Below are 267,232 nucleotides of genomic sequence, written 5' to 3'. Positions count from 1 at the left end.
ATCCCTCCACCCACCCGTCACTTGGTTTTCTCCCTCCTTCTTAACCACTCCTCAATTGCTCTTGTTTTGTAGAAATGATAAGGCTGCAGCAGGAAGGGTCCCTGGTCACAACCGCGGTAATTGACTCTTTATGGCTCCGTTTTGTGTGGAGAGGGCCTGGTTTTTGTCTGGCTTAGCGGCCTCACTACCAGAGTTTCACAACCTCATGTCAGCCAGTGAAGGTCTGCCATTATCTACACAGGTAGACGTTCAAAGAAGCAATATGTTAGCACACATGAACAAATGGATGTTCTGTGAAGAACACGTCTGTGTCTACAATTTGTTCATGCTTTAGGCTTTGCTCTAAGCACACCATTGAATTCATCACTGTATGTGTAATATGCTATAGTATTTTATATTTGATCAAACTTAAAATCTGTATTTTATACCAACAATGGAAGTCTGTAATGTATAGTGGTTCTAATAGTGATAAACCCACAGACGGTGTGACCACACTCTTCAGTTCCTCTCATCTCTACAGAGCGTTACTCCATTTGTAGCTCACTGTTTTGGTCATATGGCAAACAAAAAAAGCTCTATTATAGCAACCCATTCTCACTACCAAGCTGCATTGTTAGACACAGTTTTGTCACTGCTCCTCGGCCGGCCTCTGACTCGAGGCTCATTTAGCTTGTATGTGCGACGCACACACCTGTAACATTACACAGGATGTCCAGAAGGCCGATGTTCGTTTCCATGCAAATCTCGCTGACATTTTGTCACGTGAATTGTTCGTCGTGCGGTAGTCACGTACTTAGTCAAGTTAGTTTCAACAATGCTATTTTCTTAAACCTAACTAAGTGGTTTTGTTGCCTAAACCTGGTTTTGCCTAAAAATGTAATGAGGTTATATTGACACGCCGTCACTGAGTCATACAACGTTGACGCTAGAAGGAAGAGTGTCATCGTCTGTAGCGTATTGCCACTGACCGAGCTGCTATTTGACGCGTTGGTATGAGAATGTGTTGGATGTACCAACTGTACGTTACCTGCCCAGCCCCAAACCAAGTTAGCAACTAGCTGATGAACATATGGAGCATTTAGAAGCTAAAAAGACAGAGCTATACGGCCGTGACTTATAATCTCCAACCTCAAAAGCTTTTTTCTTTCCAGTCAGATAACTGAGAGGACTTTCTCTATATTTTTTTAATTGTCTGTCATGCTTTTAGGTTGTAGACAAATAGATGTTATTTTGTATGAAGGGTTTGTTAAAAGTCATGTTTGTGTCCATGGAGAACAACATGCTGTACAATGGTTAAACCAAATTGACAATTGAAAGGGCAGAAAAAGACAGAGATCCCTCTGAGAAACACTTGAGTAAGAATAGAATAAATTCTCAGTCATTGGTCAAATAAATTTGAAGTTTAGCATAAAAATGTGTGCAGATTTTGATAGAAACAGGTTCCTGTTTCAGTGTTAAGTCCACTATAATGCCTGTAACAAGCTGGAATATAACCAGGTGTGTTGCAACAACACTAAAGGAAAATTTTTGTTTTGATAATTTGTACAATATTGCATGTTGCTATTGTCATAGGTAGAGTTTAATGATGTTGCCGTCTAGTCACCATCCCATCATAGTCATCGAAAAAGAAGGTCCGAAACGCAGATGTATAGCAAGGAACACAGTGCATACTGGCTTAAAAGATTATTGAAACAATACATTTTCTTTCAGCATCTTCAGTCGACAGACACACACACCATCACATAGCCCTTTTGTTAAGTCTACAACTGTACACCTCTCTCTCTATCTCTCTCCCTGTCCATCTGTTCTGCTGAGTCGTGCGATCAGAAGAGGGTCTATACATCACCTCTCCACCTCCCTTGGGACAACGCAGTGGAGGAGGGCTCTCTCTCTCTCCCTCCCTCTCTCTCTCTCTCTCTCTCTCTCTCTCTCTCACACACCAGCAGCAGCTGTTAGCAATGATGGCAAATTGTTTTTCCTGCACCTATTTGTGGTACTCCACTGATTGGAAGCTCCTTTTCCCGTTGTCACAGTCACATCCACGCACACATGTGTCTGTCTGCTCGTGTGTAAGTTGGATTAGTGTTCTAGCTGCATTAGGAAGAGACCTACACTTTCCACTTCCTACTTTTTGAGAACGGGCTGTTATCCGATGACTGATCGACACTCACTCATAGAGGGTCACATTGACATAGAGAGAGAGAGAAAGAGAGAAAGGGATGAAGAAAGAGAAAGTGAGAGACAAAAAGCAATAGAGAGGAACACTGTGTGTGTGTGCATATGCGTGTTTGATGGGGTGAGGGAGGGGTATCGCCAAACAAGCAGAGCAAAAGAGACAAACAGAGTGAAATGGAGAGAATTTGGAGAAACACACAGTAATGCACCGAATGTGGGAGGGAGGCAGACAGACACAGAGAGAGAGAGAGATGAGTAGAATACAATAATGTAATAAAGCAGCTGAGGAATGGAGGTTTTTCTACACTCTGACGCTTTTAGTCCCATTTCTACTTTTTACTGCAGATTTCATCATATTACCAAAGGCCATTTTGGCTCTATTGTGGATAATAGTCTGCTGTGGAATTATTGCAGATGCTGGCTTAGATAATGGTCATTTTCTCTCTCGCTCTCTGTTTCCATATTGCTCGCTCTGTCCCCCCTGCTTTAGAGAGGGAGAGGTAAGGCAGAGGAGGTAAAGGAGGAGGGAGATTAATGGCATACAAAGATGGGCCGAGTCGAGGGCGATGGAGATAGCTGAAGACAGCTAAATGTGAAAGACAAAAGGAAGTAAGGATAGCTTGTGCACTCTAGATAACGTGTTCTGTGCTGACTGATTTGTGAATGTTTCCTTCTAATACAATAAGTGGACAACATTTTTTTATTTATTCCTCATTATATCCCTTCTCCAGAGCGAATATCCAGCAGATGTAATCCTGAAAGCCTACAGTATGTTTACAAACAACAACCATATACATATATATATATATATATGTATATATTGTAAGCGTGGTTCAAAATTGTCTGCCAGGTAGAGCCTATGGAAGAATTCAGCCAACAAATTCTCTCGTTCTGGTAGATTTATTTCTCTGATCACAAGCAAAGTACAAGCGCTGAGATTGCAATGCATTTACAACAACTCTTCTCTAGAACCGGAAGCCCGGCCCTTATATACACAGATTTCGTCACAGGTTCGTATGCATCATCCTAACTTCTAATTGATGCTGAACTATCAAGGAGGAGGGTAATTCCATCTCACAGGACTGAGCCCTGCAAGGCCAAGCCACTTTTTGATGAGACTAGTCAATAACATATGGGTGTGTTTTGATCCAAGGCGCGTATCTATTACCGAGATGCAGACAGCCGCACATTCCCAGACACAAATTTTAGTACCCTGACAAAAGCATAACACTATAACAAGCATTTTATTTATATATATATATATATATATATATATATATATATATATATATATATATATATATATATATATATATATGTATAGAGTGTATGTAAGCACACTGCTACACTGGACCATCTCACTGGAATATGGTAGGATGGAGGGAAAGGGGAGGTGGAGAAATCAAGATGGAGGTAAGGCGAAGAGGATGGAAGCGGAAGGCAGTCAGATGATGTGAAGACGAGAGGAGAGTGGGGAGGGAAAAGGGGGGGGGGAAGAGCGCCTGAAGAAACACAGAAAGAGAGAGATGGAGAGACTGAGGAGGCATGGGGATGGAGGGAAGGAAAGGGGGAGCTTATTGCCCCGAGACTACGGCAGAGGGAGAAGAAAAGAGTGAAAAGAGAGGGAGAGAGCAAAAGAGTGATAGCCTTACAGCAGCACCTAATGGCTTCTATGGAGAGAGGGGGGGAGTGAAGAGGAGGACAAGGCATAATGAGGGTGCTATGACAGAGGAAGAGATAGATTTAGAGAGGTAGATGAGGAGGGAGAGACAAAGAGAGGTTGAGGTTATACGGCCATTCGGTAAAGATGGAGTCAAAGAAACCAGGATGAGAGAGTGAAATAGAGGAAAGCGGTAAATGGTGAAAGGGAGGGGGTGGAGCAGAATGATGGCAGCCGAGGCAGGGACGGATCCAGACGTTAAATGAGCTATAGCGGGAATAAAGATGGATGAGCGTAGATGTTGAAAAACAAATGAGAAACATGTAAAACAAATGAAAGCGGGGAGGAAGTAAGAAGGAGGAGGAGGAGAAATAAAGCGCTGTTGGGCGATTTGAAGCGGGTGAACAAAGAAGGGAGGAATAAATGCAAGATGGATGGAGTCAAAGGGTGGACAGAGAACAAGGAAGGAAGAGCAGCGTAGGGCAGTGGAGTGGCTCGATGGAGGGATCTGAATTGAATGAGAGAAAGAGGGATGGATAGAGTGAGAGCAAAAAAGGAAGACAGGAGCACAGAGCGCGTGGGGAGACAGTGAAGGAGGACATTGAAGAGGAGGTTAATCAGAAAGATGGAGGATGGCTTGATGAATAAAAAGGCAGTTTACTGTCATGAGAGAGAGAGGGAGGTATGGAGGATGGACAGATGTGTGAACTTATCTTTACCTCCATTAAAGCACTGATCACAGCTGTGAATAATTCAAACCCTCTAGATTCTTTCTCTGGGAAGAGACCGATGTCTAGAGAGTGATGGGGAGAGAAAGAGAAAGAGCAGTCCACCTGCTGTGGCTCGATGTTGTCACTCAGACATACCATTCTCAGCCGCCATGATTAGATTACACAGAAATACCTCGGTCTCTCTCTCCCTCTCTAACACACACGCACTATTCTCCCGTTTTTAAATACAGACATTTACATCCCTCACACACTCTCCCGGACATTTCCTCTCACGTGTGCGCACGTGTGTCTTTAAGGTATCCATGGCGACCGTTTCCAAGGTGATTTACTATAGCACCTGGTCCCTCTCAGGGTGGTACACTTGTCTGCTTGCCACAATCACTCCCCGGCCACCAATGATCTCATCCCTTTGCTCGGCTCACACTCCCGCCTCCTCGCTTGTTGTCATGAGCATGATTTACTCCTGTCGTCTGTCCTCTAACCGCACGTCATATTCCACTGCCTGCAGCCGTTTATCCCCCTCAGTAATAACATTCATAAGAGGGAAATCATGTGGAGCTAAGAGCAAAGACACACCTTTAGAACAGCGGTTTAACTGCTTCACTATAGGTCCAAACAAACAGCCGTGAGAAGATGGGCGGAAACAATATGTAATGATTAGTTTTAGGAATTAGACTAGGACATTTAAATAATAAATCCTCTTTTAAATCCAGACTATAGAATAATTCATAAAGAATATATTGCGACCACTGATGGCACCCTGAGTTGTCCTTCATTCGCAAACGCTATCTGCCCGTCTCGAGGTGCGATTCACAAAAGATGTTGCGCTCATGATAAGACGGCGTTAACAGCCCCATAAAGTTGTGCAGCTGTAATTTGTATGTCTCATTTGCACAGGCTGAGCGGCCACAAAAGCTGCACTCTTTTTGAGAACCGCCCCTCAGACTCTATAACTATATTATACTTAGACGCAGTGGTGCATTGAGCTGAATGCTAACATTGCAAACATGCAACTTGCAAACATTCTCACAATGACGAAGACCTACATGCAGATGTTTAGCAGGTATAGTGCTTTCCATGTACACAATCTTAGTTTTGCATGTTAGCATGATAACACTTGCTAATTAGCACTAAACATAAAGTAATGGGGATTTTGTTTTACTGGTAGTTGTTCATGTTCATAAAGATATTGAATTGCACATTAGTTTTGTGTCATTAGTCGATAGAGTGAATATTAAATGTGTACTATATCTGTAACTATAAAGACAAACATGGATAACAAGTTTTTGTTTGGGTAAATTGTATGTTAAGGAATGTCATCGCAAAACCAGCACAAACTGACATTCCAGGCTCGGCTGTCTGTGGGTGGCATCCCGTGAATGTAGAGAAAGGCCTTGTTCAGAGTTACAGTGCCGCCACACAGCTACAGGGATTCATTTACTTAAATTGATTCCCTCATGCATGCCTACATGGATTTCACAGCATCCCTGCATGACAACATGTTCGTTCAGTTATGGTTAAAGGATGATCCCAAGAAAACCTGTTAAACCAGTCCATTGTTTTTGCAAAGTAAGTAAGGGGTTATATGTATTACTCTTTAGTGTGTGTGTGTGTGTGTGTGTGTGTTGTGTGTGTGTGTGTGTGTGTGTGTGAGAGAGACACATTCAGAAATAGGCCAGTTAGGGTTTAGAGCTGAGAGATGTTAAGAGATTAAACAGACCTCTGTGGGGAGCAAGACTCCTCTCCAGCAGTTTAAATATAACTCTCTTCAGGGACAAACTGAGTAAGTGTGTGTGTGTGTGTTTGAGGGGGCTGGGGTTTGAGTAGGTCGGTGGAAGTGTTTGACACAACTGGTGGCTAAGAATCAAACCACTGTTTTTCTTTTTTACTAGCTGTGTGTGTGTGTGTCTTTTCTTTACCTTTGGCGCTGAGGGGATAGTTTGATACTGTGAGGTCTGGCTCCACCATCTGCTCGGGGCTAGTGTGTGTATGTGTTTAGTATGTACCTGCGTTGTTATGGTTGTGTGTCAGGTGCTGCATACGTATGTTTTAACCATGCGCTCTAATACACAACACATGTCTGTTTGTTTTCTACGTTACAAATACTGAGAACAGATGCTGACTCATGTCTTGTCGTCTTATTGGGTGACTTAAAGGTATAATATCTAACTTTTAAGCATTAAATGTCTTAAAACGGAGAGACATTAGTTATATGCTTTGTTGAGTTGTGTACTTTAAAAAATATTTCCATTAATGTTCACATTTGATTGTGTGTTTCATTTAGTCGCCTACAATGGCGTCATGTGTCCTTAATTCCCTCAAGTTGCTCTAACTTCTGGATGACGTGTCAGAGAGTGAAGGAAGTCTTCGAGCAGCTCTCTTGTTTACTGTTGATTTGAATTTGTTGGATACCGTTAGCTACAATAGTGATCGACTCTTCTAGTAACGTTACATTAGATGCAACTTACAACGTTACTAAATCTATTACTTGTGGTTATTTCATTAGAATGCATTGACATAAAAAGAATAAACGAGAATAATTGTGACTTAATGGACATGATTACAACTTTAATACATCGGATAGATTTTCATCAACAATGGTGGTTGTTTAACAATGAAGACAACATATCCCATGAGCCAACGCAGCTTCACAATGTCATAAAAGTCCATTTGTGTTTTTGTTTTAATTAGGGCTGCACAATTAATCGAATATGAATCGATATTAATCAATATTATTCTGAAACAATGACATTGTTGGTTGTCGGACCCTGGCCAGAGCTGGCCAAAGCTATGCTATGATTGGCTGCTTTTGAGAAACTGCAAGTTAGAAAACTGATAGTGATACACACACATGCACATTGTATGCATTGTACTGGTCATCTGTGTAGGGCATTGCGTAGTGGATTAGTTAGCTCTGCTGGCAACCCATCTCTATTCTGTCCGTTATCATATAATGAGGAGCAGGTTGAGTCTGTTGCTTAGGGATACCTGACTGACACAAAATCCAGTCTTCGGCAACCTAATATTTTTCATTGTAGTATAAGAGTCGTGTTGCATTGCTTTAAAAAAAATAATTTTGTATTTTGAGCTGTCTATATTTTGACAAAAAGACATTAAGAAGTTCACTTTTTTTATCCATTTCCATGTGATTGTCATCTCCGAGTGTACATAGGTTAGCAATAGCAGACATTTGTAAGTCACTGCTAACGCAGCTTTAACTGTGATAGCATATAAATCATATATTCTTTGACATGTAGTTGTTGCATGTTTTTTAATATGAGCGTACAATGTTATTTATATAGTCATGACTATTTTCACAGATGTCATAAAGGACAACTATGTGTTCATGTTAAGTGGCTGCTTTGTATTGTTGAGTATGGTACTATAGTTTGTGAATTACTGTATATAATCTACAATAGCTTACCCCTCCATGCATTGACAAATACGTATTACCATGACAGCCTTTATGTTCATCTTTTTATTCATCCTACATAAATCGATACCTGCTACAGTATATATACATGTATTCAGGCTGGATGTCAATGCTGAAACTCCAGCTCACACTTTCTTTGAGGAGAGTCGTCCGATTACTACTTGTGTCTTTTACAGCATTTTGATTTGCATATTTCTACAGACGTCACCAGCAGGGTCAGAGTGCAAGGTCAACCAGTGTGAAGCTCAAGGACAGTCAGACATTGATGAGTGCTCGCTGTGAAAGAGAGATGAACCTGTGACCTTCAAAGCTTTAGCTCACTCCATGCATCTGTACCACAAACCATCAGCTGCTGCAACATCCAGCGCTGATTCCAAATGCAGAATCCCCCCCAGAAGTAACACAGGCAGATGGACTTCCTGTTAATTTTCTCAGTCTGATGGCAGCCGTAGTCTGCATGAGTCTAATGAAGCATCCCCTCATCCATCCAGCCCTTACTCTCTGTTTCCTCTCTGCTCTCCTCTTCTTCACACTCCCTCCCTCCCTTCCTTCTCTTACACAAGTGTGTGACAGATGTGAGCCACTCTGGAGAGCACACAGACACCCAGCACTCTGCTGCCAGGCGCCGCTGCTCTTAAAGGGTGTGTGTGTGTGTGTGTGTGTGTGCGTGTGTTTACGTGTGTTTACGCATTATGTGCAGTTGTGTTTCTGAAAGCCTTTATGCATGCAACTGTAAGACATCGTGTACAGCTGTAGTAGTCTGTCTTTGTGTTTCTTTGTTTTTCAAGTTGCATGTACAGTATTGTGTGTCAGGCTGCACATTGCTGTGTGTGTGTTTTTATAGTATCAAGTGCAGCCTTAAATCTAGCCGCTGTGCGCTGACCATGGGATCAGGAGATTTAATCCTGACTGGAGAGTGTACGGCCATACCAGTGTATCCAGATACACCTTTAAACACACACAGACACAAACACACACATAGAATAAAGTAGACACTCATTTCTGCTCCCTGAGACGTAGGAATGAAATGGACAACCTCTCACACTATCGCTTCCCCCCCTCTCACTTGCACACATGCACACACACATTTCCGCTCACTTCACGTGTAATGTAATCACCTGGGCTCTCCATGCTTCCTAACTCAATAACGCTGACAGGCTCCACCACACACATATACACACACACACACACAAGCACACACACATGCGTCCTCCAGAACAACCTGTGATACATTCACCTCTGCTTTCATTTTATCCGCTCTGCTCCTTCCTGCTTTAAACTGATCTATTTGCAATTTGTAGTACCTGATGCAGTTTCAAACGCTGTTCCTCTGTTCCTCCAGTAGTCAAGAGCAAACCACTGAGTCTCATTAGCTGCTGCTGACCCATTTCTGTTGAAGAGCATGGAACTCGGGACTGACTTGAGCCAGTCTAAGATGCCAGAATGAAGCGTCTGGAGGGCGGACGGAGAAACAGAGGCAAAGACAGACGATACTCTCGATGCTCTTTGTTACATTATTCAACAACACTCGTGAGTTAGGACAGAGAGGCTGGAATATGTACTGATAAACCCAGAAAGAATAGGTTGAAAGCCAAAGTAAAATCTGAGGATAAATGTGAGTGTGTTTGTGGAGGGTGACCAGGCGCGGCGGCCATAACTGCTCCTCCGAGCGCCATCTGCTCCTCGCCGCAGCAACTGTTGCCAGGGTACCTGCTCTCCTCCCCTCTAGCCTACCTTTTACTCCTCCTCTTTTGGCTCGTTTCCTCCTGTTTTTTCTCCCAAAGCAAGATCTTCTCTCCTTTTATCCTTCTCTTTTTCAAATTCTGCCTTTCCTCACACATTTTCTTTTCCTTCAATTAATTTGAGGATACCTGCTCTCTATTCAATAAGCTTTATTGGCGTGACATTCAATTCAGTGTACATTAGCAACGCTTCAGCAAATTACTAATAGCACTGAAGTACTAGTGATTCTACTGCCGATTCATCAGCTCTTTTTCATCCTTTCCCTCACCTACTTCTCTCTTTTGCTTTAGTTTAAGTAATATTTTCAGTAATAAAACTGCCACTACACTGCAACATGCACACACACACACGCCACCTCCACCAAAGTCTTTAATTCTCTCAGACTTTCCCCCCTCCTCCTTCCTTTGAAATCCATCTCTCTTCCGTTCCTTCGTTCCCTAGCAATTGTGCGGACATGACTCAGGGCCCCCTGTCTACAGAGAGGAAGAGAGAGAACCAGAGAAAGAGTGGAGAAAGGAGTTTGATGGTGGGGTGTTTAGAGAGAAGGGAAGAAAAGAGTGAGTAGGGGAGAGGGAGAGATCGTAGATCAGAACCGTCATGATTGAGCCATCTGCTGAGGGGAGGCCAGTGAGACTCAAACACACACACACACACACACACACACACACACAAATGCATGCTTAAAGATCACCACTGCCACCCGTTGGTCATTTGTTTACACTACGCCTCCTCTTTCCCCTCTGCTCCTTACTTACATTGTTTCACTGCCATCCGGTAAGAACATGCCAACCGGAGATGAGACACGTAGCTCTGAACATCGATCAGTCTGGTCTGGCTGTCTGGTGAGCCGGTCTTAAGCAGCCGATTCTGTTTGCTCCACAGGGTTTTTTGTGCTCTAATATATGAGGTTTATCTTCACCTAACTCCTTTCTAAGAAAAGCTGAGCCTCAATACGGATTATGAGGCTTTGGCTCTTTCAAAACATATTGAGTATAGTGGTGTGTTACAGGCTCTTGCCAATGCTACGATGCGCGTCTGTAATCCTGCTTTTGCTGTTTCATTCTTGTTCATTCTTGCCCTGCAGTTAAATGTGATTTGTTGTACACTGTCTCTTCCTCTGTGTGTTGTTGCATTTGTATGTGTGCAAACACTCTTTAGTGGCCTGAATTGTTCTTTCTTCTCCTTTTTTACTGCCGGCGGGCCTAAACGATGTCCAGTCTCGTTCAGCTGTCTAACCTTTAATAGATTCATAAACGCTCCCCTCCCATTGGTCAGAGCAGGCCATTTCATCCTATTAGAGATTAACATACGGCTGAGTGGAGGAGGAAGTGCTCTTTATATGCTAATGAGAAGATAATGTATGCAGCGAAGACCAACCAATGCCCCATTGGGAGGACTCAGGGTGGCCCGACGAGCTGAATCTTGAGGCAGTTCTGTCTTTATCTTGTATTTCACTCTCATTCACAGACAGCTGGATTGTGTTTTTGTGAGTTATCATACAGCATTATGGCTCACTATGGTTTTATGCCTAAATCAGACTGTGCAAAGGTGTCACTGTGGATGGCAACAACGCTCGGAGTGTACTATGTATGCCTCTTCTCTGTACCTGATCTCATTGTGAGACATTCTCTTATGATAAAGAGCAGTAACAAAGGCACTGAAGAAGAGGTTTGAAGAGTTTGCAATGGCTTTGTTAGGTGTGAAAAAGCTAATTTAGCCCTTTTTGTTTGGTTTTAGCCTTTTGAGATTTACAAACATCTAAGTAGACTTAAGTGTACTTTATAGTACACCATTTTGGGAAATACTCTTTTGTACTTTCTTGCTGAACGTTAAATGAGAAAATCAATGCCACTTATGGAAATAGGATTGGTGTACATCTTCTCACATAACTCTTGGCAAGAAGTGTGTACTACAACGAATCCTTTGACTTGCTTGATAAGTGATTGATGGAACAGCGGCCCCCTCTTCTCTGTCTACAGGAACAAGGTGTGGTAGGAATGTCACGACCACCGGGCACCATCCCGCCTCCTCACCCTTCCGGGGGCGTGGCCTCAGGGGTAGGGCCCAACCAGGGGTCAGGACCACCTCCGGGCTACGTGGGCAACCAGCAGCAAGCTGCAATGATGAAACAGATGATGGCGATGGAGCAGGAGAAGAGGGCGCAGATGCAAATGATGGAGCAGCAGAAACAGCAGCTCTTCAGAGAGCAGAGACAACAGCAACAGCAGCAACTACTGGCCGAGCAGGTGAGGTTTTTTTTTAAATCAGTACGCTCATAGCATAATGCTAGTGTGATGGTGTGGCGATCAAACAAAATGGCTAGGCCTGTGTGATTCGTCTGTCATGCATTCAATTCTAATTGTGTTTGTTCATACAGTCCTGTATATGTGTCTGTGTCTGCAGCTCTAACGAGAGCAGCTCATCTTCTCCTCTTCCTTACTGTTGTCTGGTTGCATGTATAATTACCCTCAACCAGCTCCCTCTTCACTACTTCCTGTGTGTGTGTGTGTGTGTGTGTGTGTGTGTGTGTGTGTGTGTGTGTGTGTGTGTGTGTGTGTGTGTGTGTGTGTTTGCGTGTTTGCCACATGCCACCTGCTGTGATAATGCTGTGTTTTCTTTTTATTTCTCTCTCTGTGAGGGATTCAAGTGTTAAAGAGTTTTGAACTTTGGAGTCACCACCCACTATGTTGGTTTTAATTGGATCTGCAAAAACATACACAGACACACAAATATGAGTCAGAAAGAAAACGCGCCCTGCTGGGGTTTAGTGTACATTGCTAAATGAATATTGTACCTTTTATTTAAATGATCAACACCTTCTGCTTTCCAGGCACACATTCAGTAACTGATTTGTATGCTGCAAGGACCTAGACAATTAGGCTTTTCCATTTAATGTGCTATACCTGCACCAATGCTATGGCTACGATAGAGCATCAGGGCTGCCTTAAATTTCCTATTTCAGTTCCATTATTATTTGTGGAAGAGAGGAGTGAGGTTGGTCCCTGTATTCATACTTGTCGATGAAGGTTGTGACTCTGACAGCGTACCTTTTGGATCCACACTCGCGACACAATGTTAAGGTGCAAGAACGACCAAAACAATCTAATATGGAGAAATTAAGGCTTCGCACCCTTCAGTTAAATGCAAGTATTTGATGACAACAAATCAGTATATCAATATGTTTGCCCCCAATGTACCTCGAGGGAGCAAAAGCCCTGTTTTGTTGTTATATACTAAGACTTCAGTGTGTATTTTGCAACAGTATTTATTTATGTTCATACAATCTGTTTTGTTTAACTGTTCTTTCTGTGGGACCCTTTTCCTTGTCTGTATCCCATAATGATACCAAATCCCGAATTCATGAATTAGATATGAAGGCATGTAACTCATTGCTAACCTACGCTCTTAACAATTGTGTGTGTTTGTGTGTGTGCTTGTGTGTGTAGCTCCAACAGCAGCAGCATCTCCCCAGACAGATGGGACAAGGCCAGAGGAATCCATACCCCCAAGTCAATCAGTACCAAGGTAAGACACACACACTTATTTCCATTTTATAAATGGTCGCATTAGAAAATGCATTTTTTGCATCAGTTTGTAGTTCTTTACAGAACATCCTGATGGTTGCACAAACAAATAGCACATGGTCTGCAGCGAGTATGGTATACATGGTTGAGAGCCAAGACATTTAGACGTTCAACAGATTTTACAGTTCACACTCTGACATATTCAGAAACAGACACTTAAAAACATGTATGCAAACAGCAGTGCTGACTGAGAATCACCCTGAAACCAAACCTCGTCCTCACTGTCTGTCAGATACATCAGATGGCGCTCAGATGCTCTTCAGCCTTTACCTCTCTCTCTCTCTCTCTCTCGCTCTCTCTCTCTCTTTCGCTCTCTCTCTCTCTCTCTCTCTCTCTCTCTCTCTCTCGCTCCCTCCAAAAAAGAAAAAAATATAGAATATTCGTGCTCTGCCTGTTACCACGGCAACTTGTCTGTCCTGGATCCCCCAGAGTTCCGGTGAAGTCAGAGAGATGGATGAGAGGAGGGAAGTGGGAGAGAGGGAGAAAGGGGCAGGTTGGCAATATGAGGAATAGGTAGATGATACAGTAAGTAGAAGGAGAGATTGGAAAAAGAAAGAATGAGAGAGATACAGGAAGATGAGTGGGTGAGAGGATAAGAGGATGATAGAGAGATGAAGAGAAATACAGCAAGCGAGAAGGAGTCAAGTCATTTATAGCCATAAGAGTCTGTCTGCACGTCTAGGAGATCGTATGGAGAGGAAGAGGGGCCTTCAGCATGAAACTCTGGCCTACAAATATATCTGGTAGTTCAGCTATCCAGCAGTGTGTCAGTGATTTTAAAAGCAATGATTGCGTTTGCATCACATGCAATCAGATCTCAATCATAATCACTATACTTATATATATTAATTATTACATGAAGGAATATGTGGAATTGCTGTGGCTATTGTGTACTTACGTCCGAGTCTGGAGTGTGTGATCCTCTTCGTTCTGACCCCTCTGTTACTGTTCCAGTCCAAACTGTGAGGTGAGGGATTAGTGGAATGATGTCAAAAGTGGGTTTATTAGAGGATTTAGAGCCATTTCCGAGCTAGCAGACTTCCTCAGCTCTGCCACTACCCAGACAGTGAAAAGGAGAAGTGAGATACTGTCTGTGTTCGGTTTTATTTTAACGTAGTAGGATTTGAACTAAATTGAGAGAGAAAAATGTTTGTCACACGTTGTCACAAAAACATAAATCTTTGCCTCAGCACTGACGTCTTACGTGCTATTTGATGATTTAAGTGGATCCAGTGTAAAGACTCCAAAGCTGTTTTATGAAAGTCCAAGCTCCTTTCTGGATTTATGTATCCATATGCCTTTTTTACTCTTTCCCAACTCTATTGTCTCTGTTATCTGGTTTCAACTCCTCCGGTTCTTCTCTCCTAGGTCCTCCCCAGGATCTGGCGTCCAGAAGCCAGGCTCTCCAGAACATTCGGGCCGCCCGTCTCCTACAACAGCAGCAGCAGAACCAGCAGCAGATGGTCCAGATGAGCTCTGTTCAGGGACAGGGGGGCTCTGTGGGACCCCAAACTGAAATGGGCTTACCCTACGGCAACCAAGGATCCAACCAGGGTTCCCTGTATGGGCTCAATCCCTCCATGAGCCAAATGATCCACCAGCAGCAGCACCAGAGCCAAAGTGTCCAAGCCTCCATGGGTCCTCCACCACAGCACAATCCCGCCGGAGGGCCGCCCCGGCAGGCAGGTGCAGGTCCTGGGGTCGGAGGTATGCCTGGAGGCCCCGGAGGTGGTGGAGCTGGAGGGTATGGAGCACAGGGGATGTTAATGAACTCCATGACCCAGCAACCCCTCAAAGGCCCGACCATTGCCAAAGCCCAAGCACAGAGACTGCAAAGCATGCTGGGAGCAGGAGGAGGAGGCGGAGCAATGTCGGCTGGTGGCTGGCCACAGCAGCAAGGACAGAGTCTGCAGGCCATGGGTGGAGGAATCGGAAGGACTACAGGGGGAGGGGGAGGAGACATGGTGGGGTTCAGCTCGACGCAGGGTTATGGCATGCAGCCAGGTCAACCCCCGCGCATGGCCAAGCAACATTTTCAGGGTCCTGGCCAGGGTATGAGCCAGGGAATGGACCCCAGAGTGGGCAACCCAGCGGCCGGTATGGCAGGCCCAATGATGGGCCCTCACATGGGCGGTCAGCCCAGGACCAATCAGCCCCGGCCCATGGTCTTGAACCAGGGAATGAACCAGGGGATGATGGGCCAGGGGATGACTGGGATGGGGGGGTTCGGGCCGGGCCCTGGGGGGCCTGTAATAGGGGCAGGGGGAGGAGGAGGTGGACCCTATGGACCAGGGGGTGTTGGGGTTGGAGGTCAGCCACCAGGCTACCAGAGGACAGCCAATCAGGACATGTCCTCCTATGGATATGGGGGTGGGCCCTCAGGGGGAGGAGCCTTTGGATTGGGCGATGGCTCAGGGGCGGAGCTGGACTCAAGCGATGGTTGGATGGAGGAGTTCTTCCCTAGCCAATAGCCAACGGGGAAACTGGATATGAGTTTTTACTGGATGAACTAAAAGTAGGACAAACGTTAAAACCTGAGAAAGTAAAACAAAAAGGATGACATGATGGCATGTTTTTGTTTGTAAAACATGAGCAAGGTTATAAATGAGTTCTTGTGTTATGTTTTGTGTGTGTGTGCGTGTGTGTGTGTGTGATGGAGAGAGTGATTATTATGTCTCGTGCATATAAATGAAAACCCAATATAGAGATTAAGAGGTGTGTTTCATTAGTTTCCCTTTTTTTTTTTTTTTTTTTCAACGGAATGAATTTTTCTCATGTTCAAGTGTTTGAAAGCGAGCCCCGTTTACACAGCAATGCTTTGAGCCTGAGCTTCAGCAGGGGCTGATTGAACACTGCAAACTGATGCAGGGGAAGGAAGACTTGTTCTCAAGACAGCAATTTATTTGTGTTTGTGTGCTTGTGCCACCCAGCTCAGTGCTTCAGATCTCTCAACGATGTGAGGAGCTGAAGGGAGGAGAAAGCACTCTCAGCGCTCCCATTTCCTCTCTTAGATTTGTGCCCCCATATCCATAACACACACGCACGCACAAATCTGTCGCCTTCGCGCTCTCTTCACTTGATCTCTCTCTCTCTCTCTCTCTCCCTCCCTCTCATCCTGCTTCCCTCTCTCCTCCCGTCTTTCCCACCCTCTCTCCAGAGACTCGTTCCTCGCTCTCAACACTCCTTTCTCTGTTTAAATTCTGAACATCACAACAGAACAAATGATGTTCCTCTACTGTGCCACACAAGCGCACTCCGCCCTCCAGTGCTTTTGCTAGGCAACCGACCTGGGTGGTGTTTTTTCGGGGATGACGGGTATGTATGCAGAGGAAGAAAAAGAGTGGAAAGCAAAGAGGGGGAGAATAGGCAGCTAAAGCAAGCACTTGGACTCAAAAGCTCATGCACACACACACACACATATATAAACACACAAACAGACAAATAAGCATCAGCCTGGGAGGGTGAGCGAATGAGTAAGAGACAGCTAACGGAGCTAATATTACATTAAACCCTCTGCCTGTGTGACACAAACCACATCACATGCGTCAGGCTGACACAAAGCAAAACGATTGCTGGGCACTGAATGTATTCAAGCACCACAAGTGACTTCTTCTTTTTAAGGAAAAAAAAAACAGCTCATTGAAAAACCCACCCACACGGTTTGTTTGTTGCTGTGTTTCATCTCCAACAATGATGCTGGTTGTGTCTTTGTCAATTAAAAGTAAAAAAAAAAAAAAAAAGTTAGCCTTCTTTTAGTTGTGTTTTGTCCTCCCGTCTTGCAGCACAACCTTCCCTCCCATTGTGACACAGCTGGTTGTCTATCACCGTAGCCCTGCTTTACATCGTGGCTTCTCCTGCAGCTGTAAAACACCCTCGCTCCAAACTAGAACGTAATTGTGCTATACTGTAACACTACTGTGAAGAAATACGAGTTCACCCCTTCCAGCGCTTTACTAGGAAAATGAACCACTGGTCAGCCTTGAGTTTGTTTTGTAGACAGTAGCGAAACTTCAGACAGCGGATTGGGCCTAAAGAGTGACGACGGTTAGCGCCAGTTAGCATCAAAACAATCAGTATTATCACTGAAGTCAGTGTCTCCCCTTCTTTGAGCTCACTCCGGTGAACTGGAGGCTTCAGGCCTCATAGTTTTCATTCATCAACAACAAGCTTTCCGCTCTTCTGCCCTAATGGTTGCATAATAAATATGTGTTTTAGTACAGTAGTCGTCGACAACACCTTACTTCTCTAACTGTTTTGTAATCTCGGTTAAAAGATGAGTGAACGCGTGTTTGTACTTGCATTACTTTGTATTTAGCTCATCGGAGTGAAAGTTTGGAAGATGATGCTGTAATCAACAAACCAAAAAGCCTTCTTCTCTGTAAACTAACTCCTTGCCATCAAAACATGTGTTCTCATGCTCGTTGATGTTGTATAATCCAACCCTTTAAATACAAAGTTTAACCCATCGTCCTGTCAGCTTTGCTGCATTTGGTCGCACCCACGAGTTTGGTCAAGTTTGGGGAGCAGAAGTCCTTTGTCTCACTGTGTGCGGTCTGTAGGTCAACAGCAGGCAGACGTTTAGGGATGTAGCGTTCCCCAGTGGTATCAGGGGGAGAGGGTGAAATATATAAAACTCTGTCAGTGTCTAGATAAACTCTTGGCTTGTTTGGGCCTTCCTTGTGAAGGAAATGCAGCAGAGCTCTCAGCGCATCAATGGCTCCACTGCTCACGCTTCCAAAACCTTGATACCGCTCAGTGCTCCAGGCAGGCTCAAACTAGATTTCATTGTTGGACCGGTGAAATGGAGGCGGTGTGTAGGAAAACACCTGAGGGTTACCTCTCCACACTGGAGGCAGGAAGGTATGGAAACACTTTTGGGTCGGTGTTAAGGTCACAGCCTTTGTGACCTTTTTGTCTTCAAAGTAGGGTTCATGATATGGTTTTAAATCCCTTCAGGAAGAGAATAGAAGCTTCCTCCAAATATCATTATGTACCGGGACCAAGTCTGTAGACAACATTTTAACAAAAATTGTTGATGTTCTTTGTTTTATTTTATTTGTTTTTTTTTACTGGTGCTGACATATATGTGATTATGAGAAAAAGTATATAAAAGATAATGGCTATTTGTAAATATGTTTTTACAGGTTTAAATACATCAGATAATACAGTCTCTACTCTGTAAAGAATTTACTGTTTGTTGAAAAATAGAGAAGTATTTTTATTTTGAATTTTTTTTTGGTTTCACGTTTAACCCATCTGAGCTATGCCATTGCACTTCAGACAATGTCTTACTACTAATTTGTATTGTAAACCTCCTCTCTTTTTTGGAATTTTTTTCATTTGTTTTTTCTAGTTTGAGATTTGCTTATTTCTTTTTATCCTGTACAGAATTCTGAAATATTAACAAAAGAGAATTACAAGACCTTTTTTTTTCTTTGTTTTTCAAAAAGATACAATAAAGAGAGACTGTTCTCGCGGATCATATTAAATTAAAGTTTCTGTTGTTTATTGGGTTCATGTTTCAATGCAGACATTAGATCACGCTTGTGCCCCAAAATAAAAGTCAAAAGTAGAACTGAATACATGAAAAATGTCCACGAAAACCATAACAATTAACAAGTTCACAAGTAAACACTCACAAAGACGGCCAGCAACTACTTGAAAGCGTTAAGTTTAGCTTAGCATTAAGAGAAAACATTGAATCACACACATATAGAATATGTTACGGATGTATTTACATTGACATCCTTGAAGACCAGAGACCATCAATGAAAGATAGATTTTAGCCTTCCGGCTGTAGTTTTGTGACATAAGTTACATTTAACGTGTATCTTGCTAAAGACCTTGCTGGTGCTCACTGTGTTTAGCTACCAGTGTGTTTAGGAAAGTTAGCTCACCACACACTCCTCTCCAGTGATCCTACACAAACAAACAAACACATAAACAAACCTTGGACCGGTCACTGCTCTGAACATGTATGGACACGGCCATCTTGTGAGACAAAGGAAAAAGAAAGTAAGTTTAAATTCATTTATTTTATATTTCAATGCATTTCATTAATTTGTTTGTGGTTATTGTCCATTTCGGGCGCTCCATGCACCACAACACTTTGTCCACGAATGCACAAGAACATCAATATTACCCATCAATATTATCTAGTTAGCTGACGAGAGAGTCATTTCAAGACTGACGGAGACAAATGCGCGCACATTCATGTAGCGCCTAAAACCAGACTGACTAACTGCTGTAGTAATGTTTTGTCTAACAGCCCTGATTTGCATAATTAGACTTGCATATGCTAAAGAGCAGAGCCTTAATTCTGTCTGGCAGTAATAGTGACGATGAATCATGGGCTCCCTGTTGGTGTCTGCAGACAGACAGACAGATGCAGGGCCAGGAACTTTTTGTTGTAATTCATCTTTTCCGCCCCTCTCAAACTCACTTCTCATCCTCTGTCAGCCACTCCCCTTTTCCTCATCTCTCCTCTTCATCACAGCCACCTTCCCCTACCTTGTATCCTTACATTCCTGCTACATCTTTCCTTTCTCCTCTACCTAGCTGCCTCGTTTCTCCTCTACTCTCGAGCTCCCACACACAAGCACCACCCTTACACACACACACACACATATTTGCACCACACTCCTGCTTCCCATTTGACATTGATAAATGGAGACTAACAGAGATGACAACATCATTACTCATGTTCAGTAGCGACACCACCTAGGACAGAGAAAAACAAGAGGAATAGGGAGGTAGAAGGACAGGACAGGAGGAAGATGGGGAGTGAAGGGATGGAGGGGGGAGGCTGCAGTTAGGGAGTGTTTGTTACAATCACGATCAGGTGTTCATTACTGGTGTGGAAAAGTAGCTGTTATGGTACCAGCAGGAAGTTTTCCTTCACAAGTCCAATCAGACTCGAACAGCTGAAAGAAACAACTTATTCCTTATCACTAAATCTGCTGCTCCTTTCAATAAATCATTTACATGAATTCAGTCACAAAAATAATGATAATTGCCGAAAGCACATTACCACAGTTTCAAGGAAATTCTTCCAACAGACAAAATAAAACTAATTTATTTTATTATATGTATTTATGTCATCATTGTATATATTTTGCAAAATGTAGACACCCTTCACATTTGAGAGTCTAATACTGGCAAGTATTTGGTATTACAATTTGATAAGTTGCTAAATGTACTACTTTTCTAAATCTAAATTAGTAGTATGGCAAGCAAGAGCAGCAGGGGATATAACAATTGAAAGTCGGAGGATCACATAAGTCAAAGGGCTTCATCTTCTGAGTAACATGAATGTCTGTATCAAAGTTTATGGCAATTCATCCTGTTGAGATATTTTGGTCGAGACTAAAGAACGGTGGACCGACCAACCAACTGTCTCCATCGTGGCTGAAAAGCTAAATATATTTGGAGAGCAGAAAAAACGTTGTGAGTTTTGTAAACACACAAAAGGCCAACTACTTGTGTTATTGTACGAGGGCATGAAGAAATGTTGGCAGACCCTTCTGACGTCATGACAAAAGAGAGGGAGACACAGAGATTAAAGCAAAACATATATGGGAATTTATGACTTTATGACAATCGGGAACGGGTACAAGTGGTAAGTTGCTGTTGCCTGGCTGGCCACACACGAACAATGCCCAGCGGTGGAGAGAGAAAGGGCTGTCTCCAAGACCGAGCCTTTATCCTTGGAGAGCACCGGGCCCAGGTGTTTCCAAGTAGGGCTTTCCACGCCTCCAGTTACCTGTTGGGTGCAGGAGACAGACAGACCAGTAAACGGGCTAGGGAACCGTCACAGTACGTTTCTGCAAAACACGGATATGTTCATAGACGTGATAGAATATCTATAAACCAATGATGTCTAATTCCCTTCCACATTCAGTATCGCCCAGCGTCTGAGACGAAAACGTAATGTGTTGTCACGGTTGCTTAGCAACAGGGGCACGGGGCACCACGATTCAGAAACTATTTGATGCGTTTTTAGAAATGAGAGAATGTATAGCAGTCAGGGGCCACAAGTGTGACATCTCTCCAGAACTATTGGCAAAATCAACTTGGGGTAGAAAGCGGAGCACAAAGTCTTCCTACTTATGCTGGACAGTTTTTAAATGGTTGCATGATAAATGGCAACATGCAAACAGTGTAAATAAATAACCAAATAATTAAATAAATATAAAAAAAGGAATATGCTAGCTGCTAGTATCGTGCCGCTGCAACCACGTCCATAGCAACCGCCTCGGTATGTCCAGCCAATCCAGGATGGCCTATTTTTTATATCCACTCTGTGTCCATTAGTGGGTCAAACAAACACTGGACTTTCACTCAGGAGAACACTGTTCGTGTCCTGTGTGAAACCAAAATATACAGGGCTGATGTAAACATATTTTTGGTTCAGAAATGTCGATATTCAACAGGGTTTGCAGAAATATCCAATGCCAACATATTGGGGTGAGCAGGTGTCAGGTAAACGCCCTCAGGTACACACAGCTGTCTTTCGTGTTCGTCAGCGCTCAGGAGATCATCAGCAAACGCAGACAACAAGCCAGTCGCAAGTCCAAGTTAATGACAGCTAGTTTTCTCCTGTAGCCAAAACACTTACACACACACACACCATCAGCCTTGCACACACTCCTGAGGCACCGTTATGGGCTCTAATCACAACGACAAATGATGTGTCACAAAGAGTGGAAGATGAGTTAGAAGAATCATTCACTCTCTCTGCCTCTCGGAGAGTAATAAGGTGAAGAAATGTAGCTGGAGAAATGTGGAGAGGAAAGACATATGGAGGGGGAAAGAGAGAACAGGGGATTGGATGTGTGTGTGTGTGTGTGTGTGTGTGTGTGTGTGTGTGTGTGTGTGTGTGTGTGTGTGTGTGTGTGTGTGTGTGTGTGTGTGTGTGTGTGTGTGTGTGTGTGTGTGTGTGTGTGTGTGTGTGTGTGTGTGTGTGTGTGTGTGTGTGTGTGTGTGTGTGTGTGTGTGTATAGGGGGTGTCAAGTTGATGAATGTGGGAGCAGGAGCCATTGTGGTGGTGGAGGACTAGGAGGCCACCAGATAACAGCAGAGCAAGGCCTAAGCTGTCTCACACCATGAATAAAACACCATGAAAATCTCTTTCTCTCTCACGCACACACACACACATTTTCTAATTACCTTCAGATGACTTTATCTTTCTGTTCCATTGAGTTATTTCAATACAGAGGATCCGACTGTGGGAATAAGTGCTTTATATGCTTCTCCAGCTTGTTTAAGATAACCTGCACATGTGTACTGCTTACAATACACACACACACACATACATACATACACGTATGCTTACTGAACTATCTACTCTCCCTCACAACTTAAAAGTTGTACAAAGAGCTAATAATAATCAACTAATTGTCTGGTTGTGAGCAGTGATGTGGTTTCACCTCTTTTCTTTCAATATGGCGCCCTCTAGATGATGCTGACAGGAACTGAGAACAGCTTCATCCTGTCAACTGCACTGCTCCTTTTATTTCCCCGTTTTAACATTGTAACAGCAGCCTTAAGTGTGGAGCGATGAAGATAATACAATGATTACACCCATTAATGTTGCACTCCACCAGTTGTTCACATCTTGATCACGAGTCACAATGAGTTCCTGTGAAAAAAGTTACATGTCTTCTGTGGCCTTTCTTTGAGAGTCTGAGAAAATAATCCTGATGTTGTCATAGTGATGTCAGCAGGGTTATCTCGGCTCGGTCTTCGACTTCATAATAGAATACATTGGTTAGCTGGACTTTGGTTCACCAGAGCCAACATGGCAGAGAGAGACAAGACAACGTGTGTTTGTGTGTGTGTGTGTGTGTGTGTGTGTGTGTGTGTGTGTGTGTGTATGTACTGTGAAGGATGTCCTTTATGATGTGACCAAAGCATTCATTCACTAAATGTAGTAATAGTAACAAAGTAAGTGGTTTCTTTAGTGTGTTTTTTCACACAGGTTGGTCTTTCCTGTATTATATACTTTCAACAAGACGATAAGCTGGGAAGTCAAAAACCTCAATAGCAGCTTATGAGACTGTAGTGGAAAACTTGGATGGATGAATACCATAAGAGGGGCAGAAAAAGTGGCCTTGCATCAAGCTTTCAACTGAATTACAAGCACACAACCTCTGAGCTGCATGATTTTATCCGTGCAGATGTTAAATTTGACTGTATCGTCTGAGATATTGTGAGTAAAGTTGACAAACTGGCTGGAGAGTGGCACTGAAGAAAAAAGATCATCAAACTGAGCATCTTGACAGCAGCACTGTGTATGCCTGAGATATTTAAGACAATATTTGATTTCTCAGAGTAATCTTGCCTTTTATTTTGAGGACCACGAGGCAAACTGTCAGATCCTAAACAGAGTCTTAATTTGTGCATTATTAGATATATACTTTGGAAATGTATGTTTTGTTTTGCAGGTGTGGGTCATTCTGTGAGGATGAAATATACCTTACGTGTTATTATATTTTCTTATGCTTTACACTGAGTGTTGCTCCAAAGGCTCAGTGACAGGTGAGTAGTATTCTAATAGTTTTAATAATTGTATTATTTTCACAACTGTTTATATGGTTGAATTAACACTTGAAGGGGCCGTCTCAGAGTTACATATAAAGTTAAACAAGGAGTTAGACAACTCGAAGTATCTTAATATTTATTTTTAATAATGTATAGATAATTGACATTAAGTAAAATAGTTGTTGATCAAATAGGATGTTGCAGCATGCAAACAGATAATTCAAAGAAGTTAAAGATATTTAAAACTAGCACTATTATGAACTAATTAAATATAATATAAATCAATTTAATTACAGCTTACTAATTTAAATGTTTCTTTATTTTTTATTTTGCATGCCTTTCTGCTGTATGGTATTTGTATGTCTGTTGTTATTCCTGTTTTCCAATAAATGCTGACTGTTTGTATTATCTGGTAGGAGGCCCCGGGGAAGACCGAGGACACGCTGGAGGGATTATATCTCCCGGCTGGCCTTGGAACGCCTCGGGATCCCCCAGAATGAGCTGGAAAGTGCTGCGGGTGAGAGGGAGGCCTGGGTCGGCCTGCTGAACCTGCTGCCACCGCGACCCGACCCCGGATAAGCGGGTGATAATGGATGGATGGATGGATGTTTGTATTATCTTTATCCTCTGCAGTCCAGATGTGCATTATGACAAGCTGCTGAAGATATTAGGATATTAATAAAGAGAGGACAAACTTGTTCGCCACGGTTGAAGCCTGATGTCTTACATATGCAGCATATGCATCATATCATTCAGACCCCATCACCTGGTTATGCACAGACTATATTGTTAAATGTTTGTTGTTTTTGTGAATGTGCATTTTACAGGTTGCAGATCCTGAAGCTCTCATCCAGGGAGCCATTGAGGAGGCCGTAGGATTACATGTTATCAGAGACCAAGATGACAGTATTTAAACTAGAGGACTGCCCTCGAGGACAAGATGGTGCTGCCATTTAGTTTGAACCCCTTTGAAGCACTCCAGAAGGATGTCATGGGGCTGGAATGTAAGGCACTCTGCAGGATCAGGACAATCAGTGCTGTTACCGAAGTGTAATGACGAGGCAGACAGGATCCAGTTTTGCATGTTCACCATCTTGGATTATGGATATTATTGTATGGTGGACTAGATGTATGATGCATCCTAAAGGCTTTTTGACATGTGCTGTAGTTCATCTCACATGAACGTCATGGACATTCACTCAGTAGGCCTACATCATGTGTTCTGGCTTCTCAAATTACAACAAGGCTCCTCTTAGCATTCACTAACAACCATCTGATTCATTTTCAACAATCATGCAGTTATGAAGGGGAAAAAATGTTGTTTGTCTGTGGTCACTTAAAATATGAGTTTATGATGAGCATGATTCTAAAAGATGATTTTGTAACAAATAGTTTAGGTGTGAAGTGTGATATGTAAACTTGAGTCCATCCAGGTGCAAACATACACATCAAAAACAATCACGCTTTGAGAAGCGCTGATTGTATAGAAAACATATTGTGTTGAGAAATTAAACTTTTTTAAATCAGCAATATGTAAGTTTCTAAATTGTTCAATATTGGAATACTAGATCTAATTTGAATGATGTTGAACAACATATTTTTACTTTTGGTGTGCAAAACACATCAGAAACCAATTATTATCCCAAGCGAGTATTCGTATGTGTCTAAATACGGTAAAAGCATGGACGCAAAACCCAGCCGCCGCCATTTTGAAAGGTGTTAGATTCACCACGTGAGGAGGAAGTGAGTGAGGAAAGAAGACGGAGCAATCGAGCGGCGCGGCTGAAGCAGGCGAACCTGAGCCATCACTCAACTCTACTCGTCTTGACTACCCGGGCTAACTTTAGCTACATGTGCTGAGGTCGAGGGGGAAACGGATCTCAACTGCAACGATGCCGACAGTTACTTTACCGCCGAAAGAGAACGCTCTCTTCAAGAGGATTTTGGTGAGTCGATTGTGAAAGAGTTGCGCAGACATGGCGAGTTTAAAGACTCATCTGCGGCTCTCTCTATCTCTCTCTCTCTCTCTGTGTGTCAGTGTAGCTCTCTGGCTGCTAGCACTAGCTTCCGTGTGTTAGCAAAATGGCATCATTGAATGGGCGAGCTAGCCCGGCCCGGACATGCGCTGTCACCGTAACGTGAAGCCAAAATGGTTGTTCTTGACTCTGCTGTGCTTAGTGTTTAATGTGATGTTAAATGCAGCTCCACTAAAAACCCAGGGGTCCTGGTTCAAATAGCCAGACGTAGCTATCTGTTGCAATAGGCCGCTTCGCTCACCATGGACACAACAACCGATAACTTAACGCTCCACGATGTGTAGTCAGGGCAACGGTCGTGTCCACTCGGAGCGCCTTAAACTAACGTAACCGCGTATTGCCGCTTTGTTGTTTGTTCCTATGTAACTATCTGGACGCTCTGCAGGTGTTTGTGCTTTTGTATTATTGTCCGTGTGGTTCGTGGGCCACTGCTCATCACACCGACCGGCCACTTGACGTGAGCTAATAGGCTAACGTTCGCCAACTAGCGTTAAATATCTCGACATAACTGATAAATGTCAGTCTAAATCTGCCTGTGCGGGACATCCTGTCTGGAGTCATACGTTCCACCGGTGTCGGGTGGATCGGGTCAAACCGGGAACGCTAACTTTTAGCTCGTGCATGTGCGAGGGACGGACCGGTGTGACTGTCAGCAAATCTGTAACGTTAGGGAGCTGCTTCGGGCCTTCTGTGCTGGAGCAGCTACCCACCCATCCATCCATCCCTCTCTTCCTTATTTGAGTACCTGTGTCGCTCCGCTGTTTATTTACTATTTGTACACAGTAGCATGTGGGTTAGAGACATCGTTGAACAGTTGTGGAGCTCGGTGTAGTTTGCTGCATGTTTAATACAAATTAAAAATATGTGAACCCTCCTTCCTCTTTTTTCCCGTGCTTGTGTGCTGTCGGTGTGTGCTGTTAAAACCTCTCCACAAGCACATCTAGTTGCATACTTAACAGGGACCGTGTGGAGCAGTCACCAGAGTACAGTCACTGGCTCGTTCGGATAACCTTCATTGTTTTGAAAAGCATGGTATGTGCTGGGAGTCGGTGGGTGGTTATCTGCACATTGGCAGAGGGCATTCACTCACTCCACCTCTGGCAGGGAAAGCAAACCAGTGACCTGCACCTGATCTTGAAAAGTTTTGTGCTTGTGTTTGCTGCATCCCTCAGAGGGGATGCAGCAAACACAAATTGTTGTGGTGCTGCATGGTTAAATGATTTTAGATGGAAATGGTGTTTTTCTGATCTCTCACTTAATTGTAGAATTAACCAATTAAGAAAAACTGCAGAATGTGTGCAATTAAGTCACTCAATAAATAATGTCTGACGATAATGTAGGACACGTTTAACAAAGTTATAGAAAAGTCTTCACTACCATAGTTGCTAACTTATTACCAAGTTGTTTTAGTTTGTTTCTAGCACTGCTACTTTTTTAAAGTATAATCCTGCAGATTCTAAAGTCTTCTGGTAGTCTTTATTCCTGCATTATAATCTATGATTAGTATAGAGAAAGCATTTACTCAGCCAAACATCATTGTTCAACACTTAATAAAATGAAAACCTTTAGGTATTGTTTCTAGTGAAGAAGAGGTCTGAAAGCATGATGTTGTTGTGTGAATGAGAAAACCCAGAATTAAATTACTGTCATTGATTTCTACAGTGGGGATGTGACATGAGATTTGAAACAGTTTTCTCCCTGGCTGTCAGAAGGGGACCACACCCCTATTTATTTTTGCTTTCCCCCACTGAGAGCCCAAATGCATTATTAGAAGTTGGCAGGTCTCCAACTTCTGCATGGCACTGGAGTTGGATGTGTTTCTATTTGGTTATGTTGTTGTGGGGTGCACTTTTCTTTACTGTTATCTTAAACCAAAATGTAACCTTGCATACAAATCAATTTTCCTATGGTGTCACACAGCACTGACAAGTTGACCCTGACTAATGGATTTAATTCCTCAAACTGGACTTCCAGGTTTTTACCTTCACTGATACTTGTAGCAACTTGCCCACGTCAAAGATAAGCCTCTTAAGTTTTTGTTCGGTGCTCATCATGCTTTGGCCGCTTCAGTTAAGTAAAACTTATTCTGACTAAGTTATTTATGCAGGACTGTCTGGATGCATTGTGGCTAGTATATGGTGTATAAATCAATATAGGTGCCATGCCCTTTTAGATGTCACACAACTGAACTATTGTTTTAGATTACAAATACTCCTCTTTTCTTGATAGTTTAAATATGTATCACTAGGTATTGCATAATAAAGAAGAGCCTGACATTTTTTTTTTTAAACAACATTTTTAGTTCACTACCTTCAAAGGTAATTAAGTAAGCGGACACCCTGGTACTGAGGGAAACATTTTAGTAACATTCTTCCCCGTTGTTATCTTCAGTTGCTCTTCACTAAAAAATATGAACGCATTAAAGTGATTGCTTGTGAGTTGTAACCAACAAGACTATCCTCTTTACCACATTCCTTCCAAAATGACGAGAATGTGCCGTTAGGACTTTGGGAAATGTTTTAAAATCCAGCCTAATGGTTGCACTCCATGCAGCGAGCCCTGCTGCTTTGAGCCATCGCTCTGACAGATTCTCTCTGTAACTTGGGGCAGAGTTATTTTGGGTGAGGTAGAGAACATGCTGGATTTTAAGCACAGCTGGTGGTATTAATGTTGCTAAATTTACCTGAAAGTGTGTGTGTGTGTGTGTGTGTGTGTGTGTGTGTGTGTGTGTGTGTGTGTGTGTGTGTGTGTGTGTGTGTGTGTGTGTGTGTGTGTGTGTGTGTGTGTGTGTGTGTGTGTGTGTGTGTGTGTGTGTGTGTGTGTGTGTGTGTGTGTGTGTGTGTGTGTGTGTGTGTGTGTGTGTGTGTGTGTGTGTGTGTGTGTGTGTGTGTGTGTGTGTGTGTGTGTGTGTGTGTGTGTGTGTGTGTGTGTGTGTGTGTGTGTGTGTGTGTGTGTGTTGTGTGTGTGTGTGTGTGTGTGTGTGTGTGTGTGTGTGTGTGTGTGTGTGTGTGTGTGTGTGTGTGTGGGGTAGCCCTCTAGCTTCGTGTGTGAGTGAGTTCCTAAAACAAAACATGTTTGTGTGGAACTTTTACACAAGCTGTGTCACACTTAGGAGGCTGTAGCGGTGTTTGAGGTGGATGATAAGCCGGAGGAGAGTTAAAGTTAGCGGTTTACCTTGCGGGCAGCAAATGTTCAAATGAAATCTGGTAAAACTTTTGTTTTTTATCTGAAACTTGAATAAATAGCTGTTTTGAGGGAGATGTTTTTACAGCAATATGGTTATGGTCTGTTTGACTAAGTAGCTTATAAATGCATAGTTAAAACTACTAACGCAAATACATTGCTTTTAAACATAATTTTTCTAATTGTATGCATTTTGTGTTTTTATGCAATTAACTGCTAGTAATGACAGTATTAAAGTATACGGATGACTAACATTTTTTGGACATTTTACAATACCTTTAGCAGTTGAAATTATGGTGCCAAAACCTGCAAAGCACACGGCAACAAAAAATTGGTATCGACCGATATGGCTCAAACAATCTGTGTGTAAAATGCCTGAATTCCCCAGGAGAACAAGCTGCAGCTAAAAATAAACTTGTCTACGATCCTCTGAACCGTGGAAATATTTTAGACAGTGACCCAACAATGTGGTGCTCTGTAAACTCTCGTGGTGTTGCGACCATTTGCGATCCGGGATCTGTTCTGACCACTCGGTTACATTATGTGTTCAGGATATGTTGACTGAAAATCAGTATTGAATGAAGATAAATTATAACGTTTTCACATGTAATCTTGTAAAATGTTTGTGTTGGTGAGAAACTTGAATAAATACAGTTGTACAGATGTTTTCTCAACAACACAACTAGATATTGGAGAGGGAATCATGAGCTGTCTACACTTAAAATACATCATTAAAACTACTAATGACAAGATTTGTTTTAATCAATAATGTTCGGTTATGTTAGAATTCAAAACTAATCTTAAGAATAATCAGCAAATTAGTTTTACAAATATTAATATTAATTATGCATTAAAAAAATATTGTTGGGTGCAGCCCTATTGAACAGTTGGTCTTTTTACATATTCTCTTTTGAAACAACTGTTTTGAGCTAGTATGCACAATTGTGTGTGACATTGTCCTATATGCATTTCAGTTAGGGCACAGTATTGATAAAGCAGCACCATCCAGGACATTATACTGTTTCTTTTAGGCCTCATTTAATTAAACATCGAATTACTTATAATTTCATAACTGACCTCGGCACCCATATGTGAGATAGACATCATCTTTTTTCACTATTAGTGAAGTTGACGGTGGGACAACGAAATGCCATCTGCCAGCTTAACTCTTGCAAGCTGTCTCTCTCTCTTTCTCATTCTCTCTCACGCATGCACATCAGCTTAAAAGGAGAGGTGGTGTTCTGTTGATTGTGCAACTGCATACTAAATTTAACTTTAGGGCAAAAGCTGGTAAATCCTTTAAGGTGGTGGTGTAATACTGTGTGTCTTAGTAAAAAGTCTGATTCAACATTAAGCATGGCTGTGTGCAGAATGCTGTTAAATGTTAATGATATGGATAGTTTTTAGGGAATATCTCTGGAGTACATCTGATAATATTCTGCTGTTGTAATGATATCATTGCTGGTGAAAAACCAGAACTTTTAAACTGCTGACAGACCAAGACTACATTGTTCCTTGTTCTTTACGGTCCTTTTATGTAATTTGAAGAACGCTGTAACAAGCAGATCCCGCTGTGGTGGACATTCTGCACCCATGTCCCAGCTTTTAGTTCATTGGTTTGGATCACAAATTAAATTGTATAATAATCAGATTTTCTGAGAAATCTTAGTTGGTATTCGCTTGTTATTTTCAATTTAGACGACGCAGTTGTGAATCACTGTATCGCGATATGATTTCATCACGGTATTATTCTGATGAAAGACGGCAAATGATCTCATTGAATTATTCCCCGCCCTAGTTGAGCTATTTGCAAGGGTTTAGACAAGGCTGCCAACTCCAGGATGAATGTTACGATGCTTCTCTGTCTATTTGAAATACCACTCTTGTTCTTTTGACTTAATGTAATCTTTCTCCTTCCGTTGACAGCGATGTTACGAACACAAGCAGTACAGAAATGGGCTCAAGTTCTGCAAACAAATTCTGTCCAACCCCAAGTTCGCAGAGCATGGAGGTAAGCAGCCGACATGAGGATGGAAAGTTCTCCGGTTAATGTGCATTATTTCTTACTGTCTGCTGTCCCATTGTGTCTTTTTGCAGAGACCCTGGCGATGAAGGGATTGACCCTGAACTGTCTGGGGAAGAAGGAGGAGGCCTACGACCTGGTGAGAAGAGGCCTGCGCAATGATCTCAAGAGCCACGTCTGTATCCTTATTCATGTCATGGCACACATAATGTGTGTGTTAGTGGAGGAGATATGCTCCTGGTTAAGCTGCTGTCACTTGCAGGGTCCCTGTAACCCCTTTAAAAAGTCTTGGAATAAAATCGAGGACAGTAACGTCATAAATTGTGTTAAATCTGCAGTAGGTCCAACATTTGCAGATGTTGCATTAACAAGTTAGGGAGGAGCCAAGATGGGAAGATGCAAGTTTAATGACAAATGTTTGGAGGGCGATAAGTTTCCGAGGTGATTGGAGCTGGCAGAAAACGAAGCCATGCGTCGCAAACTAAAAACACATCTTTTTCGACTATACCTTGAATAGGGAGGGTAGAGCCGTAGTAGCACTCTAGTAGCACTTAAATGTCCCTTACCGATAGCACATTGTAGTTTAGCACTTAAATGGCACTTACGGATAGTATTCTGTATTTTAACGTTATTGAAGAAATTGTACTTGTTTGATTCTTGTTGTTCTGAGTTTGAACTCATGGTTTAATGCACTTATTGTAAGTCGCTTTGGATAAAAGCGTCAGCTAAATGACATGTAATGTAATGTAATGTAATTATGGTGGAAAGGGGCTGCACAATTAATCGAATTTTAATCGCAATCACGATTTTGGCTGCCACAATTAAATGAGCATGATTGTCAGCGATATTGACGTTTAAAATGTCTGCTACATAACAAATCAAGCGCTTCCTCAACTAATGGAAAACGAGATGGGAGGTGTCATGCGCGCGCACCCTGCAGCCTCAAAAAAAGTTCTGTCTGCAGTCGTCTCCGGTATTAGTAGAAGAGGAGCGAGACAGACAACAGAACAGACGGACACGGGTGTCGTGTGAACGGTAAATGAAATGTCAGGTGCAGAAGGCGAGGAGCTAGTCCCTCGAAAAGGATAATTTTGGATTTAGGGCAAGTGATGTTAACCAAGAACAAATCAGATAGAGTTGTGTCTGCGCTGCATAGCAACACAGCGAACTTGTTCAACCACCTGAAACATCACCACAGTAAGACGAATGAATGAAGGCTAAAGCTAACGGTACCTCACTGGACCTCCGTCCATGTCCGATGTCAACCCATGCATAGCACGACAGCGTATCACCCACATCTCAAAGACAAGCCCTTTATTTTGGGTAAACATTTTATTTATATTTTGCTTCAGGTGAATAAGAATCAATATGTTTTATTTTGATGCTGGAATGTAGCACAACACAGAAGTGAATAATCGTGATTAGGATTTTGGCCATAATCACGCAGCCCTAAGTTATCTGTAAAAAAAAAAATATATATATATATTTCATATTAATGGACTTTTTAATTGCCTTTTTATAGAATCCCTGTAAAGAAAAAAAGTCAAGTATTGCATGCATTATAAAGAATCAAAGGTTAAATATCCTGTAAACTATTTTATTTGGCTGCAAAATACATACTCAAATGTAGGTTTTTAAGACGTTCTGCTTCTAACTCATTTCAAATCTAATTGGCATTCTTTATATAATCACTCGACATGTAAATATTATTTTTTATCAGTGAACTATTTGTGAAACTCACGTGATTGTGTGTGTGCCTCGCGCACCAAGTTACAAAAATTCAAAGGTGTCGACAAAAATTTCAGAACGTTCCCTCCTTTTTGTAAGAAGTTGTTGAGGTCTTAAAAAGCACGCCAACTGAAGACCTTCAGCTAATGTGTCTTTTGCCAAATGAGTGAATGTGTGTCTGATGCCACTGGACCTTGAGATGCTTGTTGTGCGGAGGAGTCTTTCTGCTTCTCTCCCTGTGATTCTCAGGCCCGAGGAAAATCACTGCACATTTACTGCAGATAAGTGCTGGGCAGCCTCGGTCTAAAGTCAACATGCTGTATCTAAGAGCAGACAACACACTGCTATCTTTTCAGCTTCTGCAGTCAGTTCTTATCTTCAGGAGCCTGTAGAAAAAATGTGTTGTTTATGTGTTGTATACTTTGAGGGATGTATGCTGATATATGTAGTGTGTTGCGTTGAATTCTTACTAGGGGATTTGGGTTATTTATTCCATCAATTGTGAATTGCATTTTTCATTATTTTCTCCTGTTTACAGACTAAACAATTAATTTATTTGTAAAATAAGTGAGTTTGTTGCAGCCCTATTTAAAACCGCGTATACACAGTGGTGTGTGCTGCCAAAAATAATCAATGAAATGAACAGTTTGCTTGTTTTCCTCTAATTTTGAAATTGTTTCTATCTAGGAGAGGCTTATTGGGCACCAGTAACCACAACATCTCTCTGCTCATCTGTTTTTATTTATTTTTAAGTAGAAGTTTGATAACATCTGTTTGAATGGCGATTGTTCCTTAACACGTGTTGCCCCAGGCTGGCATGTATACGGCCTACTGCAACGCTCGGATAAGAAGTACGATGAGGCCATCAAGTGTTATCGCAACGCTCTGAAGTGGGACAAGGACAACCTGCAGATCCTCCGAGACCTGTCCCTGCTGCAGATCCAGATGAGAGACCTGGAGGGCTACAGGGTGAGAACTAACAGTTAATGATTATTACGAGATACTATTTGGATTATCGTAACGGAAAGACACATTTTCAGTCGTCCTGATGCACTCGGCGTCAGGGCACAGGCAGGCGTCCTATTGTCCACACCCACTTTGGAGAATCAAATTTAAGAATTATGTTCTTTGTAATACAAGAGAAAAACAAATGTAGATTATTTGTCGGGGGGAACCTTCTGGAATACACACTCCCATCTGTCGCTCTGCTTCGTCCAGGACGCAGTTTGGCTCCAGTTTGAGAGGACCAAGCGTATCAGCAGGCAGATATCCGGTTGCAGTCGGTCGTCACAATGTAGAACAGCTCTCGTGGGACACAGCCTGTGATTTAGATGCTAGATGAAAGTCTAGTTGAAAGGATAAAACATATTGATGAGAATGGAGGGGATCTTAGTCAATGTATTAGGTAGCGTTGTAAAGGATCATAGTTGAACTCTGACCCTTGTGGAAATTTGTTGAAATCAACAGGAGAGTCCGTAACGTTTGCAGCACCTGAGCTAAAAGCAAAATAAAAAAATTATCGGTATCAACCGATATGGCTTATCGACGATTGGCAATTGTATCTGGCATAAAACTTGATCGGGGCGTCTCTAAATGTTCTGTATTTAGTTTTTATGTATTCAAAGTTATAGTTTATGATCTGTTGCACCCCTAATATTAGGTGTTTGTAACAACCTGGTGTCAATACCATGCATCAGCAAATGTTTGTTCTGTTGTCACCTCGTTGGTTCTGCTGGGTAAGCATGGCAAAAAAAACAACCTGTGTTTGCATATTGTTGTACTGTAGGAGACACGGTACCAGCTGTTGCAGCTGCGTCCTGCGCAGCGGGCCTCCTGGATCGGCTACGCCATCGCCTATCACCTCCTGGAAGACTACGAAATGGCTGCAAAGATCATTGAAGAGTTTCGGAAAACACAACAGGTTAGACCAATTGACTGCTTATCATTTCTCCTTTATAATATCTGTCTTGCTTATTCTTTCTACATGATGTGAGATATGGTTTTATGATCAGAACTGAGAAACGGCGGGAACAAATAGCCATAAATATGAAGTTACACTGCAGATGCTGTGCAACACTGCAGTGTAAGATGAGTAACAGGATTACTCGCGTTGCTGTTTGATGCAGCTGAGTTACAGTCCGTGCTTTTTTTTAGTTCAACTGTCTCAACCGAGTATTCAATATGAAGGTTGTCTCTTGTCGTCTGTGCATCGGCCACAACTACAACAGCGCTCATTCTCTCCCTCTGGCTGGCTTGCTCCTGATAAGACCAGTCCGCTTCCTGTCTTTGTGCCATAAATGTAAAAGCTGACGTGACTGGGAAGCTGCACATACACACAAAGAATGATGCAGTTTCCCGAACAGCATAGATGCAAAAGTCCATCCAGCAGCTCCTGTAGTTTTTGTTGATTTCACTAACAACCTATTTGTTTTCCCAGACGTCTCCAGACAAAGTGGACTACGAATACAGCGAGCTGCTGCTGTACCAGAATCAGGTGCTGAGAGAAGCAGGCCTTTACAAGGAGGCTCTGGAGCATCTGTCCAACTATGAGAAGCAGATCTGTGACAAACTGGCTGTAGAGGAGACTCGAGGTGGGTCACTGTGCTCCTCACTAAAGCCCTTCTTCACACACCACGGGTTTCTAAACTGTTGTTTTTGTCATGAGTAAATATTTGAACGGTAAAAAAGCAACAGAATTGCTTTGCAAGTTCTAAATTCAAATGTATTTTCTGTTAAGCTTCTCCAAACTTTTGTCTTGTAATTACTTTCTCTTAATTTGAGCAATGTTTTACTCTTCCACTCAACAAAATCACGACTGTTTGCTGTGCTGGCTCCTCATTGGTGGAACGAGCTCCCCATTGACATCAGGACAGCAGAAAGTCTCTACATCTTTCGTCGCAAACTAAAAACACATCTTTTTCGACTATACCTTGAATAGGTAGCACTTAAATGCCGTAGTAGCACTTAAATGTCCCTTACCGATAGCACTTTGTTGTTTAGCACTTTAGTAGCACTTAAATGGCACTTACGGATAGTACTCTGTAGTTTAATGTTATTTAAGAAATTGTACTTGCTTGATTCTTGTTGTTCTGAGTTTGGACTCATGGTTTAATGCACTTATTGTAAGTCGCTTTGGATAAAAGCGTCAGCTAAATGACATGTAATGTAATGTAATGTAATGTAATGTAATGTCTTCCTATGTACTTTGACATCGGCGCTCTTCTCATGTTTCCGTAGGAGAGTTGCTGTTGAAGTTGGAGCGTCTGGATGATGCAACAGAGGTCTACCGCCGTCTGCAGGAGAGGAACCCAGAGAACTGGTCCTATTACCGTGGCTTGGAAAATGCCCAAAAGCCAGGTATGATGCACTATCCTGCCTGTTAATAACACCAGCATCATCATGATCACTGACTATAAAAGTATCCACATTCATTGTACAAACTACAATCGTCAACATTACTTATTTTCCTATGTCTCCAGGCGGTGTAGAAGAGAGACAAAAGATCTATGAAGACGCCTGGGAGAAGTTCCCTAAAGGACTGGTTCCTCGCCGACTGCCCCTCAACTTCCTCTCTGGTGTGGCCAATAATACATCTCCTTTCAACCAAACAGAGACAAAATTGCCATCCGTGTAATAATTGAACAAGCTAGTAGCTACTTTCAGCTTCAGTTGTTTGTTTTTACTCTGTTTCTGGAGTTTGTTTTATAATCTTTTCCATCTCATCGTATTTCTCTGTAGGTGAGAAGTTCCGAGAGTGTCTGGACCGGTATCTGCGGTTGAACTTCAGTAAAGGCTGTCCGCCAGTCTTTACCACCCTTAAATCACTGTACAACAACAAAGAAAAGGTGACAACACTGCTTAAGATATGACTGATGACTTCTCTAAATATAAATCATAATGCATTGATAGATGAGAGCTCAGTCTAAGGGAAAGCTTCCTGTGAACTAGGTTTAAAAGGATGGTTTGGATTTTTAAAATGTAGTTGTGTGAGGTACTTATCCATAGTAATTGTATTACTACAATCGAAGATGGTCGGCACAGTCCTAGTTAGGCGAAGCAGACAGGAGCAAAGCAATGTACTGCTGTTAATGGGAACAGCAGCTAAATTATTTAGACGCCTAAAACAAAGGCCCCCCTTAATATGCAATTTATCAGTTTAAGTGTACGCTACATTTAAACAAAATGTTGTTGGGTTACTTTGCTGTCAGACAGCTAGACACTCTTTCCAACTGGGAACTGAAGCTGTCAGTGTAGTGTGACTTTTTTGAAAGTCACCACAGTCTCCCATATACAAACAAACCAACTGATCAAGGCAGCGGTAGACCAGCAACACAAGTTCTGCGAGGTAAAATAACTGGTTTTGTGAAAGACGTCTGGTGGCTTTGAAGAGGTTCATAGATAATGGCCTCATTTCCCTTTGGGAAATAAATATCTCACGGCAAGGTATAAGGGCATATTCTAAATATGGCTCAAACAGATATTGAGCAATACATTTACTCCCTTGCTGGTACTCCTGCCTGATGATTGACATTTACTGTTGGAAATACGTACTTCATAAAAGCCAAAGTTTAAAAGACCCAAACTATGCCATAAGTTATTTTGAACTCCTCACTCCAGATGCGTACTCCATACTGCAGGTGAGGTAATGTACTCGCTCCTCTTTCTCTTCGCAGGTGTCAATAATAGAAGAGTTGGTCGTCAGCTATGAAACCACATTAAAAAGCTGCAGAATGTTCAACCAGAACGGTGAGGAGAAAATTCATCATGATGGTGAACTTGATGTCTTTCTGAAAAACAATTGAACAATAAACACAAAACGGGGTTTGGTTTGATGAAAATCTTATGAAAGAGAACTAACGTAGCTGTTATCGTACACGGTTTATGCCGACAGTCTTTTGTTCGCATTCCTGAAGACGTAAATTTACACAATCTCTTATTTCACTGTCGCAGATGACGGTAAGGAGGAACCGCCCACCACGTTGCTCTGGGTGCAGTACTTCCTGGCGCAGCACTACGACATCATTGACCAACAGACACTGGCTCTAGAATACATCAACGCAGCCATTGAGAGCACACCTACGCTCATTGAACTTTTCCTTATAAAAGCTAAGATTTACAAGGTAAATATACTCCACAACTTTGTACACATGTCAACAGTTTAACTACGAAGTGGAGTGTTGCTGAGCTGTTGTCATGACTGTTGTATTGACCTCTCCTGCAGCATGCTGGGAACATCAAAGAGGCTGCTCAGTGGATGGATGAGGCACAGGCTCTGGACACCGCTGACCGATTCATCAACTCCAAGTGTGCCAAGTACATGCTGAAGGCTGGTATGGTCAAAGAGGCCGAGGAAATGTGCTCCAAGTTCACCCGGGTGAGAAACTGACTTCTGACCCCAGCGGAGGAAAACTTTTGAGAACATGAAAACAAAATCATGTTCAAATTGCAAAGAACTCGTACAACCTGGAGACGCTTAAATTACTGGGGGTGAAATTAATTTCACTTGTGGCAGCGTCGCATAATACACACGAGAACTTCTTCATTAACACAGCAACTCATTTAAAGTGTATTATATGGAGGAGTTGATAATGTTGATGACTAGATGACCCCAAGTATATAGTGTCTTTGAAATTGTCATGTAATTGGGTCTCTGTTTGTGTGTCTGTTTATGCATTTGAGAGCAGGTGATTGAGGCTGAGATTAATAAACTAAAACAAAGTGAAAATTAAATATAGTAAAGAAAACACATTTCCCTTTCTGTAGCCTGGGCTATATGACTTATAAATATTGTCTCTCCTATATCTAGTATCACAAACTACATTTGAGTTTTTCTCTTAATTTTTTTAAACATTTTTTATTGTAAAATGTTTTGGTATAGATGTAAATGTTGCTGATGTGCAACATAAAACTAAAGCAGCCTTCATGTTCTCCTAAAAAGCCTGCCTAGTATGACCCCATTGATCCCTTGGTGCTCTTCATGAAATGAGTTCACACACAGGATGAACCTAAACAAGCGAGGCCACTATGGTCAGCGTAACTCTATACATGAATAATAATAGATTCACAGGTACACAAAATGAATACGTCACCTACAATGTGTTCGTAGAAAACTAATCTGTTTGCAGCAGGTGACATGATAAATTAGTAATTACTTTGCTCCTGCTTGTGTTTTTGCTTTTGTCTTTGTCAAGGAGGGAGCGTCTGCAGTGGAGAACCTCAACGAGATGCAGTGCATGTGGTTCCAGACGGAGTGTGCACTCGCCTACAAGTCCATGAACAAGTTTGGGGAGGCCCTCAAGAAGTGCCACGAGATTGAAAGGGTGAGCCTTTATTATCAGGGATTGTAGTTGTGTGTTATTGCCCAAATTTAGTTTCATGTATGGGTCAAATCTTTATTTTATTATTTTTTGGTTTTTTACACCTTCCTTTCTCCCCTCTTTCATCAGCATTTTGTGGAGATCACAGACGACCAGTTTGATTTCCACACCTACTGCATGAGAAAGATGACGCTACGCTCCTACGTGGACCTGCTGAAGCTGGAGGACGTGCTTCGGATGCATCCCTTCTACTACAAGACTGCTGTCAGTGCCATCCAGATCTACCTGAGCCTCCATGACAATCCCCTGACTGACGACAGCAAGGAGCTGCAGGCCGAAACTGGTGAGGTCCCCGTTTGCACTACTGAGTTTCCAACATGTATCAAATGCTGTCCTAGACAAAAAGAGAACATTAGTACATTTTGTCCTTCATTAACGCTTCACTCTCTTCTCTAGCTAACTTCTCAGACAAAGAGCTGAAGAAGCTGCGGAACAAGCAGCGGAGAGCCCAGAAGAAGGCCCAGCTGGAGGAGGAGAAGAAGATTGCAGAGAAAGAGAAGCAGCTTAAGAACCAGAAGAAGAAGAAGGAAGATGACGACGAGGAGATCGGAGGACCCAAGGAGGAACTAATTCCTGACAAGCTGGTCAAGGTTAGAGAAATAAACATTAAGAATCCTTAATGTTGTCAGTGGCCAAGCAATGAAAATGTGTCTTTGACGCTGCCCACACAGGAAGACTTCAGTGATTGGGTGAGCCGAATGAGTTAAAGTGATTTGTGTTTCTTCTTTCGCAATTCCTATTTACAGGTTGAATATCCACTGGAAGAAGCGGTCAAATTCCTGATACCTCTCAAACACCTGGTCAAGGACAAAATAGACACACACCTCCTGGCCTTTGAGATCTACTTTAGAAAAGGTAGGCAGGCAGATTGGAATAATACTTCACTGTTTTTTTTCCCTACCGTGTTGACACTGTACCTTAACTTTAATTTCTGCTTCAATCAGATTTACAATCCATATTTTCTTTTCAGAAAAATACCTGCTGATGCTCCAATCTGTGAAGAGGGCGTTGGCCATTGACCCAGACCATCCATGGTTACACCAGTGTCTAGTACGCTTCTTTAAAGGAGGTACGAGAGAGAGTTCCTCATTAATGCCACAGCTATTGAATCAGCACATGTAGTTGGTTTAATTTTTTCCATACCTTATTTGTTCCTTTATCCACACATCCTTTCTCTTACTCACGTACCACCCACCACCCCCTCTTGCCCTTTCCCCCTACTTCTTTTCATTGTGCGTTTTCTACATTCCTCCCACAATTGCTTCTTTAACTTCCTCCCCTCCTTTTTTTCCAGTCTCAGAGAGCACGGAGCTGCCAGAGGTGGTCCGGACGGTGCTGAAGCAGGAGATCACCCGGCTGTTCGGAGACAGCAACGCGATGAGCTTCAACCAGGCCTACCTCACCAAGCACTCTAACTCCATACCACACCGACTGGCTGGTAGGAACACACACACACACACACACACACACACACAGTTATTAAAGGATTGGTTCACGTTTACTTAGTGAGGTTAACAATATACTGACACAACCTAGAATATCTGTTGCCGTGTTCTTGTGATGCGTTTTAGAAGCAGTCCACTTGTCCCATTGTTGTGTGAGCTTCTCTTCCACATTCCTCTTTCCACACACTCTCCAAGATGCCGGTTGTGTTGCTGAGACTGCTCGAATTATTAGCGCACTATTTTGGGTCTATTACTCGTTGACTTTGGAAACATCATGAATTTCTTGAACTTTAAAGAAGAAAAAAAAAAATTAAGTGTATTTTCTTCAACTTAATTTATTAATTAATTTAATTAAAGGCTCTCTTTCGGTCATCTTGGTTCTAGCTGAACATAACTGCCTGAGTGAGTTTGGGCTTTTAGGGAGAAGTGATTCCCACAGGATTTTGTGAGACTGGTGGGTCCTCAGACCGTCTAGGGGGGTATGCTCCCTGAAAGGAAATGTTGTATATTACATATAATGAGATTTTGTAAAGGTGACATGAACCAATCTGGTTCACTTTAAGAGTAAAATGAGCAGGGTAGATCTATGAAGAACTTTGTGCCCTTGTAAATGATTTAATCATAAACACATTGTGTAAATATGAATGGTAGAGACATGGCTAGTCACACTCTCAAAGCATGGGAAATGAGACGGGTCTCTGTTTCAAGACGGCTAGAGTCAACAGCGCCACTGATCCCACCCACTGTTGACAGTGACTTATCGGGCCCTTTCTGCAGGGTGAGAAGACATAAAAAAATGTTTTTACATCTTTGGTTGGACCTGATCTTTTAATATTTCCATCTTGAGTTTTCCTTATTTATTTCTATTGTATAGGGTTAAGCTTCCACTGCACATCATAAAACCTTCATACACCACTAAAATTACCACCAGCACTTGTCAAATGCATTCCCCTGAGTCACAGTGACTATTTGGTTTCCTCTTTCTCAAAATACATTCACATACCTAAAAACAATCTTGCTTCTCCAACCTATATTCCTCCGGTAGTTTTTAAGAGCTTGATTAAAAGCACACACACTTTCCCTCAGGCTCATGGACACTCTTCTCTCCCTCTTTCTTGCAGCTGCGAAGATGATGGTGTATCTGGACTCATCGACAGAATCCAAGGCAGCAGAGCTGGCCACTGCACTAGATGAGTCACTCAACAACAGAACCATACAGGTATTCATGGATTATGTAGTGTGGCAAACAGTCTCTGGTAAAAAAAGTACATACTAATGTTATTAAATCCATTGATACCAGAGTGGAAATACTTGTATGAATGTAGTCATTATAGTTATTATTGTATACAGCTCTGTTCATGGATCCGTTTTAATTAAGTCTGATTTTAAAGAATTCCATTTGACTGAATGTGTCGAACTAACGGAGGTTTTTCTTCCCTCATCAGATCTGCACGGAGGTCCTGGAGTGTCTTCGGGGAGCTGTGCTGGGCGACTGTAAGGAGCGCGCAGAGTCGTACCGTGCAGAGTGTCGCAAGCTTTACCCGTACACATTAGCTTTTACACCTCCGGGATACGAGGAGAACACCAAGATCGCCAATGGAGATCTTTCCACGGAAACGGAGGAGCTAGCCAATGAGATGTGAGCGCGATGGAACAGCAAATGAGAGAAGGAATTGGGCCGAGCACGGAGCCTTGTGGTACGCCTGGCAGCCATTTTGTAGAGCCAGACACGGGGAAGCGAAAATGTGTGTTTCGTTCTTTGGCTCGGCTTAATCAGGTCTGTCCTGGCATGGCTTGGCTCTCTCCCACGTGGTGGAAATCAGGACTGTGTGTGTGTGTGTGTGTGTGTGTTTGTGTTTGTTGAGAGCATGTGTGCGGTTGTGTATTTGTGGGAAAGAGGGGGGGGGGGGGGGGGGTTGAAGAGGAAGATAACGGAATGGCCATTTTACTTTTTTAATAAAGCTGACATCCAAGCTGAAAATTAAAATAAACAATAGTTATTGGCAAACTGTCGGGAGAGACTGTGACGGACTGACACGACTGTCTGTTTCCTTGGAGATGATCAACAACGGTGACCGCAACCACTCGAGTTTGACTCAGTGCTTTTCTGACACACGCCTATCGCACACTGCGTTCCCCCTTATTTTTAAAAGCTCATTTAAATGATAATAGGACACAACTGTCACTGGGGGACGGGAGACTGAGCTGAGTGGATCTGATCTCTGACGGATCTGTAGGAAGCTAAGCAGGAGGAGTTACTGAAGACCCAAAGTAGACACTGAGGACATCCAGCAACCACAGGCACATCTGTATCTGTCTACATGTGGCAGGGCAGCAGAGTGTGAGCAAGGCTCCAGCTCTGCCGGCGTACAGCACGAAGGACCTTGCCTCACATGTGAACAGTCTTTTTCTTCTTTTTTTTCCCCTCACAGTTCCTGTTTAAACTTTTGGAATATGTAATCCTTTGTCTGTTATAATGGAGCACCTTGTAGCACAGATTAAAAACTAAAGGTTGTGTGATGTGCGCCATTTCAAGTACAGTGATTCTGTTTAACACTTTTACATAATTGAGAGTTGGATTGATCTAAGCAATACCATAGACACCTTCCTGTCCTAAATGGATGACTGAAACTCTTATTGATGATACTCATTGCTAGAACGGGTTCTCCTGGCAGTCACTTGCGTTGTTGCTGTTGTCACTTGTTAGAAATGGTTTTATCTGCATGTACACAGGGACTCTTAACAGTCTGAAGTAGGATGTTTCCACTCCGAGGGGCTCTTCTCTGCTAATTAAAATGGCTCCTCAAAAGGTCAGAGTTCAGCATCCAAGCCCATTGCCCGAAGTGACAGAAGGGAAAATGTTAACTACTGCATCTGGAATTTGTTATTTTATCTGTTCCGCCCTCTTTTTTTCCCCCAATAATCTATTTTCTTCCCCGTTTTCCTCTGATTTGGGTTCTAATGTGAAAGATGAAATCTGAGATGGAAATGTATGATATCTCTGGATTTTTGTATTAAAACCAAACGAAAGAAAACAAATTATTCCTTTTCATCTGTCTGTGTAGCCACTATTAAACTTGCTTAGCTGCTCCCAGGTCAGACTCCACATTGTGGGTGAGGCTGACACACACCTCAGATGTAGCCACTGTATATACAATTCATACAGTTTGTTAGTTAAGTATAGATTTGTTATTAAAAAAATAAAAAAGCCAGAGTTTGTTTACAATCCAGTATTTTGAAAAACTTGAGGTAAATGACTAAAGTGAATCCACCAAGAGGGGGCAGCATCCTGTTACACTGACGGCAGGTGAGGATGAGGGCGCTGCTGCGACCCTGAAAGAACATTGAGCATCAGCATATCACCCATGTTGACAATTCATTCGATAAAACATGGCAGCGTGCAAAGGCAGAAGGTGAGAACAAAAGACAAAAATACATAAGCCTGCATAGAAGACGAAACTATTTGTAATTCTATCTTCATCCGTACTTTGCAGGCAACGCTTGCCCTTACAGTCTAATGGCCTTTTTATTGGTAAACGTGTTTAGTTCTTTTCTTTTTTTTTGGTGTAAAATAAAAAACATGTTTTGAGTTTTTCTGAAATGTTATGTGATCGATACACCATGTCCATAAAAGAGTGCCAAACTATTTTCTCAATAATATTATACTACATTTATATTGGCTGCGCGGGTCCAACAAGTTAAATGTTTTTATTTTTGACAAATGAAAAAGTTAAGAGGGTTACAAAATGTTTACAGAGGGGAAACCATGTACGTATGTATCGGCCGCTCGTCATTTGACCAACTCTCCACCCGCAGACACCAATCACCGTCAAATGAAACGCCTCAGACTCGCTCTCCTCCTTCCAATCACGCGGATCAGCGCCGTGAGGAGGCATCAAGGGGCACTTGGGAGGAAAGGTTTCCCTCACTCCTAAAGGAAGTTTGTTTTCCTCCAAGGAGTCTTAATAGACTTTGTTCACACCTGCATCTTTATTAGAGACCTCTCTTGGAGATCACGTTGCACGCAGAGCTCGTTTTCTGCACTTAGTTTTTCTCGTGAATTGACTGTGACCGACGGGGCAAATGGAGTCCTCTCTTGAGTTTTCCAACTCTCTGGGCAGCGTGTCCTCCCTGTTGACTCGCTGTCGGACCTTCAAGGTGCTGGTGATCGGAGACTCCGCGGTGGGGAAGACCTGCCTCACACACCGACTCTGCGCCGCAGACTTCCCCTGCAGAGTGGAGGCGACCATCGGGGTGGACTTCCGCGAAAGACAGCTGGATATCCATGGAGAGAAAATTAAGGTGAATTGTGTTTTGCGTCAATTAAAGCAAAACGGTGGACACATTATCAGGCTAACTGTGTCAAACTAAAATATGTTTCTTCCAAACTGGTGAAAATAAACTGACTGGTGATGAAGCCATCCACGTCATGTTGGTTTCTTTTAGGTTGATTGTTAATCCTTTGTCATTTTCACCATGAATCCAGTGCTCTTCAGGGCCCAACCTAACTGACTAATCAGCCGGGAGGGACAAAACAAACATAATCATTTTCCTGTTAGACTTTTGCAGGTGTTTGTGCTTTTTAACCGTGACTTTGTCATGTTTTATAACGTTTTTATGGCTCTTTAGTCCCTCGCTGCAGTGCAGTGTTTTTTGTTCCAGACTGAAGGACTGAGAATATTCTCTGGACGGAATAAAATCCGCAGAATTAAAGCAGCCTGTAAGTCTCTGTGAAGAGTGCATGCTTGACTCTAGTGCCATGTTAACTGTTTAACCAACAGCCTCTTCAAGCCATCTAATTTACCACAGATTATTTCAAGAGGTGAAACGTTTTATTTTGAACCCTAAGGTGGGGAGACATGCGAGGCACGATGATTCTATTTTCAGTTAATCTGTGGGTGTTGGTTTGTGTCGTTTAGTGTTTTGAAACAACCACATGACAGAGGAAGTGTCTGTCGGTGGTGACTGTGGATTTGTTTATAGGGTAGAGGATGTTCCCCGCTTTGTTCTTGCATGGCATTGATAGTCTTAAACTTATTAAAGGCACCATGTGTAAGATCTGACTGCATGCTCCAAACAAATAGGGGCCAGCATTTCACCTTTACTACAATTTTTAAATGTACAGTTCTCAGTTACAATAAAAATGTTTAAAAAGAATCAAACGCCTAACTAACTTTGGGCTATATCTTACACATTGCGAAACTTCTTGGGTTTCCTACAACCTCAGTGGATGTTGATCAAGTGCTTTAAAATAAAAAAAATGTCAAGTCAATACTCAGAAGGAAAGTCAGGTCAACTGTCCTCATGAGATTGAGATCTATTGCATCTGTCCATCTGGGGAGAGGGATCCTCCTCTGTTTCTCTCCTGAAGGTTTTTTCCCTGTCAAAGGTTATTTTCGGGGAGTTTTTCCTGATTCGATGTGAGGTCCTGGGACAGGGATGTCGTATGTGTACAGATTGTAAAGCCCTCTGAGGCAAATTTGTGATATTGGGCTATACAAAATAAACTGAATTGAATTGAGATAATTAAAACTGTTACAAATCCTCGGACTTCCAAGTGCTCATTAAAAGAGTTTCCTTTCAAATCTGTATTTACAGGATTTTATACAAAGTCCTTTCATAGGAATGTGTAATGTTCCTCGGTCATCATCGTAGATTACATCAAGTGATAAATGTAACATTTAGCACTTTTATTTAAGGAGAGAGATCAGATTTTTGATGATCACATCAACTTGTTTATTCCTTTTCTTTCTTCCCACTCAGTGATGATTCACTGTGTGTGTGCGTGCGTGGTATTTCAACACATGATTTATTTTCCTCTTCGTGCCTTCCCTCTCATTAATTTCCTCTTTTGTCACTTTTTTTTTTCTCTGCCACTTCGTCATCACCTCCAGCTCCAGCTGTGGGACACGGCGGGACAGGAGCGTTTCCGTAAGTCCATGGTGCAACACTACTATCGCAATGTCCACGCGGTGCTCTTCATATATGATGTCACCTGCCCCACCAGCTTCAGCAGCCTGGCAGCCTGGATAGAAGAGTGCAGGCAGAACTCCCTCGGGCAGGAAATCCCCAGGTATTGTGCTGATGTAGCTAAAAAAAAAAGAAGAAGAGTATTACCCCAGGAGCCATAGCCTACAGTAAAAACAAATTTACCAGTCGATTACTTGCATTTCATGTTTCTGAAAAGATATGTTTTTAAATATGCAAATTGCATATTAAACATAGTTTGGTGTGTTAGTGGAGATTTCTGGCTCAGAATTTAATTTAACTATTAATTTAACTATTTTTTGAAAACGGCCTTTTAAATTATACATTGTAAATATAGGTACTTTTTTTTTTTAAGCCACTACACATAAATTGGGTAAGAAAAAGTGCTTTACCCTTAAATCATATTGAACCTTTCTAGTTAAGTCAACATCCTACGACCATATTACTTTTTTGTGCAACTCTTAATATCATCCTCCTTCATTTGTCCCTTTCCGCTGCCCATCCTCCTCCCAGGTTCCTGGTGGGTAATAAGGGGGACCTCCGTGACCCCAGCAGGACCGACGGCCAGGTAAGCCAGGAGCAGGCGATGAGCTTCGCCAAAGCCCACGGCATGATGTGTTTTGAGACGTCCGCCAAGAACCCGCCAAACAAATGTGGGAACGTTCGGCGAGGTGATGGAGAGGTGCTGTATCAGCAGGATAAGGTGGAGGACATTGTTGTTGCTCTTGGTGTCAAACTGAAGAGACAGAAGAAACCTGCAGCCGCAAACACGTCAACGCACGGGTCCTTTAAAGTTATGAATAAGAAAAGACCAGAGAAAGAGCTGTGGACCTGCTGCTGAGAGACGCAGGGAGCCGTTGGCCTTTTCAGATGCATCAATGTGATGTTTTTAGCTTGTGCGTTTGTGTCAATAAGAGAATGACGGTACTGTGCATAATGACCAGACAAAAATACAAATCTTTTTACATTTGAAATAGTTGCTGTTACTCCCACATTGAACTTTAATATTTATACTATGTAAGATGTCCTTTTTTGAATTGTATGTATAATTGTGATCTTCTTGTTTACAATTGCTGCAAAATAAAAGACTGTGAATGTAAACATTATTTGGTGGAGGATCTGTATACGTGTAACTTTAGTACAGTGGTGTTAATCAAATCCTGGCGGTTCCCACCACAGGACTGTGTCCAGATGGACAGAACATCACAGCAGTCATGCACCAGTGTGTGCGTTGTGGATCACATGTGTTGTGATTGTGGGGCCGATCGATGATTCAGAAGTTGTCACATGATGAGGGCAAACTGTGTGTGTGTGTGTGTGTGTCAGTCACAGTCACACAGTGGTGGAACATTCAACAGCCAACTGGTAGATGTCTTACTCTAGACTCAAGAAAAATGATAACTGGAGGAGAGTATCTTTTATATTTTTCTAATTTGCTTTTACAAAGCATTTAATTAAGCCACTGATTGAGTCGGGGGGAAAAGAACAGAATTTAGATTTCTAAATTCTCTAATTTGTTGACCGTTTGTGAAAAGCTATATAATGTCTAAAGCTTGTTTTTTGAGAAGCAGAGTAGGGATTTCCAGCACAACATCTCTTACTTCTAAGGTGCATGGGGAGCAGATCAAATCTAAAGCTAATGTTTGAATGTCACAAAATCGGATTGTCTGAACAAATTGTCACTCGCGTTTTAATTCTAAGGCCACATACAGCCCAATAAAATCTCAAGTGGGCTGGACCAGTAACCTTGTTGCATGTTAACCTTAAGATAACAACACCTCCAGATGGTTTCCTGTCTTTTTGTGTAAATTAGTACAAATTAATTCAGAAAATGTTCCTAATTAATGACTGATTCCTGGGTTACAACTAAAAACAGACTGCTGTTTCTTCATATGCTTCATTTATCTTCTCGGTTATCCATGCAAGTTGAATATTTTGCCATGAGTCTTATAGTGATGCCAAATATTATTCCTTGAGCAGTGAAAAGTGCTGTGACAAAAAGCACACTGACTTCTCATTTTCCTCTAGAAGGAAACAGGAACTGGTCAATTGTTCTTGGAAAACTTAGTACTCTGTCTACTTTTTACTTTAACATTTTACTCACCACCTACAAAGCCCTAAACAACCCCCCCTGCCCTTCTTACCCTCCAAGCCCCAACCCGTTGCCTCAGGTCTGCCGGTGCAAACACTCTGAAGACCATCAGGACCAAGTGCCGGACCTGGGGTGACAGGGCCTTCTCAGCTGCTGCACCCCCCCTCTGGAACACCCTCCCCATCCACATCCATCAGGCTCCTACCCTATCATCATTCAAGCAAGCCCTCAAAACCCACCTCTTCAAACTCTCCTTCACCTGTTGACCCCTGCACCCATACCCTCCACTACATGACTCGCATAGCTACTCCAGTTTTCTTTTCTTTACCCATACATGTTTTGTTTGCTCCTTTGTCTTTCTATTTTTTGTTTTGTTCTGTTTGTCTCTTCCCTATGTAAAGGGTCTGAGTATAGAAAAGCGCTATATAAAATTGAAGTATTATTATTATTACTTTTTGACAGACATCTTCAATCGGTGCATGGATATCAGAGTGATGTCTGGTTGAAGGATATACTGTACACTTGGAACAGAAACACTTTTGCAGAGTAACAAACTGGAGGCGTGGACTTTCACCATGAGGCACTATTGAAAACCCACATTGGAGTTGCATTATGAAAAATGTGGGGTCCAGTGTTTTTTGAGTTTCCTCAAAACTAGGGAATAATAGTCAGGATATCTCCACCCTTGCTGCATTGATTTGTACCAATATTTTGAGTTTATGGAGGATGACTGACTTATGATTTATTTCTACTAGATTATATCTATCTTTCTATATATATAGAATGAAGAATATTTTTTTTTTTCATACCTTAGCCCTTACTATCTCCATATGGAGCTGGTCCTCCTCACGTAGTCCAAACACTGGCTCTGAGTGAGCCTTGCATGTGGAGGGGAATGAGGTGTAATCTGCAACCTCATTTCTAGCTGCTACTATGTCCTACACACTGTCCCTTTAAGTCTTAGGATATGCATTTTAAATGTACTGAAACTATCGCACTTTTTTTGTCTGAAAACATCTGGCGCTGACAAGCTGATGGGTGTAAACATATTTAATGCTAGTATAACATGTATTGTTATCTTATGTTGTCTCTGCCAATCACAGCCATGCATGGCGCAGTCCCACAATAGCTCTGGGACAGCGTGTATTATGCAACTGCAGTTCAATGTCTCCTTCCATTAAACCACATGGGACTGTAATCCACTTGAAACCAGCATGAGGGATGTCTGATCCTCCTCAGCACAGTCTACATGATGTCATCTCAGTATGCAGCATGTCACATATTATAAACTGCCAAATCTACCCCCAAAAAACTAGAACCAGATGTTATATTGATAAGATTACTATACCTCTAGATCATTACAACGGCCAACGTTGGCTACTTGAGAATACTTGTCCTAAACCCACATCCAAACACGAACATAGTTCTGCCAGTCCTCCTGCAGGGGGCGCGCTGGCGTTCTTGAAAGGGGGTGTGCCCTCTGCAATCAGCATTGGACAGCAGCTGCGTGCTGCTCCTCAAACATCTTTAAAACCTGCTGGAAACACACGGACACGCACTCGTTCACCTGCTGCTGATAACCGAGCGAAGATGTTCTGCAGACGGGCATTGCAGCGAGTCGGGCCGCTGGCACGGAGGGCTTTCAAACCGACATCCAGAAATGGTGAGTGGCCTAAAGGGTGCTCTGTTAGTGACTTCTGAGTGGAATCTGCATGGTTTCCCATCAACGTGTTCAAAGTAGTTGAAATGTCGCTGTGTCGTGTGTTTAGCGGCTGGTCTATATAACTTGGACAAATTGAATCGTCTCTCAGATTGTAAAACTGTCTAAAGCGTAGTTACTAGTACACTTTTTAAAGAATTTTTTTTTTTTAAAGTTAATTTCTAAAGCGGAGATTCTCTTGTTTTCATTTTATGCGAATGTGACTTCTCACAGGGTTTCATTGTGCAGAGCAGGAGGAGGCGTGTCCTGCTTTTAGGAACACACCGTTCTTGCGCGTTATGAAAGAGCGCATCACGCACTACAAAACTCTTTGCTTTAAAGATTTTCTGAGTTGCATCGAGTACACTTATTTTTAAATCAAAGTATTCAAGTCGAGCATTTGCAGTATTTGAAAAGCGTAGAAATGTTCAGCTCAAAGTAATTTACGAGCCATTCTGTCATCTCATGGTCACACATTGTCCTAGGACTTCTTCTGTAGGGCATAGCTGCTCCATGTAGTCGAGCTCATAAGTGTCGGCACTCCTGAGAATCCTATATAATATCGAGCACTTAAAACCAATAACTCTTGTCAGTTGCACCTGGGAAAAGCCCAATGTATTTTTGCGTAAAACAAACCATGTACCCTTTCCATGTATGGTGAAGTGGATTTCTCTTTCCACATGTCCTTCATCCTTGACTTTGGAATCTGAGCATGTGGAATTAAGCCTGAGGTCAAACTGCTGCTTTGACTTCCTGTTCTAGAAACACAACCAGACTCTGACAAAATGAATTATACCTGCACGCATTGGTCTTGACAAAGCCTTTTCTGTAGTCTGAGAACTGCTGGTGTGACGGTACCAGTCATGACTGGTCCTGAAGGCCTACATCTGTACTGGACACATGTTAGAGGACAGGCGGTAGCAGGAGAGCACTTACCAAACATACGTGTGTCGTCATAGGAGCCATTTTGTCTGTTGTTGCCTGACATGCATGTCCATTTTTACAGGCTTGAACCTCACTGCAGTGATTAACTGATTACCTGTATAAATAACCCGTACTTGGCCTTGTGCCTGCATGGTGCTGCTGTGTCATGGGTATTAAGAGGTTGCATGAGGGAGGACTTACTGCTAGAGTCTCAGCATCCAACAGAACAATATCCAGTCTTTAATTAAAGAAATTATCACCTGTAATATAGTAGAACTACATTTAATATGAAGTTGCAGCCAGTTAATTTAGCTTGGCATGAAGAATGGAAAAGGGGATAAATGGTTGCAAAATCTGCCCAGTGCGACATGTCCTTTGGGGTGCCTGGTGGCTCCACCAACATGGCATACTTTGTCCTGTGTGGAGGAGGCCTCACTGCTGCAGTTGTTTATGTGAGTATCTGTTACTCCATACAGGGTTCCTCTGAACTACATTTAATATGAAGTTGCAGCCAGTTAATTTAGCTTGGCATGAAGAATGGAAAAGGGGATAAATGGTTGCAAAATCTGCCCAGGATGGTAACTGCCTGCTGGCTCCAGTTGCATAACTTTTCATTGACAAAAAGTGAACACAAGGGTTTACATAATGTCCGTGAGCTGTGAAGAACGCAGGCGGAGATTCCTTTCTTTTTAAGGTTGGGTGCAAGTTGTCAGTGGAAAAGTCACAGGGTGAGTTATGTTTTTGTCTGAACACACGTGTAACATGGTAAGGACGAAAAGGGGCAGAGTGGGCTGTACGTTGTGTTCTTTCACAACTTCAGCTTGCCTACTCTGGTTTCTGAGTAAACCATGTGCACATGCATGTGTGGCTCATGCTAAAGATATCCTATGAACTAACTGCATGTACCCGCTGTAGAGTGTGTGATAGAGACGGATCTAAGGTAGGAAGAGATTAGGCTGAGGCAGTGTTTGGGATGCAGGCTGGTTTTATTTACAACCTCCTCTGCATGCACCACTGGCAATCCTTTAAACGCCAGCAAATCTCTTCACATGGCCCACAGCCTGCCACAATTGCCAACTCAAATAACCTATCAGGACTTAATGAGGATCTGCCAAATGCTTCCTGACAGCCGTTTAAGGACTAATTAATGACTTCAAGCCTACTAGACATTTTAAGTTTGTTTCTAGGGGCCAATCTAAGATCGTGAAGCAGGAAGAGTTTCATTGCTTGTGTTGGATTTAATGTAAGCAACAATTTGGTGTTTAGCTTGGCTGCTACTAAATCTTCCATCTCTGCTCTAACTTACCAGAGCGCTGTTGTGTAAAGTGATTAAGGGATGGAGACATGTTGACGCAACCAGAATACACTTTTTGTGCCAGTCTAAACTTTGATTTCTTGAATAAAAATTCTCTCAAATCATTAAATGTACAAAGTACGTTCTGTGGTTTTAAATTTTTTTTTTTTCCTTTTTAAAAAAAAACATTTGCTCAGTTAGGATCTCATGACTTCAAAAACAATGCTCATTCAACAACTGGTTGGATAAAGGTCCACTGGACTAGACTCCCAAATTACAGTTTATTTTATGTCCATTTCAATGGCTACAGTTCAGCGTCAAATCAAGTTTCCCTCCTAACACTGTCATTCTGTCTCTCAGCAGCTCCAGTGCGACACATGTCCTTTGGGGTGCCTGGTGGCTCCACCAACATGGCATACTTTGTCCTGTGTGGAGGAGGCCTCACTGCTGCAGTTGTTTATGTGAGTATCTGTTACTCCATACAGGGTTCCTCTGACCCGCAAGTTTGTATTATGACCAGGCGGCAACCTCCAGCTTTGGCCTAACCTTAAGACCCGAAGTGCCTTAAACTTTCATTCTTTCTAATGACCATCAGGGGGAGACTCATCTGGTTGCAAAATGTCCAACGTAGTAAAAAAAAAAAAGGTTCTGTTTTCATTTTACAACTTTTACTCTTTGAAAGTATTTTAAATTCCTGAAAGTCAATTGCGATATTCTTAAGTGACTGAAATGTTCCTTCAGTGTTCGGTTGCACTTGGTGCTGCTTGTCTCACTTCTGGTTGCAAAAGAACAAGATGGCGATGGCCAAAATGTAGCATAGCAGTACATAACAAAAAAATGGGATATAAACATCCCCTTGTATACGGTTTATGATTTAATTACCCTATTGTCCTTCTGCTGTAATGTCTTAATATGGTATTCTGCTAAATCTCTTCAGTATCAGTGGTGAGTATAACTTAAAGATGTTGTGTGGAATATTAATTATGAGCTTTAAAAGAGTAATAACTGATTACACGTAGTAAATTGCATTGAAAAGTGAGACCGTGATTCTAGTCAGAATGCAAAATGTATGTTAATAGGCTTGCAATGCTATACTGGCAGCTGTACGGACAGACTAGACTGTGTAGCAAATGTCGCCACAGTCCAGACACTAAATGGACATAGAAAGCTCTTTGTGCTTTCTACATACAAAAGCAAGTCCAGACAATGGCTACCAGGCTCTTGGCAAAGCACAAGTGTATATCGGCTGTGTTTGTTAATATTGGACAAACTGTCAGCGTAAGCTGTCATTTTGTAATGCTGTTATTTGTTTGCGCAAATGTAGTAATTGTGTATATTTTTTTCTCAGGCCTACAAGACAGTCAGCGGGGATAGTGAGCCCCATGAGGACCGACTCGCCAGCATGGCCCCGACAGAAAAGGGTCAGTTGCTGGCACGCGCTTACGAAACACACGCACACCTCCTGAGGTTACATTTACAAATACTACAGAAAGGACAATTTCTTCTAAATTACATAATGTGATTTGGACATGTCTACAGTAAATTAATTGATCCACACAGCATTCATCGAATTATGCAGAATAAGAATTTACGGCCATGCTGGTGCTTTTTGAGTTTGCACATGTGAGCTAATGAACCTCTGCATGCTCACAAGGACGACAACCTTTCTGATAAGCAGCTAACATCTTACAATTGGCATTAAACACTAAGTAAATTAGCTGGACTGTTCTGGGAAATGGAAGGCAAAAGAAATCGAAAGATATTGCTGCATTTCCTAGCTGGTTCTGGCTCCACTACCCAAATATCGAACACGGTAGAATGATCACACTCCATAGCTTTATCTTGCCTGTCTGGTCAAATTTCTGTCTGCAAATCATTTGTCTATTCAGCCAGTATGAGAGATCATGGCGCTGTGCCCAGAGCAGCTAACTAGCCTGTAATGGGGATAAGCAGCGGCTGCATCTGGTTCAGTTGTGTACATGCTGCCCCTGGACGTGTTGTTTTTGGTCACAGGAATATAAAGCTCTGCTCCCTACAGTGCAGGAGTGAATTGCTCTGGCTTTAAACTCGCCAGTGCTCACATAATGTAATCAAGCAAAAATGTCCTGGAAACAAAGTCACAGAAACATGTTGATGCACACGGTGATGGTAATTGAATAGTTTGCAATCAAGGATCATATTGTCTTAACAAATTTAATCGGAGTACACATCAGAGTATAATTACAGTGGAATTTATTTAGCTGAGCTGCACAATCAGGTGGGCGATTTTTTTTAATTTTTTTTTTTTTTTTGTAGTTTCTATACTAAATGTTGGTTTTGGAGCAGCTGAAGTAGTATAAAAATCTCACTGAAATGAACTATTTCATAGAAATTGTGCCCTCCATAAAATGGTGTTATTTCTATGGGTGGTGTCTTGTTGATGAACTGGTTGGTATTGTGACTATAAAGGCAGGCAGTTCTATTAACGTGTCTTTTTCCCCACTTCTCTTTACGGAACTGTAAAAAAAACAATGTTCTGCTATTAAGACTAACATCTTCAGTGAGGTCATCAGTTATATTTCTGTTCAGATTAAGGATTATCCTTCACTTAACCAACTATGATGCGTTATCTTTTGAGATCTTAAATACCTAAACGCTTTACCTTTAACCCTACAGTTTTTTACTTGTTGCCAGGAGTCAATGTCTTAACGTCTCAATCCTTATGCTCTGCCCAACTGGATTGTGTGACCTATGTAGCCATTTGGGCACTTCCAGTGGCATGACAGATTATTTGAGGCCATCAGTAGTAATGGATTGCTTTGGCAACTTGGTGTTGACTACTGCAGAGCAACTGACATGTTCCTTACATTACACCAAACTCAAATGGTGTCATTCCCAGTGCAGTTTTAACATTCCATGTTGAAAGTATTTTGATGCTAATTTTCTCTGTTCCTAACCTCTGCAGCACCAGAAGTAGCAGCTCCTGCAGCTGAACCCGCCCCAGTGGAGGAGGCAGCGCCAGCCCCCGAGGTCGTCGCAGAGTCGGTCCCTGCTATTGCCGAAACCGAGGCTGCTGCCGAACCTGTCATTGCAGAGTCTGTCCCTCCTCCTGCAGAACCAGTAGCGGAGACCGCTGCCGAACCCATCGTCGAGGCTGTGTCTGAAGCAGCCTCAGTGGCCTCTGAGGTGGTCGGTGCGGAGCCAGCAACAGAAGAAGCTGCTCCACCTGCAGAGGCAGAGGAGGTCGCTGTCGCAGAGGAGGTCGCTGTCGCAGAGGAGGTCGCTGTCGCAGAGGAGGTCGCTGTCGCAGAGGAGGTCGCTGTCTCAGAGAGTGCTGGTACGGCAGTAGTAGATGAAGCCCTTCTTGCCCCTCCTGCTCCCGCTGCTGAAGCAGAGACTGGCTCTGCAGCCCCAGAGGCTAACGTGGCACCTGCTGCAGAGGTGGCTGCATAAAGCTGTGATGGTGCCTAGATTCCCAGGAAATAGGTCTTGGAGTTAGTTGTGCTGTGTCCCACCTCTGAGCCCAGGAAAAAGGGACTCATGAAACCCTATTGTGATAAATGTGGGTAACGCTTCTGGTTGTTTTAATAAATACCAGTTAGGGGTTCATTAGTCCAGTTTTTGGGCTCCTTCCTTCCCTTAGCCCAACCTCCAGACCCAAACCACAACTTTGGTATTGGGCTGTGTTTTAGATTCAGTTTGGAAAATTCCATTTCTATAGGAATTTTTTTTTTTAATAACCAGAGCAAATCCAAATTATGGTTTGTATGCTGTACAGTTAAGAGGAGTGTTGAACTAGGTGATAAAAGGGATAGAACTGAGTTGATGGCTAATGTTGTTCGATATGCCTTTTTTGCTTCTTTTATACAGGACAGCCTCCCATTTCTTTGCCTTATCAATGTCAGCACGGTGAATGAATGTAGCCCATCTTTGATGTCTTGTCAACGTTTGCACTTGGTTGTCAGCTATATGCTTTGAATCATTGCTTAGGTTAGCTTTAGTCTGCAAACCTTAGAGATGGAACACAGTCACTTGACCAAAAACAGTTTGCTCTTTTCCTGGTTGCAGCTCGTGTCTAGTTGTCGTCATAATTTTCCTTATGACCATATATTCTTCCTTACACATTCAAATACTTTGGAAGTTTCCCAGCCATGAAGCAAATACTTTTTTTTTTTTTTTGTCTGTCAAACTTACTTCTCCCGTTTCTTTCTTTGAAATGTGAAGTCTTTCAGAAAACGCTACAGACATTTTATTGTCATTGAGCAAGTTGCCATTATGACTAATGCAGTTTTCAAAGAATAAAACATCACTGGATGAGAAGTCTCAATATTGCATTTCTACTCTCTGTATATGGTTGCAGGGTGACCGTTTTATTGACTGATTTATTTGCATGACTCAAAATGATGTAGCTTGTCAAATAACTGGTTCAGAATGAGTTGTCTGGCACCAATTCGTAGAATCTATTCAGAGCTTCGCTGCTTGTGCTTGTTTTGATAGTATATTGTAACTATTAAGTTATAGATGTAGAAATGTTTGAATTTTCTGAATAATCCCTGTGCTATGTTCATGCTCCCGTGGCTTTGAGCTGAAGACTGAAAGACGACAATCAAACAATATCCTGTTTTGCGGGATATTGATTGTTGGAAATGACCAGTCGCATGCCTTGTGAATGTTGTTCAATTTGATATAGTCTTTTCTCACACGCATTTATAAAATGATTTTACAGTGAAAAGTATGAAATCTAATTAATCCACACACCATCTCCATGTTATCTGCAACAATATCAAACAAGTTTTAAAGAGCTACAGAAGAATCTACCTACCCCATCTGGAAATCTATAGCTTAGTCAGCTAAAAAGTCCTGTTTGTGTGGAAAAGAGCTGCAGGCAGCACTCGGTGAGAAACTGAGATGGATATGACTGATCCGTCTCAAAAAAGAGAACTTGCCCATATGCATGCAGTTTCTTTTCTCAAACTTCAGCTTTGTATTTGCTTTTGATTCTGAGTCCTAATTGTGGCAAGTGTAGTAACAGGCTGACTAGGACTAATCCTAGATTACATTGCTTGTTTTAGGGTGTTCTATTGACTCATCAGGATGACAGACTGGATCATTGTTGGTGGCAATCCAGGGCTGTTTACCATTTAATAAATCAAATTTCATGCTACTAAATTAATTTAATGTTGAATTGGGAACCGCTTTATTAAAATGTCCATTTATGGTTTATAGCTCAAGGACTAAACTAAAATGTAGCTATCAAAGAATTTCACACTTTTTCAAAAAAGGTTCCACCAGCAGAGGGAGCATGAACTGGGCAGTTGGTCTCCTGTAGAGTATTTCCTGATCCTGTGGTGACTAGATCATACAATAATAGACAACCGGTCAAGGTAAGTGAGCAAACTACTGTGTATACCAAGATAAGTGCTGCACATGTCTTGTGTTCAGTTACATAAGGTGTGTTCTTAGTCTTAAATGAGGGAATTGATACAACAAATTATTTTCACTATTAGTTACTCTGGCAATTACTCGGACATAGTCCACAACTCGAGACTAAAACGTCACAGCTGGAATTGCTGGTTCCAGTAAATGTATGACATTTTCTTTTTTTGGTAAAATAATTTGAGCCATTAATGTATGGTCAGAATTGTCTTTAGATGAATCTAATCTACTTAAATTGTAGTAAAATAGTCAAGTAACTTGTCTCTTAGTGCACCATATTGTATGTTTTATCTAAGTCTAAACAGTCATGCTTTGTATAGCTTGTAATATATTGCTATACAAAATTTACTGCACATGAAGCTCATTTAACTGAATGTTAGTTGTTTTGTGTGAACTTATAGTCTACATTGTATTTAAAATATCTCTCCGCTAATACTTCCTGTCCTCCAGAATCTATGCCAGATCTGCTCACAGCTGTGAAGCTCTTGGCCGGCTCTCCAGTTGAGATAGCGGCAGCTTCTGTTGGGGAGACAAGTCTGGTGAAAGCTGTCCGGAAAATGGAGGCTGATGGAAAGGGTTTGGACTTCATACTGGAGGTGGTAGAGCCAGATGTTCTGGAAGCAACCACAGAGGTGGTAGCTGAAGAAGAAGCTGAAGAGGCAACTGTAGCTACCGAGGAGGAGGTGAAGTATGCAGAGGCTGCTGAAGAGCTGGTAAAAGAAGATACATCTGCCCCTGCAGCAGAGGTGGAGGAGGTGGAGGAGATGGCTGCATCTCTGTCTGAGGAACCTACAACTTCAGCCCTGACAGCGGAGGAGGGTGTCTCCTCTACAGATACATCACCTGAAGATACTGCTCCTGCTGAGGACACACCAGCTGAGGAGGCCACCACCACCACCCCCGCTGCTGAAGCTGTTCCAGTGGAGGAGACAACACCCGCTGCTGAGTCATCGGTGGAGGACGTGCCATCCGACGCAACAGTGGAGGCAGATGACGCTTTGGCAACAACACACAGTGAAGCTGCAGCAGTTGTGGACACGTCTCAGCTGGCAGCCGCCTCCTCTGGGTCAGACCTGGAGGTCCTTTCAGCTGCTGAACCAGAAGCTGCATCAGAGGCTCCAGTGCACGAGGCCAAGCACTGCCACTCTTGCCACTCTGCTCCATCAGCAGCAGAGGAGGTGGCGCCACCAGCTGCTTTGGGAGTGCAGTGTGCCGGAGAGGAAGTTGTGGATATAACACAGGAGGTCGAGGAGCTACTGTCCCTGGTGGAAGGACAAAGTAAGAACCTACAAAGTGACATGCAAGTCAAATGCCTACTTTAGTTTAATCTGCATAATAGCTACACTTATTATTGTTTTGTTCATTGTAAAGAAAGGAAATGGCAGTATAGAAAGACCCTCTCCACTGCACCCATAAGATAAATTACACCCAAAGTTTCAACTTTTATCTTGTTAGACAAAACATATACCATACTTATATAACTGAATCAGGTAAGTAGTTTAGGGTAAAGAAATAAAGATTTTTATTTTTTGCCAAATCGAGAAAATAGTCTGACGCCACAAATAACTTTTTTGGCAGTGACAATTTCAGATGCCAAATGGCAGCACAATAAATCTTAGACACAGCAGACAAACTGATATATGTAACGATAAGTACTTTACCATTACAGCGTTCTCATTCCACCTGTGCCTTTCCTGCTGTGAGAAAATTTAATTGAAGAAAAGGCATATGTGGATTCTTCTCCTACTTCACTGAGTATATAACAAATATCACCTACAAAAGTGAATTATTCATATCTAAAACAAGGTTTTAGAGTAGCTACAGAACATGTTGAACCTTTTTTTTTTTGTAAGCTGACCTTCAACTTTAATGATGACAGCTGCAGCGAGGACCTAAATCTTTATATTAAAGATGTTCAATTGGAAAGCTCTCGTATATGGACTCTCAATTTGTGGTTTATGAAGACCACCTCAATAATTATTATGAAACATAAAGACTGAGCTTGCATCACTTGTCAAAAAATTTGAAATACATCTACAAGTTTGTTGGCTATTTAGAGTCTTGGTACGAATAGAGATGTAGTTAGCCTGCATGTTACTAAAGTAAAAACCTTGTTAATTTCAAAGGGCCTTTCTCTGAGTCCTACTTGATTTCTATATTCAAATAAATCTGAACTATTGAGCATCACATTTACAATAGAGGACACAATGTGGCTAAATGTATGGCTCTTCAATCTTACCATTAAAAATAATATAATCTGAGTCTTCTCTGTATTTGGCTCTGACCACATGTATTTCTGCCTATATCCACAGAGCCAGAGGTGTCTATCTGGACAGTAAAACGCTGCTCAGTGATGTAATATTACAGTTAAGAAGGTAAACGGCCAAACACAGCTCAGCTATAAGCACGGCTGTCTGTGTAGAGCTAGAGGCAGTAGAATGGACATCTTCAGGATAGGTATTATTCTCAGAGCCACATTTTAGCTGTTCAGTTTATGAGACCAGTCCGACTCATGTACACTATTACTACACTTTTCTTCGCACTCCATTTAAATCCTGCAACCCATGTCCATTCTACTTGTTTAAACTCTAGGTTATGCATGTTGCAAAATGACATTATGTTCACTAATTGTATGCATTTCTACCATACAAACTAATGTTGTGCTTGTTTGTTTCAGCCACAGAGACTATGGTGGTGGCGACAACCCATGTCATGACATGACGGACAGTGCCTTCCGCAACACGAGGAGAAATGGCCACTGGTCTATAGCGAATGTGTCCTTTTTGAAATGTGTTTTTTAATGTTTCCTATCTTCTGATCAATCATCATTAGTATTTGTGAAATGGTTCCCATTATGTCTCTTGTCCTCTAGGTGTCCCTGTAGCAAAGCTTTTCAAGTTGAATGGAACACACGTTTCGTTGTAGTTTCTAATGTAGTAGGCAGTGGAAAGAGGTTTATGTAATGTTGTGATAGATTTATTTTCATAGATATGCCTAATCAACTTAACAATATCTACCAACCAAGATTGCACAATGATTTTTTTAAGTGTGGAATTAGTACAAATAGGTGCAGACATGAATGACTGTTAAGTAGTTTAAGAAGAACGGTGTTAGTGTTGCTAATTTGAAAGTGAACACATGAGACAAAATACTAGTAAAACGTATTGCACCAATGCTGATATTTGCTTTTTAAAGCTGACTTTAACTGATAACAATAGTATATCCATATATTGGTATATATCTGTTCCTCTTCTTTTCTTATTGTAGATATATGATGTACAGGTTAATTTCTCGTCATTATTATCTAACAATTATATAGCATAACAAAATATTAAATAGTTCATATACCTTTTTGTATTTAGTTCATTCTAATGCATTTGCTGTCATGATAATGTGCTCACACAAACATTTAAAATAAAGTGATGTATAAACAATTCAACTCAGTTTTGCTGTGCATGAAATGATTCATGTTAATCTGTGTTATTAATCAACATGGTTTTGCACTGTGCTATCGTTAATGTCAGTGCACCGCTTGGCGGAAACTTATTGGATAAATTGTCCAAATGTAGGGATGTTTGCTTTTCTGAAGGTTTTTGGGATACAACTTGGTGACGATCTTTGTTGTTCAAACCCAAAAAGAAGCATGCAAATCAATTCCTAATAAAACGACCGATGGATTTATTTTATTTAGAAAACAAAACTAATCAAACCGGGCCGGACGAGTCTACTCCGGTAAACGCCGATTGTTTGTTTTGCGGCGTGACGTCACACGAGTATTTCGCCCGAAACGAACGCCGAGTAACTGACAGTAACTGACAACCGCGTCGGTCTCCGTGAGCGGAAGAGCCGCCTGTCCCGGTCAATCCCTCCGCGTCCTCCGAGCCGTCTGTTCGTCCGCACGGAGGCTCCGGGTCTCTTCGTCGTGAATACAAACGGCTAACGTTAAGCTAGCGGTGCCGTTAGCAACGGGACTCCTCCGCCTGTCAGTCGACAGCAGGAGCGGGGAGGAGGAGACCGGAGAGGAGGAGAGAGGCGGTTCCTGGGTGTCAAACAGACACACAGCAACAAACTGTCACGGAGCCCGCCAGCTAACGTCAAGTTTCCGCTTGTACACTAAGAAGTTAGTTTCCAGTCAGCAGCGGCCAGCAGCGCTTCACGGTGAGTCAGCGGACCGCAGCTTTAGCCTCATGCTGGTCGGGCTTCTCCTTTGACAGCTTGTTTTTCTAACAACGCTCTCGTAGCTAGCTGACGTTAGCCGAGTTCAGTTTCTGTTTCCAGTCAGCTCGCTTGTCGTGTCCGACGGTCCTTGAAGTGCATCGTATGGCACATGATTTAATGACCAACTCGGCGTACTAATCTTTACAAATCAATATGTAAATGATGCAAGAGCTGGCTAATAGTTAATTGAGCGGGTTTAGGAATAGCAACGGGATCAACAGGGAATCTCCCTTTGATACGCTGAACATGATATAACGTTATAATCTTGCTGTTGTCTTTCATATCTCTTCATTGTCCGGCCAGCCAACTGCGTGATATTGATTATTTTGATTTTTGGATCTAACCTCGCAGCTGTTTATGAGTCGGAGGTATTGCCAAACTCAAACAAGCTTTGTGTCAACACTGAAACTACATTGGCTTCTCAGGACAGCTAGTGAGTGCATATCATTGTAACCTAGCCGTGTGATGGAGGATCAGGTAACTATAAGTAGGCCATTGGTGGTGACATGCTGTCAATATGGGTTTAAGGTATCCCGGTATAAGGTTATTTGTTATAAAGAATTGACATAAGTACATCTGCATTTCTATGGTATTCAGAAAAAGGCACACAGGAGCAGTCTGGCTGCTACATGTTAATTGTTAATCATAAGACACTTTTTAAAAGGTCACAGCTGATGTTATTTTTAATGTAGTAGTTATTATATAACATGCTATAGTGCTGCTATGTAAACTAACATGCTTATGTAACATTGTATTGTCATGAGTCCATGACATTTTTTTATATCTGGTTGTTATTATTCTTTATTATAATTCTGTCCACATTGCTTTAAGGGACATGGTAACTGCTAATAACAATAATAATAATAATAGTGGAATACCATATATTGTGAAACTGTGATACTTTCTGAGAGTTATCAAACTGTTAAAATCACATGTTACAACCCCAAGGCCTGTCAACAGGGTAAGACTTTGTTCGTAGCTTTTTTAATTTTCTCATCGCTTGTTGAAAATTAAAATAGATAATAACCGCTTTAATGATTGACTATTTTTATTTATATCATATTTGAAAAGTGTTATTTGGAGTATATGGGAAGTAAATAAACATAGTTTGTTACGTCCTTGCTCTTTATGCTTTCATGACCGTTTTGATTGTGCGTGTGGGGAGGTAGTGATGTACAGTTCACAGAGGCCAGGGTCCTGGACATGCGGTGTCGCTGTGAGCTGTGCTGAAGTGTCTGTAATTTGTGCTGGCAAATGATTGACCAGCCTGCTTTTTGGCCAGCTGGTATGACCTGCAGTCAAAGCTAACAATTGCTCTCTGAAGGATTTTGCTGAATGTTCTGTAGTGGAGCAAAATAATGAGAGGCTGGTCGAGAAAAGACTATGGCTGCATGATTATGCGAGGTGCCAATATCAGTAAACCAGAGAAGGAGTTTAGTAGAAGGGAGATACTACACATCGTTATTATTTTATTGTCACTTTCTGTAAATCTTTATAACTAATTTAATGTGGACATTGAGGGCTGCCTCCTGCAGATTTCTATTGGAATTTCTGCCGAGGATGAAATAAGATCAGCGCTGTAATTTACCATAACATAAAACGGAGAAAAAGAAAAAACCCTCACTTTGAGAACGCTTAAATCTTCACGGATTTGGCTTTTTTCCTTGGGCAAATCAGTTTTGGTCAATCAGGTAAATGATTAATGGACTAATTATCCAAGACTTTAACGTAATGTTAAAGGCTCATTTTCCAAACTTGCACCTCTTTGGATTTAGTTATAGCTTCCTGAATGACTCTTGACATTCAAAGGCTAAAGATGTTAATTAGTACATTTAATGTGTTGGTTGTGTAAGCGTATTGATAACATAATTTGCTGCCATTTTACTTATTAAGACTAATGTGTATTCCAGAATACACTGTGACAGTTTCAGGCTTATTTCAACACCAGACACTATAGCAGAGTATTTAAACTCAACCACATGACCATAACGTAGCAACTAAATGATATAGAGAGTGTGTGTGTGTGTGTGTGTGTGTGTGTGTGTGTGTGTGTGTGTGTGTATGTGTATGTGTATGTATGGGCTGTATTTGCACATTGTGTCATCACTGTGTCTGTGTGTATAGGGAGAGGGCAGGGCACAAGGCAGGGCGTTGTATCTTTACCAGCAGCCCCAGATACTTGGAACAAAAGCTCTGTTGTTGGAAGATCATGTGACTCTGTGTGTGTGTGTGTGTCCACCCTTGTCATGTGATCTGAGCTTAGGGCAGGGTCTGAGAAGTGCTGACTCGCTCTCAGAGGTTGCTTCCAGCCAGGGAACAGGCAGACAGCGAGCATGCATGCAGAGAGAAGAGATGAACGGCCAGATGGATGGATGTCAGACAGAGAGGAGATGTGGGAGAGAGTCAAAGACAGGCAGAGAGAGAGAAAGGTGCAGAAAAAGTCCTGTTGTTTTCTCTTACCACAACAAGAAAGCACCGCTCTCATTCCTTCATTCTCCTCGTCTCTTTGTGGATAGCAGCCAAGTAAAGATGCAAGCCTGCATTTTGACTCGCAACTTTTCTATGGCAAGGCAAGTTTTCAGTGTTTTCTTATTTTTTCATGTGTTTTTGGGGATTTGTAAAATAATAGTTCTACTCGTGTGCTTCCACCCTGGTAATCAAAGGTTAAAAGTGACCTGAATTTGACATTATTCCAGTGACACATGTATCTTTAGCTCTTGTTCAGAATGACTTTCATTGCAGCAGAAATATTTTCAATTCATGGAATAGCAGCAGTGACTTCTTCTGACCCTTTAAAACAATTAATTTCTTTCCTAGTAACATGACTGGTGTATGATGGAAATTTCTGATGTTAATAGTTTGTGGCAATGTTAATAATGCAATTCATTTATGTTTGAGCTCCGAAGCCACAAGACAGCCACGTGTTCACATTCGTCCTGCAGTTCCTGTATTACTTGTTTGAGCCAATTCAACCTGTGTGTGTGTGTGTGTGTGTGTGTGTGTGTGTGTGTGTGTGTGTGTGTGTGTGTGTGTGTGTGTGTGTGTGTGTGTGTGTGTGTGTGTGTGTGTGTGTGTGTGTGTGTGTGTGTGTGTGTGTGTGTGTGTGTGTGTGTGTGTGTGTGTGCGCAGTTTGAATCTTTCATATTCCATGTGACCCTGCAAAATGTATTTCTTCAGTTGTTGGAGGGTCTTTGTCCACTTTGATTAGTGTTCTCAATATCATAGAAGTTGAAAATAAAGAAGGGATGAAAAGGAAAAAGGAAGAGAAGTTGCACACGATAAGAAGTTATTGCCATACTATTGTATATGCTGCCATTTTAGTGCCAGATCATTCCGTTGACCAAGTGAAAACATACAGGCCCAGGACTCTGCACATTGACCCCCCCACCCCTTTCTTTGGTTAGCCTGTTTCTGTGCCAGATTCCTTGCAATGAAACAGCAGGTGAAGTATGAAATGTTCAAACAAAGAGTGAGAGGATCAAAATAAATAGTATAGTAGTGATAGTATAATGTATGAAGTACTCTGGTCAGATTTCCGGCAAATCTGAATTAACCTAGCACCTCCAAAACACAGCATATACATCTCTGTAGTCGCATGTCTGCTCATGATGTTAAATAATTGAACAGAGGATTTCTATCCGAGCATGTTTATCTCAGTGGCTGAGGGCACACCAGCACAGCATGGCTCCTGCATTATGCAGCCGGTAAAGTAATCGAGCATGTCCTCATATCAGTAAGTCAGTAAGTTTGTACAAAACTAGAAATGCCTTGAATCATGCATGGATTTTACATTGGGTTATGGCTATTTTTAAATGCGCCATTACTTTTTCACTGGAAAAAATTGTGTCTTCAGAAGAATTTGAAGAACTTTGCGTATGATTATCTTTAAGCAGAGGGTGGGCTGCCTTAGCTGTAGGGAGATGTGCTGCGGTTGCTGAGGAGTATAGAGTTTGCTCTGTTTGGGACCTTGTTGATGCAACATCCCACAGCCAGTTAGCTCAGCCTAGCATAGGAAAGCTATCCTGGCTCTGTCCAAAGGTAACAAATACCTTTTTATATTCCACATTGATTTACCGTATTTACTGCTGCCGCCCGTCTCCTGTCCAAACGGACCAATTTGCTTTACAATGCTAAAATACAACCATACTAATATATAACTTTTAGCATCCACTATTCTAGGCTTCGGGTCAAAGACATACTTAACTTCTGATGCTGTATGTGAGAGAATTACTGAACTGTGAGAAACTGTTTTGCTGTTTTGATGAGGACTCTGGTGTGATCGTATACCTTTTCAGAAACATTGTCATCCAGTATTGAACTGCAGTGTCTTTTTTGGAAACTTTGTAAAATATATCATAACGATATATCCAAATGTTTCCTGTGATTATTTATCAATATTTCCATGGTAAAAACAGGTATTGTTGTTGTTAACTGTCCACTGTCTGTCGACAACCAGAGGCTGTGTGGCAGTTTTAAATGTCAAACAAGCTTGAGAACAACCATTGAGGCGGTAGGCTCAGGGCACAAATCAGGATAACATGGGTGGACTTCTGCCATCGTCATCAAACACAAATTATCTTTTGACTCCTTGAATCTGCATCACAGACTTTATTTGGTTAAACAAAGTTGTGTTTATGTCTTCTCTCTCTGTAGGGGCCTTTATTCACCAAACTGGTGGGAGTCCACCAGACGGAGGTGCTGTGGCTAATCACTGGCTGTAATCTCATATCCCTGAGGAGCATGAGTCATGACCTCAGTGGTGCTGGTCGACACTGGTGGGACGGTGGTGGAGTATGTCACAGTGGAAGAGGGGGACTCCCAGCAGGTGGGTCAGACACTAGCAAGAGTAACACTGCATCTGCAGTTCATCTTGCCTCCTTTTCGCCGATCTGCCATGTTCTCTTCTTGGAAACTTTTTTTTTGACTTGCTCTCTTTCGTCCCCCAATCTGCAGGAGGGAGAGTGTGAGGTGGACCTGGAGTTTGAGGGAGAGGTAGAAGGTGAATGTGAAGCCGAGGAGGCCTATGAAGAAGTACAGGACAGAGAGGAGGCCGAGAACTACCCAGCAGTCATAGTAGAAGAGGTACCCGGCGCCAGACTGGCCGATGAGCGAGGTTACTCAGCCCAGGTGTTCGTATATAACGACGAGGCCTACCTGATGCAGGAAGTAGGCGATGAGCAGGAGGTGGAGACAGAAGGGGAGGCAGGTAAGACATTATTATACTCCTGTATTTATAAAACAAATTCACGTAATGGTTCCTCCATAATGTTAAGTTTGGCACTGTAGGTCAGTGCATCAGATGACTATCATACAGTCTCCTTTGCAACAAAAGTTATTTTTACTTGTTGTTAACTGCTCTGTATGGTTTACATTTATGGGCAGCATTGTCTCAGAAACAAGACCTTGGTTCTGGACTTGTGACACATTTATGACTCCAATTTTGGAGAAAAGTTAAGCTTGCCACAAAGAGCCATGCCATGGTTCACATTCACACAGTTGTTAAGATTTACGCATTTACATCATTTCAGCTGGTCGGAGTCAATTAAAACAGCCAGTTGATTTCCCCGACTCTGTTTCTAGTCTTGAATCCACCAAGTCAAAACTACACCTAAGAAAGGACAAAGGTTGTCGATGACTGTATTATTAGAAGAGATAATACCATGGGTTTGCCTAGTAAAAGTATGTATAGGGTGCAATATGTAAGGCCTTTCTCTACAGACACCCACATTGGAGCTTGTTCAGCTGTCACATATAGTTTTGCTAATTGTTTCAGCTAAAAGGCATCATGATACCAGTGTATATTGGGAAGGCTTAGGCCTCCGTCCTCTTTGGTCACATAAGATTTTGTCTGAATTTATAGTATATTGTGGTCATACATTGTGCAGTCAGCTTCATGTTATCATATAACTTATTTTAGAGACCATAACCATCTTTAAAATATAAATTTTCCCCAAAAGGTACAACCCCAATTTAGTCCAGTTTTGTAGAATAAGCTCTTTTTTCTGAGTTAATCATAATGTCGTCCAGCCTTGGAGTGAGCTTGATGTGTTAGACCAGATGGCTGCCATTCATGCCTTCCTCTAGGTGGCCAGAGTCTCTAGTATAGAGGCAATGCCTCCGACTTTGACCAGTTTATTTAGTATCCTGACACGCCTGGAAAAAGAATAAATCATGGTGAGGATGTGGTCCACGGTTCTTGCGGGGCTTCTAGAAGGTAGCAAAATAGCATCTGCCTGCAACAGCAGTTTTATGTTCTCCACCATGGCAACAAGGTTTTGCCTAATGGCAATCGCTAATGAGTCAAGCATGATTAAGGGAGTTAAAGGGCAGCACTGCCTTGTCCCTCTATGAAGTTTAAAAGATTTACTGCCAACTGTCAAGACAGATGTTTAGGACTATGTTATAATAATTTGACCCATTCAATAAAAGACAGACCAAGGCCAGTGTCTTGAAAAGGTATGTTGACTCTTCCATGCTAAATGCTTTCTAAGCATAAAGTGAGAACTACAGCTGTGTCAGCATCATGTCCAGCTTGCCACAAGAAATTATGCAACCTTTCGGAGATTGTCAGATGTTGTCCTGTTATTAATGGTCTGTTATCACCTAGTCTGGTTGAAAAAAAAGGGTTTAGTCTAGGGGACAAAATCTTGGAACAGTAGCTTCTCCAATGTCATTTTTTAAAGTATTGTTTTTGTGGTGTGCCTGTAGCACATTTTTTTCTAACGGATCTTTTGGTCCATCAGAGAGGATAGAGCATGTAATTAAAATGTTGTGAGTTCACCTGAACCTAGATTCAAGGTCAACATATTGGTTTCATAAATTAAATCGTACACAGTGTTGCTTCTGTTTGTTGTGGTTGGGCTGAAATGTGGTAAAGTTCTCATGATTCTCCTGCTGCCAGCATCAGTGTGACAAGGTCTGGTAAAGTAGTCTGTGAGGGTCACAAAGCTCTGTGTTCACACACTGCCACCTTCTGGGTGTTTTTGACAGTGCCTTTTCATGAACAGTGACGATATCCATTATTAACTCTCTAATCATCCATTATTACCTTATTTATTGTGACTTGTGTCCAATCCAGTGCACTGTTCATAAGTATGAAACAGACTAAAAGACTGAGACAATCATATTTTCAACTAAAGAAAAATAAATTCTAATTGTACTTACTGAAGAAACCAGAGTGTTCATAATGGCCCACTATAAATACATGATTGTTTTTGTGTAAGTAAGGATGCTGTGTCTGTTTAATCGTATTGAGACCAAAAGACAATGACACCTAACAAGAGAACTGGTGTATACATATTTTTGTTAAATGCTGTAAATGTAGATACCACACTTATACTTGAAAAGTGCTCACTGCTTGTGAAGCACATTCACAGATCAAAATTCTGTATACTGTACAAGGCAATTAAGTATTGCAAATAAATCCATTTCAATTATTGAAATGATAATGACCTATGCTGTAATATAGGTACTTGTATTTATGTATTTGTTGTAGTGCATTTGGCTTGTACAAACAACAAACACATGCTGTAAAGTAATTCGAATATAAAGTTTAAACAGCGTAACACAAATAATCAGTCATTACAAAACCTGGTGCTCGTTGTTTTGAACTTAATTTAAATAGATGTACAATACTGTCTTGTTGAAGTGTACTATTTTGTATTATTGAATTATTTGGACCAACTGCACATTGGTTTGTTTTTTGTAGATGTTGTGTTCAGTGAGTTTATTTAAAAACGGTTATCGCACTACTGCTTTATTTGACGTAGTCACTACGCAAGCGAGGGGGGGCGAAGGAAGGATTTCCTGTGTCGGCTGCGGAGGGATACCTTTCTGCCGCCGTAGTGTGTCTCGTTGAATTCGAGGAGAGATTTCCCCTTCGCGGCGGAGTGATCTGAGCTAGTCGCTTCCTATACAATTCAGTGATAAGTCAATGTGAATCTGTAGCAAGGGGAAAACATGGCGACTTCACAGCATGAGGGGCACGCAAACCAGCTCGATCTACTCATCCGAGCCGGTAACATATCTTTTTGTGTGCTAGTAACCTTGACCCGGGAGCTTACTTTAACGTAAGGGTTGTGTTTTAACCTCGTCCGCCGCGCTCCAGCCCGCTGAGTAGTGTGGTGAAGTAATGGAGGAGGGCAATCAGGAAGTGATCACCTTGGTAGCAACCTGCATGGCGTTGCTACACGGTTTACCGGACCCGGTTTAGGAGGGGAAACACTTTCGCAGGGCTTGCCAGTCTGCACAAACCGATCGTTATCTGCACGGAGTGTGTTTTGCATGTTGTTGCATAATCTTCCCACCGCAACTTGAGTTAGAATAACAATTTGCAGATCGGCTCTGCACAACCAGGAAGTGCAAAGATGTTGTCTTTCCTACGTCTTTGCCACGCTGTCTGAGTCGGAAGGACATGTGGGTGTTATTTTTGCTGGCATAAATGTAGTACACAGAGCCAAAAATGTAACCTGTGGTATGAAATGTATCAACATTATTTGTGGTTGGCTTGAGGTGTTTCCGTTTGTGGTACTTGTGTGCACTAAGTCAGACAATTAGACCTGAAGTAAAAAGTAATGACCATTGTATGTATTTGTGTATTGTAGTAGTGGAGAGCAGATTTTACAGAGATCAAATCAACCAGAGCGCACCACATTTCTTTGGTGCGCCCTGGCTTCCGTTATCGTGTTGTGCAGCGGCGGATTGAAGCGTGGGGTGGCCTGGCTTACTCTCTTTCTTCCCTATAGTTGTTTCAAGCGTGGCTTTAACTTTCGACCACACTGACCTGCAAACACACACGTGTGTGTGCGTGATATCACTCGGGTTTGAACCGTTTGTTTTAATGTGCTACGTCTTCACTGCGTCGTTTCCATCCGTTTTTTCTCCAATTTCAAAGTATTTTTGTCCCGTTTCGATGGCGGAAGCATTGTGTATGGAGAGGGCGTGGTGTGTTGTTGATTGACTTGTCCTTTAGTCCAATAGTGTGCGATCTGGGTTATAACGTCAGCAGTAGTCCAATCCTATTTAAGCGGAGGCAGGCTGTTGACTGGAAAATTAGCCAATAGGAGAGGAGGTGGTTGTTGAGTGACAAGAGGATTAGAGAGCTTCTTCTAAGAGAACTGGAGGGAAAGGATGAGGACTGTAAACACGGAAGTCATCACAGGCCGTACTACTTTTTGTTGGACTTGGTGCTATTCTTGGCGCCGTTACATTGTCGTATCGGTTTATAATAGGCATTTTCCTAACTTTTTATTATAATACTTTTATATATTATGTGATGTGTATTTTTTACACTTTTATGTTTATTTTGTATATTCAATAAATCAAAATCCTAAAATGTTGGAAAGACTAGAAATGGCTAAAGTGTCCATATGTGTAGGTAATGCTGCAGCTTTCTAACATCACACCTTTTGGTGGTGGTATTACAGCCTGACTGCATGGTTTTAAGGGCTGCTCTGTAAGCTGTAGACTCTGCTTTGACAACCGCCAGCATGTCCTGCTTGTTTGTTTGTGAGAGGGAATTTAATGAGTTGGACAATCTAAAGATAGTCCATTGCTCCCCTATGCTGTGCCTGTTGGCTTAGTGAGATAGCCAAACATGGACAGGGCACGGTGTAACGGGATCTCGTGTTTCCCACCAGTGATTGACACCGACAGCAGATGCCCTGGGTTCCTTCTCCGGGTCCCAGGTGGGGCAACGTACCATTTCCTTAAGGCTGAATCTCATTACCTATGTAATGAGCAGGGTTGCAAAATTCCGGGAATATTCAAAGTTGGAAACTTTCCACGGGAATTAACAGGAATAAACTGAAAATGTTGGGGTAATTTAACTGTATTTACCTTGTCATAAGCAGACATGCATGCGTGCAAACATTTATAATACAACTTTTAAAAATGACATTTTTGACATTTTGTGAGTAGAACTTTATTCTTTCATCGAACAACAAAAACATGAACGTTGAATAAAAAAGGTGTATTCCCTATGATCACCACCCCCCCCAACCCACATTTTTTTCCCTGAATCTAAATGCTTTCTTCCTGGACCTCATCAACATCCTCCTCACTGCTGTAAAGTTAGTCTACTGTATACAAATAAACTTGGTATTAAAATGAACATGGCTCCAGTTTACCAAGTAATTAATATGCTATATGACAAACAGTGTTGGGAAAGTTCACTTTCTACATGAACTAGTTCAGTTCATAGTTCACACATTTTAAAATGAACTAGTTTAGTTCATAATTCAACATTTTGAACTAAGTTCACAGCTCCAAAAAATGAACTAGTTCAGTTATTTTTTTCAATATGTTGCAATCTATGATTGAAATCTCTATCTGTCTGCAATACCGCTCTTGGCCTCTACGCAACTCGGCGCTCTCACACTTGCCAGGCATAGGGCTGAAACGTTCACACACAACACTGATGACAAAGATGTTCAAAAACAACAGAACGTTTTATGTTTACGTTTATGTTTCTGGCAGACAATGTTCCGAACCAGCTGCATTCAGGGTCCAGCTGAGCTAGGCGTGCATAGTCTTGCTCTCAACTACATTTAAGTTCTCTGTTATATGCTTTTGCAAAAAAACTTAGGCACATTTTTTTTTTTCAAAATTCCCAAGCCAAAGTTCCCGTGGAAACTTTCCGGAAATTTACCGGAAACTTTCCGCCCCTTTGCAACCCTAGTAATGAGCATTGTGTCATTTTCTGTGCCAAGTCTTGCCCTATTTGCAATAGCCTCAAAAGGGACAACATTCCTCATGCCACTCTTTTGAAATCCTGAACCAATCCTGGCATCTTGTAACTTCAAACTAAAACCAACGTTGCAGTTTCATGATGTCATGATAACTTTTAGAGGCAATATAATGAAGACACTTTATACTGTCAAGTTTGTACTTCACATGCTGTCCCTGGATCGTGAATGTGTTGCTTACTGAAATTGCTAAATCATTTTGGCAATTTGTCTCTTCACTAGGGGGTGCCATATAGTTGCATTTTATGTGTTGGATATGCAGCACTGTGTTAATTGTGTGACAGAGGTGCAAGCCTAGTACTTTTTTATTTTTTTGCTTTGGGGAAATTAAGGTAACCATTAATATCCACAAGTTGATATGGGAAATCAAATTGTAACTCTTGTAAGAAAGGCTTTAATGGGCTAAACCAGTAACTATTTACTAATTGATTTTGTGTGTGTGTTTCAGTGGAGGCTTCTGTCCACGGCACCAGTGTTCACTGCTCTGACAAGACCTTTGAGGCTGCAGAGGCTCTGCTGCGCATGGATTCACCTTCCAGCCTCAGAGAAGACCGTAGCCCAGGTAAAACACACTAACTAATAATACCCCGAAACACAATTTAAATGTTGTGAGGTTTTAGAATGAACTCAACATAATTGTATACATCTGTGTGGCTATATAGTAAATGTTGGTCTTTTATCTTTGCTGTAGTTTGAAGATGAAAAAAGTAATGTATTTCAGCCTAAATATTTCTGAAAGCTTAACTCTTCCCTCTTATTATCCTCCATCTAGAAGCTTTTATCCCGCCCTACATGGTGACACCAGACTTCCTTCACGCAGCCATGCGTCCCGACATGATTGCAGCAACAGAAGTCGAGATATCGACAGAGGAGTGCTGCGAGGAGGAGGAGGAGGAGGAGGAGGAAGAAGAAGAAGAAGAAGAAGATGAGGAGGAAGAAGAAGAAGAAGATGAGGAGATGGTCACTTTGCTTGAAGAACCAGAGCCAGGTCACGAGCCCGTCAGGAAGAGGAGAGGTAGACAGAAAGATCTTAAGTTTTTGTTTGTGCAAACACAGAGTTAATTTATACACTGAGAAAAGTCAACCCTCAGTAGTTCAAAGCGGCGGAAAATAGCATACACATGTACTAAACCCCATTTCAAGCAGTAACATATAGACCCAATACCGGCACCATATTGTAGAGAGTTAAATTTTGGAAAAAGGCAAAGTTTTCAGTTGAAAACATCTGGCAGCCCTCTGCTTAGCCTTACCTCACAAGCCAAGCCACAAACCTCAAACCAAAATCCAGACTTTTGCTGTTAATTACAGCACCATCTAGTGGTAGAGTCTTACTGTTAAGATAAGATAATCCTTTATTAGTCCCTCAGTGGGGAAATTACAGGATTACAGCAGCATTGCTCACAATAATAAGTAAAACAAGTAGTATAATAACAGAATTAAGATAAAAGAGTTGGGTCTAAACTTAAGCTCACAAGTCAAGAGAATAATTAAGTCCTATCTAAAATGTTTCCTTGTTAAAGCTGGACGGAAGCCAAAGACGCATCAGTCATCTATTTCCAACGGCTCACTGGACCTCGGCATCAAGAAGAAACCAAGAGAAGGGAAAGGTACCAAATAGTGCTAATGTTACTGTCTATGCTAAACATTTATGGAGACATACATCTGTTGCCATGATAATGTGCAAAGCACTGGATAAATACAGGATACGATTTAGCAGTGCAATACATTTGCTTGATTTCCAGTAGGGAGCACCACCTACCTCTGGGAGTTCCTGTTGGACCTCCTTCAGGACAAAAACACGTGTCCCAGGTACATCAAGTGGACGCAGAGGGAGAAGGGCATCTTCAAACTGGTCGACTCAAAGGCTGTGTCCAAGCTGTGGGGGAAACACAAAAACAAACCAGACATGAACTATGAGACCATGGGACGGGCACTCAGGTGAGCAGTGTGTGTCTGCTTTTTTGGGGCTGGATTTCGTATTGTGTTTTTGGGAAGTGGCATTATAATCCTGATTGTAATTTTTCCTCAGATATTACTACCAGCGTGGCATCCTCGCCAAGGTAGAGGGCCAGCGGCTGGTTTACCAGTTCAAAGATATGCCCAAAAACATTGTAATCATCGACGACGACAAGGCAGACATGCCCTCCCACGACGATCTGATGGGCTCAGAGACCGTATCCTACGAGCGCGTGCCGCCTCCATCAGACATGCTGCTGCAGGCGACCGAGCTGTCCTCCTCCAAGAAGCCCAACATCTTGCGGGGCGGGAACAGGGCCAACGTGCTCCATGCTACCGTCGCCACAGGCAGCAAAACAGTGGCAGGAGGGGGTGCAGCGATGATGGCAGGGCTCCCAAGGATAATGTCTGTTCCAGGAGTATTGGATGGGAGTCGGCAGTCTCATACGGCTATCATCCCAACTGCCACCGGTCCCAGGTTAAACTCCGGCAGAGAGAGATGAAGACCTCCAGTTTCTCATATTGGCAGTGCTACTGCAAGTGGCTACATCTTTTCCCAACAGAAAGTATTGACTTTTGACTGTTTGCTGTCTTACCTCTTGTTTACAGGACGGTGCGGTTGGCCATGCAGGTGCCTGTAGTCATGACAACATCACTGGGTCAGAAGATCTCCACTGTTGCTGTGCATCAGCCGACGGGAACAACAGCGGCAGCCGGCCATACCACCCTCCTCACCAACACTTGTGCTGGTAACAACAACTCGCAACAGAAGGTGTGTGTGTGTGTGTGTGTGTGTGTAGAAACTCATTCAATTACAAGTATTTTTGCATATCACTGCATGGTATCTGTTCTACTACAAACTATAGCAGCTAAAAAGCTCACAATTGGCAAGTGTCAATTTTAGCAAAAAGTTAAAAGAGTTTTTGAATTCATAATTTTTCATTAATTCATCTATCCATCTTCTGCTGCTTATCCAGGTCCTTGTCGCATTACTTATATTATTGGGAATTACTGCTGAGAAATGCTGAAAAATAATGAATAATTGTAGGGCGTTTCATCGCTACTGGTTTTCTATCATACTTTTCATAATTGTGAAACTGGTCAAAAACTGCATTCTATTTGGTTCCGTAAGGGCTTATAGATCAATCAAGTAAATTGTTAACATGTAACAGTCCTGGTTTAGAGTCTCTTTGTTAAAAAAAAAAAAGAAAAGTTTTATTTTTACTTTAATGTGTGTTTTTTGGATAGGTTGTGATCCAGACCATCCCCACCATGGTCCCAGCTACAGCAGAGAATGGAGACAAGATCACTGTCCAGTTGGCCAAGATCATCACAATCCCAGCCCACCAGTTAGCCCAGTGTCACCTCCAAACTTCCACAGGCTCAAACAAGTTCACCATCGGGAGCTCCCCAGCGGGTATCAGCCTCCTCAGGAGCCCCCTGACGGTCCGGGCTCTGGCACCTGTCAATGTCGCCCCAGGAACGCAAGTGATGAGACTCACTTTGCCGACGCAGACGCAACAACAGACTCTGGTGGTGTCACAGCCGGGTAGCGTGCCGGGGGTGGTAACCGTATCAACTGCCTCTCAGACGGTGACGGCACACCCTCGGATCCTAAGCGGCATCATTAATGGTTCAGAGCTGATGATCGGAGCACCGGTAACCGGACTAGTCTCAATGGAGAAGTTGAAGGCAGCAGGAGTCCAGGTCCAAACTGTGCAGGTGGCAGTCCAGCAGAACCCCAAAATGGTCCAAAACGTCCAATCAGAGGCCGTGGATGCTGAGGTGGTTATCAAACTGGAAACACCTGACGTGACGATAGAGCCCGAGTGTTGAGCTGTACACATTTGGGAGTGGTGGTTTGTAAAGGTATACACCACTTTACTCTTGTGATAACCAGCAGCAGTCTGAGACTTTAAAAGACTCCGGAAGGCCTGTTTTTACATCTTTGTTGCTACTTTACTGATCCAAGCCGGTCCTCAGAACCACACTGAAACCTCAAGAGTGTTGTGTATGGAGTTCACAGGAATGCACACACTTTAAATGGACTTGTTGTAAAAGGTAAAGGGACCAACCTTGATCACTACAATGTATGCTTTCTAAATGGATCACCATTGCTGACTCGAATACAAGAAAAAAAAGAAAAGAAACTTAAAAAAAAAAAAAAACCTGAAACACTACAAAATGAGAGCAAATGATTTCAACCAACAAACTTATAAAGAAATACTCAATGAGGGTGTAATTAAGCTTTTGTAGAGACCATTCAATTATAATTTAGCCACTTCAGAAGTTTAAAACCAGCAATTTCTTCTTTTTTCTTCTTTTTTTTTTTTACTTATCACTGTGCAGATCAAGTGTGGGTGGTGCTACGAGAGTGAGAGAGACAGAAAGTAAAGCTGCAAGAAGCTCAAAGAAGGAATGATGTCAGAAAGAAAATGGTCATGTATGTACATATTTATATATAGATATATATATATATATATATCTATCTCTACTATTTACAGTTTACGGAGCTAAAGTTAACAGCCTTAGATTTTAATTTTGACTTTCTTTTTCATGTATTGTCTGAACAGTAAGCTGAATTTTTTTTGTGTGTGTTTTGATACCTTGTACCAAGCACAGTATTATTAAAACTAGGTGAACTAATATTTTTATTAATTCCACTGTCACTATCGGACTTCATATGGATTGATGCAGCTTTGTCTCTACCAGTGTCTGGGAAAAAAGGCATGAATACAGACTTATTTGACTAAAGGATTTTGGCTATTTCTTCATTCTTTTAATTGTTTTGTTTTTGTCACAACTCTACACAGTCTGGCTGCACAGAAATGCAACTGGGAGCTGGTGGTTGCTGCCATGTCTTGAAAAAAATGTCAAAATAGGAATGTATGAACTCGGATCAATACTTCATTGAATCAATTATTTTAATTATTAAAAAGAGAAGCATTGAAATCACAAGGTTAATGCAAAAAAACGCTGCAAAACAATATAAAACCACTGTGGATCACAGGTCACTTTGCTTAAAACAGAGGGCCAAATAGCCAGCATGCATTTTTTTTAACTGCCTTTTTGGTCTTGCCACGACATTTCAGAATTATTTTTTTTATCTGAAGAGGATGATGATTTGTGTTCAGACTGGACTGTTTCTATATTCAACATTTGAAAGTATATTCTATTTTATTGTACTCTTGTTTCAAAGTGTATTAAAGTAGATTTTACTGAAATATAACAGACATTGGAATCTGACTTGTCTTTTTCATCATGTTTTTGGGATTTATTCTTAATGTTTAATTTGCTGTGTGAAGTAGAAATTAGATTTTGGGGGGAGGTGGTGATGTCAGTTCTTACAGGCACAACTCCTCACAAGGTCCTACATGTTTTAGATGCCCCTCGCCACAGAGGTAAAACAAAACACAACCATATTCTGTTTATATTGGTATGTACTTAAGTCTAAAAGCTTTTAAATACAAATTTCTCATAGGCGCACATTTCTTGCATACCTCTTTAAAGGAATGCTACTGTTACTTATGGTAGAATATGATAGTGGTTGGCACAGTTCAGGTGGTGTTATGAAGCAAAATGTGTAACTTGAGTAAAAGGCATTTTTAATGTCATGAATTTTCAACAAACAAAGCTAAAGAGTGCACATAATTACAAATATATTGTGTTCTTACAATATTAAACACAATACAGCTGGTAATGAGAAACAATATCCCACATATAGCACATCCTAGATCTCAAAATCATGGACAATAAAATATTTGCATTTCACCTGTTTAAGTGGCTCACATCCTTCAATCAAACAAGTGACATTCTAGTATTTTGTCCTCCTTGAAATTGAAAGCTGGGACATGCTACCCGATCACATTTTAACGCTCATTGGACGTTGGGTCTAACACTCCACCTTGAATCCCATTGTTGAAGCACAATCTGTTTTACCAAATAAAAAATAACCTACCTCAGAGCTTCAGCACAAAGATGATGTCATCCATTGGGGCCAATAACCACAGATTGTGACAAATGGAAGTCCATAGATTCTGTTCGCCATACTCAGTACGTGGTGTCGGAATGCACCCAAAAAGGGTGTCATTGCATAATAATCATGAATACAATACAAAGACAAACTGGGACCTCTTCCATAGTTCCCATGGACTGTAACACCAGTCCACCTGCAACTGTCAATGCAATAAACAAGTGATTTTTGTCATAAAAACACAACTTTGGCATTGGCACACATTCAGACCTCTCCAATACGTCTAGTTTACGCACATCTGGCACAAAGTGTGTACCTTCACATATCATTTACTCTCTACCAACGTGGCACATGGTGCAGAATTATTATAAACACAATGCGATTTCTGATATGGGTTACAGGCCAAACCGGGGTTCATTAGCCACTGTAGACACAGTATGTATCCACAAATCTTTAAATTACTGTGTAAACTGATAGGTCAATACTAGCATTCTACCACCACCTAAAATGAAACAAGAAAATTACAGCATCACACGCTGTAATTTAAAACTGCACCAAAACTAATAAAACTGCTGCAGAACATGTTACAAATGCAAAGATTTACTTCATTAAACCATATTTAAGCAAAAGCACATACATCAACAGAATCATTGAAGAAGTCTGTCCAGTAAATTGCATTATCACACTGCAAGTGAAGCACGCGATGACCATTAGCGACATTAGGGCCATTAAACGGCAAGCAGCTGGGTTATTTAATATTTGTTTCTTAAACTCTATAATCTTACACTGCGAGTACTGTGTTTATTATGAGATGGTGAACTCCTGCCCATTCGTCACTATCTTTTCTTTCCTCCTGATGTGGATCAAAAGCCTCACGATGATCTTTCATTTTTGACCGGCATCATTCAGCTGAAATTTGACCGCTGTTAGCAAGTTAGCTGTTAGCCTGCTGGCAAGAGACCCTTTTGGATAGCACTAAATAATTAATTAAAATTCAGAAAAATAAACTTTCAGCATAAATCAGTATGATAATTACTAACTAAAAGTACATGATAAAAACACTTTGATTTTGTTAGTTCAGCCCATGTCCCTAATCGGAGGGTCAGGATTCACACCTATACCGCAGCCAGCCGCCAGGGGGGCGATCTATGGGTCAAATCAAAACCAGCCAATCCCAGAAATCAAAATATGCCACTGCAAAACCATATACACTGCTTTAAAGTCCAACAGCATTGCTATCATTGCAAAATGTATCATAATATCTACAAAGTAACATCATAAATGTTTTGTGTGCCAGTATTATGCAGTTTCCCCTTAACTTCCCTAAGATTTTCAAATGTACACTGTTTCTGTGGGTATTTTGCACGTCCTGCCGTCAGTTTACAGACTGTTGTGTTTTCTAGACAAAGATGAACCATGGTGTGCTGGAGCTGAAAATAAGCTCATGAATAAATATGATTAAATAAAGCCATTTTAAAATGGTGCTAATTGCATATTCCTGAAGAATATTTTATATTGGAAATGTTTTCAAAAGGCATAATGTTTACATAGTTGGATTTGAAGTTATTAGGCATTTAGAAGACACTCTTATCCAGTCTCAGTAGGCTGTAGGGTCAGTTAACCCAAATTATGAAACATATTTCCTTGGTGAATGGATTTAGTTACTCAAGAAATAAATCAAATACATTTGGAATTTCACAGCAAGGTGACTTGTCTCAGTTAATCTGGATAAAACACAGAGCACACTTTCAGCAATGTTAAATCGAGGCTACTTCGAAAGTGGTTCAATGTTCACTGTGATGCCTGAGGAGTTTTCTGAGTAACCAGGACATTGTTCCTTCATTCATGAACACACTGAAGTAATTTCTTCTACAATGTCGTGAGTAACACAAACAAAATTTCATTCACCACTATTCAAAACCCAGATAAATAAAACCAGAACTATAATCTGCCTCACTAGGAACAACTGGATAGTTTGATCATTTGGGTAAACGATCCTTTAATTCCAAAACCACCAACTAATTAGCAAACCAAGAGAATAATAGTCAGAGAGAATAAACAGTCGACAAACACTACACTGCAAAAACAACAGCCATTGAATGTAAACTATACATCTTTATTCTCAGTCACTCTGTAGTACAATGGCAGTTTGAAGCACAACATTTACTACAGTTTCAAGATTGAGATTGGAAACTATGGTTCCCATCCTTTACTTTCCCTGTGGAGGTAGACTATGTTGTTGTCGTTGTTGTTGTTGTTGCTGCAGCAGCATTCTCTGTGACTTCTGTGTCATAAGTTATCTGACTGTCCATCCAGTCAAAAATAACAAACTGTTTTTTCCTGCAACCTGTTGTCATCTTCCGCCTGTCACTCCAAAATAGCGTCTCATATGCCCGCCTTCTTGTTGCATGAAGCCAGTAGCCAATCTCGACTGTGTCTCTTCTCAGTGTCGCCTCTTCCTGTGTGCCGGTTCATCATTTCCTTCCTCACTCCTTCGCCTTAAAGCTGAAGTCACAAACAAGAGAGAGATGGTCTGATGGATAGCTAAAAGACGGAAGCCTGTTTGGCCCAATCTGTTCTTCAGTGGGCATGTCCAAAACTCTGTCCACTCTCAGTGTGTCCTGACTGTACCAGATGTAGTCCAGAGTGGTACAGCATTCCCCCGTAGACCGAATCTTCCATGTCGTGTACTCTGGCTCAGTCAAACCGTCTTGACTGAGTTTCTTATATGCAGAGTCCAAACCGAGAGGCGACGTGATGAAACGTCGGTACACCTCCTCAGTCGGGACTGCGTTGAAATCTCCACATATGAACAGAGGAATGTCTGACATGGGGGCACCCGCAGGATCTCCAGCATGCTTCTGGACCAGATTCTGGAGGTGTCGCAGGAAGTCGGAGCCCTGGGCGCTGCGGAACCACTCCCAGCCAGAACGAGCCTTCAGATGGGTCACGGCCACACACACACATCTCCCTGATCTCCGACAACGCAGCATCGTCACCACAGCAATCTGTAGCAATAGAGCGGTGTGTTAGAGGTGCTTATGAGTGGCTTCTTCATGTCCAAGATCGGCTTTACATAGATTCCACTCACCTGATTGGTTGGAATCCGCATGGCAGACAGCCTTATGTTCACACTATCTAACAACTCGTATCGCGACTGATCAAAGAACAGCGCACAGCCGTCGGGACCATTATTGCCCTCCACTTCCAGGCATGGCGACCAGGGTTTAGGGCAAAAGTTGCCGCTGTAACCGAGGCCTGCCAGAACCGGCTGGAGGGTGTCATAGTAGTGGTCGACTTCCTGTAGACACAGGATATGAGGTCTGTAGGTAAGGATCTCCTCTAAGATGAGGTACTTCCTGCGGGACCAACTGAGGGCCTCCGGGGGACACTGGACAAAACTGTCAAGTCCCTCGCCCAGAGCTGAAGGACAGGAGAAAGAAGGAGATCTGACTTCAGTATAGAGTTCACCTGGAGGAGCTAAACAATGCTCCATAGTTTATGTTAGCATCTAGTTTTTCAATGTCCTCCACTACTAATAGTTAGCTTAACTGACTGTCTGCAGTTTGGTGCTGGGCAGGTAGCATACAGTATGTTTACCAGAGATTTGTCTGTGAGATAAGCTGGAAACGGCCTGATGAGAACAGCACAGTGAATTGAAACAGTACTTGGATTCCCTCTTCAAACTTTTTTAAAATATCTGTTTTTGAGGCTAATGTGTCCTTAGATATATCAGAGTCCACAAAGCAGTGTGATGTTATATTAGACGGGCTAAAAGCAAACTACCTTGGGCCAATATGTTCCACTGCATCACCCTGACGGAGCTGCTGGGGACGCCGTCTCCATCATTGACGTGAGTGAACGTCCTGTGGAGGCGAGGTGCTCGGTCCCCGAGGGCCTCTTCACACTGTCGGAGCAGCTCCACTGGATTGGAGGGACATACAGGGGACGTATTCTGCCCCTGCAAAACAGACATGAGACTTAATAATATATTTCACCTGAGGCGGCAGATTACTGCACATATCTGCTAATGTGTCGGTTTCTGAAATCTGCATTGTTAACAGAAAAAAAAAAGTCACCTGACAGAAAGCTGGATCCAGGGTTGTGTCCGCAGGCTGGGGGGACGCAGGGAGGGGGAGAGGAGAGCTGCTGCTGGTCTGAGTCAGGGCGCTGTACAGCCTGGTGGCACCTCCACCCATCGGACACACTGATTGGAAGATAAAGACAAACATGGTGAGTTGTGTGTGTGCAAGGATGGAGAAAAATAAAACCTTCTGAATATTTGTAATTCTAATGCCAAATCTGTGCGGCAGTAACTGGTGTTGAGGTTCCAGATCTGTAAATGAACTGGAATACCTCCGAGAAGCATGTGGTGATGTTTTTTTAATTTAATGTGTCTGTTGACCTTCAACTCAGAATATGAGACAGGGGAGTGAGTGCCTCTACTGTCGCTGCTGAAAAGTAATCTGGCACAGCCTAATTGTGAGAAATCCCTGTTTTCTTAGTCTACACAGTGGCTTCAGTATTTCTGCTTCATGGGTGCAGCTCAGCTGACATTTTGTCCCCCAACAAATAAGACTTCCCACAAACTGCTATTGAGTATTAACAGTTTCATCAAATGAGTTGAAAATAAATTGTTTGCCGCATCACACTCAACCATGATCTTTCATGCATCTCCACCACTGAAACTGTTTAACCGGCAATGTGTATTTTGATTGAAATGACACATCAACTATACATATATATATTGTATATATATATACTGATGCGGGGGCAGTGCAAACAAGGTCACATATAAATCAGCATATATTGTTTGTTTTGGCATATTTGTTCGCTAACAGTTGCTTATTTACACATCTAGCCAGCACAGAGCAACATCAAGATCGATTTGGAGTTGTGTTACTGGCCACCAGATGAATGCAAGTACAATATTCACTCTCTCCTAGCACAGGTTAGATCTCCACCATCTCCCGAGAGATACATCTGTCTCTTTAACCGCTAGATAGTCCACTTGGTCACCAGCTAGTTATTAACAGCTTCTGTCAGCTGTTTGGTGCTTGGTAGGTAGCGTACAGTGGGTTTATGTAAGCTGTGTCTGGAAATGAAGTTGATGAGCAGTGGGAGTATTCATTATTCAAATATAAAATGTTCAAAAACACAACAAGAAGCTAAACGTGGCTTTAAAGCTGCGTAAAGCAGAGGGGAACTGCAGAGCTAGGTTATAATTGTATGCGTGTTTGTCTGTTTTACATATTGATTATAGCAGCTGCTATTCACTAGTGTTCCATGAGTAGTTAACAAAGTGGCCGTTTGTTTGTGAGAACTTTGAACCAAAGTGGGCCAAATTGACTGGTAGAGGGGCTTGTACACGTCCAAGTGTTGCAGACAAATAAACAGTAGTATAAAAAATACTGAATTTAAACTAAATATGATTTAGGTCTCCAATTAACTTCAGGCAAGAGTCCCTACTGGTTTGCATGACCATTAAATACATAGCAATGGACACTTCTGTCACAGAGTTTCAACAAGTTGTGTTCTGCTTATCTGAGGGGAGAAAAGCACAAAAACAAGACTGACCTTTGCTCTGTCAAACAAATGCTGGTGACTAACTTTCTTCCCGTCTCCTCTAGACCAGAACTATATGACTATAAAAAGGAGCGATCAGATACTTATGTTTCGGATCTAACCAGTTATGTGTGAGTGAGCGATACCAGGGCCCTATTTCTCTTACGTGGGTCAACTAAGTCGATCAAATGTCCTATTAGCCAGCTTAAATGAACAAGATGATTGACTTCAGGCTATCCCGGTTTCTCACAGGCTGATCCGCGCTCAAACCATCTCGTTAATTTGAGCCAGACGTCAGTTCACAGGATAGTTGCGCATGCCCGTCCGACTTCAAAAGGGGGAAGCGTCGATCACTGAAACCATGATTTACTAACAGCACAAAGGCAAATAAACTCAAAGGAAGAGCCTCTTTTTCCTCCACTGACGGGCAGGAGATGGTCATGAACGTATATGAGGAATTACAGACCATAATCATGGAACATCAAACACCGCTGTGAGGGCTAGACAAGAAGCATGGCAAAATCTGAGACAATTTAAATGCGTAGTGTTTGTCGACTAATTCTGCGTTCACATGTAATGAACACATCCATGAGTCTCTTAAGCACTAAATAAACTTTACGAACAGCACGGCATGCAGCGGCTTTCCCGATGTTGCATCACCGACACTGTAAAACAATGTAGCACAATGTACCACACTGTAAAACAATGTACCACAAGGCTCTGCATAGTCTGTGAGACAGTCAATGCGTGTGGTGTTCAATGTACGGCTTTGTCAGGAGTCAACTCTGCTTCCTCATAGGGTCCATTGGACCTTAGCTATGTCTGATGCCTGGTGAACCGGCCTCCCGCGTTGGCCCTGCTGATACGCCCCGCCCCCCTCTTCTCTACCTCCTTCTGTTTCATGGATTGTGGATTTCCATTCATACATTGTCATATTCATGTAATGTGTTTATGTAACTTTGTAACTCTGTTCATTCTGTACACATGACATCTATTGCATCTGTCCATCCGGGGAGAGGGATCCTCCTCTGTTGCTCTCATGAAGGTTTCTTCCCTTTTTCCCCTGTGAACGGTTATTTTTGGGGAGTTGTTCCTGATTCGATGTGAGGTCCTGGGACAGGGATGTCGTATGTGTACAGATTGTAAAGCCCTCTGAGGCAAATTTGTAATTTGTGATATTGGGCTATACAAAAACAGAATTGAATTGAATTGAATCTTCCACATTTAAAAAACACCCTGGTGCATTTAGATAAACATAAACAGACCTTTGACTGACATAAATGGTGCTCCATATCACCACCAGATATACAGAACCTCACTGCCACTCTGATCTTTCACCTTTAATGTCGTACATTAAAAATTACATGAGTAGATATTATACATTACAAAAATCACCTTATCTACAGTAAAATAGAGAATATCTTACCCACAGTCTCCATCACTGTCCACAGCTATGTCCACTCTGCACTTGAACAAATTGTCCTTTACGTCTCCTTTAAACGCTGTCACCCTGACAGATACTGTATGTTACGGTCAGCTGATTGAAGCTTGTGTTTTCACTGCAGGAGACAGTGACAATGACTATCTGTCAATGTATAAATCTGATGTCTCGCTTCTCACTCCCGCCTATAAAGCCTCTCGGAGGGAGAGTGCGATTAGGAAGTATTGAGGTCACTAGGCTAGATGGAATATTACACACGTTGCCCAATCCAAACTGCTGCTCTCTCAGTCTCACACACCCACAAGCTTGTGTGTGTGTGTGTGTGTGTGTGTGTGTGTGTTTTGCAATAACGACTTCCTTGGTTTGCATGTTGTAACCGCACTCAGGCCACTTTGATCACCAATGTGACGTCAGTTATTTTCCATGTACAGTAGTACTTTGTGCATTTCCAAACTGATAGAGCTCAAATTTAATAACATATTTGGCTGTAATCACATTTGAAACCCTCATAAATGTAACAAAACATATTTCTGCAACACAAAACTATACATGTGTTTTTAGGGTTTTGCTAATCCTTTTTTGTGCAATCTTACTTTAAAGCCAGGAAACTCTGTCTGTGTTCTTCACATATCTAGCAACACATTTCCAAACAGGCGTTATCTGGATTATTAACTGACCACATATAAAAAGGAATTTAAACGGCAATGTGAAGAGTGAAGAGTAAAAGGTGGAGCCATAGATTATATCTACAGTATGGGTGGAGTGTTCAATTATATTATAATGCTGGAGAGTTTAAAGAATAATAATGCGTCATGTTTTAATGTCCATATATTCTGAGTAAAATCTGACTCTGCAATGCTACTAGAGTGTGTCACACACAAACACACACACACACACACAGAGATGAGCACACATGATAAAGAACTAAAAGCTCGATTGACTCGTGAGTGGTGACTCACGTCTGTAGACGCAACACTCAGACTCTATGTAGTTTATTAACATTCACCACAAGTCACGACACAATCATGGTCGGGTCCGGCGTGAGATTAACAAACATGGTTTCTTTGGAATATACCTTGTTTTCAAGCAGCAGGGGAAAAAATGTGTCTTTCACAAAACTTATGTCCAAACATTATTACATAATATACGTCAGTGAGTGTATGTGCAGTGGGGGTAGTAGTGGGACTCGTATCATGTGGACAACTTATTGTGGATCCACGCAGAATCCTTTACCGCCATGGTTTGTGATGGAGAGCATGTCACTCAATCCTTTAGTGGCAGTGACATTTCCACATTGACAGCTGCCTCGACATTACAATATGTGTATTTTTGTTTGTTTATGTGATATCTCCCACACGGCTGAAACGATTTCACTGTGATGGTTGTCTGTTTGTGGTCTTATACCAATACTGCATATAAACTTTGTATTTGTATCCATCAGGTCATTCATTTGTATTATTTCTTTGCGAAGCAACAATATCTTCTGGCATCTTGTTTAATTGTAAACGTTACATTTTATACCTATGTAGTTACTTCCTCCTTAAAAACTTCTGTTATGATTTGATGGTATATAAATAAATTGAATTGATTGGAAATTCTATCTTAAAATCGATTTAATAAAACAACAAGACATAATCTGTACTGAGGGACAGCAGGGCTTTGGACTAAGAACTAGCATCCGCATGCTAACTTGCTGGTAATTAAAATGTCAATATTAATCTTCTCAGTTTCTTAGTTAGCATGCTAACGTTCATGAACCAGTTTACTGAGCAACATACTGTATAAATGACCTAATAATAGCACTAGATGAAGAGTTGTGACCGCCAATAATATTGTGATTCATCCTGAGGGGAACATTAATATCTGAACCAAATGTTATGGAATATAATATATATAACATAACATTCATATCATAGATCATACCCTGAATAATCTTTTAATAGTGCACCTAGAAATGAATAAAAGTCTATCTTTAACAGCAAGGAACCCTTAATAAAATCCCAGTTGTCCAAAATTATTTAATTTAATTTAATTTAATTATTTTCTTAAGTATTGCACTAAGGCAACTAAGGTTTTACCTGTATTTTAGCTATTCTTATTTATTTATTTTTAGCTTTTAGGATGTTTTAATTATGTGAAGTGTCTTTGAGTATTATGAAAAGCGCTATATAAATTAAATGCATTATTATTATTATTATTATTAAGGCACATGCAGATGCATGTGTCTGATATCTTGCAGACCGCAAAGTCAGCGATGTGTATGTTATGTAGTTTGTGGTATTAAATTGCTCCTTGACTCTCTGACCTTTAGACAGGCAGCCCCCTCCACTGCAAAGCTGAGTGAACACAACACTCACTACAACTACACCACAACACAATGGGGCCACTCAATCCATACATATGCCTCTTGCATTAGTTATGATGGCGCAAGCTTGTTTTAGTTGTGAACAAACTGAAACATGAACCCCTTGTCTCTTGGTACAGTATGAAACAACATAAGTTACAATGAAAGAATAACTTCAGTGAAAAGCACTCAAACTACTTCGTCACATAATGCAAAGTACATGTCAGTCATACTAACAATGGAAATATTTTACTCAATAATATATATATTAGACTTGATATTGTTATAGCTGTAGGAAAAAATGAATTGTTGTTGTCCAATTCTCTAAGCTATAACATGAACAAGCTTCCGGGACTTCGGAATAAGAAAGACAAAGCATGGACACACATACATTGCTCAGGAGAAGAAGACTTTCTAACCCTCAGGCTCACAAGAGACCAATAGTCCACACAGTTGGTCCATAGTATGGCTAAACTTTCAAAAATATATATCTATATATACCAATGACTTGAGGGCAGTGCTTGAAGTGTAAAATAATAATTAGTACTCCCCTTATACACATCATGGCATCTGTATCAGCAATCTCTTACAATCCCTCTTCTTATTACTATTTATTTATTCTTTCTTTAAGCATGTTGTATTCTACTCTGTCAGATATAATCAGTTGTTATTTTGTTGTTAAATTATTATATTTGGGCTATACATCTTCTATAGTAGGCCTATAATACTCCAATAATATAGTAACTGAAACTGAATATTAGGGCGAAGGTGGTGTGTTCGTAAGCCTCTCGGCCTGTGAGCGGGTCATTCAGGTTTTAGGAGCAGTGTCCCAGTCAAGATGCTCGTACATATTATGCAGCAGGATAAAGATACATTCTGAATAAAAGATGCTTAAGATATTTGCTGTTTGAGGGTCCCCCCTCAAAATAATTTGACATCAAATAATGCAATTTTACATAGTTTTGGACCATTACAATTACTATTAATAATGCCCAAATAGCTTAGAGAAATTAAAGAAGTTAAATTATTATTTCAATATTTACACATATCACTCGTATGAACATTTAATTCCTCTAAAGTGTTTGTTTGCCCTGTTAAAATCCTTCTGTCAATCAAAAAAATATAATTTCATTGATTATTTGTTCACAAATGTAAAGCAAGTTATATTGAACAGTTCACTATTATTTCCCAAAAGGGACGTGAGCATTGTATTGATAATTTACAGCACCCTTATTCAGATGAGTGTGTCTGAGTGAGGTTTATCATGTGTCCTTCGACTGAAGAAAACAAGTAGAAACCATAAAGAAAGTTCCCACATGACTCAGCAACACATACTGATGAACAAACGTGTTTGTGGGACACAAATCTCCACGGAAGAAGAGTCGTGCTATGGCATCAATCACATTCAAACACAATATTGATATTGAGGAGCAGTCACAGACAGATACAGCTTGACAGAGTGAACATACTTTAGATAATTCAAAGTCACTTGGAAGCCAAAAACTATTCCAAATAAATTATAAGATACACTCTGACCATACAGTAGAGATACAGAGCCTGTGGCTGCCAGACCACACGGCACAAAGGAGTTCAGAGCAAAGTTGACTTTGTATTTATCCAACGACTTACCTCCTTTACTGGAATTAGCTGCGTCCCTTCAGCTCTACTTCTGCGGTCTGGTTTTTGGATCTCTTTCTCTGCCTCTCTGTGGTCCCACTAGTGTGCGACACAGACGGTGGGAACGTTTCTCTTTGTGCATGCGTCTGCATGCTTTTGTTCCTGTTTGAAGTGGTGGTTGATTGACCCTCTAGCTACAAAGGCAAGGTCACAGTGGAGGGCAACCCGGTCTCCTCTGCCATCTGCTGGTGCACAGGGACCAAGTGTCCAACTTCATACAGTCTGAAGAGAAAGAAAAGTAAGAAAACTCCACTTGAACAGGTTTTGTCCAAAAATAAACCACGTTACTAAGGCAGAGCAGCTTTATTTACAGAGCACATTTCAAACACAGATTAAATTGAAGGTGCTTTACATTGGCTCTATTTTAGCCCTAAAATTACAGACATTTTGATTAGTTGTTTCAGGAAAAGCAGCACAAGAAGAACTAATAACATTAACAACTATTCTGTTTCAGCAATTAAGGCAATGCAGAAATTAATCAAGTTATTAGTAACACCTGTGTTGGACAAGTCTTCACTATTCATACCAATACAGCATCTACCCTACACCATTAATCCAATACTGTCAACATATCAAGTGTATATGTCCCAGTTTAAACTCAACCTCAACTGCTGTGAGCTTTATTACATTTTTTTTTATCACAAATTAATATCACATTTGTAATATATGTATTTTATTCCATACACAGGTTATCTGAATTCTCAACTCTGCTGTTATACAATTGTTTTATCCCCTAGTCGTTTGCTGAAGTCTAACATTTGGTGGTGTAAAAGTGTGCTGACATTCCCCAACTGCTGTCTCCTGGTCTTCAGGTGGTTCAACATGGCACTCGACGACACCAACAGCACACCATCGCTGTTCTGACCGTCCAGAGTTACCAATGAATCCTCTTTCCATGCATCCTGTAAGCTCTCAAACAAGGTCTTTATGTTCCGCTTGAACTGGTGAACCTCCTGCCAGTATCGTTCTTTGTCCTCTCTGACTCCGTCAACATCCTCTGTCATCTGTCTGATACAAAGATGCAGCCTGCTGTTCTCCATGCTGACCTGCTCCAGTTTCACGCCATTGTCATAGATGCTCATCTCGACAGCTCTCAGCTCCGAGGCCTGCTCATCGAGCACGTCCATGTAACTTTCTCGCAGCTCCTCCAGCTCTGTCTTCATGTCTTCTTTGGGCTGCAGCAGAGAGCCCGTTTTCTCCTTCAGCCCCTGAATCAACAGCTTCAGATCGGTTCTCCTCCTCCTGAATTCGGAGGTCAGCGTATTCAATCTCTGGTGCCTGGATTGCTCTTCATTCCACTTTGCAACCACCTCCTTCAGCATCTCCTCTTGCTCCTTCACCTCCCTCTGCTTCTCCACGTGGCTCCTCATGATGCTCACGGTCTTTGCTGTGCACCGCGCTATTTCCTCCTGGTGTTTGGTTTCTTTTTGTCTGTATTCTACCTCACACTTGGTCACATGGCTCATCAGCAAGTCAGCATTTGTGCTCTTGGGATCGCGCTTTTGGAGTGCGGTCTCCTCTTGTCGAAGCTCCTGGTATCTCATCCTGGTGTTGCAGATATCTGAGGTCATCTTTGCCACGTGCTCCTCCTGGTTCCTCTTCACCTCCTCCAATAGCCTTGTTAGCCGCCTCTTCTCCTCCTCAAAATGAATGACGTTCTTCTTCTCTGTATCAACGTTATCGCACAACTTCCCCTGATTCCTTTTAAACACACGCTTGGTGATCGTTTCGGCCTCCAGGAGTTCTCTGATCTGCTTGTCTATCTCTTTGATCTCCTTGCTGTGTTTGACTATGGTGGCGATGCGCTCCTCCAGCTGCAGCTTGGTCTGCTCGAGCTGCTGCGAGACGTGGAAATGCTCTGCTCTTACATCGTTTTCTTCATCATGCTGGTGCGTGAATATCTCATAGATTTGAGCCAAGGAGTCTTGACAGAGCGATCTTGATGCTTGAGCCTCCTTTATTTCATCTTCCACTGTGGCAATTTCTTCTTTAAGACGCTGGACGGCAACACAGAAGGCTTCTCCTAACTCACGTAACTCCTTCTTCAGCGTTTCTCTCTGTTGCCTCAATTCTTGATGCTTTTGAGTTTCCCCCTGCAGCTGTTTCTCGCACTGGCACCGAGATGCTGCCAGTCTTCGCAAGTTGCTCTCTAGCTTGGCCACGTCAATTATGAGCGTACTCAGATGGTCATGGGTTTCTCGTTTTTTGTAATTAATTATGTCCAATTCTCCTCTGCTCCTCTCAATCAATTGCTTCTGCTGATTAACTTTATCCTTAGCCTGGTCCACCTCTCTGTACAGGTTGTCTTTTTTTACCGTGAAAGCCTCTCTCTCCAGCGCCATCTTTTGCTGCAGGGTTACTTTGTCCTGTTTGACAGCGGTGATGCAGGACTTCAGCGCATTTATCCGGTCCTTCGTCTCATCAAGCTCTTTCTGCGAGCCATACTTTAAGGTGATTTGCTCATTCTGAACAGCAATGATCTCTTCATGTTCAGCCTTCACCTGCTCTCGCTCCAGGTACAGTGCCTCCTTCTGGCTCAGGAGTGTTTCACGCCTCTTTACAGTGGCTTCTTGCTGATGAGAGACTGCGTTGAGGTCTTTGTGCAGCTGCTCTATCTCTTCAGTGTTAGATGCCCGGGCTGCTGCTACATCAGCCATAGTTTCCTGGCTCATTCTTTCTCTTATATTGTTAATTGCATGTCTCAACTTGCTGTTTTCTATGGTTTCCACTTCCAAATGCTCATGAGCAGCATGACAATCCATCTCAAGTTCAGTGATCGCAGCAGTTATCTCCGTCAGGTGGAGGCTGGCTTCAGGTGAGAAAGGTACTCCATCCTCTTTCAGCTGCTTGTCCAGTTTCTTTAAATGCTCGAGAGCAACCATGACGGCCGGGAAGTCCGGCACAAGACAAGAAGCCATTTTATATCCCCGTTTGTTTTGTACGTGAGTGTCTTATGCGCGAAGCAGTGCACGTGTGTCTGTAGCTAGTTCAGCTAGACTCCAACCACCGATAACTTGAGAGTGGGGTTGCCGTAGCAACAACTAACTGGCTACGACGAAAACAGCGTGCTACGGTGAGTGAGAGGGGCCAAGTGGCGAAGCGGTCTGCAAACTATGAGCTAATTGTTAGTAGGCTAACGTTACGCAAAACCAATGTGGTACGTTACCGCAAGAAAATACGCTAAAGTTACGTTTAAATACTCAGAAAAGATAATAACTGTATTTATCCCAATGCAGTTGTTACAACGGCTCAATAGTGAAAAAAGCGAAGAAATACGTCGGGTGACCTTTGCATTTCAAGCATGAAAACAACGTGTTATCGTACGAGAGTCTGTCCATCGGCAGCGGGTTCAGTGCTTACCTGAAGTAGAACAGCCGAGCAGACGTTTGGTTACAACCTCGGCGTCCCAAGACGTGCGTGCGAGCTGGAAACAAAGCTCAGACTCACCCGGTGTGTGACAGCCAAGCTCTCGGTGGCAGTAGCAGGAGCGCGAGCTCGAGTGTTGCCAGATTTGAAAATGTCCCGTAAATCAGTTTAAAAAGTGGGCGCGTATGATATGTGCTCCTATATATCGGTCGTAATGAGGTACATTTACTTTACTGTACTTAAGTGTTATCTTGAGGTACTTGTACTTTATTTGAGTACATCAATTATTTATCTTACTTTATACTTCTACTCCAGGCAAATATTGAACTTTATTATTGTAGATAAAGCTTTACAACACTATAAAGTTCTAATAATTGGCCCACCGTTCATCATTGTAGTTGTTGTTGTTGTTGTTGTTGTTGTTGTTGTTCTTATTGCTATTATTTTTCAGTGCGTTTTATTTTTCACCTAATGTTATGCATTCAATGTGTTCTATTTAATCTTTTTGTACATCTTATTTTATCCTGTGTGTTTTATTTTCCATCTTATTTCCCTGTGGTTATGTTCATTCTAGGTATACTTTGCCTTATTGAAAAGGAATGTGTGCTGCAATTATTATTATTATTATTATTATTATTATTATTATTGTATAATGATTAGAATCCAATATTGTAATATACAACATTCTGAAATGGGTCATCCCACATAATGAGTTATTGTACTTTTGGTAAGCCAATACTTATACTTATACCAATACTTTTGTACTTTTACTAAAATAAATCTTGAATGCAGGCCTTTTACTTGTAACAAAGCAGGTGATTTTTATACTGTGCTATTACTGCGTTTGATCAGAGTACTTATTTCTCCACTGATAGCCTTTTGAGGTGAGAGCTAAATGAGAAGTTACAGTTGAGAGAGATTTAACTTCTCTCTTGGTGGGAAATGTCTATGACAATGGTGTACCATTTGACTCCAAACTTGTTCTCATTCCCTCGTTAGCTGCCCTTGAGAGCAGAATTATTCCTCTGGTTGAGAGATCATTCTCACCTGACAGACGGACCTGCCCAGGGCCAGATTAACCTGCTAGGAGGTTCCTAATGAAAATGTAACTTTGGGTTCATATATTGGCCCCCTGGTTCCTCACACTCTGTTTGACAGTTATTTAATGTGGTGATTTGAAATATGCAGCATGCAGGAACTATATCAACTTACATAAGAAACATATCAATTCGATTTTGACAAGGGACCCCTGTGCAAGGCTATGCCTAAACATTAGATATAAATCCATGAGAATGCTTGAGGTCCTTATTGTTACAATTCATATTTAGCAAGTGTGCAATTATCTTGACAAACCAAAACTAATTGCCAAGTTTTGGACTTGAAGTGTGTGCAGTTCTTTTAACAACAGGACCTGGCAACCCTGACCTGTCGCAGTGTGCTGTCGTTGGTCCACAAATAAAGACGTAGCAAGCATAGAAATAGAGTAGATAGACGATGGAACATCGTTTATTGGCTCTCATCCTATCTGTTTTTATTTGTACTTTTAGGAAAGCCCCTAAAAGTGTTTGGACTTTCTGTTGTCTCAAATATGAAATATCGTTTCAGTTTAATAGAAGAGTTTAATTTAATTTGGTATACAATTATGTGCTGGTCACGATTATATGAATTGTAGTTTTTTTTCATACAGAATGTTGTCATCACCATCAACATAAATCAGTACATTTTAAAAGACTGCATCAAAAGTAATTGGTGTAATTTTCAGCTGATTTGTTTTCTATCTCACCTAACTCTTGCAGCAATGCTTCATCCAGCCAGCTAGCGGAGCCGACAGCCTGCAGCAAGCAGCAAACGGCCACAGAAGCATGGATCTCATCAGTAAACCAAGAAGCAAGTCAATTGTGTGGCTGTATTTCGGCTTGAAAGCAGACGATAAGGGACAACCTTTGAACTCCGGGGAGGCCATTTGTCGTTTGTGCCGAAAGATAGTACTTGCTAAAGGTGGAAATACCACGAATTTAAGAAGTCACCTGAGACGTCGACATCGTGCTGATTTCTTCGAGAACATTTCTTCTACGACCTCTGGAGCTTTGTTCGAGGCTCAAGGTACACACATTTCTGCGCTTTCACTGCAAGGATTGTGAATCCAAGGGGTGCATCACATGTGAGTCTTGTTGCTTTGGCCGCCTCTGCTGCTACTATAGTCATCCACCCCTTTACTGACAACATGCAATTGCAGTACAGGGCAGTTTAATGGTGTTTATAAAGTTGCATTTGAATGGGAGCAGTTAAACACCACATGATACTTTAGCTAGGAGAATGTGTCGACAGGCTGATGTCAGTGTATTAAGTGTATCACTATGAATGCAACATTCAATTCCGACCTTGCGTTGAGATTGTATCAGACGCATTCAAAGAGTCTATATAACCAAGATGTGAGATTACACAGCGAGTTTCCAAGTAAAACTAAGTCCGTGTATTTAAACAAGGGGGTTAGTTCATGCCATGTTCTTTTATACCAATTTCCACACATTGACGTTCATGTATAGTGTAGCGCTATTCCCACCTAAACATGCTTGTACGCATGCGCTAAAGAGACCACAGCGCTAGAAGTCTGTTTTACGGCAGTATTGTTGTTACCATGGTATCACCTAAACAGTCATTCGCGTAACGTTAGTCCATTGTAAGGAACTGAAGGTAATTAATAATACATAGAATGGTAAGGAATATGTTCATGGTTCCGCTGTAATGTGTCGTAATAAATAACACTTATGTGGATGGTGCAGTCTCAGCCGCCATCTTTAGCGTTTTAACATTAAGCGATAAGCCACAAGAGGCCGTGATTGACTGATGATTTTACAACCACTGAAGGGCGTTGTGAGGCACTACGCGGAGCGGACTGTGGTTGCTGCAGTCAGATCGCCATCTTTAGCTTAAATCCCTTTTTTACAAACCAACTGACACGGTCTCTTCAATACAAGCTGATAATCACTGTGGTATAATCGCCATATAGCACCGGAACCTCAGTACTTGAGCGGTATCCCTCCGCTTTGTTTACATGGCCAAACACCTGGGCTCGCCTCATTTTAGTTTTAAAGCCACTACGTTGACAGCTGATGGAGCTAACAGCTACCACTATGAATAAAGACCTGGCTGATTCTCGTGAGAAACTGGATTTGTTTAAGCCTGGTATGAAAACTCCAGAGGAGATCATTCTGAAAGAAGAGGACGAGTCACAAGATGGGGAAGAGTGTGAGGTGAATGTCACTGACATTCCCAGACACGCAATGGTATCAGTCATAGAACTGGATGAACTTGAGGACAGCCGGACCGAAAGTAAGCTTACAAAGAAGCAGACATTATGGGCTCTGAATTGCTTCACTGGCTGGTTAGAGTCCCAGGGGCTCCAGATGGATTTGGCTATGGTGGACAAGACTGAGTTGAACGGACTGCTGAGACACTTTTATGGATCAGTACGAAACAGCAAAGGAGAACTGTATGGGATTGCTAGTTACATTGCACTGAGAGCTGGACTTAACCGTTATTTCAAAGAGCCTCCTGTTAGCCGCCCTGTGAGTTTAATGAAGGATGCAGAGTTCATCTCAGCCAACAAGGTATTCTTGGGAGTGCTCAAGAAAATTAGGAAGTCTGGTCGAGACATAACATTACACCATCAGGCACTGTCTCCTGATGATATCCGCATCCTTAGACGCTCCCGTGCGATGGACACTGGCACTCCAAGGGGTCTTCTGAACAAAGTCTGGTTTGATATCCAGGTATATTTTGGCCGCAGAGGAAAGCAGGCCAACAGGAATCTAAAGCCAGATTCATTTGTACTCAGAAAAGACAAGAGAGGACTGAGGTACTGCACTTCATTCTTTGGTGATGAGACAAAAAAGCATACTAAGGACAGATGCTCTATGTTTGAGAAACCAGGCAGTGAATTGTGTCCTATTACTTCTCTTCTAAAGTACCGAAGCAAGCTCCCATCCAACGCAACAGCCCTTTACTTACAGCCTAAGAAGGATTTTGTAGATGACATTTGGTACAGCCACACCCCCTTAGGAGTGAATTATCTTGGCTCCATGTTGTCTCGCATGTCTAAGGAAGCCTGCACATCAGTCATCTATACCAATCACTGCATCAGAAGCACACCGTTTCACCAACTATGTGGCACAGGACTGGAGAGAAGAGGAATTATTCCTGTCAGTTTGCACAGGTGGGATGAGTTTCTTCACCTGTTGCCATTTTATTTAATATTTACCCTGTTAAACCTGCTGAAATGACTTTCCTATCTTTTTTACAACAGGTCTGAAACCTCCCTTCAAAGTCACCAGATGCCGCCCGTCGGGAGCCGTAAGCCACAGAGCAAGATATTGCAAGAGAGCAATTCATCTGGCCCAGCAGGTCTGCCACCAAACAAGTGGGCACCCTTAACAGAAGTTCAGTCAAGCACACACTGCTGCAATGGATTCATTATCTTAGTAATTACAGTCTGCATAAAATGTTCAGACAGAAAGTCTGATTAAACATGATCCTGGATACTAGAAGCTATAAAAAAAAAACTACATATTGGTGGGGGAACAAAATAAAAGTAATCAAAACAAACTCAAAGTTTCTGTCTTTGCTATAAATATCAAAAGTTTAAATTGTTGTGTACTTACTAAAATGTAAACTGTCCAATGTAGTATAGTGTCAATCACATTCTGATGTAACATTCTCTGAAGGTCAAAAGAAAAGTAAACATGTTCCATGCTCCTAGTCTGGATTGTCAATGTAATATCTCAACTATTCCATATTTAACAAAGTTTTTCTCTCTCTTTTTTTGCCTCAGCAGGTTTGGATTTAAACCATGACGAATTCTTCGAGGATGTTCCTTTTCTTCAGACTGCTTCCAACACAAACTACGTCCCAGATGCTGTTTTGCCGCCTGGAGAGCCATGGCTTCACGGTGGCCCCTCCCGGGCAGTGCTGTCCCTGCCCTCTTGCCTGTTCCTGTGTGGGGACATTGGGTCTGGGATGTCTGGTCCTGGATCTTCAGGCGAAGAGCAGATGGGAGAGATGAAAGTGTTTGCCAAGTGTCACCTTCAGCAGGGCGTCATGTTTGGGCCATATGTCGGTGAAGTGTGCAGAGGACAAATGCCGACCAACCTCAAATACGCCTGGGCTGTAAGTAGACCGGTTTGAGTAGACGTAAAGGTAGTTTAAAATCGAGTTATAATACACTTATAGTCTATGATGTAATTTGTTACTTGTGTTGATAACCAGCAGGAATTCTATATAGAATTGGTCATTACACATACACATTGCTTCCATCTCCAGATCAGGGATGATGCTGCTTTTAACTACGTTGATGCTTCTGATGAAAGCAAATCTAACTGGATGAGGTGAGCAGTTCTCACTGATTCAAGTATTTTTTAAATAAAGTAGTTTCCTTCTCACTTCTGCTTGTCTGACAGAGATTGTCTCTTTCTTTCCTGGTCACAGTTACATACTATACATGTTTTCTTTATGTTTCAGGTATGTAACATACACCAGCAGGGAGGAGGGACACAACCTGGTGATCTTCCAGTTCTACCGCCACATCTACTACAAGGTTTCCCAGCCTATTACAGAGGGAGCAGAGCTAAGGGTCTGGATCGGCAAGGATTATGCAACCTTACTGGGCCTCGGCATGGGTAAGTTCATTCACTCAAGCGTGGAATGACATGTGGCAGAAGCAAACTTTCAGATTGATAATATTTCTTTACTTCCACATACATTTTCAACTGAATGTTGACTTTTGTTTTTGATGGGTGGTATACAGGTGACAACGTGAAATGTGAATTTGGAGACAAAGAGACAGTCCTGCGCCTTTTGCAAGACATCCAGTTGGTCACCCTCGCCGAGCCCAGCAGCTCTTACCTCTGGTCCGACCACAGCCAATCACAGAGCCCCATGCTTGTCATCAGTGACGTGGCGACAATGTCAAACCCAGACACAGCAAGTGATTCAGGCATGGTTACCGGCTCTGCCTTCCCCTCCTCCATGATCTCCTTGCCGTCCCCGAGCTCTCATTCGTTCGAAAAATATGATTTTATGCCTGGAACTGAGAGACTGCTGAGTAACCCAAACACCACACATAACAGCCCATGGTACTTTTTTGGGTTGGAGCCTGACCCCACCGGTCGGCCTCTAGACCGTTGCACTGCAGTGTGTAAGCTGTGTGGGGAACATGTGAGCTGTGGAGGAGGAACAGCTGATCTCCAAAACCATCTGACTAACAAGCACCACATCAGACCCCCACGTGACGGTATCAAGGATCGGAGTTTTATGGCAATAGGTAACTATCACTGTACACAAACAGCCTACTACTCATTTGATTCCAGCCAGCTACTTTGTTATATACATTTTTTTTATTCTAATGAAATAGTTTTGACTAACAAGTTGTGATTCACTCTGTGTGTACATTTTAAGCCTCTGCTTTAAAACAATGTGAGCTTGATGACTGTATCAGTCCCGCCCCTACATGCTCTGTATGAATATGTGTGTGTGTGTGTGTGTGTGTGTGTGTGCGTGTTTGCTCAGCAGGGAGGTTGTGTCCTGTCGAGTGGAGAGCGAAGAGTTGCCTTCAGTGTGTGACAAATATTAGCCAAATAATTGATTACAGAACACATACAACATTGCATTGCAAACAAACTAAAACAGGCAACGTTTTCAAAGTAACAGGTCTATGTCGTATGAGGAAAATAAGCTATGCCCCAGACTCATACTGTAATTACACAGTTCAAAATTGAACTTCCTGCAGTAAAACAAGATCAAGTATACATGCTTTTTCCACATCATACATTTTATCCGTAATTTACACATTTTTGGTTTTCCTGTCATTGAGTTATTTTCTCCTGCTTTGTGTTTTAACAAAGTGAATGTTCATTCTTAAATCATACCTACATACTTACAGAGAGGCGTGGAGTGTATTGTAAGATATGTTCAGAACTCGGGTCCCGTGGCCGCAGGAAATTCAGGATTCAATGAATTAAAGTTTAACAATATTTAATGGCAAAGATAATACTCATATAGCATTCACGGCCGTGGGGCCAGAAAGGAAAAACTCTCCACAGACGGACTGCTGCTCCCAGGGAGCGCCAGCCCGGGGCTGTCTCGAGCTCTCCAGTCCAGTAGAACCATGTTCCCCAGCACAAATGCTCGGTTGTTAGTATGGCCATGCAAATTAATTCACACCTAAAGGTTAGTTCTATTGGCCAGTTCAAAGAATGCCGCCGATCTGTTCGCTAAGCTAATTAATAAATTGGCGGGGTCAAAGTGCACACATCCGGTCAAGGACAGGAAGTTCCCCGTCAGAATAAAACCTACTATCCTGCCTTCAGAATAAAAGCAACATATCAGGTTTCAATCGGCATCCATTTTAACTATTGTCTAAACAATAAAACATTCATTCATTCTCATGCATCATACAGTTAATCATTACATTTGTCATTAACAAACAGAATAATAAAACAGTGATACTCTCTTATGTTTCATAATACATTCCTCCAGAATATTCCTCATAATATCCCAAATTAATTATCATAACTTTCTTTATGTATTAATTTAAAACATAAACTTTCTTATCTACATGTGCAAGTATATATAAAATCCACTACAACTCAACAGTATCAATAGAGAAGAAGCGGGAGAGGAAAGATGCCACTCAAAATTGTTCATAGCTATTTACAGACTGGGAGGCTAAAATGCACAAGAAGCCTTAGTCTCCTTCCCATTGGGTAGGCCGACTCTTTAAAATATGTCATAATTAAGATCAGTCCGTATGACGGATTAGTTGCGTTAGAACGTGTCAGAGGCAAATTTGGGCTTTTATGGCCAAAATATTTCCAAATCCCGCTGGCTGACTACTTTTTCCTACTGACTGGCTACTCCATATCCACGTGGCAAGCCCTGAAGGACATGTCACTAATAAACAAAAACATCAACCCAGAGGTGGTGCTATGGGAAAATTCAGAAGATCACCAGCTAAACCAAACTAATAAACTATTCAAAGTTTTCAAAACTATTCAAATTTCAATCCATGTTGTAAATGCAGGGACATTTAACCATATAATGAAACATTTGAGGTGCCGGTGGCACCAGTGTAAAAGTCACCAAAGCTGTTGGAATTCATCCTCTGGGGATTATGAATGTCTTGAAATATTTCAGTCTGGACCGAAGTGGTGGACCAACCAGGCCGCTAAAAATAAGTTAAGGAAACAGAATTGTCCTTTTAACTAAAGTGAAGATCTTTTTGTTGTTCAAAATGGTCAAAATATGAGTTCTTAAGCAAACAATTGTACAGGTCTAACCAGTAAACTGGTATCGAGTGTAGTTCAAGACTGATTGGACAGGCTTTGTTCAAATGTGTTAAACAGCTGATTTGTCCTTTTTCACTAAAGGTCAGCAACGCTCACAGCCAGTGATGGGTAACAGCGGTTTGGTCAGCACACTCCCCCTGGTATTTTCCGCTCATGTGACCGATGCCATCGCCAACTTTCTCATCATGGATGTCCAGCCCCCAGCTCTGGTAGAAGGGGACGGCTTTAAACAGCTGGTCCACACCCTGCTGCCCTCCTACAAGGAGCTGCCTTCACCGTGGCAGCTCGAGAACCTCCTGAAAGAACATCACACCAAAGGCAAGACGAGCCTGGCTCAGCTGCTGAGGAATAAAACGGGAAGCAGCAATAACGAAGATATATCTGACTATACTGCTCCCATGGAGTTTAAGTCCAAGAGACCTGGGCGACCACCCAGCCATCGGAAGGAAGTGCCTCACTTTGTCACTTTAAGTGTGGATGTTTGGTTGCACAACTGGCAGGGTAACGCTGAGAGGTACCTCACCCTCTGGGCACATTACATAGACTGCAATTTTAGTTTTCAGAACCTGGCACTGGCAACCCAAAGACTGACAGAGGGTGGTGTTAAAGACTACAGCCTTCAAGCAGTGGAGGCTCAAGTGAAAAAGATGGCCCAGGAGTGGGGGATCTCCATGCCTAATCTGGTTTTGCTGGGAGGGGAGGTGAGGAACAAGATGAGGCTTGGGCTATTTAAGAGCGGCAAAGGTGGAGAGGCTGCAGGAAGCGTTCCTCACCCAAACTCAACAACGTTTCTCGAGAGGGACGACACTGTCTCACCTGATGAACCACATGGCTTGGAGCATGGACATTATAGTGAAGGACTACTATCTGTGCCATGTTTCTTCAGCGCTGTGCAAGGCTGCATTGAGGAAGTGATGTCACACTCTGTCATCTCCAAGACCCTCAGTCAATTCCAGGGTGTTCTCGGAACCCTGTTCATGCCACCTGCTCAAAACAAAGGCTTGTATGAGCACCAAGTCCAGAGTCTGTTGCAGTCCCTGAAGAAACAAGAACAGGCGGAGCTGAAGTCGTGGGCTCACAGCCGGCCAACATGGAATAAGCTGTACCCTCTCCTGAGCATGCTCATCAAACATAAAAGCCTTTTCTGTGATACGCTAAAAGAGATTAAAAGTGAGAGCTTGTCTAAAGAAGACACTGGTTCAGAATCCAGTTCGTCTGGCAGCTGCCACGCTAACTCCACCTCCAACACATCCTCAGCCAGCTTTGCGAATTTGCGATCGGAATGGAAGGTTGTGGAGGAGCTGTGTTTAGTCCTCAAACCTCTGGACGTGGCGTGTCGAACTCTTGCCAAAGAGGCGTTCCCCCGTTTGACCCTGATCAAACCCATTCTCACAGGTCTGCTCTCCCGCCACCTCGTACCGCGGACGGGAGATTCGTCATCCATCCTGAAGGAAGTGAAGAGGATGATGAGGCGGAACTTGGCGAGCTGTTATGAAAACCCTGTCGTCAACAGAGTTCTGTGTGTTGCATGTTCCCTCGATCCCCAGTTCCATGGGCTGGGCTTCATGGAGGACAAGGTGAGCCGTAAAGTTATAATGAATTGACTTTTTTCTTAAACCCGCCGTTACTGTGGCTATGAATGTATAAGGTTAGTTTTACTTAATTTAAAGTAAGTACATTCAACCGTCTTGCTACTGTTGCATGTCTCAACACAAGCATTCATTAAATATATTTCCCTAAGTACAGTGTAGAGTCTAAAATCTTCAAATCTTGATTTAAATCTAGAACAATCTGCTCAAGTACGTTTGACTATGAATCTGTGCCGAAATTTGATTCCAGCTTTCAGTCCTTTACAGTTTTCAATACTTTTTGCTTGGTACCAAAACATTGAGGTCTGACATCCCATCATCTGAAGAGCGCATACCACTTAAACGCATATATTCAAGTTTGATACTGAACATTTCTATAAAGACAGCGTTTTAATGGGCCTCGTTGCTCCTTTTTGAGATTTCCATAATGTTTTGAAATACAAATGAATGATTCATACATACTGAGTTTTCTGTTTTCCTGCATGTGTCCATTTGTGGTTCTAATGTGCACTTTCACCTGTGAGGCTACCTGCCTACCTTTTATTCAAAATCCTTATATGTAACATGACTAATCCCCTCCGTAATCCCCAATCTCTGTGATAACAATGTGTAAAGTGAAGAATGCTCACAATTAAATCTTTTGGTGTGATTGGCTTTAAGGAACAGAAAGCCACTTTTGATTGGCTGAAGAAAGAGGCTGTCAGGATTGTGAAGGAGGATAGGAGGAGAAGTCAAGGTCACAAGCAGAGCCAGAGCAAGAGAAGCCCCTCACCCGGATCACCAGAGTCAGAGAGTGACTTCCTACGGAGGAGCAAGCGCCTCAAAGAATCCCGCCCAATTAACTTCAGAGAGGTAGAAGATGAAGAGAGTGATGCAGCCGAGGCTGATGAAAGCGAGTTGGCAGATCCAGGGCCTCAGGGTGGACTCTCTGGTATGGAGTTCCTCCTGGGAGACCTGTTCTGCTCGGCCCTCAAGAGCAGGCAGAGCTCCGTGGAGGAGTCTGTAGACATGGAGATGTCTGTCTTCAGAGCCGACAAGGGGGCGTCGCTGGGAGTGGAGCCGCTGCAGTGGTGGAGGACAAAGGCAGTGCAGTTTCCACTGTTGGCCACAGTGGCACGGGCCTACCTGGCTGCCCCGGCCGTGGCAGGTAGCACTGCGCAGGACTTTGCGCAGGAAGGAGCGTTAGCCACGTACAGGAAGAGAGCCAACATTCCCCCAGAAAGTTTGGACTCAATCTTGTTTCTGCACCACAACCACATGCCCACCACTGAGAGCGGGCGAAATGCAGTTGACAACAAAAACTGTGGGATATAAAAGGTCCCATTAACACATAAACCACATTCATTCCTTTTTTCATAGGCTTTGAATTTAACCCTCTCGACTACATGAAACATTTATCCTCCTTGTCCAGCAATGGTTTTACATTTGATGAAAGAAAGAAAGAAAGAAAGAACATTTTATACCGTGTCTAGTTTTGGACTGTTCTTCTAATGCATTCAACTTGTGTGTGTATATATATAAATATATATTATATATATAGTACCTTGTAGCGCCTAGTGCCTTACCTCTTTTGGACACAATTGTACCCTAATGCTAATTTCTAACACAAAGCTGTGATTTGGAGTGTGTAGATTGTTTGTCAAAATATAAATACTGTAAGTCATCTATGGTGACATTGTGTAAAACTATCATTTGTTGTTGCTTTTAGACAAATGTTTTTGTTTTATGATACAGTATGTTATGAAAAACTACTCCAAAGATTCAATATTAGTGTACTTAATGCTACTTGTTTTGAACTATTACATTCTAAGTTCATGAGACATTGTTGACTTTTTGTTACTGCTGTAATTCTGAAGGTAATTTGTTTTATGTTTAAGGTAGTTGGACTCACCGGATGTTGACTTTGGGCAGTGTTGGGAAGGTTACTTCTGAAAAGTAATAGCTTAGATATTACTAATTAATCACCAACATTGTTGTTAGTAATTCATTTAATTACATATTTTTTCTCAGGAACTGATCAATATTAATATTATTATAATATTATGTTGTAATTGTATATGTAACTCTACGTAACTCTGTTACCTGTAACAAGTTACTCCCCAACACTGATTGTGGGTACAAGCCTGTCATTCTCCTCCCCATACATTTTTGTTGTTGTTTCTATTGATAACAGTCTGGCTATGCGTAACTGTTATTAAACTTGAACATAAAATCATCTCCATAGTTTTTTCAGCAATACATTGTAAACTGTTAACACAATGGATAAAGCTTATTCGCACAATGTCTCTATTGCTGTAGACTTCGATGTACTTGTCTTTTCATATTTCATCTACCTGCAGACTGTTTTTTTTGTTTTAGGTGTCTCATTGCGTCACATTCTTAAATAATTAAATATATTATATGAATCATAAATAAAGGACTATGTATAAACACAGCACACAGTTCAGTAGTTTTATTTGTACTGTCGTTAATACATGGAGCCATATATGCACTATACTGCGTATTAAAGCTAGTGTTACAGTTATTTAATAAAAAACACACTTTTGGTTATGCAAAACAATAAAAAACATATACATTTCCACTGGGCTAGTACTTTTCCACTGAGTTATGTTTGTGTGCCTTACTGACTAACAAGACCATATGCTCAGTTTAGATAGGAGGAAGGAGCTGAATGCTGCGTGTTCTAGTATCTGTTCTAGCAAGCAATAAAAACTTTTCAGTGCACAAAATGTTTTAATTCAAGATAAAACGTCTGTCTTGAAACAGACAGACAAGTACAACGATTTTGTTTCCATAAGAAAACCTGAAATTTAAACCTTAACTTTCTTTCTTGATTTTCGATATAACTATAACTTTACTTCGGCTGTTTTGGAGCCGTTAGCGATGTCCAAGGCATTGTTCTGTTGGTCGCGGGCTACTGTCCTGCAGTGTATAAAGATGTAGACAGGATGGATAAACCCCAGCAGACTGACGAAAATCAGAGCAATGTCCACCTGTAACCGATCAGTTATTTATCATTTATCAGTCATTTATTTAGTGTTACATGTTGACGTACTGTAATGACCACCGCAGTGTGTCCATCAAGAGGATTTAATATTCACCCAGTGTTTTTTTCTAACTGTCTTGAGCACTTACAAAGAAGGGGTCTCCACCGAGAGCTCCTTTGACGAGGGTGAAGCAGGGGTACTGCAGCAGAGAGAACAAAGCAGACATGGACGTCACCAGACCGTACAGCTTCCCGAAGTGACAGGCTGGAAAGCTGAGAGAGAGAGAGACGTTTCCACAGGTATGTCTACGATTTAATTTCCATCCGTCATGCTAAACTAAAAGATGTTCAGGTTTACAAAAGCTCATTATTGTCTGATTAGTGGAAGAAGCACACAGTACCACAAGTAGAAATACTATGATACAAGTAAAGGTCCTGCCATAGCATTTCACAGTACAAATGTATTAGCATAGAAGTTTACTAATAGGACCAGAAGTATTCATTATGCAGAACGACCCATTATAGATGTTCTATATTATATTACAGGATTATAATTAGTATTGCAGTTAATCCCTTTGATGTCGCCGCTGGTAAATGTGGAGCTATATTGAATTACTTTATATATTTCTGGGTTGCTTAACCTATGATTATATATAATAATGTATCATAATTTATTCAAATGGTGTATCAATAATATAAATCGTAACCAAAGCTGTCAAATAAATGAAGTGGAGTAAAGCTAATAACATTTCCCTCTGAGATGTAGTGGAGTAGAAGTATAAAAAAGTACTGCAGAATTGCAGAGTGAGTAAATATACAAAGTGACATTTCATCACTTATGATGAGTAGTCAAATATCACCTAATGACATCATCAGGGTTATTATTTGGAAAGCTCACACCAGAGGCACAGCGCGACATTATCCAACTGTCACAGGCTGAGTAGCACCCTGTGACAAGTAAACTGAATTTAATATGTAAAACTAGTGGGTGGCACAATTACAGTGGCATGCTCCACCTGTCAGGAATACAGTTCATAAGTTGACTAAATAGACTGAAGGACACAAAACTGTACATTTGTTTACCAACACAGAAGACTCAGAAATTATTCACAAACCACCATTGAATCACATCTGTCAGTGTCAACAAGCACTGAACAATATGGTCTTAACCAAGACCTTTTTGCAGGACAGTTGTGTTGTCAGGTGTTTTTATTTTGTCCATTATCTGTTTATGTTTGTGTGTGATTACTACTCACGCAATGCTAATGAATGCTGCGTTTCCCCCATAGAGGAAGGAGCGATTGAGGACTTGTAAAGCAAAGGTTAAGTACTGCAGAGGGAGGAGAGGGATGGAGGCGCACACAGAGAACAGCAGGCACTGCAGGGAGGTCAGGAACAAAGACAGAGAGGAGGAGTGCAGGTCAGCCTCCTGCGCGGTTTCTCCTACAGGAGGAAAAATGGGTTAAAAGATAAGGACATAGACACACACACACACATGCAGTTATAACACCACATGCATATTTACCAGGAGCTAAAGGCTTTCCCTTGTGTCTGTCCATGATGAGTCCGTTCAAGGGAGCACACAGTATTCCACACAGCTGGGTCATGGCGAAAGCATTGGTGTACTGACTCACTGAGGGAGATATGGTGGGCAGGAAACAGCCACAGAGAGGATCAAAGAAACAAAACAGGAGTGAAGACGATGATAATAGGGATTGAAGAGTTGAGTTAGTCAGTTAATCCATAACCAGGACAGTAAGTGACTTTTACAATATGTACGTATAATGAGTTACCCAGGCCAGGGTCGTTGTTGGCCAGCCGGTTGAGCATCTTTTTTACTTTCGCTTGCTTTTGCTTTTTATTTACTTTTTAATAGCTTGTGAAATGGCTACTGTGAAAAAATCTAGTCATACATCTCGATTTGCTAATAGGAGTGGATAAATTATCGATGTATCGTGAAAGACAGTCTTGGCCTGGATGTCCACTGGCTACATTGGTACCCCAGACATATTGTTCATTGTCTTCGGATGCTAAATCGTTATGAGACCGATAGCCAATGCGTTCAGGGATTGTGTCATTACAAAAACTGATATTGTTGGGGGTTTCAGCTGCAGCCTTGAGATTTTCTCCTTTTTCTTGTGGCTGAAGAGAGAAAAATAAGACTCACATTCCCAGCAGCCTGGTTACCATAGTGCCAAATCGATCAAACACGTAGCCATTGACCAGGTTCAGGAAATTGTTGAGGAACGAGGCGATGGTGAAGACCAGAGAGAACTGCTCATCCTGTTTACTACAGTCTATAAGAACTTGAAACACAGAGACATAATGGATATTATGGACTATTGAGCAAGTAATGGTGGACACCAAAATGTGTCTGCAGAATAAATCTTGGCATTAGGTTCCTCAGGGTGGCATCGGATGATAATGTTGTTCTTCTGGAATGTCTGCTGGATGTGTATGAATACATTATTTTAGTTATTCAGGTATCTTTATTTGACAGTACTGATTGTACTTTGCTCCCATTCAAATACGTGTGTGCCTTTTATTTTGTAAACAAACAAAACAGTTGCTCACCTGCACTGGTCAGGGTGCTGTTGGTAACTGGGATGCTGACACACAGCTGACTGAAGTAGCCATCCTTCTTCAGCACAAACACCAGAGAGGCGTAACCAAACACCACGCCGGCAAAGCACAAACACTCCAGGATCCCCGAGGCCAGAGTCAGCCTGTAGCGCAGCCTGGTGCCAAGCAAGTCGTACCTCTGCATGCTTCACTTCCTTTCTCCAGGTCGCCGATAGTACTGCCAGTGTGAATTTTGTCTTCAGAGAAAGTTGTCTTCTCTTTTTTACTTTCGCTTGCTTTCCCTCCAATTCAAGCAGTCCAGTGTGGTGAATGTCTCTTAAGTTTCTAAGATACAGAACAAAAACAAAACAGGTATTTTTCATCTTTCAGATACAGTCTTAACAGTTCAACATGGACTCTTATCCTTTTGGTAACCAGTCTTTACAAAACTACTTTCAGTATAATGTAATGCTTCTTTGCTCTAAACTTCCCAACTGTTACTTCCTTGTTTCCCATAGTCTGGGTTACACATCTGTAACATTATGTAACTCTACAATTGCTCATACTTATGACTTTTAGACATCTGGTCAGATACAGACAAAACTCTGGTATTGTACCATAAGTAGCGGGTATCATGATATTTATGCTAAGTATCGAATATAAGTTATAATCTTAGTATCGTGACAACCCTAGCAGGGTGTGACAGTCCGCCCCGCTCAGTCCTGGTTGTGGTTCTCCTTTGCCTAACTTTCCATCCAGCAGGTCCAGCAATACGCAAGCCTGGGCCTAATGCAGCGTGCTCCCAGCAGGGGACCGGAGGTGCAGCAAGGAGTCCTCCCACTGGAGCTTCTGATGAAGAAGTTTATAGTGAACCTACATACTTTAAATTATTTTGTTTGATTTCTCCGGTAATCATATCCTAACCAATGACAGGCATTAAGAATAACTGTATAGACATAGCTTGATGTTATCCTTTACTTATGTAGATGAGGTATCAGTATTATATTTAGACCGTTGATTGACCAGTTAAAAGTTCCATGTATCTTTAAGTATTGTTTAAACCCTAACCCTAAACTTTAATACTATAATTATGACAGGTCGCCTGTTCCTTTTGGTCTTTTTCTTTGCAATAAATGTGTCATTTGTGTAAATTATTTTGCTCTTTTTTCAGGAGAAATGTAACTTTCAAAATCTGCCAAGTATTTGTCAGTATTATATGTTATAAATGCTTAAAACAGTGTGTTATAACACAAAAATACACTGTTTCCTCCCTAGCTGGCCTTTTCTGTGTCCTTCTTTTTGTTTGTGGGGACAAGAAAGTGGCCTTGGGTGCTGAGGTGGGTCAGCCAGTGGCAGAACTCTCAGAAACAATACTAATACTATTATTTATAACACCAACATATATTTACAAAAAAAACATAGCTAAAACACTCTGTACTACTGCTTTCCTGCTCTGCTCACTTCCACCTTTCCCCCACAGGCAATCCCGTCTCGATTCCCATAATGTATACCGTACATCAATGGAAAAGCTCCACTTCTCACTTTCTTCTGTCTCAGGCGACGGTGTTCGTTCTAGAAATTATAGGCCTAACACGATGTCATACAACAAAATGACACTGTGCATTGTGGGAATATTGTAAAAATGATAAGGTGAATTACACCTTTACATTTAACAATGGCCTACACTGAAATATCAGACGTCTGACGGGCGAATCTGGTCTGCAACATGAGGACAGTGCGACGGTTATCACCAGGCGGTGCTGACTGTAATCCAGATTAGTTAACTTAATCCATGTGTGGAATGACACATATGGCGCGATGTGGACACAAAACCATCTGGTATTAGATCCTTGTAATGGGACTGTTTTATACATTTATAATTAAACACAACATGGGTGGACATCTGATATCGTGACCCACTGAGCAAAAGACGTAAATTCAACATCAACTAAGATATTAACCTGAATTTGTTGGCTATAGCTCAATTTTAGAAACATCACTACATATTTAAGAAATGCATGAAACCTGTAAATGTTCAACCTGTTCAACCTTGAATAAATGCAAAATAGACGTAAAATATACATACATTAAATCTGTTTTCAATGACAAATTGCTCAGTGGAGCCTTTGAATAAACTTACCCCACCCCAGCCACCAACACGTTGTACCGTTTACATTTTGAAAGATGCTTACCTTGTAGTTTCCAAACGTTACAGTCTTCCCGTGCAGGGACACTATTTCTGATGCACTTTGCACAGAGCTGCCGAGCGGTGCCTCACTCTGTGGATCTGTCTGTTTGTCGGTTTGTCTGTCTGTCTATCTGTCTGTCTGCCTGAGACAACAAGTGGAGACTAGAGACTATGAACATATGGGTCTCTATTATAGGCAGTAATTCTCAGTTATTGTTTTTGTTGTTGAGGACTATAGGACAATCTGGTAACTATTTATTAAAACACTCATTAATAAATTGAAAATTGTTAAGTTACTTTATAGTTAGTAAATAATTAATTGATGAGGGTGAAGCAGGGGTACTGCAGCAGAGAGAACAAAGCAGACATGGACGTCACCAGACCTTACAGCTTCCCGAAGTGACAGGCTGGAAAGCTGAGAGAGAGAGAGACGTTTCCACAGGTATGTCTACGATTTAATTTCCATCCGTCATGCTAAACCAAAAGATGTTCAGGTTTACAAAAGCTCATTATTGTCTGATTAGTGGAAGAATCAGAATCAGAATCAGAAACCGTTTATTGCTAGGAATGTTTACACAAACGAGGAATTGTTTTTGAAAAAAATTAATTCGGACCCCTTGTAGATATTACTTGATTTAATCAAGGTCATTTCACTGATTTTAATATGTTAGTGAATCTTACCTATCTTTTTTAATTAGTCTTAACTCATACTTCCATGTTTTACGAAAAGCTCATTTCCTTAATTTAAAGGTAACATGAAAAAAATATGTACATTTTAATTCCCACATTCAATTTCCACATCTGCGCATGTGCGTCCACAAGCCACGCCCCCTTTCCCTCATCTAGGCGCGAATTTCTTCCATTTTGAAAGCTGTGCCGTATCTCCTGCTGTCGGGTTCCCAAAGCGCTCCGTTTTCAGTAAGTACACATTTTAAATTCATTGCTGTGTTGTATTTTTACTTCAACGGGATTTAGTTGCCACCAAGAAAAGTAGTTAGCTAACGTTAAGGCTGTCGGCTCTGTCTTACCAAATGAGGCCTACTGCTGCTAACGTTAGCTGAATGTTGCCTACCATTAAGGCTAGGTTAACATTAGTATAATAATTTAAGTGCAAATAATTATCTAACTGGATGCTGCTATTAAGATAAATGCGTGATGTACCACATGCTTTTCTTGGTTCATTTTCTCGTAAGTTTGTGGCCACTAAAAGTCGAACCTAACCAATGTAAATTGACTAGCCAGCTGTTAGCTAATGTTACCTAATGTTAATGTACTTTAGCTAACGTCAATAGCTTGTAGCTTAACCTTCCTCGGCTTAACGTTTAACGTTATGGACCGACTTTAAGTATATATTTGTAACTTAAACTTATCAGTGCGGTGATATTAGGGGGGACACAAACTAAAGTTAAACATTTTTTGCTACTCTCTGACGCCAAATGGGTTAATGTTACCGCAGCCATAGTTAGCGTTACCTAGTGTTGTTACGAGATGTGCCGACGCTTCGAAGCGTGTGTCAAGTAATGGAGGGGGCGTTTCCTCGAAGCGCGTATCGAGGCTTGCTTCATGTAGGGAAGGAGCCAAAAATGATGACGTCCGAAGCCTCGCTACCCGGCTGTACCACGTGACTGCTTCGGCAAGCGGTTCAGATTTTGCCGGGAGGTTTGACAGCAATATAAACCCCTCAGGCTCCATTCAAAATGTGTGTTGTTGGTTGAGAGTTTGGAGAGAGAGATAGTTAGGAGAGTGAGGTGAGAAGGATAGGTGATAAGATGGAGCCAGCTAGGAAGAGGAGGATTTCCCCTGTGTGGGAACACTTTGATTTGATAACTCCTAATAAGGTAAGCTAAATCTAACTCTATTTCAGACTCATTAGGTTTGCTTATCAAGAACGGTATTTTGCACAGTTTCTTATTTTATTTAAAGGTGCGGTGTTTATTGTGCTCCAGGGAGTTGGGGTACAATAACAACACCTCATCCATGCTAAGGCATTACCGTGCCTTGCATGAGAATAAGGAGGAAACTGGAGCTTCACCCAGCCATGGTAAGTCATTACAATAATACAAATGCACCATCACAATTTGTCCCTGTTCACTTTTGTTTATTGTGCAAATAAAGACAGGTAACAGACACTGTATGTATTCTCTTTTAACCAGCCACCAGAAAACAAGAGCTGGATGAAGCCCTCGTCTCCATGATAGTGAAGGACACACAGCCTTTCACTGTTGTGGATGATGTTGGATTCAGGGCATTTGTGTCCAAACTGGATCCTAATTATGTTATCCCTACAAGGCAGGTGTGTATGGGTGGGTGCATGCATGAAACAAGAGTACTTTATTGTGTCTCACAGTTCAGCACTATATATTTTTTTCTTTTAGGCTCTGAAGGCCATGGTGGAGGCCAAGTATGAGTTGACTAAGGAGAAGGCTAAGGCTAAAATGGAAACGGTGGTTGCTGTTAGCCTTACGTCTGACATGTGGACATCCATCAATATGGATGCCTACCTGGCAGTAACATGCCATTTTGTGGGTGAGAATACCAAGCTCAGTTCAGTGCTGTTAGTAGTGCAGGCATTCCCCCAATCACACACTGCTGAAAATATAGCTTGTGTGAAAGCCTCCTTGATAGAGGAATCGGGAATCACTAATAAGGTGACATGCATGGTCACTGATGGTGCTCCCAATATGGTTGCCTGTGTGAGAGCTGAAGCTTCGGCACCATATTTGCATTGCGCGCACACTCAATCTGATCGTTAAGAAGGCACTTGACCAGCAGTCTGTGCTCTCTGGCATCCGGGCCAAAGCACGGAAGCTGGTTGGCTTCTTTAGAAGCAGCACCACTGCTAAGGTATGCTCTTTCCTTTTATTCCAATTTCTAATAACACTAATAGTTTGTCTGTGTTCCTACTGCAGTCATTTAATGGCCTACTCATTTGTATCTTTAAAGGAGAAGCTTACACAAGTGCAACTTCATCTGGGGATGGCTAACATGAAGCTTATGCAAGAAGTGGAGACCAGATGGAACAGCACGTATTTGATGCTCCAACGTTTGATGGAGCAAAGGGAGCCAGTAGGAGCAGCGTTAGCTGGTTTACAACATGACGTCCCCTTCCTAACAGCAGAAGAATTCAACATTGTTGGGGCGTGCCTGTCTTTGCTGTCTCCCTTCTTTGATGCCACTGTAGAGCTGTCGGCAGAGGAAAATGTGTCTGCCTCCAAAGTTGTTCCCCTCGTGAAGATGCTGGAGCACACCCTTCAGGAGGAAATGACAAATCCAGCACCTGCAGCCGCATTGGAAATGGGAAACCAGCTCATCAGGCAACTCCGGGAGAAGCTGTACACTTTGCAGTCAATGAGCATAATGTCTCTTGCTACCTTCCTGGACCCCCGATTTAAGGTAATAGGATTTTTTAGCCAAACAAAAGCAAACGAAGCAATCAAACGACTGACCTCCGAGTGTGCCGCCATAATACGGTCAACACAAAGCAGAGAGGAAATCCCCCAGGCTTCCACCTCTCATGATGTCACAGGAGGTAATCTATTATTTTACATTTTGAGATTAATTATTCCGATGAAAACACTTCGTAACATGATCTGTGGTTTCTTCTTAGGTAGCAAACTGGCGTCGTTTGGACACCAGCGTCATGGAGGCGCAGAAAACTCAAAATGTAACAGCAGATGCCACTGTGGAGGTCCAGCGCTACCTATCTGAGCCAAATATAAGCAGGCTGGAAAACCCTCTGGTGTACTGGGAGAGGCAAACATTTCTTTATCGACATTTATATAGACTAGCTCTTGCGTTTTTGTGCACGCCAGCGTCTTCTGTACCCTGTGAAAGGGTGTTTTCAAAGGCCGGAGAGGTTGTGTCCAAAAAAAGGAATCGTTTAAAACCAAAAACTGTTGAGAAACTGTTATTTATTAATAAAATGTCCCCTGTCCTGTATATCACTGTCCAAGTTCCACAAGCATATTCAGTCCTCTTTTCCTAGTTCCACAAGCACTTTCACTGTCCTGCCTGCTTAAGCCCATGTCATTTCCCTAAAGTGACATAATAACATTATTACACCACCTGCCTTACCATACGACACTACCATTTTGGGAAAATGTTCACACACAGGATACATTCAAAACATATTTTATTATGCACATATGTGATCATTTATTTACAGAAATTATTTGGGCATACATTTTTGTAATTCAGTCATTCCCAACAGCCATAACAGACACAACAATTCAATGCATCACATTGTGGTTCAGATACAGCTGCCTGTGATTATACTTTTGGCCACTAGGTGGTGTCGTGTGCACATGAAGCTTCGAGTAATGAACCCTTTCTCGAATCAATTGGCTGAAGTGGTTCGATGCCTCATGAGGCTTCATCTCGCCATCACTAGTACCCCCCCCCCCTCGTGTCGAAGGTAAACAGAACGGGGTCCTAACGTTACGGTAAGGAGGCCAAGCTGTTGCCTGAGTTGTCATTCTTGCAAAACGAAACAACACTGAGTCCCGCGTCGCTCTGCTCAACTCTTTTCGGAGCCAGTATCTTTTCACTTTGTGGTAGCTTTTCATCGCTTATACACTAATGAGCCGGCAAGCGTTAGCTTAAACATGTAAAGGTAGCTCTGAAAGCACGTAGGAAATGAAAAATGTAAGCTGCAGCTGTTCTGTAGACGACAAGCATGGTTGATATATGACCACAGTCCGAAATTAACTAACTAAGGTAGCTTACCCACAGTATTTTGTCTGGTAATAATTCAGAATTGACACTAATCATCAAAATATATTTATTTTATAATTGTACAGCGGGTTATACTTCACCTATTTTGCAAATAATGATTGATTTAAGAAACCTTTCAGCCTTTTGTTGGTCATTTCTATAGTAATAATGAGGCTTTATTTAAATATAAAATGAGTTTTCGGGGATCTGATTTGAGTCGTTATCTTAACCCAAATTACTAAGGATTATTGAACAATTACCTCTTCTTAAAACAAATTTACAATTCGTGAATATTTTTTTTGGCAGTTTTTTTCTATCTGATGTTGGTGTGACTTGGAATAGGGCCTAACTCCTTGGGGACCTCATATTGTTTTGGTAAGTACATTTAACAAACAAACTTTTCACAGGTATGCTGATCCCAGCAGTACTTCTCAGGATTCTGTAACTGTGGTATTGTGTGGTACCAATGGTCTAACTCTTTGTATTCTGTCGTTTTGTTTTTTGATAGAAGATACATGCTGACTTCCAACGCATTACAACCATCCCACTGGAATCTACATTCATGGCACAGTTGAAGAGCCATTTTGCCCAACTGACGTCTATCTTCCAGACGAAGGGTGGAGTTGCTGGCCAGAAGCTATCTAAAGATCTTGCAAGAGGTAAATATGTATACCAATTGCCATACTGTTGAGCTACTTTATGAAATATGCCTGTCTACTACCATTAGAGCTTCATTTGCCTCACTACAGCCTGGACTATTTTCAAGGTGCGCATTTACTCAAGGAAATCTGATGCCATGGCATACAGGTTAGACAAGCAGGAAAGGACAGAGCAGCACCTGCCTTGAGCAGGGCCAGCAGGTAAGACTGTGGTTGTATAATTCTCTTAACTGTCTTTAGTTAGAGATGGCAGTTAATTTACACACAGTTGTGGTTAAGTTCCTGCTGTGTGCATTTCCTTGACGAGACACTGACCCCCAAGTTGTACCATGGGCACTTTTCATCTTAAATGCAGAGGTCAATTTTCATGTATATTTGTGATGATTAAAAAAATTAAGTTATATTGTACATTTAGGTTATTACATCATATAAATATTGTCTAATTTATTGAAATTGTTGTACTTATTTATGTATTTCTAATTATTTATTAATTGAATTGTATTTTATGTGTCTTTTACACAGGAGACAAGTGATGTCAACCTTAAATCCTTATGCTGCGTTCACAAAAAAAAGGGGTGCAAATCTTTTGTGCGAGTAGATCTCATGCAAAGTCAATGCACAGATGTGATTTTTCGCCGGGCGGCGCAAAAAAATCGGCAGAGTTGAAATATTTCAATTTGCGAATATTCGCAACGCTTTTGGTGTGACCACAGCATAAAGGCTCTTTGCATCCACCTGGGTGAGGATGAGGGGCAGCTTGGATGAGGATAAGAAACAGCTCTGATGAGGAACAGCTCGTTCGGGAGTATATGGTAAGTCATTTGAATTGATTTGCCAGTCGCATGTTATGTGTTAAGATCATAATGTCACCCACATCAATTTTCAGAAGTTCATGTTATAATTTATAGTAGGTTGAGAATATTCATATGAAAATGAACAACTGGCTGCACAGTATTGTGAACAAGTACCCTTTTCTAAACATTCCCTGACACCCAATACTTGATCAAAAACAGTGGCTTTGACAAGCTTTGTGGTCTGGAAATGAAATCCAGAACTGTAAAACAACATGCTTGTTGTTATGGAATGATGATAATCCATGAAAAGGCTAAATCTCTTTAAATTTGTGTATCTGTATATTCAAATTAACCAAATTGTTTAAAAGAAGAAGATACCCCAACTAACTAATATTAGTCCATCTCTTAATCTTATCTGACCTATGGCACTCCACCTCACAGATATATTGTTTTATTAAACACTATATATTGTTAGGGATTATTATGCAATGTTGATACAGTAAAGTATACAATTTTTTTTTCTCTCTCCTATTTTCTTTAAACATACAGGATATCAAAGGAGACGACATCCTGAGAGACCTGCAAAAGTGGAGCATGGGCATATGTCATCAACAAGGAGGAGAAATGGGACATTGTGATGACGTTGAAGGACTAATTATCCTCGACAACTGGATCTGTGGCCCGAGCTTGTGCAAAGTTTCTGGAAGTAATCTATGCTCAAACATGGCTTACCCCAAAGAGCTAAGATACTACTATGAATTCATTCAGAAAGTGCTCTTTCGAATGCATGGGGAAAATCTTTCCCCCCAAATCCTCGGACTAAAGAACAACATATATGCTGGACTGTAGGAAATCTTCAGCTGCTCTTGTAAACTGGTGCCATTTAAAGCATGGCAAAAAAAAAAAGAGTACGAGTCGACGTAATTAAAAAAGCAACAGTCAAACATCAAACTGGGGTAACAATGTGGCACACTGAAAATATGATGTTTGTTTCATTTATTCAGTTTATTTTATATAGCCCAATATCACAAATTACGAATTTGCCTCAGAGGGCTTTACAATCTGTACACATACGACATTTATTGATGTGACAGTCTTGGTTATATATTTGTTTACATCCAGTTGTGGAAAAAAATGTGGAAATATGTCATTTCTTGCTATGTTTGTTTCATGTAACAATGTGTGGAAGGTTAGTTTCTCCATTGCTCCACAGATCTGTTCTGATGTTTTCATTGTCATAGTTCATTTATAGTGGAGTAGAGGCTGATTGGTATGTGAATTACATGTTGGTATGTTTTTTTTAATTATTATTTTTTGCTATGAAAGGCACTGTAAGACGTTTTTATGCTACACTGTTTGAGTGGATGGTGCTATTACATTGTGTTTCAATAAGATTAAGTACGAGTTGTATTAACATGCTGTTTGCTTTATTTGAATAAAAGAGTATACTAAGAATGGCTCATAGTATTTAATTTAATGAAACTCAATTTTATTATGTAGAAATTTAAACAATAAATTGATTTGCGTGTAAACAAAATAAATGGTTACAGATACCTAATCCATTTGAGTAAACTGAACACAACATTTAGTTGGAATTAATACATTTGAGTAAACTGAACATGGGTTTAGTTGGGATTACTTAATAAATTTGAGTTAACTAAAAATAGTTGAGCAGAAATTCTAAATAAAATTTGTTGAAAATAATTAGTACAATTTACTTGTGTCTGGATTTAGATAAAATTGTGTGCATTTACTTACCTAAATAAAATTGAGTAATTTCAACAACATTTTTTTCAGTGTGTGTTTCAAGTGACGTGTGTTAAAGTGACGTGTGTGGAGGGAGGAGGAGGGAAGAAGAAGGAGGATGAGGAGGAGGAGGGAGGAACCTGAGGAGGGAAGAGGAAGGAGAGAGGAGGAGGAGGAGGAGGAAGAAGGAGGAGGAGGGAGGAACCTGAGGAGGGAAGAGGAAGAAGGAGGGAGGAGGAGGAGGAAGAAGGAGAGAAGAGGAGGAGGTTGAGGGATGAGAAGGAGGAGGAGGAGGAGGAGGAGGAGGGAGGAGGAAGAAGGAGGAGAGAGAAGGAGGAAGGAATAAGGAGGAGGAGAGAGGAAGGAGGAGGAGGAGCCTGAGGAGGGAAGAAGAAGGAGGAGAGAGGAGGAGGGGGAAGAAGGAGGAAAGAAGAGGAGGAGGAGGAAGGAGGGGGGAGAAGGAGGAGAGAAGAAGAAGAGGAGGTAGTCAGTGGGGGACCCAGGCTCCATTGATGAGCCCGACTGCCGATGGGAAAAAACTTTTGGTGTGGCGGGAGGTCTTTGTCCTGATGGACCGCAGCCTCCTACCAGAGGGGAGGGACTCGAACAAGTTGTGTCCAGGGTGGGAGGGGTCAGTGATCTTTCTGGCCCGCTTCAGTGACCTAGAAGTGAACAGGACCTGGAGGGATGGCAGATTGCAGCCAATAACCCTAAGAAGCACACAGTACCACAAGTAGAAATCCTATGATACAAGTAAATGCAGAGTGAGTAAATATACTAAGTTACATTTCATCACTTATGATGAGTAGTCAAATATCACCTAATGACATCATCAGGGTTATTATTTGGAAAGCTCACACCAGAGGCACAGCGCGACATTATCCAACTGTCACAGGCTGAGTAGCACCCTGTGACAAGTAAACTGAATTTAATATGTAAAACTAGTGGGTGGCACAATTACAGTGGCATGCTCCACCTGTCAGGAATACAGTTCATAAGTTGACTAAATAGACTGAAGGACACAAAACTGTACATTTGTTTACCAACACAGAAGACTCAGAAATTATTCACAAACCACCATTGAATCACATCTGTCAGTGTCAACAAGCACCGAACAATATGGTCTTAACCAAGACCTTTTTGCAGGACAGTTGTGTTGTCAGATGTTTTTATTTTGTCCATTATCTGTTTATGTTTGTGTGTGATTACTACTCACGCAATGCTAATGAACGCTGCATTTCCCTCATAGAGGAAGGAGCGATTGAGGACTTGTAAAGCAAAGGTTAAGTACTACAGAGGGAGGAGAGGGATGGAGGCGCACACAGAGAACAGCAGGCACTGCAGGGAGGTCAGGAACAAAGACAGAGAGGAGGAGTGCAGGTCAGCCTCCTGCGCGGAAAAGAAATGTGAGAGCGAGGAGGTAAAAGACAACCTGATTACTTAACCTACAGCGAAGCTGATTACAGACTATCACACGTCCTCTTGACACTTAGTGGATCATCGTGGAGCTGGTGCTGGATGAGATGTTGGGATTGGAAACTGGACAAGCAGCACCAGAGCTGATATTGGCATTGCTATCCCTGACATCTTCCCAAAATGAGACATTGCGAAGCTAAAGGAGAGGAGCGGCAGCTTGAGGGATAAGAACAATATCCTTAACTGAATTTTCTGTCTACAAAGTGCAGTGAGAATTTGAACGCAATGCTGACAAAGACTTGGTGGCCTCAGTAAAAGAAGGAACTGTTAACAACATTAAGGATAAAGGTGAGTGAGGTACTGCAGGGACAAAACATGATAGGTGAAACACACAGAAGAAGAAACACAGCAGGGAGGTCAGGAAGAGGGGATGAACGCAGGTCTGCCTCCTGCTTCTTTTCACCTAAGAAATAGATGAATAATGAGGAAGTATTTGTAGGAACTACCAAAAGAAAGATAACTCAAGGTTGACACAGCATATCTAAAAACATACCAATTGGCCTTTTTTTTTATTTTGAAACACATGCAAATATGGATGATATGCAGTTTAGATTCCATGAAATACCCCATATCATTTATTTTTGATAATTTTACCGTAGTTAGGTGTGAAATCACTGGGCATAAACCACACACACAGAAATATACAGAGCTACAGAAAATAAAACTTGGCCTGCTTATCGGTGGATCTCTAAGACACACTTCAGTCTTCTCACTAGCCTTTAGGCTTTGAACCGAACAGTGGCCGTAATTTGAAGATACATTGAACCAGAGGCCTGCGCTTGTGTCTGTCCACGATGAGGCCGTTCATGGGAGCACACAGCACTCTGAACAGGCAAATACATAGATGAAGTGACTCACTGAAGGGGTGGAAGGAAAGAAACAGCTTAGTTTAAAGGAGGAAACATTGCAAAGGAAGAAATCGGGAAAAAATGTGGTATGAAAGTGAGCAAAAGTGCTGAAAGACTCATGCTAGCAGGCCTTATGGACCATCAGCTATAACGTATGTGTATATTACTCTCGTGGCGTTTTAAAGAAGAGCTATGCTATTCTCATTTTGATAAGTCCTCCTTGTTAGTGCGTTAGCTCCAACATCCAAAATGAAAGAGTATTCCTTTGTTTTAGAATTGCAGTCCTATAACCTGGCACCTGTCTTACGCACAATGCAACTCCATCAGCAACAGGACATCCAGATGTGTTATGAAAGCAGTGGCTGATGGGGCCTCCAGCAGAGGTGAAGAGCAAGCTACAGACATCTGGGTAGCTCATAACTCCACACCAACAGATTTCTTACACTTTCAAACTTGTAGTCTTCAGACTCGACTGACGCTGACTCAAGTGACTAACACGTTTGCCAGGATATATTAATGTTGTGTTCATGTATGTAAATATACAAATTTGATATTTGTAAGTCACAACGATGAAGTGTATAAATGGCATTAGAAAATACAATGTGATAGTTTCAAGGATAGTATCCTGCGTTGTAATAGCACTACATGACCATACGAGGGCAACATAGGCCCTCTACTGATTAGCAGCATCTCTAATTTTAGAGGATATTTCCATTAGCAAAACACAAATAATGTGAGGTATTCCGTTTAATGTGGAAGCTGAGAAAAACAGGCAATCCTGATTGTGTATGAAATAGAAGTATACTATTTATTTTATTAAAAGTGTAGTATTTAGTATTATAGTATTTAAAGTATGAATAGTATATCAGGGCCTACAAAGACTATTTTTACTATGGAAGTCCATTTTTGACACTGTAATAAAAAAAAAGAAGTCATTATAATAAAATAATGACTTAATTTCTCATGATAAGGACTTAGAATCTCAAAATTATGATATAGTATGACTATGTATCTCCCAATTATGACGTATGAGTCATAATTATGTGAGGGATTTCACTATTCAATAATTATTTCATATTTGTATTAATACACATAAAAAGCCACATATGAACTTCAATAAATGTATTTGCACTGTTTTGTTCTGTGACATATTAACAATAGCTGTCAGATAACATGAATTAGTGAATTATGAAAAAGTAATATTGTCAGTGTGTCAACCTAAATTTCACAAACACCCCCCCCCCCCTCCCTCCCTCCTCTCTCCTCCATGCTGTTCCCTTCTCCTCGCCCCCACCTCTTCCCCCCAGCGGAGAGGAAGAGCAGCGACAAGTGAACAACAAGCCGAGGCAAGGAAGATAGGAAACTGCATAGGTGGGTGTTTTCTTCGTCTTCATGAAGAGTGCTCTCGCCCGGCCGCGGACAGTTTATCCGTGCAGGTTTGGCGTGTTTGCTCGACCACGCCGCGGTGCTTTCGTTGTCTCCTCTCAACTCACTTCTCTCCGGAGCTGCGGGTCGAGGTTTGGATCGTGTCAGCAGCAGCAGCCCTCGGCTAGGCCCGAATCCACCTCGCAAGCACTTAATGGACTTTGAAAAACAAGCCTAACACTCTCCAGGATCGGTAACGGCCCGTCTTTTGGCGTTTCGTGCTCGGTGCAGCTGGTTGGGATGTGTTGTAGGTGGGAAAAAGGGGGTGACCTTTATTTTGGTGAACTTGGTTGTTGTAAACGCAGCGTTAGCAGAGGAGCTACAACGGCTCAGGCTAAGTGAGCTAGCATAGGTGTATTCCTGTCGTTGGCAGGATGAATAACTTATTTAGAGTGGGAGTTGGGAAAAGTTACATTCAACGTGTGCATGTAGTCACGGCGGGTTGGTGCCGAGGCATCCAAAACGTCTACAATGTCGTTTGCTAACAGAGCAGTTTATTACACGAGTTGTCTGGTTTGTGGGTGGCTGGTATCACGTTATAACACTTATCACACGTTGAGTCTTTTCTATTTGCTGCCTTTAAACCATCGTAGCAGAAAGATACCTGACGTAACCGCCAGTTTTCTCCCGGGTTATAAAGGTGTTCAGGACAGGTGAGAGGACACGGAAGTGACCGGCCAGCCCGACGCGTCACAGACCGCAAGTTAGGAGTCAAAGTCCAGTCTCGACTCGCTTATCAGTTTCCTATTATGTATTGTACCCGAGACTCTCTGCGGACGGTGGAGCTGCGTGGCGCTTTCAGGTGACTAGGCTTGCAAGGCGTGTGTCTTTTGGCAGATCGCCTTAAACTTTTGTTCATTTTTCGTGTTGAAAGTCTGCTGTGAAGAGACACTGTTTCAGTGTTTCAGCAGCTGCCTGAAGCATGTTTGATGTGGTCTGCCAGGTAGATGATGGAGACGGGAGTGGTGGAGGAGGAGGAGGAAGAGGAGGAGGAGGTGGTGGTGGAGGAGGTGGAGGAGCAAGAACCTGTTGTGTGGGTCTGAATGTGTGGGTGTGGTAAGGTGACAGGCTTGTTTGTTGGCTCATTATTCAGTCCCTTGTGTAGAGGTTTGCTTCTCAGACACGTCTCGGTTTCCAGCTCTTCAGTGTGGAGGGGTGCTGACTATCTGTGTTAGTGGATCACTCTTTGTGTGTGTGTGTGTGTGTGTGTTGTTCCACAATAACAACACACAGACCAACTGTGAGATGTGTTTGACAGCGTGTCTAAAGTAACTGATTTGAGTTGGTACAGTCAGCTGATTGGTGAGTTTTAGTGCAGCATGGACATGCCTGTCATATTCCTCCAAATCTTCCTGAGGCATGTCTGTTTCGGCCTGCCGGAACAGACATGGAAAAGATTGGGAGCAAGTGTGGACATGCAGTTTTCTCAGAAATGTTCCTTCTGTTAAGAGGAGCTAAGGAGGGGCACAACTCTTAAGTTGGACGTTTCTTTTGCTGCCTCGAATTTGTTCCGAGCCATTTTGTCTATGGGGGCTGAAGTCTTGCTGCTAAGCCAGTTGTTTTAACCAGGGCTATCATTTGTGAGCCTCTGTAATGACGGGCTTTCAGAGCAAACCATGGGTGTGTCCCTCTGACACACAGAAGCTGGAGTTTTCTTAAGTTGGCTCCTCCTTCTTCTCTGTCTCTCTCCAATTATCTCTCTTCCGCTATCTACGTCCAATGGTTACAGCCTACAGTCTGTGTTTTTATTTGAACTGTGTGCACGTCAGCTTGCTTTCTATGCAGTGAAGGACGTGTGAGATATGAGATGGTGTACACAGAGCGAAATCAAAGTGCACAGATTTCTAAATCCGTGAAGGGAAGCTGTCATGCAGTAGCCTCCCTTAGAGCTGGTGGTTAGCTTCTTGGAAAGTTTCAGTTAGCACTTTTATGGTCCTCACTGCAGCTATTTAACCCACTTCCTTGTTAAGTGGTAGCCACACTTTTTGATTGCAAGTTACCAGTGGTAATTCTTTACAGACTGCTGAATGTTGGTTTTTAGTATCTTTGGCAATTTCTTTTATGAAGCGATTGACCAGGAATGTAGAATATTTGTCCAGTTTGTATATGTATTTGCACATTTTAAATGTAGTATTACTAAACGTCTGTGTTTTGTGAATGTAATGAGTAAACATGTTTTGATGATTTCTAAGATTTTAAATGTTGAAGAATAAGATGATGTAGTTGTCTAAATGTAGAGCTAGCCTACATTGATTAAATTAAATATGTATATTAAATTATTATATCTTACAGCAAGGGCGACAATACACCAACATTGGTTGATTTCCAGTGGACTCATATGATATATATGTATATATCATTTATATAATATCGTTAGTTTCTGACATACAGTCATAAACAAAGAAAATAAGATATTATGTTTTATATGTGTAGGAAGTTTTGTCTGATACCTATTTCATTGCAATAATGTGATTACTCATTATTTTGATTATTTTCTATGTTGACTTTTGATTATCTTTGGTTACATTTGCCCTCTTGTAAAAATACTAGTGTATTGATTGTACATACAATTATGACATTGATTTAAACCATATCCCCATCTATTAAAATGCTTGACTCAGTATTAATATAAAAAATGTATATCCACTTTGTTAGTCACACATGCTCCATCACACACCTTTTCATTTAACCCATCCTAGTATTGGGAGCAGTGGGCAGCGTCCGGGGAGCAGTTTAGGGGGGTTCAGAGACTTGCGCAAGTCCCCTCAAGGTGGTTAGCTACCCAGATACTGATACATATTGTCTTGTGATCAATTTAGTTAGTAGATTATGACCTAATCAATAGCCATAATGGTTCATTATAGGCATTTGTTTTGTGAAATGGACTTCCACTCTTTTTGTAAAAGTCTGCTGGAGGTAAATTACCAATGGAATAGAATGGCTGAGCAGATAATGCAATTTATTGTTCATTTCACACAGAAAAACAATAAGTAGAATTAGAAAAATGCATTTATTATTATAAAAGTTTTTAAGTAAGCAGAAATACCGAACATGTTCTAAGTCTAGCATTTCTGAGGGGTTGTTTCTTTTTATCTGTTCATATCATAGTACATTCAATATTTTGGCCCGTTGACTTGACAAATCAGGCAATTTGAAGATGTCACTTTTGACCCTTAGGAATTGTGATTTTTGTCTTATTTGACGTTTGATGTACAAAATGATTAATCTCAGAAATGAACCCTGATATATTAAGTAATGAAAATGATAATTTATTGCAGCCCTTATTTGATACATTCTACTCAAACTCATTATAGTTGATTCTGAGGATAAATTCTTTTGTAACATGGCCAAGAAGGTAGAGGCATTTATTTATTTATTGTTCATTTCACTCGCCAAACATAATTTTGATCACCTAACTATAATGCTGCATTTAAAAAAACAATACAGATTATAACCAGCCACTTAGCTCCATCCTTGTGAACGTATAGTTGAACAATTTTGTTGGCTGTTTTGTAAATTACAGTTGCCTGCACGTGTCAGAATAGTACATTGGTGCCCTGTAGATTAGACAGCTGTCCTTGCAGAGGTCCCCAATAAGTCTGTGTGGTGGGTGGGCGTCTGCATGTGCACTCTCTGCAGCTACCACACTGTAGGCCGGTGTGGGGGGTTGGTTGGTTGGTTGGTGGTTTCAAGTCAGGACGACAAAGGCAATAGTATTTGGATATGGGCCAAGGCTAACACACAGAGGCCAAATCTCTGTGAGACCATTCAAATGAGGCTGAGTCAGCGTAACACTTGGCCAAGCCACAACAGCATTTTACCATAGCTTCACCTCAGCGCTGTGTGTGTGTGTGTGTGTACGAGTTTGTGTGTGTGTGTGTGTGTGGGGGGGGGGGGGGGGGGGGGGGGAAAGAGTTTGTGTGTATGTGTGACTGGAACACAATGCATGTCACCCTGCCACAACCACAAAGTGACTAAGTGGCTGAAATAGCAATGATACCATATGATAATGAAGAAATACATAAAAGTCACAATACTCAGTGGGCACTGGGTGAGAGACAGAAAAACTCTGTGAGTGTGCACTTCACAACGTCTTCAGTGGACAGTGATAGTGTGTCCACATTTTTTTTGGCGAGGGACTTAGCGGTGTAATTCTAGTGCTGTCCCATTAGCAGATGCAATTTAGCGTAGCTGCTAATGGCCTTACAATAGATTAATGCCTAATGCCCATGCTTTGAGAGGCTGAAGCCATTTAAAACTCACTCACAAGCAACTATTCCCTTTCACAAAAATGTTAGTGGTGGGACTCGTGTAGCTGTAGAGTTTGTGTGGTTCTGTCTGTTGCACAGACGCACAAGAGGCAGTCTTCCTCTTTGCTCTAAAAGAAGTGTCGATATAACCCATACTGTGGTATGTCGACTTATCTGACGTAAGCTGTCAGCGCTCCATTGCCAAGTTTAAATCTTGGTTCCTGTTATGTAAAACCTGGCGGCTGCTTTAGGCAATCTTCATGACACAACAAATATATATTTGTGGCTTGCTGCCACATCTAGTTCCCCGTTTTCTTTTTGAGTTTCGGATCTCAGCGTTGAGATCTGTCGTTGAGTGAAGTCACGGTTTCATTTCAAGTCGTAATGCATTCTTAGCTTTACACAGTGGTTAGATATAGCCACTTGAGATCATTTCAAAACTATCTCTCAATTTGTGAACACTATCCACTAAAGAAGCACTTTGTTGGTTTGTGGTCGGACGCCCTGATTGGGTCAGAGAAAGTAATGAGCACCACTCTGTCTTTCCAAGATTGGAGTGTTTGGCTGGGAAGACAACACACTGGTGTGAGAGATGGATGAGAACAGTAAAACTAGAGAGTGAAGGGCTCCCTTATTAGGACAGTTTCCAACAGCTGAGACAGGATATGACACGCTAAATCCCCCCCCCCCCCCCACACACGCACACACACACAAATGTAAAGAAACAAGGCAGTATTAACTTCACCAAAACTTGACACAACTCTGTTTGAGTATTCAAGGATATAACCAATGTCAGCCAGGCACACCCACCACCTTTATTTAGTCTCTGACCCACATACACATTCACTCGCCTCACACAGATGTGTGCGCACACCTGTGCTGCCATTTGTGCACACTCAAACTTCATACAGGAGTCTTTGTTCACTCAGCGAGTCCAGTGTGTGCAGATGGAGAGAAGATTTGATCTACATTCAGTGAACTTTGAAGTAGAAAATGTTTTTTTGCCCTGGTTTGGAGATGAGCCACGCTCATGTCATCCCATTATCACACAGACACTGTTCAGATTCCTCAAGCCTCCCTCACCAGCGTCCCTGCTGAGGAAGTCTGATAGGGCTGCAACTAACGATTATTTTAATAATCGATTCATTTGTTGATTCATTTTTTTCGATGAATCGGATCAAAAAACAAAAAAACATTAGTTCCCAACCCTTAATTCAAAAACAGAACTGACAGTGCAAAACATATTTAGAAAGTGCACAAACAGGTTGCTCCTTTAACATCCCTGAGCTGTTAAAGTAATAATTAACATGTATGCTTTACATGTTTACGTTTTAGGTGCTGAATCATCACCGTGGTGCTGCCGTGCCATGCTGCTTTTGCATATCTTGCAATTAACACACTTTTTAGATTAATTTAGTGTGAAATGCTCACACCTTGGATGACTAATGCTGTGTTCACACCAAAAGCGGTGAGAATTCTTCGTGCCACAGACGCGAATGGATGCGAATGACGCACATTTTCACCAGGTGGAAAAAAAAGCCAATCAGTGTTGAGAGGCTCCGCCCCTCATCACTGACGTCGTGCCGTTGGTGAATCAAACTGGCTGCTGCTACTCTCGTAGCGCTGGAAACGGAAGTTATCCAGATGTAGTCGGTGAAATTCACCGAGCTGTGTGAGCACACGGATGATGTTATGAACCCAAACATGGGGGCGTTTGATGTTCCGACATTTGTGGATTTTCCACAAGTATAAAGCAGAAATAGTGGTTATTTCTTCCATGGTGGATGTTGGAAGTTATAACTGTTTCCACGGAGTAAAGCCACAGAGATAAGCCACGCCCAAATGATGCGAATAAACCACAAATAGTCTGTTTTGTTACGGGTCTCTCAGATGGTCCTTCCTCTACTATTGTCAACTCTTTTAATAATAAAAATTTTATCGATTCGTTGTTGCAGCCCTAAAGTCTGAGAAAAGGGACTTTGGACTGGAGTGACATTTACTTATTATCATACCTCTAATTTTGGCTTAGGTCAGCTGTGGCATGTGCTCAAGCTACACTTTTTTGGACAATTTCAAAACCAACTTATTTTCTTTGCTGTTTTGCACTCTAATTCTGTGAAAGCACTTGTATCTACAGTTGTGCAATGGATTATTGGTATTTTTCATGTTTCATTGCTTCCATAGTTAATGTTCATGTAATTCAGCTTCCTATTTTGAAATGCATGTTGTAGTATGTTGCGTTCCCTTGAATTGTGTGGTGTCAAGCCCACCCTTTACATTTGAATAATCATTAAACTTGCCATGTTAGGAAAGTAAAAGCTATACCAATTTGTGAACAAATATGTTGGTGAGCACAGTAAAGAGTAACACATGTGAATTGTTATCCGAGGTCACCATAGTTTGTCAACAAGATGGAATTGTCCTTGGGGGTAAAGTTGTGCGACTAAACATGTATTTTATTTAGAAAATATGAAATTGCATCCATTACAACTTGCAGAGTACTATACGTATCGTACAAAGCTGGCAAAACGAGGCTTGCCTTGTTTTTCCCTTTGCAGAACACACCCTCTCAATTCAAAACACCTTTTGGATTTTCAAATTTGGTGTAACTTGATTGTGTGATGCCGTCTCTCGATAACTCCTATGAATGCCCCCACACTTGCACTCGTCTCCCTCTTTCTCCATCACTTTCCCTGCATCTCTGGAGTGAAGAAGTGCTAACGAGCGCCACACGCTGAAAACAGGCTGTAATTGTTTCTCTTCATGTATCTCACTTTCTCTCTATTTTTAACTGTGCAGAGCAGAAGGTGAAGAAACACGCTGAAAACTTGCTGGTAGTTTGCTTCCATTCTCTGTTCAGCTGATGCTGGTTCCACCTTGAATTTGAACTGAATAATCACTTTTGGAGATGAATTCTCAAATAGAGAGCGCTCTCTTTGTCCCTGCTGCTCGTCTTCACTGTTTCTTGCTCTTGTTCTGTCTACTCACATTTTCTCTGCACCTGCTTCTTTATCTCCTTAGTTCTCTCTCTCTTGCATCTTTATCTTCTCTTGCTTTTCCCTCCTGTGTCAGCTCCTGATGGTTTTAACCTCTATATTTCTTCTTCATTCGCACTTCAGCTTGTGCATTCCCGGATGTGCACAATGCTGTCAACGTTGCTGTCTGTACTTTGATTGAATCCCGGTGTTGGTTGACTCTCCTCCACTCTCTGGTGTTGACCTTGTCCTGTCCTGTCCTGTGCTCTGCTCTGTTCTGCTCTCAGCGAGTGAATGGAGCAGTGTGCGAGTACGGCCTCCCTGCTGGCCTCGGTGCGGGAGCAGGAGAGGCAGTTTGAGATGCTGAGCCGAGCTCTGGAGGAGGAGCGGAGGTCGTGTGCCGGCACCCTGCCCCGCCCCCTCCCCAACATGCAGGTAACACGGGATAAACCACGCCCCCCCCCTCCACTTTCCACCCACATTTTCCATCGAGAAGTCCTTCGGGATTCACCCTTGATCCGAGCGAGTTTGTCCAATGTCATCTCCATGGTAACCCCCATCCCAACTGTGTGGACTGGCTAGATGGCAGCAGAATCAAAACCAAATCTGTCGGGAAGAAATACCTCCTCAGTAGGTTTTTGTCAGGCTGGAGTCTTGAAGTGCGCTTGAATTTTGGGTGTCCATAAAGCGACTGAAGCACCTCTCAATATAGCCTTCCTGAGGAGGTAATTTGCACTCTCTGCTCATCTTTCCCATCCTCCATTGGTTACTCGGTAACAGTTCATGTCTTCCTCTTCATCATTGTAACCCGCCACCAATCAAGCTTAACAACTGTGTAACCCATCATGTTTGTCTTGACTTGTCTATGGGAGTTTGCATGCAGAGCGATGTCTCGCTTGAAACAATGTGTGTTGTTATATTGGGCTTTTCCCGGACTATCGATTGCTTTTTCAGTCCTTTTAGTTTGGACAAAGGTCCCATCCGGTGTCATCAACTGTGAATTCTTGGTAAACATCTTGATTACCGAGTGTGTTTCATAGCTGAAGTGCGTTCTGCTGTTTGCTTGCACACCGTCTTCATCATCTGTGGGTCAGTCACCTGGTTGAGAGACTGCAGAGTGACTTCATGCTCTGAGAGTTCACCTCACTGGCAGTCACGCAGGCACACCCGCCAACTCGCTCATTCTTTTACTTCCTTATTGACACATTCAGTCATTAGCGTGCGTGAGCACACACACACACACACACACACACACACACACACATACACACACACACACTTTTGTCCCTGAGGCAACCTTTGAAACACGTTGTCATAAACAACTCGGCTTTCTCGCTCGCTCACTTTCCCTCTTTCGCTGCTCCTGCATGTGGACACGCATTCTACAGGACACATCCCAATCTCAGGTATTTCTAGTGGCAGATAAGGAGCAGAAATATCAGTTGTGTGTGTGTTTTAGTGAGAAAAGGACAGAAATGTAGCCTGTGCTGGTTCTTATCTCTGGTGTGTGTGTGTGTGTGTGTTTACATAGCCCTAAGGCTTCGGCATGCCTGTGCTACTCTCCCAGGCTGCTCAAACCCAACCTCAGTCTTTACTGACAGGTTCCCACATGCTCACATCTGCCCGGCACGTTCTGCTATTCTCTCTGATGGAGTCCTTCATTTGCTTAAACAAAGTCTAATTTGATCTGGCCAGAGTGGCACTTAAAAAGGTTGACTCCTCCTGCAAGTATTATTTCCAGCTTTTTAAAATTGTAGAATACAACATCTTTGTCAGCATGAGACTGTTTCTCTTCGCTGAATCACTGTTGGTAAATCTTGCCCCTTGGCTGTGCCCCCTTGACCCCCATTGTAGTGGAGATAAAACGGCAGAGATGGCAGGAGAGATACAAAGAGCTCCCCCTGTGGCTGGAATGAGAAGTGCACCACACCCATTACCACTCCTAGGCTGGCAATGCTGGTGGTGTCGACTCAAAAGAGAAAGAAGTTTGTCTCTTTGTTTGTCTCTCTCTCTCTCTCTCTCTCTCTCTCTCTCTCTCTCTCTGTGTGGATCATTATTCATTTCATTACTAATTGTTTTATCCTTCAACTGCATTATCCCAGCCCATTCACTAATGTGTTAGTGTATTCCGTTGTTTGTGTTTCAGGGTGTGGTGTTGACATGAAAGCCTCTCTTTATGTTCATGAGGTTTACATATATTTGGTCGTCATGTCGTGTCATTTTTACCCCCGCGAGCTTGTGTTTTAGCGGGTGTAACCGCAATCATTTATTTATGCTTTAAGTGAAAAAAAATGTTTCTCTACAATACACACTTAATAGCAAGATTGATTGCTACTTAATTACATTATGTTAATTTCAGTTTACTACATATTGTAGGGGTGTATTATTATTTTACTGTTTTAATTGTTAAACTTTTATCATTATCTTAAAATATGACCTATGTCCACACACGAGCGTGATGCTGACGTGACGTTTGTGGTCTAGAAACGGGGTTACGGCCCATATTTTGGCTGAAACACACAAGTTGTTTTGTTTCCATGTTGTCTGTCATTATCTAGTTGCATCATCGCAATGCAACACATTAGAAAGATTTTTTTTTTTTTAAATGTCGCTGCAGCAACAATGCAACATAAGCTAAGTTCACTCTCCGAGCAACAAATCAACAGGCTACAAGCCATTTTCAGTGGAACCCTTTCTCTCTCCACCCATAATTCCTGTTCTGTTACGTAAAAAAAATTGAAGAAATTCATATTCTTTCTGTTAGCCAGTTCCCACTGCTATTTTACATAATAGCTATTTCAACGAATGCTTGCGAAACACTTCAGCTGCGACAATGTAGCTAGCCACGTTTGGGCGTTTTAGTTGCTTTTTTCGTTCGCAATGTGAACATAGCACTAAAGGGCCTGAACTTCACCAGATAAAATTGGGCAGCATTCAAATTTAAATGAAAGTTGACGATGGAACCAATCAATGTGTGTTTGTGTGTGTGCGCGTTGGATCTCCTCATATGTAGTTTGTCCTTCCTGCAGAACGGACGCATTCCTTGTGATGCAGACATAGAGAGGCTGACACTGAACGAGGGTTACATCAACGGGACACATCATGTAAGCATCGTTCTGGGCCCTTCAGCTATTTAATGCTTAAGATGGTTAACCCGAAGGATATCTCTTGCCAGACCTATATTTTAGTTTTTTTCTCTGAAATGTGTGTGTAGTTCAGGATGGAGCCTGGTCAGGTGGTGCAGGAGACATACACGGTGGAGGAAGATCCCCAGGAGGCGCCACCTGTTGTCTCTGTGGAGACCGGTGAAGATGGGACCACAAGGCGCACAGAAACCACGGTAACATGAGTATATGGAAAGCAAATAATTCACTTTGCAATATGTGCATTTTACAGCACTAAATTACATTTTGTGTTGTGTACATTTGTAGCTTTGGGACATTTCCTTTAAGATTGTATACTTTCAAGTTTGTAAATAATAACTGTTGAAACTAATCTCCTGCCTCCCTTCTTTTGCTTGTTAAGGTAAAGAAAGTAGTAAAGACTACCACCACTCGCACAGTCATCCCCTCTGTGTCAGACACACTTTCTCTGGATGGTGGGGGTTCAGTGACAGGCATGGGGGGCTACCCTGCACCAATGGTCTACAGACAGGGACCCAGCGTTGGCGTGCCCATGGACTACCCCACTCACACTGTGCCCCGCAACTACCAATACGGACCACCGGTGGCTTACGACGACTACCGAACTGGGCCCCCATCTGAGACCTACACAAGCCTGAGCAGAGGAGCTCGCATGGATGATCGCTACAGGTATAGTTTTTGTTGAAGCTCATGTATACAGGGTAAACATTAACTTTACAATTTAATGGACGATCTGGCCAGTATTTCCATCACCCTGTCCCTCCCCTCTTCAGACCGGTCCATCAAGACGGTTACAGAACTCTGGATCCAAGCTACAGGGCCCCCAGCAGGAACCAGCTGGACCCCTATGCTGCTCAGCCACAGGTATCTTCAACAATCATTGCCTCACATCTTTATCAGATTGGCTTGTTGAATTTGTTGTTTTCCTTCCTTGATACATGTTTGGAATTGAATATGATTGCAGGACTAAACACATATACAAGACCTAGCATGAGTTCACCACAGCAATTGGCGGGAGGCCTCTATTATTTTGAATTCTGTCCCTTTGAAGGTTGGGCGTATGGGAAGTGCCATGGAGCTGTCCTCCATGACAAGGTTCATCCCAGAGCCGTATGGTCTGGAGGATGACCAGCGCAGCATGGGCTATGATGAGCCCGACTATGGCATGGGACACCCAATGCACTACAGCACCATGCCTCACAACCACAATGCATTCCCCCATGGGCCCCCACGCAGGACTGGGTAAGTTGTGTGTTTTTGTAGTGACTCGTCTGTTTCAGGGATGAGTATAGATGTATGTACTTTACGTACTGTCTTGGAAAGCAAATAATAATGTTACTTCTACAATAATGATATTTGAGAGAAAAGTTGTTTTTAGATTACCACTGTTTATGAACAACTAAAGGGCAAACTTTCCTCTCTTTTTGTATTGATGGATGCCTGCATGTTAAATGTAAACATTTACATATGTTCTTCTCCTTCCCCGCCAGGAGTTACGAGGGCACCTTGGATGGCGACATGAGCGGCCCAGGGGACATGTACTTTTGGGGAGGAGCGCCGTTGGCCCAGGGGGAAAGAGGTAGCATGGCTTCATTGGACAGCACTTTAAGGAAAGGTCCCGGTCCTGGCCCCAGTGGCTGGCGTCAACCAGAGCTGCCTGAGGTCATTGCCATGCTGAACTACAGGCTGGACCCGGTCAGGAGCAACGCAGCTGCATTCCTGCAGCATCTCACTTATAAGAATGATAAAGTAAGAGATGCAAATGTGCAAGCATATAGTTTTATGGTATAAAGCTTGTTTCCAGTGTGATGCAGGTTGGACTCGACTTTGATTAAAATCAATGAGTTGAGGAATGCGAAGGTCAAAGTGCCATATTTCAGGATGTCACAAGATGATTAGTCATGTGTTTTCAAGGGATAAATGAGGCATGTATGATAGAGGATATAGCAGAGACGGACAGAAAGTTATAATTCTACCAGAGTGGGAGTCAAGATGAGATAAGGAGCAGTTGGATGGGTGCAACACTTTTAATTGGATCTTGCTCCAAATGTAGAACTGTCAATGTTTTAGTAGAAAATGTTGACGCACGCCTCAGTCCGCATGGTGGTTATTTAATCTTGTGGCATTGCACAGGGCTTTATAATAACGTGAATCAAAGATTGATCTTAAAAATACAGCACAGCTTAATAAACAAGGGTTGAAGAAACAGAAAGTGTGTCAACAGTTGGGGAGACTTAATTAAACTTGTTTGTGTTAACTCGCACTAGATGTTTTAATCTGCCTTTTTGCTTAAAACTGCAACTTTTATGCTCGCACTGAACATAAGCACCGATACCTTGGTTGGTTTTGTCCAATAAAGTTAATTCAAACAAGATGACTAACTAATAAGGTTGTTGCATCCTCAACAATGTTGATAAAAGTAGAGATTTGCAGCGTTACTTTGTGCAGTTGTACTATGAACTGAATGTAAGGAGGAACAACAATGGAGCTGCAGATGCCTGGAAGATACAGACTGTTTGTTCTGCTGCAAGGTTCGTTTTCATAGGACAGCAGGCTTAACAATACACTTTAGCAACAACATGTGAAATAATACTCCAGTAACATTAAAACAAGCTCACTGTAATTTTAAGCTCCGGCTTACTCTGTACCGTTTCTGGCAGCTTTTACATTATCTGCAGCTGTTTTTGGTGTCTCCAGATGTTTACATAGCAACATTTGACTTGTAAGTGTCCAGAAATCTGAGGTTTGGATTGAGTTTTGAAATCGTAGCTTTTTACTGTTGATATAACCACAAGCAGTGGTTTGTCATGGTGGGACTTCCTTTATGAATTTGCACAGCCAGGGTATTTTTCTTTTTCATACATAGGGATTTTCCAGGAGGTTTCTTTCCCTGTGACTTGTGTTTTGATTTTCTTCCTTGGTGCAGTAAACTAGATGTTTGCCCCCCCCCCCATCACATTAATGCTTATGTTCATCCTTTTGCTTTGCAGGTGAAGTGTGATGTGCGTCGACTGAAAGGCATCCCAGCGCTGGTCTGTATGCTTGACAACCCAAACAAAGAGGTTAGTTTGCTGATTCTATTCATGGCCTTCTGTTCATTCCTTTTTCACTAGCGTGTTATGGTTGGAATAGGTGGGGTAAAAGTGAGGCTTAAGGGATGTAGTGTATTTCTTATGTTATAGTGAGACAGGTGTTTGGCCTGAGACGAGGTAAACTTGAGACTCAGCTCTTATATCAATTAGAAAGTGAAATAGAAATAAGCACTACGTCTTTGACTGCTCTTGGTCAGATCTTGTAGGTCAACATTTGTGCTAAATATGGTTTCGGCCAAAACATTCTGTGGATTTTCTATGATCCCCTTCAATTTAGCACAAGCTGTGGCAAGGTTTTGCTGATCTTTGTATGGGCATTACCAGACAAACCACATCATGCATTCCACTCTCGAGGCAAAGAAAAGTCTTAATTTCACATTTCATGCTGTACGGTGGCAAGTTGGAAGTCTGAGTTTGTATGGGACGACTTTCTCCTAGAGAAATGGGTCGAACAGCAACTGCAAAGGCTTTTGTTTTAAGTTTGTGTGTGTGTGTTTGGTATGTTGTATGAACAGCTTTATACGATCATGCAAACATGCTAAACCATTTTAAATGCACAGTACAAATGTGTGTAGTAGTGTTTTAAAAAAACACTAATCTTGATTTAAAAAAAAATGTTGTCCTGAAATTAACATTGCTCTATAGTGAAAATATGCCAGAAATATGGTTAAAATCTGTTTATGTATATAAGAGCAGTGCTCTCTTTACTCATAGCTCAATAAGCTCTTATTGTGTCTTTATTATAGGTTCACTATGCAGCCTGTGGAGCCTTAAAGAACATCTCGTATGGCAAAGATCAAGACAACAAGATCGCCATCAAGAACTGTGACGGAGTGCCTGCTCTGGTCCGGCTGCTGAGGAAGACCCGTGACCAGGACCTCACTGACACCATCACAGGTTAGAGACAACATGGAGCAGAACAGAGCGACCGCTAATCAATCCGTTCAATGGAAATGGTCTTGCATTTAGTTTGTTTCATGTGTGTCACATTTTTTGTAGTTTGTTCGCTCAGTCCGACAGAGTTCTCTCACTTATTTATTGCATTGGCCTTCCTTATAATATTTGGATGTTTAATGTTTCTACAGCTTTTCATTGTATTGAAGTTATCTGAAAATATGATATACATTTAACAGTGAATTTTCTATCGGCCTATATTTTGAAATTACATTTAGTAAGAGTGGAAATAGGCTTCATAATTGAATACAACATTTTTACATATTTAATTTTTTGCAGGGACGCTGTGGAACCTGTCGTCTCACGACTCTGTGAAAATGGAGATTGTGGACCATGCACTGCACGCCCTCTCTGACGAGGTGATGGTGCCTCATTCAGGCTGGGAGCGAGGGACCAACGGAGCAGGAGGAGAGGAGAACTGCAAGCCCAGACATCTTGAGTGGGAGACCTCCCTCACCAACACAGCAGGCTGTCTAAGGTATGGAAGGGAGAGCCGTTTGACTGCTACTGATGATATGAAGGAGGAAGCGTTGGTGCTATACAAGTGAGGACGATGGAAACATGCCAGCTCAACAGACTGACAGAGCAGTGGGATGTATGAGGGATGAAGGGAGCAGTTAACAGAGCAGAAGAGAGGGGAGAAAACCTCAGAGTGGTCTTGGAGAGGGGAAATAAACTATGTTCATGTTAAGCTTTTTATTCCACTAATAATCAGCAGTCAGACTACAAATACCTAATATTTCGTCTCAATCAGAACAAACCTATTCTACAATACATTTTATTGCACAAACATAAAACCTTTCCTAATCAGTTTTAGCAGATAGAAATGTGTCATCGTCTTTGCTTCTGATGGCTTTTCTGTTTTTGAATAATATTCATACAAGCGCTGCAGTAAAAGTATACTTTTATAAAACCACGCTTTCAGTTGAAAGAAAAAAGCACCAAGCACTCGACGCAAGTCCATCATATTCAAAAGTTTGCATATGGTAATTGTGCACATCAGAAGCCTTTAATCTTGACCTCTAGCACAAATAAACAGGATATATTAATACATTTGATCTTTAAAATACCATCTGTGTTTAATGTCAGTTATTTCGTATATAGAAAAGATCTGGCTGAATGGAAGAGAAGTGCAGACTCGCAGTAACTCTCAGATCAAGAGAGGGTAAAGAAGGGAAGTTTCCAGGGAGGGGGACAAACCGAGGACAGTGGGGCATTGACTTTTCAAGTGTAAACAGTACGTTCGGCCTGTTATCTATGCATTCCCCTTGACCACATGGTTAATTACAGTGTTTATGTGAATACTTTTTTTTATCTTGATGACCATAAAAGTTTGGTATTTTGCAGAAATGGTCTGCACACTATCGTCTTACTATCATACAGTGCATTGACCAACAGCGTTGTAAAATCTTATGAAGAAGAGTATGCATCAAATTGTTTAAACTGAGTCATAGTAGGAAACCTGATTATTAATACATTTAGAATCTTATTAAAGTTACCACTTGGAAATGTTATATAGATCACATTAGATTTTTAGGAAATGTCTTAAAATTGCTCAACATATTAAACAGTCACACTAACATTCTACAAATATGTGCTTTAATCATAATATCAAATGATCTTGAAATTTCTGAATAGCAGTTGGTAACTTGCATATAAACTTATAAACTAAACCATTGGATTAATTACATTTCAACGTTTACCATCATGATGGTAATTGATGGAAAATTAAGGGTGAATTTAAATTGGACATTAATATCTGTACTAAGTTTTTGAGATATTTCAGACTGAACCAAGCTGATCAGTAAATGTAAAAAATGTCCCCCCTTTTTTGCCAACCACAACATGTAAATAGACTTCTTGAACTACGCAGTGAAGTGGAATCAGTGCCCTGTGCTGTGGAGGGGAATGTGTCCTGGTATTGTTTGAGAGGGCGGGCCTGTCACTGGGAAAAAAACGGCCAGCACAAAAGACCAAGGCTGCATATCATTCCAGAGGTTTTTTTTCTCCCTCATGTTCCTTTCTTTACATGTCTTCTACATGAGTGAATGAAGAACTAACTGGGTCTCAGTTTCCACATGTTTCCTTCCACCCAGTCCTGTTGGATCTCTAAGTAGGACAGAGCTTGGTCCAAAGCTGTTACTTGATCCCACCAAACTTTACTCTCTTTGTAAACCAGTAGATTTAACAGGAGTTTCATTCAAACTACTCTTGGGGGCGTGTTCAAACATTGTGTGCTGGAATCCTTTTGTTGTCACTAAAATTGACTCTTTCCTGTCACCTTTCACCTCTTAACTGCCTCAATTATTTCTCCAACCTTTCACACTGCTAATCCACATTTTGTTTTACATTCTTGTTTCCCCTCTTCTCAACTTTTCACTGGTCCAAAGAAATGTGAGTTCAGAGCGAAGTGAGGCGAGGAGAAAGCTGAGGGAGTGTACAGGATTGGTTGATTCGCTCATGTACATCGTCCAATCCCAGATTGACTTTAAAGAAGTCGACAATAAGGTAAATTGAACTCTAGTGTGTGTGTGTGTGTGTGTGTGTGTGTGAAAGAGAGAGGCCGACTCAAGTACTGTCACTTGAGTTGGCCTTGCCTGGGGCTGAAAGAACTACAAGTTAGAAAATGAAAAATAATCTGTGGGTGTGGCGTTAGAGAGAAGTGAGCTTCTCAGACCTCCTGAAGTCTGCTTCTCATTTCAGCATGAGGCTAGTGTCACTACGAGCATAACAGGATCTCCGACATCACTGTCGGTAGTTGACTTGCATTGGGGGTAATGCATGGAATAAAAAAAACATGGTTCTGATTGATCCTTTTTTCTCTCCAAACTGACCCTTGTGAGTGCAACAATATCATAGGAGTGAAATCGGAAGTCGGTCAAGGGTTCTTTTTAAACTAAATGTAATACGTCAATTTAAACATGAGTGTGTTTGCCTGCGAGTTGGTGATTTGATGCACTCTTTTTTTCCTCCATCTTTGCAGTTGATAGAGAACAGCGTGTGTCTGCTGAGGAACTTGTCCTATCAGGTGCATCGTGAAATCCCCGGCTGTGAACGCTACCAGGAGGCCGCGCCCCTCAACCAAGGCCCCGCCCCCTCCAGCCAGAAGGGTGGCTGCTTCAGCTCCCGCAAGAGCAAAGGTCTGTGTCAGAGAGAGAGAGGGGCAGTATTTGTTAGGTCAGTAGGAGGAACATTTGCGGTGATGTCACTGATGACAATGGCGTCTCACTAAACTGGTACACACACACACACACACACACACACACACACACACACACACACACACACACACACACACACACACACACACACACACACACACACACACACACACACACACACACACACACACACACACACACACACACACACACACACACACACACACACACACACACACACTTGCGCAAACAAAACCACTCACTCACACAGGAATGTTAGCAATTTCCCCAACTGCAAGAAGGCTCATCCTGCTGCACACTGTTTGTGTTTCAGTGTGAGAGTATTGATTTGTATTTTCTACACACACCCTTTCTATTGTTTAGCTGCTTTTACCATGTTATTATATTATTAATGTGTATATATATATATATATATATATATATATATATATATATATATATATATATTAATTTAGCATTTTTCAGCATTTAGATTATGGATATTCTCCCTGGTAGTTTTTTTGTTTTTGAAATGTTCTTTTTCATTAGATATGAGGCAATATAGAAACAATGTAATCAATGTATTAAAGCTTAACTATACATGATATACATGTGTACAAAAAAATAAAAAGTTGATAATGAAGAATTAAGATGAGGCTACAACATTACTCATTGTCTGCCAATTTTATTTTTGATAAACAATCTCAGTTTGAAATGTTGTCTTAAGACTAGTTTCATTACTGAAACCATGAATCAAAACTAATTGAACATTTGTTTCAGCTTTTAAAATAAAGCAAAAATATTGTCATTAAATAACCAGATCTTTGGAGTGATTGCTACTTTTTAACAGCAGGTTGTACAGAAAGTGATCAGGTTTAAAGTATGCTCACCTTTGAAACTACTGTATAACAGACAAATGTGTCATAACTCAATATCACACGCGCTCCGACATCAGTTTTTCTGGTTAGGTAAATGCTTACCTGTGTATTTATACTTTTCATATGTTGCACAGAAATTAATCATGGCAACACATAAGCACGACAGTTATATCTGTGTATATAAACCGGTTACATGAGCTGCTGTGTCCTATTTATTTGCTTTATTTGGCCTTTACACTTGGCATGCCACATTGCTGATTTCTGTGTGGTGGCAGCAGGGCTGTTGTTGGGAAGCAGGTGTTAAACTAGGTGGCTCAGTTATGGCTGCTTTCCTCTTACTCACTGTAAATGCTCTCTCTTCCTCCTGTTCTGTCTTTCTCTCCTCCCTCCCTCCATTCTTCTCTTCCCCTTTTTATGCTGGGCTACAGATGAGTGGTTTTCCAAAGGTGAGCTCTTTACCTCTGTATGACTGCACTTTGCTTCTGCTGTTGTATTAGTAGTAGTAGTAGTAGTAGAGTAGCTGAGCTAACAGGTCAGTGTAACTGTCTTAGTACTAACATTGCACGTCTCATGCATCTCAGTTTTTGGTCATAGCACACATCTGACTGAACTAGAATACATTCACTAACAGTAGAACTTAGCTTGTGTGTGTTTCTCAAGCTGGGATGTTTGATTGCAGGTAGAAAAGATGAAGATGCAGCTGCAGACATAATAGACATTCCAAAGAGGACCACACCAGCTAAAGGTAACAAAGTCGACACCTTTAAATATACAGTATGTTTCATGCAAGCCAGAAAACCCAAATATACAGTTTTTTTGTTTATAACATTTTTATTTCCCCACTCACTTCTTTTTCCCTGTAGGCTATGAGCTGCTGTACCAGCCGGAGGTGGTCCGCATCTACACCTCTCTGCTGAAGGAGTCCAAGAACCCCACCGTGCTGGAAGCCTCGGCTGGAGCCGTTCAGAACCTGTGTGCCGGACGCTGGACTGTAAGAGCCGCTATCTAATTATTATCCTACTGCGCGTCACCGACACTCCCTGTGATGAATGGATACACTAGTTTTTGAAATATTGTCTAAGATTGGAATCTAAGCAAACGTGAACATAGATCAATGCAAAGCTCTTAAAGCATGCCAAACAGAGCTTGTCAGAATAGTCATTCAAATCTGAGGGCATTTTGGGAATGAACTACGACATTAGTACCCACATCCCTTTCCAAAGTGCTGACTTGCCTTTTCTTGGGTCTTGCCCATTACCTTACACACCATGTCCTGCCCTTCAAATCCACACATTACAGCAGAGGAAAAAAATAACCATCTCCTGGGTTAAAGGACGCATTTCCGGTCTAGAGTGACACTTTAAGTACTGTGGCTAAGAGGTTAATGAAGGGAATAATCGGGGGAAATGGAAGTTTGAATACCACTTGATGAAATTGTGTGTCCGTTTTAGTATGGGCGATACATTCGTGCCTTGCTGCGCCAGGAGAAGGGTCTGCCCATGATGACTGAGCTGCTGGCCCACGGCAACGACCGTGTGGTCCGCGCCATGTCTGGAGCCCTCCGTAACATGGCCATTGACGCACGCAACAGAGATCTACTAGGTGAGACTTTGAGCACTCTGTGGGACTGAGCTAGTCCTACTGTCACACAAGGATGTATTGTATGAAGAGGATTCGTGTTTACATTTATAGCACTGTTCTTCTACTTGTGTGTTGTCAGGTAAACATGCGGTCCCTCACCTGGTGGCCAACCTGCCTGGCGGCGGTCAGAGTCAGCCAGTGCGAGCGCTGTCAGAAGAGACGGTGGTGTCGGTACTGAGCACGCTCCATGAGGTGCTGGGCTCCAGCCTGGAAGCAGCCAAGACCCTCAGGGCCTCACAGGGAATTGAGAGACTGGTGCTCATTAACAAGGACGGGTAAGGGCTGATATCCGAGATAAATATCGCACCATGGTTCGTGTTTGTCGGCAGTTTTGAATTACCTGTCTCCATTGAGCACGCTTTATAAGTCTTTTCATCTTTTTAATTGCCTCTCTGTCCACTGGGATCACCAGTAATCGTTCTGAGCGGGAGGTGCGTGGAGCAGGCCTGGTGCTGCAGACGGTGTGGGGCTACAAGGAGCTGCGGCGCACTTTGGAGAAGGACGGCTGGAAGAAGACAGACTTCATGGTCAACTTAAACCCTCCCAGCAACAACACCAGAGCAAACGGAGGATATGAGGACAGCACTCTGCCGCTCATAGACAAAGGTCGGGAGGCAAAAGGGAAACGCATGCATGTAAAGTGTGCTGCACTGCAAGGCCAAATATCTCAGAGTGGTCCATATTAAGTACTGACTTATTGCCTCAGTGTTTGTATTGCATGTTGAACTATCGCTAAAAGTTAAACCATTAGGGGTCACATGTCTATCTCCTTGTGTTATGTTTACTTTGCTAATGCTCCTCACCATGTTGCTGTTTCTATGTGCTGTAGTTCATAGAGGCTGTTTGCAGAATGAAATAGGAGTCGACTTTAATTCATGAATGTTTGTCTCAACCGGCTTGGCCTGCTTTCTTTTAAGTTTCTAAACCTCACGCATTACACAACAAAGTAACACACTATATATTTGCAAATACTAGCGGGATCATGCCTGCCTGTTGAAACTCTTTTCAAGACACTTGCACGCCTACACACTATTCTGTCTGTGGCAGTAGATGGTCTGGCTGTTATCACTACCTCACTGTGTGAACTAAAACATTCATCATGACACATTGTCTTTGTGTCTTTATTACACAGGTGGCAAAGGGGACCGGGATATGATCCCAATGAATGACATGGGACCAGGCAAGTGTGACAACAGAAAATATGCACACAGACACAACTGGCCAGTGTCTCACTAGGCTGTGTTATTGGCATGTGTAACAGATGACACTTGTTAATGAGTAGTTTGTGTTGTAATTTAACACACACACACACACACACACACACACACACACACACACTGGTTAAACATAATGTTTGTCCTCTTCAGATGCCTACTCCACACTGGACCAAAGGGGGAGACGGAACACTTTGGATAACACACTCGAACCTGCTGACAAAGATGCAGTACAGGTAAAGAAAACTGGCCACATGAACACACACTTTTCCCACACACATAACCCTGCATGACTGCACTTTAAAGAAAATAATTCCCTCAATCCTCACAAACCTTTTTACATACTTCACTTTCCTACATTTTCTAGAAAACAAAAATGTGTAAGACTAATAGAACAAACATCTCATGACTTTCAAAAGTGTGTTTGTGAGCAATAATTAACAGGATGTAATGTTTCTGTTATCTTATCATCCGTCTCTGAGAATATTTCCAGTTCATTCAGGAGACATCACTGTGGACAGCAGATTAATAATAATAATAGTTTGGAATTTGATATTGATTGCACATGATCACCTCGCTGAAATATAAAAAATGGATGGAAATATGCACCTTAATTTAATTGTGCAACACACACACACAAACACATGCATCTTTGGAGGTTCCAGATTTCAGGACCTCCAGTTAAAAATGTTCCCGTGTGAAAGGACAAGTTCTCACACACATCCACGGACAGCATGTTGATGCATGTCTTGTTAAAGCACTGTGGTTGATCTGTGTCTTGCACATATTTCTCACCGGTGTTCTTTTCTCCCACACTCAACATAACGTAACATGAAACTAACCTTCTTTTATTAATCCTTCTTTACTTTCTCATTTGATGCCCTTATTTTCTCCACTTTCTTTCTCTTTTCTCTCTTGCTTTTTTTCCCGTGGTCTTTCTATTTCATGTTTATTCCTTTTTGGATTTTCACACTTATCCCTTTTTATTTCTGTATTTGCCCCCTCCTTGCTGTGTATACTGTCTCTATGTATGTCACCTTTGGTATCTCTCCTTTCTCTATCACACACTCCTTCTTTCTCTTTCTCTTTCTCTTTCTCTCTCTCTCTTTCTCTCTCTCTTAGGGAGGGATGTATGGGGAGAGACAGGCCTCTTTGCCTCTAATGGATTCTTACGATGGTTAGGCTACTACTACTGTCACACTGCATGTCAGCGCATGGTATGTGTGTCCCACAGGCTGCTCCTCTAAACTCACTGCATGGCCAAATATCTTAGTTGTGCATTAAGAGTTGTGACTTTGTGTGTTTGACAGTGACCAGTATTGTTGAGCTTCCGTTGTACTGTTTCTGGACTGTTTTTGTTGTTGTTGCTTTGCTGGTGTAAGAAGTGAAAAGCAGAAAGTGATTTGTTCTCCTGAGATGTGATTTTTCTCTTTGCACAGTTTGTGTAATTTGTCTCTAACTTGTGGTGACTTTGTTGCCAGCAGTCAATATTCTTTATTTTATTTTATACTTAAAATATATATATATAATTTAAGCCTCTGCTGTGAATCTGAATTGTAAATGCGCGATGATTCCCGCCGAGGCATGAACGCCTCACATTAGTTGCGCCACATAATCAATTCCCACACTTGTGCCTCTTGGTCTCTTGCAGAAAAACTGATTGTGTGCATCACAAGACGACAACCTCCTCCCACCTACTGCCCTTGCTGAACTGACTATGGCGGACTACTACACTATCGATGGGACTAAACGCCATCCTTCACACTCAAATCTTCTGTCCCTCTTCACTCTATTGCAGCCTCTCTTCTTCTCTCTTTCACTTTGTTACATTCCTCCATTGCAGCTGACAAACTAATGGAACCACTCAGAAAAAACTGACGTGGATCTGCGCTCCCTGTGGACAACTGGACGAGACACTATGACCACTTTGTGCTCTGCAAGTCCCTGAACTCCAAAATGCTAACCACTCAGTCAGATACCGGGGCCACAACACTACATCTCCACGCTACACTACTACACTACAACTAGCTTGGACAACGCTAATTCTCTCTTTGACGAAGAGCAGAGACTGTGGCTTCATCTGGGAACTTTTCTATTTCTTGGAGGTGGGAGATTAGACGTAGACCAGACTAATTAGAAAGTTTGGATCAGAACAGGACACTTTATGTTGAAATTTTGCATACATGGCATTGACGAAATCAAGGAAATGCTTCCTTCGCTCTCTCTCTGATGTTTAAATACTACAAAAAAAATGTTTTCCTACCACTGATCTAATCAGATATATGTAAAGCTTCTGCCTCTGTTTTGGTAGTGGTTGTTTCTCTTCTTGCTTTGCTCTGTACCACAGTGATGTACATGTGCCAAATGACACTGCTACTGCTGCGACTGCCAATACTGAATGCAAGAACTTCACTCAACTTTTACAGCAGCTACACTGAAAATGCTTTATGTGTGCAGCTTGTGTCGGTGACCGCCCAGCAACAAGATGCATGGGGATGCTGCATTTTCTGTATTTGATTGTGATCCACAAATATAAAAGGGTGGTGGTTTCAGTATGGATATTCTTACAGACCGAAATAGAGCAGACGATAGAGAATAGACGGTATAGTCTGTTTCTGTTAAATGTAAGCCCCACAACATTGTAATTCTTAGGAGATATCACAGGATTTGTGGGGTCCATTTACTTGTATCGGCAGGTCTGTCATCAATGTGTACATACCAGGCGGTCTCTAACAGCATCTGTGTGGGATAACTGGAGTGCCTCGCTCATTCAGGATAGGTCTGATGGGTGTGCCCAACATGACATGGGTGACCAATCATGGTGTCTTTTTCTTCTCAGCAGGTTACTAGTTGGGAATACTGTATATGGAACTCATCAGTTTTCTATTCTGCAAAAAAATGTAATATGTGAACTTGTACGTATGTAAGACTGGATTCTTGTTAATGGAATTGGTTATTTTTATAAGATATAAAACTCTTGAGTTCTGTATAACTTACTGCTTCTCAACCCCATAGCCTAGCTGGCTTTAAGACTACATAACAGTACATGGGAGAAGAAGCAGTATTGTCTGTTTGTGCCCACATTTCTTAAGTACAGTGCTTGTTCTGTAGAAGAATACTTATTCTTAGTGCCGAGTGAGATGTAGATACTTACTGAGTGGATGATTAAAAGAAGCACTAGGGGGGTGTAATGTGTTTTTCTTTCTTTGTGTTACCTTTTAATTTGTTTGTTATCCATCCCAATTGAAACACAGACAGAGGGTGCCTCTTTTTCTCAAAGTAACAAGTTGCCTTCGAGAATGGACTGACTAAAAGAGGAGAGCAAGGGTTTGTGTTAGAGCATCGCAGTGTAAGAAGGCAGAGACCAGATTTTGCTATAAAATAAAAGCACATTTAAACTATATACAAGAGTATATTTGTTAATTTTAATGGTTTTATGTATTACTTTTTTATATTGATTTGGGTTCAATTGTTTTTGGGTGCTCTTGGTGAATGCATATGCAATCAGTTTATCTTTTGATTGAAAACATTCAGTCTGTATCTCAATTAAATGCAAAACAAGTTAGCTAAACAAAATCATCCAACATAGTCATCAGATACTGGATCACTAATGAAAAAAAGAAATCTCATTCTGGACTACACCTTAATCTCTTTGCCTTGGCTCTTAAAGTTGCACATTCTCATTTATGAATGAATCATGTAACTAGCAATACTGTTTTTAATAAAAAAGAAAATGATTTTTCAGAGTTCATGTTGTGCCTCTTGTTTATCTCGCTATTTTATAATGATTCAGTGAAGAGCAGTCATTGTGGAAATGGTCCATCGGCCTGAGCGTCAACGCGAGTTCCCCCTCGCTGTCATGTGACAGAGTGGCCAGTAGGTGGCGCTTTGAGTTGGCGGCCCACTTTTGCAACTTCGACAACCATCAGCTAGGAGGGAGGCAACGGACATGTAATGCCTCCGCGACTTCGGGGTTCAACGCGCTAACGTCAGTTTAATGGTGCAGAAAAGCCCTCGCAAGTGCAACAGATGTATAATGCAACTGGTAAGTACTTTAAGCTGATGCTCACTGTTTCCTCACTTTAGTTGCGGAGTGCGAGCTTTACGGTCGTGTTCGCGAACATCGTTATCTCGTGCACTGCGTTAGCTTCAAGCATTCATTCTGCTGGACTAGCGTTACGTTATCAATCTACTGCTTATAATTAAGGTGGCCATGTTTTTTTCCCCCATCGGTCTGCTAATGGTGTGACGCTAGCTAGCTTTTAGCCGCAGAGACCAGAAGAAGTTAACTTCCTGCAACTCTTAATGACGATGACAAAAAAAATGGTTTTGGTCAAATAAGCCGGCTGTGTTGGAACAGAAAATCGAACAAATTAAAGTGGGAATGTACAACCTTGCCCTCAAAAGTAAAATGTCTGTCACTTTTTCGAACATGAAGTTCACCAACATTGGCAGTTGCGCTGCTCCACGTGGTTGACATCAACCCAAGCTATTCAAAGTCAATGGTCAACCATGTTGATGTTTGTTCAAGTCTATGATGTTACAGCTCTTATTGAATACAACGCCTCGTCTTTTAAGGAAACGGTTGCTAGTGAATAATTAGTTTAACATTATAGGGGCATTTCAATCAATGGTGCATTACTTTAAGGTGCTTTACTAATTGAAAAGGAACTGCCCAGGATAAAAACACATTTATATACTAACATGGAAGTGGTCAGTAGATCGCAAATAGTAAAACTAAAGCAGGTTAAATTATAGACAACAGTAAACGGGTAGATTTGAATTGATGCCACCACTGGTACCAACAGTAGCAGATGCACATCAAGATGAACCATATTTCTTTATCTGACATCCCCACCTCTTCTGTCCTTGTTCCCAGTACCCATGAGGACATGCAGCGGTACAGGTGGCCAGGTTATGACATGCAGCTTCTTGGAGAGCTGCAGAAACAACAAAACAATGCCCAATTCTGTGATGTCCTGTTGAAAACTGAGGGTGAGCTGTGTAGCATACCTAACATTTTTGATTAAATGGTAATACAGTATTAACATATGTTTCTGATGTTTGTTAAGGTATCTCAGTCCCAACCCACAGTTGCATCCTTGCAGCTCTCAGTCCTTACCTCTCTCAGAAGCTGTCCGCCTCCCCGTCGCCTCCATCAGGCGAGAAGCGCGAGCTCTGGCTGCAGGCTGTTAAGGCCCAGACCCTGTTGAAGCTGGTTGGTCTTCTGTACTCTGGGGAGGTGGAGGTAAAAGGAAGTGCAGAGCAGAATGACTTGTTGTCTGCAGCCTGCCAGTTTGGGATCACACACCCTGGTTGAAGGGATACAAAATGGACCAGGTTGGGGGAGGGAAAACCCCAGAAAAGTTGTTTTCGAGAGTTGCAGAGAGAGGAATGAAAGCAGAAAAATGCCAGGATGCTCAAGTTCAGGCTGAGGGGGCTGGATGGAGAAACACTGTTTCTCCGATTGAAAAGAGAAGTTGTGTATCCACAGGGAGACAGAGTGTTAAAGCTGCTCATAAGACTGTGAGCTGTTCTTCTACACACTCCGTCCAAACTGAACCTCCAACCCCAGAGCCTGAACCCTCTGTCGCTAAAAATGTCAATATCTCATTGCAATCCCAAAGCATCGCAGTTGATAAACATTTTAGCTCCACTCCTTCCTCACATATTTCCTGTGTGCACAGTGGAGCGCAAAGTGATGGAGGGTTTGCATTCCACCAATCCACTGGAAGAGTAACAAATCCCACTCCAACTTCATCCAGCAACGTGATGGCATTCTCTTTTTCTCTTAATGATGACTCAACACCTCAGGAAGACAGAGCCTACCAGCAGTCATCTAACATTGCGGACAGCATACAGGTGTTGGCTAAAGAAGGGACTGGACTGAAGGTTAGAAAAACAAATGTCAAAACATCTATCAATAGGGAAAATACAAAGCAACCAAGCAACAGAAATGAGATGCAAGGAGAGGAAAAAGGAAACTCGACAGAGATACGGCATGCACATGCAAATGTTGGGATAAAGAGCCTGGCCAAGTTGAGACGGATGCAGCAGATGATGGAGACGCAGACCACGCAGATTTCTATCAAGGTATGAAGGACTAGTTTATGTACATGTAGCAAATAAACCTGGAATGAATTGTCTTGCAGGTGTGTTCATAAACCATAAAACTAAATTACGTGAGATTATATATTGATTTTGAACAAAGTCAAACTTCCTTGTGATGGACAGTCAAGTTTCAGACAAATTAAACCTCAGCAGACAGGAGTCCTGTACCCCCTGGGGTATAAGAGTCTTTCCTCGCTCTCAGGAAGGGACACTTTTACATAAAAGAATAGCTAAATACAGGGGACAACCACAAATTGGGGGTTAAGGAGGTCAACCATGAACCATGACATCCAAGTTTAAAGTTCAGCCAGGATCTTGACATATCTCTTTTATTCATCTCGTCTACTGTCAGCGTAAAAATACTTAAAGTGAAGTAAAGTAAGTAAAAAGACTTTCTTTTTGCGTCTTACTACTTGTGGGACACTTTTCACAGAAAGTTTTGTTTTTATGAAGTGTGTCATGCAGTTTTGTGATCTTAACATCTGGGACTAACAGTCAGTTCAGCTAATGTGTGGCATTGTGTAGTGTTTCTTGAATGGGATGTAATTGAAAGTTTAGAGATCAACTTGTTGGGTTGCAACTACCGACTAGTTAACAGTTTCATCAAATCAAATTAGTCAGGGTATCGCAATCGCTCAACTGCTGTTGCCTTAAGCCTTAAGTTTGAGTCACGTCTTAATTTCCCTTGGAGCGCAGTCACGGCTGTAAAAATGACTTGTCATTTCTACATTTCATAAACAAAGAAAAGAAAGGAAATTTGAGGATTTTGTTTTTATGACAATTGTTTCTTCTCGGCAATGATGCCTTCAGAATGTCATAACAAATCATGCTCCATATTTTTCTTCCCTCTGTGCAGGTGAAGCTGAGGAGGCAGACAAATGGAGAAGTGTGGGAGGTTGTGAGCATGCAAAACACAGATGAGGCGTTGTCAGTTCTTACCTCCCTGACACGGGTATATATGTGTGGTGGTGTTTTATACACAACACACCCTTTTCATCCAGTTTAATTCTATGTGAATGAATGTTTCTATTACAATTAGAATCACTTCATCTGCTAAAGTTAATACATACTCTATTAATGTGTCTTTGGGGATGCAGTGCAGAGATAAAACAAATATATTGTGTTACAGAAAACTACCTTTGCAAACACAGCTACAAAGCTGTGTTATTTTAGCCAATTAGCAGAGCTTTATTTGTCGGTCATAACAATTTTGGCAGGGACTGATGCACCTGCAGTTGTACAATATATGGGGCCACTTTGGGCCTCCTGGTCTCTTAATGCTTTTTTTTTTCTTTAAATGTACACCAAACAATAACTTCAGCTTTTAAACAAATTCACTCTTTACATTTAACTGTCTGTCTTTCATGGAAAGGAAAAGTTTTGTTGAGTAGTTCATATTCGGGTGCCGTGTTGTGGGAGAAATGAAAGGAAAAAACATCCCAACTTAGTATCACTAGACTGCCTGAGCGGCTTTATGGACAGTTTCATCATCATCATCATCATCATCATCATCAGCACCACAACCACACTGATAATTATGTCATGAATAACATTACAACATAATTAGATTTTTAGAAAGTAAGTGTGTATTTCATCATCATTTGATTCTTATCACACTAAACTTGATTAAAGGTATGGGACTGTAAGTGTCTTTATCTTTTTACAGGATGGCTCCAGCCACCAAAGGCTGCAGACAGAACTTACAAAGAGTGAGCCTCCTCCATCCTGTGTCCAGCCAGGCCCAACTCATAAACCAGAGACCCCGACTATTCAACCTGCTCCCACCAACTCCCCCGCTGACTCCCAGCTTCTCTCCAGTGACTGCCTAGATAACGGCCTTGAGTCAGTCCCGCTGCCCCAGCCTCCAGGCCCTGCGGAGGAGTGTGATGAGCAGATAGAGAAGCTGTTGGAGGACATCATGATGGGTCTGAACATCCTGCCAAACTTGGACAGAGACTGCAAACAGTCTTCATTAATTCTTCAACCAAACCAGTGAAGGAGCAGAGGACCATTTGCCAGGTCCCAGTTACAGAGAACGATGCGACCACAGAGTCGGATGCATGCGGCCGCCAGTTCAGCGGGATGCACATATTTCCAGGATTTTGGGACACAAATTGGTTCACGCATCAACAGATTACAGGTATTTAGAGCCATTTAGACCACATGATTCTCTCATTGTAAATTCTGGGTTAATGTGTTGACTAGCAGTGGGAGTGGGCTAATTAAACAAGTAGCCATTTTTAATCCAAAGAGGAAGAGATCTTTTCATTACAATAATGAAAAGAAATATCTGACATGTTATGACCCCTTCTCCTTCATATTTACTAACATGTGGTGGGTGTTGAATCATGGAAGTAAACAATTTCCGGCTCTCTATAGCTTCATCCTTTATTTATTTGAGTTTTATTTAGCTTGTTTATGATCCAGCACTTAACAGCATTTAGAAAAAGGCACATCACAATTTCCAAAAGGTGATGGTTTTATTTTATCTTTTATATTATTGAAATGGGGTTGTACAAAGTATTTATCCATAGTCTGTGTATAACTTAGAGAAGAGAAACCGAACAGTAGAACCAGACAGGAGTAACAGCAGGAGAGCAAAGCAACGAACTGTTTCTCTAAACTGGTGGCGTGCCGACGGCCATTTCCTGTTGGTCATACACTGACTATGGATAAGTACCTCATAAAACCCCACTTGAGAAAATCTGAACTATCCCTTAAGTCCGAGGCAATAATGTCAAATTGCTTATTCTGTCTGACCAAATATCCAATACTCAAATTTAGTAATTTTACTATCATATAAAATAGAGAAAAGCAAAAAATCCTCACCATTGAAAAGCTGGAATAAGGAAATGTAACTGCGTAATTGATTCTTCAATTAAATGTTTCAACTCTAATTAAACCTTTGTACATCTGGTAATAAGCAGTACGGTTAAAATTAATCTGAATCTTGTATTGTTCAGCGGGCTAAAGTTAAGCAGTTGCTAAATAAATCAAGAAACACAAGATCAGGTGAAGTCTACCTGAAATGTTTCTTTCGGTTTAATTCCCCCCAGTCCACTTTCATCACACTGTACCACGATCTAGATGCCCACACTGCTACAGCTCATCTTTTCAATCTACCCAAACTCCAACCACCTCGCCATTTGTAAATTCAGGATGATTGATGGCGGTCTTCTCACCTGTTGTACAGGTATTTATTGTTGTTTTCCAGCTCAGAACCAGCCCAGCTGCTCAAGTCTTTCATCTGTACAGCCGGCTGCAGCACTGATCCAGCAACGGCAATGTTCTCCCCAGTATCATTCATCTGTCACATCCGTGGGGCAAACAGATGGAACAAGCCACCAGGGCATGCCACAGTCCAAAACACGAAATTGTCCATATCCTGAATCACTCAGTGGGCAGAAACTACTTACTACCCTTACTTATTTCCCAGCATGCCAGGAACCGCCTTTACAAGACAATCGGAACATAGAGCTTTTGCCCCTGATTAATGGAAATGAAGCACAGTCCTTGCATTCCTTACCTTGCATGGATGATTTGCGGCTTCCTCGATGTCTCTCTCCGTTAGAGTCGTCCACCTCAGCAGCAAAACATCAGACTACCTTCAACCTACCTTCTTCTCCTTTTACCTTCAACAGCTCAACGAATCAAAGCGATAATATCCAGCTAAAGTCACCTGTACATGGCTTCCGACCCTGGCTTGCAGTAAACTCCAGGCCACTACAATTTCCTTTCAGTGCCATCACTCACGGAGCAAATAAAAGTGTGTCTTTACCCCAAGATTCAAAGCAACTGCAAAAACATCTGGAGTTGAATCCACAGAGAACCCGGACAGCATCTTGTTCTGTTAAAGAGGTGAAAGAGAGAGGAGCCATATCTGCTGGTCATGAAAACGTCGCAGAAAGGAAATCTGATCTCAGGAAGATAAAGAAAGATTTAAAATGTAAACAAGTTGACACTAAAGTTGATGCTGCAGTGCCTAAAAAGAGGAAGCGTACAGGTTGTACACAAGAGGCCATTCCCCCTTTGGCATACAAGCATGTGAAAGCCAGCAATGGAACAAAAGGTCAAATCAACCTGAGCGTTTGTTTAGTCAGTTTGTCGAGCAACAATGTGCTGGCAAAGGAAAGAGAAATGGCGGCCGGTTCAAACAAGCCAAACACATTTGTAGGGAAAACAAATGAACTGTCAACCATCGCAGAAAGTCGGGGAGAGAAAACCAGAGAGCCTGGGGATCTTAATAATAACCAGACGCGGATCGGGACCAGGGGCTTTTTGAAAAAAACTCTAGCGACCCCAAGTAGCTCAAGCATAGAAAGTGTGGTTTTAAAACCTGTGGTCTGCAGAGATCAGATTGTGAATAAACAAGAAGTCCCTAAGCGGGGACGCGGAAGGCCACGGAAAACAAAGGTTGAAGGGATCTCTCCAGAGAGCACTCCTGCCATCACGGACAGCAAAAGCCTCGATGTAAAAAAAGAGGTGCAAATTGACAGTAGTTTGTTGCAAGAGGAGAGCAATAAAACAAGGAGATGTAAAAAACTCATCAGGAATAGAAATAAAGTGGAGGCAGTTCCACCGATGGCCTTAAGTGCTGAGGCAAACCACATTGGTGATGTAATCCCATCTGGAAGAAAACCTGGGGCACTCAAACGGCCACGAATGGTCAGTCTGAAGGAGTTTCAAAAGCTTATCAAACGCCAACACTCAAAAACAAGGAAGTCAAAAGAAAGCCAGGACAAGAAAACAAGTGAAACTGCAAAAGTTGTAGAATGTGAGGAAGGGAAGACTTGTGGTCGCAAATTTGAAGAATCAACTAACGGGACAGAAATGTACATTGCTCAGCCTCAGAACAGGGACAGGGTTAAAGAGTGTCACGCCGTCTTCAATGTCACAGTTGATAAAAATCACAATCAAATTGTGAACAAATCAGCAGCTGAGTATGACGAATCACAGAGAGATGAGACAAGCAGCTCCACTATTAATGAGACCTGTTGGTTGGGTGATGAGTCCCTTCCGGTGGTTTCCTTCAATGTTGAAGGTCTCTTTGTTGAAGAGGCCGAGTTACCAGCTGAGACGGAGAAGCCACTGAAGCATCCTGATGAAGGTAAAGTGTCTCTTCCTCAAGTGGCATTTTTATCAAGCCCGTTTTTCTGTGTTCAGTGAGAGTAGAACATGAGAAACTCAAACTATTGAACCATTGAATTTTAAAAGATTTGATTTGACAGAGAAACGCATTCACTACAGTTTGCATAAGATTATAAACTCAACCTACTTTGGTGCGATGTGGTAATATATAAAGAATGACACTGACGGGTAGCAATAAGGGATTGTTTGCATAATGTTGGGCTAGTTATAAGCTGGTATGAAAAAGAGGCGTAAAGATTTTGTCAGAACCCCGTTTACAGGCTTAGTTCATTCAAATCACACACAATATTTTCCAATTTAAGTCTTGCAGCAGGGATGGAAGAAGTACTCTGATCCTTTACTTTGGTTTCAATACCACTCTGTAAAAATACTCCATTACAAGAAAGTCCTGCATTCATAGTACAAGAACAAAAGTATTATCAGCAAAATAGTAGCATTAATAGTAGAGGTTGTGCCTTAAAATGTCATATATATATATATATATATATATATATATATATATATATAATATATATATATATATATACACACACACACACACACAAAAAAACATTGTCCCAATTACGCCAGATAATCCATCTGAGTTCTTTCTTTTTTAGCACAAACAGCCTGTGAGGAAGGCGTGTCAGATAAACCACAGCAGACTGAAGGATTGTCTCACAGTTACACACATCTGCCTCAAGAAGACAAAATGCCTTTGGTGCACAACTTGAACTCCCGGATCCCTGAGAGAACTAGTCCACCTCGGTTGGGCGCTGTCGGGTTCGGCAGGAGCTCCGGCTGTGATCAAGAGGAAGAGGAGGAAGAGGAAGAGGAGGTAGACGTACTTCTTTTCTCTCCAGACAAAGTGACTCTGACTGAAGTGTTTGAGAATGGACTCGACAACATGGAAATAACTCCTGAGGAAGAAGAGGAGGAAGATGTGATTGAGATTGATGTAACTGGAGATTAGGCAGAATAACCTTTGTATTTGTGCATAGTTTTTACTATGTTGTGTGAGCATTATGTTCTTGCTGTTGGGGTTTTTATGTATGTTTGCAAAGATGTCAGACAAAGTAAATTTTGCTGTGAAGCTATGTACAATAGATTTTTATGTCCTTCCTTTTCCGTTTTCATCACCAGTTTGGCAATTATAAGCTGTGTGCACGCAAGGATGTGTGCTGGTTTTACCTTCATTTTGTTCCATATGCAAGGTTTAAATGCTTGTTTAATTTTCATTAATAATATGCTTAAGAATTGGTTACACAAGAAAAAAAGTTCTTACTATTCCTGTTTTTCAATAATTGTATTAGTTTTGTATTTTATTTTTGTTTTCAGTACATTTTGAATTGACTAATTAAGGTAAAAGCACTTTAGCGGCATTGTGTCTCTGAAAGTGTCTGTTGTTGACCTTATTTTGAGCTTGTATTTGTAAAGCACATCGTGTTGTGTAAATTACATAATTATAGGTTATTAAAAAAAACTGAAATGTCACTTTTTATGCTAACAGTCCATTACATTTATATATGAATCTCTGGAGATCTATGTCACCGAAAGGCACGAGAGGGCGCACTCTCGCCGTTTCCAGATTAAATCGAACTTTATTGACAGCGGAAGTGTGAGCGGAAACGACACACACACGTGTTTTGCGTCTTGCAGGTTTGAAGGTTAAAGAAGCAGCACCGGGTCGGTCTCTTGTCCACCGTCCGCTGGAGAGGGTCCCTAGGACGGCGTGTTTGTGGTCTAATCCGTGCGTGAGCAGCACTGCAGCGCAGACATGGATCCCATGAAGGCACAGCAGCTAGCAGCGGAGCTGGAGGTGGAGATGATGGCTGACATGTACAACCGGTAAAGCCCAAGCAAGCTAACCACTGAAGCGAGCTGTCTAATTTATGCATTCTTCCTGTCGGGAGTGAAGAGTCTCGTGGCCTCCATTTAAAATAGCGTCTATTAAACTCGACATGCAGTATGAAAGGGGCATTCAACGTGAAAGGTTGGCTACGCTGAGTAAAGATGTGGCCATGCAGTCCCTCCGTGACGCTAGGGACTGCATGACCACATCTTTACATCATTGAGTCAGCCTGGCCCACAGACGAGACTGTCACGTAAGCCCGCGCGGTGCGACAGGACTGCACCAGCCTGCAGCAACGAACAGCGCTGAGTCCAGCTCGCTGTGTTCCAGTAAAACGTGATCTTAAAGAAGTGTAGTTAAGTTGCAGCTAAAGTTAGCGTTTGCTTTAGAATTAGGCGTTTCACTACGAAAGCACAGTGCAATTTGATTAATTGCCTAAGCGTGTATTGATGGTCTTTAAATAGGTTTTTCGCATAATTATAGTGACGTCTATTTTTACACCTAATTTAAAAATGGAATGGGGAAGCTGTTTAATAGATAATCGTGCATTACTCTACAGCAGAAGGGACTTTAATTGAATGCAAGCTTGAAGGAAATATAAATGATTACATGCATTGTATCTAACAAACGAAGCACCCACAACATTCCCAAAACGGAGATATTTTTTTAAAATGTTGATACTGATCCCATTACACATTTAAAGCAATTATTGCGTGATCAAAAAGCTAATAAAACAGATCATGCAATTAAAAAAATTGTATTTTACACTGTTTGGTCAAATACTCCTCTTCATCACTCGATGAGTAACCACATGTGTCTATGGAGGATCACTGAGTGATTGCCTCATTCAGGTGGCTTTAAAAGTGAATTTATGCATAAAGTGTTCTCCGTCCTCATTCCCCGGCATCTTGAACTAGACTCGTTCAAAGTAAAGGAGAGCAACACAACCTCTAGGACTGTCAGCACAAATGTAATTTAACGTGCACCAGTGGAACTACTGGTTCAGAGCAGCTGTACAGGTGCAATTAATGACATGAATGATGGCTGAATTCCATTAAGCTGCTTCAGTATCAGGGTCCTTGTATTGTGCATGCTGGTTCACGTCACACTGGGACACTTGAGTAGAACAGGGGTAATAACCTATGTAATAACACTATGAAAAGCCAATTTGTCTCCTGTGAAAACAGTCTTGAGACAAAGTAAAAGAACACATGGGTATTTGTTATAGGCATATATATTGTTGCTGCCTAATTCACTTTTTTTTCTGATTTTTAATGAGTATTATCCCTGTCATATAAACAAATAGACTAAAGTAGATTCAAGTCCATCAAATCTAAGCCCCTGCTTTGACTAATAATTGAGGAGAATAAACGGATTTAAAACCACAAATGACCGTAATCAATTGACACCAGTTTTCCTATTTTATAGGAAAAATCAGCAACTTTGCCGAAAATCCATTAAATAATAATTTCATTCAATGGATTCAGCTTCTCTGTCAGAATCTGCAGTGTTCCTGTGTCAGAAGTTTGCACATCTTTTCCTTTTGAACTTTTGGTTCAATATAACAAGACATTTGATGACATCCCCGTTGGCTTTAGGACACTGAGATGGACATTTTTATGTTAAAAAAACAAACAGTAAATCAGTTGATAATGAAAACAATCTTTGCAGCTCTAATGTTATCAGAACATTTTTAAAGTTGCTATAATGACATTTAAACTCGACACATAGTTGCTTGGTTCAAGCAAGGTTGCGCAACATTGAAAAATAAATGTGATTCCAGCAGATGGTGCTGTATAGTTTTACCAAGTTGCATTGATTATATGCACAAATTGGTGGGACATCACATTATGGTGCTCAAGCATGATAAAATACCCTAGAAAATGTGTTAACACATGCAATTATATCCCGGTCATTACACACATTGTTTTAAAAACCTGACTGTCTCCTGGCTTCCTTTCTTCCCAGCATGACCAACGCCTGCCACAGGAAGTGTGTACCGCCACATTACAAGGAGGCGGAGCTGTCAAAGGGAGAGTCTGTGTGTTTGGACCGTTGCGTGGCCAAATACCTGGACCTTCACGAGAGGCTGGGACGCAAGCTGACCGAACTCTCCGTCCAGGACGAGGAAATGATGAGGAAGGCATCTGTGGGAAGCGGATAGAGACACTAATGAAAGGATCAAAGTAGAGCATTGTGGGGGATTAAAAAGTCATGGGTTATTAAGTGGGTGGGTTTTGTTTGGGAAATCAATAAAGTGTGAAGAATAATGCTGTTAAGGGTCCACGGAGAGAAACTGCTTTCTTACTGCAGTCGAGGATGAGACGTTGGCTGGGGCTCAAGGAATCGCCGAAGGAACTGGTGGAACGACGGCACAAGGACATCTCGAAGCTTCTCACTGCTCCACCAGCCTCTCTGGATGCGTCTGATTAGTTTTCCCATTCAGCTTGGCGAGAAGTCACCTGATAATTGACTGAAAAGGAGAGAGGATGTGTAATATTATCTCTAATCCATCCTTTGTGCTTATTTGTAACTGCTTGGCTGCCTCTTCTGCATAAAGTCAAATACTGGCAGGTTAAAACAAACACATTTTACATTTAATATTTGTTCCCACGTCACCCTTTGAACTTGGGTGAATTATTATTATTATTATTTTTTTTAAATGGGGGGGGGGGGGAAGTAAACATGGGCCCTCTTCATAATGTTGTAGCACAACATGGTATTCAGGTAGACACATTGTTCATGAGTACAAGTTAGTCAAATACAGATGTATCAGGCAGGGCATGCACTGAATGAGTTATGTATGGTTTGTCTGTCATCTTTCTTTTTTTTAAAATTCAAGACACTGCATAGTTTACTCCCTTTCAGGCCTGTGTCGGCTTTGTCTGTAAACTCTGATGCAGACTAGCAGCCAGGTCATTCTGGCAACTCGGACGTGTGATGAAGATGAACTTGATGCTTATGGATTATGTTGTGCAGTATGTGACTGGACCATGTTTCTTTGACTGTGATACGTTTTTTGTTTAGTTTTCATGTGCTAACTGCTGTGCCAGTGACACAGCTTTTTAGCTGCAAATTGGAGAAGCTGCACATTGTGTTGTTATTAAGAACTCTAATAAAACTGTCCTTTAGCTTAACATCATGAGTTTTGTTGTACGGGTATTTACATCTTAATCTGTCCCACCCACTTGTTTTTGAATCTCGCACTAATGGCCCAGAGAAAGTAGGGATTGCTAAATATGTGTCTGTACCTTTAAGAGGAAGTGAAGACGACTGACTTTCGTTTCCCTCACGAAACTTGTATTCATGCCTAGTATTTATGAACCTTGTGCACCGGAAAGGGGAACTAACAGCTGCGGAAAACCAAAGCGACCCTATTACAGAGAGGGCGCATTGTGTGTCTAACAAGCAGAGGACAGACCTTTCCAACCGGTGTCCGCGAGGAACATGGTTAGTGATTTTCAAGGTGTTCATAAATGTAAACAGGGGCTTGTTGTTTGTTAGGTTATCTTCTATTTCATGCTGTGTGTGTCAGAATAGTTACTAAATAAACCGAGAATGTGGCTGCAGCTAAAGAGCTGTAACTCAACTATGTACAGTGACCTTGTGAGAAAAAGTTATAAATAATGATTGAAGCTTGACAATGATTCTGGTTTATGGCTTCATGTATAAAGATCTACTATAAGAGAACTACGCGGTGTGTCTTGGGTAACATATTGGAACATGTGGAAAGGGCTGGGCGATAATTATAATAATAATAAAATATCGTCTTTTAATTAAATCATATCATGATGAAATCAGATATTGTGATACACAATTTCGTTGTCAAAATCGATCACATTTGTCAGACAAATCTGAATTGATAAGATTTCTGCTCTTGGGAATACTACAGTGTAGTTTAATCAAACTATATAGCTATTAATATTTTCTCTATGATATCAGTTAAAACTGTTTTGCTCATTTTGCACTTAATTTCTTGCTTAAATAAAATAATAACTCATTACATGTCATTTATCATGTATTTAATTACACAGGGCTATACAAAATGGCCCTTTGAAGAATCTTAAAAAGTTATTAAGAAAGGGGAAGGTAGTCTGACTTTTTGGGGATAGCAAAGAAGGGTATTTTATTATTTCCTCACCCCATATTTCTAGCTTATATAATATTTTTGAGGTGTATTATATATATATATATATATATATATATATAAAACATCCAAAAGATGGCGGAATGTGCATGTTATTTGCTCCGCCTCCGACAAACAAGGGTGATTCCAAGAGTGATTATTTAGATTTTTTCCTCAAATGTATAATGTGGCCTGTGAAAACTAAACCTATCTTACTGTACATATGGGAATATATTGAGATATATTCCCATATGTACAGTAAGATATTTGACAACATTAGCTAGCTAGCCCCTACAGGTAGCTGTCTAATAAACCAGTGTACTGCTCCTTTTGGTCACTAGATGGATGCATCTGATCAAGAAGAGTTGGGTGTGGATGCGGATCAGCCTCTGGCACCTCACAATGGCGTCATAAATAAACTGCTGAATGTGGGACAAGAAGACAACATGCATGGCCAGGTGAACTCCCTCCTGTCTTGTTAAAACACGTATAATTCTAGTCTCTGTGATTCTCAGTTTTCCATTGAAAGAAGTACTTGAGTATGATAATGTTTTGCATCAAACAATTACATAACTTTTATTCCTTTCTTTCCTCAGATGGAGGAGTTTCTGGGCCCGCAGGCAGAGTACAACGAGGAGGAGGAGGAGAGGAAATACTACAGGAGGAAGAGGCTGTGTGTCATCAAGAATGTTCTTGCAGCCAGTGTTGGAGCCATGATTGTGTACAGTGTATACATGGGTGAGTTTGATTGGAGCAAAGACACTGAATGGACAGAAAACAGAGTTGCAGAGAGTCTAATATGTCCTTTTCAATCTATTTTTGTCTGTGTGAATGGTGTGTTTAAGGCCTCCTGCAGATGCAGCTGATCCTCCATTATGATATGACTTACCGTGAGGTGAAGTACAGCAACCTTGGCCTAGAGGACATTGATCGCAAGATGCTGATGGGCATCAACGTCACCCCCATCATAGGCTTGCTTTACACCCCTGTACTTATCAGGTACACACACACACACACACACACACACACGCACACGCACAAACTTATTTATAATACTATATACATCTCTCTGGAAGGTTTCTAGGCACTAAGTGGATGATGTTCCTGGCTTCAGGAATCTACGCACTCTTTGTCTCAACCAATTACTGGGAGCGGTACTACACCTTGGTTCCATCTGCCGTAGCCATCGGTGTGGCCATTGTGCCGCTCTGGGCCTCCTTGGGAAATTATATTACAAGGTGAGAAATATGCTGTGACAGGATGGGCGGATAAAAATGTTTCATAAAAGGCAGATGCTTGAACCTCAACACATCACAGCACACAGAGCATACTGAAGGTCGCCCAGCGTTCTCAGACCTCAGGGGACAGCCAGTCTCAGATCGCTGCTCTTACCTTCTGCAACAACATTGTACATTCATTTCAACTTCACTAACTCAACTGTTTCTCATCTTATAACGCCTGAAGATAATAATAATAATAATAATAATAATAATACATCAAATTTATATAGCACTTTTCAAACCCAAAGGCACTTTAAAGATCACTTTATAACCACCTTAACCCTGAATCTAAACATAACCATTAATATTGACCATGTCTAAACAACCATCAAAGCTTTAAAACAGACGGTTTCTGAGCGAAAATTACAGGAGTCAAACCTATCATAATCCATATACTCTATATATATATATATATATATATATATATATATATATATATATATATATTGCTGTCGTTAAGAAACAAAAAAAAGACGAATTCTGGTCAGATAAGTATAAACACCTCATACACTGAAGCAGGGGTCATGTGATTGTGTGGGATTATAGTGAGTGCATAGGTGAAGCCGTATCTATCCATACATAATTTCAATTTGGATTTTGTTTGCTTTTATGAATGTGTTGTGAATTTTCTTTCTCACTCAAACACATGCAGGATGGCGCAGCAGTACTACGAGTACGTCCACTACAAGGAAGACCATGTGCAGGAGCAGAAGAAGCTCCCTAAGGGAGCGTGTCACAAATACATAATTGTCTTCCAGTCAGTCTTCCACATCATCTTCCATGTGAGTTTTCAGCTAGCTTTTGTTTGCTAATGCTTCAATTTATTCCATGTTGTGTGCGGTGTTTAAACGTCAGAAAATAACGAGCACAACCCCTCTCTTCTGTCTTTTCCTCGTCAGTTGAGTTTTGTCTTCGCGGAGTTCCCCATGTGCTTCGTCCTAAACGGCTACCTGCATAAAAGCGAACACATTCTCCTAAATGTCCACTCCTGCGGTAAAGACACCTCACTTCACCTCCTGAATCAAGTTGGTTAAAAAGAACAAAAAACTAACATGTCTTCACTGTCTTGCATTAAATAGAAGTCTATGTGTTAGGCTAGTGTATATGTTTCGTCCAATATGGTCAATGCAACGCGAGTCGGCCTCACAAGGCTGATATGAAACAAACAAGTGAAGTGTAACACTTCTGCTAAAGCTAAAATGTTTTGGATCTCACTTCTGGCAACATCACTTCCTTTTTATTGTAAACATCAATAGGAGGAAAGATAACTGTAGAGAAGTTCCCATCTCCATGAGGTGCATATTTTAGCCTAATTAATTTGATTGTAAGTCGCTTTGGATAAAAGCGTCAGCTAAATGACATGTAATGTAATGTAACATTGTCATGCTTCGGCACAGGTGTTAGCTGGCAGGTGTTAGCTGGGGCAGAAGGCATTATGTTTTCGGAGTGTATGTGATATCTCAGGAACGGCTGGAGGGAATTTCTTCAAATTTGGCATAAAGGTCCACCTGGACTGGTGGTCAAAAGTCCCTGTCACTGACAGACATGGATGTAAACGGCAACTGCATTCTAGTTCTCTAAAGCAGAGAGGACGTCTAATGTGCTCCAGGCTTTAGTCTGACTTAATAAAGGCTGTGTCGGACTGACACCTGCTGGTTGTTGTTCCTCATCGCCTCGGTTGAACCGTCCTATTCCTCTGACAGGCGCAAACATCAGTGGAGTGATCCCCGGCTTCAACACCACTGTGCTTACCAACCTGCCTCGCTCCATGCTGCTCATCCAGGTGGAGAGTGTCCTCATGGGCTTCGCCTTCCTCGCCATGATCATCGTAAGACCCAAACCACCCGACACATCTTCGAACCCGACACATGTCTTTGAAATAAACAGGAAATGACCGCTAGAGAGCAATATTAATTTACTTTGTTATAGAATGTTATACCAAGCCAAACCAAGAAATGTATGTGAATAAATGACAACTCTAATTGGCTCCTTACTAAGCCATTCATTCATCTATTTTTTATTCAAGGAAAATAAATACTACTATACCTACCTACTATACAACATAAATTATATAGTGTAAAGGAAAATTAAATGTTAGGCGGAATTACATAATAAGAGCAAAGCAGATTTTGATTTCTTAGTTGTAAACCACTGACTCAGACACACTGAGAACACATCACTTTGTCTGTTCAGGGCATGCAAAGGGCTCGAACCTATCCCAGCATGCATCAAGCAACCATCCTATGACGCTTTTACCTAAAGCGTCTTACAATAAGTGCATTCAACCATGTGGGTAAAACCCAAAAAGTGCAAGAATCACACAAGTACAGCAACTTCATCACATGTGCTGATCTTCTTTAAGTGCAACATTTAGACATTTAGACTTAGAGATGAAATAGAATGTTTTCTTTTTAACTATCAAACTGGTTGACACACTCTCAGATCCACACCTTTGGTATTGAATCATTGACTTTATTCCCCCACCCGTCGTAGCGAGTCAGGGGAATCTGCCTCTAGTCATCAATCAATGTAGATATGGTTAGTATGGATTGACATATTTAATTAAATGGAAGTGTATCTGTGGTATCTGTTCCTCGAGACGCTTCTAAAAATGCTTACGGTGGGGTTTGGCCGTGATAGCATTTAAGATGACTGGCGTGAGAAATGGATTGTTGTAAATGTACAGAAAATTGTGTTTTAGATTGCCAATATATGTATTCCAGTGTGGCTTTCTAGTGGTATTTGCCGTGCTTGAGAGGGATACAAAGCCTAATTTAGCCTTTATTATTATTATTATTATTATTATTATTATTATTATATTTTATGTTGGAATTGGTTATTTTAGTCTACAATAGGATTGCCTAATGTCAAAGCAAAGCATGTACAAACCGTGGCAATCATTCATAATTACTCTAAATAAATTGATTACTGTTTGCTGCTACCCACAGTTCCTTGTGCTTTGTGGCCCTGCCTACCGCCCGACAGAAGAAATCGACCTCCGCAGTATTGGCTGGGGAAACATCTTCCAGCTGCCTTTCAAACACCTGAGAGACTACCGCCTGAGACTGCTCTGCCCCTTCTTCATCTACAGTGGATTTGAAATGCTGTTTGCGATCACTGGATTTTCCTTGGTAGAGTAGAATAGCTGTCACATCGCCGTTTTGTTTCAGGAAATATAGAACATATATGCATTTCATCTAATTTCTTTCTTTCTTTCTTTCCCTCCACAGTCCTACGGCGTCTGCGTTTTGGGCCTGGATAAACTGTGGCTCCTTATAGTCGTCTATGGCCTCTCCTGCTCCGTCTTTTCCTCCCTTTCCCTTTGCCTCCTACGCCTCCCACGCTGGGTGTGTCTGGTGGGGGGCGCGGCTGTGCATGGAGTGCTGCTGGTGGTGCTCCTGGCGTTTTCTCCACCTCCTAAAAATCTGGAGTATCTGGGCCCTCTGCTGGTGATCTCTGTGCTGTGGGGACTTGGCACAGCGCTGAACAAGACGGGCGTCAGCAGTGAGTAACGGCCGTGGTTGAGGCATTTGTAGGTACACTGCCCACTGACTTTGTTCTCTCCTCTCTGTGTGTGTCAGCTCTGATCGGTATGCTCTACGCTGAGGAAAAAGAACGTCTGGACTTTGTCTACACCATCTATCATTGGTGGCAGGCCATCGCCATCTTCATAGTCTACCTCTGGTCCAACCTGCCCATGAGGGTATGAGGTGTTTGTCTCGGGTAAATTTGGACCCACATTTTAAAGTAAATGTTCCTACTTATATCTTTCCTTGCCTATTTGTGTCACTCTTCCTCAGGCCAAACTCTCCATCCTGTTGGCCACTTTAGTGCTGGCCTGCTACTGTTATTGGTTGATGGAGCGTCGGCTGGCCATGAAATTGCCTTTCAGACTGCCTCGCATCCCGCGGCCCCGGCACAAGGTAAGCAATCTCTGACTGCTGATGATGTCTGATTCATCCTGTCAGGTGAAGATTAAAGTGCAGCCTTCACAGTCCAAGAGGAAGGTGACCAATTTATTTATTTTCCATTGAAGCCAATTAGGGTAAAACAAACAGCTGTCAATTTAATGTGTTATTCAGTTAAAAGGTCTTTATTTCATCAAAGCTTCGACACTTATTGTTACAGCATTTGGATGTTTCACATTCATCTGCGGAAGGGAGAACGTTTCTGTGCGAGAGTCAATACAATCTTAATATAGTCTGAGCTTTATTATTAAACACTTTACTGGTGACCAAAAGGTGAGCAAACTTATTCTCCTGTCATCAGTATACTATGAATTTGTGTCTGCAGGTCAAAGGTTATCGCTACCTGGAAGAGGACAACTCAGATGAGTCAGACTCTGAGAGAAGTGAGGAGGATGACGAAGAGGAGAGGGAGAACGAAGAGCATGTGGTGGAAGAGATGGGAGCAGAGGACAGGGAGAAAGGAGGCCAAGACGCAGAGGTCCAGGGAGTTGACTCACCCAAAGCCAGGAGGAGAGGGGCTGAGGGGCACCGCAACAGACGGGAGGACGCTCAGATGAAGGAGGGAGTGAAAGAAGAGCGTGAGGGAGGTTGAGAGAGGAGTCAAGGGAGGATGAATTAGAGATGATTTTAGACCAATGAAAGATGTACACAAGTTGGCAAGAATTTGAGATTGACTGGATGCTGTTGTGCTCTTACATATTTTCCAGATACGTTTTTACATGCTACACCATGAGCTTTTATTGAAAAGCTCTAATTACCTGTTTAACTATAGTCACAACAGTTGCCCAGAAGAAAGGGTACACAAACTGTAAATACTATATTGCTATTTAAGAATAGATATAGCAAAACACGACTAAAAATCAAAATGCAACAAGAATACTTTCGTTGTGGCTCATATTCACCAAAGTGGTATAAAGGTCATAGCAGCTGTTTGTCAAGAAAAACACATTTTCTTTGACAAGCAAATTAGTTTCATTTTAAAAAGAGCACTTCACTGCAAGCGACAGAAAAGGGAATGAGGAATTGATTTTCTAAGTCTGTCCTCAGTCTGAAGTGCGTTTGGATGGAGTCATTCATAGAGAGCCTGGGTCTGCTGAATGTGAGCAGCATAAGCAGCCTCAACTTATTTGTTCTTCGGCCTTTTTTTTACTTCCAACCCCTTAGTTTATGCACATTTCTAGAAGAAAACCCAAATCAGCCTCTTTTTTAGATGCTCATATCTGTGTTTGTTGTTCCTCTTGGGAGGAGTGCAACATGCTTTTGCAGAAGTTGAATATGAATGTATGTTTATGCTTTAGTTCAATATACAATAGGTACGGGCGGTTATGTATGGGCAATGCCAGTAAGTAAGGAATTAATGTTGGTATACAGTGGCCTCAGGGATATTATTGGTACTAAATATGTGCAGTGTCTCAATTGTTTTTAATATAGCCATCTTTAACACAACAATAAATAAGATTAAGAGTCTACGGCAATGCAAGCGTTTCTAGGAGCTGTGATGTGAGCTAAATACTCTTATTATTAGCATGTTAACATGCTCACAATAACAATGTTTACTTGCTGATGTTTAGCGCGTCTAATGTATTAGTGTTCACCATCTTATTTTAGTGTGTTTGCATGCTAACATTAGCTAATGAGCGCCAAACACAAAGTACAGCTGAGGCTGATGGGAGTGTCCTCCTCAATCACAGAGTTTTTCACATTCCCCTTGAAATCTGAAAAACTATTGTCACATTTTTATTACTTCAATTAAAGCCCTAAAAGGTATTACAATTGGAGACTATTTATGTCATGGTGCAAAAAAGCTGTGTTTTTGCTGAATGCATTGACTGAAGATATTTTGACATATTCTGGTAAGCACAGATAATAATAAATAATAAAATGAATGATGCACTCCTTTAAGCTGCTTCATTTTCCTGGTAGTGTGCATGCTGACTCACTGTCACACATCATAGTTTACTTGGAATCTTGACTAGAACAAAGCCATTGTTAATGTTATATTAGTAACACCTGTGCCTTAGTACTAAGACCTTTGTGGAACAGGTCAATTAATCATGACGAGTTGGCAAGTTTGGAGAGCCGCTGTTGGATGATTGTTTGTACAAAATACAAAACCTAGATGTTAAACTTATTGTATCTACTTCACTGCATAGTTGTCCCTTTATTTCCTGTTTTAGTAACCACTCATTGTCTGAAGTTATGTTCACTTGGTAATAACTTGGCTTTACCACATGTTTTAGCTTAAGTTGGTTTGATTCAGGCTACATCAAGAGAAAATGAATGAACTGTTATGTCAAGCATGTCATGCTTTCAACTAATAGACACAAGTTCACACACCTTCAGGTAGGCTACTGTTCTCACACATTACGGTTGGGATTATTTATATGTACACATGCTGTGGGAGGAATGACATCTGATTTTTCAATGAACTGATGCAACAGCTGCTTGATGTTGCACTGATCTGTTGAATTCTGTAATGTCATGTTACTGACTTACAGTGTAAAACTGCCGGTCGCATGAAACACAGTCTGCTTCTCTCTTGATTACACCTGTACATTAAACTGAAGATAATGTTGAAGTTAACAGCTGTTGTACTTGACTGGTGGGCGGTGTGATGTAAAAGTCACTGACCTAACACTCATCGTCATGGAAACTTAAAAGCACGACCAAAGCAAAGAATAGCTAGACTTAAGTAATTTCATTGCAGTTAATGTGACTGTACACTTGCACATATATATAAATGTCGACCATAACATTTCAAAGTAAAATGTGTTTAATCTGTAAAAAAGAAAAGAAAAAAATAAGCATCAGAAATACAATTGACAAAACAAGCCTCATTTTGTAGTTTTAAATTACTGATGCATTAACTTTAAATATTAGGTCATTACACACACATACTTTTGATTGTCCTAGCCCTTTAAAATGCCAATGGATAATTAAACTAAATACATTTTTTCTTTGCGTTTAGCACTTAAAACTTAATATGTGCTAACATTCGCTCTGCATACGTGCACTCACACAGGAATGACAGAAATGACTTCTCAAGGTTCTCAATCTGTGCTTTATTTCACTTGTTCTAAAACAATGAGCTGGGATAAAGAGGTAGCTGCTCCGTCACTGATGGTTTGTGGTGATGTTGCGGTCCTGACCTATGAAGCCTTGGACTCGGAACCAAACCTTAAGTTCAGGCGTCAACAGTCGGGCCCCTAAAGCACAGCGCCCAGGTGTTAGCCTGAGCCGTTACTGTTGCCAGTTCTGATCGGTTCCTTCTCAGTGCCTGATGCGTCTGATGGACTGGATCTTTGGGGTCTGGCAGTGGGAGCCCCAGTTCCTCCAGTGCTGGTAGTCTCCGCTGTGTCTCTCGCACTCCATGATGTACTGCTGGCCCCTGTAGCCCGGGTACTCATAGCACACAAAGCTGAAGAAAGACAGGCAGGAGGAGGAGAGTTGGCAAGTAAGAAGAGCTGAAATTAAGTGTTTCTGATTTGCTCATAAATAATTTCTCCAGGTGTCATTTAGATTAAATTCAATAATAAAATGTTTTAGGGCAAGCACTGAGTGGAACATGTTATAGTAACAGTGCTCTCCGGTGCACACACTACATAATGGTGACTGTTTCTATATTCCTGCAAACTTGTCTTTGACTTCTCTTTTCTGCAGTTTCCTGTTATCCATCAGTCAACATGTGCTGATACGATCTGTGAGAAGCTAACGTGCCATTAATATTAGCCTGATGATTCATCGGTCAAGCGACACCTCAAGTTCATGTTGTGGTGAAAAATGTACTTCAGAGAGCAACGTTAACATGACATCATCTTTTTTGGTCTTTGTTTGTGTTCGTTTAATTATTTAGTGTTGATGTTCTTTTCTACTCCGATTTCCCCTTTCTGCTTCTTCTTCAACTTAACTTTAAGATAAGTTGACTTCTTTATGATGACGAGCTTTAATTCAACTTGAACTCGATTGTGTCGGTATGAAGCTCTGACTTACGCTCCACACTGCACGTGCATGGATCCCACCTCGGGCATGAACCAGCCCATGGCCTGCAGGGAGGGGTAGTCGTCGCACAGCTCGGTGCTGCGGCCCATGAAGTTCTCCCTCTCAAAGATCATCATACGACTGCTGTGGTGAGACTGTGAAGGGGGGTGCAACAGAGTGCGTAATGTTAGGCCTGTCAGTCAGACGTACAGAGCGAGCAGACATTTGGCGCCAAGTTGTCTCATTTTCTATTTTTGAGTTGTCAACAGTCATTTGTCCTTTCTTGCTTTTTCACTCCCACTTCTCTCTTCCCATGTCTCATTTTAGCCCTCCCCTCCTCTGCAGTCACTCACAGCGCAGAAGATGGGACGAAGGGACATGAAGCGCTCGCTGTGGTAAGACAAGGAGCCACTGTAGGCTTCCCAGTTGGGGTACTCGCCCCTCTCCAGGATGAACTGCTGGCCCTGGAAGTCATGGTGCTCAAATCCCACCCAACTGGACACATGGTTGGAAGATGAGAAATAGTCAGATGGGTCAGTGCAAATTATATAAACATTGTCTTAACATAAAACACAAGACATATGAGTCATGACAGTAGACGGGGTGAGAGCAGAACCAAGTTGGCCCTCTAGTGGTCACAGAAAAAAGTGCATTAAGTTGTGAACGTCCTGTGTTTTATTTTTATATTTAACATTTCCACAGTAAAAAAAGTTCCCCAAATCATCTCTAAAGGTTATATCCACTATTTACATTTGTTGTATTTTCTCCTCCACAAAAGAATAGAAGACGAAAAGTTACCAGTTAATATTGGATGACTTTAGATTGGATATATCACTTTGTTTTAATAGAGATGTACACTTTCTGTTCTCCTTAACACCACCTTTTCATAAACAACAAAAACAACAGACAGTCTGCACTTTTGAGTTTTCTGTCTGTTGGCTCTGAAAGAGTTTCAGGAAAAGAAGAGGTGCAAGTGCACAGAGGCAACTTCCAGACTGTTCTGGTTGCTCAATTGACTAATATTTGGTAAGTTCTCAACACTTTTTGCTTTGAAAAACTGGAGCTAAATCTGCATTCAGCAGGTGTTTGTGAAGGTTTTCCCTGTGAGGAGTCACCAACAGATGGCTGCTTATGTTTATGCCCTTGATAAAACACAACTGCATTATTTAGGCACTTAATAACCACACAGAAGTGATGGTGATTCTGTCTGAAGAGAACCAAATGCTTTGACATTAAGAGTAATTGTTCCTGATGTACACATTAAATACTTGTATAATAAACAAGTATATTATATTATATTATAGATTACACAGGTAAAGTCCTTATAGCATGTCTCCCAAAGCTGAAGAACCATAATCACTGCTCTGGAAAATAAGAAGTAATTAACCATCTAATTGTCGCAGCACCATCACGGACGTTTATCAATTAAAGCTGAAAATATGACCGACTGTAACTAATTTAATTAAGTGTATATTTATAAATAGCATTCCAAATAATACATCTGATGTTGTGTCAACAGAATTATTGTTAGTTCCCTAAGTGTAAGTAATGTTGGACACAATGAATGTTGAGCTGGCTGTTGGATGGATTATTCGTGAAACGTGATTAAATTGTGTGACGCGTGCCCCACAGACGCCCCTCCACACTGCCCTCATACAGTAGTTACAGCTTATAAGGATATAACGATACAGCGTATAACGCCGCCCCTCAGGTAACACTGTTAGCTGTCAGCACGGTTCCTGTTGTTAGCACTGTTTGCTGCGAGCCGCCGGCTCAGACGTTACCATGTGGAGGAAACAGATGTGCTCTGAGTTTTCTATTTAGCACCTTTGATATTTGACACCAGGTTTTCAGAGGCTTTAGGATCAAAGTTAATTTCCAGTGTGAAAACTGCGCCACAGAAACACAGAGTAACATAGTATATAGTGTAGTAGTAGGAATCGGTCTAATGTTTTCTTTACAAGCTCGTCCCAAAATAGAGAGTTCTCAGATCAGTTAAGAATTTCTTTCTACTTTTCATCAGAGGGATTTTGACATTTTCCTCTGCATACACAGTAATGGAAATACCCCACCATTTTATCAAAAGGTATTGTGACCTCAAATTATCCACTGCTGACCAATGACAACTGTTGGCTACAGGTGAGGCTTGTGTGCCAGCTCCGACTCGGCCTCACAAAGTGAAACACAAAGTATAAATTGCTTTCAGACTGACCCCCCGTCAGCTCATCAGGTGCTATTGGTTAACGTCTTGCTCATCATTTCATTTTTGAAAGGGAAATGTGGCAACAAGAAGACAACCTCCTCCCACTACTGCATATACAGGGTGCACTTACATGTAGGGTGACCTTAGAGGTGATATGCTTTCAGTGGGAGCCTGGACACCACTTCCTCTCTCATTATCTCTACTACCTCCGTCTCACAGACACACACTTACATAAACACACACACACACACACACACACACACACACACACACACACACACACACAGAGTCAGTCAGCTGTCCACAGAGATGTGCGGGCGTACAGGCTGTGTGACTCACGCTCCACTCTCCACTCGGATGGAGCGGATGTTGTCCAGGCCGCAGTTGTGGATGTTGCAGCACTCTGAGGTGAACTCCTGACACTTGCCCTGGAAATGCTCCCGCTCAAACACAGTCACCTGTACACAGGGGAAGACGGGGAGAGTAGTCAGGGTGTGGACTGTGTGTGTGTGTGCGTGTGTGTGCGCGCGCATGTGTGTGTGTGTGCTCACCTTAAAGAAAGGGGCGGTATCCATGCTAGGGAAGTACATGGGTGAGGTCATGTGGGTTTTAGTAAATCTACTCATTTCTAAAGTGAAAAACAAAACAAGAAAAACAAAGTACATGAATCACAGAAGGGGTATAAACAGTAACATGTGTGAGTATCAGCACATTTTAATTTATTGGATAACAACAAGATAATCCTCAAATATATACTTGAGGTGGATTTAAATAGTTTCCATTTGTTGTAACTAACAGTGTTTACCACCATATAGATTTAAAAAATTGTACAATCAATTTCTCCTGCAACCAACATGTTCTTGATTACATGAGAGTAAGTAGGGAGGATAAGTTAGTCCCGTGGTGAGGTTCTGTCATTCTCCCGTTCTGCTTACCTGGATGCTCTCACTCTCCTCGCGCTACTCGCAAACGAAATCCTCTTTACGTAGACTTTTGTCTGGACCTGGCGCTTCTGTTTTATACCAGCGTCCACGTCTGAACATCGTGCTCGCGCCTGTGCGCGTGTCGCATCTCCGTGCTCATGGTGTAAACGAGGTGTGAAGCTCACCCGCAGTCAGAATGACATTTCCGGTTAGGGTCTTCACAATTAACCTCTATATTGACCAACGTAAAGAGTTTCACCATGATAATTTGAAGTGATTGGAGTATTCAAATAAAAAGTAAAAATACAATAATCCAGATATTTTTTTATGCGTTTTTAAGTATAACTGAACAATCCTCAGCAATTATTTTGAGAAGTGATGGAATTATGAAAGCCACATTATGTGAGTTACTTTGTGCATATTTAGCTTACAACAAACTAAATAGAGAATATCTTGGAATCATAATAAAGACTTAACAAGTAAGTCATCAGCAGATTGTTACCAATACACATACGGAAATATGACACAATTTAGGTGAGCATTCATATGGAAGGCCTATTAGGCTATTTTAGGTAATAGATTTATGGTTATTAAGCCTGCCTCTGAACAATTAGGCTTTTATTTTGAAAGTAGAGGAAGCCATTTTCCAATAGCTAAATGTGACCTACTTGACTCAGGTGAGAGTTAACCTCCTGTGCGTCAAAAACGGTTTGTGTGCGCGCGCGCGCCGGTGAGTTGGTATTCCAGCTCTCTCGCGCTCTCTTTGCGGCCTGTCGACTCAGCAGATCATATACAGCGCAGGCACAGAGGTGAGGCTGAGCAATGCGGCTCTGTTGTTGGTCTATTCGTGTAGGTCAGCAGTGCCATCGTATAGAGCAACAATGGCTGGGCTATAAGCAGAGAATGAGAAGGATTTGGAGAGCCGTCCGCGAAGCCTGTTCCCGTGGTTGCTCCCAAAAGTCGAGAAAACTGGGACAGAGGGATTCAATTAATGATGATGATTATTAATGAATAAGAATAATATGATAATATTGTTATCCTACAATGAAAACATAGCTTTATAAGTGGTTAATGGAATATTCCCCGTTATAAAATAAATGAACAAAACATAGAAGCACTAAAAATGAAAATAAATTTGTGGCTATGTTGAAATACTATTAGTCTATGAAGCTGGACCTGTGTCATATCCGAGGAGCAATTTTTGTTTGTTGTTTTAATATAAAGTCCCCAGTCTGTCACGTCACACAATGGGCCCCAGTTGCCACAGCAACATTCCCCCTAACCTCATCTGGTCCTCTGTCCTTGACATTTAATCTAGAGAGCATATCGTCAGTCCTCCTTAACATGTTCACCGTCACGCAGACACACGCAGACACACGCAGACACAACACAGTCACGGCCAACATCTCAACTGAATTTCTGAAGTCACTGCTTCAATGAAAGTGGAGACTTGTGTATATAGTGGTGTGTAGTGTATCATAGCACTTCTAAAACCTGCATTTTGTAGGTACATTAGATGTCTTGTCACTCTTTGAATATAACTCAGATGAATAAGAATTTTGCAGGATTATGCTCTCTAAAAGTCTTCACTCCACAGAGGACTACCTTTTAGTTCATCAATCTAATGTGGGCGTACACCATTATCTGCTGGAGGACACTACACTTGACTTTTGTAGAATTTGGTTCTGGCTATACATATATCAACCTTTCAGATTCGTAAACTTTGTGAGGCACACTTAAGGCATCCTGAAAATGTTACTTTACATTTCACAGGGAAATGTCATGTATGAGGATGCACCACTGACACAACTGTTGTATTACATATTCTTTAGTGTCAAAAATGTGTTGATGCGTTGCTTGGCAAACAAATGGATGGACTGTTTAATGGACTATCTGTTACATAGTAATTGGTATAACGGCCTCAGTGGTGCCTCCACTTATGTGAAGGGGACATGAACGAATGAGGTGAAGGAATAGTTTTAATTAGGCATGGCCATCATATCAATCGGGGCCTATTTCAAAACTTTATTTTCAATCGGCACATGAAATTTGAGCTCTGCATTTAACCCATCCTAAGCATTCAAGAAGCAGTGAGCTGTAAAGCGCCTGGAGAGCAACTTGTGGTTCAGTGTCCCGCTCAAGGGCACTACGACAGCCTGGAATCGAACCGTTAACCTTGTGGTTAAAGGACGACCGAGTCCTGGAAGTGAATGTTTTATATTACTGCGTGTCTTCACGCTACAATGTGTGTTATCATGTAAACTACTTTATGCCGCCATTCTGGCACAGTTTATTTCTAGAAAAATAAATAATGTACCACAATAACTTTCGTCTATCTGAATGCCAATTTATTTTACTTTCTCACCCCTTTTTCCTCATCTGCTCTGAGACGTTGTTTGTCAGCTAGACTATTTTGGATGGTGGAAGTTGACTGAATGAAGAATCCTCCACTCTTCACCAGAGGATGGGTAATGGGGTAAGAGATGTGCCCACTTAACTTCCCCTTGCTGTCGGACACTTCCCCCCTTGTTCTTCATTCGTGCGACTCTTAGGACGTCCAGCAGTCACCGAGAGCAACGTGTGCTCAGTTTAGCCATTCCCTCGTTCCGCCATTGACCTTTTTATGATGCTCACTTGAGCGCTAGGTTTTTAGGAAATTCAAACCTTGACGTCACCTCAGCTGTGTGGACTTGTTCGGAGTTACATTCGACTGGGTTGCTTTCTTCCCCAAGTGCTTTTTGGAATATGCACCTCATAGACTAACACCCAGCACAATATTTACACCCACGCAAGAAAGAAAATTTAGAGGGCTGTAATTTAATCGCCTTCTCCCACAGTGATGAAGTAGCCATGTACACTCTTTGCTCACCAACAGTTGAAACAGCAAGGTTATTGCTTCTCATCGCTTATTGCTTTTCCTGTTATTGTTTGCCCCATGCCTCTTGATTACAGAACTGATGAGACTTGAAGTGAATAATTCTGTGACTGGCTCTTTACCAGGTCTGCCTGGCGGTCATTATTATGAGACTACTATTGGGGTTAGGGCTTTGTATGTAGCAGCTAACTCTCTTTTTACTTCATGGATTCCTGTCATGAAAACATTATTATGAAGGTATTTTGTCTGCTGTCCAGGTTTCTGAGACCAAATATACATTGATTTTCAGTCTGTCATATTTGCTTGGTCATATTCTTCCTATTTCATCATATGTCTCTCTGCCTCTCTTTCTGTCCCACTGTCTCTCTCTGCCTCTCTCTCTCTCTTTGATGATGGGGGTATTTCTATTCTGTGGGGGCTGTGAGCTCAGCGAGTTTGTTTCTGTGTCTATAATCCCCTCTCTCTGGGCGCCAGCATATAAAAGCCACGAGGGGCCTGGTGCACTCACACAGACCACCAGTCCCAGCCCCGAGTCTACTCTTTTACGCACACACTGCCACAGGTAAGACAGTGGACAAACATCATACAGAACGAGAACAGACAAGTAAAGGAGGCAGCTAGAGAGCAAGAATAACCTGATGTAATACCTAATTATGAGAAAAATTTATTGGAGTTTGAACTCAAGATGTATTTTTGCACAAACCAAATAGCTAAATCTATTTTTTATGTGTATATACTTGTTAGTATAAATAATGCTTAAACTAATGCTTTAATCTAAAATATAAGAATAATATAGCACTTTAATGTCATAAATGTTACATTTTATTTTTCAGGTTCAAAACTAAAAATGTTTAAAGCTACAAAAAGTTTTATTTAGAAAAATCTCTTTATATGTTTATTTAGTAGGATTTTCTTTTGGACTTCATTTTGGTAACGTGTTTTGGTAGAAGGACATTTTATGGCATACATGTGAGTGTAAAGCCGTGACAAGCTAGTAATGTGTGTGGAAAGTCTAACCTGAATTTAGCTTTGTTGGGGATTGCATGAAAGGTAATAGGGGCAGAGGGAGGTATTTTCTTTATTCTTTTTTCTGAACAGAGGGCAATGTAAATATTCAAATACAGTATTGTGTTATATTATTTTGAGATATTGTGGGTAGGGTGTTATATTGTGTCTCTTGGTAAAGGGGAGGGTCCAAAGAAAATATTAACATCAGTTCAGTGGGCTTTATGTGACATCTATTTAATAATGCTTAAAAACATCTTCTGTTCTCAGTCATTATGTCAGCTGGAGGAGAGAAATCCAAGTCTGCTTCCCAGACTGATGGGAAGGCAGCTCAGAACAAGATGTCGGATATGGGCAAGATGGCCTACAAGGTACAACACGCACACACACACACACACACACACACACACACACACACACACACACACACACACACACACACGCGCACTTTATAGCAGATGATCAAAGATTTCATACAGATTTCACATACATTATTTTTCACACAGTGTGAAGCAGCTGGCCTCACACTAACAGTTTACCTTCAGGCTGATGTCTTTTATAACGACCAGCTAGTTCTTACAGCTCAGTGAGGGGGCGGCCGTCAACTAAAAAATTACCATGCAAGACCTCTATGTGTTCAGTTCCTCTGGAGAAAGCTGTCAGCTCTTCAGTTTACTCTACCTGCATCTTGTTTATCACAGTCTTTCTATCCTGTTTCTACTCTCCTTAGGTGTTGCTTTTGATTCTGCACACTTCTGCAACCTCCTTTTGACTCTCATTCTCTTTAATTGACCCCAACTATCCAGATGTGTGTGTATGACCAGGAGAACTTCCAGGGCCGCTGCATTGAGATCAACGGCGAGTGCATGAATGTGTGTGACATGGGAATGGACCGGGTGCGCTCCCTGCGCGTTACTAGCGGACCGTAAGTAGCCTGTGCACGTACAGCTTGCATGTACACACCCACCTGCACATAATCATGCTGTACCCAACACCCACACTCCTCTGAGCATGGAGCAATTTCTAAATTGTACCTCACCATTATACGACATTTCACACTTCACATTTTAGGCATGTAGCTGAGGCTTTTATCCTGAGTGATTTGCAGCAGCGAGAGTTCAGCAGTAGAATGAACTACCTGAAGTAGTAACATAACAAAGCAACAAAAAGAAATGACTGAGAGGAAAGAAGTGCAGCAATTCTCCTCTGATCTCATCAATCAATCCTGTATGTCTGAGGAGCAAAAAAATAAGCGAGTTGAAAGACGAAAAGTGTGTCAACTTATTAAACATGCATGAAGTGGACATCATCAGGGTTATTTAGTTTTTTTTACAGGCTTAGGCTTTCATGATTAATACAAATATATTTGTGTTAATTCAATGGAGTGCACCTTTAAAAGTCAATTCAATGATTGTCCATCATATTTAGCTCATCACCTTCTTCCCCTCTCGTCCTTGTGACCTTTCCTCCCCTCCTCAGCTTCGTGGGCTTTGAGCAAATGAACTTCTGTGGAGAGATGTTCATCCTGGAGAAGGGCGAGTATCCCCGCTGGGACTCCTGGAGCAACTGCCAGAAGAACGACTACCTGCTGTCCTTCAGGCCTGTCCGCATGGTAAACCCCCCTGTCTGTTAGGAAACAAGTGGTTTGACTTTGTAAGCTTCTATACATTTGCACTACTTTTCTACATCTTCTATCTCTTCTCACTTTTTTCCCCTCTTATTCTTTCCACACACAATCTTCTAGGATCCCGAGAAGCACAAGATCTGCCTGCATGAGGTTGGAGAGTTCAAGGGCCGTAAGATGGAGATTATGGACGATGATGTCCCCAGCCTGTTTTCCTACGGTTTCACCGACAGAGTGGGCAGCATCATGGTCAGCTGTGGAACGTGAGTAGTCTGGCATCATGCTACAAAAATGTTCTACTTTTCTTTTAAAGAATAGTTTGCGTTTTTACTGAGCACATTTAGCCTGGCTCTGTACAGATTAAATAAACCAAATGTAATGTGCTTATGAGTGAGCTTTAGAGGTGCTGGTAGGCAGATTCTGCTAGCCTGACAAAGCCGAGTTAGCTGTCTTCCCCAAGCGGCAACGTTTGGTGTTCAAAAATGAGGAAAATGTGACACTTGAAGTTGCCTCCAAAAGAGAGTCAATCCCCTTAGACCTCCATGTTAAAATGCCCCCTTCTTCAGAATGGAACAAAAAAAGTGTTGGTCCCTGTAGCTAATATCTTCGTTCATGAGAACTGTATGGGGGTGAATTTGTATATATCTCCCCTATTTAGATTATATTTAGTCTTAAAGATATGCATAATTAGGTCGTGGTCACTTGACAGTGACGGCGTCGGCACCATGGGTTGTACTTTAAAGACACTGTAAGAAGTCAATTGTTCTATTTTCTAGGAGGCACTTTTTATTATAAGCAACTAAGCAACTAACTAACCGGCTGTCTGTAGATTCTTATTTAGCGTACAGACTTGAGAGTGGTATCGATCTTCTCATCTAACTCTCCATTGATCTGTAACTTGGCTATCTTAAATTCTTTCTCTATTTGCAAGTAATCAAATCGTAATTTGTTTTCACATTGACCGCGTCAATGAAGGCGTCAGCAGTTTAGTCCCTGTCGGTGCTGTCAGAGGAGTGGCAGACAGCAGGCAGGGTTTCTTAAATGCTGAGATTACTTCATTTGTTGCGCACCCAGCCATCTGAAACATCTGTGATTTGGCATCTGACAGCATGACAAACAGATCGATGTCTTTACTTGTGTGATGTTTGTCCTCCCTTTACATCTGTGCTTCTAGCATCTTTCTCTCACATAAACCGTGTGTAAATTCTCTTTCCTCCCCTCTCCTCCACCTCTTTCTCTCCTCAGCTGGGTGGGTTACCAGTTCCCTGGATATCGTGGCAGCCAGTACCTGCTGGAGAAGGGCGAATACAGGCATTTCAACGAGTTTGGCGCCCGCTGCCCCCAGATGCAGTCTATTAGGCGCATTCGTGACATGCAGTGGCACCCACATGGCTGCTACACCATGTCCTCCAAGTGAAATCCAGCGAAGGCGAGGAAGAGAGGGATCGGAGGCTCAATGGAGACTGAGGGCAGGCATAGAGTTGCAGAGGGAGTCAGTGGAGGGAGGGCAAAGAAGGAAAGGAGGAGAGAGAGGGTGTAATATTATCTCCTCCATCCCAAAGATCACATGTTAGTTTGAATGCAGGATAGAGGGAATACAGTTGGTGGTTATTTATTTATTTTGCAACATTGTAATATAGTGAGCAATTAAAAGTTACTTAAAGTGAACGAGAAGATGATTACATGGACCCTCGAGACTGGATCTGATAATAAACGCCCTCTCCATTTTTGGCTCTACCTCTGTTCCCTTCTCCCCACTTTCCTCTTTCTCCTCCCCCTCCCTCCCCTCACACACTTCTCTTCCACATCCCACCAACGTCAGCCCTCACTCAGCCCATTAGAGTATCACTAGGGGTGGGGAGAGGGTCACCAGTCTGGATTTGATTTGTGTGTGTTTGTGTGGTGGGGGATCTGAGACCAACAAAAGCCGCAACAAGAAAAGTGGTGGCAAATATTCTGTGCTCAGATCCTGCAGCCACATCAACCCTAAACCTCAATAAAGCATCTTACATCCTAATCCACTTGAAACAAAGTCTTATTCAACAGTTACGTTTGTGATATGCATGTCCCGAAATCATAGATATGATACTTTCCTCTGGAGTTCGAGCACTTGCATTCATGCATCAGGTGATCAGTAACGACTCAACATGAATGCTAATGTGTAGATGTTGAAATATTTAATAGGCTCCTGCGTGATATCAACTTAAAGGGAGATTATATGTCACTACCAAGTGGTAAACAAATTTGTTAAAGGGTAACGTCCCTGATTTAAAACATCAAAGTCTGTTTAAAGGTGTTGGGGAGTACTCTGTTAAAAAATATGATAAATGGCCTCAAGTGATGTCACTTGAGTCAGTGTTGGTTGGGTCTGAGGACCACAAGTCTGGAAAGGAAAACAATCTATGTGTAGAAAGAAGTGAGCTTACCGGACCTGTATCTCCAGATAACACCCTGAATCTCAGACTGAACTGTCAGTGGTGAAGTGTCATTTGGGGGTAATTTGATAAGCTTTCTCCCTTCAACAGATGCACCTGAAAACAACCAATGTCAAACTCTGTACATCATTCTGCACAGTGAAGCTCAAACACCAGAGTAAAGGAACAATTAGCAAATACATCGTTGATTTGAGGGGGGAGTTTAATACATTTGTAAGAAAAAACTAATCCTCTTTTTTGTCTGAGATCCGGATGATAACAACATGAAACGTTAACACTAATTACACAGCAGTTTCAGGGCCTCCTACATGTTTGTGTTCCATTCATGCCAACTGAGCAGCTTGTCTTATCTTATCTAATCACCTGGAATGGTACATTAAGTTGCATCTTCATAACAAATATCAGAGAATGTGACTGCCAGGGCGATTTCTTATTTTTTAAGAAACAAACTACACCTTTAGTGACTCACTCACACACTTCAAATGACTTGACAATAAATCGCCCAGCTCACTGGATTTGGTATTGTTGGAGCACATCTTGAAGTCATTTGAGATTTCGATCAATCAACACAATGCTTACTGCAGAGACACAGATTTGTTTTCTACTGATGGAACAATTTGGACCAACATTGTTAATGTCTGAAAGAAGAAAGCACTCTATCTCCCTTGCAATAGAACTTTAGCATACCTAAAACAGCACATTATGCTTTGAAGCGTACTATGATTTCATTCATTATTTATCTTTCTCACCAACGGGAATATTAATGGAGGTTATGGTCCACAGACGTCAGCAGAAAAATTGACCACTTTTTTTTGATGAAATAAAAAAATCTTACCCATATTAAATATCAATGAACACCAAACTACATTAATTTATAATGCCATCTACGCATTTCCTCTGTGTGATGTGATCGATCCACTGTGTGACGTCTGTGATGATAGCCTCTTATAGAACAGGGCTTTTGCTGAGAGTGCTTCAAGTCATCTAAATATAATTTGACAGTTTCAGTAAACTGCATTAGAGTATCTCTCAATCATTGATGCTCTGAAATGATGCGTATAGTTCATTAATGTAGTTCACTATGTCCTTTCAGTAATTTGTTTTCTCCCTCGCCAACCGAGTCATAAACGTTCTATTTAAATACAACAAAACATGTAACTCTCCAATAAGAAACTTCAGTACACTGTACCCCAATATCCCACTCTAATGTTGCAACCAGTTTGATTTAGTTTATTATAATAACCTAAGATAACAAAAGAGAAATGGCCAAGTCAGTCTGATGTTTGTCAAGTTCATCAATGATACAAAAGGAGGATTTCACTCCACTGCTCAAGCTGATGTTAGCCAACGCAAATCCCCTGCAAAATATGACCTTTGTGAAGCCTTCGGTATTCAGTCATGGTTGATTCTGTGGGATGATGGACATTGCCAAAGGTGCTTATGTCCCAAACTGGGTGGCAGTAAGTAGCCAATTGTCAGTTACTCCAAATGAGTATCAAGGTTGGAAGCAAACCACCTTGTGATGAGCTGGAGCGGTTGGAGCACTTTGAAGGCTTAGAAGATAAACATCAAACGTTTCTTGTTAAATCATTAACAGAACATGTGAGCTGTATTGAAAAGAATAAATAAAAAAGTTATGAGTGTTATGAGCATTGCAGAGAGAAAAACACACTCTGTTGCTTGAGACTCTAATGGCAGCTTGAAGCTGTAGTTTAGAAAACTCTTGTTAATAATTGATATGATTCGCATTTAAAATCGTTAACTCTCTGATTCTGGCCCTCTGAATTTGATACAGCTCTAATTAATTCTAGCTAGCTTCTTCTCCATAGCCGTTGAGTCTTTTGGGTACAATAGAATAAAACAAATAAACAAAAAAGTATGTACAAATAGTGTCATTACAGTATTATTACATACATCTCTGCTGCCATGAGGATTCAAATGTGGCTTCACCCCCTCTGCTGTTCTACTCGGGCAGCTAATTGGCTGTCAGCCTTGGGTTATTCCACGAGGAGAGCTCTCAGTTATTACATGAATGAATATTGCACAATAAAAAGAGACCTCCCAGATGCAGCTGTAGCATGCAGTCGTCACCACACATGTAGGAGGAGAGAGCAACAGAAATAGCAACACCAATGGGAGGAGGTCTTCCAGCTAAGAAACATGATCATTTTGACACTTTATAAATTACTTGTGGCTTCATTGCATTCTCCTGACGTTTCCTGTTCCTGTTATATGATTTTTCAGTGCTCTTGACTATTTGCACAGGAAATATCTCTTCATGACGTTGTATGTGAAACATGTGCACCATAATCCAGGCTACTTTAGCAATAATTGCTTTGTAACAGATGCAAAGGGCTGTAGAGGTTTATTTTAACACGTTGATGCACCATTTCAGCACTTTGCTCATCATTTGTTCATCCCCACCTTACTGAAAAACGTATGTATCTGCCTCTGAAGCTGTTAAAAACATAATTCTAGCAGAACATATTTCCATATAGTCCCACTACTGAAATACACTCTAATGTTCAGCTCGGCGCTGTTCCTCCTCCCAAACAAGAGCGGGAAAGGCACACTTCACCTTTCACACTGGTACCCAGTTTAGATCAGTCTATAAATACATAGAGATAAGACACCTACAAGGTGTTAAATAAGGATTGGAGGAGTATTGACGTCAGACTGACACACGCGCACACATGCACATACGCACCAGTTAACACACATACATATGGGCGTTCATGTGTGAGTAGACCCAAGCACAAACCGGCACACACACATATACACACACACAGGCAAATAAGCCTGGTTGCCAGCCCTGCCTCTGATGTCATTCTGTGAATTGGGACTGTCTCTGCAGCAGGGCATTATGGGATAGCTTATAACAGCCTAATGGCTCCTTAAGGTATACCTTCTAATAATGGGAAGAGAGAGAGAGAGAGAGAGAGAGAGAGAGAGAGAGAGAGAGAGAGAGAGAGAGAGAAAGAGAGAGGGATAAACACACACACACTCCCTCACCAACACACATATCTGCCCAATCTCCACCTTCTCACTCCAATTCCCACGATACCCTTCTCACTCCATCGGGGGATTTAGCAGCTCTGACCGCCTGATTGGCTGCTCACCTGATTGGTCATACACCCCGCAGATAAAGACATAGTGCTTATAGTTAGGGCTGAATCAGGTTTGCCCTGGTCGAGCCCCTAGATATGCTGCTATAGGCTTATAGGCTGCTGGGGGATGTTTTAGGATACACTGAGCCCCTATCTCCTCTCTTCTCTCCTCCTTATGGATGAATTTACATCTCTCCATTGCACCTTACTAACTCTGCTTCCTCCCTGGAGTCTTTGTGACTTCATGTCTCATAGGGTCCATTGGACCTGGCTGTGTCTGATGCCTCCTGCCGTGGCCCTTCTGATGCCCCCCGTCTCTACCTCCTTCTGTTTCATGGATTGTGGAGGTCTGGATCGTGGTCCATGCCTACTACGAATTATTCATACAGTCTGTCATATTCATGTAATGTGTTCATGTAACTCTGTAATGCTGTTCATTCTGTACACATGACATCTCTTGCTTATGTCCATCCTGATAGGGATCCTCCTCTGTTGCTCTCCAGAAGGTTTCTTTTCTTTTTTCTCCCCGTTAAAAGGATTGTTGTGGGGAGTCTTTCCTGAACCGATGTGAGGGTCAAAGGTCAGAGGATGTCCTATGTGTACAGATTGTAAAGCCCTCTGAGGCAAATTTGTAATTTGTGAATTTTGGTTATACGAAATAAACTCAATTAAATTGAATTGAATTCAAAATGGAAGCCTGTTGGGGCGATATCTTCAATCTATAAGGCTGTAAAGTAGAATAATGTATTTGGCTGTGGAAAACTGTAGTCTTAGCAGTCATGTAGTAGTCATGTAAACAAGATGTTAACCTCCCCCTTAAATTGCATTTTGAACAAAAAATGTAATATGCCATTTCTGTAACGGGGGTGTTAAGGACCAAAATGCAGTAAGATAGGACCCGAGAATTGTTTTTCGACAAGCTTTATTCCAAAACACAAATAGTCCAGGATCTGCTTGTGGGGAAAAAGCTGACAGGAACCAGGGGGAACTGACGTAGTTCTCGTGGTCGGGGACAGAAGGCTGTGGCGGTGTTCCGGGGCAGAGGCAAGGCGGGGAGGTCTCAACGGGCAACGGGAGAGCAGTCGGAGGGTTATTGCTGGAGTGTCTGGCATTAATGCGGAGAACGATCTGACAGTGAGTGAAGCTGGGGCTTATATACCAGATGGAAAAGGTGCTGTAGAGTGGACACGTGAGAGTGATAGAGCTGATGAGGTAATACAGAAAGGAGTGAGTTGGGTAGGGTGGGCAGGAGAGAGTGATAAGTGTGACAATTTCCTCATTCAAACAGTCTGGGAATTAAGCAAAAGTGATTTAGTCACTAAAATCGCTCTAAACAGTATGTACATGAGTAAACGTGACAGCTTAAAATAAATACAATATTTTTACAGTCAATTGAGAAATATTAATAATAACATTATTACACATTACACACATATTTGTATGAGCCGTGTTTGGAGTTTTGTATCAATTTCTTAGTCTATTAAAAACAATATTGGTCAGTTTATTTGTTATATTTATTTGTATTAGTTTAACATTAATATATTATTATTTTGTATTTGTCCTTTTTTATTTAATATGTTTTTTATTTGTTTCTATTTACTTGCCTTTTATGTGACCATGTTGACTATTTATTATTTAGTTTATTTCTTTGTTACTAAGTCACATTTAGTTCTCCCTGTCATGATCTTCCTTCCTACTAACTATACTGTAAATGTTTCTCAGCAAGCCTAATTAGTTTAGTCAGATAAAATAAGGTCTCCCTTCGCATGATTCTCTGTATTGTGTATTGCTGTCAAAGTCCCAGACTTTTGCCGGCAATCGAATGTGTCATCAGTACTAATTTTACCGTGGTATTTTTAAAATACAGTCCTACTTGAGGCCTTATTAATCATTACAGTAATGAGGTTGCTCCCATTGTTACGTGCCGGGATTGTGAGGTATAAGTTTGAAAACAACTCGCACACGTATGTTGAGTAGGAGTGGACTGGCACTTTTAGTCTCATTGTCCAATTATGAGCAATGTTAACTCATTATTGTAAGTTGGAGGGAAAAGGGGATGGTGTCGGACCATATGGAGGAAGAACTTTCTGTCTTTCCTGCTGCTACTTTCGGTTTGGATCCGTTCTGCGGGAACACAAATAAACACATTATTTGCGCTATTACACACATATAACCCACATGACCTCACCCATGTATTTCACTAGCATGGATACAGCCCCTTTCTTTAAGGTGAGCACACACACACACACACACACACACACACACAAACACACACACACACACACACACACACACACACACACACACACACACACACACACACACACACACACACACACACACACACACACACAGTTAACCTGCCAGTTGGTGTGTGTCATGCAGTGTTGATGCTCATTCATTGCCTCTATGAAAAGGCTGACGGTTGAGTGATGTAAGATTGATATGTAACTCCTCTTCTTTCTGCTCAGACAAATCAGTGGGTGTGTTGAGCTTTCAGGAAGATGAATGGGGTAGAGAGTGAGAGGAAAGAAGTGGGAATGTTGGTATTTTTTCTCATTTTTGACATCCTGTGCATTACAGCAAGGGGATAACATGTTTTACTGGCAGGTATTTCAGCAACCTGTAACAGGTGACAAGTTTTAGGGAGGCTACCTGTTTTGCACCACGGTATCTGTAAAATCAGGGATGATAACATTTCTGCCTCTCTCTTCGTCTGTTTCACCACCTTTAACTTAGTCTTGCTCTTGTCTCAAAACAAGGCCCCCTGTGTCTTTTCCTCTCATATCAGTTATCGTCTCTCTCTCTCTCTGCAGCCCAGGCCTTTCCCTTCTTAGTTTACTGTGCCCGCATTACGTACCCATCTGCGTCACACATGAGGCACGCCTGAGGGTTAAAAATAAAAGCTGAAAGGGGAACAGACGGATGCAAGGAGAGAGGAGAGGGAGACTGTTGACTAGGGGTGAGGATATGAAGGACAGAGGACTGGCCTTAGAATCAGCAGCCTGTAAAAGAACAGTAACACATCCATCATTTAATAGTTGTTTGTTCATGTATTTTCTCTGCAGTGCATCATCTGTAAATGTGATTCTGTCAGCGGTTGATACGGATCTGTGTCTGAATGCTGAGTGAGGGGAGGTAATGGGCAGCTTCCACAATATACGGTCAGAAGAGAGACCGTATGAGAACGTGTGCTGTTATCCCAAGTTGATTGATCACATGTTTCTTTTACAGTACCTTTGGTTGTTTGGAACAGCTACACTCACACCTGTGCCTTTAAATGTGATCAGAACATACCTCATACCAACCTTCCAGGATAAGGGCTCTTGAACTCCAGGAGATACGAATGTTGTGCATGTGGGACTATGCCCTAAACCTGCTCGGGGACCCTTGGACAAAAAAACTACAAGGCCCTCACCAGGTTAGCTGTGTTTGAAATAATGATGTTGTTGAAACTATATTTCGGCAGAAAGACCCCTTCAACCATACCATCAGAAGCAGGACCCACTTTTTAATTGGTGCTTTAGAGATGATTAATCCCAGAACATTCTATTAAATGTAGACAGTACATCTGGATTGTTCAGGGCCAGTGTAGATTTGGGGGCCTGGTGCAGTTCCTCACTTTGCATCCTGCCCTTTAGGCTTAACTTCAGGGTCTGGAACTGGATGGGTCTCGAGTGTGTTAGTTTCCTCAGTAGCCCAAAGTTACCCACCTCTAGTTTATGCTGTCTCACAGCTTGGATATGAATGCCTGAATTTATATTTGGTTGGGTAATGTCCAAGGGTGGTGTTGCGTTTTCAGATGTCAGTGCTGTCAAAGGCAAAAGCTAAAGTACATGTCTTTGGCATTCGCCACAGTTCGAGTTGACACTTCTACCTTCACTCTTTCTTAGAGGTGTAACATGCCAAGTCCAAACTGAAGGCTGCTGAAAGTATGTTATTTAAATAAAACGATAAACGAGTATGTGTCGCACTTTGCAGTGATGCTATTACTCTTACAGTGAAAATAACTAAGCGTTTAAAGAACAGTCACCAATCATTCATTCATATTATCGTCATGTTACTTTGCATAGTAACACTGTGCTTGTTCGCCAACCCCTTGTCATGCCCTCCCCCTATGAGTTATGAGGTTTCCTACAAACTTGTGTGCTGTTTGCACTCTGCTTTTATTCACAATGAGTAATGCAATTGAAAGAGCAAACAAAGAGCATCCTAGAGTAGGAAAGGGAACATTTTCACAGATATTACACCTGGAGTGAAGTGTTAATAAGTAAATGTACGTGCAGACGTAGATACATACACACACTCAGGTGAAACAAATGCTGATCATATTTGTGGAGGGGATAATGACGTGAAGCAAGTCGGTGTGAGAAATCACACTGTGTGAGAAGCAGTACAAGAATAAATCTATGAACTTAGATTGATCCACTGACAAAGTGCTTTGGCACTGCTATAATCATGCCAGTAAAGTTTCAGATAAACAAAAAAACAAAAAACAGATGGCGTGACAGACTGAGACGGAGAGGACATTCAAGAAAAATCAAACACTGCAACAGATCAGTGGAATAAACAACAAAAATGCTATTTGATTCGACATAGAAAATACAGTACAACCTGGCTGATTCTGATCCCTTTGATCAGAGGATCTCCCTCGCTTAAAAGCACAAGTTAAAACACCAAGGCTACCAAGAAGAGAGATTGTAAATGGTCTCTGCATGATGAGGAAAGCACTCTGCTGTGAAAAATATGGGTCTCTGTGAGAAATGTTCAACGATAATATATTAAGCTATTCTCTGGGGCAGAATAGCTTGTGAGCCTCATGGCTGAAGGATGTCCTCGTACAAAACTAGGGTTTCTGTGTGACCTGGCCTTTTTATTTTTATTTTGGGTCACTGTGTCTCAGTTGAAGAGCAGGGTCGTCCTTCAGTTAAAGGATCGTCAGTTCGATCCCCGGCTCCGCTAGTCTATAGTCCTAATGGGCAGTCCATGGATGGTAGCCCCCGCCATCAGTGTATGAATGGGTGAATGACAACATTTGGTTTGTGAAATCGCTTTGAGTGGTCGGGAGACTGGAAAAGTACAGTCCATTTACCATTTATATAATAATTTATAATATAATACACAATGTTACCGAAAACAAAAACTTCCATTGGAGTATGGCTTAAAAATATGACACAGTTTATGGGATTGAAAAAACAGGAAACCTTTTCCTTTTTTTGAAAAATGTTAGTACACACTGTAAAATGTGGTTATAATTTTATAAAATTATAACTCTCTCTCTCTATATATATATACATATATATATATGGTTAACATTAGTTGAATCAGGAGAGTCTTATTTAGATAACGTATTACAATTGCATCTATTTTAATAGTGCAATGTCTTTGGCGATTGGACAGCATCACTTCAAGAGGTAGTGATGCTGATATCTGATCAGGCAGAAGTCCAGACACCTTTGGTGGTGTAACCTGATGATTTCCCCAATCTGAACAGGTAGCAGCACAAATCTCTGCTTGTCTGACTGACATTTCTCAGTGGATGTCCGCACACCACCTGAAAATTAACCCGACAAGACTGAACTACTTTTCCTTCCAGGAAAAGGCTCTCCCACCCTCGACCTGACTACCACCTTCAACAACTCAGTGTTGGCCCCGACTGCCAGGAACCTCGGTGTGACACGTGACAGTCAACTCTCCCTGACTGACAACATTACCGCGACAACACGCTCCTGTAGGTCCATGCTGCACAACATCAGGAGAATACGACCTTCTCACTCAGAAGGCGGCACAGGTTCTGGTCCAGGCTCTGGTCATCTCACGCCTAGACTACTGTAACTCCCTCTTGGCAGGTCTACCTGCTAATGCCATTCGACCTCTACAGCTCATCCAGAATGCAGCTGCTCGACTGGTCTTCAACCTCCCGAAATTTACCCACACTACTCCGCTCCTCCGCGACCTTCACTGGTTACCGGTGGCCGCCCGCATCCGCTTCAAAACATTGGTACTTGTGTACCGTGCTGCGAACAGATCGGGTCCGGTCTACATCCAGGACATGGTCTCAAACTGTACTCCCCAGCTCGTTCACTTCGCTCGGCTTCTGCCAATCGGCTTGTAGCTCCGTCACTTCAAGCTAAACACTCAACAACAAAGTCACGACTGTTTGCTGTGCTGGCTCCTCAATTTTGGAACGAGCTCCCCATTGACATCAGGACAGCAGAAAGTCTCTACACCTTCCGTCGCAAACTAAAAACACATCTTTTTCGACTATACCTTGAATAGGGAAGGTAGCGCCGTAGTAGCACTTTGGTAGCACTTAAATGGCTCTTACTGAATCAGAATCAGAATCAGCATCAGCTTTATTGTACATGGAATTTGACGCTCTCATCGTACAACATATTTAAATTACAATTACAAGTGACAGGATGAAGATAAAAAAGACATTAAAGACAACAATATCAACATGTATGTACAATATAAACAACAACAACAACAACATTGAAATGGGGATGTAGTGCAGAAAGGTGGTCATAGTGCAAGTAGTGCAGATGGAGGTGATTAATTGTTCAACAGAGTGACGGCCAGAGGGAAGAAGCTGTTCCGGTGTCTGGTGGTTTTGGCGTACAGTGCTCTGTAGCGCCTACCAGAGGGGAGGAGTTGGAACAGCTTGTGTCCAGGTTGTGGCGGGTCTGTAGTGATCTTTCCAGCCCTGATAGCACTTTGTAGTTGAACTTTATTGAAGAAATTGTACTTTCTCGATTCTTGTTGTTCTGAGTTTGTACTCATGGTTGAATGCACTTATTGTAAGTCGCTTTGGATAAAAGCGTCAGCTAAATGACATGTAATGTATGAGAAGCAGGACTGAATGATGACTGGAGGAGCTGGTGGAGGAGCTGAAATGACAATTGACATCAACAGAGAGGAGAACCTGTTTAAAAGTTTGTGTTGTTAAATGTAGCTAAAACAACTCTCGACTAAGACTGCTGTGATATAGACCCTGAGTCAGTCTGCATCTCCCATCTTTAAGATCAATACACAGTGTCTGCCCAGCATAAAGGAGAAAAATAGTTTTTCTGTAATCAAACACAATTATGTTTTCAATCAATGCTACTCAGTTAAATGCATTGTCTGTATCCTTCAGACTTCACAATCACATTGAATGCTCTTAATGATATGATCTTGAAGATTGACCATTGAAAAGACATGATGTGACATGCATCCATGCCTGGAATCAAACCAAGTGAATGGTTTCCGCTTCCTTGTGACATTGTTATTGCTTCCGTAGCAAGATACATATATATATACCGGTATATATACTTTTGTTTATTTTCCCATGTTTTCAGGTCAATTTCAGTTAGAAATTGTACACCTTATAAAGTGAGTGAGAGATCCATACGTTGATAAAGAGATGGAGAGAGAGAGAGTGTGGCAAGAGCTGTGAGAGGACACTGAGCACATAAGCTACGGAAATATGAGTGAGCGAGTGAGTGGGGGATGGAGGAGGAGGAGAAGGAGGGAGAGTGGACAATATTGATCTGAACACATGCTAACACATATGGCTGAGTGTTATACAATGCTTCTGCTGGTGATGAAAGAGGAGGACAGGAAGTTGAATTGGCCAAAGAAAGCAGAGTGAGTTCACTCATTAGTCTGCTTTCAGATTAACCCCTGATGACACCATCTCCATCCAGAGCCACAGAAGACACAATACAACCGTTTTTGTCAAGTTTACCTTGTGGTCATCTGGGCATAATTCAGCATTCTCTTGCTAACTGCCTGGTGTTGTTTTAATTAGTTGTTTTGGTCATGTGACACAGCCAGGTCATAGTTCAAAGATTACAATCAGGAAATGCTAGAGTTGTTGCATGGTCAGTTTGCAGATCCACCTTATCCTTTCCTTCCTCTTTATATACGTTTTATATAAGTTATATTTATACCAATATATCATTAAAATGTTTCTCTTAGTGAATCATTGTAAAACACTGTGAAAGTGCTGATAAATATAATAACATAAAAGTGATGACCTCATCCCTAAATGGCTGTCAAGCATATTAGAAACTGGTTGCCTTATAAGAAGAAAATACTTAATTACAGTGCCCATTCTCTTCCCATTGTTCGGCAGACTGTGTGCCAGTGTGTGGAAAGAAAGCAGCAGTATATGGTTAAGCGGAAGTGGTGACGCCAAGGGACACAACGAATGAAAGACACTGGCAGGAAAGGGAGAGAGCATATTAAGACAAAGAGAAATGCGATGTAGGAGAGGGGAGATGAGCGGACGAATAGCACGAGCGTCTTGGTTGGTGACAATTGGAACGACTCTGAAAGATGCTGCTGCCTCTGTAAGGGCATTTGTGAGAAATAAATGGGCCGTGCCAATCATAAATGTGTCACACAATATGACAGGCTTGGTCACCTTCCAGAAGTACATGTCCTGGTTTGCTTTGTCTCACTGGTTATGTGCGGGACACTACTCTGCCTTTGGCTGTTTACTTCAGAGTATGTCTGTCAAGTATTTTACTGCATGCATGTCACGCTGTCTGTTGTCCTCCTGTCTTTCTTGTACCTTCTCATTAATGACGTCCCATGGGACGCAAATACACGGAGCGTCTGAGTTGTGTTTTGTGTTCACTAATGAGATAAACCGTGAACCATATAAAACCCATTCCCCCTCACCGAGTGACCTTATTAAGGTAAGCACATGTTTTCAAGCCAATGCGAATTGTGCAAAAGGGAGCTGCAGTTCAATAACAGGAAGATATTACCTTTTATTTAATAGCTTTATCCCAGGACAGAGAACAGAGGGATGTGTGTTGTTACCTTGGCAACAGACACACCTCCACTATAGTATTCCATCACCCATACTAACATGCTCTCCCACCTGCTTTCAGTGTTGATGATGTTAATGCCACGCAGGACAGAATTGCACATTTCAGGTTGTTTCACAACACACACAGAGAAAGATAACAACACTGTGCGGTAGTTGGTGCAGTGACGCACTCCCCAGTTGGTAACAGATAAAGACAGATGTGCAGATGGACAGGCAGGCAGATGTGCAGAAGTGGGTGTTGGCCCAGGGAAGCCTCTGTTTTTTTCCTGTGTGGGGGTTACACAAACGCGACATAGCGATCATCACACTCATTGAGGAGACAGTGCCTACACGGTACCGCAAACCTGCTGTGTGGGTGACTGGCACAACACTGATTGACTGACACTCAGTGGTGGCATTTAGACAAATGTGTGCCTCAGCAGGCAGGAATGCAAGCACACACACTTGCACTTGCAGATGGTACTGTGGGTGTGTGTGAAGGGGAGGCCTGTGAGGTGTTGATCCCGGATGGCCAGTGGGCACCAAAGCTCGTCCACAAGTCCAGATAAGGACAAAGCAGGAGGTGTGAGGGAACAACAACACACACCGTGTAATGGATCTCCTCAATTACTCATTTGTTTATGATGCCTGTGGCTCAGTTGGCTTCATGCAAAATGAAGCTTGTGTCTACATGTGTGTCTGACATGTGACAATTTCTTCCCTCATATACTTGTCTGTTGAGCCACCTGTGTTACAGTATTATGAATGGGGGCACTTCTAATGTCTCTACCTCATCGTGACTCTCATTCTGAGCAGCATTCCACATTTATTTTTATTCCAAGGTTGACTATGCTATTTTTCTCTTCTTAGTGTTGCTTGTCTACTGTTAAACTAACTAAATGCTCTTAAGAAACTGCCATATAATACAGACAATATGTACAGCTCTTAGCTCATGGCAAAATCAGTTCTTAAAGGAAAACAGGAGAGCAAACAAGTGTAACTCAAAGAGCACCATTTTAGAAAGGCCTCAAAAGCGGATGTCATCTTAGCTTCCCCAAGACTCTTCAACTAATTATTTCTCAGATCCTATTCTATACTTCATTCTAGCCGGTATAATGTAGCTGCAGTTGCTCTTGTTGGTCCTTTGCATTTTTGTATTTAGAGCAATACTGATTATGGGTCACTGGATAATAGAACGATTGCACAAGAGAGATGGAAACATCTACAATACATTAGGTTTGCCAATAATACAAACTTGTTTGTTTATTTATTAACTCAACTTGAGGCTTTACAGTGTTGTTGTATTAAACTAAAGTGTTTCTAATATTTTGAATTCCATCATTATTTACAATGATGGAAGAGTAAATTTTTAGAAATACATAATGTAAGCACCGTGCCACAATCCGCGCTTCAAATTTAAATCATATTTTTAAGGGTCAATACATTTGAATGTTTCATAAAGGTATAATAACAGGGCTGTTGCTTTACATTACAGTGTTCAAGGGTTTCACTCGTTAAAGTAGCGAAGTACTTCACATATATTCGATCAACAAAAAGGCAAATGACAAAGTTGTATTTATCACACTGTATCATTGTCACATTTGATGCTATCTTGCTGTCAGCTTGTGGTTTAACACAAGCAATGGCAGCTTGAGGCACAGACACACAACAAAACAGACTTGAAGTGCTGTGCATCTGTTGGGTTTTGCTGTCTTTCTGCTTTCTGGTTTAATTACTAGCCCCTTTTTATAAACCCTATTTATAAACGTAATTAACATTAGTTGGACACATGCAATAAACCCATTTTATGGCAGCCCCATTTACGTCTACAGATTTTGTTAAAAGTGATCCACATCTAATTATATTATAAAAAATAAAAGCACATTTCCATCTGACCACTCTTGCCTTTTAGCCACTCATATCTCATCATCAAATACATTATCTCAGGAGCTATAATTGTACAAACAGCATAACTGGACCATGTCGTATTTAACCTCAACAACAAATACTACTCAATCACGGTTGATGAGTGACTCTTTTCTGGCACATAATTTTCCCTTGCAGTTGACTCATAATTCGGGGGCATCCTGCTTTCCACAGGCAGAACCATCTAGGTCCATTTTCTGTATCTTTCTGTCTGGCTGCAGTGCGCCGGAAGCTGGCCATAACAGTCTCTGAGAGAGCCAGCCAGGAAACGAGCTGTGCGCTCTTCTCCTACCCGTTCTCCGCTCCTCCACAGAGTCATCACCAGGCACCATGCCTTGTACCCCCCCCCCCCGCCCCCCTCACCCCTCCCTTCACTGTTTCTACTTTCACTCTCTCACCCTCCCTCCTTCTTGTTCCTATGTGCGTCGAGAAAGTCTCCTCCTCTCATAGTCTGAGCGCACGTCTCCAACCAGTCTTTACGCGCGTACAACCTCTCCAAGAGAATTCCCTACGGTGGGCCCTCCCCTTTCCGTTTTTTTTGCCGCCCTCCTTCATTCATGACCCTGGATTGATGACGTAGGAAATTCCTCGGTGCCCACTGCCGTAGGCAACAACGGGATGCTTGAGTATATATGAGACACTGGTAGCCACAAACCAGCACACTCTCAGTCGCTCCGACTCGGGAACCAGTGCATCAGCGAAGATAGCAGGCTTTACTTCGCCCTCGTAGGCTAACTCGCTTTGGTCTTTGGTTCAGGATGGACTCCTCTTCGATTTCTCGAAGCCGACGATGCTCCATCATACGCAACTGCAAAAGTAAGTTTGTCTCTATCTTCTTTGGTTTTCGCTACAGACATAGCGCTACTGTAATGCTGCTTTCCATAACTTTTGTAACAATTTGTAAGTTTTTAAATAACATTGAATATTAATACATGAATGGATGGATGATACAACTTAGAAAGAAAAAACATGTACGACTTAAATGATTGAATGTGAAGTGGAATATAACAGGGATTTTGTATTAACGCAAAGAAAGAGCTGCTAAGTTTTGACACTTGTGATTATGCTTTGTGTAGAGGTCGGTGCGTAACGCCGATGCGTAAACTTAACTTATTGTATAAACACAAAGCTGTAAAGTGTAGACAGCCGAGATTGAATTCCAACCAAAAATACCAGTGCAGTAGTCGCAAATGTACACGGGTTTACACCCAGTATGTCGGCGTAATGCATGTTGACGGAGGATTTCAGTCCCATGGACAGCTCCCGCTCACCTCTCTCCCCCTTCTGCTCTCCTTTAGGCGGTCTCTCCCTCTGGCTGGTGGTGTTGCTGGTCCTCGGCAAGCCAAGTCCGGCATCGGCGTGCCCGCACTTGTGTGTGTGCTACCCGACGCCCATGACCGTGAGCTGCCAGGCGCAGAACTTCACTACCGTCCCGGTCGGAGTGCCCTATGAGTCGCAGCGCGTATTCCTCCAGAACAACCGGATCACCGAGCTTAGAGTTGGCTCTTTTGGCTTTGGGACTCAGGTAAGAGAGAGTTTGGAAAATGACTTTTACTGGAATGGAGGATTTTTTATAAATATACCTTTGAAATGTTCCACGTTTACGGTTACTATCCATTGAGAAGAATAATCACCGTTCAAGTCTTGTGTTTATTTGGCATCAGGTCCTGTGGCTGTTCGCCAACAACATAACGTGGATTGAGGCAGGGTCATTTAGTGAGCTGAGAGACTTGGAGGAATTGGATTTGGGGGATAATCCCAGCCTCCGCAGGTTGGAGGGGGGAGCCTTCCGTGGACTAGAGAAGCTCCAGAGCCTCCACATGCACCGCTGTCGACTTACTGCCCTGCCCCATGACATCTTCCACAAGCTTTACAGCCTGCAGTTTCTTTACCTGCAGGTAGGGGCGCTGGAGAGACATACAAAGCATGCAGATAACTCTGACACACACGTACACACACACACACACACACACACACACACACACACACACACACACACACACACACACACACACACACACACACACTATCATCATCATCCAGTTACAAATATTACAAATTCCAGCGTGTTTTTTTTCTTCTCATGCTAATCCCCCTTGCTCCTTCCTCAGGAGAATAATCTTCACTTCCTGCAGGACGACATCTTTTCTGACCTCATCAACCTGAGCCAGCTTTTCCTGCATGGCAACCGTATCCGCACCCTGTCAGAGAATGTGTTCCGCGGACTGGTCAATCTCGACCGCCTTCTCTTACACGACAACCGCATCAGGCAGGTGAATCGTCGCGCCTTTCGTGACCTCGGCCGCCTGACCATGCTCTTTCTCTTCAATAACTCCCTGGCTGAGCTACCAAGCCAGACCCTGAGGGACACTCAGGGCATTGAGTTCCTTCGCCTTAACGCCAATCCCTGGTCCTGTGGCTGCGAGGCCCGCGCCCTGTGGGAGTGGTTCCGCGAGGCCCGTGTATCTTCATCGGAAGTGATCTGCGCCTCTCCTTCCACCCGCCGTAGCCAGGACCTCCGCTTCCTTCGTGAGATGGACTTCGCCCTCTGCCCCCTGCCAGACCCTGGCTCCATCGGCGGCTCCACCACCACCACCTTCAGCACCAAAACCCGCTGGTGGTTCCACAAGAACAAGCCCCAGTCATCAACAAAAGGTCTCTTTGAAAAATCCTCAGAGACTGTCAAAGCTGGTTTGTACGGGAAAGGCCCATCCACAACCACCTCAGTAGTCAAGTATGAGTTGGGGGAGGAAGAGCTGGCACTGCCCAAACTCGACGCTGAAGAGTACTGGGTAAACTACGGCAATGAGGACTCAGGTGTCACCCTGCGATGCGTTGAGCTCGACTGTCCACCTGAGTTCGACATGCCTCCATCTTCCTCCTCTCCCTCATCCTCCTCACCCTCTTTCCTCACACTACTAGCCCTTTTTGTTTTAAGCCTCAACCTTCACCTTTTATTTGGCTGAACTCTTAGTACCACATCAATTCCCCTTCCAGCCTGTTTTAAAGGCTTTGAGGATACCTGTTAGACTGTACACCCCCTTTGCCCGCTTTGCTGTAAGCCATTCCTCAAGACACAGCAAGGGAGATAGGGGGACGGTTAGATTCTGAATCTACCACCTACAGGGCTTAACACTTTTCAGGGCTGATAAGAACTCTTCAGCTAAGATCATATATATCGACAATACTCTACAGGTATGGCTTTCTGTGTCTCACCTGTATGGTGTCACGTTATGGTTCCCTGTAATCAGGGCTACGAGGGTGGAGTCCATTACTAATGTCAGTGCAATTTAATAGCAGTTGTGAATGATGTTGTCAATTTTGTCATCTCAACTTAGTTGAGATGACAATAGTTATAACTGCTATTGCTATTAGTGCATCCAATTAACTGGCTGCTAATACGATTGATGTTAGAATCAGTGCACAGTAATGACAATACTGTAACCACTTAAAGTGTCATGTATATAGGTATGTATTTTTGTGATATTTGATATCTGTGGTCCACTACAATCACTTTCATCTTCATCCAGGAGAGGAGGGTAGTGCTTCTACAGGACAGAGCACAGTGAGGTTAATGTTGAGACCGAAGAGAAGACAATATGCTGTGAGGCTGGGAGGGAGGGAGAAGAAAAAGAGCAATGCAGGAAGGACATCTACGAAGAAGGAAGGGAGGTAAGCATAACGGCAGGGAGAGAAAAGGGAAGGGTTATTTCAAGAACTAGGATTAGAATGAGGAAGAGAGAAAAGGAGGGAGGAGGGGGACAGTGTTCATGCAGCAATAAGAAAAGAGGCAGTTAGAATACAGCGGGGCACTGAAAGGACAGGGCTGGCAGTAGAAGCGACAACTTGCAGGAGATAAGTAATAAATCCACTCGTCCGTGGTGGTCCGATCATCCATCTCGCAAACACCACACCATCTGTAAATGTGGTGTCGTGTGAGACCACAGGGAAAGAATGCTTCCTTTCAGGAAGCCAGAGATTTCTTTTATTTTTTGATGTCTTTCTGTGACATTGATATACTGTGTAAATAATGTTGACTTGGATGCAAATGAAGATCTTGATAAAAAAATACTTGATACAAAAACATCCTGAATCATGCTTTTCTTTGGGGCAATATTTGCAGAATTTACTTTAGAAAATGATTTACTGTTCTTTACATGGCAAATTTGGGGTTGAAAGCAAAAGAAAACAAATGTGGGACAAAACAACAAAAGAAAACCCCCAAAAAAACAAAAGTAGCAGATTATCCGCGTATGACCAAACCGGGACTACTGGCCACATGGACCTGATGTCACAGTTAGAGGTGCACAGAATGGCTCTTGCTGTGAGTGTCTTTGTGTGTCTGTATGAATGGATTAACAAGCTGGTTTCTCTGCAAAAGGCAAATACGTCAGTAAGTTTGTCACTCCACTGACTCAACGGTGGGCGATGCCAGATGGATAGACGTGGTGGAACTTGGCTGATTTGTAAATACACTAAGAGAGCAATTAAAGAGTCTGGTGACTGTCAGAGTCGGAGAGAACAGCAGTGAAGACTGAAACACTGCCATGCAGACAGAATGATGGAGATAATGTGAAGCGCTATGGAGTGGGCTTAAAAGCAGTGGCGGCTGGTGGAATTTTCTTTTTGATAGGTCCATCCAATCAATTTCAGCAAACATCCCAGTATGATTCAATGCAAAAAAAATATCAAACACGCATTTCTACTTTGTAATTAAATATGTAACATTTATTCCAACACTGACACAATAAGGACATCTTATTCATACAATTCAGTATATTAATTATATCATATAATAATAAAGGAAGTGCAGGAAAAGCATATATTTTATTCTATTTTACAAATATTACTGGGTATATTCCATATCTCCAAAACACAAATATTGACAATTTATAAATATAATTAATATTATTATTATAATTTTTAAATGAAATATTTTTTATTATTTTTTGGCTCAAAGTGGGTGGGGCCAAGCCCCTTGGCCCTCTATTGGCCAGCCACCACTGCTTAAAAGTCAAACTTAGCAGGGAACTAAGTAATGCTGATACTGCAAAAATAAGGAGTAGAAATGTTCTGAGCGATGGAGCATCATCAATTATGTGAAAAAATGGAGAAGGAAGTTACCAAATATAGGCATCCGCTCTCTCCTTCAGCAGTGTTATTAATCACGCCTTCTTCAGAGCATGTTCCCACAATGCATTTTAAGACGCAAGATACAGAAGGTGTGCTGATGTATGGCAACTCCTTTTCTTTTTTCTTCTTCTATATGCACTGAGTGGCCTCAGATAGAGGGCCACAGATAGGGTGGAAGGAGAGAAGGAGAGGGTCCCAATAGAGGTGACAACCGTAAGGCAGAGATGTAGTCGGAGTATAAGAGTAGGAGGTAATTTTAAACACACACACACACACACACACACTCACACACACAATCTTTTTACTCTATCTGATTTAGAGAAAAAAAAACGACTGCCTCTTTGAAATTTGATTAGGGAAATAGAGATAATCTGTGTTATCTCGCTGTTTCTTATTGAGTTTTGTGGAGAAGGTCCAACTGAGCTCAGGTGCTCTTCCATGGCCATGACAGTGAGGTTGCTGTCAGATGACCAAAGTATATCATTTGTTTCAATGTTCAATTCATGTTTTGTATATAAGAAAGAAGTAATACTTCTTTAAAATAGATTGGCTTATTTGTTAAATGTTTTTACTGGAAAAGAAAAGAAAATGTAATTGACAGATGCAGCATGAAAAAATAATAAATTCATACTTGTTTACAAAATGTGTATTTGTAGCCGTTTCAGTCTTGGCTTTTGTCCAGTGAAAGCAATCAAAGCACACACACACACACACAAACACACACACACACACACACACACACACACACACACACACACACACACACACACACACACACACACACACGCAAATGCATGAACACACATGTGTCATTGTGTAAGTCCTCCAGGCATTTGTCCAGCTTTCTCAACTGTGAAACTGTTGAGCTGAGGATAAAACAGGAAGTGTGGAGATGAAAACTGCACGAGCAGTGTAAAATTCCTGACCATTCACCGAGATTTAGAGCACAGTGACCCTGCAACACCTGCTCTTGCCAACTATAAGTGTAATTAAATAATAATGACTGAACATCACAAGTTTTTTTTATAAAAAAATAAATAAATACAGATCCACACTATGCGCCAACATCTTGTGTACATATGATTATCTCTGCCTAAAAGTAAAGAGAACCCTGATTACAACTTCCATTGAGTTATGCACATGAAACACACATTGTTGTACTCTAATGGGCACATATGTAAATCATAAAGGTTGTTGTCTGTTGTAATCATCATTCTGGTACTCAAGAGATCCCTTCTTGACGCGATTCCAATGTAAGTAAAGGGGGAAAAAAATCCACTTATCCTCATTCTGTGCAAAAATGCATTCAAGAATTCAGCTGGAGCTAATATGAGGTTTATGCAGTCTGAGTTATTCAATAAAGTGGGTACTTCTGGTGGTGGACCTGACCAGTGTTGCTATCCTTAGAGTCATGGAGCTGGCATGTCTTAAAACTCCACAGCTAATTGTAACAATATCCAGGTTTTCACAGACTATTTATTCAGTTAAAAGGAGTTATAGAGAATTTTTTCTTGTTATTACTGATATTTTCAGTTAATTTAGCAGTTAACAAGTAACATTTTATGTTGTTGTTGTTATGGGAACTTTGCATCCTGCACAGAGTGAAGGCAGAGGAAGATATATGCTTATCACAAAATAAAAAGAAGAACATGTTATAAAATTATGGGACCAGATCCTTACTAATTTTCACTCTGTCAAACAGTATGTCTGTACCAGACTTCACTCTCAGCAGACGGACAGCAAAGCAAACTGAAAGCTGTTACATACAAAAGTCACAAGCACACACACACACAAACACGCACACACACACACAAACACGCACACACACGCACGCACACACGCACGCACACACACGCACGCACACACACACACACGCACGCACGCACGCACGCACGCACGCACGCACGCACACACATACACACATGCACACACACAAACACGCACGCACGCTCGCACGCACGCACGCACGCACGCACACACACACGCACACACGCACACACACACAGATAACACTGTGTGGCATGGAGCTCACAGCTTGTCATGCCTATATAAGGATGAAACAAGCATATCAGTCAGTCTCCAAGCTTTGGTTTGGCAGAAAAATTCCATGACGCACCTTCTTCATCGAGTACATAGAAACTATTCCATTGGACAAATTCAATGTCACTCAACCACCCGACACCCGACACTCGCTGGCAGGATGTGAACATATCTGTTGAAGCTATAGTATGTTGAATACATGAATAATAATGATTCCCAGTTTATTCATGAGAATAAACAGAGAGCACAACAGAGATGGGGAGGGGGCTGGTTGCTGCGAGCTTGTTCAAATGCGTCACTACTTTGTCACAACTTGCCTCCAACCTCTTTATTTTTTTCTCTCACTCCCTTACACACACACACACACACACACACACACACACACACACACATACACACGCACGCACACACACATACACACACACACACACACACACACACACACACACACACACACACACACATACACACACACACACACACACACACACATTCACAACCATGCAAACAAGTTCTCACTCCCTCATGCACATACACAATCTGCATGTTGTTCACCCTATTATGTATTCAGGAGTTGATTTTTTTAAATCCTCTCAGACTCTTAATTAATCTCTTTCACTTTGTGTCACCAGCCTCTGAGGTCTTGCTTTCACACATACCCTGTTTTCTAAAGCGCCCTTGACGTCATGTCTGCTCTCCACTATCTTTTCAATTTCTCTTTCTAACATATATCCTCCGCCGACAAGCTCTTCTGATTCATTGATTTTCATTCACTAATTCAAAGAGGAAAGTAGATATGTGTCACTTCTATCCACCCATTTGTCATTTGCTTGTTCGGTTGGTTAAACTCTATGATCAGTTTTTAAATGTGTTTTTACTCATGTTTTCTTTTTAAATTATTGACATAATTCCATTGCAATTTCCTAAAAAAATAGCCCTTAGTGCACACATCCTTTTAATTGTTCTCATTTTGTTCTTCTTCAAAGTTAGAAGGAATCAAAGTACATTCCATCTAAAAGAGATGAGAACAGAGGTTGGTGCTGCAACAATTAAACATAAGATAAATACTTTTGATGTGGTGTGCAGCGATGAAGCACTGTCATAGTTGGTGCACGTTATTTTTTACTTATGTAGGTGAATGGATACACATAAGAACATATGGACACATAAACAAGGGGCAGATACATTTAAAAACAAACACATGATCCATACAATGCAACAATACAATACAAAAAGCATCTTACATGCTATTCAGCCCTATCCTATAGATTAAAATCTAAAATAGCCTAAAATAAATCAGAAATAGCTCCTTAACCAAAAGGCTTAAATGGATATTTCTGGTCTCCTTTTAATGGTGAGGAGCTAAGGAATCTAACAGAATCCACGTATTACCTTGTCAGAGTAAATGGAAATGCAACAAAGGAAGATCTTTTGTATTTATTCTAAGGCAATATTACCATTATAACCACAATCCCATGGATAATGATGCAAGTGAATGTCTGCTACAAAATTTGATGAAAATACACTAAAACACATTATTTGTAAAAGCTTCGGCACAGCCACCAGGTGGTAATGAACAGTCAGAGCTCCCACCAATGCAAGTTAGTCAAATTTGATGAAGATGGCTGCTGACTCACTCATGGACGTATCAAGAACATTGTATACAGCGTTGAAGGCAGCGCCTGTTCATTCCTTTGAAGGTTGCTCAGATGCGCATACGAAAAAGGTTTGACATACAAGTACACAATTCAGATATAAATACCCAGATATTCTGTCGATCTTACCCATCACTGGCAAGGCCTATTGACACGGCTATAGGATACGGTTTCAAGCCACGGCGGCTCAGTTACTCTTTGGTTGCACTGACAAAACCTTTTTGGTAAGCTTGAATAGATGGCGGCCAAAATACAACAGAATATTTTAAAATAGAAAGCATTTGTTTATGGTCTTTTATTAAAGATCCTTTCAGTAATTGCAGAATTGTAATGGTCAATCATAAAGTAGGTTACTATAACATCTTCCCTGCGAGCACTTCAAAAAAATGAATCCTGATGTTCTATGATTGTGCACCAGCTAGTGAGCCTCTCAGCAAGTATAGACCAGATTTTACTGCGCTATGCGATATATGATATCTTTTAACTCTCCTTGATCACTGGAACCATAGAGCAAGCGCAATAGCATTTATTTTAACCCTGATTCGTAGTCCCTGGTCCGTCTAGCCTCGTGTTCTGGCTTATTCACATGAATGGAGCAAGGAAATAACTTTGGCTGATATATTAATACATTTTTCGACCTTTAGAACCAGATGCTTTAATTAATGTGTTCTTACTGGGAAGTTGAATTATCTAAACAAAATTATCAGCTGTGTTAAAGACGTCTCTGTCCCAATGTAGGTTTGTTGAAAAACAAAACAATTGTGGGGCTCCATAGCATCATGTGACGCACCTCTAAATTGTAATTCCACCGTTTGGCCACTATGTAAAATTTGCTTTACGTAACTCACATGGACTCACTGCGACTTCTCGTTGGCCCAAGCTTTATTGTAGAAGTGCACGTAACTAACATTGGCCGTTTGGGGTGTTAATAACAGAGGCCTTGGTTAAAGATTTTGGCAAGAACATGTCAGTGTGATTGTAAAACGTTTGACTGCTTTGTTTTACACATAACAACAAACACTATGTGTTTATGTGCTTTCTAGTTTATTTATTTCTAGTTTCTAGCGATACTAAACATGTTATTGTATCTTGCTTGTATATGTACATATATTTATTCTGATTTTAACGACCTTATTGTCAAAATACTTTGTAATAACAATAATTGGACAACATAAGGTTCGTTTAGGGATCGTGAAGCTGAAGACCTCGTGTTTAACACGGTATAACATGTATATCTTATTGAAATAGACCATCTTCCATCACAACTCTTTGTCACTACTCCACAAGTAAGGCTTTAATGAAGCTCGTAATGTTTCGACACTGTGGTGATATCTGATGTTGTGTGAGATGGTTATTATGCCACTTACATGACCATGTCTAAGGCCATTTACTCTGAATGTGTGTGTGTAACAAAAAGACAGAAAAAGGAGAAAACTCTTTAACGCCAGTATGGAATGGGCTGTTGACAGAATGAGCTGAAAATGAGTATTTGTGTAAATGTGAGGGAGACAGAAAGATAGCAACAGAAGAGGTGTGACGTTTGAGTCATGTACTTGGATGTCTTCGCAGGCGAGAACATTTTGAAGGCTTAATTAAGTGTGCATGGACACACGTGCAAATGCACCCTCCTTGGCAGCTTTTACCGTTGCTGCTAACATTTCGCCTTGAGAAAAGCCCACTGGGAGACAGACGTTCCTCATCGCATCACACAAGCAGGATCCACGCACATGCGTGCCTACAAAATACTGTTTGCATAAGAGTCGTCACATTTTCTCAAACCAGGTGGCCTCAAAATATCTGCATGTTTTACAATACATAAGCATTTGCATTTCAGTGTGTATTTTATTGTCTCTGAGAAGTTAAGTATGTCATGAACTCTAGTGGGATCCTGTTCCTCTTGCAAATATATTCATTTACAAAATTCTAGCCTTTTAAAGTATTGATGTGCGCAAGAAAACACTCAACACAGAGCTGAGCGCACCAAACTCATGCATATACTAACATGTACCAGCACAAACACAGAAAACAGATGGGACACATTCCCATACGTCAGGTTAGATGAAAGTGAGTGAATAGGCATAGGCCAGGAGGAAAGAATAACAGCTGGTTATCAAGATGATGTCAATATTTGATTATTAAATATCACTGTTATCGTCAATACTGGTATATTGCAATAACACTACCCTTAATACAGAAGCACCATGTAAGTTTAAAGCCCTGAAGCAGTTTTTAACATGTAATAATCCTGACTAAATCCACAACAATCTAAGTAAAAGTATCAAATTATGGAATTCAGTGCATAGCTATTGCTTCCACGCATCTCTCAACAAGCTAGAAGCTAACGGTGCTAACTGCATTGATTGTGCAAACAACAACAACAACAACAGTGCTAACAGTGCTTACCTGAGTGTGCACTGGAGGGTGGGCACTACGATTGGAAAGGCTTATCAGTGGTATCGGCCATGTGAGTGCAGAGCAACGACCATGAGCCAGTGGGACACAACAGAGACTCACATGCGATAGCAAACACGGTTTCCAACATTACTCCCCTCAACCTTTACATAGCAAACTGGGGTTTGCTGTCATAAATGCTCCGAATCCCGTAAAACCTATAAATTAATAAACAAAACATAAAAAAAACATACACTCAAAAAGTGGTGTGTGTTTTATTTCTGACAGCATAAGCAAACAACTCAAGGACTGTTTTGTCTTCACATTCAAATTTAGATATTGCTCAATCCTGATTGGTCCATGAAAGTATGTGAAAAGTATGTGACCTCACCTTTTTCATCCAGAGATAATCTTTGTTAGTCCCTACCTCATTTCAAACAAGTCAAAAGAGTGCAAACACAAATACATTATACGAGTGCTCAAACTTTAAAAGAAATGTTCACGTGTTGCTCGTGACGCTAACTGGGAAAATCTTTTGTAGGGCATTTGTGGTGATATGAGGTATATTATTGTAAAGGCCCTGTGGCCTGGGCACACAGGATTGGTCAGGAAAATGAGACATTACATAGACAGGTTATTGTGAAAGACACATTTCACCCATTCCTCCCAAATTAGATACACAGTTATTTTGAAATTAGCAGTAAATTATTTTTGGTTAATGTTGATAACTGCCAGAGGCTGAAAAGCTCACAGAAAATATTTCTGGAAACTAAGAATAAGAGCATGTCTGATTCCTCTATCTCACATAATCATGATACAACACCAATACGTTAGTCCTCCTACCACCCACTTCTCTGTGTCCTAATGTCACAAGCCATAACAAAAAACTCCACAAAATGACTACATCCTTCTTCCTCTTTGTATGGAGCCTGACGACCTGTTTTCTTCCAATCACCCGTCTTTCTTGTATTCTGCAGTACAGTCAGAAAGGGAGTACATCTTTCCACCTCATTGTCTCTCTCTCTCTCTCGCCCTCTCTAACTCCCTCCTTTCTCACCCTGCTCTTCTTCATCTTTTCTTCTTTCTCCTTCTCCGCCTCCTCTGTCATCCTCGGGTACGTTCTGCTCTGTACTCTTTGACCGGTGATGACTGGCCGTGTCACAGAGATGTCAAGACATTTATACTCATCTTTCTACTGCACATTTTTTTCCTCTTCATTCAACCAACAAAGAAAAGAAACGGCTGGAGGTGCTCATCCAAATCTTTAAGTCCATAAAATTATTAAACCGTTCTTGATCAGAAACCTTTTGTACCCAAATAATGACATTATTATATAATATTCTAAAAACCTAAATAACAGAAGACAGAGGTGGGACTAAGTCATTGCTTAAAATTTCCACAAGTAAATCTAAAATCTTTCCACTCAAGTCCCAACAGAGTTATGAATATTAAATATTAAAAGGTCATAATGCCTTCCATCTTCACCCGATGTACTGCCATTTCAACAACAGTGTAACTGCTGCAAATTGGTGGTCAGCCATGTAACATTAGTCCTACATGGTATTCTCCTTCAACTTGATTTTGTATTGGTTCAAACAAAGGGGATCTTGGGAATTCAATCAACATGCTGGGAATGAATAGCGTTAATGTTAGTTAATGCAGTAAATGAAGAGTAAATAAATTGATTCATGGTGTAGATCAGGGGTATTCAACTCAAATTCATCGAGGTCCAGTTAGAGAGAATTTCCTCGTGCAAAGGTCCGCAACATCACAATGATGTCAAATGTTTCGCTCTATGATTTTGTGCCATGTTTTGAAGTAGCCAACAGTTGTATTAACGTCTGTATGTAGTCAACAACTGACTGTCAAATTAAATAAATAAAGTTTAATTTAATAACATCTAAACAAGATTTATTATTACAGATTCATCTAATTTCTCCTCTCTGTTAAAATTGTTCGGCAGTTAATTCATGCGTCAGGATTCTGATCATATTGGGCTCTTAGCATTATTTTTCTTTGCCTTTAATTTCGGATGTGAGTCGGTACGTAATATTTGTGCTTTGTCTCGTAGCTTCACATCGCTGCTTTTAGTATCGCTGAACATGAGACATATTGCTTTTGAACTGGTTGTGGGAATAATAAACATATAAGAGTATATACATTATTGTTTAAAGGCTCTGGTGAAGCTGTCCACATTTCTCTTTTTGGAGCGCCAAGTGAAATAACTTCTCTGACTCATGTACTTATTCCAACTATCGGGTCTCTCTCCCATCTCCCCTGTGTGTGAATATAGGAATATAGGTCTGTTCGCGATGAGCCAGACCTGCGCAGAATCGATCACCGGCGCTCGGTGCTCAATGCATGCTGGTTAGATTTGTGTCCGACTTGATCCCGACTTGCTCTGACATCATGCACACGTGATCAACTATACTCTCACGAGAGCGAGGCAGGCTGACTATCATGGGAAAGTGTCTGCAAACAGCTAATGGTACAACTATTGTAGACTAACTATAGGCTATATGTTACAGAAATTGCGCTACCAAAAGGATCACTGTATCAATATTCTCTCATATTAGTTACAATGTTATCAATCCTAACACGTATATACAAGAGATATAAAATATCTCCACAGTCTCACATCTTGTACAGTATTTATACAGTCACTTTTACATTTCTTTCAAATATAGGATGTAAAGCTACAACCATCACACTCTTTACCACCATGCTCTTTTTATTGTCAAATAATGAGAAAATAAACTCAACAATCAATAAAACCAGGTAAGTTGAGTGAAATTCATCGAACATGTCAGCAAACCATGAAGGTTTTTATTACACGCCTATAGCTTCTTTTAGCTAATGATTTATTTTTATTTGAATAACCTTACTATCTGGATGATGTTATATTAATATGCACATTTTAAAAAACAGACCCAACTTTGACTCTTTATTATTGAGACAACAAGAATTCATAACCAATCCGTAAACTATTTGTATTACAACGGTAAATACAATCTTGTGAGGGGTTACCGGTTAACCTGGTAACTAGGTAAAAAAAGCTAGGGTCAAACATTTGAGGGTGACTAATGCTCACCGGGAAGCATTATGCATAAATGACTGAAGTCTTAAATGGCTCCTGAATATTTTGGAGTTTTATTGAACAGACACTTGACCAATAGCTTTATTCTGTGCCCTTAAAGGCCAAACACAGGCCCAGTGAATAGTCTGGACCAGCAGGATACTGCACCTAATTTTGAGTTTTGACAAACTGTTCTAAAACTGTTCAATGTTCTCATTCAAAGGTGTAGGTTGTGTAGTTAGATTTGTACCATAAAATTACAGTGTATTTACATACTCTGTGGGAAGGTTTTATGGATGGCCCAGTTTGCAACGTTCCCATTTTAATTTCTAAAGAAAATGTTCTCTCTTATAATGTGTTGCTGTGGGTGCCTTTAGAGTCACCTGCTAATTTAGGTAAACAAATATGAATATCATTCATGCCACTGCAACACTAGCATCCATCCAAGCATCAGTGATATCCTTAAAGGGCAATTTTGATAGATTTAATAGATTATTTTAATTGGCGTGTTTGGAGAAGCAGACAGAAGTACAAACACATCCACAGCAGTGCATTGCTTTGTTTCCATGGTAGAGCCATGCAGACTGCCATCTACTGATAAGTACCTCATGAATCTCAACTATTCATTTAAATGACATCAGAGACTGACCTTCACTTTAATGCCAGATTGATACCACTTTTGTATCTGTGAGTATCAGATAGAACCAGCAGCATGTTAGCTTAGATTAGCACAGAGACTTGAAATGGAGGGGAACAGCTAGCCTTGCTTTGTCCGAAGGAAACACAATGATGCCTATCAGCACCCCTACAGCAGATTCTATCTTGATCCAGTAAAAATGGATTGTCAGGACAATATTTTTAGTTTCTTCACAGCAGATGAATTCTACGCCATATCAAGAGATAACAACATATTGTTGATCTCATATTAGCATAAATGCTAAGGAGAGTACCGTATAGAAGAATATCTTTGAAAAAATTAGAATAACTGTGATAGTGGTAATTTATATGGTAAACATCTAACTACACAACCCATAGACAAAGTGAGTGTTGATAAAAGTGAGTGGGAGGCAGTATGTGCTCATAGTATGTATATTGCAAAAAGGAGCGAGAGATGAAGACAAAGAGAATATGTGTGGGTGTATTTGTGGTTCTGTATTTGTAAGGGAACATTTTAAAGCAATATACGATTCTTTAGTGATAGTTTGACATTACTGAGAGATGAAGCTTCATGTTTTTTTTTATTATTATCTTATATCCTTTATTGATCCCTTTATTGGGTAAATGCTTCTCTGCATTTGGCCCATCCTTAGGTATTAAGGAGTAGTGGGCTGACCACTCTCCCCCATGAGCTACAGCCGCCCTAAAGTTCATCATTTTGGTTTTATAATTTAACAATTATGTCTTTTACATCAGGTTTTTTTCAAGATGCACTCATAAAGTGCATCTATGCAGACAGTGCTGTTACTCAATTACATGTAAAGGACACAGGCAGGTGTCTTTTTTTTTTATGAAGTGCCTTTCAAGCTCTGTCCTTGAAAGGTGTTCCTGTTATGATTGATGGTTCATCCAGTTTTCGTCTCTACTTCTGGTTTTAGCCCTTCATTCATGCTTCTTCCACTCTCAACATTTGTGTCAATATCATTTTCCAAGTATCACAACCAAAAGGCGTCATCGCGTGTTAAATATAGAATCCAACTGATCCACCCTCATGTCACATTTGGCATGCTTGATCTTGTCAGATACACAGATTATTTTTGATCTCAACTGCCCTTTGGAGAGTTCTCAAATCAGAAGTGAGTCACGCTAGTTTAATTAAGGCCTACCAGTCTCTCGCCTTCTGTCGTCACCGCCACGACTTATTTTCATACCGCAGAAGTTGTTATAAAATGACTGCATTAAATTAGCTACAGTACATCTCTTTGTGGAGCTCATGGATAAACCTTTGTGTCTTTTTAAACCTCGAGCCAACACAGAAACAGTTGGTGTTTTGGAATGTTCTTTGTTGGACTGATTCAAAGCCTGCTTCTATTAGTTTGTCAGTGTAATTCTCTAAGAATATGAAGTTTAGTGGTGGATTAACTCCGTCTTTTAGCAAAAATCTGCATACCCATAATAACACAAATTAATCTCTGCAACCACAAGGGCTATTTGAATAATTGTGGTGTTGTTAGGGTTGGTTTAGGCAGACACAGAGATGGCAAGCTAGGTGAAGGAATGGATTTTATTCAAAGATAGCTGCTGGTCTGGCCAGAGGTGAATGCAGGTAGGGAGGTGTGGTGGCGTGAGCGGTGGTGGCTGGGGAATCCTGCAGGCACGGGAATCGACACCAGGAACAGAGGTTAGTCATAAAGTCAAGACGTAGTAAATCACAAAAAGTACTCTTTGTCGTTGAAAGGACTCAGAGCGGTCGAGAGTCGCACTACCACTGAGCGGACGAAATAATCTGGCGACGAGTGAGAAGGAAGCCGGGGTATTTCACAGGACGGGTCTGATGAATAGGATTGCAGGCAGTTGACAGGTGTTATAACAAAGGCAACACTTGTGAGATTTTAGGATGATTATTTCTTTGGAATGATGCAGCTGCAAATTTAAAACTATCCAAAATCATTGCACAATATGTGAACTGTCTCTCTGCAAAGTTTGACTTCGATAAACAAAAGCAGACAATAAGCTAATAATAACCAGGTGAAAAAAACATGACTGAACTGGACCCGGGAATGCTTTTCTGAGTTACAGGAAGTTAGTTGTCCGTTAGCAATGCGGATATAGTGCTTCAAACGAGACTATCGTCTTTTTTCAGCCAAGGTAGGTGCTGAATATTTATCTACAAATTATCAAAAAGACTTGTTATGCTTGGCTGTGTTTTGCTGATGCTTTGTTGGAGAAGAAATTGAAGGATATGTGAATCTGACGGTTGTCTACTTTCTAGAAAGCTATTCCGTTTGTCCCTCGCAAGAAGATAAACACAACACAAGCCACAAAGCTGTCGAGTGGTCAGACTTTTTGCGAGAAATTAATATTGATATTTGGTAATTAATTTAGTTGGTGTTTGAGTTGTGTTTGGAGCATGTACATCTAACATATTCTTGTAGCCCAGGCTCTGCTGTTTAATCTGGTAGGTAACACACATCTTGAGTGTCTTGATTACCTTGTAAAGCGCTATACATATAAAATGTATAATTAGTATTATTATTATCTTGTCCATCTTCCCTATGGCAGCTGTATGTGTTGTCATCACCATGTGTTGGTGGATGATGGGACTCTTCCTGGCAACTGTATTGTATGGGCGCTACTTCTACAGCAGACACGTGATCCATCGTTACCTGGAGCACGCCATGAGCAATGAAATGGGAGACATCGAAGGGTTTTACATGAAATCCCCAGGTATATTATATTGTAATATAAGTTTCATGTGTAGGACTAACTGAAACCTGATCTGCTCCCACTATTTCCGACTCACTGTAATGCATACAGTAGTATTGAGGCAAGTGAAATGTTACCAAATTATTAAACATAGGATTAAACATACCATTACATGTCTGAACATATAGATCAGGGTAGTGAGTTTTCTTCTAAGTGTTTGAACCCAACATGTAGACTACAATTATTGTCAATGAAAGAGAATTTAATGTAGTCTAAAATCAAGGTATTGTCACATACACAGATTAAAGCTCCTAGTCCAGTGAAAAACACAAACTTCTATCATATCCTGTTTCTTGTAATTGTAACAATGCAGTTTTCACAATCTACTATGTTTAATCAAGATGTAGACAGGTATATTCAATGCTCACATTAAGAGAAAAAATAGTAACTAAAAGACTATAGAATTGGATCAAACAAATCATGATTAAAGAAGCATATTACATCACATTAAATAAGCCGTTGTATTGCTTATGAATTGTAATAGCTTATTAGAAGACACTACAAGACAGTACAGATCAATGTAGGAATACAAACCAAAATAAACAACTCTACCAACATTGCCACTCACTGAGTTATACTCTCTAACCTTTCTATGCCTGTCAAAGGCCAGGTTTTCCTTGACAATAAAGCCAGACTGAGGGACTCACTGAAAAGGAGAATGTGCATCTTCTTTGAATGATTATTGTGATTACAAGATGAAAATGACTCTTGTTTCTGTGAAGAAAAAAAGAGTTTTAAACTGAATGATTTTCCTCTTTTCAAATTCTTTATTAATGATGTTCATGTTGTGACTTTTCCCTCCCCTTTAGACTCCTGTCTGTGGGTCGCAGTGCTGGAGGACAAAGTGGTGGGTATTGTAGCAGCAGTCGTCCAGCAGAAGCCAGGAGGTGTTGTTGAGTTGCAGCGGATGTCTGTTGGCCGGAGCTGGCAGCGGCGTGGAGTCGGCATGGTGCTGGGACGAAAGGTTGTGGAGTTTGCTGTCACTCATAGATATTCCTCTGTTGTCCTGGGAACCACAGCGTACAAGCCCGCGGCCCACCTGTTATACCAGCGCCTGGGCTTCCCGGTGTGACGTAACCGTTAGTGAACCCCACACAGTGTGCGAGATTGGATTTACTGTAAAAAAAATTCTACAGGGTCCATCATCATTACTACAAACTCGACTGTATAAAAAATAGCAAGATCACTGAAAATGGACAGCACGGACTTAGTGGGAGTGCAGACAACTGAAAAATGAATTAACTTCATCATAAAAATGACGTCTGTTATCTGCTTATCTTAATCTTAAAGCACCACTTAACTTGTTTGGGCAGAGTTTAGCATGGCTGACTTTGACTACAGACAGTTGTTTATTGTGATGGTCTCTGCTCTGCCTCTCACCCCTCCTTGTGTTTCTCGTTGGTCCCCCGTTTGTCCTGTCTGTCTGTGTGTGTGTGTGGCTCATCATTCCCTCCTTCTGCCAAATGTGCACACATGCAACTCATCCATTCATCAAGCGCCAACAGTTTACAAACCCCAGCACTTCGCTCCAGTTTTCGGCAGATTTATCAGTGATTTATCAGTGATTTATCAGTGATTTATCAGTCCTCACACGTGGTACTAATACTACGGCCAAACTAGGTTCCCAGCTATTGTTTGTAACTTCATTTAACTTGTGTTTACCTAAGCCGCGTCAGGCTCACTGCCCCTCTCCAGATCCCCTGTGGCCTGCCTTAACAACCCAATCTGCTATTAGCCGGCCTCCCTGTTCTCCCTGCCTGCTCAACACCTCGCCAGCCTGCCACTCGGCTCACATGGCCTGTCCAGCCCTCATTTGACGCTTACCCAGACCAACATTATTTCAGCCCCTGGTACTTTTCAATAAACTGTGAACTACTCCTGCTCAGTCTGTATTCTGCTCTTGGGTCCAGTGGCAAATCAGACAAGGCTCGATATAATATATCATATCATATGTCAAAAGATGTCAAATTGTTGATACTGGTGTAGTACCAGTACTGGTGTGGCACCAGTATCAGCAATGTGACATTCTGATGTAGCATCAGAGCACAAACATAGGAGCCAGGTGAGGAAACAAACCTATATGAGTTGTTGGACTTTTCATTTGAGATGCTATGTAATGAAAATACAATGTCTGCGTAAGAAGCGATACATTTTATTTCAGTACCTTTTTTTAAATTGTAATTTAGTTTTGATTCCATTTTAAATGCCTTAATATTAACCTATATTCAGAATATAATAACTATATATATATTTATATTGCATGTCTATGACCGCACTGGCTGGTATTAACGGGGTAGTTCAGCACTGATTGTCTCTGATGCTATAAATGCCTTATATAACAAATTAAATACAATACAAACGTTTCCATAGTAACGTACTCATTGTGATGAGTAACCTTAAAATTGGTCCAGTGCCCTTTTTTAAATAAGTGAACAATATGAAAATTAATATCTCATTTGCACGACTTTCCTCATATTCATAAAGTCCTGCAGGCTTTCTATTTGAAGGTTTTACTCTATTTACTCAGTAACATTCAAATGAACCACATAACCGTTATCTCTGAGTGAATAATGCTTTGTCTATACTCCATGGAGAGTTCATCTCTGTGTATTCATGACTCTGTCTGAGGCTCTTTCTTAGATATCAACTGATCTTAAAAACACAACTGCTCGTATGAGATAATAGATGGGTGTAGCAGTTGACCCCAGCTCTGTCAACTCCATTCTTCTTCTAAGCTTCTCTTCAGTTGACTTACTCAGCACCAAGATCCTCAGCAGCTGGGGAAAGATGCTATTTTTTTATGGTACCATAGCTTGTATTATACCCTCCCAAGTCTGTATGAAGGTACACAAATGACCATAAACACTAGAATTGAACATTTCTGCAACATTATACTTGCACCCTATCAGTTACTATAACTGGCATTCAACCATTCAGTTCAGCTCAATTTATTTTAAATATTTTGACCCACGGCAGAGCCATTGCCTACAGCTAGATATAGAATTGCATGAATATGCAAATGAGCACACAGTGAGACGGACTGACTGTCTTTAGGTCTGCTCAGATGCAAGTTAAAATAGTTTGAAGTTAGTTGCTGGTATAATTTTTATTTTGATATTGCTTAAAATAAAACGTTTTTCAATGCTTGAAGTGTTAGAGTCCTTTGTTACAAAGAAACTAGGACTATGTAACTTGCCTACTGAAAGTGCCTGGAACACTTCTGTGATTCCCTAATATGGCCATTTGGGTGCAAAAACGTCCATGGTCTATGCAGTATTAATGAACTTGAGAAAGACATTTCAAATTTTTCTCTAATTAATTTTATGAAAGAAAAATATATATGAATTGGGGTCATATCCTGCCACTTCGGTCCAGGGTGTTCTGTGGGGTTGAGTTTGGGGCGCACAGGAGAACAAGGCAGCACTCGCACACCCACATTCCTCAGAGCAGCTGGGCATATTTGAGCTTTTGAAATGCTTGCATTGTTCCAGAGTGAGCTGTTGCTATTGTGTTATTGTTATTGTTGTTTTTGTTGTTGTTATGACTTTTATGGTAAAATATACTTTTTGCTGGTTACTCACTGACTTTTATTTGCAAGGATTATAATTCCTATAGTTGTAAAAATGTATTTTATCACGTTTTCTGTATTCTTGCATGGATTTAATGATTTGATTATAACGCATTATAAGAGTATGTATATAATGCATTATAGGCATAGAACGTGTTACCAAAAATCCTAATAATAATAATAATAATAATACATAATGGTTGAATAGAGCTTATATAAAATGGATTTACTGGGCCATTGCACAATGTCTTAAAATGAATCCTGGAACTTGAGTAATCAAACTGACTCAGACTGTTCCACAGTATGATGATATGAAAACTGCACATTCAGCATCTTTGTATTTTGTGAAATTGTTTGTTCCTCATATGCATTCATGTCAGCATTCTGAAATTGACAAATAGTTGGTGTTGCTTCATGTAGATCATGCCAACTGAAAGTGCTTTATTTTTCATGATCTCTCACTACTGTGTGAGATCATGAATGCCTTCATTAATGTCTTTACATTACATTACATTACATATCATTTAGCTGACGCCAATAATGTTGGTCTGGGTAGCGACTTACAATAAGTGCATTCAACCATGAGTACAAACTCAGAACAATAAGAATTCTGAATGTCTTAATGCCCTCAAGACCAAAAAGGAGGCAGGTGTCACAAACTGAGTTTTACTCAAGAGTTCATTATGTCTGGGTTAAAGTGTGTTTATGATGCACCTGTGTTGAGATCAATCTTGGAAGGTCAAGAGTTTAATTTCAACCCTCTCAGGTTGAACCTTCATCCTATTTCGCTGACCAACTCGTCAGCAATTAGGAAGGAAGGATGCTCTCCCTCCGCCTACTGACCAGCCCTCTATTTCTTCCCCACAGAAGACAAGTTTAAAGTGACCCTACAAATCAGTGTGGCACTTATTGAAGCAGAAGTGTGATGTGTTTGCAGGGTGGAGTTACAGGAAGGTTTTACTCTGCAAGATTTCCATAATATTTCCAATTATTTCACTGTGTCTTTACAAGCCGAGGTAAGTTTGACTTTGTTTATATCTTACATTTATAGTATTTACGGTCTAAATTTGGTATTATTAATGTTGTAATATTGTTATTACACTATACAACATTTGCAGATGTTTCAATCCCAAAGGTAATGCAAAGTCTGAAGTATTCCCTTTATGTCAAGATAGGAACTTACTGATAATTGAAAGGGAACAGATTTTTTAAAAACATTATCTAATGTTTCAGAACTAATAGCACTGTTTTCTTTATTAATTTTTTCATCAGTAAGGCAACTCATGAATCAGATGCGAAGATGACTGTTGAGTACCGCTCCTCTACAGTGACAAACATGGACATTGACAACAGTAAAGTTGGCTATAGCCGACTTTTAGGAGATGGCAGCAAGCTCCGGTATGCAGGTAATAAAATGAGAACTTCATTCAAAATGATGTGACAATATAAATAATATAACCATGAGACAATAAGCTTTAAATAATATTTCTGCTCACTGATTTGGATTCAAAGCCAGCTACTTTTCTTTTTTATTTCAGATACAAAGCTCTGATCAACAGAAATAAGAAATAATACCTTATAATAACTATATAAAATTATAGGCACAATTATTAAACTTGTAGTGCAATAATACATTTTTATGGCACATGAGAATTACAACATTTAAATGTTTAACAGTTCAACCTTTAATCTTTTAAAGTTGATATGGTGAATGTGTATTGCCTATTTACTCTATCTTTGCCAATATAGAACATTATTTGTGTACATTTGGAGTATTTGCAGTTGCAGCAGCCAGGTAGATTTAAGCAGAAAATCCACACAAAATGTTATGGGGCCAAAAGAATTGACGATTACTGCTTTAATCCAAGTGCATTACTGTTAAAACAGGACATTGTGGAAATAGTTAAACATCACTATGACAAAAGAAACTAAGCGAGCTAAGCCTCCATGAAAATATGACTACCATGACAACTGTAATCCATCAAGGATTTTGTCATCGTGTTTATATTGAGGTATATATAAGGTCTACATGGGCAAAGTTGCAAATCACTCAGCAGGACTTATTAATATAGGATTTATAGAATTGTTGCATTATGATATTTATTTTTTCAACTTTTTAATGTTGTTTCTGTTTCTGTCTTTCAGTTTATGCATTGAGAAACAGCCCATTCAGAGCTGCCACAGTTGTTCTTGGGTTGCTGTGTGCTCTTTTGTTGGCTGGGATCATAGGTCAGAGTGTCAACTGTGAGCCTACCTCTTTGTTTTCACTGTCAAATAGCCACATGTTTTCAAAAGTTTTCTGATGTCAATGTAAAATCATAAATTTACCGATTTCTCTCATCTCCCGCAGACCGAAAAGTAGAACAAGACCATCAGAACAACCTAAAAGCTGCGAGCAACGAGAGAGAGAAACAACAGGAGAACCTGAAGAAAGTGCAAAATGATGTGAAAAAGCTTGAGACCGGCCGTAATCAGTTAGAGCAAAGGAATGATTACTTATCTAAAAAGAGAGATCAAATACAGACCAATAACAATTTACTGACGGAAGAAACAAACACACTTAAACTCAGCCAAAGCCAGTTACAGGCCAGTAATGCTGCTTTTAGCAAAGAGATAGAACAGCTAAAAGCCAGTAAAGACCAGTTACAAACTAATACCAATGCCTTGTCTGCAGCCAAACTCTTGTTACAAAAACAATATGATTCAACACTCAAACGCAAAAATGAGATCCAGGCCAGTTATGAATCAGTAATCAAAGACAAGAACAATTTACAGAACAAATACAATAATGCAACCAGATTAAAAGAGCATCTGCAGTTGAGGTACAATGACTTGATTGGAAAGGTTGAGCATTTGCAGGACAGATACAACTTCTCTAGCAGTGAGAAAGAGAAGGTGGAAAGCAGTCACCAAAACCTGACAATATCAAAAGAAACTCTGCAGGCCTCTTACAACCTACTGATACAAGCCACAGATGAGATGCAGGCTTCTTACGCGTCCTTGGCTCAGGAAAAAGAAGAGCTTGAAAGCAGTTGCAAAAATGCAATTGTGGAGAGGGACCAGTTGAAGGTGAAAAATAACAACCTGACTATTGAGAGAGACGCAGTACAGGTGGAGGTGGAGAAGCTGAAGAAAATAGCTCCAGGTAAGTGGAAAGAATTAGACGAAAGATACTTATTGAGCATGTTTCATATTGCAAACTAGTTTCTCACCCGGCAAAATGCACTTGCTCTTCTTGTTAAAAAAAAAGAAAAACAAATCAAAACTATACAATAGCCACCATTTAATAAATGGGCTCCAAATCATTGCTTTTAAACATTTATTGATCAATACTCATTTTGCATTTTCAGCTAGGAAGTGCCCCACTGGCTGGACAAGGTTTGAGTACAGCTGCTACTTCACATCGGTTGGCAAAAGTAACTGGAGTTTGGGCAGAAACTACTGTCAAAACAAAAACGCAGACCTGGCTATAATAAAAAGTTCAGAGGAAATGGTTTGTTTAGCTATTTGCATTTGTCTGTATCTGCATAACTGTAAGCGTCATCCTAGAAATGGTCATAGAAGAACACGGGGGAAATTTAAGTTACCACCAGATGCCACTAAATCCTGCACACTGGGCCTTTAACAATACATCAATTGATCATGTATTATGTGAAAGGTGTCGCTTACAGTGATTAAGCCACACACAGCTGTACTATCGGCATCTACACTGTTATGTTTCAGTTGTTCTTAACCAAAAGGAAGTGTTGGCAAAACGTTGATATTTTTTTACAACAAATTACAGTTTTAGTGACGCTTCAATTTCATATAAGGTAACACTCCTAGAATTGTACTTAAAGCTGCTTTGAGTGCTTTTTTTTGGCTTACCTGGGCCAGTGGAATCAGTTGTAAACATTGACATAACCTTACAAAGTTTAAATGGAGAAAGTGTTAAGAAACAATTAGCAAACTCATCATTGCATCCATTGTTAAAAAAAAAATATTGCAGCTTTAAACTATTTGTTGTGGTTAACCCAAATAATAACTGTACATGACATGCCTGGATGTAACTTTATTTGTCAAAAGCTTCTGCAATAACTTTATTTTGATGTCTCTTTCTTCATAGATGTTCATAAATAACTTGTATTTAAGTGAAAAAGAAGTCTGGATTGGATTGACTGACGGAGGAATAGAGGGGCAGTGGAAATGGGTAGATGGGACACCACTGACCACAACGTAAGAAACTATGCTCATATCTCTTGGAACCTGTGAGGACAGGATAGAGTAGTATTTATTTTTAATATGGATGTTTCTCCGTGTCTTGCAGGTACTGGGGCAAAGACCAACCCAACAGCTTTGACGGGAGGAACCAGGACTGTGTTGAATTCTGGCACAGTGCTGCAGGGAAGGGCACCTGGAATGACGAGAACTGTAGCATAGAACAACAGTTCATCTGTGAGATGTAGTTTACATGTAGAGAGAGGTGTTGAAGTCTGGCTAGACGTGCTGGCCACTGTCTGATGATCATTATGTAATATCAGTGTAGTTTAAAAGTATCTATATTGGACTGTTTTAAATTGGAAATAATAGAAATATCAGACAGTTTGTTTAAAAATGTATATGATGTAACCAATTAACACACAATGACAGTGACGAGTATTATGCAGTTACATTTCAAAGGGGGCTGAGATTCCCATATATAATATATATATATATATATATATATATGGGCTGCACGGTGGTGTAGTGGCTAGCACTGTCGCCTCACAGCAAGAGGGCCGCGGGGTTCAATTCCCGGTCGGAGCGGTCCTTCTGTGTGGAGTTTGCATGTTCTCCCCGTGGCAGTGTGGGTTCTCTCTGGGCTCTCCGGCTTCCTCCCACAGTCCAAAGACTCAGACCCAGAGTCCCTACATGTGCCCTCGATGGACTGGCGGCCTGTCCAGGGTGTCCCCTGCCTTCGCCCTATGTCAGCTGGGATAGGCTCCAGCGCCCCCGCGACCCTAATGAGGATAAGCGGTATTGAAAATGGATGGGATGGATATATGTATATATATATATATATATGTATATATATATATATATATATATATATATATATATATATATATATATATATATATGTACATGCTTTAGAAACAATGATGTGATATAGCTCATACATGGAGTTTTAGTTTGCTTTAAGATGTGTCTTCTGGCATCAGGCATTGCACTATGGGGTCAGATCAGTCTCAATAATTGCAAATGCACACAGAGAGACTTACTTAAGAATCCACAAACAAATGCAGTGCGATTGACAAATAAATAAACACAGACACGTCGTTCTGCGTGCATTTGTGAGTCTAATTTATTTGTAAATCCTTCTGTGTGCATTTGTAAATCAAACATATTTGTAAATTATTCTGTGCGCATTTGTACATCTTGTGTTTGCATTTGTAAGTCTCTCTGTGTGAATTTGCAATTATTGAGACTGATTTGACCCCATATTGCACTGCCAACAGCTAAAACAGAAGCAAGAGTGAGATATTTCTTAGTTTACTAATTCTGGATTTTTTGCATTCAGTTGTGGCTGCTTGTGTGCCCAGTCCTGGGAATATAAAGGTTCACACATAACCCAACAAACATTCAATCTGTATTTTATATAAATTGACACATGGGGAAAATCTGCTTACATTGCAATTACAATGATTTCATATTCTTAACACATTTCAATGTATATTCATGTAAACACTTTTTGAATAAAATAAATCACACTGTGCTACTAGTATAATAATTCACCTTAATAGTTCACTCAGAATTTCTCAATATGCCCCAGTAATTTGGACAGCTAAAGCGATAGTTATTAGAAGGAATATTTAAAAAATAAAATGAAGGGTATTAGTAATGACCTGTGTTGGCTCTCTAGCAACACCGTCCTTCGTATATGTGTATATTGTGGAACAAATTCCATACATTAATCTGTAGTGACTAATGTGATCCAGGTTATGGATCAGGTTATGGAATGTCATGAAGAAGTATTTGTGAGTAATGCCTTGTTATTTAAGGGAATACTTCACCCCAGTGCTGGCAGAGTTAACAGTATTTACCTCAGGGGGAACCAGAGGGTGGGCACTACACTTCTGCAACAAGGCCATCAGTTGGGTCGACGTTTTCAGTGGTAACCGCCGTATAAGCTCAGTGCACCCGTAACCATTAACTAGCCAATGGGGCAAATATGTTTTTATATTAACATGAGAGGAAAACCATCTACATAATTGCAAAATACAACAGTATAACATTACGAAGAGGTTGAGTCCGTCACATTGTTGCATGTAACTCCTCTGGTAGTCCATAACCAGAACTCCTACTCATTCTCTTCAGACCGCCTTCGCATTAGCCGAAAAATGTGTCCTCACATCTCTCTGTAGGTGTTCTATACATTATCTTCCTCCTTAGATCCTTTTGGAAAAACTTGTCTTAAAAAGATCCACACTTTGATTAATATTCACAACAAAGGCACCATGCCATTTAAAATAGAAATAACAACAACAACAACAACAATGATAATCATTATAATTCACTCAACCATAATTTACCAAATTGGGAAGACTACCATACTTCTACAATGATTGCTGCGAGTGTAACCACCAAATGTTTGAGGAACGAATGTGTACCTGTTAAAGGGCCACTCCACTGATTTTACACGTAAAGATCAATTTACTCATCATGAGGAATGCTACTAAAGTTGTGAAATCAGTATAATGTGTGGCCCTGGACAAGCTTTTTAAGGTATGAAAAGTCATCACGAAAGTCTTCAAACAATAGTTCCTTGAAAACAATTTTAACCTTGTTGGTTTGTCATTTAAAAACCGAAACAACAACAACAACAACAACAACAACAACAACAACAGAAAAGCCCTTTCTGCTCAACATGAACATTAACTATATTAGTTATCCAGTCACATTTAATTTGAACCATTTCATTTTTAAGGTCTATCATTCCTTTGCTCTTTCCTACATCCTACACTCTTGAGCCCCTGTTTTGTGACTTTATTTTGTGTCAATGGCTCTGGGACACAGATGCAAGCTAAGCATTTCAATTTAATGACAACAACTTGAGGATATACGGTAGTGACAATGGAACATCTAGAAATAGAAAGTTCAGATTAACTTTACATATTTTGAAAGAGACATTTCTTCTTTTTTGAAACAAATTTTACAATGTCACAATCAGAATAAGGTTTCTCTATCTAGAATCTCTACTCCCTCACCCACTCAAACAAGTAGGTGGTGAGTTTTCAGTTTGGCAAAACTGCTGAGTGGGAGCTGCTCCATGTACACTGACACCAAAAAGGTAAATTAAAATGTCTCTTCCTTTTAGAGATGTATCAAAAATAAAATGTTAACTCAATTAAACCCTTTGGAGCTCAAGATCATAAAAATGCATCTCCTCTTACAATATGTAAGCTCCACCATTATAATAACTGCAACCACTTTTAAAGGTTGTTAAAGGTTGATTCGACTCGCTCCATTCATTCTCTATGTAATTTGCACATTTCATGTCCATTTTAAAACCTAAAACCTTTGTAATAATGGATATAACCTCAGCACTGGAATGTACAATAATATAATTCACAGAACTTTTTTTCAGGACATACTGGGCTATCAGAAAGAGTATGCCACAGTAATATCACCTCAATGTAAATATAAATCACCATAAAAAATGAAAGAAGAATCTTGAAATCTTTTAATTGAATCTCAGATATATATTTGAATTCCACATAACACAATTGGGATCAAGACCTTTGGCTTTTGATATTAGTTTTTCTACGCCTTGTTGATCAGCGGAAAAATAAACAGTGTAGTCAACACAGATTAAAAGAATTAAAATTACACAAGCTGTATAAAATATGCAAGAACACCATTAACTGCTATATACATATCTATGGATTGCTTGATGCACGCCTTACAATACTCTCCAAGTGTGCAAAGAATAATCTAATCAATTAATATTCTCCTCATTATTTCAGTTGCTGGCCACAGCACATATCTACATTCTAGGATTTGATTGACATGTTATTTCATTGTGCGTGGCCTCTGGGATCAGCACTATTATTTACACATACCACATCAGCAACACAGATTTTAATTTGACATGCGATTCGACCCAATGCATCCTGGGATACACTCAGTAGGCTTCAGCTAACAGCTAACAACAACAACAACAACAACAACAACAACAACAACTTATTTCAACACAGATAAATAAATAACTAATGTTAGTTGAATAAGACATTTTCAATTCAATTCAGTTTATTTTGTATAGCCCAATATCACAAATTACAAATTTGCCTAAGAGGGCTTTACAATCTGTACACATACGACATCCCTGTCCCAGGACCTCACATCGGATCAGGAAAAACTTCCAAGAAATAGAAAATAACCTTTCATAAGGAAAAAATAGGGAAGAAACCTTCTGGAGAGCAACAGAGGAGGATCCCTCTCCCCGGATGGACAGATGCAATAGATGTCATGTGTACAGAATGAACAGCATTTACAAAGTTACATAAACACATTACATGAATATGACAATGTATGAATGGAACTCCATTCATACATTGTCATATTACATACATTGTGTTGTTTTGTTTGTTTGTTGAACGGCACAGCTGTAGCCCTTAAAGCAACCTGTCGGCTGTTTCCAGAGCCCCCTGGGCCAGCCAAGCAGAACATAAAAAATGAAAAAAGTAATTTATAGTAACTCCAAAATGTCTAGAGAAAAAAGAAAAAAAGAATAGTAAATAAATAAATACAAATTAATTAAGAATAGTAAATAAAAAATAATTAAGAAGTCCTGATAAAAGTTATGGTATTGTACAGGGGTCACTAATAGGGAGAAAGTGGTCCGGTTCCGGACCCAGATGCTGTTGTATCCGGACCTGGACTTCTAACTGGATAGATAATTGAGAATTATACAATTTTAACGAAACGCTTTACGGCGCAGCTTTTCTAGCCTTTATGGCACTAGTTCAGCGTCCAGGAAACACACCAACCCCATTACATGTGTAAAGTGATGCTACTCAGAGAATCAAATGTAATACATTCATAAGACTATTCAGTTTCAGTCTGCATCCCACTTTTGCTGCCACATCTCCATTCCTTTTTGTCTTCACTGTGTTTCCTTCTCCTCTGCCAAGTTGCAATGATGCATTTCTTTCAGTTTTTAAGGCCCTTTTTGCTAATATTTCAGCACTCAAAGCAAACTTATGTTTTTATTTGCCAACCAGATATAGATGCTAAAGACAACTACAAGCATTCTCCAGGTGTGACACAACAAAGGCGGATTTCTACTGGTATTAATGTGCTAGTGGATAGGGGTCAAGTTGTGTAACAGCCAAAAGGGATATAAGTTCAAATCGACCTAATATGCATTTCAAATAGAAAGCAACGTGTTATTTATTTGAATTTTCCAAAACTTTTCTTTTAGATGGCAGATTAAGTTCTACTTTTTCAGTTTGAAGACTCCAGGCTCTCCATAATAAAACAATGTGGCTGAGAAGTCATGAAATGACATCCCTCTTCATTTCAGAAGACAACGATAAAATAACATATATGTCCAGTGTTTCCTCTCACTGAAAGCAAATCAGATTAAATCAGTGAAAAGAGCTACATTAGTGATTTAATCTGCTGTCGGAACCCTTGAAGTGCAAAAGACATTAGCAAATGATCTTTGAAATGTGGTATATGAAGCAGACCAAGGACACAAGAAACTCTGTATCTTATGTAATATGCTATTATAATGGCTTAAAAATGTGCTCTGCGATGTTGTACAGTATGGTGCAATTGACGACTCTCTTGATTTATTGAGATTATTCGCAATTTATTTCTACGTCCCCAGCAGTTACTATAAATACACACTTTTATTTAAAAATGTAATGATTCAGTTTTACTGTATATGGATGCTATCAATAATGATTTCCGAAATTCCCTTCAGGGTGAATTATTTCTTATGACACTGAGAAACGGTTTAACAACATGATCCTGTTTGGTTATCAGATCAATTGAGTATTGAAGTAACACAAGTGGTGAGTTATTGTGCTCTTATATTTGCCAGTAGTGTCCCCTAGTGGTGAGATACAATTCCTGTCAGTGAAACCAAACTCTGGTCCTGAGCCCATTGGGACCGGAGGGGCCCAAGAGCGTCAGAGAGATGGAGCTCCTTGGAAGGTTGCAACGTTGCTTTTTCACATTTCATATTCCCATCACTGCACTTCTTCATAATAACATATAAATGACTGCTCTCTTGCAGCAGTGATACATGAATTACTTTAAGATATAAGACAGTTATTAAGCATTTCATTTCCATTAAGTCAAGCTTAAACATGTTTTAATTACACAATGAACACGATGATTACCCCTGTAGTTGCTTCTTCTTCTGTGATAGTTTGTAGCTTAATATTTCTGAACTCTACAAATCTGTTCTCGGCTGAAACAAAAGAGACTGCAGAGACCATCTGAATCCTCTCATTGTGAAGTTGTATCAGGAAACCAGATAGCCACTTTGTTAGATAGCTCCTATGTAATACACATTACAATGTGTATTACATTATAGGTTTTGTACAACAAAGACTCTGAGTTTGCTGTGTATAAAGCAACACCATAAATCCCCTAGGATCTGATAACTGTGTTGTCCCGCTGTTCCGATGTCTTTCTTCAGCAGGACATAGTTGTGAAAATGTCAGTTTTCAGTCCCGCACCTGCTGCCCTGTCGTATTTTTTAAACGGCTGTGATGTTGAAGAATGAGGATGAAGGAATCTCCGCGGACACTGTTCTTTTCCGTTATAATAGAGTTTATTACAGAGAGGAATCACAGGTCAGGACGAGCGTCTAGATCACTCGGAGAAGCTTTTCGGCCAAATGGAAGATCTGCCTTGAGACTTCACGGCAGCTCAGTTATATAGGCCGCAAACTGGAGACCGTCGCCCAGGGGCCCCCAATCTGAACACGTCCCTTCCAGACAATGGGAGGAGTACCATATTCGGACATAGCAGCGGAGGTCACACCGAGGCCTCTTAACAGGTGCCCTCCGGCCACAGGGACAGACCCCTCTCCAACAGGTCAAAGGGCATTCTTTTTAGGGACCACTGACCAGAAACACATGTGCATTGGTATGTGGGAAATCGATCTTTTAAGGCAGCTGAGAATACACCACATATTTCCCCCCTTCGAGACTTAAACAACGTCTCGACTAACAAACAAAAGAAGAAAACATATCTGTGTATAATTATGACAAAAATAGCAACCACAATAAAGCAATTGTATGGAGTATAAAAAGTGAGAGTGAAAAACCTGTTAGGCAGCTATCTTTCTTGAAATCTGATATTAATATTGATTCATAACTATTAAACAATGTATACAGGAAAATTCTCTCACGGCTCCTCTGCCAAGGCAACCTTACATAGTACTCCATACTCCTGAAATGCGGCATTTTAGCAAATTGTGTAAGGAAATTATTCAAGCAAATACATATGGAACTCTCAGCAAATCAAAACAAAATAATGTCCAAAGTCAGGCTGGTCAACCCATCGTACCTTCCAAGTGGACCTTTCCCTGCCTAGACCCACTGTCCCTGAACATCGAGCAAAGAAAACATCCGAGGTCCCATCTATATTTACCCAACAACAAAAACATAATCTCCCAAACAATTTGCACATAAAAAAGAAAATTAATTTTTAATACTACTAATGTAACGTATAGGATAAGACATAAGAATGTATAACACTGCAGTTTCTCAGCAGCCTTGACTCTCCGTTGTAGCATCGATGACGTCTGAATCTGGATGTTGTGTCATCAGTCCTTGTTCAGAGTCCTTCAGATCATTCTTATTGTTCATGTTTGATGTGTCTTGAATCCATTCAATGCATCGGAGTCCCATAACAATTCACCACCCGCACAGTGGTCTTGCCCCAATATGTTCTAGAATGAAAGAAAAGAAAACCAGTATCTTTTGCATACAGAACAGATACAAATCAAAACATCAAAATATAGACTAACACTTCTATCAGTATATGTGAAATTATAAATCACATTGTCCATTCATCCCCCCCCTTCGAGACCACACAGAGTCTCGAAAGAGTGAAACAAAATCAAAACTACAGACTAACCAATTGATAACAGAGGTATGTGTTAGGATTAAAATACCATCACACATTCAAAATGGATATTCCTCCACCAGTTCGATCCTAATCCTTTCATCTTCATCAACGTCCGTATCATCACCATGTAATAATGGCATCTGAGTTTGATCGCCTGGCATCACAACTCCAACCCATCTCATTATCATAGCCTTTGCAAAGGTCAACAATAGTGTACAGAAACAAAACATCACACACAATGACAGAACGAGTACTGCCACAACCTGTATTAATACTGCTCCTAATGGCCCTAATTTATCCTGCAACCAAGCATTTGCAGACCATCCAGCGTTTTCCGACGGGCCAAATGCATCTCTTATAAGCTTCAATGCATCTACGACACTAGTCATATTATCAGAATTATCAGGAATCAGAGTGTAGCAAGCCTCCCCTGTTAAGTTCAAAGTCACACAAAGGCCACCTTGTTTGGCCAAAATATAGTCAAGAGCCATGTCATGTTTTAGCAGTGTCAGTCTGTGGCTTCTCTGAGTGTTTGACAAATATTCAAACCCTCTTATGGTTTCGTTCGCAAAACCCTGCAAGGTGTAGGTAATGTTATCGATGTGATCTGCCAAGAATGTCACCCCATACCATGGAAATAATCCTATTCCCCACTTCTCTGCTATACTCACTCTCCAATGGTATGATTCCAAATTGTTAAATTGTGCCATCTCCCGTTTCTTCCTACTTCTTGGAGCGTCATTAGATTGGACCCCATCTGGCCTTTTTCCCTTCTGGATAGTAAGGACCTCATATGGAAGTTTCAATGTTGCCATATAACAGCATCCTGTCCACCCATATGGTAGAAATATGTATGCCTTATCATCACAAACCCACCAAACATCCTTGAAATTCCCTATAGTCACATTCCCAGGCAAGCGTTGATCCTTCACCCTTAAAGTTTTACCCTTTTTGTTGTCTGGTACATCAAAAGTTACTTCATAAGAATCATTACCAGACCAATGTTCACGTTTACCCAAGTCCATCATATATTTATCACAATCTGATATCCCCATAAACATTCCCGGTCCATCATAAGTGGTATTCGAACAAAAACAGCTATCAGCTCGAACTGCTGACACTTCCATTATTTCCGGGACCGCCGTTCTGATATTTTCATGTTGATCGAGTAAATTTACATATGATAATCCCTTCAACCAAGAACAAGTAAATCTCGGCCTAAACAGATGTATTGACAAAGCCATTATTGCATCTCTTGCTGACTGCTGCTGATACAACAGCCATGATAGTGCATAACTTTGACAAATAGCGGTTAGTGGTTCTGGTGTAGTCTCTAAAATTGAAGGCCATGAGTTTGGCGTTAGGATTTTTACTAGACATGGACCATTCGATTTCACAACCGATCTTACGGAATGAGTTAATTGCTGGAACCATAAGTTCTTACTTGCCCAAGGGTCTGCAATCTGTAACACTGACGGATCAAACCCGAACGCCCTCCATTTAGTTTCTCTCTTTTGTAATGCATGATATTGACCAGTCATGTATTCTGGTGTCTGATCAGAGTCAGAAAAGTTATTATCTACGTTTGAAATAGTCCTCTGAGCTGTTACAGATGAATCTACATAATTCTCTTCTATCATCTGTTCTCTAACTTCAACAATCTCATTATTACTGTTCACACTAGGCTCTATTTTGAACATTAGCTTCTGGGTTACATTAATCACATCCTTAACTGTCGAAGATGTCACGTTGGATGTCTGTGTTACTTTTCCAAATGAGTCCTTGTGACATGTCTCCTCATCTGGTGAACAAATGACAATGTCATCCACATCTTGAATTACAGTACTTTTTAATATCTGATCTATCCCAACCAAATCATCCTTCAATATTTTGTTGTAAATGTGAGGACCATGTTTGAACCCTTGTGGCAATCTCTCATAATCATAAGATTGTCTATTGTACGTGAACCTAAATAAACTTTGACTTTCTATGCTAAGTGCAATACTGAAAAACGCACCACATAAATCTAACACTGTGAAATGTGTCGCATTTGGAGGAATTTGGGCTAACAAAGTATGTAGATCCGGCACTTCCGCTGGAAAATCAACTACCACTTCATTCACCGCTCTAAAATCATGTGTCAGGCGATATGACTCATCTGGTTTCTTTACAGGCAACAAAGGTGTGTTGTTCTGGGGATCCTGTGTTATCCCCAAAACACCTGCCTTCAAAAGTCCTTCAATCTCTGGTTCAATTTCTCTTCTCCATCCTTTTATTATCTACCAGTTGTATTTGACTAAGTTTCCTGATGGTCTCTTGGTCCTGTTCCTTCTGATCATGTTCCTTTGTCCTAAACAGCTCCACTTGGTGGGCTATATGATCTGTATAAACACCCTTTGCCATGCTTCCAAGACCAACCACCTCTGCCAGTTTACTCCTCACTGGTAGGGGCAACCCCTTCTGTACTCTGGCTCGCAAAATTGACTGCTCCATTTGATTCAACTCTGGGTCATTTCCTGTAACATTTCTCCACACTTGATGAGCTCTCGACACATAGGCTCTCGGGTTTTCTTCCTGTCCCAGTGGTTCAATAAAAATATTGTCAGGATGTACATTTGTCGGAAATGTGTCTTTAAGCGCTCTGCACACTCGACCTCTACTTGCAGCAAACAGTTCTGCATCATTCACAGCAGTTCCCACATATCGATTAAGTCCAGCTTTCTGTAGAATTTCTCCCATAGCATGAACTCCAATGAGATTAGCCAAGAGTCTCTTAATATCTCCAATGGCCGGTTGTTCTCCCACCATAATCTCTTCTAACTTTGAAATCCAAGGATGTGCTCCATCCTGAAGAGTAGGTAATTTTTCAAGTATGTTTGACATGTCTGTACTCAAGGCTTATACTCCAAACTCTGTCCTCGAATAACCACTGGAAACATGCTCTTGGGTGTCGATTGTGTTCTAGAGCGCAATCTATTTTTCATGCCCGATGATATGAGGCCTTCTTTCTGTAGCCCCTCCTTCCGTATCAGCAACTCCTCTAACTGGTTCTCCAGTGAACTTTGTCTTTCTGGGAAACTAGATTTACTCAAGTCACAGAGGCATCGGTCTATTCCTTCTTCGACCTCTCTTAATTCCCTCCGTGTGCCCTCTTCATTGCTGTCTTCATCCTCACTGTCATTAGTGGTATCACCTCCTCTCTTTTCTGCTCTAGCCAGCATCCGCCTGACCTCAGGGTCATATCCTCCCATGGCCCCTTCTGGATCACTTTGGTCACTATTGTCTCTAGACTCCGCCCTTTGTATCCTAATTCCCCAACTTGCTTTCTTCCTACTTTTGGAATCTGGATACATCATTATAGTTGTGTCTGCTAGTCCTGTTTCTATTATTTTGTCCTCCTTGTCTCTGATTTTGTAGCTACCCTCCTGACTAATCATTGGGAGCTGAGGATAGATTTTCTTAGACTTCGTCTCTACCTCATAAGGTGGCGGTCTTTTCACAGGGTTCATGTGTGAGTAGAATGAATTGGTGTCTGCCAACAGTTTTTCTGTTTGTTCTGCATTCCGTCCCATTTCTTCTACGTCTTTAATTCTCTTGTCATTAGCAGCTTTGATCAGTTTCTGTCCCTCATTTTCAAACAACTGGAGAATGCCAAGCTCCACTTGCCTCTTTTCTTTGCGTTTTTCCCCATTCTTTCCCTTCTTTTGCTTTGCCTTGTATGTGGATACAAGTACCTGCATTATTTTTATTACATCTGGGTTAAGAGTCCCCTCCACTGGCCATGGTTGGTCAATTTCAGGCCAACGTTTATGCCATTTTTCCGATATTTTTGCAATGTTTGCGATGCCTCTGATTAAAGGATTATTCTTCTGTACTACATCAACAGGAGTAATTACTTTTGGGTTTTTAGTGTCCTTTTTCCCCATTTTAACGGCTTCCTTATGTTCCGTTATTTGTAAATTAAGAAGTACGATTTTAACTACTTAAAGCTATTCAGATTATTTCTCCCTTGTTTTTTATTATTCTTTATTTTATTTATTTATTTAATTAACCAATTAACCCATCAACCAATTCATCAATTAGCAAATTAATCAAATTAATCAAATTAATCAATTAATCAAATTAATCAAATTAATCAGATCAATTAATCAAATCAATCAATGAAACAACAAATTAATCAATTCATTCAGTCCTTCATGTATTTAAACCCACAAATTCGCCCTAGCCAAAAATGGAATTGATTTGTTAACGCCGAACAGATCAAGAGCCCGTTTACAATATTTGACCAAAAAATCATGCTCTCCCACAAGTGACTGACTGTCACCAAATGTGATCCTAATCACTGTAGGACCATCGCCTAATTATCATCCAATATCCAGCTCAATCGACAGACAGTCACAATATTGATTCTCCAACACAGCACAAATCAGACCAAAACACGCACAAACAACAAAACTGACATCCGCAATTGTCAGCAGAGTTTAGACCAAACAATCATATGCCATTAATGAATTAAATACATTAACTGGTCTTTCAGTTGCCAAGCCCTGTATTCATTTATCCACTTTTCTTTTAACTAACTACAGCATGTAGTCTTTATGTATGTAACCCAATCAATATTCGTATAAGTTTACAAATGAAAGCAGATTCAAATGTGTCCCATCAATAAGGGAAAAGAAACAGGCAATTATTCAGCCTCTTATGAAACCATTAGGTTCCCAAACAGCATCATAAACTTAATTCCCAAATTAAACCCCTACCTAAACTTTGTAGAATTTAATGAAAACCAAATAAAACAAATAGTTCAAGCGACAAAAGAATTGTGTCACACGTCCCACTAAAAATCTCCCCCCCCTTGGAGGAGACACTTTCACACATGCAGCCGCACCCCGACACACACACAGCTTCACATGAACAGAGACAGTTGGGGGGAGGGGTCTTACTTCTCCAATTGGAGACTCATAGTTTCATCATTACGTCCCTTTATAAAAGAAAGAAAACAGGGCTCATATATTAGTCTTCTTAAGAAGCTCATTGTGTATTTAGTAACTTATTTGTTATCCTATGTCCTCTCTCTAAGGAAGCTCATTTGCATATTTAATAACTCATTTATTATCTTAAGTCTTCTCACCAGAAGCTCATTATATATATTTAATACATTAAACAAAATATATGTCCTTACAAGTTATCAAAACCTCCGTTCTTACTCATTAGCATTTTCTTCCCCTCAGTTTCTCATGCACAGCTAATCGCGCTTCACACACACACACACACACAGCGCTTCACACACAGACAGACAGCTCTACGTTTGTCCCCAACACAAAGACAACTCATTTATGCCAATCATCCATATAGCATGCTTTTTGCCGCTCCCTTTAATTCCTTTCTTATTCTCATAAAATTTCTGCAGCCCAATCATGAAACAAGAGAACTCACGATGATGCTGGTCCATGCGCAAAATTGTTCGAACCTTCCGACTCTCCAACCACGCATTCGGAAAGTTAAGTCTAATATTCCCCTGGGGAGGACGATATTGTCCAATTCTCAGATGCAACCTCAGTGGAGACATCAGCGTCTTAGAAAAGCAACTCTCATTTCTGTGCCAGACATTTGGAGCTGTTTGCATCTTCTGTGTGGAATCAGCAGCTAATCAATTCAAGAATCTCGATGGAAAAGATGTGAAAGCAAAGGTCATTTTGATTAGGGGGAACACTCACCATTTTGAAAATTAAACTAAGTTTAGACAACTAATGTGAGCCAGAAGAAAAAGACTGATGCATAGCCGATATGCTAGAACATTGATAGTGATAAATGCTAGAGTGTGGATGAATGGTAAAAATCACAGTTCAAGTTGCTCGCATCTCCAAATTCAAAGACAAACAACTGCCTTTCCAGGGAAACATCTGGAAAGCGCTTTCGTGGCTGAAAAAGTGCTGGAGACTAAAAAAAGTTGGCAAACAGAAAACTGAGGACTACAGTTAGTATTTGAAATTAAAAGAAAAAAAAACGGCAACAATTTGAGATGACAGCTGCAATGTTACACTTTATGGGGTGATCACCTCAGAAGTGCAACTCTATATCCTCAAAAGTACTACACTAGAGATTTCTCCAAGACACAGAACTACTTTTGACAAGTAAATATCTGTTTGATCTTTTGCCTAAAGCTCTTCTGTTTCCCGAGAGAGAGAGTGGGTAGCTGTAAGATTGTGCACGTGCACAATCTTACAGCTACCCACTCTCAGGAAAAAAGGAGTACACCTGCCTGAATACAGTTGTCAGAGAAACCATGTAACAACTCTCTGCACTTCATGCTCAGATGCTGCTAGATGGTTTCCAACTAGAGCGTGTTGATGGAGATGCAGCAAACATCCCGGAGGAAATGGATCACTGAGGTTCTTACTGAGCTTCACTACACTACGGATTCCAACAGGGAGCTCAAAGTCATCGCGATCATCTGAACTGAACAATCAACTCTGCTCAACTGCATGTCAAGAGTTAGGTTTGCTGTCAGCAAAGGAACATGCACCAGAGGAACATTCCTCCTGCTGATCAATGTCAACAAAAGAGTGCGACTGCATCATGATCATCGACACATGGTCTGAAACCGCATCAGATATGGTTCAAGACGATCACAGGCATGCACGTGATAAGGAAGTAGCGAACCTTGCTGTGGGACTTTCCAGGGACAACTCCAGAGAGGAAGACATCTTAGAGATTGTGATGTATGTGGTTTCCTGAGATTGAAGGATGTCAGTAATAAGCCAATATTATATTATTATATATAATATAATATATTCACTAAGCCCCCTGAAATGTTGCTGTGTATTGGTTTTGTTTATATGTTGTTGTCAGTTTGTCTATGAATTTTATTTCCATTTTATTTTGAGATTTTGTTATTTTAGACCTTACAAACATCTGGCCAAGGACAGCAGATGGAAATTAACCTCTCTGGCTAACTCTGGCTCACTTACAGTCCTACTGTTGATTAGTGTGCATTGTCCCTGCAAAATAAATGAAAAAATAAAATAAAATAATAAAAAAAGTCATTTCGTGGATACCAACCTTGTCGGACATGTCTACTGTATCAAGGAAGAAGAGAGGTAAAGAGTTGGTGGAACAGCTCAATGAAATGATCAAGAAGTACAGTGGGATGAAGACGGCCAACATCACTACGATTTCAGATGTGATGGAGTTTGATCGACACTCGCAGCTTGTACATTCCTCTGGTTTGGCACAGGACTCCTCCAATGGCTCATTTCTGTGTTGACTACAGTGAGACGGCAAATGCATTGAAAAGAGACTTAAAAAGCGCCAGGAAAGAGGTGATCTGACACAGTTGTATCGGCAATTCGATAGATCCTGGAAGTGTTTATGATACAGAAAATTGATGTGAACACAGAAGGGGAAGATGAATAATTTCAGGGAAGCAAGTTTAAATGTCATCACTAAAAAGCAATCAAGTTACTTTTTGAGGAACAAATAATACAGGAAATGTATTTGGTCAATAAAAACTAGTTTATTATCAATCTGAGTCCCTTTTTTGTTTATCTACAATGCATTTTTTTAAAGATCTGACCTATCCAAGACTGTACAAATAAAACATCCATTATGTATATATGAGTGCAAAAAATAAACATGTACTTTGAGACAGTCTGTCGATTCATTTCCATCCGAGTAGGAAAACAGGACATAATTTGTATAGATGTGTAGCAGACACCAAAAATCCACCCGGTACCTGTTATCAAATATCTATCAAAAAGATTTTGGACACTGAAAATTACAGCATCTGCAATAATTTTATTTGCCAGCATTGGCTGAATATCATGGTAAAAATAATTGCTATGAATTATGTTTGTACAATAAAGGTGTATATATATATATATATATATATATATATATATAATCTCATTTCACTTTTACTATCTACCCTACAATAATATCACACAATCACATTCCTAACGGTTGAATTGAAGTTAGAATTTAAGATGTTGTGAAAACAAATCCTCATTTTAATGAGTTATTACTTAGTTCAAACAAACTCTAGATGCAAGTCAGGTAATGTAGGAAACTGCATATTTAATGTGTCAGCTCACATAAAATAAAATAACTCTCGGAAATCAGTGGCCACACAACGCCTACATTTAGGGTTAGAGTTAATCCTATCCCTAACACACACACACACACACACACACACACACACACACACACACACACACACACACACACACTTGTTGCTGGTTTGGGATTCTCAGTTCAATTATATCCAAGTTTAAATTAACCTCTAAAGAGAAGCTTTGGTTAAAACCATCACGTTGCTGAGTCTTTACTCTATAATCTCTCATTACATGTTAATATATATTCACACAACAGTGACACATTAAAAGGGATTCTCTTATACTTGAGAAATGGTGGAAGTAACAGAAAACAGAAAACAACAAACAACAAGTCTTTGTACATCAAGAAGAATTACAAGAACATTAACAGTGTGCAGTCTGGTCCATGTTGTGTTGAGTGCAGTTGGGTGAGGTTTGGTGATGAATCAGCGAGACATCATTCGCACAAACTCTGTGGAAAGAAATGATTTGTTGTTACTATTAGTCAAGAAAAAGCTTAGTGTCAACATTAAGTATATTCTTTCTTCCAAAATCTTCTTTTACTTTACCTTAGCCTGAACATCCACCTATTAACTTGATTGAAATTCACACTGCCACCTTTTTGTTTTTCCTCATCAGTTTCCTTCCCTAAAGTATCAATCACTGACCTTCAAAGTCCACCTCTCCATCCCCGTTGAGGTCAACGTCTCGCAGGATCTCATCCATCTCGCGGTGGTTTAGCTGCTCCCCCATTAGTTTCTTCATGGCTTCCCTCAGCTCTGCAAGGCTGATCTGACCATCGCCATCAGAGTCAAACTGGGAAACAAAATCGATGAGTTTGAGAAAGCATATCAAAATAACTGCATCAGAAATGAAAGTTGGGGAAAGGGGGTGGTCTATTTGGCTGTAAATTAACAAAGTATACTGCCTACCTCTTTGAAGGCATCTCTCAGCTCCTTGACTCCAATCATGTCTGCAGTCTCAGCGAGCATCTTGGGACCCATCAATTCAACAAAGTCCTCAAAATCCACTCTGCCGCCACCTAAACACGGAGGAAAATAAGTACGAAGACACTGATCTTTGTTGTGTCTTTAACAAGCAAGCAATTTAATGACCAGATCAATAGGTTAATAATTACAGATTACTCACAGATCTGCTGGCTGAGTTCTATCAATTCCATCTCTGTCGGCATGTATCCCATAGTCCTCATGCATTCACCCAGGTCCTTACAGCTGATGAAGCCATCCTTGTCTTTGTCAAACTCCCTGAAGGCCTCACGCAGCTCTGCAGGGAAGATGTGTGAAGAACAGGAAATTGAGTGCGAGAAATACAGAGATATTGCAGTTCTAAGTGTATACTATATAATTCTTATGTAAAAGCCCTGTATGTGTAGAATATTTACATGATTGTCTCATCTTTCTAATTGATCTGATGGTTATGTTTTTGTAAGACAATGTGAAAATCACTGTACAGTTTTAACTACATTATTACCAAAAAAAAAAGAATGAAAAACCCGGTAATAATTTCCAAAATTTTCCACAACCTGACACCCTAAAATAATAATGATTATTTGTTCCTTTGAATGCAGAGTGTGCTAGTGTGCACCAGACCTGAGGAATATGAGGCTTAAATTAAATTAAATTATCTATATTATATTTTGTCTTTGAATACTAATCCTATACTTTGATCTTACACAGTTCAAAAAAAGAAATCTCTGCTGGTTCACATGCTGACATTCAATTGGTGGTCCAAGTCTGGAAATTTGACCTCTCCAGTTAAGCACAACAGAAGTTTGAGGTTTGAAAGGAAGAAGGTGAAAAGGGAATGATGACGACGGAGTGAGAGAAGGATTGAGGAATTTGGATTAGGCTTTTAATATCTCCGTACCTACCTTCCATTTCCTCTGGTCGTAGATCTCTGTCCTGCGGTGGTGCAGATAGAAGACAGGAAACACAGACAGTCAGGTAAAAACATACACTTTTAATCTCATGTGTCTTGTTCTGTTTCTCCTACACACATGTACAATGGCTTCAGCTTTTCAAGTTCCTTTGCTTGTCTGAAGCATTTTTTTTCCATGTTCAATCGCATGAGAGGACATCCTATTGCTGGATTATTTGGGTTTTGATCTGAGTGACCCAAATAACCTTTCTAGTTAATCTGCTACACAAGCTTGTGTCCAATCTCTGGTGGAGAAGCTTAGGCCTGCTATTCATATGCTCCACGCAAAGCATTCAAAATGCATCATAAAAAAGTCCCTTTCTATACACAGAAATAAGGTGCGCACGTCTGTTTGCACACACATGCAACACAGCTGATAAAATAGCACTTTCATAATAGAGTTAGAACCTAAAATGTTTTTCGAAATGACTTTAAACAGTAGCACTTTGAGCTACAGCCGTACACATACAGTTTATTTTCATGCTCAGCCGCAGGAATAACACAGGCCTGGATTAGAGGATGCAGGGGAGAGAACAGTGGCATAGAGATTACAGCTGTAAATCGTATTACAAATCACAACAGCTTAAAGGTTTTTCATTTCCCTATCTGCCGCAGATTTTTTTTCATCTGCACTGCTATTCGGCCGGAACTTGATTAAAGGACATTAACGCACCTGCACAGGCTGCATGTGCAGCAAACACACCACGTACCAATTTGCTTATTGGTTAAAACGAGTGACTGTCAGGTGGAGCCAAGTTCAGGCGCATGTTTTCACACTATTCATCTCATAGACTAATCTATGTACTCTATCCGGGAATCCTGTTTTCTTTCATCAATCCACGACTGTAAGTATTAACAGAAAGTTCAGGACTGTGGTGGCTCATAAAAGATACTGCTGGGTTTCTGGATTGATGCAAGACACTTCTAACACTGATCATTATCAAGAACAAGAAATGCAAGTCTAATTCGTACTTTTGTCTGCATGCCGTAAATATCATCATCTGCCCATGTCCACACGGGTCTGCGTACCCTAGCCTTTTAGCTCAGTTCTTTGTGTCCACTAACTCCTGACCTCTGACATATCTGACCCTTTAGCTGCTAAATGCTCCATTATGGTCAGCTAGATGTTAGCTCTGTCAGTCTGTCTGCCATTTAAGTTCATCAGAGTGATGACAGAGAACCAAAAGAGTCAGTTTACGGGCCGTAAAGGCAAAATAATTAGTTAAAAGATGCTGAAACACTCGATAGAGCTGCGGCGGAGCTAACATATAGCTGAGGGGAAATAAGGAGATAATTCCCTGTGGGTGGGTCTTTGATCAACCCCTTTCACATTACATATACTCATTGGGTCTGTTCAGTAGATGAGAATAGTGTCTATAATAATAGTGTCTATGTTTATAATAAGACTGTTTACCTTTTCCATTGAATTACATGTATTCATTCACCAAACCCACACAGAGGTCAACTACAAAATACAGTCAAATAATTGTCATATAAATTACATCAAAATTCATCCTACATTAATTATATTTTGTCCTTGTGATGAGTAACTTTTGTTACATTTTGATTTAGACTCAAGGTCTTCCAATACCTCACGTCAGGTGCCTAAAGCTTGCGAAGCACTTGTGATGAGTGACTTCCATCCCAATGGCTCTTTTTCAATTAGCGCTGCAGTAAGGAAATTAGTTATTGATCCCTGCCATATACCCGTCTCTTAATAAGACATGTATTCACATGACATTCAAATGATATAAAAGGCACACATGATATCAACAGCTCTGTTAAGAAAATTAATTTATGATCTAGACAAATTGGACACCAGTTGCTTTGTCATTATAGTACAATCTGTTATATACCTATTATAGTTCGCAACTCCTATGTACAGTACAGTGTAAGAAGTCCCTTCCAACAATTATTTTCTTTCTGTCTTTGTTCCAAGATGATTTCATCATTTGAAAAACATAGTATTTAAATTATTTCTGGTTGAAAAAGGTTCAAACATTGAACCGGAAGATCCCGTTTGTCCAGCCCCCAGATAAATCACATAAACTCTTGTGCACATAAATGTGCTCATATGGTGGTATATAGGATTGATGGGGGTTGACACTCACAGGGTGAAATTATTATGGAATGGAAAGATTGTGATGATGTCACGCTGCACTGATATATGGCCACAACTTCACCTTCCCTTGTACAGGCACTGTGAAAATGGATGGTAAAGAGATGTATGAGAGAATTTGGCTTTCATAATTCTGTACAGTGTGTGCATGTGTGTGTGTGTGTGAATATCATACATACAAGCTGGCTCTGTGCGAAGCCCTGTCTGAGGAAGATACAAGCAGGCCCCACTAAGTTGTGCAGCATGGTGCAGTTCTCAACCAGAGCGCAAAGGGGCTCATCAAAGTCCCGCTCGTTCCCTCCCTCTTCCTCATCATCCGTGTCCACCTCACCTGCACCACCCAGGCCCCCCAGCATGGTGGCAGTTAATGGGGCGCCGCTTCGTTCTATGGGCAACTCCCCCTTAGAGGAGATGAACGAACTAAGTTAGGACCCAGATCAAATTAACACTTCAATTCCTTTTCAATTAAACTGGCAGATTCACACCTACATGTTTACTGTTATGACAGTCAGAAGTCAAATTAAATTAAATTCATTGTATTAAAATATAGATTTATTAGAAACAAAATTAATTTGAATATGGCTGTTGTGTCTGAAAACAATAGTTTACAGCTCAAATGTAGCTCGGATATTGTCAGATGTATCAAAAGCATTATCTTACATATCTATCAGTTCAAAGTTGTTGATAAATAGGTTTCTTTCAGCTCAAAGTAATTAAATGAATCCTTACCTTCTTCCTTTTACTGTTCTTTTTAGAAGCCTTGTTTATGTTTCCCATCTCCCTGCCCTCTTCTTCTTGTCTAACCCTCCTCCTGTCCCCAAACTTCTCCCCTATTTCCCTTCCTGTTTCTCTCCCTCTCTGTTCAATTGCCACATAAAAGTCCAAAATCCATACTTAATCCAGTGCATTCCATGGGGCAACGTCGGCAGATTTTTCCACTTGCACCACTACTCCTAAAAGTGAAAAAGGATCCCTGTCAGTGCACGTGCTAAAATCCAAGATCAAAAGTCAAGTGAGAGGCAAGGTAGGCATATGATTTTGCATTAAATCCTAAACTCCTCTAGGTTGTTGGAGGCTGTCATGATGAGCTTTGAGACGTGTAGTGTGATATTATGGAATAGCAGCAGGGTGCTGGAGATTGACGGGGTGGGGTTGGAGAGCTGGGTCATATCTGGGCTGAAACAACCTCCTGCTGCCAGATATTGGCTCTGATTTCATGACTCGACCATATTCTCCCTCCCTTTCTATCTCTCTCTGCCTCTCTCTCACACAAACACATACTTTTCCCCACCCATTTATCCTTCGGCCCCTCTCGCCACGGGTGATCCCTTGAATTTGGACCAACTTAAACTAATCCATCCCACCCACCTTCCTCTCTCTGTCTCCCAAACATCATGCTTATGGTCTCAAAATGACTAGTCTGGCAGAGAGAGAAGGTTGGGGGGGATAATAGAATTATGGATGGAGAGTTGGCTGCCTATTTAATCCCTGGCATTTTAGATTAGAGGGAAAGAGTTATGTTGACAGGTGACGGGAGTAGAGGCTTGACAAGGGTGGAATAAAATAATATTTATACTACTCTAAAGTAAAAAACAGATCAATGTACTTCCAATTCAGTTCAGCAACATGGAAACAAACACAACACTGGAGAGAACACACCTATATTTTGAGATATGCCTCAAATATAAGACAGGGACCATTAGCTAGCACGCCCCTCTCCCTGCCGATAGGAGACTACTATGCTGGGAGGAGAGCGTGCTGGAGATATATTTTATTTAAGTATTACATTTATAAAATGTAAATGTATTATACATATATTAGAATTTATATATATATATATATATATATATATATATAGCTATATATCTATATACATTTTTCATTTAAATGTAATAAATTCAGTTTTTTTGTTTGAAACCGTTACATGTAGTCTTTAAATGTATTAGAATGAGCCATAAAATAACTACAATATGTGTAATGCGTAAATGTAGAATTCAAACTCTTTTTTTGTAAAATGTACAAAAAAAGGACCATGTGAATAGTAATATTTCTTTCTACTTACTTCTGATCATATTGAGCCAACAGCTGAATGGTAGGTCACTCTTGGCTATCTTTGTCAAACATAAACTTTATATATATATATATATATATATATAGAGAGAGAGATATAGAAAGGTCATTCTGGTGAACATTGGTGCAGTATGTTGCTTTTAGCCCATTCATTCTGGAGTGGTAGGTCAGTAGGTTAGTGGGACGGTTTCATATCATGCACACATTGGCTTTAACATGATGAATAAAAGATAAATACGTGTTTCTTCTGGTAAAAATCATATTTCAAATATTTCTACTTTTCAGGAACTTCTAAAGATATCTTGACTATCCAATTTTTAGGTCATTTTAGGTCAAATTAAAAATGTAATCGTACAAGACTTCTTTTGTTATTTGTTCATATCTTTCATAACCTTTACCTCCTGAAATTAAATACCAAAAACTGGAGAAGAAAAACTAAACTCTTCCCTAAATACTTGTTATCTTATACTTAAGTACAGTTTATCAAGGCATGTTGTTTATTACTGCCCAGCTGCTTTGCAACCACTGCACCAGGCTTAGATACACGTGAGCTCATGAAATGTAACTTCATACCTCCCTCTAATACACATTTGTATGCTGGTCATGTTATGCTTATGTGTGCCAAACAGTATGTGTAAGGCCACGCTGAGAGCCTGCAGCCCTAATCCTCTGTGGTCAATTTAGGAGAACTAACACATTTTTGGTGTCTCTCTATTTTCCCATATCTTTCTATGTGACCGTTCATCTGTTTCCTGAGATTCACCTTTTTATATTTCCCTACATATTATTACTTCTACATTTCATTAAATACTGCAGCCTCCTTTTCAGTGCAGATTTAATGCTTCAATATTAACTGGGCAGGTACACACATGTCGATGTGTCCGTGGGCAAGACACTTAACCCCAAAATTGCTCCCATAGCTGTGCCTACAGTGTGTGAATGTTGTATGAATGTTAGTTACTGCTGATGTGCAGGTGGAACCTTAGCTCCTCCCTCAGTGTATGAATGGGTGAATGATGTCATGTAGTGTTAAAGCACTTTGAGTGCTCAGAAGACTAGAAAAGCACGATACAAGTACAGGTCCATTTAACATTTAACATTTACTATCAACTCAACTTGGGATATGGCCTCTACACACAATTTACTTTTAATTAATAAGGTGCGTTTGCAGGATACAGACATTTATCCTTGAGCGACTTTCCCGATACTTTACACTGCCAATGTTTCACCGGCAGAGTGCAGCAAAGCTCAGTTTGCTGTTACAACGAACTGGCACTCAGCTGAATGCACCACCACCAGATGTCAGCCTCCTGCCCTGCTATTGAAAAAGGCTATCCATTTTAGTTACAGGAAAATGTGTGCATTTTCGATGGGTCACTAAGCAGAAAGGGAGACGAGAGATATAGCAGCGTGGAGTAATGAGTAGTGAGATGTTTATTGGGATAACCTGTTTTCATAGACGGATTGCACAATCACTGAATCTCAAGCAGCTTCACAGATGTGATTCTCCAACTGAGCCTGCAGTGTGACCTTTCTGTGGACTTGGGGGAATAAAACAAATAAATACGCTGAACATCTATTAAGTAGAGAGGACAGAGATTGACGAGATGATTTGAAACAAAGGATTTGGATCCACAGTGTCTCGGTTATATAATAGTATGTGCCTTAGCCCACTGATCCAGCTGGACAGTCACCAGATTAGGAATGGAAGCCTCAGTGCTGTAACGTTTTTTGTATTTATTTCTGCATTGTTTCCCATTATTTACAGGCATACAAGGAAAGCTTCAGATTAATTTAATCTGAGTCTTTTTTTACAAATACAAAGGGAAACATAACAAGTAGGCACGTGCATTCAAAGCAGATGTACACAGAAAGTAAAATAGTTTCTGTGTAAATAGTTTTTGTCTTGATCAGTGTAAAAAAATAAAGAAGCACCAACAGCCCGCCTCAATCAACAGCCCTGTGTGAACACAAAGCTTTTCAGCTATAAAACCCAAAACAGAGCAGCTGGGTGAGAATGTGTGCTGTATGTATCGACAACAGTAAGTACACCAGATGCCTGAAAGACAAGGACAGGATGTTGGTGTAGGTCAGGTGAAACATTTTGGCTGAGATAGCATGTCTATCTATGCATGTTGACACACAAACACACATTTATCGCAAATACTTAGATCAGTTCAAATGAGGCCTACAAATACACATTTGCAGATACTCCGAGGGCAGCTGTGCAGACATCATCAGATTGTGGCTATAAACAAGTTACTGCCTGCACAGACAGTATCCGTTTCACCCGACTGTTACAACTTGCATCTACCACAGTAGTATTTACCATAATCCCAGTGCTTAGAAAACAAATAATAATAATTCTATGTACGTGTAGTAAACTGAATCTGTTTGACGTCAGACATATGAAGTGCTCACCCTCTCATTCAGTCTTTATCCGTTTACTCCGTAACGTCTGTACACATCGAACAATGCCGTCTGACCTTGAACATCTGCTGATCTCACTGGCAAATGAATGAACACAGTATATCTGCTAAGACATCTGTGAGGTGAGTTGCAGGACGTGTGATCAAGCTGAGGTGAATTGAGCTGAGCCCTGCTGGGGTAAGATTGGTTCGACTTGCCACACCGACAGATAAAGACCACAATAACTTGCCAGATCCACATTTAGGAGAAACAACACCACATTCAACTGTTGAATAATGACGGAAAAAGACAAATGGCATTCGGAATATCAGCTCTGTTTACATACACACAGACACTGTATTTGTATTAAATGTAACAAAAGCACTATATTTCAAAAGATAATGCTAATGGTTAAGAGGGTAATGGATGAATAAATGAAAACACCTTATAGGCCTAAGTGGTCATTCGTAGTGATGAACTGATGAATATCACTCAACTTTGCAGTTTCCTTTAGCTCTACAAAGTGTTTTAGCATCTTTCAGCTTGTTTCGCGGTTAACTGACCTTCACTTAGATCAAAATCCCAGATAGAATAGTTCATTAAATAAACAAGTGGTGGTACAGTCAGCGGAGAATTTCAATTAAACCTGGCATCATTTTACAGAGTGCAACCACATATGACTTGATTGTCCCACATTCCCTAATCTCATTCTTGCCGATTTACACATTCCCAAAAGGAGGATAATGGCTCACGCACCTGTCCAGATTTTGTTTATGCATTTAAATGTGACCGAAACGTTCTCAGAGGTCCTCTACAAAATTAGGAGGAAGGGATAGAAAGTCACAGAGTGTTCTTTATCTCTATCCAGGAGTATAGGACTAAACTGTTGCTGCTAAGAGTGCCACCGTGGTAATGGTGGCACTAACCCGCTTTTAAATCTGTCGACTAAAGCTGTCGTGTTTTTTGTTCTCATTGCATTGTATGCATTGGCTACAAATACAAAAATTTAACAGTAGAGTTCTGTAACTTGATATGTTTTCTGTCAAAGACTGCAATAAAAACAGTTCCTGAAATCTGTTTTCTAGATATGAATTTTATTTTTAAACTCTAAAATTCTTAGAGGACAATTCTTAGAAGTTTAAGAACATAATATACATTTATAAAAAAAATGTATGTACGTGGTAATAATTAGTAATCAAAGATTGAATGAGAGATCTGGAATTCCACCAATACAAACATGTGACACACTCTGTGAGAGAAATCAGTGGGCAAAAGTGCATTTTGTGCAACAATATCAATTCAGTGGTTGTCATGTCCAAGAAACGCTGTTAAGTTAATTTAATCAGTTTGTCTTGTGTCCATGTTGTCTCGTGATTTCCTGTTTTATTTTGAAAGTTAACTTTCCTCTCGTTTCAGGCAACTCGCTCCTTCCCCTGTGTGTTTCTCCTCTGGTCTGATTGGCTGCCTCGCCCCTGATTGTTTCCAGCTGTGCCCTCACCCTGTGTATATATGGTCTGCGTCTCCCTTTGTCTGGGGACAGTTCTCTTGTCCTTTCTGCCAGAGAACCAGCCATTTCCATGCCATTTGCCATTTGCCAGGTCTTGTTATTTTGCTACTTTGTTCATGTTTGTTTTTTGTTTGTTTTTCCAGTTTAATAAACTTTGATTTTGAAACTTTGCCTCTCGAGTCGTGCATTTGGGTTCAGGTCCACTGTGACTGAGCCATTCATTTACAGTTTGGTGTGCTGTATCTGTCAAACACATTTATGCTCGTCAGCAGAACTAAATCTGGTGCCTCAAGTGATGTAGTTTAAGTGATGTACGTCTAACCGACTCACTCGTTTAAGCTATAATCTCCCTTTACATTGCAATCAATCTCTTCTCTCTTTCCTTATGACATCCATCCATCCTCCAGCCAGCTCTCCCTTCCTCCTTTCCTCCATCTGTTGCTGAGTGTATGGGGGACTCATCTGAGCAATGCAAACTATGAAATGATGACACTCTGTAAACTTGAAGTTCAGTGACTGCCGCCCTACTTCCCAGACTCTGTTAACATATTGCTCCATTTAACAGATCACTTTAAATCATTTTAACAACTCTGGATTTTACTTTCTGACATGACAACTGTTGCTGGGAGATTTCATCAGCTGCTTGCTAGTTTAGGTTGTGGCTAAAGTTAAACGATTTTCCATAAGGAGCTGCATGCTGAAATGGGCTAAAAAGTGGATCAGCGTGAAACTGGTAGCTGGGCTATGTGTTGACTCAAATATGAGCGCCAGGCAGCAACCCCTGAGTCTGAAAAGTGATGCCAATGCAGATGTGCCTTAAACTTGTTACAAAACAGGTTGTGATAGACAGGTTGCGACCACGACGTTGTCTTCCCTGGCTGTTGTCCACATTTTCTTTTTACAACTTTAACTATTTCACCGTATGTTTTCAGTTCGTAAAAGTGAATTGAGATATTTTTATCTCCTAAAAGTTTCTTTTTCAGCATTTGATTTTTACTGAGCTTCACCCTCTTGTGTCACTTCTGTTTGCAAGAAAAAAAGATGACGGCCAAAATGCCAAACCTGGGGTCTCAAAAAGCATTCCATAGACCAATAGGTGAGGTCACGGCGACTACGTCCACTTCCCCATATACAGTCTAAGGTGTTCGCCCAACAAAATGGGCACCCACTTATCTAAACATGTCTCCATATCACTACTAGTGGTCAACAACTCCACAGGGTACCTTTAAATTAAGTAACAGTTTGATAACTTGGAAATCTTTGTTCACAGGCGGTTCTCACTCACTCTCCTCTTAAGAGACTCAGGAATTTCATTCATTTATTTAATAATTAGCAGTTTATCAGGCTTCGTAGATGCCTAATTTTTAGGCAGCACTCAACAGGAAATTTTCCACATAGTGGACGTGTGTCAATCATACACGTCCACAATGCCAAGTGAGACACCTGAGGTGCCTGTAATCTCCAGTTCAGTGTCCTACCTGTCCGAAGACTGAGTCAACGATGGGTCGCAGCTTTCTCCTCTCTCCGTCTTGCAGCCAGATGTCTTCCGGGTCTCCCACGGGGGAAGATAGACTCATGCTCTTGGCCTTGGGCTTTGGATGCCTCTTTATGCTAGCTGAACTCCATCGCCTTAACGATTCAATCTTCTTCTTGATGGAACCCTGGAGAACGGAGGATGAACAAAAAGGTTGAAATATTGTGAATGAACTAATATCAATTATATATAAATATATTTAACTCTTTGCACACTTTGAGATTTAATTCCTGGAAAGTATCGTATTATAAAAAGTTGAAGTAAAGAAGCTGCAGTTAGATTTACAGCACACACACTCCCACACCTGCTGCAGGGGAGATTGCATTCAAACAAATACGATTTAACATTGAACATACAGTACATGTACCAGCTCAGAAAAACAATGTAAGTGGTGAGAATGATCAGTTCTTACACACAGTGTTATTGCTTTTTGATGAAAAAAATAATAAATAATAATATTTGTACAAACAAATAAAGTGAATATGGTGCCCTTTCCAGACAGGCCTCAAAAGACAAACACTGGGACACTACATATCATATTGAGTTTGTAAGAGCACCAATGGCAAGACTTAGGATACCACAAAGGCATATTTTGGTGTGTACATCTACTGACCTTCTTAATTAACTTCCCCTCTGACACCTCCACGGATGATGTGCTTTTTGCGTCAGTCATCTTTGCAGTCCAGCTTGTACACACAGAGACGTCCTCTTTCTCTCCTTCTCTCCTCTTGTCACACTCTTGTCCACTCTTCCTCTTTAACTGTCTCTAGAGCCTCTGACACTGGTTGATAATCTGAGGCGTATCTTCCACGGTTGTAGCTCCTCCTCTTATCCCTCCCCCTGTATCTGCATTAATCACTCACTTTTTCATCTGTCAGCTTCTATCCACCTCTTCTCTTGGTTTTTCTCGCTGCAAATATACCTCACATAGATGCTTGTCTATTCAGGCACACACATTCAGGCACAAGGAGAACATGTATGTATTTTTAAACTTGTGGTGTTCCTTTATCATGTTAATTCATGTCTATTTTCCTGCCTTTGGATAACATAAATGTTGCACACATCTTGTCTTTTGGGCTGCACGGTGGTGTAGTGGTTAGCACTGTCACCTCACAGCAAGAGGGCCGTGGGTTCAATCCCCGGTCGGAGCGGTCCTTCTGTGTGGAGTTTGCATGTTCTCCCCGTGGCAGCGTGGGTTCTCTCCGGCTTCCTCCCACAGTCCAAAGACATGCTGCAGGTTAATTGATCTCTGAATTGCCCATAGGTGTGAGAGTGAATGGTTGTATGTCCAGCGCCCATCCAAAATGGATGGATGGATGGATGGATGGATGGATGGATGGATGGATGGATGGATGGATGGATGGATGGATGGATGGATGGATGGATGGATGGATGGATGGATGGATGGATCTAGTCTTTTAACACTATTTTCTGTCCATATATGTGACATCTCTAATAATCCCATATTTATTTTCCTCTCTGATTTTCCAACGCTGATGTGTTCTCAATCCACTTTATAGTGCTACCAATTGTATATTACATTTACCATATGGTCCTGTGTAGTTCATGGACAAGCACACACAAAACACTTTCAACATGTACAATATGATGGCCAACAGTGCATGATACCAACATTATTTTTGCTGGATTTGGTTTAGTATGAAAATACATCTACTCTTTGTAAAATGACAGGGCAGGAACAGTTTTGGTGAAGTGTTTCAAGAAGATTGTACTAAGTGAATGGAGCTTAAAACTATAAAGGGTACCTTGGAGGCTACCTGGCTGTCTATCTGATTAATAATAACAACTTTATTTATATAACACCTTTAAAAACAAGTTTACAAAGTGCTGCAAAAGCGAAGCTGCAAAAGCAAGGCAATAATAACAACAACAGAAAGCTCAACAAGCAGGATACTAAGGTAAGAGTTAGTTTTCAGCCCTGACTTTGGAACAGAAGGGCCCCACCTGAGGATCTAAGGCTGCGAGCTGGCCAACAAGGGGTCAACATTTCCTATTTATATTTTGGGTTATTGAGTTGAAGAAAATGTTGCGCCATCCTACAGTTATTAAGTCTAAAATAACAGCTAGGCTTCTTGGGACATCCGGTCTTCAGGAAGGTAAATCTGTGTAGCGCCAGCGTAGCAATGAAAAGAGACATTGTGATGTTGGATGATTTGAGCTAGTGGGAGCATGTATATGGAAAATTAAATAGGATTTAAAATTAAACCACAGGTAATTTGATATGTAGAGGATGAGTAATTACCTACAGTATTGTGACAGAGTGTGAATAGGATTTCAGCTAAAAAGAAAAGAAAGAAAGAAAAGTACACTTTTATTGATCCCCGTGGGGAAATTATTCTCTGCATTTGACCCATCCTTAGTTATTAAAGAGCAGAGGGCTGGAGTGAAGCACCCTGGGAGCAAATGGCGGTTCAGTGTTTTGCTCAAGGACACTTCGACATGCAACTATGGGGAGAGCGGGGTTTGAACCGGGTACCTTGTAGTGACGGGACTAGTTCTGCTAGTTTGGCACATGATCCAATGTAGATCCCCACAACAGAACCCCCCCAAAAAGCATTTTTTCCCAGAAGACATTTCAACAGGTCACAATAGTAAAAGGGAAAATTGATTAGCTGCTTTTGTTTCAGGTTCCTGGCATTGTGCATGCAGGCTCAATGCCAGGGTTTTGGATGCCCCTGGTGGTTCCAGATAAAGGTAAACGTCCCACAGACTCACATCTGAACTTCTACAACTTAGATTGGCATCACATTCTACTGGTTAAATCATCAGGATATGAAAGATAATAATAATATTAATAATAATAAATATAATAATACATTTTGTTTGTATAGCACTTTAAAAAGGTACCCAGAGGCACTAGAAATGGTAAAGACAGAAAGAATAGAAACATAACAATGTCCACAAGAGAGAGTACAGAACAGTAAGAAACAAAACAAAAACATGCTAAACTAGCATCACATATTAAAAGCAGATTTAAATAAATGAGTTTTAAGTGCAGTTTTGAAAGTAGTGAGATACGTAGAATGTCTGAGTTGATGGAGGAGAGAGTTCCAGAAGGAGGGGGCAGCCATGGAGAAGGCCCTGTCCCCCCAGGACCGATGCTTGGATAGAGTAGGGGGGGGTACGGAGGTTGGGGTCGGCAGATCTGAGGTTGTGGGTTGGAGTGTGTTGGTGTAGGAGGTATGAAGGGGTGATGTTGTGAAGGGCTTTGTTTGTGATGAGGAGAATCTTTTGAAGTACTGGGGTGATGTGATCTCTGGTGTGGGAGCAGACGGGCAGCTGAGTTCTGGATGAGGAGGGGTGACAACAGGCAATGTTTTTGGGGAAGGCGGGGTTATAGTTATGGTTAAAACTGTAAGGTGTTCTTTTCCAATGAGATTGGCACGGTGTGTTTAAAAGGAGAGGGTTTGATCGAAGATGACACCAAGGTTATGGATATGGGTGGAAGCAGGACAGTGCCATCGATGCAGAGGGAGAAGTTGTTGTGGGATTTGTTGAGTGATGATGATTTCAGATTTGTCGATGTTGAGTTTGATAAGGATGGCTATTTAAAACTATAATGACAAGGACACTCATTAATCAATGGTTGGAAATGCACCAGTTGTTACAGTGAACCAGTTATTAACACCAAGGAAAGTCACAGTTTCAGAATTACATCGTAAGACCAAATATCGGGGAAATACAATTTAACTCCCACTTCCTTTGAAACCGTATTAACAATTCTCAGTATGCAGCTGCATCTGATGGTAAGGAACATCCTTCGTATTGGAATTTATTTTACAAACTTGAAAGCAAAGCAAATCTTTCTTTGGAGCCCAAAGGTAAGTATAATACTTTCCTTCAGTGATCTTGTATCAGTGTGTTTAGAATATATTGTTGTTTTTTTCCACATCTTTACCTCCACTTAAAGGGATAGTTTTGAAGTGGTGCTTTGTTTGATCTCTTTGGTTGAATTAGCAACAAAATGATACATGCAAGACATATATGCATGCCCTGCATACACACACACACACACACACACACACACACACACACGCACACACACACACACACACACACACACACACACACACACGCACACATATATTTAATTATTATCTATATCTATTTCAAATGCCAATTCATCTTTTTTGTATGTGTGTTTGATGAGTGTATACTTTAGTGTATGATGTTTAAAAGAAAATCACTGACATGTAACAGGCTTTAATTCTCTAGTCAGCATAGTCAGCATCTGTCAGCAATAAGTGCTGTAGCGGCGCATTAAATCCTTTAAAGCAATACTTACCATCCCTCACTCCACCCAATCTCTCTGTATTTGTTTATTATTATTTCTATACCAACTGCTTTTTAAAGCACTTTATATAACTATCTGCCTCTATCCTTGTCAATGTCAACCGTTCTCCTGCTGTTCCATTATTTGTATCCTTCCCTCTGTGATTCTGTCTTTTCTGTAGTCAAGTGTCTGTTTTCCTTACTGCATCTCAGAGATATTATATGAGTTACACCAAGAAATGTTGGGATTATTCATTTGTCTCGTATAAGTCAGTTGGCCTCATCCTTACCGCTACATAAAGTCATCGCAAAATAATTTAGGGACTGTACAAAAATGATCGGCGTGAGAAAGAAGGTGACTATTATGTTTTACTTTTTAAAAAAGCAAGACCCTCCATTGAGTTCTTAATATTAGTATTAGATCCTCCCTGAAAAGGCTCCAACACTTCGCTGTCAGTATTGAAGTTTTACTAATTTCATCATAAGTAAGTTATGAGTCAAAGCAAAGTTAATTGACATTTCAAATAATTTCTTAATGGAATGGGTCTATTTTTTTATTTTCTAACTTGCCATATTTATTTATATTTAATTGTTTGTCCTTTATTGATTACTTCTGGGAGAGAGATACTGTGCAATCATTTAAATCCATAACGATGCTGTGTATTCTGTGTGTGTCGAGTTGATTATTATGATTTGTACATGTTTTTTTTTCAATAGATCTTGCAGGCTAAAATGTAATAAAAATATGAGGTAAGGAAACCAAGAAAAGGCCCTCAGACCATCCTCCCCTCCAGCATATAGAAAACCAGAATAATATTTTGTGTCCAGGCCCTTACAAGATCCTCTCAAATCCCCTCATTTTACACATTAATTCACTGACATCCTATTATTTGGTATCACTGACTGTAAAACTATTTAGTGAAATGTACACAGGATGCACGTAATGACACTTTTCCTTCCTTAATTCTTCCTCTTTTTTTCCGTTCCTGTTTCTTTGTCACTTTGAGTTCACTCAGCCAACTTCATATAAAATAGATGAAGCAAAAGGGGAGAAATGAGAGAAAAGTGCCAGAAAAATAATCTGAAGTGAATGGCAGAGAGGAAAGTGGAGCTTTGTATGTCAGTCTGGTCCGTTTAATCCTGCTCTGTCTTTATATTCTGGATCTTCTCTTTCTAATATTCTATCCAAATTACAACAACCTAATCCGACATGGAACCAGACAAATATGGCAGCGTTGAGAGTCAATCAAAACCGATATCCGAAATGATAAAAATCCAATCACTCAGACAGGTGGTCAGATGTTCAGATATAAAGTGCACCTACAGATTACACGATCTGAAAAAGCATTATCATACTCTTCATTTCATATCTGATTATGTAACCAGTGCTCTACTGCTCTCTGGTGGCTAGAATATGCATAGCACAACGCTCCAATCCACTCTAACCAAAGTGAGCCATTCGCTTACAATTCTCCTTATTCGTGTTTAATTTGAATAAAATTCGTAATAAAAACGTAATTTAGTCCAGCAAAATGTATGTATGTTTTCTTCCCTATCCCTTTATTAATCTCATGACCCCTCACAGATTGCATTACGTTTTCTTAATTATGTGTCTATCTAAGCATTAGATTGACACATAAATAAAATTAAAAGAAAACTATAATAGTTTAAATAGTTTTAATAGTAAAATTCCTTATCTTTTCCCTTAGATTCTAAGGAATTTTAGGCCACAAAAATCAAATGATAATATCTTTATAGACTTTACTCAAAACCCCTTTACTGAAAAAAAACAAACCAGACCAATATTTCTGTTTGTACAAAATGCATTTCAATTGACTGGCTAGGTGTACAGACAAACACATTTGTATACATGGCATAGAGTGAGGCCATTCAATGCTGTGTAAAATATCTTTGATGACATTTAAATGTAATCAAAATGAAAGTATTGGAGTATGTTCCTAACAAAGTGTTTGAGAAATAATAATTTAGACCTGATAAGGCACTTGATAGAAAGTTAAGGGTTCAATCAGTTATTACAAATCATCCTGAAGGGGGAAAAGATTGTCAGTACTTAATTACATGTTAAGGCATCACTAACCTCTCGATGGTACTAGATACAAAGTCAGGTCATTACATTACGCTGACACTTTTATCCAAAGTGACTTACAATCATACACCATAGAACAGCTACGGGCAGCCATTCAGGGTTAAGTGTTTTGCTCAAGGACACATCGACTAGGGCTAGCAGAGCCGGGGAATCGAACCGCCAAATCTGATTGAAAGACGGACCTTCTAACCACTGACCCACAGTCTTCCCATGTTCATCAACAAAGCTACAAATCATCCTCTGGGGAACTTACATGTCACTGCAATCCATCCAATATTAAGGTATTTCAATAAAAAACACAAATGTTGAGGAAATGTTAGGGGATCACCAAAGTCAATAAGATTCATCCACTGGGTACCACAAATGAATGTCTGTAACAATTTAATGTCAATCTATCCAATAATTGAGATACTTTTTTTGGACCAACATGGACAAAGCAACAGATCGACATTGCTGTTCCTAGAGCCAGCTCCTAGCCAGGATAAACATACTATTACATTACTAATTCCTGTTTCACATGCTTCACATGATTCACATTTTTTGTGACCAAAGCTTTGATATGTTCGGTCAGAGAGCGTCCATTGAAATTAGGCCAACCTGTAGCCGACATGAAGACATATCTTACATGATTCCACTGAATCAAACATGAATTACCAAATAAAGCATCTTAGCTTTGTTGTGGCCAAGGGCAGCCCCACCTCCACCAGGTCGAGATTTTTGGGCCAATACTGGGCTGTCACTTCAATCACGCAGAAGATGTGATAGGGGGCCCAGCACAGAACAAATGCTGCAATCACAAATGTCACCATCTTGGTGAAGCTCTGGGAAAGGTGACTGTGATTGGTCTGATTAGGGGAAGTGGGGGACAAGGCAGTAGGTGTCAGGGATGAAGATGGATCTGAGGCCCGAGACTTGAGAAAGATATTAGTGTTTTTTGTGGTTTTATGGGTATTTGTAGTCCCTGATGCCCCATCTTTGCTGGACGCAATCCGTGCATCTGTGAGCTTGCTGGCACTCTGCTTCCTCCTTCTGGTCCTGCTCCTCAGGCTGAGAACAATTTGGATGTAGCTCCCTGCAATGACCACCAGGGGAAACAGGAACGCAAGCAGCAACTTGGAGATGGCTGTTGCTGCCTGCCTCACTTTGCAGTCTCTCTCCAGAGATGATGTATACAAGGCAAAATTATGATAGCACAGTTTCCTCCCATCCTGTTTTTCAGTCACTGAGCGGAACAGGAAATAAGGTAGTGTATTGATGACTGCCCACAGCCATCCCAATGCACACACCTTCCATGCTCCTGCTACTGAGCGATGATTCTGGCTCCACACTGGCTTGGCTGCCAAAAGGCAGCGGTCCACTGAAATGGCTGCCAGCAGGAAGGCTGACACATACATGTTCAAGAAGAAGATGGAAGCCTGTGTTTTGCAAAGTAGGCTGCCAAGCTCCCAGCTATGTGAGGACGAAAGGTAAAAGGTGAAGAAGGGCAGTGTCAGAGTTGCCAGGAAGTCCGACGTGGCCAAGTTGAGCACCCAGACAGAGGCTACTGTGTGACGCCGCAGGCAGAAGCCCACCACCCATAGGATGAGGGCGTTCTCCAAAATTCCCAGGCAGGAGACCAGACCATGGATGCAAACCACCACCAAGTTGGCCTGGGTGTTGTTGTTGAGTCTGTGCTCCTTCATCATCTGTAGCAGGGGACAGATCAGCTGTCCCCCTGAGGCATCTGAGGTGGGAGTCGTGTTTGACATTGGTGCTCTGAAAATAAATAAATTAAAACAACTGTGACAATTAGCTTATAGAGAGCTGATTAAAATCAGTCAGAGTTAGGAGGTTCTGGTGCATGCTTGTTCTTGTTTGAAAGCTAAACACGTTATGTGTAGCTTCATGGTTATCTACTGTGGAAAAGATTGACCAGAACAGTGATGGTGTTGATGATGGCAATGATATGAACAATAGACAGTGACTTAATGAAATGAGCACCGTATAATCGTCTCGTTTGTTAATATAAATTGATGAATTACAAATCTATTTTACTGCAGATGAAAATTAATAAATCCGTAAGTTGATAATTGTAAAAAATTAAATCAACAACATGACTGACATGAATCCAGGGATGAATCTGACAGTAATAACAACAGTTATATTGTTATCAGCAGAAGGCTACTGTGCTCTGATGGGACTCATATTTGGTGCAACAGTCTCCTTCCGTTAACTTTTAATTGTCTTTAATAACAACAGCAAGAAAGACAGGATATTTCATGTACCATATATTTACATCCTGTGCTACAGCCTTTCAAGTGACATGACATTAACATAATTGGGCCCTCAATTGCAAATCTCCTCGCAGAGTTTCATATCATCTGTTAACAATAACATGGATCCTTTCTTTATCTAACTGGTCTCTCCCTGATTGAAAAACAGTTGAGCATTTGTACAATACACTAAAAACACAATACTATACGGGTGTATCCTTTTTCCTTTTCTCTTCCTCATTCTCTAGTAACCCAATTGAGAAAAAACATTTACGCTACCCAGTCCCTTTGATTCCAACAACATGTCTAATCCTGTTCCTGTGTTCTAACCACATACCAGCTCTTGGGTACGCTTGCTTAGTTAAGCAATACTGTCAGAGAATGCTTGAGAATCCAAAGAGATACTGGCTCACCAATCCACCAGTCTCTTTTTTATAGAGATAACCAATAAAACTACCTGGACAAATAAGTTAACTTAAAGTAATACATGTAGTCACAGCTTATTGGTTCAGGTGCTGTTCTTCAACCTCAATCTAATAAATGTAATGTAAAGGAAGTGAACTAAACCCTACTGCTCTCTCCTAGTGTTACATTCTGTGACCTGATTTGGAATTTCAGCTATTTAGATTTACACTGCTCTCAGTCAGAGTTCTTCTCTGTTGTCCATTTATAATTTCAGATGTTATGGTTGTGTCAAAAGAGTTTATAGTTTAGTAACTCCTTCCAGTTATATGAGGTACACTTTGGAGTAACAAGAAGTAGCTGACATGTGGAACATCTAGTAGAATCAAACGATTTAAGTGTTGCCATTACATCCAGCCATGGTCCCATACTTAGTCACATCTCTTCATACTGACTGTGTAGATGAGATAAACGCGCCATCTTGTCTGAACATGAATACAGACATGACTAAATGTGTCCATGACACAATGCTGACGTGACTGCCGTCCCATTCATGGCTCATGGTGCTGATTTAACTGCGTGGTGAGTTGTCAATCTATTTTTTTACAGCTGTGCGCTTTAATGTAGTTGATATTAAAATTGCAGTTGGCGTCACATCTCTAGTTGTGTTTGACACTGTACTCCTTATAAGCTGCTCTGCTGTTTGGTTGCTTTTGGCATTTAATATCAATGATTAACTTTGACACACCTAGCTAATATTTACTCTGGTGGACAACATATTAGAAACACATCTCAGTATGAAGCAATAATGCAACAGCACCATAAAATACATCAAGATGAATCAACACCTCTCTAGTGTGGAGCCGGCGCCAGACAGTGACGTGCATAATTGACCTTTTACACTTATTCTGCCAACGGATTTCGGAACGCTAAGATGCAGAGTTTTCCATTGATATGGGGTATGTTACGGTAATGGTAAAAAAAACAGTGGCGAGATGGCCTCTGGGGGAGAAGTGGATGTGAGCAGAGCAGGAAAGCAGGAAAGCAGGGGAGCAGCAGGGGAGAGTCTTTGAGTGGCCTTTTAGTGGCAATTTCTTTGTAGATAATACTTTGGTGTATTAATAGTATTAGTATTGTTTCATTCTCAATGGCCCACATAACCCCCCACTAAAGGCCACTTTCCTGTCCCCAAAAACAAAAGAAGGACACTGGAAAAACAACAGACAGAAGGCCAGCCTGGGGAGGAAACAGTGTATTCTCTGCCATAAAAACACTCCTTGGATGTGTGAGGAGTGCAAGGTTGGGTTCTGTCTTCCACTGGACAGGAACTGCTTCAGGAAACTAAGGAAATCTCTAAAAAGTCTGGACATGGACCAATATAACAGCCTTTAACATGGACACTGAAAGCTCCAGGCAAAAACAACCGTTTGAGAAGATGTAAAATCGGTTCAATTTCAAGTTCATTTAAAATTGTTTATAAAAAGAAACATGACGAAAATTCAAATCTGTTTCTATACTTGTGTTATTACACACTGTTTTAAGCATCTATACCATATACTAATGACACATACTTGCAAGATTCTGAAAGATACATTTCTCCTTAAAAAAAGAGCACACATTTATTGATTTTTTTAAAAAAGAGAAAAAGGACCAGGTGGCTTGTCACCATTACAGTTCTATCAGTTTCAACAAAAAATCTAAACAGTATAATCTTAATAAAGGTAGGGATTATTATATTATGTATGGCTCTTTTATTAGGCTATAGATCTGGTGATAAACTGGCCACAGAGTGTATATACAAATCAAACAATTAAATTATATTGTAGTCAGTCAATCCCACAAACAATTTTATTGTGAATTCCTAATGTTAGATATATCCCCGGATTACTGCTGTACCGGTACAGCGTGATAGAAGTAGAGAAGAGACATAACTTGTGTCAGAATCTACTTTTTCGACATAAAAATTGTAGAGCTGTATGATAAAAAAGAAATCACCAACCCTGCTTGCAGTAAATATGCACCACATATGATTGGGTAAAATAACTCTGTGTTTAATTACATGATATTAATCTGAAATGTGAATTAAATGTAATTGAAGAAACATACCTGCTGTGGGAGTATTAGAGCAGCATGGAAAAAAGTAGGTCTGCAACACGTGTTAGGAAAGAGAGAATTAAATATTTCATTTAAAATTCCTTTTTCTTACTGTCACAGATGGTCAGCCCTCCAGTTCTGTAACTCTACAACTCTCCTGTTATGAAGACACCAATGTACACACATACACACACACACACACACACACACGCACACACACACATGTATAACTCCCCTTGCTCCGCCCTTTAAACTGACAAGATATCTGATGAGTGAAGGATATAGTGTTAATATGCAAGCAATTGCCTGACATTTTAATTCAGAGGCAAAAGAGAGGCGTTGGGAATTTGCATACAAGAAGGAGACAGTAGTAACAGAGACCAACATATGATATATGTGATATGTCATCGTCTGCTATACCTGTATGAACTAGTTCCCCTGACACTTCATTCTGGGCTGTTGTTTCCATGATGATATAGTACGTCAACATACAAGTATGAATAATCTACGGACAGCATTGGTGAGAATATTCAGATGAAATCCTCTATCCAGACAAAAAATCTATATTAAATCATTTAACTCAGATCTTCCTCCACTAACATCAGACCTCTTCAACATCAATATTTAAAAAAATAACTACTATCCCAAATCTATAAAATAATCTCCACGTCCAACCTAACAATATCCCTCCCTTCAAAAAAATGTGAACAAGACCTACAGATCATCTCCAGTGACGACTTATGGACCCACATCTGCAAGAAACATTTATCTATTTCCACCAACACAAACATGCAGCTCATCCAATACAACATTTCACCATACAGAAAAAGAATGTTTAACAAGTTTGAAAAGTATCCTCATGAGGATGTCCACCATCCACAATAAACACACCGTCATTTACACACGCACACACAAACACAAACACACACACACACAATTGTCCCTACATATTCTTTATCTGATATTAACACACATTTTACATGTACTTGTCTGCACTTGTTCTGAAATGGAAAACAAGTGTGACTTCAAACTGACATATGTTACATTAACACAACACTCCTAATCCTTTCAACTACAACATTCAGACCTATTTGGAAGCTCACAGTATCAGTCAGAGTAAAGAGTGAAAAGGACAACACTGTGTTTTCTTCAGTGATTACAAACATTTCTGAACACACCTCAAACCACCTTTCACTCTCCATATGCCTGTATGGTGAGCTTCTCCAGAGGAGATCAAAGATGTGTGAAAAAATATGTAAATCAATACTATGGTTGTTGTGATCAGTTCATGAAACCATAACTACATTTTCATTGAATGGAAAAAATTGTGTTACACACATTATTGACTTGAATTGAAAATTAAGTCATCCGCTATCACCAAACAGAGGTGCACGCACATTAAAAATGACTGATGACAGGATGTTATTTATTTCTGATCGGACTTATTGCAGCATTAGAAATGCTATTTGGTTAATTTTTATTTTTGCTTTCGCAGCTAGCTTTCCGCTCACTATTTGCAAAATCACGAAAATCTGTGTGAATAGAAAATATAGGACAAAGAGTGGCGGCATCAGCACATTCTTCAAGTGTGTACTAAAAGTGTGTCCTTTGCCTATGAGCTATGCATGCCATGTTCAGTTCAGTACATTGAATAACTTGGGCTGCTAGAAATTCTTATTTTCTGTGAAAAACACCTGGATATCTGAAAGGATGCCAAAGACAAAGTTCCTAAACATCAGCTTCCGTTGCTTGTTATGCGTTTTCACTCGCCATCACCTTTACGTAGAGTATCAATTTAGAGTATGAATACATAAAAAAATCTCTTCTATGACTCTGTTCCAGAGCATTGTCCTTTCTCTTTGTCGTACAGAAGTAGATTTCAATTATTTGATTCAAACGTGTCTTCTAATACATCAAAAGCTGCCGCCCAGCTCCTCCCAGTGTGCATGAATCACACCAACTCTCGTGGACCGGTGTTCCTCTCCCTGTCCTCGTTGTGTATCTCACCGGCCTGCTACTACTTAAAGGAATGAGGGCTAATTAGCAACAGGTTACAGCTGTGCTAATTACCCCTGGCACTGTTCCCCTGAAACACCCCCACAGATCTCTCACCTGCAGCTGAGCACAGACCAGGCCCACTACAAATTAATTTAACCAGCCTGATAGCTGATATCTAATAATTGTCTCCCTTCCTGTAGATTCATCATGACTTCAGTGCTGTTCATTGCCCTGCTGACTTTGGTCATATCAGGGCCCCATACTGGCCTTTGTCCCCATCGGGGGTGGGGCGGCCACTCATGTCAGCATTACAGGAAAGGCTCTTTTGCAAAAAGTGACACAGACATGTCAGGCTGTGGCTGAAGCCGCTGGTTATGAGTTCAAACCCACGGTAGGATGGAAGATAACAAACATGCAAGACGACACAAACAAAGTCACACACAACGCGCAAACATACTCACGTATGTTGAAAATATACACCCTCGCTTCTTCCACCTTCTGTGCACTTTGGACCTATGGATCTAGGAAGATACAGGATGAGGTTCAGCTCGACACCTGGTTTCTATGTCAAAGGATCTTTAAGGTAGGGCACTATCTGCATCTTCCAGGAATGTTCTAAAGAACTACACCTTTGAGGTTGCCGCAGTAAAACTTGGACTGAGAGAGAGATGAGCCCAGGCTGAAAGTCTCAACAAATGGTGTTTTAAGAATGACAGTAAAGTGGTGTACAAAATGTATTTCAATCAGGGAGAGACCAGTTAGATAAAGAAAGGATGCATGTTTATTGTTAACAGATGATATGAAATGATGAAGTCTCAGCGGTCTTTGCCTTGGACTCTGCGAGGAGATTTGCAATTGAGGCCGACTGCCCGATCAGCAACGAGATAGATCCCCCCGTGGAGTCCAGACCTGGTGGTGATGAGCTGATGGAATGATGAGTTGATGAAGCTGATGGATCCGTGGAGACTGGGCGGAGATGGGGCGGGGGAGGGGTGCGTAACAGCAGCATGAAAGCACTGAAGGTAGAGAAACAGTCATATTTAAACGAGACAGCACCAAGATGATTGGCTAGCCGTGTCATTGTTTCTGTGTGCTATTGGATAGAGGGGATCAGCTGATCTGCGCAGCTGGTGTCATGATTGACGGCGCGGAACAATGATGGCAAGTAAACAATGAGTGAGCATGTGTGAGGAATGATTGGCAGGAATGTGAGGAACAAATGGCAGGCTGAGGGGTATGGTCTTCCTGTCTGAACTTGCGCTAGAGCTCATTCATTTTACATTTTGTGGATTTAATCTTATTTTTAAGAGACTTCTTGAAAGCGAGTAAATACTTTGTTTCTCAAAGTCAACCCTCCTTTCCTCCACATTCAACTTAAGAGGTTGTAAGAATGTATGATGTAATTTCTAAACTTGCCCCATCTTTGTTTGAACCTTCACCCCGTGTGATAATCTTGGAGATTCATTTTTATTCAGAATTACTTGTGTGTGTCACTGCACTCAGTTACAGTAGGCCTACCGTGGGTCCTTGAGGTGTGACCACAATGTGTGATTTTAAGATGATGACATCCAGGTCTTTTTGAAACACTGGCAGTAAAATCATATCACAGCTCTGTATGACTGATAAAGACGTGACAAGTAAGATCGCACGCACGCACGCACGCACGCACGCACGCACGCACGCACGCACGCACAGAGAGAGACTTACATGGTCAAGTCTCCACCCTCGATCATATACAAAGTACTGTATATATATTCAGCTATATAGAGGAGTGGTGGGAGAGTCATTGGAGTCATCACAGCTGAGGGACATCACGGTATGATTGTATTTTAAAGTTCAATTGTGTTCATTTAATTGACAAGGTTGACAGTTTTTCCACATTGCTAAAGATATTTTGAAGTTTTTAAAACATTTTGAAATGAAATAATTTCAATAATTTATTTATATGAACATTTTTTCAAAATGATAAAACGATTACAAATAAATAAATCTAAGTATAGAATAAGCAACACCATTATCATATTGTCTATTTCTTTTGTAGGGAAATAATAATGTTTTTCCCATAGTTTTTCTATTAAATTAACTTGTAGTCCATTGCATTGTTGTAAACTACGATTTACTTTTTTTATATATATACTGTATGTTATATGTTATATTTTAATATGAGATGTTATACAATTCATAATTTATACATACACTGCCGTTCAAAAGTTTGGGGTCATCCGCCAAAAAAGTTTGATCCACAACAGCCTTGTTCCGCTCTCAGCCACTACAGGATGGCCGAGAGGACTGCTCTGTATTTATCTTGTATTTATCATGTATTTGTTATGCTTTTAGGTTGCATAAAGTCCTCTTCACAAATATATGTTATTTTGTATGAAAGGGTTTGTAAAAAAAGGTGTGTTTTGTACATGGAGAACAAAACGCTGTACAACGGACTGACAATTGAAAGGGCAGAAAGAAAAAAAGATATCTTAGTAAGAGGAATCACCAGTTATTGGTCAAATTCATTGGAAGCTTAGTATAAAAAAAATACGGATTTAAAAAGGAATACGTTCCTGTTTCTGTATTAAATACACACAAATGCCTGTAAAAGTATGGAATATTAACAGGTGTGTTAATATTAACAGCTATTCTTAAGACATCACAATATAAATATAAGGATAATATCGGGTTATCAGATGGACAAAATATGGAACAAACAAATTACAGTGTAAAACTATTTAATCCCACCACTGAGTAGACTGCAGAGGGCCCAACATATTTAGAGCCCAAATGCACCGTTGTTCAAGAATGGACTTGGGCAATTTATGCAAATTCAATTCTCCCCGGGCATGTACCACTGTGTGGACTTTGACTAAACACAAGTTTCATTCAAGTAATTCTTCTTCTTCTTCTTCTTCTTCTTCTTCTTCTTCTTCTTCTTCTTCTTCTTCTTCTTCTTCTTTTGGGGCCCAAACTATTAAATAATACATTTTGTGTCTGAGTTATACTTGTTTTGGTCTAAAATAGTCATAATTGAAGGAAAGAAAAAACATTTTGTTTTGTTCTACAGAGGTTAATGTCAACTATCCAATTCTAACGTGTCTCATAATATATCTTTCAGCAGCATTTGTCAGTATAAACATCCAAAGTCGGAACACAAAGCAGTTGAATCACTTGAATTAACAATACTTTTTATTGCATGAATCATTTAACCAGCCTGATAGCTGATATCTAATAATTTTCTCCCTTCCTGTAGATTCATCATGACTTCAGTGCTGTTCATTGCTCTGCTGACTTTGGTCATATCAGGGCCCATACTGGCCTTTGTCCCCATCGGGGGTGGGGCGGCCACTCATGTCAGCATTACAGGAAAGGCTCTTTTGCAAAAAGTGACACAGACATGTCAGGCTGTGGCTGAAGCCGCTGGTTATGAGTTCAAACCCACGGTAGGATGGAAGATAACAAACATGCAAGACGACACAAACAAAGTCACACACAACGCGCAAACATACTCACGTTCAACCTCATGTCAACACATGTATGTTGAAATACATATCACTCTACTGTGCCCTTTAATGTTTTTTCAGTGACAAAACATCAGTCTGCATTTTGCATTTAAACAATATTGAAGCTGAGAGTGAGGGAAGTTGCATTTTGGAGTTACTTTACGTAGAACAATAGTGATCGGCTGATATTTTGGCCACACTAGTGGTGTGCTCAATGGTAATGGTGGTCTGCTGGACTGTTGGTCTGCCACTTTGGTCCTGAAATATTTCAACAACTATCTGATGACTTGCCATGCAATTTGGTAGAGAAATGAATTGTCTCCAGCAGGTGAATCTTCCAATCTTATTAACTTCTTATATCTACATCGAAGTGTACTATGTAAGACCGCCATGTTTCTAAAGCAGCCCATAACAGACAAACCAAACACTGGCTCTAGATAAATCCATTTGCAGTTTTGCATTGGCCTCTAGTAGTTCTACACGCTTACTGTCACAAGGGAGACGTTTTAGTTGGTTGCAATCTGCAACCTCATTGCTGGATGGCGACAAATCCTACACAATGACCCTATTTCCTTCACTCACCTTGCCTGAGTGCTAGCTTTGCACTTGCAAGAAAATAGAGTCCTAAGATTTGTTTGTGACAAAAATGTCTATAATCTGGAGCTACATACTACTAGACTTTGATTTAAGCTCTAATCTATGATTGAAAAAACACCTCCCACACCATGTAGGACACTCTGGCAGCTCTGTACAGCTCCTTCAGCCACCGTACCGCAGGTCCTTCCTTCCTGCTGCTGTCAGGCTGCACAACCATCTGAGCTCCCAGTAGACCACAAAAACACTTGTGCAATATAAATGCACTGTGCAATAATAGGTATTATATCTAATATTTCAGTTATTGTGGAGGCTGTACTGTTTTTTTATTGCTTAGTTGCTTATCTATAATAATTGTTTGGATTTGGTTTCTCTTGTTCCACTTTACTTTCTGCTGCTGTAAATCCATAAATCTCCCCGCTGCGGGACTACAAAGGATTATCTTATTTGATCTTGACCTCTGGCTGCAGGGTTCGTCTCCTGAGGAGCTGGTCCAGGCATGTCTAGGTCCCACAGCAACAGGAGAAGTGTCTGGTGCCAAGTTTCACTCTGCTCTTCAAGAGATCTACACCCAGAACGGACTGGTAGACCGCGACTTTGTCAACAGGTTGGGGAAAGATCAAAACAAAGCAACGTTATTACAGAGCGATGCAATATGGGATTTTGAGCGCTTTAAAATTTAAAAGAATATTTGCTCACAGTTATTACTTGTGAAAAACTGTTTTAGTGCTCCACACCACTTCAACTCAGAGGCCTTTCTGGAAGGACGTAGCCTAATCATAGAGGGTATCGTAGCCATTAAGGCTAACATTCGCAAGGAGAACTTCCAGGCTGCCAGGGAAACACTGGGCAGAATCCTTCATACACTACAGGTAAGAGGGGTATAACGAAACTGCTGGGTATATATAGGTTAAAGGGCAAGGTGAGGAGGAAATTAAGTAATAGACAGACATATATATTGGATGAAAGAATGATACGGTTAGAGAAGGCAAAATGAGCGAGGAAGGAGACTGAATAGAGAAATTCTAACTCTATCCATGTCTATGTATCAATGTGTTGATGTGTGTCTTTCCATTCACTGTCAGGACTTCTACAGCCACAGTAACTGGGTGGAGCTGGGATACACCGAGCCATACATTAACCTCATACGCCCAGACCTTCCTCTGGAAAACCTGGCAGGTGTGTGTGTGTGTGTGTGTGTCATACACATAACTATGCACATATTTCTGTGCTGGGTAACATGTCATGAAGTAGACTATATCCATAATCTTGCATATTAAACTCCAAACAATTACTAATTGTGGATCTTGTGTACATTTTGTTTGTGTAGATGTCAACACTGCCACCTGCAGTGACTGTGCCAGTGGAAAGTGCCCCAATTCCATCCTGCCCAACATTCTGAAAGAAAAGAAACTCACATCAGGCTACATGGGAATCTTCTCAGCTGCCAAGCCCAAAGGTATCAGTGACAAACATGTCTCCAAACCATATTCAAATATTGTTACCAGTGAGCATCACATTTTAATTCCCCTCGAGGAGGAAATAAAATACAACAGATAGTAAAATATGTAAATAATGTAAATATATATAAATTAATA

The 267,232-nt window shown here is 41.1% G+C and overlaps 23 protein-coding genes and 1 long non-coding RNA gene across 55 annotated transcripts in view; 18 read left to right on the top strand and 6 right to left on the bottom strand.

The window, feature by feature from the left end:
• Window positions 1-16,958, top strand: part of maml3 (mastermind-like transcriptional coactivator 3) — a 91,690-nt gene extending 74,732 nt beyond the window's left edge. Inside the window, 3 exon segments of the mRNA XM_034533349.1 lie at window positions 11,722-11,988; window positions 13,189-13,267; window positions 14,695-16,958. Coding sequence (XP_034389240.1) covers window positions 11,722-11,988; window positions 13,189-13,267; window positions 14,695-15,797 — 1,449 coding nt within the window. The 3' untranslated portion in view covers window positions 15,798-16,958.
• Window positions 16,959-25,530: 8,572 nt separating this feature from the next.
• Window positions 25,531-43,700, top strand: LOC117742219 (N-alpha-acetyltransferase 15, NatA auxiliary subunit-like). The gene is made up of 20 exons (XM_034549370.1): window positions 25,531-25,814; window positions 31,014-31,098; window positions 31,185-31,289; window positions 33,650-33,807; window positions 34,625-34,759; window positions 35,276-35,429; window positions 36,076-36,195; window positions 36,318-36,413; window positions 36,577-36,683; window positions 37,512-37,584; window positions 37,789-37,958; window positions 38,060-38,212; window positions 39,030-39,158; window positions 39,285-39,498; window positions 39,612-39,805; window positions 39,962-40,070; window positions 40,186-40,284; window positions 40,510-40,653; window positions 41,782-41,879; window positions 42,106-43,700. Exons 1-20 carry the CDS (start codon window positions 25,761-25,763, stop codon window positions 42,301-42,303), a joined length of 2,595 nt encoding a protein of 864 aa, XP_034405261.1. The 5' UTR covers window positions 25,531-25,760; the 3' UTR covers window positions 42,304-43,700.
• A 262-nt stretch (window positions 43,701-43,962) lies between these two features.
• On the top strand, window positions 43,963-47,754 carry LOC117742300 (ras-related protein Rab-33B-like). Its single transcript, XM_034549500.1, has 4 exons — window positions 43,963-44,073; window positions 44,477-44,962; window positions 46,555-46,733; window positions 47,162-47,754. Exons 2-4 carry the CDS (start codon window positions 44,744-44,746, stop codon window positions 47,487-47,489), a joined length of 726 nt encoding a protein of 241 aa, XP_034405391.1. The 5' UTR covers window positions 43,963-44,073; window positions 44,477-44,743; the 3' UTR covers window positions 47,490-47,754.
• A 2,257-nt stretch (window positions 47,755-50,011) lies between these two features.
• Window positions 50,012-56,959, top strand: LOC117736621 (fibrous sheath CABYR-binding protein-like). 2 transcript variants are annotated; one of them, XM_034542085.1, is made up of 4 exons: window positions 50,012-50,403; window positions 53,021-53,118; window positions 54,006-54,078; window positions 55,602-56,959. In XM_034542085.1, the coding sequence occupies exons 1-4, from the start codon at window positions 50,013-50,015 to the stop codon at window positions 56,087-56,089; spliced, it is 1,050 nt and encodes a 349-aa protein (XP_034397976.1). In that variant the 5' UTR covers window position 50,012; the 3' UTR covers window positions 56,090-56,959. The 2 variants fall into 2 exon arrangements, with proteins under 2 accessions (XP_034397976.1, XP_034397968.1); XM_034542077.1 differs by having other exon boundaries at window positions 50,017-50,403; window positions 53,018-53,118.
• A 112-nt stretch (window positions 56,960-57,071) lies between these two features.
• On the top strand, window positions 57,072-61,486 carry LOC117736635 (cell wall adhesin EAP1-like). Of its 4 annotated transcripts, none has more exons than XM_034542107.1 (4): window positions 57,072-58,020; window positions 58,523-59,350; window positions 60,385-60,447; window positions 60,750-61,486. In XM_034542107.1, exons 2-3 carry the CDS (start codon window positions 58,528-58,530, stop codon window positions 60,429-60,431), a joined length of 870 nt encoding a protein of 289 aa, XP_034397998.1. In that variant the 5' UTR covers window positions 57,072-58,020; window positions 58,523-58,527; the 3' UTR covers window positions 60,432-60,447; window positions 60,750-61,486. The 4 variants fall into 4 exon arrangements, with proteins under 4 accessions (XP_034397998.1, XP_034398005.1, XP_034397988.1 ...); XM_034542114.1 differs by lacking the exon at window positions 57,072-58,020 and adding an exon at window positions 58,033-58,221; XM_034542097.1 differs by lacking the exon at window positions 57,072-58,020 and having other exon boundaries at window positions 58,235-59,350.
• A 355-nt stretch (window positions 61,487-61,841) lies between these two features.
• Window positions 61,842-77,168, top strand: elf2b (E74-like factor 2b (ets domain transcription factor)). 7 transcript variants are annotated; one of them, XM_034530988.1, is made up of 11 exons: window positions 62,305-64,719; window positions 64,807-64,860; window positions 66,944-67,115; window positions 67,244-67,496; window positions 73,484-73,597; window positions 73,808-74,050; window positions 74,556-74,642; window positions 74,778-74,973; window positions 75,065-75,469; window positions 75,601-75,763; window positions 76,240-77,168. In XM_034530988.1, exons 3-11 carry the CDS (start codon window positions 67,038-67,040, stop codon window positions 76,825-76,827), a joined length of 2,127 nt encoding a protein of 708 aa, XP_034386879.1. In that variant the 5' UTR covers window positions 62,305-64,719; window positions 64,807-64,860; window positions 66,944-67,037; the 3' UTR covers window positions 76,828-77,168. The 7 variants fall into 7 exon arrangements, with proteins under 7 accessions (XP_034386870.1, XP_034386888.1, XP_034386899.1 ...); XM_034530979.1 differs by lacking the exons at window positions 62,305-64,719; window positions 64,807-64,860 and adding an exon at window positions 61,842-62,230; XM_034530997.1 differs by lacking the exons at window positions 62,305-64,719; window positions 64,807-64,860 and adding an exon at window positions 61,844-62,230 and having other exon boundaries at window positions 74,781-74,973.
• A 3,891-nt stretch (window positions 77,169-81,059) lies between these two features.
• Window positions 81,060-93,465, bottom strand: LOC117735243 (nocturnin-like). 3 transcript variants are annotated; one of them, XM_034539766.1, is made up of 6 exons: window positions 93,352-93,465; window positions 89,944-90,213; window positions 83,044-83,171; window positions 82,751-82,925; window positions 82,056-82,387; window positions 81,060-81,972 (listed from the first exon to the last, which is right to left on the bottom strand). In XM_034539766.1, exons 3-6 carry the CDS (start codon window positions 83,161-83,163, stop codon window positions 81,451-81,453), a joined length of 1,149 nt encoding a protein of 382 aa, XP_034395657.1. In that variant the 5' UTR covers window positions 83,164-83,171; window positions 89,944-90,213; window positions 93,352-93,465; the 3' UTR covers window positions 81,060-81,450. The 3 variants fall into 3 exon arrangements, with proteins under 3 accessions (XP_034395657.1, XP_034395666.1, XP_034395648.1); XM_034539775.1 differs by lacking the exons at window positions 89,944-90,213; window positions 93,352-93,465 and adding an exon at window positions 85,960-86,265; XM_034539757.1 differs by lacking the exons at window positions 89,944-90,213; window positions 93,352-93,465 and adding an exon at window positions 85,956-86,261.
• On the bottom strand, window positions 90,705-92,909 carry ccdc175 (coiled-coil domain containing 175). Its single transcript, XM_034539745.1, has one exon. The coding sequence runs from the start codon at window positions 92,907-92,909 to the stop codon at window positions 90,705-90,707; it is 2,205 nt and encodes a 734-aa protein (XP_034395636.1).
• Window positions 93,466-95,176: 1,711 nt separating the features above from the next.
• Window positions 95,177-105,653, top strand: LOC117737487. 5 transcript variants are annotated; one of them, XM_034543509.1, is made up of 8 exons: window positions 95,177-95,460; window positions 97,664-97,777; window positions 98,192-98,523; window positions 98,677-98,741; window positions 98,875-99,032; window positions 99,161-99,676; window positions 101,781-103,276; window positions 103,949-105,653. In XM_034543509.1, the coding sequence occupies exons 1-8, from the start codon at window positions 95,220-95,222 to the stop codon at window positions 104,600-104,602; spliced, it is 3,576 nt and encodes a 1,191-aa protein (XP_034399400.1). In that variant the 5' UTR covers window positions 95,177-95,219; the 3' UTR covers window positions 104,603-105,653. The 5 variants fall into 5 exon arrangements, with proteins under 5 accessions (XP_034399400.1, XP_034399390.1, XP_034399408.1 ...); XM_034543499.1 differs by having other exon boundaries at window positions 98,189-98,523; XM_034543490.1 differs by having other exon boundaries at window positions 95,344-97,573; window positions 97,664-97,761.
• A 481-nt stretch (window positions 105,654-106,134) lies between these two features.
• On the bottom strand, window positions 106,135-109,041 carry slc43a3a (solute carrier family 43 member 3a). Its single transcript, XM_034526462.1, has 8 exons — window positions 108,849-109,041; window positions 108,442-108,571; window positions 108,188-108,198; window positions 108,068-108,139; window positions 107,800-107,907; window positions 107,531-107,717; window positions 106,424-106,547; window positions 106,135-106,281 (listed from the first exon to the last, which is right to left on the bottom strand). The coding sequence occupies exons 1-8, from the start codon at window positions 109,039-109,041 to the stop codon at window positions 106,135-106,137; spliced, it is 972 nt and encodes a 323-aa protein (XP_034382353.1).
• Window positions 109,042-115,485: 6,444 nt separating this feature from the next.
• LOC117739298 lies at window positions 115,486-118,096 on the top strand. Of its 4 annotated transcripts, none has more exons than XR_004610162.1 (5): window positions 115,486-115,668; window positions 116,044-116,112; window positions 116,246-116,597; window positions 116,919-117,208; window positions 117,740-118,096. It is a non-coding gene; the product is annotated as an uncharacterized LOC117739298 (long non-coding RNA). The 4 variants fall into 4 exon arrangements; XR_004610159.1 differs by having other exon boundaries at window positions 115,486-115,740; XR_004610161.1 differs by having other exon boundaries at window positions 115,486-116,112; window positions 116,246-116,396; window positions 116,487-116,597.
• A 4,436-nt stretch (window positions 118,097-122,532) lies between these two features.
• ctnnd1 (catenin (cadherin-associated protein), delta 1) lies at window positions 122,533-147,737 on the top strand. 12 transcript variants are annotated; one of them, XM_034545586.1, is made up of 22 exons: window positions 122,533-122,631; window positions 132,940-133,014; window positions 133,125-133,250; window positions 133,436-133,722; window positions 133,827-133,917; window positions 134,105-134,295; window positions 134,544-134,802; window positions 136,044-136,115; window positions 136,892-137,042; window positions 137,379-137,577; window positions 139,490-139,607; window positions 140,083-140,239; window positions 141,567-141,584; window positions 141,818-141,883; window positions 142,002-142,129; window positions 142,590-142,740; window positions 142,859-143,054; window positions 143,192-143,385; window positions 143,912-143,959; window positions 144,147-144,229; window positions 145,116-145,210; window positions 145,645-147,181. In XM_034545586.1, exons 3-21 carry the CDS (start codon window positions 133,131-133,133, stop codon window positions 145,173-145,175), a joined length of 2,589 nt encoding a protein of 862 aa, XP_034401477.1. In that variant the 5' UTR covers window positions 122,533-122,631; window positions 132,940-133,014; window positions 133,125-133,130; the 3' UTR covers window positions 145,176-145,210; window positions 145,645-147,181. The 12 variants fall into 12 exon arrangements, with proteins under 12 accessions (XP_034401477.1, XP_034401452.1, XP_034401428.1 ...); XM_034545561.1 differs by lacking the exon at window positions 145,116-145,210 and adding an exon at window positions 130,198-130,345 and having other exon boundaries at window positions 122,541-122,631; window positions 145,645-147,737; XM_034545537.1 differs by lacking the exon at window positions 145,645-147,181 and adding an exon at window positions 130,198-130,345 and having other exon boundaries at window positions 122,541-122,631; window positions 145,116-145,175.
• Window positions 147,738-149,324: 1,587 nt separating this feature from the next.
• On the top strand, window positions 149,325-152,100 carry LOC117725102. The gene is made up of 3 exons (XM_034525482.1): window positions 149,325-150,086; window positions 150,961-151,056; window positions 151,771-152,100. Exons 1-3 carry the CDS (start codon window positions 149,325-149,327, stop codon window positions 152,098-152,100), a joined length of 1,188 nt encoding a protein of 395 aa, XP_034381373.1.
• Window positions 152,101-153,303: 1,203 nt separating this feature from the next.
• LOC117733790 lies at window positions 153,304-156,724 on the top strand. The gene is made up of 2 exons (XM_034537684.1): window positions 153,304-155,211; window positions 155,852-156,724. Exons 1-2 carry the CDS (start codon window positions 153,456-153,458, stop codon window positions 156,202-156,204), a joined length of 2,109 nt encoding a protein of 702 aa, XP_034393575.1. The 5' UTR covers window positions 153,304-153,455; the 3' UTR covers window positions 156,205-156,724.
• Window positions 156,725-156,859: 135 nt separating this feature from the next.
• Window positions 156,860-160,228, top strand: timm10 (translocase of inner mitochondrial membrane 10 homolog (yeast)). The gene is made up of 2 exons (XM_034533422.1): window positions 156,860-157,079; window positions 159,052-160,228. Exons 1-2 carry the CDS (start codon window positions 157,009-157,011, stop codon window positions 159,245-159,247), a joined length of 267 nt encoding a protein of 88 aa, XP_034389313.1. The 5' UTR covers window positions 156,860-157,008; the 3' UTR covers window positions 159,248-160,228.
• Window positions 160,229-160,353: 125 nt separating this feature from the next.
• Window positions 160,354-168,588, top strand: unc93b1 (unc-93 homolog B1, TLR signaling regulator). Its single transcript, XM_034533409.1, has 13 exons — window positions 160,354-160,533; window positions 161,551-161,667; window positions 161,806-161,947; window positions 162,055-162,208; window positions 162,286-162,447; window positions 163,142-163,271; window positions 163,389-163,482; window positions 164,193-164,317; window positions 165,438-165,620; window positions 165,720-165,993; window positions 166,071-166,192; window positions 166,290-166,412; window positions 166,783-168,588. The coding sequence occupies exons 1-13, from the start codon at window positions 160,531-160,533 to the stop codon at window positions 167,047-167,049; spliced, it is 1,896 nt and encodes a 631-aa protein (XP_034389300.1). The 5' UTR covers window positions 160,354-160,530; the 3' UTR covers window positions 167,050-168,588.
• A 1,137-nt stretch (window positions 168,589-169,725) lies between these two features.
• Window positions 169,726-173,264, bottom strand: LOC117734375 (beta-crystallin A1-like). Its single transcript, XM_034538432.1, has 5 exons — window positions 173,190-173,264; window positions 172,978-173,096; window positions 170,789-170,930; window positions 170,448-170,590; window positions 169,726-169,875 (listed from the first exon to the last, which is right to left on the bottom strand). The coding sequence occupies exons 1-5, from the start codon at window positions 173,262-173,264 to the stop codon at window positions 169,728-169,730; spliced, it is 627 nt and encodes a 208-aa protein (XP_034394323.1). The 3' UTR covers window positions 169,726-169,727.
• A 4,452-nt stretch (window positions 173,265-177,716) lies between these two features.
• On the top strand, window positions 177,717-180,482 carry crybb1l2 (crystallin, beta B1, like 2). Its single transcript, XM_034538111.1, has 5 exons — window positions 177,717-177,812; window positions 178,248-178,366; window positions 178,921-179,053; window positions 179,186-179,328; window positions 180,311-180,482. Exons 1-5 carry the CDS (start codon window positions 177,717-177,719, stop codon window positions 180,480-180,482), a joined length of 663 nt encoding a protein of 220 aa, XP_034394002.1.
• A 15,313-nt stretch (window positions 180,483-195,795) lies between these two features.
• rtn4rl2a (reticulon 4 receptor-like 2 a) lies at window positions 195,796-199,571 on the top strand. The gene is made up of 4 exons (XM_034543620.1): window positions 195,796-196,152; window positions 196,635-196,861; window positions 197,001-197,234; window positions 197,448-199,571. Exons 1-4 carry the CDS (start codon window positions 196,095-196,097, stop codon window positions 198,300-198,302), a joined length of 1,374 nt encoding a protein of 457 aa, XP_034399511.1. The 5' UTR covers window positions 195,796-196,094; the 3' UTR covers window positions 198,303-199,571.
• Window positions 199,572-211,922: 12,351 nt separating this feature from the next.
• LOC117735737 (N-acetylaspartate synthetase-like) lies at window positions 211,923-216,328 on the top strand. The gene is made up of 3 exons (XM_034540542.1): window positions 211,923-211,969; window positions 212,851-213,015; window positions 213,864-216,328. Exons 2-3 carry the CDS (start codon window positions 212,871-212,873, stop codon window positions 214,124-214,126), a joined length of 408 nt encoding a protein of 135 aa, XP_034396433.1. The 5' UTR covers window positions 211,923-211,969; window positions 212,851-212,870; the 3' UTR covers window positions 214,127-216,328.
• A 1,149-nt stretch (window positions 216,329-217,477) lies between these two features.
• On the top strand, window positions 217,478-221,356 carry LOC117735721 (CD209 antigen-like). The gene is made up of 7 exons (XM_034540540.1): window positions 217,478-217,638; window positions 217,895-218,028; window positions 218,768-218,866; window positions 218,973-219,767; window positions 219,973-220,115; window positions 220,728-220,837; window positions 220,929-221,356. The coding sequence occupies exons 2-7, from the start codon at window positions 217,923-217,925 to the stop codon at window positions 221,065-221,067; spliced, it is 1,392 nt and encodes a 463-aa protein (XP_034396431.1). The 5' UTR covers window positions 217,478-217,638; window positions 217,895-217,922; the 3' UTR covers window positions 221,068-221,356.
• A 15,323-nt stretch (window positions 221,357-236,679) lies between these two features.
• Window positions 236,680-249,142, bottom strand: cabp2a (calcium binding protein 2a). The gene is made up of 7 exons (XM_034537730.1): window positions 249,017-249,142; window positions 248,348-248,530; window positions 238,718-238,748; window positions 237,976-238,110; window positions 237,759-237,868; window positions 237,495-237,642; window positions 236,680-237,298 (listed from the first exon to the last, which is right to left on the bottom strand). Exons 1-7 carry the CDS (start codon window positions 249,074-249,076, stop codon window positions 237,273-237,275), a joined length of 693 nt encoding a protein of 230 aa, XP_034393621.1. The 5' UTR covers window positions 249,077-249,142; the 3' UTR covers window positions 236,680-237,272.
• A 6,047-nt stretch (window positions 249,143-255,189) lies between these two features.
• LOC117736043 (prostaglandin D2 receptor 2) lies at window positions 255,190-259,719 on the bottom strand. 2 transcript variants are annotated; one of them, XM_034541060.1, is made up of 2 exons: window positions 259,664-259,719; window positions 255,190-256,558 (listed from the first exon to the last, which is right to left on the bottom strand). In XM_034541060.1, exon 2 carries the CDS (start codon window positions 256,549-256,551, stop codon window positions 255,454-255,456), a length of 1,098 nt encoding a protein of 365 aa, XP_034396951.1. In that variant the 5' UTR covers window positions 256,552-256,558; window positions 259,664-259,719; the 3' UTR covers window positions 255,190-255,453. The 2 variants fall into 2 exon arrangements, with proteins under 2 accessions (XP_034396951.1, XP_034396945.1); XM_034541054.1 differs by having other exon boundaries at window positions 259,564-259,702.
• A 3,540-nt stretch (window positions 259,720-263,259) lies between these two features.
• Window positions 263,260-267,232, top strand: part of vwa11 (von Willebrand factor A domain containing 11) — a 10,609-nt gene continuing 6,636 nt past the window's right edge. The window contains 6 exon segments of the mRNA XM_034541071.1: window positions 263,260-263,365; window positions 264,791-264,980; window positions 266,105-266,241; window positions 266,362-266,506; window positions 266,720-266,813; window positions 266,965-267,093. Coding sequence (XP_034396962.1) covers window positions 264,798-264,980; window positions 266,105-266,241; window positions 266,362-266,506; window positions 266,720-266,813; window positions 266,965-267,093 — 688 coding nt within the window. The 5' untranslated portion in view covers window positions 263,260-263,365; window positions 264,791-264,797.

This window comes from Cyclopterus lumpus, chromosome 1 (genome assembly GCF_009769545.1).
Source record: "Cyclopterus lumpus isolate fCycLum1 chromosome 1, fCycLum1.pri, whole genome shotgun sequence".
NCBI classification, from domain to species: Eukaryota; Metazoa; Chordata; class Actinopteri; order Perciformes; family Cyclopteridae; genus Cyclopterus; species Cyclopterus lumpus.
The sequence above is the reverse complement of the archived record's forward strand: the minus strand, read 5'-3'. Positions and strand labels throughout refer to the sequence as shown.

What these genes read in the sequence shown, in the direction of transcription:
- LOC117742219 (XM_034549370.1), top strand. Translation starts at nt 25,761, where the DNA reads ATGCCGACAGTTACTTTACCGCCGAAAGAGAACGCTCTCTTCAAGAGG. An exon ending in CAAGTTCGCAGAGCATGGAG is followed by an intron (nt 31,099 to 31,184) that starts GTAAGCAGCCGA and finishes GTCTTTTTGCAG; the next exon opens with AGACCCTGGCGATGAAGGGA. An exon ending in TGATCTCAAGAGCCACGTCT is followed by an intron (nt 31,290 to 33,649) that starts GTATCCTTATTC and finishes GTGTTGCCCCAG; the next exon opens with GCTGGCATGTATACGGCCTA.
- LOC117742300 (XM_034549500.1), top strand. Translation starts at nt 44,744, where the DNA reads ATGGAGTCCTCTCTTGAGTTTTCCAACTCTCTGGGCAGCGTGTCCTCC. An exon ending in TCCATGGAGAGAAAATTAAG is followed by an intron (nt 44,963 to 46,554) that starts GTGAATTGTGTT and finishes CATCACCTCCAG; the next exon opens with CTCCAGCTGTGGGACACGGC. An exon ending in CTCGGGCAGGAAATCCCCAG is followed by an intron (nt 46,734 to 47,161) that starts GTATTGTGCTGA and finishes TCCTCCTCCCAG; the next exon opens with GTTCCTGGTGGGTAATAAGG.
- LOC117736621 (XM_034542085.1), top strand. Translation starts at nt 50,013, where the DNA reads ATGTCACATATTATAAACTGCCAAATCTACCCCCAAAAAACTAGAACC. An exon ending in TCACTGCTGCAGTTGTTTAT is followed by an intron (nt 53,119 to 54,005) that starts GTGAGTATCTGT and finishes TTTTTTTCTCAG; the next exon opens with GCCTACAAGACAGTCAGCGG. An exon ending in CATGGCCCCGACAGAAAAGG is followed by an intron (nt 54,079 to 55,601) that starts GTCAGTTGCTGG and finishes TAACCTCTGCAG; the next exon opens with CACCAGAAGTAGCAGCTCCT.
- LOC117736635 (XM_034542107.1), top strand. Translation starts at nt 58,528, where the DNA reads ATGCCAGATCTGCTCACAGCTGTGAAGCTCTTGGCCGGCTCTCCAGTT. An exon ending in GTCCCTGGTGGAAGGACAAA is followed by an intron (nt 59,351 to 60,384) that starts GTAAGAACCTAC and finishes CTATATCCACAG; the next exon opens with AGCCAGAGGTGTCTATCTGG.
- elf2b (XM_034530979.1), top strand. Translation starts at nt 67,038, where the DNA reads ATGACCTCAGTGGTGCTGGTCGACACTGGTGGGACGGTGGTGGAGTAT. An exon ending in AAGAGGGGGACTCCCAGCAG is followed by an intron (nt 67,116 to 67,243) that starts GTGGGTCAGACA and finishes CCCAATCTGCAG; the next exon opens with GAGGGAGAGTGTGAGGTGGA. An exon ending in ACCATGGGACGGGCACTCAG is followed by an intron (nt 74,974 to 75,064) that starts GTGAGCAGTGTG and finishes ATTTTTCCTCAG; the next exon opens with ATATTACTACCAGCGTGGCA.
- LOC117735243 (XM_034539757.1), bottom strand. An exon ending in TGGATCCAGCTTTCTGTCAG is followed by an intron (nt 82,926 to 83,043) that starts GTGACTTTTTTT and finishes TCTGTTTTGCAG; the next exon opens with GGGCAGAATACGTCCCCTGT. An exon ending in GTGGAACATATTGGCCCAAG is followed by an intron (nt 82,388 to 82,750) that starts GTAGTTTGCTTT and finishes CCTGTCCTTCAG; the next exon opens with CTCTGGGCGAGGGACTTGAC.
- ccdc175 (XM_034539745.1), bottom strand. Translation starts at nt 92,909, where the DNA reads ATGGCTTCTTGTCTTGTGCCGGACTTCCCGGCCGTCATGGTTGCTCTC.
- LOC117737487 (XM_034543490.1), top strand. Translation starts at nt 96,471, where the DNA reads ATGGAGCTAACAGCTACCACTATGAATAAAGACCTGGCTGATTCTCGT. An exon ending in ATTCCTGTCAGTTTGCACAG is followed by an intron (nt 97,574 to 97,663) that starts GTGGGATGAGTT and finishes TTTTTACAACAG; the next exon opens with GTCTGAAACCTCCCTTCAAA. An exon ending in CAATTCATCTGGCCCAGCAG is followed by an intron (nt 97,762 to 98,191) that starts GTCTGCCACCAA and finishes TTGCCTCAGCAG; the next exon opens with GTTTGGATTTAAACCATGAC.
- slc43a3a (XM_034526462.1), bottom strand. Translation starts at nt 109,041, where the DNA reads ATGCAGAGGTACGACTTGCTTGGCACCAGGCTGCGCTACAGGCTGACT. An exon ending in GGGAAAGCCTTTAGCTCCTG is followed by an intron (nt 107,718 to 107,799) that starts GTAAATATGCAT and finishes TTCCTCCTGTAG; the next exon opens with GAGAAACCGCGCAGGAGGCT. An exon ending in GCAGCATTCATTAGCATTGC is followed by an intron (nt 106,548 to 107,530) that starts GTGAGTAGTAAT and finishes TCTCTCTCTCAG; the next exon opens with CTTTCCAGCCTGTCACTTCG.
- ctnnd1 (XM_034545532.1), top strand. Translation starts at nt 130,205, where the DNA reads ATGGAGCAGTGTGCGAGTACGGCCTCCCTGCTGGCCTCGGTGCGGGAG. An exon ending in TTGACAACCCAAACAAAGAG is followed by an intron (nt 136,116 to 136,891) that starts GTTAGTTTGCTG and finishes TCTTTATTATAG; the next exon opens with GTTCACTATGCAGCCTGTGG. An exon ending in TTAAAGAAGTCGACAATAAG is followed by an intron (nt 139,608 to 140,082) that starts GTAAATTGAACT and finishes CCATCTTTGCAG; the next exon opens with TTGATAGAGAACAGCGTGTG.
- LOC117725102 (XM_034525482.1), top strand. Translation starts at nt 149,325, where the DNA reads ATGGACCAGGTTGGGGGAGGGAAAACCCCAGAAAAGTTGTTTTCGAGA. An exon ending in CCACGCAGATTTCTATCAAG is followed by an intron (nt 150,087 to 150,960) that starts GTATGAAGGACT and finishes CCCTCTGTGCAG; the next exon opens with GTGAAGCTGAGGAGGCAGAC. An exon ending in TTCTTACCTCCCTGACACGG is followed by an intron (nt 151,057 to 151,770) that starts GTATATATGTGT and finishes ATCTTTTTACAG; the next exon opens with GATGGCTCCAGCCACCAAAG.
- LOC117733790 (XM_034537684.1), top strand. Translation starts at nt 153,456, where the DNA reads ATGCCACAGTCCAAAACACGAAATTGTCCATATCCTGAATCACTCAGT. An exon ending in ACTGAAGCATCCTGATGAAG is followed by an intron (nt 155,212 to 155,851) that starts GTAAAGTGTCTC and finishes TTTCTTTTTTAG; the next exon opens with CACAAACAGCCTGTGAGGAA.
- timm10 (XM_034533422.1), top strand. Translation starts at nt 157,009, where the DNA reads ATGGATCCCATGAAGGCACAGCAGCTAGCAGCGGAGCTGGAGGTGGAG. An exon ending in ATGGCTGACATGTACAACCG is followed by an intron (nt 157,080 to 159,051) that starts GTAAAGCCCAAG and finishes CTTTCTTCCCAG; the next exon opens with CATGACCAACGCCTGCCACA.
- unc93b1 (XM_034533409.1), top strand. An exon ending in TGTGTACAGTGTATACATGG is followed by an intron (nt 161,948 to 162,054) that starts GTGAGTTTGATT and finishes GGTGTGTTTAAG; the next exon opens with GCCTCCTGCAGATGCAGCTG. An exon ending in CCTAAATGTCCACTCCTGCG is followed by an intron (nt 163,483 to 164,192) that starts GTAAAGACACCT and finishes TTCCTCTGACAG; the next exon opens with GCGCAAACATCAGTGGAGTG.
- LOC117734375 (XM_034538432.1), bottom strand. Translation starts at nt 173,264, where the DNA reads ATGAGTAGATTTACTAAAACCCACATGACCTCACCCATGTACTTCCCT. An exon ending in ATCCGAGTGGAGAGTGGAGC is followed by an intron (nt 170,931 to 172,977) that starts GTGAGTCACACA and finishes CCATGTGTCCAG; the next exon opens with TTGGGTGGGATTTGAGCACC. An exon ending in TTCGTCCCATCTTCTGCGCT is followed by an intron (nt 170,591 to 170,788) that starts GTGAGTGACTGC and finishes CCCCCTTCACAG; the next exon opens with TCTCACCACAGCAGTCGTAT.
- crybb1l2 (XM_034538111.1), top strand. Translation starts at nt 177,717, where the DNA reads ATGTCAGCTGGAGGAGAGAAATCCAAGTCTGCTTCCCAGACTGATGGG. An exon ending in CTGCGCGTTACTAGCGGACC is followed by an intron (nt 178,367 to 178,920) that starts GTAAGTAGCCTG and finishes TCCCCTCCTCAG; the next exon opens with CTTCGTGGGCTTTGAGCAAA. An exon ending in ATCATGGTCAGCTGTGGAAC is followed by an intron (nt 179,329 to 180,310) that starts GTGAGTAGTCTG and finishes TTCTCTCCTCAG; the next exon opens with CTGGGTGGGTTACCAGTTCC.
- rtn4rl2a (XM_034543620.1), top strand. Translation starts at nt 196,095, where the DNA reads ATGGACTCCTCTTCGATTTCTCGAAGCCGACGATGCTCCATCATACGC. An exon ending in CATCATACGCAACTGCAAAA is followed by an intron (nt 196,153 to 196,634) that starts GTAAGTTTGTCT and finishes GCTCTCCTTTAG; the next exon opens with GCGGTCTCTCCCTCTGGCTG. An exon ending in TGCAGTTTCTTTACCTGCAG is followed by an intron (nt 197,235 to 197,447) that starts GTAGGGGCGCTG and finishes CTCCTTCCTCAG; the next exon opens with GAGAATAATCTTCACTTCCT.
- LOC117735737 (XM_034540542.1), top strand. Translation starts at nt 212,871, where the DNA reads ATGTGTTGGTGGATGATGGGACTCTTCCTGGCAACTGTATTGTATGGG. An exon ending in GTTTTACATGAAATCCCCAG is followed by an intron (nt 213,016 to 213,863) that starts GTATATTATATT and finishes CCTCCCCTTTAG; the next exon opens with ACTCCTGTCTGTGGGTCGCA.
- LOC117735721 (XM_034540540.1), top strand. Translation starts at nt 217,923, where the DNA reads ATGACTGTTGAGTACCGCTCCTCTACAGTGACAAACATGGACATTGAC. An exon ending in GCTGAAGAAAATAGCTCCAG is followed by an intron (nt 219,768 to 219,972) that starts GTAAGTGGAAAG and finishes TTGCATTTTCAG; the next exon opens with CTAGGAAGTGCCCCACTGGC. An exon ending in GGGACACCACTGACCACAAC is followed by an intron (nt 220,838 to 220,928) that starts GTAAGAAACTAT and finishes CGTGTCTTGCAG; the next exon opens with GTACTGGGGCAAAGACCAAC.
- cabp2a (XM_034537730.1), bottom strand. Translation starts at nt 249,076, where the DNA reads ATGACTGACGCAAAAAGCACATCATCCGTGGAGGTGTCAGAGGGGAAG. An exon ending in TTGACTCAGTCTTCGGACAG is followed by an intron (nt 238,749 to 248,347) that starts GTAGGACACTGA and finishes GCACCACCGCAG; the next exon opens with GACAGAGATCTACGACCAGA. An exon ending in TGAGAGATGCCTTCAAAGAG is followed by an intron (nt 237,643 to 237,758) that starts GTAGGCAGTATA and finishes TTTGTTTCCCAG; the next exon opens with TTTGACTCTGATGGCGATGG.
- LOC117736043 (XM_034541060.1), bottom strand. Translation starts at nt 256,551, where the DNA reads ATGTCAAACACGACTCCCACCTCAGATGCCTCAGGGGGACAGCTGATC.